Source organism: Salminus brasiliensis, chromosome 22, assembly GCF_030463535.1.
Source record: "Salminus brasiliensis chromosome 22, fSalBra1.hap2, whole genome shotgun sequence".
Taxonomy (NCBI): domain Eukaryota; kingdom Metazoa; phylum Chordata; class Actinopteri; order Characiformes; family Bryconidae; genus Salminus; species Salminus brasiliensis.
Genome location: NC_132899.1, coordinates 33312096 through 33600453, shown reverse-complemented (window position 1 = coordinate 33600453; position 288358 = coordinate 33312096). Strand labels below are relative to the sequence as shown.

The window sequence follows — 288358 nt, the reverse complement described above, 5'->3', positions numbered from 1 at the left end:
GATCTCCTACATGTCCTGCAACCAGATCTCCTACATATCCTGCACCCTGATCTCCTGCATCTCCTGCAACCAGATCTCCCACATCTCCTACACCTGATCTCTTGCAGTCAAATATCCTGCATCTCCTGCACCCTGATCTCCTGCATCTCTTGCACCCAAATATCCTGCATCCCCTGCACCCACATGTCCTGCACCCACATCTCCTGCACCCAGATGTCCTGCATCTCCTACATCCAGATATCCTGCATCACCTGCAACCTGATCTCCTGCATCTCCTGCACCTGATATCTTGCACCCAGATCTCCTGCATCTCCTGCACCCAGATCTCCTGCACCCAGATCTCCTGCATCTCCTGCACCCTGATCTCCTGCACCCAGATCTCCTGCACCCCGGGGTCAGTTCTGTGCAGCTGAAAAGCATTTCTGTTTTGAGTGTGTGTGTGTGTGTGTGTGTGTGTGTGTGTGTGTGTGTGTGTGTGTGTGTTGCGGCCCTGCACGCGCCTGTATGTGTGTGAGGTTATATAATCAGCCTGGAGGCAGTCTGTCTGTAATTACGGGTTAAACACCTTCACAGAGGCCGAAGGCGCGGAGAGGCAGAGCACATATGGTGTCGATACGTTTTAATTACTCTCTCTAATTCCCTCTTTCCTGTGCTGGACGTGCTAAGACACACTTCCCCTCCGAGATTTGTCATGGCCCGGCAGCCGTCAGCCCCCGGCCTCTCCGGTGGAGCTGCAGTGCCCTCTGTTGGCCGTACAGAGCCAGATGAACGCTGTGACATGAACCAGGCAGGGCTGTGGTTTACGGGCCGGGTGCTGTTTTGCAATCGCATGAAATCCTTATTGCTCAAATGCTGGATTATCTAAACAGCTGTAACCCTGCTGTACACTCACGGAGAACCTTTTCTACCTCACGTTATACACACTGCATGCCCCAAACTATCTGGCTACGGAGCAGCCGTGATCACGTGAGCCTAAGGTCACCATGCTGCCTAATGCCAGGCGTGGGCTAGAGGGGTATAAAGCCCCCCAGCATTGAGGAGCTGTGGAGCAGTGGAAGAACTGTGTTCTCTGGAATGATGGTGGTGGAGCTCCATCCAGTACTTTTGGGATGAGAAGCGGCATCTGTGAGCCAGAACAGTCTCGGTTCCTCTCAGTGGTTCTTCCTCATGCGCTTAGGGAGGTTCTCCTTATGTGTCTCAGCTCCTCTTAGTGGTTCTTCTTCATGCGTTTATGGAGGTTCTCCTTTAGAGCATCAGTTCTTCTTAGTGGTTGTTCCTGATGCTCTCAAAAAGGTTGTTCTTCGGAGTCATGGTTCTTCCTCATGCTCTTTAGGAGGTTCTCCTTTAGAGCATCAGTTCTTCTTAGTGGTTCTTCCTCATGCTCTCAAGAAAGTTATTTTTCTGAGTCTCAGTTCTTCTTAGTGGTTCTTCCTGATGCTCTCAAAAAGGTTCTCCTTCGGAGTCCTGGGTCTTCCTCATGCTCTTTAGGAGGTTTCCTTTAGAGCTTCAGTTCTCAAAAAGGTTCTTCTTCTGAGTCTTGGTTCCTTTCAGTGGTCCTTCCTCATGCTCTCAAGAAGGTTATCCTTATGTGTCACAGTTCTTCTCAGTGGTTCTTCCTCATGCTCTCAAGAAGGTTCTCCTTGTGTGTCTCAGTTCTTCTCAGTGGTTCTTCCTCATGCTCTTTAGGAGGTTCTCCTTATGTATCTCAGTTCTTCTCACTGGTCCTTCCTCATGCTCTCAAGAAGGTTCTCCTTCTGAGTCCTGGTTCATCTCAGTGGATCCTCCTCATGCTCTCAAGAAGGTTCTCCTTATGTGTCTCAGTTCTTCTCAGTGGTTCTTCCTTATGCTCTTAGGAAAGTTCTCCTTTTGAGTCTTTAACGATTTCTCCTTTGACCTCCAGAGCAGCCGGTGACCTATCAGTGTGACCCTTCAGTCCATTACGAGCTCAGTGTCTCTGTTCGCTCCTAGTGTGTGACAAGGCCTTGTGGCGGAAGACGTTGTGCTCATGTCCGGGGAAAGTCTGATCTGGGTTTGTGTTATCTGCTCTCGCTTACCCTCCACTTATAAAAGCCGAACAGGAGCAGAGGGAGTCGCGTCTGCCTGCATTTTAAGTCACCCGGTGGGTCGGCTCACCCCTGCGGAAGATTTGAGGGAAGTTCTGAAATGGGGAACCACACTTTAACGTATCTACTAATCCGTTCCCGCGGCGACCTGGCGGCTGCGGGTTCCACGGCATGAGGTATACAGCTCCAAGAGGGCTTATAATCGTGCCTCGCTTCGGCAGCCGGAGTTGACTCCAGGAAAAACGAGGAGGCCAAATGAAGAGGCAGAGGTTTATAAATGAGCTTTGCTGAATGCACCCTTGAGCTGGTTCCTACTCAAGACCACTCTTCCCAACCAGCGAGCTCCTTTGGCACAGGTTTAGGAGTGAGCGATGATGGCAACAGAACGTGTACGAACATTTATGAAGTGTTGCACTCAGAATGGACAACAGCCGCGCGGCGGTGCGTCGTGCAAAGGGAACGGGGAAGGCTAAGCCGGGCTGCAAAATTTGGCCGAAAATAAAACAAACCTTAATATATTAAGTTACACGCAGAACAAACAGTGAATATCACTGGCTTACCGCAAGCCTGGCATGCAATAACGTTCTGCCTCATTAGTACTGAGTACCTACAGGTTGCAGTCTTGTGCACTTCAGTGGACGACTGTGCCAAAGTAACGAGCCCTGCGGTGGCTGGATTCTCCGGTAATTGACATGAAAAACGATTGTTGCAAAAAGGAAAACCATGGGCCTAAATGCCCCTCGTTGCTGTTGTTCTCCATGGTGAGACCTATCCAGCGTCCCAGAGCCTCCAGGAGTGAGCAATGTGGCTCTGCATGTCTGTGGGTAGGTAGAAGATCATTCATATATCAAGACGATTGCTTGTGGTTTTGAAGGACCCGGTTCACATAGACCGCCATGAGAGTCTACCACACCGAAAATCAGACCCACCAGTTACTTGATGGTCTTTTCACATCCATTGGTACGAACTTACACCCTGCGCAGGGCACGCCGCGATGCTCATCGCTATCTTCCACCCTGCCAACACCTGTCTATTTTCATGCATTCTGCAAGTCCTCCTCACATCCAAGCACGCTAGGCTACCTAGGGGTGGCCAAATTGGTGGCAGCTGGAAAAGAGATGATGGCTGTATTGGAGGCATTGCTAGAGATAGGGAGAGTTCACGTAAACAGGGATTGGGTAATTTGGCCTCCCCAACTGGGTAGAAAAAAAAAGTAAAATGAATGGTTATTGTTTATGGCTGTATGTAGTATCATTGCCTTTACTGAAGAAACCTTAAAGAACCCTATTTTAATGGTTATAAAGGAAAAAATAAAACTTCAATATAGTACTAAAAAGGGTTCTCATAACAATAGTGCAATAGCAATAGTGCATATATTAAAAGATTTTTTGTAAAACCATTTGTAATTAGTTTATCAGACATAGAACCATTTAGCACACAAAGTTATATAAAAGCATTGCCTTTAATAAATAAACCTTTAAGAACTCATTTGAGCACAAAGTGGTTCTTTATTGAACACAGTTGTTCTAGACTCTAAGTAAGAGTTTCTATATGGTAGTGAAAAGGGTTGTTTGACTCATACTCAACAATAGTGGAACCCTTTTTAAACAATATATATCGAAAAGGGATGGACCCTTAACCAGATGTAGAACCATTTTGTAAAATGGTTCTGTACTGAAGTCAAATGTTGTACTGAAGTCAACTGGTTCTTTCATAACAGTGGAACACTTTTTGATGCAACACAGAACCCTTTTAACAGAATATATATATATATATATATATATATATATATATATATATAGTGAATCAGACCCTTGAACCAGACGTAGAACCATTTAGCACCAAAATATTTGCTTTTTCATGAAGTTATACAGAACCATAGCCTTTATCAAATAAACCTTAAAGAACTCATTTTAGTAAAAAATGTTTTTTTTTATTAAACACAGTTGTTCTGGACTCTAAATAAAAGAGTTTCTATATAGTAGGGGATATATATAGAACCTTTTTTAACAGAATATATACACACTGAATCATTTACAAATTGCTTCCACGAATCAGACAGACCCTTGAACCAAATCAAAGTCAAATGTTCTGAAGTACTGAAATGGGTTCTTTGGCTCAATAGTGGAACACTTTTTGATGCAACACAGAACCCTTTTAACATTAGAACCCATTTTAGTACCATATAGAACCATGTTTGCCTAAAACAGCAGTGCAGATTTGAGCATGTTGAGCTGTTGTGGGAAAACTGCCAATCGATCGTTTAATCAAATCACATCAGATGTTTGATCGACAATAGGAGTCGGTTCTTCAAGCTGCTTTTACGAGAAGCACGTAAAACGTTTGAGATGTTTGACCAAGGTTAGCTCCTCTTTAGCATGGGTTTTGGGTTGGCAGCCACACAGGAGGTGTTGACATGTTACCCCAAAACTACAAAAGAAGACTGGCTGCCATGTACGGAGTTCTGCGCTACAGGCCGATCGCGTTGGTTTCCCGGGGAGAGAGCTTCAGGCCAGCGTATGCTGCTCAGACAGGAACCAGCAGGCTGTTATGAGGGCAGACGGTGTCTGTAATATCTTTATTTTCTCTCTGAAGAGCTGAACAAAGAAATAACAATGATGGAATGTCCAGCCAGAGCTGAGTGCCAAGTAAAACTGCTGCAGATGTCTGAGGAGGAATCTCACTTAGTCTTCCAGGCTCTTGGGAATTTCACCAAGCGAAGGAGCCACTGGAGCAGAGAGGGACGGGCTCAGTGGAGAGCCGGAGCATGTGGTGGAAGCTTTTGTCTGAAACTGACCGGCTCCTCTCGGGCGATGCCGTTGGACTGAGAGCATCTTGAAAAGCTGTTGTTCCCTGGGAGTTCTAGGTAGCCTAAGCGAAAGTGCAGGAGCGTAGTTGGACGGTATTGAGAGCGATGGACACTTCCAGCAAACACTGTCCAGATCTGAGGCCAGCGGTCTCATTCTCACATTGCCCACACCACCACACAGGGTTCTGTCAGCACTGCCACGGAACCACTTTTTTATAGCTTTGATAAAACAATCATGTAAACGTTCTATGGATATATATTTGGAACACAGTTGGAACTAAGGGTTTATAGAACCTGCACATAGTGTGAAGGTTCTGTTTTTAAATATAGGATTCTTTCAGAACCTATACAATAAGTGAAGGTCCCTTGAAGAATGTATTATAGGTCTACAGAACCTTCACATAATATAAAGGTCCTTTCACAACCTATACATAAACCAGAGATTCATTGAAGATTGTATTAAAGGTTTAAAGAACCTGCACATAGTGTAAAGATTTTGTTTTTAAATATAGGGTTCTTCCAGAACCTATACATTGGATAGAACTTTTGGAAGAACTTATTAAGGGTTTAAGGAACCTGCACATCAAATTTGTGGTTCTTCCTGAACTTTTATATTAAGAGGAGGCTCTTGGAAGAATTCCAGAACATATACAAAAAGTAGGTTTTTTTTTTTTTAAAGAGCTTCAAATTAAATGTTTAAAGAACCTAAAGAACCTGTAGGGTTCCTACAGAACCTAGGAATTGGATAAAGCTCTTGGAAGCATGGACAGGTTTAAAGTATAAATAGTATAAAAGTTTCAAATGTAGGGTTCCTACAGAACCTATATGTTGGATAAAGCTCTTTGAAGAACTTATTATTGGTTGAAAGAACCTGCACATCAAATGTAGGGTTCTTCCATGAACTTTATGTTAAGAGGAGGCTCTTGGAAGAATAGCAAAACCTTTAGATAAAGTAGAGGGTATTTTGAAGAACTTCTTAAATGTTTAAAGAACCTTCAATAGTGTAAACTTTCTGGTTTCAAATGTAAGGTTCCTACAGAACCTAAAAATTAGACAAGGCTCTTGGAAGAAATTATTATAGGTTTTAAGAACCTGAACATAGTATAAATGTTCAGTTTCAAATGTAGGGTTCTTCCAAAACTTTTATATTAAAATAAGGCTCTGGGAAGAATGTGTTAAACATTTAAAGAACCTTTGCATAATATAAATGTTCTATTCCAATTTCAATATTCTTTAAGAACATGTGCAGTTATGTGGGGACTCTTAGACTAGATTTTAATGGATTAAAGAACCTTAACAAGTTCTTTAAAGGTTCTTCCAAAGGCTGTTTACATTATGTGGAGGTTCTTTATACTCACACATCATTGACAAAAAATGGTTCTAGAAGCATCCATTGAAAGATTCATCAGGAACCAAAAGTAGCTTTTCTAAGAAAGGGGTTCTGCCAGGGTTCTTTACTCAATTCAAAGAATTTATTTTGAATAACCTTTTGTATGTGGTCTAAGAGAATTCTGTACAGTGCCAAAAATGATTCCACTTTTGTTACAGGTCATAGAACCTGCAAAGAACCTTTTTGACACCTTTTAACACCTGGATTAGGACCAGTCTCGAACTAAACTGGTAAGTTAGTCTAGTCTTAGCTTTAATCTGGGTCTGGGAATCAGCTCTGTGTGTATTTACCACTACAGACAGAACTACTAAACCCTTTTCGCTCTTCACACCCACACTAACTCTGGGAATAGTAGGAGGGGCTAAACCGAGCGTGCCTTAGCTCATGCCGTCCCATACTGCTACTCCAAACATTGGGTCATCCCCAGTGAGGCGAAATGAAAGGTCAGGAGATGAAGCTACAGCTTCTAAATAGTGCTTCTTGGCATCGCTGCACCAATGTTATCCTTCCATTACTTAAAGCCGGGTTTTGACCCGCCTGGCTCCAGCCTCTCCGAGGAGCTTTCACTGACCCTTGGGAAAGTGGCGCTTGCTCTAGCTCAATCTCCTGCCGATGTCTGGGAACGGGCAATTGCCTTTTGCACCGTGAAGGAAAATATTTTAGATATCAAATGGGTTTAATGTGACTGTTCTCGTTCCCTTCAAGGACTCAAACCACACCCACTCCCGCCACAGTTACCTTCAGCATGCTTCAGCATCCCTGCGGAGAATACCGTTCTTCCACTGCTCCACAGCCCGGCGCCTACGCATGGCATTGGAAGTGCCTTATGAAAATCACTAATAAGAAGGGGTGTCCACAAACTTTTGCACATCTAGTATATTCATTGTTGATTATTTGCTGTGGTATTCTAGGTGGTTTCTATGCTAGGAAATGTTATGTTTTAATGCTGTTCCTAAGCAGATGCTGTGGTGTCCCAGGTGGTTGCTATGGGGTTTTTAGGCTATGCTGTTCAGAGTGGTTTCTCTGTTATTGCTAACTGGTTCCTATGGAATTGCTTGTTTGGATGCTAGACAGCTGATATGGTGTCTTCAGTGGTTGCTATGCTGTTGCTAACTGGTTGCTATGGTATCTCAGGTGGTTTGTATGGGGTTGTGAGGTGATGGCTATGCTGTTGCTAAGAGGTTATCTCACATGGTTTCTATGGCAGTTGCTATGCCATTCAGAGTGGTTGTTATGCTGTTGCTAGCTGGTTGCTATAGAATCTTAGTTAGTTTGTATGGATGCTAGGCGGCTGATGTGGTGTCCCAATTGGTTGCTATGCTGTTGCTAACTGCTTGCTGCTATGGCAGGTGCTATGCTGTTCCTCAGTGGTTGCTATGCTGTTCATAGTAGTTACTATGTTGCTTTGGAAATCAGATGCTACTGGTTTTACCTTCTTGATGGCTTCATAAGGAGTCTCAACCAGCGGTGTCAAATAAACAGTAAAATCCTGCTCTGAGCTCAGTGGAGGAAAGGAGGCAAATCCCCAGCACACACTGAGGTGGTCACCATCACGCCCTACTAACTTTAACAGTTTGCTTTATTGGGGTGCCGAGTGGGGCATGTACGGAAAGGCATCTGAACAGGTATCCCAGGCGTCCCTCAATCTCACAGCTGAGCTGCTAGCTGGCAAAGACGAGAAAAAGTATGAAGGCGCCACTGGACAGGCGTGAAATCTTCCTTGTGGGAGACCGAAAGGGGTGTAGGTCCGGCTACAGTAGAACAGCTCCCCTTAGGCCACGTCCCTAAAACTCATATCCGTATCCTCTTGTGACTCGTTACCACCTGCAGCTGAAAGGAGCGCTCACTAGCCCCCATCCCAACAGTCCCTGGCATCCTCTGAGCTTTACTGCTCAGAGAAGGTCCGAGAAGCACAGCTAGGGTAAATAACATCCATCAAGTGCGAAATTTACTGTCCTTTTGCAGATGGTTGCAAATATGATCCCCTTTGCTGCTCCTTGCGGTAGTGTTATGGTCTATGTATGTCCTCAGGACCATTGCTTTAACAGTAAGCACCCCCAACCTCCCCTCACCCCCACATACACACACAGGAGTCATTTGTCATGGGACGATCTATCACTCTGAGTAATGCTCTGGATGAAGGGAATGGCTACAGTGAACTGAGGAAGTTGTGGGTGTGGGGAGACATCTAAACTGCCCGGCCTCGGCAGCAACTGCTTTTTTAAGTCTAACACCATCAAGGAGGCCAAACTCGGGGTTCTGGCTTGGCTAAGTGCTGTAGTGGGATGTTTTTGGAGCATAGCAATGAAATTACGAAAACAGCCTGGCTTGATATCAGGTGGTAGATTATGTCAGATATATTTTTCTCAAGATTTACACAGAACATCCACCTCCTCTACATATCTCTGTTGCTTTTTATTAAGCGTATGGCGCATTTCCACCAGGCAATGCAGGAAGGGACTGGTTGAGTATCTGTGTCTCTTTTTTCACCACAAACCAACAGCTCAGGACTTAGGAATGGTTCTTTAGCTCTGCGAGTGTCTGTGCAGGGCAGTCAATCTTTACCAGAATCATTCAGAAGAACTTAGAAGAACTGATTAGAATCGCCCCTTGATCTAAACATGAGCAACAGTCTGGGACTTGTGGGAGAACTTGTTTCTGAGAACGAACACAACTTCGAGAGGCCAAAGTTGGTGCCCTTCCTCCAGTCATGAAATCTGATCCCAAGTGGTCACTGGAGATTTGATCGAGGCACATGGAGATACCAGGTGTGAGCGACTTTACATCTTGTTACCCACTTGTGATCAGATCCCTCAGGATAGATGTTCATACCAGCTGTGGACCCCAGGGCTTTAGAGGTGTATCAGAGCACATAGTGTGTGTGTGTGGTTGGTAGATGTATGTATAACAGACCTCAGCAGTCGTAGGGAGCGCCTTCCGATTTCTGAACAAGAATTCAAGCCAAGGTATCAAGGTGCATCCTAATTGGGTGCATTCATTCAGTCAGGGTTGCTTGCCAGGATCTAGTTTTGCTTGAAACTAGATGTTGGAACATTACTGATGTTGGACAATTTGACTGCGCTCCCACGAGTGAGAGCATCCGCAAGGTCAGGTTCTGACATTGGGCGACAAGTTGTTCGTTGGCTTATCCAAAATAACGTTAAGTAGTAATAAAATCTAGAGATTAAGGGCTCTTTGCTATCTATCGCATGTCTCTTGCTGTTCCCTTTTAAGAGTGCGGTCTGACTTTGGTGTAAAGTGGGGGTGTGTACAAGCATTGGGCTGTACGCAACTGTGTTGACAATTCACTGCCAAGATAGCAACAAACGTCTGACTGTTGACGTCTGCCTAGGCTGTTTTCAGTCAGTGGGGCTCCTGCTTGTAGAAACTTACCTGAACACACCCTAGTTTCCAAATCACCACGTCCATCGACGGAGATACACACATGGACAAAATTGTTGATATCCCTCGGTTAATGAAAAAAAACCCACAATGGTCACAGAAATAACTTTTTTAACAAGCCCCAAAGCTTCTAGGAGAATGTCCTAGAGACAAAAATGGAACTTTTTGCCAAGGCACATCAGCTCTATGTTCACAGACAGAAAAATTTAATATCAAGAAAAGAACACTGTCCCTACTGTGAAACATGGAGGAGGCTCTGTGATGTTCTGGGGCTGCTTTGCTTCATCTTGGTCTTGATTCTGTGCAGGGTACAATGAAATCTCAAGGCTATCAAGGGATTCTAAAGATAAATGTGCTGCCCAGCGTCAGAAAGCTTGGTCTCAGTTGCAGGTCATGGGTCTTGCAACAGGATAATGACCTATAGCACACAGCTAAAAACACCCAAGAATGGTTAAGAGGAAAACATTGGACTATTCTGAAGTGATCGTCTATGAGCCCTGACCTAAATGCTATTGAGCATCTTTGGAAGGAGCTGAAACATGCCATCTGGAAAAGGCACCCTTCAAACCTGAGATAACTGGAGCAGTTTGCTCATGAGGAGTGGGCCAAAATACCTGCTGAGAGGTGCAGAAGTCTCATTGACAGTTACAGAAATCGTAAGATTGCAGTGATTGTCTCAAAAGGTTGTGCAACACAAATATTAAGTTAAGGGCCATCATTTCTGTCCAGGCCTGTTTCATGAGTTTATTTTTTAAAATAATTCTGTTGAAGCATGGTTGAAAAGCAATGTCTGAATTTCATTGGTTAATTTTCATAGCATTTTTATTTATTATTACTTTTGTCAGATTCAAGTTATTTCTGTGACCATTCTGGGTTTTTCTTTCATTAATCAAGGGGTACCAAAAATCTTGTCCATGTGTGTATTTTCGAAAGCACCATTGCTGTTTAAACGACGCAGGCGGACGGTGTGAAAAAAGATTTTTGGCAGGGTGGCCTTGTGCAGAGTGTAAGATAGGGCCCTAAGTCTGGCAATAGTCTTCCAGTGTGGAGACTCCTTTTCAGACCTTATCACGAGACAGTTTCAAAGGGTCAGACACTCTGAGGTGTTTACAGTGCCATAACGTGGCCCATCTGCAAATTATATCACTGTAAAGGGAGAGAAAATAAAACTAAAATACTTCTGTGAACAATGATGTCCAGAATCACCTTCCGGAGTCGAAGACACGCATGTGGAAGTTGACCCCTCTCCACAGGCCAGTCATGCCATTTAATCTGTTTTCCTCTATTAAAATGTAGGTGTAGGTTACACTCTATTAGTGTAGGTGATCTAACAAGAAAAAAAAAATTGCGCATCCAACAAGAACCAAGTCCTAATCCATGTTTGATACAGAAGAAAGCTCTGCTGATAAATAAAAGTTCTTTAGAGGCACATTTATACCAGTAACACACTTTCAACCAGTACCGTTCCATTATAACACCACTAGGGGGCCACAGTGCAGGAAAAAGCTATAAAATGAAACGTGTAATGTTACACGAGAGCTTCTAGTTCTTCTAGAAGAACACTTAGCTGAGCTGCTTGGTTTTAGAGGAGCCTTTTGAAGGCTGATGGATTACTTACTGTCAGCAAGCACTTCATAAGGCCTCCTCTGATTACATAATTGGCTTACAGCATCATAAGCAAAAAGGGTCTGTTTGATATTTCTTGCCTTCGGTGGGTCTTTCTGGCTTCCAGCGATCAAAGGAAAGCGCCACCGTCCATCCCGCGGGTTTCGCATTGGATTTATCTTGGCCGCCGGATGCATTTCACTCTGATGACATTGCGCAGACATTTCCAGCTTTTTGTTTTACCATCATCCATCTTTGGCCTGTCCTGCTCTTGCTCTCCCTTCGGAGAAGAACAGGGGAGAGAGTTATGTCTCCCTCTGCGTCCTCTCTCGGGTTTATCTCGGGTGCATAATGGGCCAGTAGACTGTGCGTAAGGGGTGCCTCATGCCTCCTCGTCCCCATTTTGGCAGCCCTCCTGCATCTCTATATGCCCCTAGGTCCTATCTGCTGATGAGTGATTGGTAATAAAAGGCTCTGTCTTGCCCCGGAGCGTGTTAAACATTTCGCTGGCAGGCTGAGAGGCGATTCCTCACTGTCTGGTTATCCATGCTCGGCCTTGTACCCAGCACTCCACAGGCAAATGAGGCCAGACGAGCTTTGGTAAAGCCATCAGTGTGTAATATCATTTAGAAGCTAGGAGCTTAGGAGCTACGCAAAGAGCACCGAGGGGAAACAAGATACAGACCTTTCAGACGTCGTTCCTTAAATTTAATCATGGTATAAACATTGCGATTTCAAAATGAGGTAGGGAGGAAGAACAGACAGTTTAACTGTCAAGAATCCCTTATTTATTGTCGTTGAAAGGTTTAGTCGTACTGTGGTAGCCACAATTCTCTACATCGACACAGAGATCTTCACTTGGCGCTAGAGTAAACAGCAAGGAGGGGGCTTGTGTTTATTGGTAGAAGCCGCTTTGCAAGAGTGGTGACAGGTACGCATGGGCACGGACATGGGTTGTATCCCAAATCCTTCAGCACCCTCATCTGAAGCATCCTCTCCACCTCTGCTTTACCCTCCTGTCCACCATCGCAGGGTCTGTTTGTTAGGGCAGATGATGAACTGATGGAGATGCAACCTAGTCAAGATGGCATACATGGCAACCCAACATGCAGGTCCTTTTTTGAGGACTTCGACCCAAAGAATAATGGCTTTAGGATGCTTTGTAGATCCGAGAATCTTAGCAAGGTACACGTTTGAGATGAAGCCAACTGGTCCCAATCAAATCCAACCTATTCCCAAGTCACCAGATGTTCTGGCATCCGTCACCGAGAGTTCCTGTGGCCTGACTGCTGGTTCTATCCCTAATAAACAGACTCTGCATTTCCCAATCGTTCCAGCCAGTGGAGGCTCGGACAACCTGCAGGATTAACCAGCGCATCTTCTCTGCTCTGTGCTGATGTCATATCCTCCTTCTACCTCTGCTATTAAGGACTGCTGATATCCTGCGTCAGCAACAGGATGCGTAAGCCAGCATTATGCTGGTTTTGGCTGACGGGGAGCCTGGTATTTACATGCTATTTTAAAGCTTTCAGCTCCCCTCCCTTGGATGACGGATTACAACTACTGCTTGTTATGGAGCCAAGCAATCACAGGTAACAGGGGCCCTACACAAACCCACCCGAGGGCGAGGTTACGCACTTCATGGAGGATTGACTTTATATTGAGTCTCATAAAACACTGCTGGTTACTATGGCAGCAAATAAACTGATGTGTTTCCTTTCCTTCCTTTCTGCAGTCGGCAGCAAGATGGTCACGAGGCGGTCAGCGTTCCTCTTGGCAGCGGCATGGAGGTGCGCTCAGGAAAAGCGCTCCTCCAAGGCTTTTTGGATCATTAATAAAACGTAATTGCAGCTAGCCGAGCTGTTATCGGCTTCTCCCTCAACAGGCCACGCGGTACGAAACCCGAGAGCCGCCGGTCGTTTAGGCCATGTTGCTCGGCGCAGCGTTTGTATAAACACTTTATAAATCCTTCATGGGACGCGCGGCTGCCCGGAGCTCTCTCCGTGCTTATTTTAAAAACCAGGCCGTCTCAGATGTTTCATGAGGTTTATTAAGGAGCCGCAATCCGAGGACCAGGAAAAGAGCCGCTTAGATTCCTTTTCATTCGCTCTTCTGAGTTATTGCCTTTGTCTGCTCTAAAGAAAATATACATGTTTCATTTCGGGGGGGGGTTTAGAGAGGAAGTGAGCGAGAGAACGCGAGAGAGATAGAGTGAAGGAGACGCTGCCAGCCACACAGAAACCCAGGGCAGTTTAGCAGGAAATTGCTAATCCGTCCTTCAGACGAGAGCGTCCTAAATGTACATCACCCCGGCCTTGCAGTCTGGAACCACCAGCCAGCTGAATGGCTGCAGTAAGCGCTGGCCAATGACCCTCTCTATGCAGCACTCATTCACTCTTGTGCTAGCTCTTGCGCTCGCCCTCGTGCTTTCTTTTTCTATGGTGTCCTAGGTGGTTGCTACGTGATTGCTAAGTGGTTTCTATGCTTTTGCTAAGCACTTGCTGTGATATCGTAGGTTGCTCTGTATGGTAGATTTCTATGGTGTCTTATGTAGTTGTTAAGGTGGTTGCTATGCTTTTACCAAGCTGTTGCTATAGCGTCCCATGTAGATGCTATGCAGTTGCCATGTTGTTCTGATTGGTTGCTGTGCTTTTGCTAAGCATTTGCTGTTATATTCCAGGTGATTGCTTTGATGACATTATGTGGTTGCTGTGCTGTTTCTATGGTTGCTTAATTGTTCCAAGTGGTTGCTGTGCTGGTGCCAGTGATTGTGATGCAGTTGCTAAGCATTTTCTATACTGTCCTAGGTATTTGCTCATGGTTGCTAGGTGGTTTCTACGCTTTTGCTAAGGAGTTGTTGTAGCATCCTATGTAGATGCTATGCAGTTGCTAGGCTGTTGCCATGTTTTTTCAAGTGGTTGCTGTGCTGTTGCTAAGTAGTTGCTGTGGTATCCCAGGTAGTTGCTATTTGGTTGTTGTGCTTTTGCTAAGCAGCTGCTATGATATTCCAGGTGATTGCTATGATGATATGCGGTTGCTGTGCTGTTTAAATTGGCTGCTATGCTGTTGCTAACCATGGTTGCTTAATTGTTCCAAGTGGTTGCTGTGCTGGTGCCAGTGGTTGTGATGCTATTGCTAAACAATTGCTACGGTGATCCATGGTATGTATGCTGCCAAAAATCAGTTGCAGCACCATATCTGATGGTTGCCAGAGTGTTGCTAGGTGGTCTCTATGCTATTCAAGGTGGTTTCCATAGTATCTCTGCACTCCATCAGTCCCCGCGCCCCCTGTTATTTGATGCACTGGCGGGCTGCAGGAGTTGCTTAATCTCCTTTAAAAAAACACCCGCCGATGTACTCAGATGTGCCATCACTCACTGGCGGTCCCCAGTGCGAGAGGTGGGAGTCTGACGAGGGTCCAGGCGAGAGCAGCACATGGCGTATAAACTGCAGGCAGGCCGACGGGGCCCCATTAGGAAATCAGCACTACATCAGGGCCGTTACCGCCAAGAGGAGATGAAAAATGAAGTTTTATAGTCTATGTCTTCCATATGGAGGCCAAGCGCCCTCCGCCCTCGGGCATGCTGTGGGCCGCAGTGGGAGACCAGAGTTGCTCTGTCATTGGCCAACAGCTGCTGATGTCATTAGAGTTGGAGGGATGGAGGTGGTGTGGGGAGGGGGTTAGCTGCAGACGCTGATTGGTTATCAGAGCCACTCCGGTCCTTCCTCCACCACGGACAGGATATTTTACAGATATTTTTTTCATCATATTCTCGCTTAGACCTGAAACTACATTCATGTGCAAAAGTTTAGACACCCCTTTTCTGTTTTTTTATTTCATAATTAATTAATTATAAAATAAAGTATTCACCTCAGGATGAATGGCACAGGGGCCTGGCACCACTTCTTTAACACCTCTCACCACCTGAGCACATGGCACCACCTTTTTGCTGTTTGGGGCCATGGCACCAGCTCTTTAGCACCTCTCACTGCACAAAGGCATGACACTGGCTGGTACCAGGTCTTCAGTGTCACTCGCTGCTCAGGCCATCCCTCTAGCTTTTTGACATTGCTTGGAGGTGTGGCACCAGCTTTTTGCCAACCTTTGCCACTTGGGGGCATGGCACCAACTTTCTGCAGCTCCACACAGCTTAATGCATATCAGTACACATTAAGATTTTCATATTTTGCAGGGAAGTGTCACAGTATTCCATATGAGAGTCTAAATTAGAAGGCTGAGAGCTCCAGAAGCTTGATCTGAAAGTGGAGAGGCATGTGGACTGCATTACACAGCAGTTCTGGAGAGAGGTTCTCCTCCTGCAGCTCCACCACCAAAGCTCCATAGTGCAGTAGTAGCAGCATTCCGGCCCGGAGTGGGAATGACAGAGACGCCCTTCTCGCTATACCAGTCAGTGGAGCATCAGCAGGATCCTGAAGCTGCTGACTGAAGGTAACAGTGCTACAGAATGTCACTGTAAACTCTGGTGTGTTGGTGTGACTTCTGACAACTCTGGCTCAGTTTGGACCATCTGTCCAGCTCTGTTGACTTCCAGGAGGCGTGACGCTTTGCACAGACAGAGTCAGACAGAGTGACCGTGTCATCCATCAGTGCAGGGCAGGGTTTACTCAGCGTGTTTGAGAGGAGAGGCTGGTGGACACAGTGTTTGGATAGCCCTCTTTAATCTGTGTCAGCGTGTCTGCTGGACTGTGGGTGTTGGCACAGGTAGTGATGGGCAGTGCCCACCACACCTCGGTCCACTCATGTGACAGGCTCTGCCTGCCTTAGCCCCGGTCTGGACGACTTTTGTCCACATTAGCATGGGCGTTTCTGACTGACCTGGCACTGCCAGTGTTCCACCCTAACAAGCAGAGGCATCCGCCATAACTCACCACAGGCACACGCTAACAAACAGGATCATAAAATAGTGCAGAGTGCAGATTTTTAAAAAGCTGGAGAGAGGGGAAATGTATTCCGGCCATCAGAAATATCATCCGAGTCGAGAGTGATATGCCAGATGATGTAGCGTCTAGTCTCCAAAATGGCGAAAAGGTGGACTTTCAGGGCCAAGGAATGGGAAAAGAAGCTGAGTCTCTCTCTCTCTCTCTCTCTCTCTCTCTCTCTCTTTTTAAAGTTATTTACAGAAAGTCCAGGATGAACTAGATCTGGAACAACAACACTACTCTGACTGAAGGCTTTAGTTTTATTACATGTTAACGTATATGGGCTGCAAAGAGACCAAATATTAAGAGTGTAGTGCGTTATATGCACTCATATCTGTCGTTGAACCTGTTGGAATGGGCGTGGCCTAAGCCTAAAGTTCCCAGCCTTTTGTTCTGCCCATATGATAATACATGTGCACTCAATGCACACTACAATATGTATTAAATACATGGATTTATTGGCACCCCCGGGAGAGATCTGCTGCTCTGTGGTCAGCTGGTGATCTGCATGGGCTACTTGTAGCTGGTGCATCTGCTGGGCAGCGACAGGGGGAGGTTTTAAACAGTAAGTGTAGAACTGAAATGGTCTTAGTCAGCAAGTATGTGATTAACGCAGATGTGTGTGAACTCTTGGGGTCAGTTTGGGGTCAGTTTAGGGTCAGTTTGTATAGAAATATAGTTTATTATAGAGTTCAGTCAGGCAGTGCAATCATACTATGGAGCTTGTAAAAATGGAACTGCTACTGAAACCACCAACAGAATGATCTCAAATAATCAATGATGATGGTGGTGAAGATAATAATAATAAGGCTGAAACATCTCAAATATAAACCATAAGAGATTCAGATTTGAAGCTAAATAGATTTGTCCAGGATTACTGAGAGAATCCGTTGTTCTAAAACCTGCTGTAGATGGGAGGGGATGTTGGCGTGGAGCTCTGGGTGGAATCCTGCAGAAGCCCGGTGGCCAAAACCTCTTCAACCATAAATAAACAGAAAACAGGGAGTGGGGGAAGCAGTGCGTGAGTGTCTCGAAAACAGGTAGTGACAAATGTGGATATGTCCAGTGTGCTTCGGTGGAGGAGAGGATTGCAGGTGTGGTCTTCCTTCCACATGTCATTACATACCTCCATTAAACAGCTGCTTAATTTTCACTGCTTTTATTCACTGTTATATTCACTCAAAAAAGTTCTTATCCTCCCTTACCTAACCATTATCCTAACCTACCTAACCATCACCTGAATTTACCTAACCATCATCCTATCCTACCTAACCATCTTCCGAATTTACCCAACCATAATCCTAACCTACCTAACCATCACCCAAATTTACCTAACCACCATCCTAACCTACCTAACCACCATCCTAACCTACCTAACCATCATCCTAATCTACCTAACCATCATCCTAACCTACCTAACCATTATCCTAACCTACGTAACCATCAACCAAATTACCTAGCCAACATCCTAACCTACCTAACCAACATCCTAATCTACCTAACCATCATCCTAACCTACCTAACTATTACCCAAATTTACTGAATCATCATCCTAATATACCTAACCATCACCTGAATTTACCTAACCATAGTCCTAACCCACCCAACCATAATCCTAACCTACGTAACCATCACCCAAATTTACCTAACCACCATCCTATCCTACCTAACCATCATCCTAACCTACCTAATTATTACCCAAATTTACCTAACCATCATCCTAACCTACCTAACCATCACCCGAATTTATCTAATCATTATCTACACAAATGTTATCAAATATAAAACTTTTGCAGTCTTCACCATTGTTTTTCCCTTAAATTTAGAAATAGCCACCATTGTTCTTGTAAAAAATGTAATGAAATGAGATTATAAAAGTTAGAAATGTTCGCTATTGTTTTTCTCCAAAATTAGAAATGTTCACCATTGCTTTTCCTGCAAAAAATGTTAATCACTATTTTTCTCCAAAATTAGAAATATTAGAAATATTCACCATTGTTTATCTCTTAAAATTTTAATTAAATTAAATTAGAAAAATAGAAATATCCACCAAGAAGAAAAATATCCACCTTTGTTTTTCCTCAAAAATAAAAAAATGTTCACCATATTTTTTCTTCCAAATAACTTTGGGGAAAAATTGAATGAAATTACAAAAAATTGTAATGTTCCCATTGTTTTTCTCCAAACTTAGAAACATTCACCATAGTTTTTCTCCCAAAAATGAAATGAAATGAGAAAAAATTAGAAATATTCACCATTGTTTTTTTCTCTAATATTAATTAATAACTTTCTGAAAGAGAATAATTCTGTACTATTTTGTCTTAAAATGAGAAATATTCACTGCTATTTTGTATTTTGCTGAGAGTCGCATCACAGCATTTAGTTTGTAGAGGTTTGTAGAGTTCTTCCCACAAGATTGTAAAATATAAATTTTATGGAAAAGTAGAATTAATGAAATGAAGGCCTGAATCAGCACCTCATGATTCTGAAGTGTGATGATGGGCATGTTCCACAGTAGCTACAGTGACTGCGAACCCGGTGGGTTTTTAAGCCCACCCAGCACTGTTTGTTTACTGCGTGCCAATCAGTCAGCGATACATGTGTGGTGTGATACGTGAGTGTATATGTGTGTTTCAGGGCGGCTGGAGGAAGGAGGAGGTGTCGGTGGTGAGGTTAGTTTATAGAGAGTTCTGTGTTGTCAGGGGGACAGCAGCTCAGGAGGACCCTCGGGAAGAAGCTGAGAGAAAGGTGCTGAAAAGTGGGAGCATGGAGGTGGGGGAGCATCCAGGTGGGCCAACACAGCGCAGTCCATGAAGAAAATATGACCCCACTGTATATCATTTCATATTTATCTTACAGTTATAGACATAATACTACTGTAAATTTATTATCTCATTTTTTATTATTTATTTTAGTTTTTTGGACATTATTTTTTACCAGTTGTAAATCTTTCTAACAAGTGAAAATACTACATCTTATTCTGTCTGGCTAAACTGCTGTAGCCTGAATGGGTGGTGCTAGACTGCTGTAGCCTGAATGGGTGGTGCTAGACTGCTGTAGGCTGAATGGGTGGGGCTAGACTACTGTAGGCTGAATGGGTGGGGCTAAACTGTTGTAAGATAAATGGGTGGGGCTAAACTGCTGTAGACTAAAAATGACTATTTAAAAATTGCATTTATGCATATTGAATAATATTGAAAATGAATCAATCTTAAGGATTATATTATCATTTATAATACTGTTATGAAGCGTCATTATAATGCAACACAGCTTAAAAAGCAAATTACGCCCTTAACCTAAAACAATCATATTTGTAAAATTTCCAGAAGTCTGTCCATAATGTAAGTGATACATTGGAGAGCTTCATAAGTGTAATTACATGATAATAAGACTTCATAGTCCCTATGTAGCCTTAAAATACGATCAATGCTAAGAGTTCTATACAGGCATGATTCTACATTTACATTTACATTTATAGCATTTAGCTGACACTCTTATCCAGAGCGACTTACAAGGTTACTCATATTACACAGGTGGGCCAGTGTAGTGTTAGGAGTCTTGCCCAAGGACTCGAACCCCCGCCTCCCACATGGTGTGGTAACTCAGCGGCAGGTAGTGGTGTTATCTGTTGCGCCACTCCAACCATTCCCTGTCCCTTCCTCTGCGTAAAATGGAAGTTAACATATTAGCTTGTGGCTAGTACTTGTTTTAGAGATTTAAAACTTAGCTTGTAACGTATGTTTGATTGATGCTAACCTATTAGCTTGTAACTAGTGCATTATATTGAAGCTAATGCATTAAATTGTGACAACTTTGACTGATTAAGCTAACTTTGACGTTAGCTTACGAGTGAAGCTAACACTTGAATAGTGCTTATGCACATGCTATGAAGTTCCTATGTAGCCTTAAAATACGATCTCTGCTAAAGGCCTGATTCCCTGCCCCATCCCTCTCTTACTGAATGCACACAGCTGCTTCCATCTCAAATCAGATACTCTACACTAGCAGCCAGGAGCAGGGCCTGCCAGCGGAGGAAAGAGATACGGACCACTCGTCTGCTGACGAGCACAGAAACATGTGTTGAGAGGTTCTGGGAGGCGTAACGCTCTCGCTAAACTCGCCGCACAACGAAGTAAAACACAATCTGTAATCTGGCCGGAGTGTGAGGAGAGCAGCCTGATGCCAGGCGTATTCGTGAAGAACACTGTGGACTTTCTGAAGGCCTTGAAGGGAAAAGATCGTCTTACTGCAACATGCCGATTCCACATCCTGCTTTAACGGGTCAAAGGAGTTTGCTCTAATGTCTCAGCTTGTGGCACCGAGCCGTAGATTTGATTTGGGTCAAATGTGAACGACCAGCTTGTAGAGAGGTGGGAGGAGTAGCCTGAACCCACACTCCGGTACCGGGTTTAAACAAAGCACAGGAGCCGTAGCGTGTCCTGACCCGGATACCGTGCTAGGGTCCCATTTTGAGGACACTGTGATTCCCAGTCGTAGATTAAGATGAACATTAAGAAAACAGCTCAGCGGAAGTTAATGAGCCCTTGAGAAAATGATGAGTTTAACAAGCATATGAACATATTAGCTAGTATGTTAGGTTTAGGTGAAAATATTAGCTTGTAGCTAGCGCTTAGATTAGAGCTAGCATTAGTGACCAGTGTGTTAGACTGAGATCTTGACAACTGTGTTTGATGGAGGCTAACACATTAGCTTGTGGTTGATGGATTAGCTTGTGACTCAATATATTGGTTTGTAACTAGTGCAATATAATGAAGCTAACATTTTAGGTTGTGATAACTGTCTGATGAAGGCTAACATTAGCTTGGGGCTTGTGTTACTACAGCATTAGATTAAAGCTAACATATTTGAATAGTGCTCTACATAAGAGTCAACATCAGCTTATCTTATTAGCTTGTGGCTAGTGCATTAGCTTTTGATTAATGTATTAGTTGATATGATGATTTTGAAGCCAACGTAAGGCTAACATTAGCTTGTGTTAGATTGAAGCTAACATATTTGCTTGTGCTTTACAGTAGAGCCAACATCATCTTGTGGCTAGTGCATTGCATTAGACCCAACATTAGCTCATGGCGAGTTTGTTAGATTAGGTCTAACATTGGTTTGTGTCCCATGCATTAGGTAGAAACACATTAAACACATTAGCTTCTGCCTAGCACCGTAGATTGAAGCTAACATATTAGCTTGTGACAACAGCAAAAGAGCATAACTGACATAAGCATGTGACACCTACATATGCGTGAAGTTAACGCATTAGCTTGTGGGTAGTGCTTAGATTAGAGCTAGCGTTAGTGGCTAGTATGTTAGAGAGAGATTAAACACATTAGCTTGTAACAACTGTTTGATTAGCTTGTGGCTAGTGCATTAGCTTGTGGCTAGTGCAATATATTGAAGCTAACATATTAACTATGGCTGATTGAGGCTAACATTAGCTTGTGGCTCATGTTACTAGTGCATTAGATTATAGCTAACATATTAGCTTGTGACAACATCATAGGATTAAAGCTACTATTAGCTTGTAGCTAAGTCTTCTGTGCTGCAATTCCCCAGTGTGGTCTTAAAAGGAAGAAACAAAGGTAGCAGTGGTCAAACAGCTGCTCACGGTACGACCGAGGCTTCCTCCTCGTCTTTAAGCCCAACACCCTGCTAAGCATGACGCCCCCAGGGTCAACGAAAATCCAATCACTCTGAGTCTGAAAACATAAAACCCCAGAACTCGCTCCGTCCTCCGCTGGTGTGTTTCCACTTTAGCAGTAATTGTATTTTCTCTCCATGTGTCTAATGGGACAACGGCAGCGCTCACCCCCGTTATTCCTTCCATGTGTTTAGTGTGACGTTCCATATAAAGACGTTTTTGATTAGACTGGAGAACTGTTTGTCCAATCCACGGACCACTGAGGAACCTTTATATGTAAGAGTGCAGCCTGGCCAAGCATATTCACCTGAGACCACCAACAACCAGCCCAGGCCAGTCCTTTATCAGCTGGTGTCACAGGACATCATGACCACTAAAAAGACCAACAAGAACCTAAGAGTGGACTTCTGAGTCCCTTAACCTTAACAGTTAAAAGGCCATGGTCTCCTGTGTCCCACTGACAAGAGGACAAGTCGTTACTTAATGAATGCCGCCATCTAGTGGAGAGCACTGAAACAGAGTTAGACAGGAAAACATTGCCCTGGTGATACAACACCCTGGCACTGTATATATTGTGTGAGTTTATCGAGTGTCTACCTGTAATTAACTCTATATAACATCAGAATAAACCCTAATAAACAAAAGTCAGTGGTCAGTGAGAATGTCTATCTGTAATTAAGTCTATATAACATTAGAATAAACCCAAATAAACATAGTCAGTGGTCAGTGAGAGTGTCTACCTGTAATTAACTCTATATAACATTAGAATAAACCCAAATAAACATAGTCAGTGGTCAGTGAGAGTGTCTACCTGTAATTAACTCTATATAACATTAGAATAAACCCAAAAAAACATAGTCAGTGGTCAGTGAGTGTGTCTACCTGTAATTAACTCTATATAACAATAGAATAACCCAAATAAACATAGTCAGTGGTCAGTCAGAGTGTCTACCTGTAGTTAACTCTATATAACATTAGAATAAACCCAGATAAACATAAAGTCAGTGGTCAGTCAGAGTGTCTACCTGTAGTTAACTCTATATAACATTAAAATAAACCCAAATAAACATAGTCAGTGGTCAGTCAGAGTGTCTACCTGTAGTTAACTCTATATAACATTAGAATAAACCCAGATAAACATAAAGTCAGTGTTCCGTAAGGGTGTCTACCTGTGATTAACTCTATATAACATTAGAATAAACCCAAATAAACATAAAGTCAGTGGTCAGTCAGAGTGTCTACCTGTAGTTAACTCTATATAACATTAGAATAAACCCAAATAAACATAAAGTCAGTGGTCAGTGAGAGTGTCTACCTGTAATTAACTCTATGTTTATTTGGGTTTATTCTAATGTTATATAAAGTCAGTGGTCAGTGAGAGTGTCTATCTGTAATTAAGTCTATATAACATTAGAATAAACCCAGATAAACATAAAGTCAGTGGTCCGTAAGGGTGTCTACCTGTGATTAACTCTATATAACATTAGAATAAACCCAAATAAACATAAAGTCAGTGGTCAGTCAGAGTGTCTACCTGTAGTTAACTCTATATAACATTAGAATAAACCCAAATAAACATAGTCAGTGGTCAGTGAGGGTGTGTACCTGTAAAACTCTACACAGCAGTAGTAGTCTACAGTAGTAGGTGAGTAGTTCAGTAGTTGTTTATAGGCAGGTGTGTGAAGGTCTGTTTGATGTTTAACTGAAATGCAGACAGTGATTCCTTACAGCTGGGTTTTTTTGGAGAATCAGTCTGGAGCTGAATCCCAACCTGAAGCGTGGGCTGCTAGGAAAATCCCCCAGGCAGGGTTGGAGGAGCGCTGAGTAAATGTGTGTGTGGTTTTGCGTCAGAGTCGAGTCACTGAGTTTACCCAGGTCTGAGGGGAAAACCTGACTGCACACAGATAACAGACAGCAAACTGCTAACTGCAGCGCTAACAAGGCCCAATGATCGGCGCGAGTGTGTATGTTCATTACCTATTGACGTCATTTTGGAGTGCTCGCAAACCCCCTCACTGTTGACCAACAACAGAATCGGGTCCCTGATCAAACGCTGATAAAGTGGCTCTTACAAAAGCAGAAACACCAATACACCAATTATACACCAACACACCAATTATCCACCAATTATACACCAATACAGTAATGCACCAATGCACCAATGCACCAGTACACCAATACACCAATACACCAATACACCAATACACCAACGCACCAATGCACCAACGCACCAATGCACCAATACACCAATGCACCAACACACCAATGCACCAATACACTAATGTACTAATACACCAATGCACCAATACACCAATGCACCAACACACCAATGCACCAATACACTAATGTACTAATGCATCAATCTACCAATACACCAATGCACCAATACACCAATGCACCAGTACACCAATACACCAATGCTCAAGTACACTAATACACCAATACACCAATGCACCAACACACCTACACACCAATGAACCAGTACACCAATGCACCAACACACCAATACACCAATGCACTAATGCACCAACACACCATTGCACCAGTACACCAATGCACCAACACACCAATACACCAATGCACTAATGCACCAACACACCAATACACTAATGCACCAGTACACCACTACACCACAGCTCAATGTTGGGGGGGGGGGGGGCTTTATACCCCTTTAGGTTGATGTTGCTTTATTCTACAGGGACTAGACAGGCTCTGTGTGTGCATTTGCACATCTGTGTCAGCAATGGCTACAAAGGTTCTAGGAAGATTGGAATAGAACCTTCACATCATGTGATGTTTTATTTTGTCTTTTTGAAACATGGTTCTTCAGGGAACCAAAAGGGGTTCCATGGTATCACACCTTATTTATTAACACATGCTTTGTAGGAGAGAATGGTGTGATGTTAGAGATCGTCAGTCGGTGAGTAACGGAGGCGAGTGGAGGTCAGGGTCTCTGAGGTAACACACACACAGGCTAATTTACAGGCATCTTAAATGCTTCCCCACACCATCACACACACATCACTGAAAGCCCCGAGCTCATGATCACCTCCCACACACTCAGCATCTCCACGGCCAGCTATGACACTGAGGAGCGTTCCTCTCCTGGGCATTCTTGTCTTCAGGGTTCTCCACGTCTCGTTCCGAGCTGCTTCAGGAGAGCCATACACACGTGTGATTACAGACACAGGTGGGTGACAGGTGACACCTCTTAGCCATCTTTTAGGTCCTCTTGAGATGCTCTAAGAGGTTCCACTGCATTATCCCACTGAAGACAGAAGACTTAAGTCTGGTATCTGGTTTCAGAAGCTTCTCAGAAGCCCAGCTGGGAGGATCTGCTGCGGCTGAAGGAACTGCAGAGCAGAGAGCTTCACAGCAAAGTGCCTCAATTCATGATGGATCTGTACGCAGCCACGAAGGACTCAGGTAGAATCGTACAGGAGCTCAACAGGCTGGACGGGAACGTGGTGAGGAGTTACGCAGGTGGGCATTCTAAAGCTATTGCTCACTGACCACTGACTTTATGTGTATTAGGATTTATTCTAATGTTATATAGCGTTGATTACAGGTACACACTTACTGACCACTGACTTTGTTTATTTGGGTTTATTCTAATGTTATATAGAGTTAATTACAGGTAGCCACACTTACTGTATATACAGGTATATATAATTATTATATGTAATTATAGGTACACACTAACCACTGATTTTGTTTATTAGGGTTTATTCTAATGTTACATGTACAGGTATATATCATTACTGTTTATAATTACAGGTAGACACTCTCACTGACCTCTGACTTTGTTTATTTGGGTTTATTCTAATGTTATATAGAGTTGATTACAGGTAGACACACTCACTGACCACTGACTTTGTGTATTAGGGTTTATTCTAATGTCATATAGACTTAATTACAGGTAGACATGCTCACTGGCCACTGACTTCATGTTTGTTTGGGTTATATAATGTTAAATAGACTTAATTAGTTTATTTGATTTGAGTGTCCCTAAACAGACACTGCTGCTCTTTGTGCAGGGCAGTCTAACGGCGCCTTTCACTATTTTAACCTCACGTCGTTCAGCCCGGATGAAAAGGTCATCAAAGCAGAGCTCAGATGGTTTCGGCACACACAGACATTTTTAAAGGGGCATCATTTTTATAAGGTACGTTTCCAGCACTGTTGTTCTTTTGGTTTTGATAAGATAATGCTCTGGTCGATTTCTGATTTTAACCTCCCCAAACCAATAACGTCATCTATATAGTGCAACGTCTAACAGCCTCCGAACCGTAGGTCGATCTGTACGAGGTACTGGACGGCAGAGTGAAACCGTGGCGGGGAAACCTGATAACCTCGAGGTTGTTGCCTATGAACACCACCGGGTGGGAGGTGTTCAACATCACAAACGCTGTGAGTTGGTGTTCAATTCCTGACACATTTTAAACACAGATTTTTATTTCCCACCTGTTTTCTGACCTACAGCTATTCTTCTCACGTGGAGCAGAACAAGACTAGCTTTAGCATAAAAGGTTTTCAGTGAGACAACCTTCATTAGCCAAAGCTAGCTATAATTTATGATATTGCACAGTTTTGTGACCAGCCAGCTAGTGCATATGTTGGCTGTTGTTCTTGTTATGAACTTTTGGAGGTTACTGGTTATTGGTTGAACTTGAAACATTAAAACTCTATGAAACATTACAGAGAGGAGCTAGCAAACATTCGCACCGCTAAAGCTAGCAATCTAACAAATGCTACTTACGACGTGAAGGTCTCTACATTCATTTTCTTGAATTAATAATGTTCAAAAATATCATTTGAAACATCAAATTGAGCAGATATTTATATATATTTCAGATAATACTTGATCCGAGTATTCGATAAAGACAGAACCAAAATCTGGAGTGATTTTTTTAATTTTATTTTGATTTTTTTACTTTCCGGACATGGAAAGGTCTCGAACCCACTGTATCTTTGCTGTGTCTAAGTGATCTAGTGTCCAACCGTTCGCAGTTAAGGCAGTTAAATGGATGGACTGTCGTGTATATGTTCTGACTCAGCAATTGGCCCAGGAGTATTAGGGGTGTGCTGAAGGAGGTGATGTTTGTGGGGATGAAACTGATGAAAGTATGCATCACTGTCCCAAATTCCTAACAGGCGACCAAATGGATTCTCAACGGCGGCGCGAATAATGGCATCCTGCTGGTTTCAACTTTACCATCGGGACAGTGGTTTGAGACGACTGTGCAACTGGGTGAAGCAAAAAAGCCAGAAGAAAATGATGCCTATTTGGTCGTCTACTCAACTGATGGTTGGAGAGGCTCAGGTAAGGGTCTCGTACCCCCCGCCACCTGCCCCCTGGTGAAGACCTTTAACTTCAGTTATCAGTTTACGACTAAGCAATTAATTCCATCAATTCCTCCTAATTGCATTGGCTATCAATCCCCAGGTCAGGGCAGCGGATCACCCCTGGATCTGGTCCTAGAGTCCAAGATTCCCCACGGGACCACAGGGCGCAAACGCAGGAGCACACACCGGCCTCCACCTGACCACAGGCAGTTTGCAACATGCCAGAGAGCTCCTCTCTACGTGGACTTCACTAAGATCGGTTGGTCTGGGTGGATAATATCACCTAGAGGCTACAACGCCTACCAGTGTGTGGGGTCCTGCCCATTCCCACTCGGTGGCAGTTTGCGGGCGACCAACCACGCCATCGTCCAGTCCATAGTGGACGCTCTGAAACTCTCCAGCAAGGTTGAGCAGCCCTGCTGTGTCCCAGATGTGCTGCACCCAATAAGCCTGCTGTACTTTGACGATGAGGAGAACGTTGTTCTCAGGCAGTACGACGACATGGTGGCAGACAGCTGCGGCTGCCACTGAACCTGTGAACGACGCCGCATCTTTGTTTTTTGCTCACAGTATCAATACAAGCTGACCCTCCCCTGTTAAATAGATTAGTCCACATAGGAGTTGGTGGAGGCTAATAAAGGACTCGGAGGCACAGTACCAACAAGTCAGCATCAATGATAAAGGGCATCTGGAAGGGTCTCTGAGCTAGCTGACAGTGTTCCGCCCATAATAAACAAAAGACAAAAGTATTGGGACACCTGCTTATTGCTATTTTTTGTTTGTTTTGAAATCAAGGGCATTAAAACAAGTGTATCCTGCTGGAGCTTTTGTTGGAGTAACTGTCTCTACTGTCCAGGAAAGAAGGAGGCTTTCTACTAGATTTTGGAGGAGGAGCATTGCTGTGAGGATTTCATTGCATTCAGCAACAAGAGCTTTTGTAAGATCAGGATGTGGAATGTTGGATCACCACTCCACTTCATAATCCCCAACTCCCCAACTCATCCCATCCAAAAGTATTGGATGGAGCTCCACCATAGAGCACAGTTCCTCTACTGCTCCACAGCTCAATGCTGGGGAGCTTTAAACCCCTCTAGCCCACACCTGGCATTAGGAAGCATCGTGCCAATAGGGTCATTCCAGAGAGTCCTATTCTATTGACAGTACTTCTCTACAGGAACTAGACAAGCTGTGTGTGTGCATTTGCACATCTTTGTTAGCAACAAATATTTGGACGTGATGTAATGTAGATGGGTTGGCATAGTGCTTGGTGACGGTTTAGAGGTGGTGAAAGTCACTGGGCTTACATGGAAGATTACTGGAGTACGGTTTCACTGTCATGTGCAGCCCAAATATTATAATTCAGTGAATAGGGTGAACAGGGCGGTCACATGATTGAGGTACTAACAAGGTAAAAAGGTCAACTCTGATTGGTCAACTTTGTAATCAACCTGCAAGTGCTGCTGTGATATAGGTGTTGGTTGCTAAGGTGTTGCTAGATTGAAGTAGGACTTTGACCAGAACTATTTTGCTAAAATGTAGGGTGCCAAAACTTTAGCCCAAAGGCTGGTCTCCCTTTGCGCACCATCAGGCCCCTGCAACTTATCCAAAAGGCTCTCCACTGGCTTCCTGTAGCTGCTGCCCGCATCAGAATCAACCCCCTGACTCTGGCCTACAAAGCCAAGACTGTACCAGACAGCTCCTCCGTACTTGATGGCGATGGTCAAAAGCTGATCTGCACCAAGAGCCCTTCCAGCTTCAAGTCCGGCTCGGCTCGACCCGCCATCCTTTAAGATCCACGGGAGACGAGTGTCCAGACTTTTTTCTGTCCTGCACCGAAGTGGTGGAACGAACTTCCCCTGGGTGTCTGAACAGCTCACAAACCCAGACTGAAGGCCCTCCTCTTCTGAGAGTACTTGGTGTGCAGAGTGTAGAGTGTGTAGAGTATTGTGTCTCCAGACTGACTTCTGTATTTAGTAGAGTCTAAGATTAGATGAATCTTTTGGATCCTAGTTTTTACAAACTAGCTAAGGGTCTTTTCTGTCTCAATCACACTGATTAAGAAAGCAAAAATACATTAAGAAATGTAGATCTAAAGAAGATCAATAGGTCTAATTTGTAATAGAAAAAAAAATCCATATTCCTTGAGATGCTTTTATTGGAATGGTTTTACACTGTATGAAGCCAGCAACTCCTGAACTCTATCAACTCTATCATTCATTCCAAAATACACTCAGAATAATGACACTAATGGCCATTTAAATATGCCACTTAAGACATACAGCTACTGTTTCTGCCCTGTGTTTTTGTTTGTCTGAAATAAGTGCATCCTCCTGTCTGCAAAATTATTCAGTTGCTTAAAATACAACATGTATCAAAATAACCTGGCAAAGCGCTATGGCCATTGACATTCTTGTGCTAGCACAATAAGCCAGTCTAACGTCACTTTATCATTACAAAAGGTTAACTCCTCAGGCAGCGAGAAAACTACCATCAACTTACTTCGATAAGAATGAAAACATTTACAGGTCAGTTGCCATCATCACAGATCCAAACACACGGGGAACAAACATTCATTCCATGTCATACCAGCATGCCGTTTCTTGTGAAAGCACGTTTAAGGACTATATTCATCAGATAAAAAGCCCATTCACTGTTCAGACACACTCAAATCCAAGACCGTCCATTGGTCTGTAATGTCTTTGTTGTCATCATAGTTTCATCTAACACTGTCAATTTCCACTCCTGCTAAGTGCTCCTGTGATACATGCATAGGCTCAGGGTAGGGATTGGGCTTTTGGTAAATGGCGTCATGCCTTTCCATCTCACCGGATTCGAACAGCTCCAAGTCATCTGGGGTAACAACAGAGCCTAATCTGATGGTGGACTTCTGTGCAGGTAAGGTCGAGACAGGCATCGGAACAAAGCCATGATACAGCACAAGTGGGGGTGCCTTCACAACTTCCATTGACTGTGCTTGTGGAACGGAGGCTTCCGGAGACTGTACTGGGAGTTGGACGTAACTTCCCGTCTCTGGATCGAAGAAAGTCTTTGTCTTGACCTGCACTGGCATGTCCACAACAAAATACTGTCCAGAATCGGGATCCTGCAGAAGCTTCCTTTGGGTCATTGGGAAAGACTGTGTAACAATGTTGGAAGCATAAGTTCGTTCAACGCTGTTCTGGCGCAAAGGCGGCCTCTTTACGAGTTCAGGTTTTTCGGTCAAAAATCTGTCCAAACTCTGAGCCCTACGGTCAAGCTTCTCAGGTAGGTATCTTCCACTGGTACGACCAGTTCTTTCGGAATGGGTTTCTCCATTCCTGGCTTCCAGCTGATCTTCTTTTTCAATGTGCCTTTGATTTCTGGAGAAGTTCTTTGGCTCAGCTTGGGTACTGTTTTGATTTGCATGGCTGTCTAGCCGTGGTGTCTCTTCGTAGTGGCTCTCTTGATTACTGTACTCCCTGGCATGTCTTTCCCTCCTGTGAGTCTTCAGCAAAAGTGTGTCCTTGTCGTTTTCTCGAGGGCTTTGCTTGGTACAACCTAGGTCTATGCTGTGTGCCCGGTGTTCTGATCTGCCACTGTGCACTTTGTCGCTACTGTGGTGCCTCCTCTCAGGTTTGTGACTGGTATTTTTCTCACTGCTCCGGCCTTTGCGCTCCGACTTGCTTTTAGAGTCTGCCTTTTGGATTCTCCTCGTGGTCAGCTTCATGGCACGCCGCAGGGCTTTCTCTGTTTTCGGAGGGACAGCAGGAGGCTTGCTCTGGGACTGACTCTCGAGGCCACTGCAGGCAGATCCAGATCTCTCGCTAGGTGCTCTAGACTCCTCTGCATCTTCTGTAGGCAGGGGAATGAATGTAGTCTCTTCCACAGTATCTCCTGCACTCGTTCCACAACTCTCTATTCCTTCAGAAACCGAGCTCACAGCAGATCGCATCTCCTCCTCTTCCGGCACTGTCAGGCAATCCAGCTGCCCTTTCCTGTCCCTGCTTGTGGTGAACTGAAAACCCAACGGAGATAGGAGATGCATTGATGACTGGTCAGACTGGGGGCTTCTGGCAGGTGTCAAAGGTGGAGTAGGAGAAAGTATAGTTGGACTCTGCACTTCTACACAGTACTTGAAATGGTCCTCCTCGCCCCGTTCAGATCCACTCCAGCTTTCCCTAGGAGACCACAATTGGGTGATTTCTGGTACAGTTTTATGTAGGACAGGTCTTACGGTTTTGGTAATAGGAGATGCCCTGAATGTATTGTCTTTTACTTTGAATAAAGCAGGTTTTCCCATGGTGGGAGTAGATGCACTGGACCGACTGGTCGGTGTTAGATTTCTAGCTGTTTCCATCAAACAGCGCACCCACCCTCCCTTGTCCACATCACTTGGAGGAGAACCTAACCTCTCAGAAAGACCTGGCCCACTTGTTTTCTCCAAGGTCTCATCGCATGTTCTTGTTGGACTTGTCAGATCACCTTCACCTTCGTCTAGTTTGTGGGAAAGGGAAGATTCGTTTGATGGATTGGAAAGTAGGTTGCCTTGCTCGACTTGTTTAAGGGTTACCGGTGATGAAAACTCGGGTTGGTTAAGAATGTCGTAAACTGTGACGCTTTCGACTGGACCGTTGTCTGCTGTTAAGGATTCTGAGGTTTCTGGTGTCTTTGCAGTGGTTTCCTTCAAAGATGCACAGCTGGGGTTGGCCTGCTCTGCATGGGACTTTTCAAAAATGTCACGCCAAATCTCTTTGACAGGATTTGTACCACAATCTTTGGACCTATTTTGATTGTCCAGAACCTCCAAAGCTTCCGAAGCACAAGTACTCTCCCTTATGACTCTTTTCTCATCGTTCCTTCGATTTACACTTACACTTTTAATCAATTGAGTGTCCTGAGCATCATTGTCCTTTCTAGCTGACTCTTCCACTTGCCTCTTTGGTAGTTTTGAATATCTGTCAGGTTCCTTGCCTGAATTCATGGCAGTTCCTTCTGGATTATGGTTTCTTGATGCAGTTTCAATTGCAGGGGTGCTCTCCGAGACCTTCTGTAGAGTATCTTTTGGTTTTATTTTGTCTTTTTTAGGACTGTCCTTGATACCTTCTCCTTGAGCCAAAAACTCATGGACACTTTTGTTTTTCAGTCCTTGTTCTTTGTTAAATTTCTCCTTCAGGGCTGACACATGTCCCCTTACCGGTCCTCTATCCTGTGACCTCCCTTTCATGACTTCGCTGCTTACCGATTGCTCATGTTTACCTGATTTATTCGATCCATCTTCCTTTCTTTCGATTTCATACACTGATCTCTGGTCACTTTGAGAACTTGCTCTCCCTCTTCTTGGAGGAACCTCTGGTTTAAAAGCGCTGCCCTTCTTCTCAAGAGCAGAGTCTTCTTCACCTTGCCTAGTGAGCCTACTCTCAATATTAGAAACCCTTGAACTCTCTTTCGTGAGACTTATATTTGTAGGTGCAGGCTCTCTTTCTTTACGCCCAGTTACTTTATCCAGGGCTTTGACATTATCAGTCTCAAGCTGTTGTCCATGTTTGCCAGATCTGTCCCTCTCTCTATATTTCATCTGCCCAGCAGCACGCTGGCCATGCTCAGCAGCACCTTCCTGCTTACAAGGCCTGGCTAAATTTACCTCGGCCACATGACTTTCTCCATGTTTGGTGTCCCTTTCTGACATACTTTGAACGATTCGGCTGCTGGATTTAAGATCAGAAAAGCCCTTCCGGCCTCCTCTCCTGTCTTTTGTAGCAGCTTCTAACGTGTCCTTCTGACTCGATTGACTCTGGTTCGCCTGCTTGTAGTCGTCTTGTTGTTGCGTTACTAAATCTTGGTCATCTGCAAGGTTCTGACTTTGCTTTTTTCTCTGATTTCGCTCGGCAATCACTTCCTCCAAAGCTGCTTTCGCTAGCTCGTATTTATCCATGGCTTGGTTCTCCTTCTTCAGAGCTACAGCTGCCTTGGTGTGCACTTGTTCCTTTGCAGCAAACAGTGCTATTTTGGCAGATGTGTTCCCCTTCATTGAAAAACCATCACCTTTGCTAACACCCAACACATTCTTGGAGGGGACAAAATTGTCCTTTATGTTGGAGGCAGCGTTTTCAACACTTTCACGAATAGGCGCATCTTCCATTTTTCCATCAACTACCTCTTTAACTTTTTGCAGACCTACATTCGGTTTACCTTTCCTCTCTTCCCTGACATTTGCACTTTCTGAAATCCTTGAAAGCTCATCGCCACTGTTACCCTTTTCCACCTCAGTTCTGCCTTGTGCAGAAGCTACCTCTTCTCCACCATGTCCACACTCCTCATCATCTACACTCACGTATCTTTGACTTTTGATATAGTTGTTCTGTCTCGCGGAAAATAGATGCTTAGGCTTTGCTTCCATCCGTCCTTTGTCCTTCACAGGTCTTTGCTCTGCCGTCCCCGTTTCTCCCAGGTTGTCTAGATTCCTGCTACCTGAAAGGGTCGGTGCATCTGATTTTGTACTGTGCTTCTTTAGAAATGCAAGAGGATACTTTTCCTTTAGAGTAACAGCATCAGCACTCTCAGTCTGTACATTTCCTGCTGTTCTTTTAGTCGTATCAACGTTCATAAGAGTGCCATCACTGTTCGGGTGGTCAGTAGGCTTGTTCAGATTTAGTGCTGGCGTAGGTTTTCTTTGCAGGTCTTTACCTTGCATCTCAGGATGACCTGTGTTCTGTCCGTGTTTAGTGCCTGGATGAGAACCAGGGACACTCAGTGTTGGTTGCATGGTTTTAGTGTCTGACTCACCCGGACTAGCTTTCCGGTACAGGTTTAAAGATGGGTATGTGGCTTTGTTAACAACAGGGCTCTTGTTTGATTTCAAAGGCTGCAGGAGACTCAGTGCCAAGAAGTCATCTGGCAACCCCCCATTTATATGTCCACTGGGGGTATACTTTTGTTGGCCTGCGGCCTCTGGAGGAAGACTTGCCGGAGCTTTCTGATGAACAGCTGATGTGATTTCAGCATCAGGAATCTCTGCAACCTCCTGACCATCCTTGGTAAGAACCTGTTCAATCAGAGGAGACAGTTTATTTTGGTCTGCCGGCTCTAAACCTTTGAACTTTGGTGGGCTGTACATTGTCTTGACCCGTTTTCTGTTGTCCTTGAGGTTGAAAAGCAGACTTGATGCGATGGACTTGTAGCCTTCCCGTTTGATCTCAGGTGATGGGCGCTTCTCTCTTTCAGGAAGCAGTGGTAAATCAAGGGTTGACGGCGAGAGAACAGCTTGTAGCACCTCTGAGCTTCCTGTTCCCTGCCTGGAGGGGATGACCGGAGTTAGCAGCTGCAAAATGTTAAATGGAGTTGAACTTGTGGAGCCTTGTTCTTCCATTGTCCTAACCTCCTTTTTGATTGGTAGTGCATCCTCATCTACAGCCTTTGTCTTTTCGCAGGAGAGCGAACTCATAAGGGACTGGCCGACAGGAGGGACCACACTTTTTGCTCTGCTTCTGTTTTTCCTCCAGGGGGCAGAGTGGTCCCCTTCGGACTGACACCTCTGCTCAGACCCAGAGGATGCCAGCACAATCTGAGACTTAGTGTGAGTTTCAGACTCAGAGTGTTTTTCTGGTTTTAAAGGTATGCTTGTTACAGCATTCGCTGTGTGCTGGGTTATCTCTGCTTCTGGTTTATCCTCAAGAGCTGGAACTGAGGTGTTTTGGCGTTCCACCTCCTTGTTTGACCCCGGAACATGTAAGCTGTGTGACATGGTTAGTTTTTTGTATAGCGGGGAATCATACCATTCAGGTGGGCCATTGCTTTGGAAAATTTCTATGTTCTCCAATCCGAAAGGAAACTTATTCAAGTCCCTCCAGGACTGGAATGGGCTGAGTTCACTGTGCAGGAAGAAGTTTCTGGAATTTAATTTTCTCAGCTTGCTGGATTTACTGTGTTTACTTTTGCTTGACTTCCCTGACTGACTAGACGTGTCCTTGCTTGACTTATTGCTTTTCTCTGACGATTTAAGATGATTCTTGACCTGGAAACCGTGTTTATCTGCAATACTGTTCTGATAATCTGAGGAGAATTCCGATAGTTCTCGTTGGATGCTAAGCAGTGCTGATTTATCCCATGAGTCCCCATTGAGCATCTTGGTGGTATCTCCATTTTTTTTGGCTGCAAATGCTGTGAAGAGTGATGAGTTTTTGTTAATGTGCCATGGCATGTCATTCACACCATTGAGGGGATGGGTTTCATGCTTCTTGACAGTGAAGGAACAGCTCTCTTGAGTCTTTTTAGGGACTTCTTCTGCTAGTGGCTTGTAGCAGCTTACTAGCGGTGGTGAGAATTCTGAGTCGTTGTAGATCGCCTCGTCGCCGATGCACAGGCTCTTGAAGGCACGGTCGGTGAGGCTCATGACTTCTCGATCCGTCTCGTCCATAAAGCTGTCCAGGTAGCAGAGGTGCTGCATGCTTGCCTTGTGGCCCGCATGGCGTTTCTCTATACAGTTCATGGTGAAAGTGTAGTCCTCGTTCCTTGTTCTTCAGGCGGAAGTGGGGGACATCTCAGGTTGCCATGAGAAGAACTTTACAGCTACTATGATTTTCCTATAAAAACAAGAACAGACATGAACATACATTACATAAATTCCCTCAGGCAAGCATGCTGATGTTCTGACCTTCTTTTGAGGTATGTGGCTAGCCAGCCATCCTGTGGATAAGTACAGTGAAGTGAAATATGCCATGCCAAACACAGGCTATTTTTAGAGGAGGGCGGATGCCTTTCTGCCTTCCCAACACACAAGCCATGTGCACCACAAGGATGACTACGAGGATGAAGATAGGCAACTTTACCAAAATAGCTCAACGTTTACATGGTGAAGAGAACCTCCCCAAAAGTCTTTTGAATGCTTTGCTAAATTTTTGTGCTGCTATTTTTGACACTAGGTGTCAGTGTTGGAGAATATTTTGTGCATTTTAGGAATTTGCCAATGAATCTTCTCTAAATATCTATGCTCACACAAACATGCAAACCTATACTTAACTTTATTAATCCACACTTATCTTAAAGCCTCTCATACAATAAGAAATGATACAGCTACCAGCTATTCACAGTGCAGGTTGATCTGGATTTAAGGTAGTATTTTGTACCTTATGTAACTTGACAAAGCTCCAGTGCTGACCAAGGGCAAAACCCCAGAGAAATTTATGAACCATGAACCACAAAGCAAGTGGCCAAGATGATTTGGACGCCACCTCTTTTTTCCAGTGCTCATAATTTCATATCAACTTGCCGTCTGGATGATTTCCCTACATCTGTTATTTACATGTAACCAAGAACTACAGTAGGGTGACAAGCCCTTAATAACCTCACGGCTAAGTTTTGAAAATCAGAGTAATTTCACTATTAAATGAAAAATAAAAATGTTGACTAGCATTCAATATCTGCTTAAATACGTCAAATATTCTGAAGAAAAAAGGAATTACTCTTCAGGAAATCCAAAAATATTAGACATTTTCAAGAGGTAACTGCTATCAACCAGTGCTAGTTCACACATTCTTCATCTAGTGGCCTAGTGGATCTGTTTCTTGGACTTTGACTTAACCTGTGAGATTTTCAGTTATAAGGAGCTGCCCTAGTGTCATTAAATTCATTGAAGGCCCCAGAAAAAATAATTCATGCAAAACCACTGAATAAATATCCGCTGTCAATCATAAGAAAGCTAACAATGCCTGACTTACCTTTTCCATCTCGATCGACCTTCCATATTCCATCCATTAACAAATCCATTGAGGCTTTCCAGAGGTGACCACACAGAAATCCTTGCAGTAGAAGTCCCCCTCCCGCCCCCCGAAGAAGATACTGTCTTCAGTTAGCACTGATTAGCAAATACTACAGGACGTCTCCTCATATGGACGTGGCAGAGCGAAGGGCAGGTGTAGAAATCCATGTGCAAGGGCAAGAAAGTACAAGAGAGTGGACAAAACGCAGCAGTCGGTGAGCCCAAACACCAGTAGTATCTTGGGTAGGGGCTAGTGAGCGCACATATCGGCACAGCCAGCTGGTGTCCGGTGGCAGGCAGATGAAATGGAAACGGTCATTCGCTATTTTGGTTTTGGGCGCATAAGCGCTATAACTGTCCACTTATTGCCTCCCGGCCTTCCCCTAAAGAGACGACGACACCGGCTAGTCACACTCAGAATCAGAGCTGATTGCCTGCTCTCCCTGCCGGGCGCTCAGGCTGTTTTGGTGTAGGTGGCTGGGCAAGTGACTCATTTGTCTCTTGCAAACAGGCGAGTCAAATATAGCCCCTTGCATCACCCCAACAAGTGGCACACAACTTGAAGTGAGGAATGAGAAGCAGATGGAACCCAACTACCATGAGAGGCTAGGCCTGGTTCTGGCTTGCACTAGCCATGCTCACTGACTCTACATGCTTGTAATTGGTGCTTTTCGAGTTTCTAAGGGGCGAATAAGCTCCTCCTCCGTTCATCTTACTCAATTTTACTTTGTTAGAATTTCTATCCGATTCACGGTTCCTTTCAACAGGACGACTGATTCCAGGCCTCCAAGGCCGTCGACTGTGCCCCGCTTCCACCTTTACTGTACCGTGCCATGTTATTTCTGCTGCTCTATTTCAAGCATCATGGATTTCTTACAGTAGTGGCCTGCTTATCTTTCTCTCATATGTCAGCGAATCTATCGCATGGCACAGCCTAGATACTTGACATGTGTTTAGAAAGGTCGTTTGCTGATCCAGCAAGTGCAAGTGGGGTCAATGTGGGTCCACAAGAACCTTAAGGGTCCTTTAAACAAGCAGTACTACAGATGAGATGGTTCAGCGAGACACAAAGCAAGAGCAAAACAGCTGGAGCTGAAACCCTTGACAGGCTGTCAGTGAAGGGCAGCGAGGAGATTGAAATAACGGAGCTGGTCATATAAAAGCTATTCCTGCACTTATCTCCCCATATCCTCCACTGGGGAAAGTCCCTTCTATAACATGTGTGGAAATGACGCTCCCTTAGGGGCCTAGTCGGCAGTGAGAATATGGGACAGTGCTGGAGCGCTTTAACCGTCTGCTAGCGCGCCCACCTCCCCGTCAGGAAAGTCAGAGGGGGGGAGTGGGCAAATGGCTTTCTACCCTTAGCAACCGAGGCTGACTGCTTCCAAAAGGCTCTTGTGTCAAGTCCCCACAGCGTCTTCTTGCATGCAGACAGGCAGGCAGGCAAGGCTATAATAGGACAACTGGAGCACCGCAGCATTCCTCCACCACCACCACCCCCAACCCAGGAGATCCGGGTGGTAGCGGAGATGTGCATGGTGCATTTGAGATGATGGACGTCCACACATGGTCCGGCAGCGGAGGAGAAGAGGCATGCCATCGTCCACAGCTGCTGGACACTGGACTGTAACTGATTGCCTGCGGTGGCGGGCAAGCGCATACTGGCATGGGTGGCCCATTGGCCAGAGCAGGGACCAAGAGCTCCTGGGTTCCTGGTGGCCAGGCCAAAACGTGGATGAACTCAGTAGCTACTGAGTAGAATAAGGACCCTGAGAGGGACATTTTTGTCCCCTTAGTAGTCACCTAAAATATCTGTTTGTCCATTGTGGTGTGAGGCTTTTCCACAGCTTTGTGCAGCTGTTGTTTGTTTTGGCTGGTAGGGGTTCCTCCCTTCGCCCCCCTCTTGAGGACGCTAAATGTTGCTAAATTGGGTTAAGCTTGGGAGCTGGACTTGGCAAGTCTAAAATTTTCCGCTGGTCCCCCTGATGAGGTCCTCTATTTTGTGGTCAGTGTGTTTTGGGTCATTGTTTTGCTCCAGAATGGATAGACATTTCCCCAAACTGTACTTATTCTCTCCCTCCCCCATGACATGCAATGCCCCCAACACTTGTGAAGCCCCCTCTGACATGTGCAGACCCAGCCACACCTCTTTTTCGAACTGCCGCCAACCAGGCAACCAACAGATGCGCCTGGAGGAAAGTGCCATATACCTGGCTCTGATGCACCGGCTAGCAGACACCAGTGACAGCCAGTGCTGCACTAGAGTGATGTGGGGGGATAGCACCATCTACCCACCCTAAAGAGAGCAAGGCCAATTGCGCTAGCAGCATGATTGGGATTCGAAACGATCCTCTGATTGCAGTGACAGAGCCTTAGGCCGCTGGACCACTGCAAAGTCTTGAGTTCATTCTACTGCTGCTTCAATGAGGAGTTCATATCATCAGTAGAAATTGGTGTGCACTACCTCCACCATGCTTAACAGATGAGCTTGTGTGATCTGAGCTTCTTGGATCATTAGGAGATGCTCTCTCTCTCTCTCTCTCTCTCTTCATCACCACATATTTCTGCTCTCAGGACAGTGGACCATCTACACATGGCTAACTGTGCCCTCTTGGACGCTGGCAGCTGATAGCAAAGCGGCATGGCCTGGGGGGTTGCAAGTTCAAATCCCCGCCATAAGTGGCGGCACATTAGACTGCTGAGCCACTCAGAGCCTTGTGCGTACCCTTAAAAGATTACCAACAACAGGGGCAGATTCTACAAGCATGAAAGCAGCAATATATGGCCAAAGGTTTGTGGACAGCTTATCAAAACAAGGGTATTAGCAGGTAGTCCCCTCTTCACTGCAGCAGTTGAAGCTTCTACTCTTCTGGGAATGTTTTGTTTTTGTACTAGATGTTGGAACATTGCTACAAGAAGGATTTGATTGCAATTAGCCCTGAGAATGAGAGCATTAGTGAGGTCAGGCCGGTCACTGATGTTGGATGATAAGTTTTGCCATCCAACTCATTAGGAAAGTATCGGATGGAGCTCAATGCTCATGCTGCTACTAGGTCACTATGGTCTCAAATAAATCCTCTAGCCTAGAAAAAGTCACAGACACAGAATGAAAATATCCAGTTATGTTGTAAATGGCACGAGGTCTTCCTCTTGCCTCGACAGGCAGACAGATTAATCATAGCCATCTGCAGCATAAACTGCAACAAGAGCTCCAAATATGAGCCCCTGTCTTCAGTAGACGTAAACAAACCACCTTGTGACTCAGTTATTCTATCGATGCTCCGGCAGCCAGTCCCGATTGACCAATATCTGCTTTTAGGACGGCCGTGCTTGTTGCTCGTGCCTGAGCGGTCCCTTGGGTGTCTTGAGAATAAGATGGCAGCTGGCCAGAACCACAGGCCTCGCGCTACGTTCAACTCTCTACGGTCTTGCTAATTAGCTGCTGAGTTGAATCGGGTGCGTTCAATGAGGTAGAATGCTGAAGTCTGCAGTGCCGTGGCCCGGAAGGGACCCGATTTGACACCCCTGCCCTAGACGCCGGGACATGTGGCCCAGGACTGGCAACACCCCAAAGTAATTCTAGGAACTCGAGTGCAACTGGCAAGGCCACGGGCAATATGTTTATGTAATACTGACACGGGATACTGAATGACACGAGATCGCTGCTGGACAAACAACACTTTTAGGTACTCTGATACATTCATTAAACATGTGACTGACAGGATTTACAATGTAACCTGTTCCCTGCATTTAAGTTCAGAAAATGACACAGACATGCAGTTGTAGACTCAATCGGGCTACAGATAATGTCTGGTTTTGACATTATTTATCAACACCACGTGTCCTGACCGCTTCAGTCAATGGTAACAGCCCACAAATATCCTAGACATGTGTTAATGCCACTTTGCCTGTCTTTATCAGTCCTCCCTTCAGTAGCCTAGGCTATTTTGGATCCTGCAAGGGTGTAGCCACTGGCATCAGTGGCGCTATAGGCTTTGTGGAGCTGCCAAGGCATGACAGGCAGCTGGGATGCTAACGCTGTAGCATTGTCTGAACCTTGTCCTTTACAATTAACGAGGGCTGTAGACTCTTAGCAGCTAAGTAATTCAAATTAGTTGCTAATGTTAATCATTTTAATATCAATTCCAGAACATTAATCTGAGAAAAGCTTTTAAATACAAGCTACAGTTGGGATATGTGTGTAAGGGAATGGCATTGGGGCACTGCTATGAACACAAGCTGCTGGAGAATTCTGTGGGAATTCTCCAATTGTTTAATGAGAGATTTGGGATATTTGCTGGGTCATGAATTCTTCAGAGATTCGGTTTCTATTAGAACATGTGCAGTCGAGCAGTCCACTGTCCATCTGCAGTTGGATTCTTACAAAGCTCCTGCTAATAGCAGTGCTGCTAATACTTTAATAGCTACTGCTGCTGCAAAGTCGGGTCCAGACATGCTCTGGAGCAAACTTCCCATTGCAACATCCCATCTGGAAATTACCACCCAACCCAACCAATGAGTGCACCACTCACCTTTTGTCAGAAAACATAAAATCAGATTCAATCAAGTCCTCACAACAATGCTCCTCTTCCAAGATCTTGTAGAAAACCTTCTTCACTGGACAGTAGAGACAGTTACACCAGGATCAACTCTTTTTATTGCCCTTGATTTCAGAAGAAACAATGAATGATCAGATGTCCCAATACTTTTGTCCATATAGTGCATGCAGTATGCACTAACTAAACAGACTGAGGGCGAACTCCAGTATTTCCAATATTTCCGCCAATGTGAATGACACAGCAGCCCTTAACATGACGACCACCCAAGAAGCTAGCACAGGGAATGCAGTGCTTGAGCCCTAGAGGCCTAGGGAGGGGGTCAGCAAGGGAGGGCAAAGGTCATGCAAGTGGCTTCTTCTTATAGTAGTAGAGGTCAAGGTCTGGCTGCCATTTCCCGACACCAAAATAACCAAAACCTCGCAGGCCTGCCATGTAACTGATCAAAAAACCCAACAGGAAGGAGATAAAGTTCCTTCCATCTCAGCTGAGTTGTCAGTTAAATGCGGCTAAATAGGTGCGACGTAGCTTTGACCTCATTTTCATGGGCTTCGTGAAAAGGGCGTGGCTTACACTTCCTACACTGGTTAGAATGGGGGGTCTTGCTCTGTCTGGCTGGTTGATCAAGTCATTGTCCGTGGTGTTCAACTATAAACCAGAACAACCAGGCAGGCCTAGTTTTGCCGGGCTGCCACTGGCTGCATAGAATGGTCAATGGCGTTCCAACCGTGGGGAGTTTGGGACCAAACTATCTGCTCTAACCTGTATTCTGTTTCCTGTAGCAAGGACTCAAACCTCACCCTCAGCGCCTTAAGATGTAGACCCCATATTTACTAGTGTTTAAATGTGAAGCGTCCAGGACCTCGCAAACATGGCTTGTGACTAGCGTTGCGGTAGCAATGCTGGTGAGGTCAGTGGCTGGTGCAGTAGCAATGCTAACACCACAATAGTGATGTCACCACCGCAGGCGGCCAATGCAGATGCTGGGAGAGGCCGGCGGTCAGTGCAGGAGGGCGATGCAATGCAAACAATGCAATAGTGCGGTAGTGATGTTGGGCGAGGCCGGCACTCGCCACACTACCACTTTCCCTTACAGTGATATTTAAAGTGTGGACTTTCTGGTGTCAGCGTCTTCACTACCTGGGCTCTGCCTTGTCCAGCTCTTCCTGCCCATGGTCCGCTGACCCATAGCTGATGACACCTTGGGAAGAGCCATATTGTGCAAGCAGAGAATCCACACATCCCACATCGCTGAAAGGCATGTGAAGGCAGAAGCCCGTGTCGAGTGTCCCGCCTGAACAGTCTTGTGTTTCAAAACAAATGGGGCAACACAGGCTGGCCCCACAGTGCTGCCCTACCCCTGAACCGATGCCATCAGATGCTGAAACTGATCTCCTCAACAGCCTTCCAGTGTTTACTCACAAGCAATGGTTCTATAAACACTAAATGGGCAAAAGTATTGGGGCACCTGCTCCTTCTGAAATCAAGGGTTTTAAAAAGAGCTGCTTTTGTTGGAGTAACTGTCTCTACTGTCCAGAGAAGAAGGGTTTTGACTAGATTTGGGAGGAGCACTAAGTGAGGTCCTGATGTTGGACACTGGATGGAACTCCTCCACCATCATTCCAGAGAGCACAGTTCTTCCATTACTTCACAGCGCAATGCTAATAACCATACTCTTGAATGTCTGTGGGGGGGCTTGAATAAAGGTAATGGTTCTATATAGAACCAAAGCAACCCCAAATGCAGCAAAAAAAACCAAACATATGTGGTTCTTTTAAAGAACCTTTTTTTCCCATGTAGTACCGACAAATTGGTTTTGGGCTTTATTTAGTTCTGAAAATGGTGCTATACAGGACCATAGGAGCCTTTAGATTCCATAAGACCTCTGACCACCTTGCCTGTCCTGTAAGTTGTGAGGTGGGACCTCCATGAGCATCCTCCCTGGGCACCCATGACCCTGTTGGTGTTGGGTCACTGGTTGTCCTTCCTTGGAGCACTTTTAGTAGATACCAGGAACTGATATGTTTTCGGAGATGTTCTGACCCACTCGTCTAGAACATCACAGTTTGGTTCTTCTCAAAGTGTCTCTGTGATTCTTACGCTCACCCAACACCTCTATCCCCTTCAAGAAGGTGCCCGATACATCCACCCCATGGACAGAAGCCACTGGAACCAGACCATCAGTGCTGCTGATCAGCTCCAGCTCTATTGGAGGGAACGCTACGGCAGTGTTTGCGTGGGTTGTGAGGAACGCTACATACAAACACACACACACACACACACACACACACACACAGTACTGATATCTCTCCATCTTATCTGGAAACCATTACAACAGGAAATGGCTTCATTTCTTGAAGACAGCCTGTTTCAGACAGGTGTCTGCTCAAAAGAACAAGAGACACAGCTGAACATGCCTCTCGCGCCTGACCAGAAACGGCGTCCCTGTGCCTTCCTATTCCTCTTCACTGTTGGTAAGTCATTCTTAGCTTTTCCTGGGTCTTCTCCGTCTCAGCAGAAACCATGCCTGACGTGCAGGAGCCGAGCTACTCAGTCTTAGTCTTTAGCTTTGGTCAACAGCTGTGCAATCAACCAGTCAGTAATTATTGATTATTAAATATATATATATATATATATATATATATTCATATTTGCTCAGATTAGACCAAAATATGTTGCAGCTTCATGAACCTCAATCTCAACAACACTCATTATGCAGCAGTGTTTGCATGTTCACCATTGAGCCATATCCATACAGGTGAAGCAAATAGCACAGGTGACCCGGTTCCAGTGGCTCCCATCAAGCGGCAAGGTAGCAGTCAGTGACTCAGACAAGTAAAAAATAGGCTAAGATACTTTGATGAGAACTGAACTGTGATCTGGGTCAGAACATTTTGGGAACGTCAGGCAGGTCTTGTTATGTGTGTGTTCCCGGTATGCAGTGGGAAGGACAACCCATGAAACGGTCCACAGGGTCTCATTGATGCTTATGGACCCCCCACCTCCAAGCTCTTGGGCCGAGCACCATCCATCACTCCAGAGAACACTCCAGAGTTCCTCCACTGCTCCACAGCTCAATGCTGCTATGGGGCTTTATACCCCTCTAGCCCACATCTGGCATTCGGCAGCATTAGTTTATCTGCTCCAGGTACTTCTTCTCTACAGGGACTGGATAGGATGTGTGAGTGTGTCTAAAGAAGGTGTTCTTTAGAAGGGATGTCCACAAACTTTTGGACATGTAGGGTTTAAATGGTTCTTTGTCAGGTTAGTCAAAGAACCCTACTGTTCTCATTGCTTTGTTTTTTGAGATTGCTTTTGCTAAGAACCTTGCAGAGCGATGTGTGGCGGAATGTTAAGTAGAATGACATATCAGCAATCTCATCTCACTTCCTCCCTTCGTGAAAGTTACACCACTTCCTGTTTCTGCACGCCGAGGTGTATTAAAGGCAACAGCAGTCTGGGTACTCAGACGCCGGAGAACCACTGAAGCATCCAAACAGTTCCTTGAGGTGTTAAGTTTCTACCTAGAACCATTATCATCACTAAAGAACCCTAAAAGAACCCTTATTCAAGGGCACACCTTCACTGACCCACGTGTTCCCACATTGCTGTATAAGCTCTGACCAACAGAACAGGACGCTCTGGAGCACCCATGATCCCATGACCCCAAAGGGTACCATGCTGCCTAATGCCAGGCATGGGCTAGAGCAGGGGTATAATAAAGCCCCCCAGCATTGAGGAGTTGTGGAGCAGTGGAGGAACTGGGTTCCCTGGAATGATGGTGGTGGAGCTCCATCTAGTCCTTTTAGATGGGATGAGTTGGCAAGTCTAACTAATCATCCAACATCAGAATCCGACCACACTCTCACTCTCAGGGGGTTGTATGCAATCAAATCTTTCTCACAGCAATATTCAACAGCCAGTGTAAAGCCTTCCCAATAGAGGAGAAGCTTTTACGGCAGTAAAGGGAGACAAACTCCAGGGTAATGGTGGTGATGTTGTTACAGACGTGCTGATGAGGCATGTGAGAGGGGACGGGGACTCCTCGAAGAATGAACCAGGTAAGAGACACATCTAACAATCCTTCCAGCTAAATCTAGAACCTAGGATAGGTTCTAGATTTCTGATTAGAACTCTATTGATGATCTACAGTCAGCAAGTCTCAGCAGTGGTAGGGTTAAGATTAGGACAAGGACCAGGATTAAGTGTATGGCCAGGGTAAGGGTAAGGGTTAGGTTTAAGTTTAAGATTTGGTTCATGACCAGGGTCAGGTTTGGGTTTCGAATTAAATTTGCAGTTAGGTTTAGCATTAGGACCAGGGTTAAGATTAGGATCAGGGTCAGGTTTGGGTTTTAGATTAAGTTTGCAGCTAGGTTTAGAATTAGGACCAGGGATAAGATTAAGACCAGGGTCAGGTTTGGGTTTCAGACTAAGTTTGCAATTAGGTTTAGAATTAGGACCAGGGTTAAGATTAGGATCAGGGTCAGGTTTTGGTTTTAAATTCAATTTGCAGTTAGGTTTAGCATTAGGACCAGGGTTAAGATTAGGATCAGGGTCAGGTTTGGATTTTAGATTCAATTTGCAGTTAGGTTTAGCATTAGGACCAGGGTTAAGATTAGGATCAGGGTCAGGTTTGGATTTTAGATTCAATTTGCAGTTAGGTTTAGCATTAGGACCAGGGTTAAGATTAGGATCAGGGTCAGGTTTGGGTTTCGGATTAAGTTTGCAGTTAGGTTTAGGTGTTAAGAAAGTGGTAGGTTTCGTACCAGGGTGAGCAATAGGTTTAGGTTTTGGATTAAGGTGAGGATTAGGGTTGTGCTGCAGTTTAAGTTTAAAGAAATGTAAAGGGAATTTAATGAATTTAGTCGGGCCAGATGTGTAAAATTCGACAGTCACAGCTCTGCGGCAGGAAAGATTTTACCATCAGGTTCATCCACATGGTATTTTTTTGTGTGACGGTGTAGTGTCATGAATCACTAACTGTGCCCTGGCAAATGAGGGGAAAGAGTGGTGGTGGCAGCTTTCACAGAAACTGTAAAACCTTCTGTAATCCTCTTTATGAATCAGAGAATGATCATTAATCTGACCACTGTCCAAACAAAACAAAAAGGACAAGGCAAACGTAAAAAAGATTGGATTCCCAGTCATGTGGAGCGTTTCTATTGATCCGTTCATCATGAAATTCTGCTGCAATACAAAGAACAGCTGCTGTATTGAAATTATGTCTTTCCCAAAGTTGCTCATGTCTTTCTCACTCTGTCCAACCTTTTTATCTGAGCCTCAGAAGTGAAATACGCATTGATAGGAGCTGGGATCGGCCTTTTCTTAGCAGTCTGCTTCCTCGCGATGAAGGTCTGCATGATTAAACGGCACATTCTGGACAACGAGCCATCAGGTAATGCTTATTAGCCGCCATTAGCACAACGCTTGATTTCTGAACCACTGCTCCAACCTAACCCAGGAATTCCTTACCTTTCAGAGGACTCAGCAAGAAGGCCATCTCTACGGTAAAAGTTCATTAAATTCATTTATTATTGTTTCACAGCTATCGTGAAACAATAATACCGTGATCATCAAAGCAACGTCATTACGTAACAGCTCTTCTGTTTACCTGCTTTTTAGAGTCACTGACACGGAAAGCAGGATCTCCTGATAGGTGGAGGCCAAACCACTGCAGACCCCATGTGGTAGAAGCGAAGAACCCGTATATAAGCAGTAGGGGGTTTCATCATTTAGGGTTTTTTTTCTGTCCTGATGAATATGATGGCGGGTCATTTTGACCCTTAAGACAGCAGAACAGTTATAAGGGGACTTATTTTCTTAATTTTCGTGATACTACATAATAATGTCAAAATAAAGGGCAGTAGTAGTCACTTAGACTGAGGGATTTTTGCCATAGACCCTCTAAAGTCAAGGACTTTTCTGCACTCGGTTTATTACCCATATTAGTATATTACTCCTCTGGGTCAACACAGATGTTCTGATGCACTTATACCTGTGTTCATTCCCCCATCTACCATTAACATCTCTGGATCTGTTGAAGCTGAAATATAATTTGTGCTGTTAAAGAACAACACCAGCTACAGTAAAGCCTCTTTACTCCACACTGGGCAGAGAACACTGGTTTGTTTGGGGGTATTCTGGCGAGGCGATTGTCATGATGTAGGATCAGCGCACAGAAGCATTAGCGTAGCATGTAGCCACAGTCATATTTCAGTTCTTAATGAGCTCATAGGTCAGAAGGTCCAGAGAAAAACCCTATAAAAAGCTTAAAGTTTTGCATGTGACGATGTCTCTAATTTTATTTTATTACATAAATTCTTGCCTTATTCTTTATTTTGCTTTGCCATCTCCTGATCCTGACGATTTCTTGAATGATAATGTTTGCTTGAAAGATTACAGCTGGCCATTTAGCAGTTAATGCTAGTCCATTCCTACTGGTTTTAGCCACTAATGCTGTGTTCAAGAGGTGTCGGAAACTAGGAAGTGCTATTCAAACCGCTTGTAAGTTGAAGTCGAAGAGATAAAGAAGTGTTTTTTAGATGTGGGAAACACCTGACAATTCATCCGATCAGATTGCGTTACTTTACACTGTAATTGCATTTTGCACAGGTAATCAGTAATCTTTAACGGATTCCATTTTTTTATGTTTTTAAAAACTCTCCCAATCCTGACTACTAACCATCGGGTTTATACAACCTTCCGATGAGCCTCTGAGAGCAGCGAAAAACTGACAATCCCATGATTTCTGACGGGGGGCTCTAGAGATAAGCCCAGGTTTCCGTTAAAAGTAGTTTGTTTGTTTTTTTATTTGCTTTATGGTTCACTTTGAATGTTTCATTTTGGTCGTCAATCATGAGCGCTTCTATAGCGCTATATGCAGCTAAGTTAAGCTGGATTTCTGACGTTATGTTTTTCATTGTTGTGACTGAAATGTGTTCAAATTTGAGAATATGAATGTATCTGTATCCTTTTTTTGACGCCCTGCTGCCCTGTAAGTTGGGCGGTAGTTGTTTGTAAGTGTTATGTGAATAAACCAGCTGAAAACGTTCTGCAGAGTGTGCTTTAATGAGGTCTTGGCTCTCCTTGGACGCACGTGAGAACATCTGGATACACACAAACACACTCACACATGAATACAATGTTTTACATGTAATACAATCTTCATATGCATTATTGGAGCTAAACGTTCTCTAATTACAAGGGCTGTCTGGATACTTTTGGGTTTAAAGTGTCTCTATGCGTTTTACTGGTACTGTCCAAACAAATCTGCAACTGGTTTAAAGCTAGAAAAGGTTTCCAGTGGTTTCGAAGGTCACCGTGGTGCAGTGCTTCGGATACTGGTATTTTTACTGAGGATCTAGTTGGTGGATTGTCCACTTTACTTATTATGTCTTGTTTAAAGGGGCTGTGCTGCACTCTGGGCCAGAAAATTGGTCTATATGGTATTGAATAAGCGTTATATGACATTGGAAGACCCCTTATGGGCTTGACATTTTGTATCTTTTCAAAAGAAAACATCTCTAATCCAGTCTAATATCTCTAATTTATTTCTGCTTTTGCACATTTTGTGATGATGATCTAAGACTGTTTGACTTAGATCTTATATCTTGTATGTTTCAAGCCATTTTATCACCTGAAAAATGTCTATGTGCAGAACAGGTTTGCATGAGAAAAGCAATATGTTTTTCAATTTGACACTTAAAACGAGTGAAAAATCTAAAAATATTATTGTTAGGAAATGAGAAAATCCATTTATATAGATTACATTAAAGACCAAGGTATAATTTTTGCTGATGCTATCATTGCCATCTTTAAACAACCCCTTTTTATTGACTGCTTATCCTGTATGCAATCACACCGTTGTCCAGTAGAGGGCAGTAGAGCCCGCTCACTGCAGTGAGGCCAAAGAGGCTCAAGCTCTACAAAGGCCTTGTAAACAAGTCTGTTTACACCAGCTGGGACAATGTACCAAGTCTAAGCCTCGAGATTTACAGTCAAGAAGAGATGTTATTACTAAACAACTTCCAAGCCACGATGTGACTAACAGCCCCTCCAGTTTAAAGAGCAGAGGATTAACAACAGTGCTGACTGACATTCAGAGCAGAACCTCCTGGCAGAGTAGAACCACCAGTACCAAGGAACCAGCTGTAGACCTGGTTATGCATTTGTGGATCTAACTAGAGGTGAGTATGACCAGTATCCCTGACTCAATTCCAAGTATTAGTACTTTTTTCAGGAGTTTCAAAGGCTTGAAATACTTTTACTTGTAGTCAAATACTTTCATCTGTTTGGTGCTAAATTATTAAATGTAAAAAAAAAAGATTTAAAAAAGCAATGGTTCTGGATAGAAACACAACAACTCTAGGAACCATTGTTGTATTTTTATCATCTGTTTAAATGGATCTTCTCTACAAACATAACAACCTCCTGCAAACATGTCCATATAGGGCCTGTATGGATATCCCAGCTGGTGACCAGAACATTTTGCCCCCAGGTTCCACATTGGCCTCACATATGGATGCCCTCCAGGGTCAGTGATGAGACCAGAAGGGGTAAAACCTGGGCCCCATCTGGGTTGTACACTCTATATGGGGCCTAGATGGGACCAATGTGAGATGAAGGTGGTCTGTAATGATGGGGCCCATTTGGGAAGCCCAACTGGGTCCTGGTAACAACCCACCTAGCCAACGTTCCACCCATGTGAGCCCAACATGAGCATGTTGTTTGAGTTGATTTTCTAAAGCACCATAAAGTCCAACCCCTTTTTTAGAACGTAGATGAAGAACCATGAAGCTGCATTCAAACAGTTCTTTGGGTTGAACCCTTACCTTTAAGAACCAAGAAGGATCCTCAGTACTCTAAACTCTAAAAGAGTTTGGTCGGAAGATTCACACATGACTTCTCAAAGGAGGACTGTCAAAGGACAATGATGATGTCCCTCCATGTCCTCTGACCTATTTAGGCATGGACTCCACAAGACCTCTGCAGGTGTCCTGTGGTATCTGGCACCAAGACTAACATTAGCAGCAGAACTCCATGAGCATCATTGATAGCCATTGATATCATTGTCCTTCCTTAGAGCATTATTGGTAGGTATGTACTGACCACTGCATACCGGGAACACCCCACAAGACCTGATGCCTGATGTTCTGGAGATGTTCTGACCCAGTCATTGTCTAGAACTTCACAGTTTGGTTCTTGTCAAAGTGTCTCAGATGCTTACACTTGTCCATTTTCCCTGCTTTAGCACCTTCATCACCTTCAAGCACTGACCGTTCACTTGCTGCCTAGTAAATGACTGCAGGGTACTGTGAGTGGTGGACACTCCAGCCTCATGGAGAGAGGTTTTCTGAGCAGTATAGGAGGGCATGTGTGAGTGTGGGAGGGAGGAGCGAGGGAGTCTGCTGAAGAGAAACAGGGCATGCCCCATCTCGGGTTTCGTGGTGGAGCCGAGAAGTGTGTGGGGGGGGTTATGCGAGAGAGGGGGCGCCTTTCTGTAGAGACAGTTAACTGAGGGTTTATGGAGCCTGAAGGTCTGGGGAATGAAGTTCTCAGCAGTGGTAGTAGTTTTCCTGACTAGCGTTCTCCTCGGAGGTAAGCCCGTTCTGTTCCGATGTCAAATGTATGTTTGTGAAAAATGCTGAAGAGATCTTTGTAGTACATTTGTACATGTAAATGATCTCTAGTTGATGAGCTTTAAAGGTGTGTTTATGGTGACAAACATCAACTAGCCAGTGTCAGAACTGTAGGATGGAGGACGGAGGTCAAATGCAAATGTGTGAATTGTAATAAGGAGGAATAGGCACTTATGGACCACATTATAATGCAGATTACACTGATGTTACCATCCAGGAGCATGTTATGTTTAACGTTGACAGCTCAACCAGCTCAAAATATACCAAAAAGACACAAATCCACACAATTCTCTCTTTGTTTGACTTCTTTTTCCCAGTAAAAGAGCAGAGAGCCAAAGAGTATGTTGTGGTTTTTGGCTCCTCCCTCATTGGAATACTGTATATACCACAACACAACTCCCATTCTGGAGCCGGAGTCTAGACTATATATATATATATATATATATATATAAAATACTGTATATATATAAATGCAGCCACAATAGCTGTTTCTATATACAGCACAACGCTCCTGCAACGGTCCTGCATCAGAGAGGACAGCTGGCTGCTGGACAGCATGTTTATTTGCTCTTCATAAATGTGCTTACTGTCTGTGGAAAGTTCCAAGGCCAGAAAACCAGATGTTGAAGCTTGACATGCTTTTATTAGACAGCAGAGATGCTCAGTTTTAACGAAGGCAGTTCAACCACTCTCGCTTTATTTATTTGTGAGTCTGACCCGAGTTCGAATCCCCCTCAAATAACGGCCTCCAGATGGGCCACCAAAAAGAGCTCATTAAGTAGATCAGCAGACAGCCGTCTCTGGAAAATGTTCCTTTTTGATGCATTGACGTTTTCGGGCCACACAGATATATCAAGTCCACCAATTTTCCAAACTCTCAAAGCTCAGTGTTTGAGAATACTTTTTTTAGAGGGGGGATTTGATGTGAAACTGAGCTTCACAATAGAGAACACAGATATAGCCCATATTTTTTAAACTTTCCAAACCCACCAGTGAAGCTACATGTGTCTTCTGAGTTTTATATGGAATGATGATGATGGTAAAATAGTGGAGAATCTCAACTAATACAGTCTCTTTAGGGACTACTTTTTTGCCCTGCAGCATGTATCCCTCCACCATTTTAATGATATGGTTCTAAAAGCAGGTTCTAGAGCCGAACTCTTCTCAGAACTCTGGTAGAACAGAGTCTCAGGCATCAGGCAGTGTCTTCATCACCATTAGGTGGAAGAACTTTCTGTGAGGAGCTTGTAGAGCTTCAGACCTTGACTAACGACTAACACCCCTCTCCTTATCTCCAGATGTATGCAAAGCCATCAACGTCACGGTCACTCCATCTCCGTTCACGGTGGCCGCCGAGGGCGAGAACGTGACACTGTCCTGCCAGGTGACCCAGCGCCGCAAGTCGGACAGCCTCCCAGTGGTGCGATGGATGTTTCAGCCGACGTGGGGGGGTGACGAGTTCCTTGTGGCCAAGGTGAACATGAGGAAGGCCAAGTTCTATGGAAACTACACAAAGAGCTTCCCCACGCCTAAGATGAAGCTGACTGTGGTCAAACAAGGGAAGATCTACAACCTCCTCATCGTCAACATCACCAATACCGACAGAGGCCTGTACAGCTGCCGAGTCCAGGAGTTCAAGAAGCATCGGGACCGCTGGAAGGCCTCCACCAACTCCACCGCGGCTACAGAACTGAAAGGTACGCCTACAAATGTGTTCGTTCATACATCAAAATCAAAAAGTGAAATCCTCTTAAATGTAACTGAAATTTGTAATTTTGAGATGTCACATGATTTAGTAATTACTTATTTCTTTACTTAGAAAAAGATCATTCATTTTATCTATTGAAAGTCATTAATTCTGTTGGTATTATAAAGCATTATATATGCTGTAAAATCCAAAAGGATCTGCATTATTTATTGAAACTTCAGACGTAACTGCATTGTTTACTAAAAAATTAACATCATTATTTATTGAAAACATCTAAATCATATGCATTACTTATTGGAACTTCAGAATGAACTGCATTATTTATTGAAAAATGCAAATTATCTGCATTATTTTTGGAAAAATACAACTAAATGCCATTATTTCTTGAAAAATGAAAAATCATGTTAATTATTCATCAAGCAATCTACAATTTACACCATTATTTTTAGAAAAATACAAAATTATCTGCATTATTTCTTTAAAAATGCAAAAATACCAGCATTATTTCTAGAATATCTGATTCTTACGTTACCTCCTGAAGAAAATTAGCAGTATTTCTGTTTATTTTTTAACAAATACCAAATTATCCAGAAATAAGTAAAATATTCTTACAATAATCTGTAAATAAGAAATATTAGATATATTGTCCAGATTTTAGATGCTTTCTTTTTATTTTAACAGTGCCGTGCAGGGAGCTTTTTCACATCAGGTTATCAGATTTATTTCAATTGCAAACTTGCTTTTTCTATGAGTAATACTGTCTCACAAAACCCGCAGCAGAAATCTTTTTCCACATTAGTTTTCCCAACAGTAATAATGTGGAAACGTGCTCTGCGAGTCTGAGAGGGCCTATAGCCGCTGTCTCCTGGCAGTGCGAGTGCAGTGAGGCTGTTTACAGGGCGGAGAACAGAGGGAGCGCTGGCCTCCTTACAGCTAAACACTATTGATACTGGCTGCAGAGCGGAGTTTCCCTCCGCTCAGTTACAGGCAGACATGCAGACACCCAGAGGCCGGAACGACAGTGGCACCGGGGCTCTCGCACAGCCTGGTAGATTAGCCATCTGGCAGCCAGTGTAGAGTCTAGTGTGATGACATCTGAGGTAAAACTGTCTGGATTCTCAGATGCCATATTCCAGACGACGGGGTCACAGATCTGGAATCGTGTTTGTATTCCAGAGTAAACACCTCCCTATCAGTTGGGTTTCAATCCCGGCGAGGGAGGACGGTTTAGGCCTGGTTTTGAAGCTATTAAATTCTTATAACGGCCATTTTCATTTTTATTGGCAATACTTAGATTTCCAATATTTACATACTTTAAAAGGATTGAAAAATAAGCTATTTTTAATAAATACTCTCAAATACTTTCATACCCATAACAATACATCCCCATTTCAATTCATACCAAAACCCATACCCATCCATATCCATGCCAATACACACCAATACTAATTTAATATGCATTTATACCCATCTGTACCTGTACATACAATCCATACCATACCACTCCATACCCTGAAACATCCTTATCTGAGCACCACAACAAAACCATGAACACCACGAACCCCTGTACTGTGATCGGACGTTCTCCTGGCATTGGACCGGTTCGCTCTGAGCATGTTGAGAGCTGTGAGGGTTTTTGTAGGAGATTGCACCGTGATGCAGAGGATGCGGTCATGATTTAAGTGCATGGTAGCACAGCGCAAGGAGGGAATACCGACAACACTTGTGGGAAGGATAACAGCATGCTGCAGGGAGGTGTTGTGTGGAAAACATGTCAGGAAGTTGCCATTGAAATGTAAATGGTCTTCATGAGAGTTCTTCATTGAGTTAAATATGAGGAAAGAAACTGTCCTGGTGAGTGAAATGATCTTATTCCTGGTCAAAATATCACATATTTCTCTAATGTGGGAGTGTCATTCTGCTAGCATTTTCAAGTAGTTTTTTAAATAACCAAAATTTCCCAAATAACCGAAAAATATGCCTACTACTTGAATTTTTTTTTTTTTCATGCAGGCCATTAATTAGGAGAACCACACTGGGTTCAATACCATACCCTTCCATTTCCACACCCAACATACCCATACCCATCCATACCTATATAAGTCAATACCATAACAATCTATACCATACCAATCCATACACATACCCTCTCGTACCAATCTATACCCACACCAATCCATTCACATACCTCCCGTCCCAATCTATACCCACACCAATCGATACACATAACTCCCGTCCCAATCTATACCCATAGCAATCCATACACATACCTCCCGTCCCAATCTATACCCATAACAATCCATACACATACCCTCCCATACCAATCTATACCCATAGCAATCCATACACATACCCTCCCATACCAATCTATACCCACACCAATCCATACACATACCCTCTCATACCAATCTATACCCACACCAATCCATACACATACCTCCCGACCCAATCTATACCCATAGCAATCCATACACATACCTCCCGTCCCAATCTATACCCATAGCAATCCATACACATTCCCTCCCGTACCAATCTATAACCACATCAACCCATACAAATACCTTCCCATACCAATCTATACACACACCAATCCATACACATTTCTTCCTGTACCAATCTATACCCACACCAGTCCGTACACATACCCTCCCGTACCTATCTATACCCACACCAATCCATACAAATACCCTCCCGTACCAATCTATACCCACACCAATCCATACACATACCTTCCCGTACCAATCTATACACATACCCTCCCATACCAATCTATACCACTGCCAATCTATACAAATACCCTCCCATACCAATCTATACACATACCCTCCCATACCAATGTATACCAATGCCAATCTATACACATACCCTCCTGTACCAATCTGTACCCTTACCCATCCATACACATACCTTCCCGTACCAATCTATACACATACCCTCCCGTAGCTATCTATACCCACACCAATCCATACAAATACCCTCCCGTACCAATCTATACCCACACCAATCCATACACAGACCTTCCCGTACCAATCTATACACATACCCTCCCATACCAATCTATACACATACCCTCCCATACCAATCTATACCAATGCCAATCTATACACATACCCTCCCGTACCAATCTATACCCTTACCCATCCATACACATACCTTCCCGTACCAATCTATACACATACCCTCCCGTAGCTATCTATACCCACACCAATCCATACAAATACCCTCCCGTACCAATCTATACCCACACCAATCCATACACAGACCTTCCCGTACCAATCTATACACATACCCTCCCATACCAATCTATACCACTGCCAATCTATACACATACCCTCGCGAACCAATCTATACACATACCCTCCCGTACCAATCTATAACAATGCCAATCTATGCACATACCCTCCCGTACCAATCTATAACCACCAATGGTTGGTGGAGCAAAACTGCTCACAGCGAGTCATTAGAACATGTTCTCCGCAGCTGCATTTGTTCCATTGGAGAAGCACTCTGGTGAAAAGCGGCGCAGTCAAAGACGCCTCAGTGCACGCAGCTGCAGTATTGATGGCGTGGTTTAAGGGCCTTGCCTTGTCTGTGTCTTCAGAAACAACTTGGGCATCTCTGGCTGCCGCACAGCCGTCTACCCCTTTTACAGCCTTCACAAAGCGCAGCAGCTGCGGTCCAGAATTTTTATCTGGGCCTCTTTGTCCAAATATGATTTGTGTGACTCAACAGAGAGACCCTCTGTTCGTCGTCCAGCTCCACCACACTTGAATTAGACCCCGAAAAGAAGTGGAATATTGAGCAGCTCATGAATGGGAACATACAGAGCCGAACGTGGCTCACTGTTCCCAGAAACGTGCTGAAGTCTGGATTAGAGCTGGGCCCAGATTAGAGCTGACCCAGATTAGCAGACGTCCGTCAAAGGTGAGTCATGTTCTAATTGGTCAGCTGTGAAGAATCTTACTATGTAACTTGGGTTTAAAGAGGCTTCATATAGTGCAGAGGCTTCAACACTAGGCTTCTGCCTAGAACCTTTACATCCAGTGGAGGTTCTTTACTCGTTCTTTAATCCTTTTAAGATGAGGTTTAAGATGAGAGGGTGGGTTTAGGATGGGTTTAAGATGAGAGGGTGGGTTTAGGATGTAGTTAGGATAAGACAGTGGGGTTGGGGTTAGGACTAGGAGGTTGGGTTAGAGTGAGAGGGTTGGGTTAGGGTGAGGGGAGGGGTTCGATTAGGGTGGGTTTAAGATGGGGTGGGTTTAGGATGTAGTTAGGATAAGACAGTGGGGGTGGGGTTAGGATGAGATGATGTAGTTAGGATAAGACAGTGGGGGTGGAGTTGGATGAGAGGGTGAGTTTAGGATGGGTTTAGGATGTAGTTAGGATAAGACAGTGGGGTTGGGGTTAGGACTAGGAGGTTGGGTTAGAGTGAGAGGGTGGGGTTAGGATGGGTTTAAGATGAGAGAGTGGGTTTAGGATGTAGTTAGGATAAGACAGTGGGGGTGGGGTTAGGACTAGGGGGTTGGGTTAGGGTGAGGGGAGGGGTTCGATTAGGGTGGGTTTGAGATGGGGTGGTTTTAGGATGTAGTTAGGATAAGACAGTGGGGGTGGGGTTAGGACTAGGGGGTTGGGTTAGGGTGAGGGGAGGGGTTCGATTAGGGTGGGTTTAAGATGGGGTGGGTTTAGGATGTAGTTAGGATAAGACAGTGGGGTGGGATTAGGACTAGGGGGTTGGGTTAGGGTAAGGGGAGGGGTTAGATTGGGGTGGGTTTAAGGTGGGTTATGATGTAGTTAGGATAAGACAGTGGGGGTGGGGTTAGGACAAAGGGGTTGGGTTAGGGTGATCTTAGGATGTAGTTAGGATAAGACAATGGGGGTTCGGTTAAGATGAGAGGCGGGGTTACAGTGAGGGGCAGGGTTAGGATCATTGTTCAAACGCGCACTCTAGGAGAGTTGAAACTCTTGGGTCCGGCTGGTGGACTTTCAGCAGGGCAGTCACCGTCAGCAGTCTAGCTGGCGAGGTCTTGGCGTCTACGAGCCAGGCCAGCCTTACTGTCGTCAGCTGCTGCCGGTGGTTGTGGGTATTTCGGGGCATCACGGTGGGTGTTAGCCACCACGAGCTGCTGGCCGAGAACGGAGAACGTCCAGAGAAAGGGGTAGCCTCTGTGCTGTCATCCCACATGTAACCTCCCCTATAATTAGCTTTTTTTAAACCCTGCGAGCCGTGCAATTACCCAGGCAGGAGAGCCACAGTGATGAGTGTGCACTTCTTCTTCAGCTCCCTTCTCTCCTTCTGCTTCTTCCGCAGTGCACGTCCACCCAGACGCCAGCGCCAAGGAGGGCCTGTGGAGTCTGTTTGAAGGTAAGCCGCAAAGCTGCGTTGACCCATGTTGTCAGAAACTGCCCCAGAGTAGGTGCTACGACAGCTGCTCCAGCTGTGGAGGCGAAAAGAAAGGAAGGAAGGAAGGAAGGGCAGATTTAGTTCCAGATTTAGGTAAAAATAAAAAAAGGAAGCTCAGGAAAATAAACTACTTCCCACTCGTTCTCCCCACAGCGTACACTGCGGACGAGTTAGTCTAAACCATACAACACTGAGACTGCAGGGCAAAACTGCTGTGGTCGGTGTGTGAAGGTGGTGCCGATGGTTTTGTAGAGCAGAGCAGAGCAGGTCACGGTTCCGGCCCAAACGCACCTTAGCCGCCCACTGGAAGCTAAAGGTTCTTCTGTGGCATCCCACTATGAGTTTATGTCAAAAAAATATAGGATGGTGGGTGGGGTTTGGGTAAGAGGGTGGAATTTAGGATGAAGCGGTGGAATTACGATAAGATGGTATTGGGTGGAGTTTTGATGAGAGGGTGGAGTTAGGATGGGTTGGTGTTAGATGGGGTTTAGAGGAGAGGGTCAGGATGAGGTGGTGTTGGGTGGGGTTTAGAGGAGAGGGTTAGGATGAGGTGGTGTTGGGTGGCATTTGGATGAGAGGGGGTGTGGTGGGTTGGATGTGGTGGGTTGTTTGGATAAGAGGGTGGAGTTAGAATGAAGTTGTTTGGGGTAGGGTTTGGGTAAGAGAGTGGTGTTTAAGATGAAGGTGGAGCTGGGATAAGCTGGGTGAGCTTTGGATGAGAGAGTGGATTTAGGATGAAGTGGTGTTAAATGGGGTTTTGATGAGGTGGTGTTGCATGGGGAGTTGTGAGGGTCCGGCTTAGATGAGAAAGTGAGGTTTAGGTTGAGGCGGTGGTGGGTGGGGTTTGGTTGAGGTGATGTTGGGTCAGGGTTTGGATGAGAGAGTGAGGTTTAGGATTAGGGGGTGGTGGGTTCGGGTTTGGATAAGAAACTACCTCCACCATGTTTGGAGGCTGTACTTTAGCCTGGCTAGCTCTCACTGTGAGCTGTTGATGATGAAACTACCTCCACCATGTTTGGAGGCTGTTGATGAAAATACCCATGTGTTAGTTGGTGTTCTGCTCTCCTGAACGAAGGGCGTGACCTGAAGGTGTTGTGTTGCAGATGTGTACCTGTGTGCAGTGCTGATCTGCAGTGTGGGGCTACTCTGCATGTGTATGTTCACTGTGGCCGTGAGCTGCCAGTACCTGCAGAGGAAGAGGCATTTAAAAGGTACGAGCTTCAAGTTTGTGGCCTTCATGTGGTCTACCGTCTGAGTGAAGGGTTCTAAAGGGTTCTTCTCAGTTCTCTCATCTGACTGACCTTTCTCTCTCTGTTTGTCTTCGGCAGAAAATTATCATTTGGTCAAGAGTCCTCAGAATAGGTGAGTCCACTTCATAAAAGAAGCGCATCTGCTCTAGTTGATCCTCACTATATGGACAAAAGTATTGGGACACCTCCACACTATTCCACGTAGAGGAGCTTTTATGGCATCCCATTCTAAACCCATAGACATTAATATGGAGCCGGCCCCCCTTTTGCTCTAAGCTCCAACAGCAGCAGGTCTAGAGCTCTGCAGTTATTGAGTCAGCAGAGCATTGGAGGCTTTTCTGGAGTTCAGTGAGTTCTTTAGAACCTCTCCTTCTGTCACTAATGTGTGTAAGAAAGGCAGACTGCAGGGCTAGGGGCTTGGTTTTATACACCTGTGGCTGAAAGGGACTGAATCAGATACATGAATTCAGTGATTAAGAGGTGCGTCCCAATACTTTTGTCCAAATATATGTATACAATCTGTAGCGGATTCCTCTCAGTGATTGTTCCTCATGCTCTCAGAGAGCAAAGAGCATCTTCTCTCTTGGTTCCTTCCAATGATTCTTCTTTCAGGTTCCTCGTGGTGGTTCTTTTCCTTTATCTAGGTTATTCTTGGTTCCTCTTGGTTCCTCTCATTAGATTTCTAGACCCACAGTTCTGAAAAACATGTCTGTCTGTCTCCAGTTCTGGCGAGACGGTCACTAGCGTGGTCAGCCTTTCTCCGGCTCTACCCAAGAAGCAGAGGAAGTACAAGAAGAAGAAGAGGACTGTAGAACAGGTGGAGGTGCCTCCAGAGATCCCTGCTAAAGGTAAAGCTGCTCTGCGGTCTCGGGACGTGTCCCCCTTTTCTGAATTCATTACTAAAGCAGCTCTGAAACACTCTCTGATGTCTGCACTGTTGTGTTGCCTCCCAGCTCCCATTGCGGACAAACTGCGGAAGCCGAAGCTATTGAAACCTCAGCCCAGAAAGATTGTTTTGGTGAGTTTCTTGGAAACGCTACACCCATTTGCTGATCTCAAGGCAGGGATTCTAACCATCCTAGATGTCCTCTTCTGAGAAATAGTAAAATTGAAGTTACTTTAAAGCAGCATTATGTGAAAAGTTGGGAAGCTAAAGGACGTGCCTTACACGTGCATTTCTGGACAAGCTGAGAGCTCCAGAAGCTTGATCTGAAGGAAGAGAAGCATGTGGACTGAGTAATGCGGTAGGGTAATACCACATGCGCTGCCACTATGGCCCGGGGGGGTCGCAAGTTGGAATCCTGAGCAATGCCGCTTTGCCATCAGCAGCTGGAATCAGAGAGAGCACAACCGGCCGTTCTTTCTCTCCAGGTGGGTAGATAGCGATCCCCGCCCTCATCACTTCTGAAGCGATGTTGGCCGCCACAGGCGTCTGTTAGCTGGTGGGGTGGAGCTAGGGACCGGGCACTTTCCTCCAAGCATGCCGGCTGCCTGGCAATGCCTTGACACGTAGCATTAAGATGAGTGTCCTGACCCTCCTAGTTTCAGTACCATTGCTTGTGCTAGGAGCAGCTACAAGCAGGTGGGTTAACTGGCAGAACCAAGCTGGAGGAAAAAGGGAAATAGGGAAAAATAAGGAATGGGCCCCGGGTGGTCCAGCGGACCACTAAAGCACTGTCACTATGATCAGAGGGTGGCTGGTTCGAATCCTGGTCATGTTGCTAGCTATTAGCAGCCGAGTCCCCACGAAAGAGCACAGTTGGGCTTGCTCTCTCTCTCCGTCGCTATTTCCCTTTTTTTCCTGCAGGCGCGTTGGTTGGTTGCCCGGCGATGTTGCATCAGTGGCAGTTCGGAAATGAGAGACTTGACTGCACACCTGTCGGAGGGGGCGTGTGTTGGCCCACTCTTTCTAGTGTTGGGGACATTGTGTGGGATGGGGGGGGCAGTAGAGTATGAAGTGGTTGATTGAATGACTAATAATTTTAGGGAACACTTTATGAATGGATCTTAGTACCTGTTTCATCTGAATAACTGGCGTCCTTTCTGACCTTACAGCCCAAGATCGCAGAGGAGAGTCTGACATATGCAGAGCTTGAACTGGTGAAGCCACTGCCGGACGCCAAAACATCAAAGACGGGGACAGTGTATGCCCAGATACTCTTTGAGGACAGAATGATGTAGGGCTGAGCCATTCCACTGACGAGCTGCGTTATTTATGAGACGCCATATTCACTTCTGCATCTGCTATGGTTCTCTAACCCAGTGTAAAAGTACGGAGGGGTTCGTTGTTGTGGGGTTTTTTTGTTTGTTTTTTTTGTACACGGCTTTAGTTTGTTCCCTTTATTGCGAGACTCGGACACGTTTCAGATACAGATACGCTGCAGAAACGGTATCTGTATGGGTGCAATGACTGGTGGCACCCCGAAGCAAGTTCAGTACTCATCACGATCTCATAGCGCCTGTTTAACATCACTTCACTTTCCAGGACATTGGACGTCGTTCCAAGCAGCAAGACAGGTAAAAATAAATAAATTCATAAATAAAAAATCAGGACCAGACGCTGTTCCTGCTCTGTTATGTCTGACAGACAGCTAACTGTAGCCTGTGGCACCGCATGTAAACAGCCATCTTTAGCCGTCCACTCCCAGAAGACTAGTCCTGTTATCAGAGCTGCCCTCTCATCTGCGAGCCAGGATCGACTCCTTTCTCCAGCTGTGCCCAAATTAGTGAGCCAAGGTAGGCTTTAATTAGCAGTTCTGGATGGAGAGTTAGACGTGGGCAGGCGCTGAAATCGCCCGTTTTAATCTGCGAGTTCCACCTTAAAGCTCGTCTGATCTCTTCACTGCATGGTAAACTAGTATAAGACCTGAAGATAATGACCCTGAAATCTGGAATCTGGAAACAGACCTGAACTGAGGGAAGACGGCATTTGCCGTCCCGCAGATTTGAAGTTGTACATCTTTGGATGTAAGCCTGGAAAAGCCAAGCACAGAAAACACCAAGAGCTTCCCGCTCCTCTCAAATAGCAGCCGGAGACTGAGCTGAGTTTTCCTATTTTCCTTTATCAGCAATGGCGGAAAAGCCCTGTTGACCCATGGTGCACAGATGCTGCCTTGGTTCAGCCCCTTCGGATGCAGAAGGTTGTCGTGAAACCTCCAGCGCAGGGAAAGTTCTCTAACTGTGAAAATGAAAAACCACGCTGAGCGTGACGGGGAGGTCTCTGCCCACACCACTAATAAGAACCAGCTGTGAATTCAGCACGAAGAGACCACCCCACCACCACCATCAACCCCCTCTCCCCTCCCCTCCGGGAACAAATAGCGACTGACTGCACACTGCTCGGGTTTCGGGTTCTGCTGTGGTCCCAGTTCGGAGAGGATCGCTGCAGATCGCTGTGAACTGTGTGGGAGAAATAGAGTGGCTATGAATTTGTGCAAATCCTATACATACACAATATGGTATGGTAAAAGTATTTGGACACCTGGTAGTTTCTCTTGCCCACTGTCCAGGGAAGAAGGCTTTCTACTAGCTTAACCATACATCATTCCAGAGAACACAATTCCTCCACTGCTCCACAGCTCAATGCTGGGGGGCTTTATACCCCTCTAGCCCACGCCTGACATTAGGCAGCATAGTGCCAATAGGTTCATGATGTTGATCTGCTCCAGAGAGTCCTACCTCTCTACAGGGAATAGCTGTATGTGTGTGGGGGTGCAACTTAAAGTAGCCTTTGTTAGAAGGGGTGTCCACAAACATTTGGACACATAGTGTATAATGACATGGTGTCCAGGTTTTGGTGACTGATGTATTCCTTGTATGTGCCTTGTATGTGTATATATCTTTTTTTGTACTGATTTGTCTTGTCTGGGACCAGTGGGCTGGAAGTAAAAAAGACAAAGACCAAAACTCTGACAGCTGACTGCTTGGTTTATTTAGGCTTTTCTCCTACCCTTCCTGCAGAAGGTTCTAGATCCATGAGATTCTGTGAGGTTCTTGGGTCGTCTTCTTTTTCACAGATGCTGAGGTGTTTGACGCTCACCTCCAGAATTTTCTGTTTTTTCAGTGAAATGCCCCCCCGTGCCACTGGCTGCAGCACAAGCCCATGGCATGACCCATCCAGTCCTGTGTTTAACAGATGGACAGGGGTTCTTCTCATGAAATTGTGCCCCAGCTTTTACCAGACATATCTTTCCTCATTGTGTCCTAAATGTTCTATTTAAACTTAACCAACATGAATCAGGCTCAGACATTGGACACTAACATTTGTCCTGATGACTCTTCCATCAAGATGATGGTGTCGCTGCACAGTAGAACAGTGCTCCACCACTCCAGGGTCTGGTCAGTCTTCCTGAAGGTCTTTTTCAGTCATTGGATAACTGCTTGTAGGATTACTAGAAAGGTCAGACATCAGCTTGACCTCCACCATACAAATATGTGCACCTTTATCTTTTTAGCTCCCCCTAGCTCTAGCAATGCCCCCGACACAATGAGCGTAAGTCCTAGTGTGAAGCCTCTTTTCAACCATCATCAGGCAGCCATCATGCTCTGAGGAAAGTGCCCAGTCCCCACCGCCCCGGCTAACAGATGCCAACCTGTGCCGGCCAACATTGCTTCAGAGTGACTAGGGGGGAGAGAGAGCACCATCTACCCACCCGAAGAGAGCATGGCCAGTTGTTCTCTCTCAAACTCAGGCTGCTGATGGCAAAGAACTCATGACCCTCAGGCCATAGTGGCAGCACCTTAAACAGCCACTCGGACCTCCAGCTGCTGTTTCTTAATTTGGAACTGAGAAACCAGCTCCTGAAAATACGCCGCAAAATAAATATTTTCTTCTAGCCTAATGTTCAAAGTGCTTGGCAGCTGCTTAGTCGAGCCCATGACTGCTAATTGTTGGGACGATGACCGTGAACAAGCCACAGTCCTAACAAGCCAATGAAGCTCTGAGATCTTGGTAGAAGATACCTGACTATGTGAAACGGTGTGATGTATGTACATCAGGGTTCGATATTAACACTTTTGTCACTGTATAGATCCCTTCACCCTTTGGAGTAAAATAGACTCAAATGAATCATTAATGAATCACTAAACTTCCCAACGAATTAGAGCTCTGAGAATCTACCACCCATACTGCAAATAAGTCTGGAGAAAACACTGCACACGTCAGCCGTGAAAGCCGCCATAAATACAGGACCACGGCGCCTAATAGAACATCTAATGCAGGAACCACCAGGCTGTTAAAAGTTTCATAACGTGGTAACCGCAACCTTGAAAATACACTCGGAACACAGTCCAATCCAGAGCCACCCTGTAAAGCGCCGGCTCATTGTCCTCAGAGCATGTTTTCATCATTACCTCTCTAGTCTAGAACCCAAGATTTACGCAGGCCCCCTATTTCACCACACAGGCCAGAACTAATGGGGAATGTCTGCACCCTTCTGGAAAGGCTTCGGCAAAGGCGGTCTCCTTAATGTGTCAACAGACACTTACCGAACTGCTCGCCACTGCCATCCGTCAGTCTACGCAGAGCTACGTCTTTCTGAAATCAAGGAATAAGCCCCGAAAGCTGAGGGATGGGCGGTGATTAGCTTACAAAAACAAGCTTTTTGGGCTCAGGCTAATGGATGCTGCTTAGACAGAAGCCTCTGAACACGCTCCAAGCTAACGTTGACGAAGTAGGTCAGTCGAGGTTGCGTCCTGTGCCCTGGTATAAGACAGCCCTCAGTGTGTTTATTTCGGCACTAGAAGGATGTGGTTTTCACAACAGTCTATGTGCCCTCTGCTGCCAGTTTTCCAGCACGTCTCGGCGCTGAATAGAGCTCTGCTATTAGCCAAACGGACACAGCGCCCTGTATACAAAACCATTAAACACAAAAATATTATAACTAGGCAGTGTTAAATTGAATTATTAGTAAATAGGAGACTACCATATCCCAACTGAGCAATGGTTCTTAAGTACAAATTATGGACAAAAGTATTGGGACACCTGCTCATTTACCGTTTCTTCTGAAATCAAGGGTATTAAAAAGACTTTTTACTAGATTTTAGAGGAGCATTGCTGTGAGGATTTGGTTGTTTGCATTCATCAACAAGAGCACCACCATAATTCCAGAGAACATAGTTCTATGCTAGGGGGACATTAAAACCCTCTAGCCTGAGCCTGGCATTAGGCAGCATGGTCCCAAAGCTCCATGATGTTGATCTGATCCAGAGTGTCCTATTCTATTGGCAGTACTTCTCTACAGGGATTAGACAAGCTGTGGTATGTGTGTGTATGCATCTGCACATATGTCAGCAATGGGTGCTGCTTAGATGATGGCTGAATGTGCTTGTTAGAAGGGGTGTCCACAAACATTTGGATGTATTTAAATGATGAGTTATGTGTGTGATCGTTGGACCTGTTGAAGCTTCTGTGATGGGAGTTACTGGTAGCCTTGTAAGTCATGGGTTTGAGTCCTAAAGATTGGCACATATTTGATGTCATAAATCTGTTTGGCCTGCAACAGTTTATATATATACATCTATATTTATATTATATATATATAGTAGACCAGCTCCAATCAGGAGCACAGCAGCTTCTGCATTCAGCCTCTTCAGAAAGCGAGAGGAACGTCCAGCTGATCGAGATCAAAGAGGAGCAGAAGACTGTTTCTGAACACAAGGTGGCGCCACAGCAAGTCCAGCCAGAGAGGAGCAGAAGGAGCAGCAGTGAAATCAGGTGAGTTCCTAACAGAACCCTGTTGTTGTGAGGTGCTGCTGGTGTGTTTCAGTAGAACTGAGCTCTGCTTAGAGAAGAGCACTAAACGCTGGAGGTGAAGCTCTAGCTGAGCTGCTTCAGCTCTAAATGGGAGAGTGTTGCTCCTCCTGCTGAAGAATCTTCCACACGCTGCTTTCCTTCATTTAGAGAGGACTATCTTCAGCTGGGAGACTGGAGCTCCACCCTCAACTGGAAGCTGGTGTTTGAAGCTCAGGGTGGAGCTGCTGGGTGGGGCTCTTGATTAATGAACTGCTGGATTTGAGCTACAGTAACGGTCTGATCAGCATCACGACCTCCTCACGTTCTCCTCAGAGTCACTAAAAAGCCTCAAACTTTCACAAATGTTCTTCTACCAGATGCTCAGCTGTTGGACACCTGGTGGTGGACGCTGGTGGTGCAGGTAGATGTTGGTAGTGCAGATGTTCATCTGGTGGTAGATGCTGGTAGTGCAATTGGAGAAGTGCTGTCAGGTAGAACACAAGGTTCTCACGGTTCTTTTTCAAATGTAAAGGATGTACTGCTCTTTTCCTGAGGCTGAATTGGTGAGGTCACAGTGCTGTCAGGAACATACTGCACCTATAGGCTTTAGGGGCTGCATTTGAGGGCATCCACCACCACCAGGGGGCGTCACAGGGTTAAGTGTTAATGCAGTTTCCACACTGTTGCCACTAGTAAGAGAAGTGAGTCTCCTCCACCTCCTCAATCCCAGTTTAACCACCATCTACATCTAACTCCCAGATCCGCATACAATCATACTCACAAAGCTAGCTACAGAGAAAAGAGTCCCCTTCAGCCTGTGTTCATCTCACTGTACCTTAGAACTTTGGAAAACTAAGATTTTTATTAATTACAGGTTTTTATTTTTGATGCTCGTCAGTCTTTACTAAACTGTCCCAGCATTTCTCTTTGGTGATGAGGGTGTAGGTGGGGTGATGAGGGTGTTGGTGGGGTGATGAGGGTGATGGTGGTGATGGTGATCCCAGTGTGAGTTCTTCAGGACCGGTTCTGGTGTGTCTGTGTTTGGGTCATAACTGTCCCTCTGACCAAGAGTGTCCAGCAGTGTTCAGTGTTTTAGCGTTTTGTGTGGGAGAACATGAGTGATAGGGGTGTCTGAGCCACTGCAGTCTGATCTGCTGTCTGATCTTCGGTCTGACCTTTAGTCTAATCTTCAGTCTGATCTTCAGTCTGATCGTCAGTATGATCTTGGGTCTGATCTGCAGTCTGATCTGCAGTCTGATACTCAGCAGGGGAGCAGTTGTGGATGTTCTGGGTGTGTGTCTGTCATCCCTCTCTGAAGTGTGTGTGATCAAACTGCTGCACCAGCAGCTCAGACTGGGAGAATACTCCTTCCACCTTTCTGGTCCTCCTAAAGTGTGGAGAGCAGCTGGAAGTGGACCTTCTGCTCTCAGCCTGTGAGTCCTCAGGAACTGGAGCATCTCCACTGCAGCTCCACCTCATCTAACACTGCTCTCATAGAGAGAGAGTGAGGGCGAGAGACCTTATGTTTGCATGGAGAGAGAGAACACTTGAACATTGGGGTCCAAAGATGAAATAAAGAAAGACCCAAATTGCTCATTTGAATATTAAATGAGCAACGATCAATCAGGAGCCTCCAAATTCTATGACTCTTTAAATACCCTGCGATGTGACTAGTGTTCTCGATGACGGTGACGACCAAAAATACCAAAATTTAGGGTTTTTTTTCACCGTGGACGAGAAAACTAGTCCACCAGAATAAGTAAAATTCAGCGAGGTGAAATTTCACTTTTATAAACTGCTGGAAAAATTCTGACTAGAACCTGACCTCTAGCTTTCAGTACTGTTCTGCCTTTTCTTCTACATCTGTGGTCTTGCTGGGCTTCTAGAACCCTGCCATAATGCCTGCCCTGAGGCCTGCAGGTTCTCATGCAGGTTTGAAGCATCTCAGGTCCCACTCAGAACCCTGAGAGGTCTCAGATCCTGCACCCACACTGGGGGAGAACAGCAGAGGGTAAATTTGGGACAAACCCAAATTTATAAAAGCTCCTGTTTCTGAAGCTGTGAGTCTGTTAGAACTAGTTTGATCATCAGTGGTAGATTCATTAATGACCTCATTATGCAGACTCCGCCCCATCCACCCTCAACATGAAGCCTTGTCCAGCAGCTCAAGCAGAGTCAGTAGAAGCTGGACCTCTGTTTGACACTCTGTGGTTAAGCTTGCTTCTGGACCTCCTCTAGTTATCAGACTGTCTGATCATATAGAAGTAGATGTAGATGTAGCTGTAGCTTTCATGCTGGACTCTCTCACAACCTGAACCCACACCTACATTGGGTGGAGCGCGAGTGGAGACGCATCCAGGCAAAGTCATTTCACTGTGGAGCTTTTCAGCAGTAGGAGCTCTAGCTCAGGTTTTCTGGTTCATGGTGGGTTCAGGAGACCTTGAGCTTCACCTGGAGCTCATTTACAGCACCTCCACCTACACTTTCATACACACCACCATCTCCACCATCACAATAACGATCAGGAGGGGAAGAGCTGAAGATATAAGTTAGAGCTATTTTCTTTATAAACGACAAAGAAGTCATAAAGTCTGTGTTACTGCAGCTCCAGCAGCTCAGAACCGCTGTACTCAGACCAGTAGAGCAACGCCCACCTCTCTATCACTAGCCTTCACATCCACGGTAACGGCTCTGACCGGTGTGTGACCTACTGGGTCGACCCAGCCCAGTTCAGCAGATGTAGCTCAATATCTCGAGCACGTCTTTGGAGTCCAGTGCAGCTACCTAGTAAGCTACCTCACATTATCATTGGCCAAATAAACACACTGAGTGGACAGAAGTATTGGGACACTCATTTCTTTACTTTTTCATCTTAAACTGAGTGTATTAAAAATAACCTGCCATTACTTTTTAGAGAAAAAAAACTTTTGATAGAAGTTGCTGCAGAGTTGTTGTGAGAAACTGTTTGTATTCGTTGACAACAGTATTAATGACAACAGAATGATGGATGATCACCACCTTCCTCACACAAAACAGAATCACATCAGCAATCCTTAAGCAAGACAGCTTATTCAGACAGCTTGTGAATCACAGGGTTCATGTAAACCTACACTGTTCAGTCTGAAGGTCTCAGAAGTCTGCTAAGCTACAGGTAGATGGTGACAAACTTGTGAACTCATGCAGATTTGTGGGTGGAGCCACATCTGATTTTCGTTAACCAACCAATAAGATCCAGGGTTCCGCTCAACCAGAATGTGAACTACTGCTCAGGAGCACAGCAGCTTCTGCATTCAGCCTCTTCAGAAAGCGAGAGGAACGTCCAGCTGATCGAGATCACAGAGGAGCAGAAGACTGTTTCTGAACACAAGGTGGCGCCACAGTAAGTCCAGCCAGAGAGGAGCAGAAGGAGCAGCAGTGAAATCAGGTGAGTTCCTAACAGAACCCTGTTGTTGTGAGGTGCTGCTGCTGTGTTTCAGTAGAATTGAGCTCTGCTTAGAGAAGAGCACTAAATGCTGGAGGTGAAGCTCTAGCTGAGCTGCTTCAGCTCTAAATGGGAGAGTGTTGCTCCTCCTGCTGAAGAATCTTCCACACGCTGCTTTCCTTCATTTAGAGAGGACTATCTTCAGCTGGGAGACTGGAGCTCCACCCTCAACTGGAAGCTGGTGTTTGAAGCTCAGGGTGGAGCTGCCGGGTGGGGCTCTTGATTAATGAACTGCTGGATTTGAGCTACAGTAACGGTCTGATCAGCATCACGACCTCCTCACGTTCTCCTCAGAGTCACTAAAAAGTCTCAAACTTTCACAAATGTTCTTCTACCAGATGCTCAGCTGTTGGACACCTGGTGGTGGACGCTGGTAATAGATATGATTCTGTGGTGGTGGACACTGGTAGTGCAGATGGAGATGGAGGTTTGTATTCAGACACTGTAAATAATCTAAGGTGGATTTCTTCTTAGACTGAAGCTGCAGGTGCTGTTGGTGCTGCTCCACCTGCTTCCTCAGACATGTTTTCCCCTTTTAGAAGTGCTGTCAAAATGCCAGAACCTTTGATTAGGTTGAACACAAGGTTCTCAAGGTTCTGTTTGGAACATAAGTGATGTACTGCTCTTTTCCTGAGGCTGAATTTGTGAGGCCACAGTGCTGCCAGGAACATACTGCACCTATAGGCTTTAGGGGCTGCATTTGTGGGCATCCACCACCTCCAGGGGGCGTCACAGGGTTAAGTGTTAATGCAGTTTCCACACTGTTGCCACTAGTAAGAGAAATCCCAGTTTAACCACCAGCTGCATCTAACTCCCAGACCCGCATACAATCTTACTCACACAGCAAGCTACACTGAGTCCCCTTCAGTCTGTGTTCATCTCACTGCACCTCAGAACTAAGATTTTTATTAATTACAGGTTTTTATTTTTGACGCTCGTCAGTCTTTACTAAACTGTCCCAGCGTTTCTCTTTGGTGATGAGGGTGTAGGTGGGGTGATGAGGGTGTAGGTGGGGTGGTGAGGGTGATGGTGGTGGTAAGGGTGATCCCAGTGTGAGTTCTTCAGGACCGGTTCTGGTGTGTCTTTGTTTGGGTCATAACTGTCGCTCTGACCAAGAGCGTCCAGCAGTGTTCAGTGTTTCAGCGTTTTGTGGGGAACCATTTGGAGAACATGAGTGATAGGGGTGTCTGAGCCACTGCAGTCTGATCTGCTGTCTGATCTTCAGTCTGATCTGGGGTCTGATCTGCGGTCTGACCTTTAGTCTGATCTGGGGTCTGACCTTCAGTCTGATCTGGGGTCTGACCTTCAGTCTGATCTGGGGTCTGATCTGCGGTCTGATCTGCAGTCTGATCTGGGGTCTGATCTGCAGTCTGATCGTTAGTCCGATCTGCGGTCTGATCTGGGGTCTGATCTGCAGTCTGATCGTTAGTCTGATCTGGGGTCTGATCTGGGGTCTGATCTGCAGTCTGATCTTCAGCAGTGGAGCAGTTGTGGATGTTCTGGTTGTGTGTCTGTAAAGAAGGTGTTCAGTTAGACTCAGTTCTCTCTGCTCCGTTCATCGTCTGTCTGATCTTCAAAGATGGATTTGTTTTGTCTTCCAGATGTTTTCAGGTCGCGACTCCGAGCCGATGCCTGGAGAACCCCAGTACGGTTCCTTGTTTCCTCCAGCAGAACTTTTCTGGACTTCATCCCTCTCTGAAGTGTGTGTGATCAAACTTCTGCACCAGCAGCTCAGACTGGGAGAATACTCCTTCCACCTTTCTGGTCCTCCTAAAGTGTGGAGAGCAGCTGGAAGTGGACCTTCTGCTCTCAGCCTGTGAGTCCTCAGGAACTGACGTCTCCACTGCAGCTCCACCTCATCTAACACTGCTCTCATAGAGAGAGAGTGAGGGCGAGAGACCTTATGTTTGCATGGAGAGAGAGAGAGAGAGAACACTTGAACATTGGGGTGCAAAGATGAAATAAAGAAAGACCCAAATTGTTCATTTGAATATTAAATGAGCAACTGACCAATCAGAATCCTCCAAAGTCTATGACTCTTTAAATACCCTGCGATGTGACTAGTGTTCTCGATGACGGTGACGACCAAAATTTAGGGTTTTCTTCACCGCGGACGAGAAAACTAGTCCACCAGAATAAGTAAAATTCAGCGAGGTGAAATTTCACTTTTATAATCCGCTGAAATAATTCTGACTAGAACCTGACCTCTAGCTTTCAGTATTGTTCTGTCTTTTCTTCTACATCTGTGGTCTTGCTGGGCTTCTAGAGCCCTGCCATAATGCCTGCTCTGAGGCCTGCAGATTCTCATGCAGGTCTGAAGTATCTCAGGTTCTACACAGAACCCTGAGAAGTCTCAAATCCTGCACCCACACTGGGGGAGAACAGCAGAAAGTAAATTTGGGACAAACCCAAATTTATAAAAGCCCCTGCTTCTGAAGCTGTGAGTCTGTTAGAACTAGTTTGATCATCAGTGGTAGATTCATTAATGACCTCATTATGCAGACTCCGCCCTGTCCACCCTCAACATGAAGCCTTGTCCAACAGCTCTAGCAAAGCCAGTAGAAGCTGGACCTCTGTTTGACACTCTGTGGTTAAGCTTGCTTCTGATCCTCCTCTAGTTATCAGAGTGTCTGATCATAAACAAATGAATGTAGCTGTCACTTTCATGCTGGATTCTCTTATACTCTGAACCCACACCTACATTGGGTGGAGCACAAGTTGAGATGTATCCAGAGAAGGTCAGACATTCGTCTCGTTGCGGAGCTTTTAAGCAGTAGGAGCTCTAGCTCAGGTTTTCTGGTTCATGGTGGGTTCAGGAGACCTTGAGCTTCACCTGGAGCTCATTTACAGAACCTCCCCCTACGCTTTCATACACACCACCACCTCCAACGTCACAAGAACAATCAGGAGAAGAAGAGCTGAAGATATAAGTTAGAGCTATTTTCTTTATAAACGACAAAGAAGTCATAAAGTCTGTGTTACTGCAGCTCCAGCAGCTCAGAACCACTGTACTCAGACCAGTAGAGCAACGCCCACCTTTCTATCACTAGCCTTCACATCCACGGTAACGGCTCTGACCGGTGTGTGACCTCCTGGGTCGACCCAGCCCAGTTCAGCAGATGTAGCTCAATATCTCGAGCACGTCTTTGGAATCCAGTGCAGCTAGCTAGTAAGCTACCTCACATTATCATTAACCAAATAAACACACTGAGTGGACAGAAGTATTGGGACACTCATTCCTTTGCCTTTTCATCTTAAACTGAGTGTATTAAAAATAACCTGCTATTACTTTTTAGAGAAAAAAAACTTTTGCTAGAAGTTACTGCAGAATTGTTGTGAGAAACTGTTTGTATTCATTGACAAACGCATTAGTTACAGCGGGGTGACGGATGATCACCACCTTCCTCACGCAAAACAGAACCACATCAGCAATCCTTAAGCAAGACAGTTTACTCAGACAGCTTGTGAATCACTGGGTTCATGTGAACCTACACTGTTCAGTCTGAAGGTCTCAGAAGTCTGCTAAGCTACAGCTAGATGGTGACAAACTTGTGAACTCATGCAGATTTGTGGGCAGAGCCACATCTGATTTTCTTTAACCAACCAATAAGATCCAGGGTTCCGCTCAACCAGAATGTGAACTACTGCTCAGGAGCACAGCAGCTTCTGCATTCAGCCTCTTCAGAAAGCGAGAGGAACGTCCAGCTGATCGAGATCAAAGAGGAGCAGAAGACTGTTTCTGAACACAAGGTGGTGCCACAGCAAGTCCAGCCAGAGAGGAGCAGAAGGAGCGGCAGTGAAATCAGGTGAGTTCCTAACAGAACCCTGTTGTTGTGAGGTGCTGCTGGTGTGTTTCAGTAGAACTGAGCTCTGCTTAGAGAAGAGCACTAAACGCTGGAGGTGAAGCTCTAGCTGAGCTGCTTCAGCTCTAAATGGGAGAGTGTTGCTCCTCCTGCTGAAGAATCTTCCACAGGCTGCTTTCCTTCATTTAGAGAGGACTATCTTCAGCTGGGAGACTGGAGCTCCACCCTCAACTGGAAGCTGGTGTTTGAAGCTCAGGGTGGAGCTGCCGGGTGGGGCTCTTGATTAATGAACTGCTGGATTTGAGCTACAGTAACGGTCTGATCAGCATCACGACCTCCTCACGTTCTCCTCAGAGTCACTAAAAAGTCTCAAACCTTCTCAAATGTTCTTCTACCAGATGCTCAGCTGTTGAACACCTGGTGGTGGATGCTGGTAATAGAGATGATTCTGTGGTGGTGTACGCTGGTAGTGCAGATGGAGATGGAGGTTTGTATTCAGACACTGTAAATAATCTAAGGTAGATTTCTTCTTAGACTGAAGCTGCAGGTGCTGTTGGTGCTGCTCCACCTGCTTCCTCAGACACGTTTTCCCCTTTTAGAAGTGCTGTCAAAATGCCAGAACCTTTGATTAGGTTGAACACAAGGTTCTCAAGGTTCTGTTTGGAACATAAGTGATGTACTGCTCTTTTCCTGAGGCTGAATTGGTGAGGCCACAGTGCTGCCTGGAACATACTGCACCTATAGGCTTTAGGGGCTGCATTTGAGGGCATCCACCACCACCAGGGGGCGTCACAGGGTTAAGTGTTAATGCAGTTTCCACACTGTTGCCACTAGTAAGAGAAATCCCAGTTTAACCACCAGCTGCATCTAACTCCCAGACCCGCATACAATCTTACTCACACAGCAAGCTACACTGAGTCCCCTTCAGTCTGTGTTCATCTCACTGCACCTCAGAACTAAGATTTTTATTAATTACATGTTTTTATTTTTGATGCTCGTCAGTCTTTACTAAACTGTTCCAGCATTCCTCTTTGGTGATGAGGGTGTAGGTGGGGTGATGAGGGTGTAGGTGGGGTGGTGAGGGTGATGGTGGTGGTAAGGGTGATCCCAGTGTGAGTTCTTCAGGACAGGTTCTGGTGTGTCTTTGTTTGGGTCATAACTGTCGCTCTGACCAAGAGCGTCCAGCAGTGTTCAGTGTTTCAGCGTTTTGTGGGGAATCATTTGGAGAACATGAGTGATAGGGGTGTCTGAGCCACTGCAGTCTGATCTGCTGTCTAATCTTCAGTCTGATCTGGGGTCTGATCTGCGGTCTGATCTTCAGTCTGATCTGGGGTCTGATCTGCAGTCTGATCGTTAGTCTGATCTACGGTCTGATCTGCAGTCTGATCGTTAGTCTGATCTGGGGTCTGATCTGGGGTCTGATCTGCAGTCTGATCTTCAGCAGTGGAGCAGTTGTGGATGTTCTGGTTGTGTGTCTGTAAAGAAGGTGTTCAGTTAGACTCAGTTCTCTCTGCTCCGTTCATCGTCTGTCTGATCTTCAAAGATGGATTTGTTTTGTCTTCCAGATGTTTTCAGGTCGCGGAAACTTTTCTGGACTTCATCCCTCTCTGAAGTGTGTGTGATCAAACTGCTGCACCAGCAGCTCAGACTGGGAGAATACTCCTTCCACCTTTCTGGTCCTCCTAAAGTGTGGAGAGCAGCTGGAAGTGGACCTTCTGCTCTCAGCCTGTGAGTCCTCAGGAACTGACGTCTCCACTGCAGCTCCACCTCATCTAACACTGCTCTCATAGAGAGAGAGTGAGGGCGAGAGACCTTATGTTTGCATGGAGAGAGAGAGAGAGAACACTTGAACATTGGGGTCCAAAGATGAAATAAAGAAAGACCCAAATTGCTCATTTGAATATTAAATGAGCAACTGACCAATCAGGAGCCTCCAAAGTCTATGACTCTTTAAATACCCTGCGATGTGACTAGTGTTCTCGATGACGGTGACGACCAAAATTTAGGGTTTTCTTCACCGCGGACGAGAAAACTAGTCCACCAGAATAAGTAAAATTCAGCGAGGTGAAATTTCACTTTTATAATCCACTGAAAAAATTCTGACTAGAACCTGACCTCTAGCTTTCAGTACTGTTCTGCCTTTTCTTCTACATCTGTGGTCTTGCTGGGCTTCTAGAGCCCTGCCATAATGCCTGCTCTGAGGCCTGCAGATTCTCATGCAGGTCTGAAGTATCTCAGGTTCTACACAGAACCCTGAGAAGTCTCAGAACCTGCAACCACACTGGGGGAGAACAGCAGAAGGTAAATTTGGGACAAACCCAAATTTATAAGAGCTCCTGCTTCTGAAGCTGTGAGTCTGTTAGAACTCGTTTGATCATCAGTGGTAGATTCATTAATGACCTCATTATGCAGACTCCGCCCCGTCCACCCTCAACATGAAGCCTTGTCCAGCAGCTCAAGCAGAGCCAGTAGAAGCTGGACCTCTGTTTGACACTCTGTGGTTAAGTTTGCTTCTGATCCTCCTCTAGTTATCAGACTGTCTGATCATAAACAAATGAATGTAGCTGTCACCTTCATGCTGGATTCTCTTATACTCTGAACTCACACCTACATTGGGTGGAGCACAAGTTGAGATGTATCCAGAGAAGGTCAGACACTCGTCTCACTGTGGAGCTTTTCAGCAGTAGGAGCTCTAGGTCAGGTTTTCTGGTTCATGGTGGGTTCAGGAGACCTTGAGCTTCACCTGGAGCTCATTTACAGAACCTCCCCCTACGCTTTCATTTACACCACCACCTCCAACGTCACAAGAACAATCAGGAGAAGAAGAGCTGAAGATATAAGTTAGAGCTAGTTTCTTTATAAACGACAAAGAAGTCATAAAGTCTGTGTTACTGCAGCTCCAAACCGCTGTACTCAGACCAGTAGAGCAACGCCCACCTCTCTATCACTAGCCTTCACATCCACGGTAACGGCTCTGACCGGTGAGTGACCTACTGGGTCGACCCAGCCCAGTTCAGCAGATATAGCTCAATATCTCGAGCACGTCTTTGGAATCCAGTGCAGCTAGCTAGTAAGCTACCTCACATTATCATTAGCCAAATAAACATACTGAGTGGACAAAAGTATTGGGACACCTTCACCAGTTTTTTTCTGAAACCAAGGGTATAGAGGAGGATAGCCTGCCTTTACTGTCCAAAAAAGACAGATTTCTACTAGCTTTTGGTGTAGCATTGCTGTGAGGATTTGATTGCACTCAGCAATAAGAGTGTTAGTCAGTGTTAATCACCACCCCTCCTCCTCTACAAGGAGAACCAACCATCCATCCATCCATTTATCCAGGGAACACAGTTCTTCCACTGCTCCACAGCTCATTGCTGGGGGCTTTATACCCCTCTATAGCCCATGCTCCAGGTGTGTGTGTGTGTGTATTTGCACATCTGTGTCAGCAGTGGGTGCGACATAAAGTAGCTAACTGCACTAATTAGAAGACGTGTCCACAAACTTTTTGACATACAATGCTCTCAGGTCAGGTCAAGAGTAAAGCTGGTCCTCTAGCTAAACCAGCTGGAGGAGCTTGAGCTGGTCAGGCTGCTTTTTCTCAGTGGAGAGCTTAGTTCTGCTGAAGGTCCCCAAAACAATCCTCAGATATAGCTAATTAGCATTCCACCACCTCAGAAACACTAAGGACATTTTAATATTTAATTTAATATATTATAATAATATCTAATGTATATGTATATATATATATATATATATGGTGCACTCATTAGAAGGGGTGTCCACAAATATTTGGACACATAGTGGGCAAGTTCACAGTGGTCGGTTCTAGGCATGTGCCGTGGTAGAAAGATTCTTTCCTTACAGAAAAAAAGAGCTCCTTTTGTCCCATTAAAGCTCAAAAAAGGGGGTGTGGCCTACTGGCCAGGTAGTACACAGCCCCGATGGTCATACTTGTTGTTACCATCAATGAAAAGTTGGTCATGAATTTTGTGTGTTGTTTAATGGGGTTCTAGGAAAACTTATTAGAAATAGTCTACTTTGCTGAGAAGACCTGGTTCTGGACTAGATCTGGGTTCACATAGCTAGAATATGGGTTCTAAGTGTGTTTAAGCATATGTTGATATGGGGGCCCACCTTGGCCCCAAATTTCATGTTAGGAAGAAGGTGGACTTTCCAGGTCGTGTCCTGATTGGTTGATCAGAGCAGTTACCGTCAATGTGAAACCTAGTCATGGCTGCAGGTTCTCTCAAAGCTGGAGCGTTGCTTTTAGAAGATGCTCTAAAGCTGTGCTTTTAAAAAGGGTGTCATGGTGTGCTTAGGTATGTGTGGGGGCACTGCCAGGGGCACTGCTAGGGACGCAAAACCCATGCAAGACCCGCAGAGAACATTCAGAAATGCTGTACACAGTCTCAAACACAAAGAGTCAAATAGAGGTCCAGATTCTACTGGCTTAGATTAAGCTGCTGGACAAGGCTTCGTGTTGAGGGTGGATGGGGCGGAGTCTGCATAATGAGGTCATTAATGAATCTACCACTGATGATCAAACTAGTTCTAACAGACTCACAGCTTCAGAAGCAGGAGCTTTTATAAATTTGGGTTTGTCCCAAATTTACCCTCTGCTGTTCTCCCCCAGTGTGGGTGCGGGTTCTGAGACTTCTCAGGGTTCTGTGTGGGACCTGAGATACTTCAGACCTGCCTGAGAACCTGAAGGCCTTGTAGCAGGGCTCTAGAAGCCCAGCAAGACTACAGGTAGAGAAGAAGAGAGGAAGAAGTACTGAAAGCTAGAGGTCAGATTCTGGTCAGAATTTTTTCAGCAGCTTATAAAAGTGAAATTTCATCTCGCTGAATTTTACTTATTCTGGTGGACTAGTTTTCTCGTCCGCGGTGAAGAAAACCCTAAATTTTGGTCGTCACCGTCATCGAGAACACTAGTCACATCGCAGGGTATTTAAAGAGTCATAGACTTTGGAGGCTCCTGATTGGTCAGTTGCTCATTTAATATTCAAATGAACAATTTGGGTCTTTCTTTTTTTCATCTTTGGACCCCAATGTTCAAGTGTTCTCTCTCTCTCTCCATGCAAACATAAGGTCTCTCGCCCTCACTCTCTGTCTGTGAGAGCAGTGTTAGATGAGGTGGAGCTGCAGTGGAGACGTTTCAGTTTCTGAGGACTCACAGGCTGAGAGCAGAAGGTCCACTTCCAGCTGCTCTCCACACTTTAGGAGGACCAGAAAGGTGGAAGGAGTATTCTCCCAGTCTGAGCTGCTGGTGCAGCAGCTTGATCACACACACTTCAGCGAGGGATAAAGTCCAGAAAAGTTCTGCTGGAGGAAACAAGGAACCGTACTGGGGTTCTCCAGGCATCGGCTCGGAGTCACGACCTGAAAACATCTGGAAGACAAAACAAATCCATCTTTGAAGATCAGACAGACGATGAACGAAGCAGAGAGAACTGAGTCTAACTGAACACCTTCTTTACAGACACACAACCAGAACATCCACAACTGCTCCACTGCTGAACATCAGACTGTATATCAGACCGCAGATCAGACTGCAGATTAGACCCCAGATCAGACTGCAGATCAGACTGAAGATCAGACAGCAGATCAGCAGTGGCTCAGACACCCCTATCACTCATGTTCTCCAAATGATTCCCCACAAAACGCTGAAACACTGAACACTGCTGGACACGCTTGGTCAGAGCGACAGTTATGACCCAAACAAAGACACACCAGAACCGATCCTGAAGAACTCACACTGGGATCACCCTCACCACCACCATCACCCTCACCACCCCACCTACACCCTCATCACCCCACCTACACCCTCATCACCAAAGAGAAATGCTGGGACAGTTTAGTAAAGACTGACGAGCGTCAAAAATAAAAACCTGTAATTAATAAAAATCTTAGTTCTGAGGTGCATTGAGATGAACACAGACTGAAGGGGACTCAGTGTAGCTTGCTGTGTGAGTAAGATTGTATGCAGGTCTGGGAGTTAGATGCAGCTGGTGGTTAAACTGGGATTTCTCTTACTAGTGGCAACAGTGTGGAAATTGCATTAACACTTAACCCTGTGACGCCCCCTGGTGGTGTTGGATGCCCTCAAATGCAGCCCCTAAAGCCTATAGGTGCAGTATGTTCCTGGCAGCACTGTGGCCTCACAAATTCAGCCTCAGGAAAGGAGCAGTACATCACTTACCTTGTGTTCTAACTAAACAAAGGTTCTGGCATTTTGACAGCACTTCTAAAAGGGGAAAACGTGTCTGATGAAGCAGGTGGAGTAACACCAACAGCACCTGCAGCTTCAGTCTAAGAAGAAATCCACCTTACATTATTTACAGTGTCTGAATACAAACCTCCATTTCCATCTGCACTACATGCGTACACTACCAGTGTCCACCACCACAGAATCATCTCTATTACCAGCATCCACCACCAGGTGTTCAACAGCTGAGCATCTGGTAGAAGAACATTTAAGAAGGTTTGAGACTTTTTAGTGTCTCTGAGGAGAACGTGAGGAGGTCGTGATGCTGATCAGACCGTTACTGTAGCTCAAATCCAGCAGTTCATTAATCAAGAGCCCCACCCAGCAGCTCCACCCTGAGCTTCAAACACCAGCTTCCAGTTGAAGGTGGAGCTCCAGTCTCCCAGCTGAAGATAGTCCTCTCTAAATGAAGGAAAGCAGCGTGCGGAAGATTCTTCAGCAGGAGGAGCAACACTCTCCCATTTAGAGCTGAAGCAGCTCAACTAGAGCTTCACCTCCAGCGTTTAGTGCTCTTCTCTAAGCAGAGCTCAGTTCTACTGAAACACACCAGCAGCACCTCACAACAACAGGGTTCTGTTAGGAACTCACCTGATTTCACTTCTGCTCCTTCTGCTCCTCTCTGGCTGGACTTGCTGTGGCGCCACCTCGTGTTCAGAAACAGTCTTCTGCTCCTCTGTGATCTCGATCAGCTGGACGTTCCTCTCGCTTTCTGAAGAGGCTGAATGCAGAAGCTGCTGTGCTCCTGAGCAGTAGTTCACATTCTGGTTGTGAGTGAAACCCTGGATCTTATTGGACAGTTAAAGAAAATCTGATGTGGCTCCGCCCACAAATCTGCATGAGTTTCTGAGTTTGTCACCGTCTGGCTGTAGCTTAGCAGATTTCTGAGCCCTTCAGACTGAACAGTGTAGGTTCAGATGAACTGAGTGATTAGCATGTTTCTTGAACAAGCTAGTTAGCGGAAGTGTTGCTGAGATGGTTCGTTTTAACGTGAGGTGGGATGATGGTCGTTAGACGTCTTGGTCTTGGCTGTGCTCTTCTCACTGATTATGATTCAGTTCTTGTAGCAATTCTGTTTTAAAATCTAGTACAAAGTGTTCTTCTCTGGACAGTAAAAGCAGAATACATGCTTTATAAGACCCTTAGTTTTATAGAAAATGGAGAAGGAGTAGGTGTCTGAATACTTTTGTCCACTCAGTGTGTTTATTTGTTTAATGGTAATTTGAAGTAGCTTACTAGCTAGCTGCCCTGGACTCCAAAGACGTGCTCGAGATATTGAGCTACATCTGCTGAACTGGGCTGGGTCGACCCAATAGGTCACACACCGGTCAGAGCCGTTACCGTGGATGTGAAGGCTAGTGATGGAGAGGTGGGCGTTGCTCTACTGGTCTGAGTACAGCGGTTCTGAGCTGCTGGAGCTGCAGTAACACAGACTTTATTACTTCTTTGTCGTTTATAAAGAAAATAGCTCTAACTTATATCTTCAGCTCTTCTTCTCCTGATCGTTATCGTGATGGTGGAGGTGGTGGTGTGTATGAAAGGTAAGTGGAGGTTCTGTAAATGAGCTCCAGGTGAAGCTCAAGGTCTCCTGAACCCACCATGAACCAGAAAACCTGAGCAAGAGCTCCTACTGCTGAAAAGCTCCACAGTGAAATGACTTTGCCTGGATGCGTCTCCACTCGCGCTCCACCCAATGTAGGTGTGGGTTCAGGTTGTGAGAGAGTCCAGCATGAAAGCTACAGCTACATCTACACCTACTTCTATATGATCAGACAGTCTGATAACTAGAGGAGGTCCAGAAGCAAGCTTAACCACAGAGTGTCAAACAGAGGTCCAGCTTCTACTGACTCTGCTTGAGCTGCTGGACAAGGCTCCATGTTGAGGGTGGGTGGGGCGGAGTCTGCATAATGAGGTCATTAATGAATCTACCACTGATGATCAAACTAGTTCTAACAGACTCACAGCTTCAGAAGCAGGAGCTTTTATAAATTTGGGTTTGTCCCAAATTTACTCTCTGCTGTTCTCCCCCAGTGTGGGTGCAGGTTCTGAGACCTCTCAGGGTTCTGTGTAGAACCTGAGATACTTCAGACCTGCCTGAGAACCTAAAGGCCTCGTATCAGGGCTCTGGAAGCCCAGCAGGACTACAGGTGTAGAAGAAGAGATGGAGCAGGAGTGAAAGCTGGAGGTCAGATTCTGGTCAGATTTGTATTTTTTTCAGCAGCTTATAAAAGTGAAATTTCATCTCGCTGAATTTGACTTATTCTGGTGGACTAGTTTTCTCGTCCGCGGTGAAGAAAAACCTAAATTTTGGTCTTTTTGGTCGTCACCGTCATCGAGAACACTAGTCACATCGCAGGGTATTTAAAGAGTCATAGACTTTGGAGGCTCCTGATTGGTCAGTTGCTCATTTAATATGCAAATGAGCATTTTAGAACTTTATTGTGGGAACTTTCTTCCCAGACTCCCTCATGTTAGGAGGACTGGGAAGGTGGGAGGAGTGTTCTCCCAGTCTGAGCTGTAGGTGCAGCAGTGTAATCACACACACACTTCAGAGAGGGATGAAGTCCAGAAGCCAGACGTTCCTGGTGAAGACGGCCCGTTGTTTTTAACACCAGTTCCACTGCAGAGGTTCAGTCCACTGAAGGAACCGAGGAACCGTAATGTGGTTCTCTGGGCATCAGATCAGGGTCGGGACCTGAAAATGTTTGGGAGACAAAAACCAGAACTCCGTCCTTACACACACACACACACACACACACATCCCAGAGAAGATACACAACTGCTCCTGAAGGTCAGGCTGAAGATCAGACTGTAGTGGATCTGAAACCCCACCATCTACAGCAACGTTCTCCAACTGGTTCCACACACTGAGCTGAAACACTGAACTCTGCTGGACGTTCTCGGTTGGAGGGACAGTTACGGCCCAAACACAGACACGTCAGAACCTGTCATGAAGATCTCAGTAAAATTCTGGCTTCAGAGGGAGGTCATGAGGGGCTTCCTGGTGAGCAGCTCGCTTTACCCATGAAACCAACAGCACATGAACGCAGCTTAGCCTGCCACACCCACACTGTAAAGATTAGCATAGCGCTGCTGTCCAATGAAACACCTCTGTTCTCCATGGCCTGAACCCTGCAGCTGCTCTGTACCCTGTGTCAATCATCCTGGAGGAATGGACCAATAGAAATGCTCTAAATCTGGACTAAACTCTTCTTCTACATTGACTTCCATTCAAAGACGCCATGCTGGAGATACATGTTTTTATTCGGACAGTGACGACACCTGATAGAATTAGGGTGTAGCGCACAATTGGGACGCACTCTAGTACTGTATTTAGGACCAACCCTGTGGCACCACCTTGTGGTCAGGGCCCTCAGCTGCAGCCACTGAAAGGGTAAATACATACCTTTAGGCTCTGTGGCTTTAAAGAAACATCAAAGACACAATGGTCTTTGAAGCAGAACATTACTTCCATCTCAGACAGAACCTTTAGAACCTTCTACCTGAACAAAGTAAGGTTCTGGCATTTTGTCAGCACTTCTATAGAGAGAAACGTGTCTGATGAAGCAGGTGGAGCAGCACCAACAGTTCCTGCAGCTTCAGTCTAAGAAGAACCACCTGAGATAATTTACAGTGTCTGAATACAGACCTCCATCTCCATCTGCACTACCACTATCCACCAGCATCCACCAGCAGGTGTCCAACAGCTGAGCATCTGGTAGAAGAACATTTGTGAAGGTTTGAGGCTTTTTAGTGTCTCTGAGGAGAACGTGAGGAGGTCGTGATGCTGATCAGACCGTTACTGTAGCTCAAATCCAGCAGTTCATTAATCAAGAGCCCCACCCAGCAGCTCCACCCTGAGCTTCAAACACCAGCTTCCAATTGAAGGTGGAGCTCCAGTCTCCCAGCTGAAGATAGTCCTCTCTAAATGAAGGAAAGCAGCGTGTGGAAGATTCTTCAGCAGGAGGAGCAACACGCTCCCATTTAGAGCTTCACCTCCAGCGTTTAGTGCTCTTCTCTAAGCAGAGCTCAGTTCTACTGAAACACACCAGCAGCACCTCACAACAACAGGGTTCTGTTAGGAACTCACCTGATTTCACTTCTGCTCCTTCTGCTCCTCTCTGGCTGGACTTGCTGTGGCGCCACCTTGTGTTCAGAAACAGTCTTCTGCTCCTCTTTGATCTCGATCAGCTGGACGTTCCTCTCGCTTTCTGAAGAGGCTGAATGCAGAAGCTGCTGTGCTCCTGAGCAGTAGTTCACATTCTGGTTGTGAGCGGAACCCTGGATCTTATTGGACGGTTAAAGAAAATCAGATGTGGCTCCGCCCACAAATCTGCATGAGTTTACGAGTTTATGTCACCATCTGGCTGCATCCCAGTAGACCCCTCAGACCTTCAGACTAATGGGCCAGAAGTTTGTAGACACTCCTTCTAATGGATGTACTTGGTCACCAGGCGTGGGCTAGAGGAGGGGTTTAAAGCACCCCAGCATTGAGGAGCTGTGGAGCAGTGGATGTACTGTGCTCTCTGGAATGATGGTGGAGCTCCATCCAGTGCTTTTGGATGGGATGAGTTGGAGAGTTTGGGCTGATGAGGTTTAGTAATCTAGTAGAAACCCTTCTTTCCCAGACAGTAGTCTGGATATTCTCTTTGTAACACCCTTGATTTCAGAAGAAACAGTGAACAAGCAAGTGTCCCAATACTTTTGTCCAAATATTGTTATGTTTCATTTGATTTTGATGGTTAACCCATCAGCATGGCCAAGCTTGTCAATCAGCATAATCACTGGTGTGACCAATCTGTTGACCTGGGCCTAGTTTCATCTTATCTGGTCAAGAGAAGTACGTTCAGTGTGAAGCTCGCTCAACCCTCTGAGAACCATCAATGTGTTGAAAGGGGTTTTTGAGAGTCCCAGACCAGCTGGTTCACACTGGACAAGTTAATAAACAAGCCTACTGGAGTCGGTCATGACTCAACCACCCTGACAAACAGTCTACCAGGCTACATTTCATCACCATGGTGACTGGCTCTTCAGCCACTTCGACCATCGAAGACCAGCTTAGACCATCAGAATCAATCATTCACTTCCAGTGCCCAACAGTTTCCCCTTCACCCTAGAGGGGTGGTGGATCTCCATCCAGTACACACAAGCTTAAAATGATAACTGTCTAATCTCACCATACCAACACCAACCCAATTATGCAATGTATACAGATAGTATGTCCAAAAGTATTTGGACATCTGCTCATTCACTGTTTTTTCTTCTTCATTAAAAGACTTGCTGTTGTTGGAGTAACTGTCTCTACTGTCCAGGGAAGAAGGGCTTTCTACTACATTTGGGAGGAGGAGCATTGTTGTGAGGATTTGATTGCATTCAACGACAAGAGCTAGAGTTAGTGAGGTCAGGATGTTGGCTGATGATCACCACCACACCTCATCATTCCCAATTCCCACCAACACATCCCATCCAAAAGTACTGGATGGAGCACCACCACCATCCATCATTCCAGAGAACACAATTCTTCCACTGCTCCACAGCTCAATGCTGCTGGGGGGCTTTATACCCCTCTAGCCCACGCCTGGCATTAGACCATTAGCATGGTGCCAATAGGTTCATGCTGATCTGCTCCAGAAGGTCCTATTCTATTGGCAGTACTTCTCTAAAGAGACTAGACCAGCTGTACATGTGTGCGAGTGTGCATTGTGATCTGTGTCAGCAGTGTAGCTGAATGCATTTATTAGAAGTAGGGTGTCCACAAACTTTTGGACTTTTTTGGCTGACTGATTGAATCTGGGTTCCGCTGCAGCTGTAGCCTTCCAGTCCCCTGAGATCATCTGATGATGATGATGATGCTGTGGAAGGATGACATCATAGAGCATGTTCGAATTCCGTACGCACCAAATTCCCTTTCCCGTCGGACTGAGAAGGAGCCCTTTACAGCGATCCAGTGTCAGTGTAAGTTACTCAGTTTCACTGTATCTCCACAGCATAGCGCCCCCTGTGGGTGGGCGCAGGGAATTCCAGTTTAAAGGCTATATTAATATTAATAAGGTCAGAAACTGGGATTCAGGAACGATGTGATGGTGAAGACCTGTTGGTGTGCAGTTACTCGAGCAGTCACACCTCCCAGCACTGGTAGCTAGCATGGTGTGATAGTGGGAGGGGGCAAACCTGGGGAAAGGGTTCTAGCTATACAGAACCACAAAAGGGTAATAACTTATCTTTGAGCTGCTCTAACTGCCTGCTCATTAAGCAGCAGGAGGTCACAGGTTCAAATCCCACAGCTAGGCCTCAGGCTCGACCGCCAGCAGCCGCCCAGTTCTGAACAATCAGAGTTAGAAGAAGAACTTCAGGCTTTACTGGAGTTGAGTTCAATTAAACTCGCCCTGTAATCAGTTCATTCATCAGTTTTTCATTACACAGTTTTATATTCGATGCCTGAGTGTGAGGAAGATTCAGCAGCTCATGAGAAGAGCAGTGAGGAATTTATCAGCTGAGATCAGTACAATCTTTTAAAAAGCAGCTGAAGATACTTTTAAAGGTAAAGGTGCACGTGTTTGGCACTGTACAGCGAAATGTGTCCTACGCATTTAACCCATCTGGTAGTGAACACACACTCACACACACACCTGTGTGTTAAGGGCAGTGAGTACACACACACACCCAGAGCGGTGGGCAGCCAACTCCAGCGCCCGGGGAGCAGAGAGGGTAAAGGGCCTTGCTCAAGGGCCCAACAGTGGCAGGTTGCCGAGCCCGGGAATCGAACCTACAACCCTGTTATTGATATCCCGGCGCTCTAACCGCTGAGCACCACTGCCCTTTATTATTATTATAAGTTATTATAAGGTTTTTAATCATTTCTGTGATTTTACTATTTACTTTGATTATTGATTAAATTATAGTAATTTACAGTGTTTGTATTTTTACTTTGTTTATTTTTATTTGACCTTATTTTGTGTGACAGTTTACAGTTCTATATTATTTACAGATTAGATTTCAATAGTTTTATTTTTGAGTATATTATTCCATTATTTAATAACCATAAATTGGCTATTTTTCAATGTAGGTTGTTTTACCCTCGCTTCAAATTATTATTATTATTATTATTATTATTATAATTAAAGGTGCTATACTACTAAATATCATTATTATTATTATTTGTATTATTATTGTTATTATTATGATGATGATTAAAGGTATTACACTAATAAATATTATTATTATTATTATTATTATTATTATTATTAAAGGTGCTATACTAATAAAGATCATTATTATTATTTGTATATTATTATTGTTATTATTATTCTACTGATTAAAGGTACTACACTAATAAATATTAATATTATTATTATTCATATTTGTATTATTATGATGATGAAAGTGCTACACTAATAAAGATAATCATTATTATAGTTATTGTTATATAATAATAGTAATGATAATGTTAATAATTATAAAGGCGGCATACTAATAAAGATCATTATTATTATTAATAAAGCTGGTAAACTATTTAAGATGATCATTATTGTTATTGTTTAAAATAAAAGGTGCTCTTTATAGAAGTGGTATTCAGCGCTAACTGCTGCTGCTGCTGCTGCTGCTGCTGTTGTCACTGGAATCAGGATCAGGCGAACGTGGGCGAGTTATCCGTGCGATTAATGAGCCGCTGTTGCTCCATTTCTCCCTTTTATGATAATGCAGAACACCTCAGCCAGAAAAATAAGCCGCCGAGAGCTCCGAGGCAACAAGGCGAGGGAGTGCTGTTGCCTGGAGACTGAAGAAAACAGCTCCGGCTCTGGCTATCAAGCAGTGCGGCCCACTGGCAGGAAGTGAAGGCGGTCACAGCTCGGCCCTGCTGGGTTTTATTTACAGGGTTGCGAGAGGGGCTCATGCATAATTCACACGCAAGGATCCTCAGCGAGAGACGAAGACGCCTGAACACACAGCAGCTCCTTAGAGCTGGAGACGGACGTGGAGATATCCAGCACTGACCCTGTCTGCAGACACACACACACACACACACACACACACACAGGTAAGAATGCACGTTTGTGTTAATAATGTGTTTTTTGACTTTGCTTGACATTGAAGAGCGTTACTGGTCACGGCTCCTGGGCTGGGTTTCCGAGCTGCCGTTGATGGACAGCTACCTGTTCCAGTGCTGTTCCTGCAGGAGGACCTAAAGGAGACCAGTTTTACTGTGTGTTCTCAGTCTAAAACCAGTCAGGCAGTAATTCAGTGTGGACGTGTTAGTCAGTCAGTCACTACTCTGAGAAAAACATTGTGTGGTGTATGTTAATGACCACTGCTCTCATTGGCTGTATAAGTAGAGGGGGCAGGGCCAGCAGTGTGGCTGGGTACATTTGCAAGAGGAAGTCAGAAGGCTGAGGGGTGAGGGATGGCGCTTGTTTGAGCGGGAGGTGAAGGTGGAAATAAGTGGGCAGGGCTTGTGCAAGTGGGGACGCAGGCCTGAGTGGGTGGAGCTTCTCTGAGTGGGATGATGACGGTGGTGTTAAAACATTGGAAACTCTCAACTAATACAGTTTTATTTAGGGACTACTTTTTTGCCCTGCAGCATGTATCCCTCCACCATTTTAATGATCTGATTTTAAAAGCAGGTTCTAGAGCCGAACTCTTCTCAGAACTCTGGTAGAACCGTGTCTCAGGCATCAGGCAGCGTCTTCACCACCATTAGGTGAAGAACTTTCTGTGAGGAGCTTTTATTATTAGAGTTTCAGACATCTGCTTCCGCTCATCTTAATTGTGCTACTCTCCCACAGGCCTGATGGCGAAGGGTAAGAAGAAGTCGAGCGAGCCAAAAGGCAGGAAGATCACCCTGAAGATGGCCAAGAACGCAGTGAAGCTCACCATTGATGGGAAGCGGCATCTGGACCTCAGCAACATGGAGATCGCCACCTTCCCCAAGTGCATCCTGAAGCTCTGCGACGTGGATGAGCTGGACCTGAGCCGGAATCTGCTGAAGAAGATTCCGGACAGCATCGACCGCTTCGTCAACCTGCGCTGGCTGGACCTGCACAGCAACCACCTGGAACAGCTGCCCGAGGCCCTGGGGCGCCTGCAGGGGCTCCACAGCCTCAATCTGTGCAACAACCTGCTGACCACGTACGGCATCCCGCACGAGCTGGGCCTGCTCAGGGGCCTGAGGAGCCTGAACCTCGGCATGAACCGCATCGAGACCCTGCCGTCCTCCATCGCGGCCCTCAAGGAGCTGCGCCAGCTGGGCCTCTTTAACAACCTGCTGACCTGCGTGCCGACATGGCTCCACAGCCTGCCCAACCTGCAGAGCCTCAACATCAAGTGCAACCCCATACCGCCAGACAACCCCCCTCCACTGGATCCCATCCAGCGGGTGGAGTGCCTGTACCTGGTGAGGGAGGGCTGCCTGTGCGGGGAGTGTCTCCAGAAGTGTAAGGAGGAGAGGGGAAGGGTGGACAGCAGGCTTAGTGGGGGTCCGATCACTGGGAGAACCATCCTTGCTCGGCTGATTACGCCCAATTCTGTGGCACAGCAGGATCAAGCAGTGCACCGATGAGAATCAACGATACTTCAGTTCTACATGGACCAAAGTTCTACACTTTTAAAATGAAGGTGCCACAAGGGTTTTTTTTTTTGCATGATGCCACAGTAGAAACATTTGTGGTTCCCTATATGCCTGGTTCCATCAAACTCATAGCCCATAAAGCAGATGACGAACCACTGCCCTCTTTTTTGGCGTCATGCAAAGAACCTTCCTAGCACCTTTTGTTTAAGAGTGGACTACAATAAAATGTCCTTGAATGTCAAGAACACTCTGGACGATTTGTGTGTGTTCATGCTGAAAATATATCAAATAAATATAAGCAGTTAAATAATAACCTTTAGTGAGTTATTACTATCCTGTTGCTCCTCTATTTCTCTATTTCAGCGTAGGTACACAACTTCAGTGGTACTTAATTAGGAATAAACACCACTCAGAGCTTTCATATTTGAGACAGGGGAGAAAATCAGATCTGAAGACGACCATCCATTCGTCCACTGTGAGAAGACGACTCAACACTGTAGGTCTGAAAGGAAGTGGAGTTGATCAAGAAGCTCTCACTGACGGATACATCAAACAAACAAGCTGCTGCTACCCTCAGAACAACAGAGTCCAGACCTCTACATCACTGAAAGTTGGATCATCAGAACATGAACCTTGACATAAACCGCACGGAGACCCTGCCGTCCTCCATCGTTGCCCTCAAGGATGCCCTCTTCAACAACCTGCTGACCTCCACCGCCTGCCCAACCTGCAGAGCCTCAACATCAAGTGCAAGCCCATACCTCCAGACAATCTTCCTCTGCTGGACCTCTTCCAGCGGGTCGAGTGCCTGCCTCAGAACAATAGACTGACAACAGAATAGGACTCTCTGCAGCAGATCAATATCCTGAGCCTATCAGCACCATGCTGCCTAAAAACACCAGGTGTGGGCTAGTAGAGGGGCATAAAGCCCCCCAGCATTGAGCTGTGGAACAGTGGAAGAACTATGTTATCTGGAATGATGGACGGTGGAACTTCATCCAGTATATTTGGGATGAGTTGTGGAGTTGGGGATGACGAGGTACGGTGATCATCATCCAACTCATAAATGCTCTGATCACTGAATGCAATCAAATCTTTACAGCAATGCTCCTCCAAAATCTAGCAGAAAGTCTTCTTCTCTGGACAGCAGAGACAGTTACTCCAACAAAAGCAGGATCAGCTCTTTTTAATAGCCTTGATTTCAGAAGAGACAGTGAATGAGCTTTATGAAATTGCAGTAATGTGTAAAACAGCTGTAATGAGAAGACTGATGCAGAGCGCCATCATGTGGTGTATGTGTCTCCCGAGGGGCATTCACTCGCTGGCTCTTTAAGAGCAGGATAAAAAGGCTTAATGCATGATACCGCTGATAGACTGCCAATGTGTCCTCATGATTAATGGCTCTCACTCTCTAAATGCCAGCTAATAAATCTGCATTTGTACTGCTAAGCTAATTAGCATAGCAACTAGGGTGGCCTGCCTGCCTGCCTGAATACAGTGGAGGTTTTAGTACTTGCAGCTGCCTAGGGCCCTCAAGTCCAAGACGACTGGGTCAGAACATCTCCAGAACATCAGACAGGACTTATCTGTGGGGTGTTCCTGGTATGCAGTGGTCAGTACCCACCAAAAGTGCTCCAAAGAAGGACAACTGGTGAACCAGTGACAGGGTCATGGGAGTTACTAAAGGATTTAAAGGATCTACTGCTAACATCCAGGCCCTTTAAAGGGAACCTACACAATATTAAGCATGTGTTTTTAATTTTATGGCTAATTGATCTGTATTTAGATTTATTCTGGAAAACATCAATCAATTCTGATAAAAGGAATTAAAAGATTCTTGATGTTTGGAACATGGTTGGACATGGTTCTGTACCAAAACAAGGTCAGGAAGCACCAACAGCTATCATGCACAAACCACACCCTCAAGCCACCAAACCTTCCACACCAATTGCAGAGTCTCGGATTTTTAAACAGATAAAAAAAGGAACTAAACATACAAACTCATCAAGTAAATTGCATGTGTGGGTATGGTAGGAAAGCTCCCAGACTGGACCGTTCAAAAAAAACTGCCCACATAAACAGTAATGAGTCTGTCTCTGAACCAGGTGACCAGACAGAGTTTAGGTGGAAATGCAGAGAATTCATTCCCCCATTCCCCCATTACTCAGAGCTCAGTGTTTGAGAAGAGTCGGGGGTTTGTGTGAAACTGTGCTTCACTGTAGAGAAACTTTCCCAGTCTGATTTCTTTACCATGGTGGTAAATGGAACCAGGCACCAACACAGATATAGCCAATACTTTATATACTATCCAAACCCACCAGTGAAGCTACACGTGACTTCTCAACTAATACAGTTTTCTTTAGAGACTACTTTCTCTAGCCACACTACACCCTGCAGAATGTATCCCTCCACCATTTAATGATATGCGATTTTAGAAACCGGTTTTAAAGCCAAACTTATCTCTGAACTCTGGTAGAACAGATACCAATCCTCAATATAGTTGGGTCAATACCGATACCAATCCTCAATATAGTTGGGTCAATACCGATACCTATCCTCAATATCCTGTGGTCAATACCCATATCAATCCTCAATATCCTGTGGTCAATACCCATATCAATCCTCAATATCCTGTGGTCAATACAGATACCAAATATTAATGTATTATATTTCAATACCAATACCAATCCTCAATATTTTATGGTCAATATCGATACCAAATAATAATATATTGTATTTCAATACAGATACCAATCCTCAATATCCTGTAGTCAATACCGATACCAAATATTAAGATATTGTATTTCAGTACCAATCCCAATTCTTAATATCCTGTGGTCAATACCGATATCAATCCTCAATATCCTGTGGTCAATACCGATACCAAATATGAATATATTGTATTTCAATACCAATACCAAATACTAATATCTTGTGGTCAATACAGATACCAATCATTAATATTCTTGTTGGGGTCGGTGCCGATACCAATAATATTGATACCAGACATCAGAGAACGCTGAAGATCAACACTGAGTATGAGATCTTTGGGATGTGGAATGGGAAAGCCGTGGGTGTCCTCGTCCTTGGCATTGCCCAGCGACACCCAGCTTCAGGCTGTGGTGAAGGCAGCATTTTACTGCTGCCTGGTTGAGGTCAGGTTGCCGCTGGCGGTGCTACTGCAGGCCCTCCCTCCCTCCCCCACCCTGCCTTCAAGGAGGAGCAGCTGTAATCTAGGGCTGATTCAATTGAGGCGGCGGAGCAGGAGCTATTATCCAGCCTTCTGAGGGCACGCTTACGGAGAGAGGGAAGAAGGAGGCGACGGGGACTGCCAAAGGAAGAAGAGGGCAAAAGAAAGAGGCAATGCGAGAGAGTGAGTGAGAGAGCGTCCCCCCAGAGAGCCAGAGGCTGAGCCCTGCACGCCTGCAGCCAATTAAAAGGAGCTCCTCTGGCTTTCAGGCCGGCTGAGCAGCGGAGTGTCGTAATCAAGCCAGGGATGACGAGCGGAGAGCGGCGGGGAGCGGGGGGATGAATAATGCAGCTCTGGGTGGGTGTGGACCAGTGTGTGTGAACACGTCGACGTGTGAGGAATCCCTCCCCCGCCTGCTCTGTGAGGTCAGAGCAAGAGGAGAGCTGAGCAGGGAGGGAAGAGCGGTGCAGGGTGGAGGACGAATATGCCGAGCTGAGAGAACGCAGCGCAACCATGACAGCCATGCTGAGCCCGAAGATCAGACAGACCCGGAGAGGTACGGTGCAGCTCCGCTAACGCTCACTACCATTCATCACCCACTGCCTCACCCACTGCTTCACCCACTGCTTCATCCAGCCATCAGCTTTCATCTCTCAGCATCAGCTGCTCCCAGCATCCTACACATACTACTACTGCCACTGACACACCTACTACTACTGACACAGCTACTATTACTACACCTACTAATACTACTACACCTACTGCTGCTGCTACAGCTGTCAGAACAGCTGCAGATCTGAAGTGCAGGGCCGATACATCAGATTATTAACCATCTCACACTGGATTCATCTTCTGATCATTTTTTAAATTGCATAATCTGCACTGATCTGGAATTTATGGGTGAGAGATTTACCAGTAATGTAAATAATAAGATCAATCATTCATGTCTTTTTGTGGTTGATGCGGATACCAATAATGTATATAAATGTAAATATCAATAATGCCAATACTGATATCAATCATTCATATCTCCTTGTTGTTGCTGATACTCTTACCAATAACGCAGATACCGTCACCCATCATTCATATCTTGTTGTGGTCAGTACCGATACCAATAATGCAGATACCGTCACCCATCATTCATATCTTGTTGTGGTCAGTACCGATACCAATAATGCAGATACCGTCACCTATCATTCATATCTTGTTGTGGTCAGTACCGATACCAATAATGTCAATACTGATACCAATCATTAATATCTTGATCTAGTTAGTATCGATACCCATAATGCTGATATCGATACCAATCATTAATATCTTGTGGTCAGTACTGATACCAATAATGTCAATACTGATACCAGTCATTAATATCTTGTGGTCAGTACTGATACCAATAATGTCAATACTGATACCAGTCATTAATATCTTGATCTAGTTAGTATCGATACCAATAATGTCAATACTGATACAAATTATTAATATTTTGTAATCAGTATCGATACCAATAATGTCAATACGGATACCAATCATTAATATTTTGTAATCAGTATCGATACCAATAATGTCAATACAGATACCAATCATTAATATTTTGTAATCAGTATCGATACCAATAATGTCAATACGGATACCAATCATTAATATCTTGATCTAGCAGGGTGTAATTACAGGGTGCTAGACAGATCATACTGTTAAAAGTGTCAGTGTGTAAACGGCTTTATGGGTGGAGTGGAGTAGGGCGTAGTAAATAACACTGCAGGGACACACACAGAAGGTCCGGTTCCCCGTCCCGCCACAATAAGAGTCCCTAAGTGACACTAAAAACATTATTCATTATTCAGACATTGGTATTATTATTATTTATTTGTATTGATTAATGGTTCAACACTATTGGTATCAGTATCAATCTTTATTAATGATTGTTATCAGTATTAATATTATTGGTATTGGTATCGACCACAAGATTGTCAATACTGATACCAATGATTGTTAGCAGTATCAGCTTAATTGGTATTGGTACTGACCACAACGAGATCGATAGTATCGATACCAATAATGTCAATACTGATACAAATTATTAATATTTTGTAATCAGTATCGATACCAATAATGTCAATACGGATACCAATCATTAATATCTTGATCTAGTTAGTATCGATACCAATAATGTCAATACTGATACCAATCATTAATATATTGATCTAGTTAGTATCGATACCAATAATGTCAATACCGATACAAATTATTATTACTTTTTTAAATAAGTATCGATACCAATAATGTCAATACTGATAGAAATTATTAATATTTTGTAATCAGTATCGATACCAATAATGCTGATATCGATACCAATCATTAATATCTTGTGGTCAGTACCGATACCAATAATGTCAATACTGATACCAAAAATGAATATCTTGATCTGGTCAGTACCGATTCCAATAATATCAATACAAATCATTAACATCTTGTTGTTGTCGATACCTTTACCAATAACGTACATACTAACACCACTAATGTCAAAACCCTTTATCAATCATGTAATCAATGATTCCAACCATTACTATCTTGTTACCTTTGTTATACCTTTACCAATAATGTTAATAATGATACCAATCTTGTTGTGGTCAGGACTGATACCAATCCTGCCAATACTAATACTAATCATTAATATCTCGTTGTGGTCAGTACCAATACCAATTAAGCTGATACTGCTAACAATCATTGGTATCAGTATTGACAATCTTGTGGTCGATACCAATACCAATAATATTAATACTGATAACAATCATTAATAAAGATTGATACTGATACCAATAGTGTTGAACCATTAATCAATACAAATAAATAATAATAATACCAATGTCTGAATAATGAATAATGTTTTTAGTGTCACTTAGGGACTCTTATTGTGGCGGGACGGGGAACCGGACCTTCTGTGTGTGTCCCTGCAGTGTTATTTACTACGCCCTACTCCACTCCACCCATAAAGCCGTTTACACACTGACACTTTTAACAGTATGATCTGTCTAGCACCCTGTAATTACACCCTGCAGAACAGTAGAACACACAGAACCGGTCCTAAATTAGAATCCACAGCCCGGGCCTCGTTATGCTGCAGCTAACCATGGACTACAAGTGACTCCACTGCACGGCTCAGCACACACACACACACACACACACACACACACACACACACACACACCCATTCTCTCACAACAGGCCCATCATCACCACCCAGCAGCGGCACAGGATCAGGAGAACGTGTCACAGTAACAGGACCTATATTAAAAGTACAGTAATTAATGAATACTGGTATTTTTATATATTATTTTTGGATTAGTCTTATTAAGGATATAATAGTGGGGGATTTTACACAAAATAGTTTTAAAAATTGGAATATTTAATAATCTATTCCCAGATACTGCAATATTGTTAGTACAATCAAATGAACTAATTCCGTATATTAAATATTTAAATGTTTTGCCATCAGCAGCCGGAGTCTGGGAGAGCACAACTGGCCGTGCTGCCTCTCTGGGTGGGTAGGTGGCGCTCTCTCTCCCCTCATCACTCTTAGAGCGATGTTGTAACAGGTGTCTGTTAGCTCGCGGGGTGGAGCTGGAGACTTCGGCTACCCGGCAGTTTGAAAAGAGGCGGTGTCTGGTAGGTGTCTTCACATGTGTTGAAGGAGATGTTACCTTACCCTCCTTGTGTCGGGAGCACTGCTAGAGCTAGGGGGAGCTATAGAGAAAAAAGAGGAAAAAGTCCACAAATTAAAAATTAACACTAAATCAAATTTAAATATATATATATATATAAATGAAGAAAATGAAGAAAAGGGGAAAATAATCCATAAATTAAAATTTAAAACTGAATTTAAATGTTAGAATTTACAAAATCTGAAATTAAACAGTTTACATATATAACAGTTTATATATATATATATATATAAATCCTGATAAATATGAAATACTGTATATTTAAATTAAAATAATTAATTTTGTAAAAATATTTATGAATTATATTCTAATAAATTAATTAAATCATATTTTTAAATTTATATGATAAATACATTAATTAATTAAACATATAATGGATACGTCCCATGTATATACAGTGACAGCAGTGGTTACTGAAACAACAGCAGATATTTTAGGGACCACGTCCTAGAAACGCCCGAGACCGAGACAGGGAGGCTCTGAATCATCAGGTCAGAGAGGCTCCAGAAGTGTGTGCAGTACTGCTGCCGCTGCCGCTGCCACCTGAAGAACAGAGAAATGGTGGAAAATCAAGCCTCGGCTTTGTCAGCGACAACGTCAGCGTCAGCTGTTTACGGCTACATCTGATTCAACAGCAGCGGAAAACACATCGCGGCTCAGCGCCTGAAGAAAGGTCACCCAGCAGGTGGTTCTCATCCACCAGGGCAGTAAAAGCCACCAGGCCCTGACCAGCACTAGTGCAGTTTTCCACTGCAGAAGAGCTTCCAGCGCCGCTTCTGATCACCTACCAACGCTCCCACTAACGGCAACAGCGCGGAAGTCGTCCAGGAGGATCCAGAAATTCCAGACGAGCAGCCAGGGAAAGTCAATCAGGCAGGACCTGGAAAACTGCCTGTCCAGCCTGCCACACAGGGCCTGCCTGACTGACCCTCCTCAAGCTGCTGGTCTCTGTGGTTGTTGGTCTACTGGTGTGAAACATCTGGTTTATAGTGGGTGGATTTGCTGTGTGTGATTGGGGATTCTATAGCACATGTGTGTGTGTGTTAGCATTAGCGTTATCCTCCACTCGGTTCTGAATGGGCCCTTCAGTGCTGGTCTGAAAACAGAGAAAGGCGAGTGCCGGTTCCCCCACCGCTAAAATACCAGCAGCCCACTCACTTCCTGTGCTGCCTGTAAAGCTGAGCAGGGCGCTGCTAACCCTGCACTCTTCATGTCCTCACAGTGGATCTGTATTTAGCCTAGATTAGCTTGAAATTCTCAGCTAGGATCAGAATAAGGGTTTTCCGGCCCTCGTCACGTCTCTTTACTACAGATGATCATTTTCAGGCCTTAACACCTCCCCCATCATCTCTGGGGAGCTGCTTTAAACATTTAATAATTCTGGGATCAATATCTCTGCATAATCCACTGAATCTAATATCCGCCACATAAGAAATCTTTGGTGGTTGCTAGGTGATTGGTTGAATGTTTCAAATGGTTGCTATGTGGTTGCCTCAGTATCCCAGGTCTCTAGGATGTTGTTGGGCTTTTTCTGTTTTCCCAGGTGGTTGCTATGGCTATGGCTTAGCCCAGCTGCTGCCCGCAGCGACGCAGTGTCGGGTGGTTTCTAGGGTGTCGCCCTGTGGTTGCTGCGTTTCCGTGATTGTTTTATAAAGGTTCAGATATTATGGTCAAATATGTGGTAATGGATATTTCAGCCGGGCGAAATGTCCATTAATGGAGCCTTGAGGCCCCCAGATGGCGCCCTGAACACCGTGGTTACAACAAAGACTTGGAACTGGTCTGGGATTAAAGTAGCCGATACCCGATCCATTAATATACGCCTGAATCGGCCCCGATTCCGATCCACAGGATCAGATCAGATCAGGACATCCTGAAATATTCTATTATTTCTATCATTTTGACTGATCTGATCTCTAACTAGGCTGCTATTGGCTGAAGCAAACACCAGCAAACACCAGCAGCCCACTCACTTCCTGCCCTTACTCGGCCCTCTTCACTGTGGACAAATATTTTTTTAAGGCCTCAACACTTCCACCCCCGTCGTCTCCGGGGTACTGCTTTAATATTTTTTTAATAATTGGGTATATTCTTGTAGTCGACTTGAGCTCAATTCTAATCTAAAATCTAATCTAAAAACAAATCATTTTCCATAGGAGGGTTTTGGTGGTTGCCAGGTGGTTGGTATGATATTTCAGGTGGTTGCCACATGGTTTCTGAGTAGCCCAAGGTGGTTGCTGCAGCAGTGCTTGGTGTTTTTAGCAGCTGCGCAATGCCAGGTGGTTTCCAGGGTGTTGCTATGTGGTTTCCCAGGTTGCTAGGGTGCTGTTCAGCTTTTTCTGTCAACCCCAGGTGGTTGCTATGGCATTCCCAGGTAATTTTTTTTTACATTACCCCAGCAGCTATGCAATGTCAGGTGGTTTCCAGGGTGTTGCTACATGGTTTCCCAGGTTGCTAGGGTGCTGTTCAGCTTTTTCTGTCAACCCCAGGTAGTTGCTATGGCGTTCCCAGTTTTTTTTTTTTTTTCACGTTTCCCCAGCAGCTATGCAATGTCAGGTGGTTTCCATGGTGGTGCTAGTGGTTTTCAGCTTTTTCTGTTATTGCCAGGTTGTTGCTATGGCGTTCCCAGGTTTCCAGGGTGTTGCTACGTGCTCTCTGCATGGTGGTTGTGTGCTTTCCAGATCATTGCTTCTTACATCTGGTGGTTCAGATGCTCCCACTCTGAATGCCTTTATCTCATTCTGGGGGAATTTTGAGAAATTTGTGGAGTTCTCCATGTGGACTGAGCTAAGCGTGAGGCTGCTGGCGAAGGGAGGGAGGGTGGAGTGGAGTGGTGGAGTCAGAGCTGGCGCTTCCTCAGAGGTCCCTGACCCCCCTGAATAAGAGTGTAAAATAAAACAGAGCTGAGAAAAAACATTGATTTTCCTTCAGAAAGGCACACATGCATTGATTGAGTGTCTACAGCCCGGAGGCCTAAGGCATGCTCTGTGTGTGTGTGGTTGTGTGTGTGTGTGTGTGTGTGTGTGTGGGATTGATTCCTATAAATTATACATGATGAGAGCCCCTGCGGTTCGTGTGAGCACAGCCTCCGTGGCAGCGCTGAGATTCCCCTTATATTACATTGTATATTTTTACACACTCTGACATTTCTGCACCTTATAAAGGCATAATATCCATAATCATCTCACATAATCCTGCATATTAACATAGATAAATGGGTCTAACAGAACACAAAAGTCATGGTTTCGGTCTGCACCATGGTTCGGATCTCACGGTGCTGTAAAAACCTGGAAGACACAAACCCAGGTTCCTTTATCGTTTACTATCAATGGACAGTCGAGCAGCTCCAGTTCCAGGTGGAGAGAGACCCGAGCGAGAGGAGGAGGGGCGGGGGTGCGGGTGGGGGGTGTAGAGTGGGGGAGGGGACAAACAAGACTACAGTTACCATAGCGATACTCCTAAACCACTACAGTTCCCACAATACTGTGCAAATCCAGGTTTGCTGGAGAACCATGTAAGCACTGGTGGTTCTTCTTACCAAAATGGGAAGGGGTGGAACCCTTTTTGGAACTATTGAGAACCGTCTTTAGCAGAAGAACCATTTGAGCATTGCCCTTAATGTTCAAGGATGTTCTACAAAGCCAGGTAGACAATTGTTATTATAAATGTCTTATATGTATACACTCTCAGAAATGGTTCTTCAAGGGTTCTTTAGTAAAGGATATGGAACCCTAAAAACCCAAAGAATCGTTCAGATGCTTAAATGCTTGTTCGTCTGGTTAACATTCCCATGATCCGTCTGCTGTCCTTATCTACAGCCCGGTCAAAGAGTATGGTGATGGGCGAGGTGTCCCGCGGCTCGACTCCGTCCACGTCGCCAGGCCTCCAGGAGGGCGTGCTAAAGGCCGGCTGGCTGAAGAAGCAGAGGAGCATCATGAAGAACTGGCAGCTGCGCTGGTTCGTGCTGCGCTCAGACTTCCTGTATTTCTACAAGGACGAGGAGGAAACCAAGCCTCAGGTAAGGCCATGAATCCAACTTCTCCGAAAGCTGCTCTGTGGAGTGTCTGAGGACGGCAGCGATTAGGGATCAGACAAGATCGTTCGGCAGTTTGGCCGACAATGGTTTTAACAGGACGCTGGCGGTGGTTCCGCTGAACGATCGATGTCATACAGTTATATTAGGTGTGATGGACAGCTCCGCTCGTCAGGCCTGTCAATACTTCCCCCGCTCCCGATTGATTGGTTACCACACCTCGCTCACCAGGGCGTCCGTGAAAATGTCAGTCCTGCCTGCTTATCCTGCCTCTAATCAATGGAGATCCAAAGCGGAGAGCTGTGCAGGAGAATCTCACGCTGGGGATGAAAGGATCCGGAAAATGCCGGATCAGAAGGAAGCGCAGACGCTTTATCCGTCCAATAATGATTCGGAGGGGTTAGGAGCTAAGGCAGCAATGAATTCAAACCCAACAATTGATCATCGGTGCAAAATCGAATCTGTCTGATAGTATCAGTGCCGAACTGAGACTGGTAGAGTCTCACCAGCCACAAAAGCAAGCTGGCCTCTGTTTCTCTTAACCACAACCTATCTAGAACCTCCAGAAGCACTAGAGTGACCTACACACCTACTCCTACTCACTGGAAATTAAAACATGATAAAAAGTCAAGTTTGACGGTTTATCTGGTCTACAAGCATGACCGACCTCGCAGACTTAATCAACTAGTGCAGCCAAGCTTATCAACCAGCTTGACTACCATGACCATGCTAGCCTACCAGCATGACCAGCCTGACCTCAATAGTAGTGCACCAGTATGAACCACTTTACCAAACTAGTCAATCAGTATGACCAGCTGGACAATCAGCCAACCAGCTTGTCCATCAAACTCAAATGAAACCACGTCTGGATGACCAGCTTCTCAACCACTTTGACCACCAAGGACCAACTTGGACCATCTGAAACCGACTACCAGCAGAAGCTGGTATATTGACCTGGATATTTCAGCTGGATTAGTTATGTTGGTGTTTGTCTCGACATTTCAAGACCTGCAGTCTAGCTCCTGTCAGTCCAACCAATGGAAGACTTTGCTTGCCTAGATGCCTTAAAGATGAGACCATTTCCTGTTGGTGCTAAAGCATTTATCAGGTTGGTCCACTGGTGTAAAGATGGCACTGGGCTGTGCTTAGCGGGCTGTTGTTAATCTAGACGACAGCTACGTCTTCCGTGGTAATAAATGACCTGGCCGGCCGAGGAGCTGCCGCTAAATCTTCCACCAGTTTGTTGTCATGGTGAATAATCTGGCCATTTCTTTCACATCCGCGGTTCATCGTCCAGGAGAAGACGCTCCAGCTCAAAGCGAATCCAACAGACTGACAGATGACCAGTTCCTGTGGGAAATGATCACCAAAAAAAGAATCCAATTACAACAAGCTAACCTGAAAGATCAGACATTTGCTTCTTTTAAGCTGGCTTTGCTTTTCCACTCTGCAGGGCTGCATCCCACTTAGGGGAAGCCAAGTGAACGAGCTGCCGGCCAATCCCGAGGAACCTGGCAGACACCTGTTTGAGATCGTCCCAGGTAAGCAAGAAGGATCACCCCACCTTCCGTCCACCACATTCCCTCCACCACCTCCCCCAGACTGAATATGGAAAGGTATTAGAATGTGGAAATATCACATCAGAGATGAAATACAGTGAGAGTAGACTGCTGGGATAGCAGCGCTAGCTGGGGTAAGTTAGCTTTGGCCTTAGCCTTGTTTACCAAAAGGCTGGCTGCCTTTCTCTGTGTGAAGCGCTGTCAAAAAGATGTGTTGAAGGAATTAAAAAAGTGTACATGTACGTCTTTTCAACTGTAAAACCTCTCTGACTTAACGTTAGCGAATTGAACCTGCCCCTGTCTAACCACTCAGTCTTTATTTTGCTTCCTAAATCTGTTGTTTCAAATTAAAAGCCTTCGGCACAGTTTTGTCATTTTGATTTCATGACATTTTGTAAAATTCTGAAGCAGCGGGGAAAGTAATTTTTGCTTTACCTTCATTTGAGCGTTGCTGTTAGTGTCTTATAACACCACACCGTCCTGCAAAAAAACACCATATAGATGAACCTAATGATAAAAATGTTCTAGCAAGAAGCTGAAATGGATTTAATTATCTTATCTAGAATGTTTAAAGAAAAATGATCTCACAGTGAGTGAGTTTTGATGGTGGTCACATGGCCACGCTGGTTAATCTCTGGATTTGGATGGAGCATCATGGTGAACATTAATACACAATTCAGCATCCAGTGTTTTACACCTGCAGCTTCCAGCAGCTCGGCCAATCAGATTAAAATGTGTTTTAGAAATCTGGCCACTAGACTAATCATAATGTGACCGATATGTTGGTTAGCAGCTGCATCCAGCTTCTATAATCTCCGTAGAAAATCACTGACCCACAGAACGGCATGTTCTAGAGCAGCTGCGATCACACGTCCTTCAGGTCACCAGGTGTGGGCTAGAGGGGTCTAAACCTCCAGTCCCTTTGGGATTGGTTGGAGTTGCAGAACTAATCATCCAACATCAGAACCTGACCTCACTGATGCTCTCACTCTCGTGGGGCTGAATGCAATCAAATCCTCCCCACAGCAATGTTGTTCAACATCTAGTATGAAGCCTTCCCAGAATAGTAGAGGCTGCTACTGCAGCAAAGGTGGACAAACCCCTGGTTAATCCCCTTGATTTCAGGAGGAATGCTGGAGGAGCAGCATCTTAATAATTAATACACCGCTGTAGGCCTGAGAGTAAAGCTGTGTTGAACAGAGTGGGTTCTCTTGGTTCTCCATTGTCACACCGCTGTGTTTTATTTACGGCAAGCAAATATGGCACAGCGGTGTGACGGCCATTATTATTACCTGAGGTACCTGACTCTGGCTTTGGAGACTCCTGGCTTTGACGGCGGGCTTCTGTAACACGGACGCCAGAGCAAAAGATCAGATTGCAGCCGTGCTCTGTAACTACACACCTCTTACTCAGCTAATCTACACCTACTTCAGCCTGCACACACCCGCAAATCCTCCCAGTGTTTCCAGGGTATTGAATTTACACTGTACTCCTGAGAAGATGCCTTTCATGGCTTCATTTCATCAGCTTTACTGTGGAACAGAGCAGGTAAGGCCAACAAGTGTGCCTTAAAGTACATGTCAAGCAGAATAGCATAATATATATATCATCATCATCTCAATATTATCTTGACCCTTTGACCCAGATACGGACAGATCGCATAAATGTTGGATTACATCGATATGTCAGAAATAGTCAATTGACAGGAGAATTCCTAATGGGAAACCCATGTACGCTTCCAGAAAATCAATTATGTGCTAATGTGCCTGGGAGGGAATGTGTTAGCGTAGTAGTCCCTGCGCTATTATCTGTTTTTCCTTCTCTAAGAAGCGAGTAAATTTAATTCAATTCCATTTAAATGTATTAGCATGAAGCTATAAACAAGCTGGCTGTCCAGAAATGGAAAAGTCTAGCTCCCTCGTAAACAAGCCGTCGTCCTCTGGGCTGCACCGAATCATGCAGTCCAGGTATAAACAGGGTTTAGAAGTTCAAGAAGATTGAACCGAGGCACTCAGGTAAAATCCTGGATGGTAAAGGTCTGTCAGAAGACAGACTGGGTAAGAGGTTCAACATGAGAGCAGGACAAGAGCTTGTGAGCTCAGAGATGTTCATGCATAAGTTTAAAATAAAGGTCCCACAATCGGTTCTTGGAACAATGGCCAAGAATAACTGGCACAGAGAAAGAGGAATGTGACTGTAGACTATCCATGACAATCCCTACCATGCTCCAGAATGGTCAAGCAGGTCCACCAAGTTCCAAGGTTATTGGACATACCTACCTTGTGCAGTTTGCAGATTTACAGTTCCAGCATGAAGCCCAAATATACCAAATCCTTCTCTTGGAGATCTACCACCCTGCAAAATGCACCCCCAAAACACCTGGCTCTAATATTCAGATGCAGACCTTCATTACTTGGAGCCAAACTCTGAAGGACGGTAGATCACCAGGCACAGGATTGGGCATCCCTGCTGTAGAACACCTGTCCCTCTCTACCCTGTCCACTGGCCAGATACTGTTTGGGTTGTGGACCATTCTCAGATCACCACTCTGGTAGTGTGAGGCACAGCAGTTCTACACACCTCAATATATCACCACTAGGTTCAAATACCCCACGGACAGTGAGCCTGTAGTCAGAAACTCAGCATTGGTCTGCAGGTATCCTGCAGTCAAGGTATGCCAGGAAGTGTCCCCAATAAAGTGACTGCTTGTAAACTCAAGCAGTGCACCCTTCTGCAACTCACTGCAGATCAGTCGTTGCTTCCTTAGGTCCTTTAGGGTCTTCTACTTCACCTAGACGGACAAGTCCCTCCCTGTACACGCAACAGGTCCTGTTACCAGCAGGCGACTAAAACAACCCGTTCCATAGGTGCTGACTCCATCCTAGCTCTAAGTCCCCCTTGTCCTGCATTGAATAATGAAGACATACAAGCCATAAAAGCTCATAAGACGTTCCGTGTGAAGGAACCGAAACTCCTCTTTCAGTTCCAAAGACGTCTTTGAAATGCCATCTCCAGCAGCATTAACGCATTACGTCTCGGAAGATTGAGTTTCGCATGGACGTGCAGCACAAGACAGTCCCAGGTTGCAAGGCCTGTTTACTTGATGTTCGTGCAATATCCTGCAAAAACTACAACAATGGCTCAGTTCATTACCCAGGCGCAAGTGACAAGCGGTGCCTCAGCAACGGGGAGGGCGGCGAGTTCTTTCAATTTCAAAACCACTGTGAAAAGCCTGCTGGCTGCCTGGAATTCCATGCATCTGTGTTTGCCGGGCCTCGACAACAGAGGCTTCGAACTTACAGAGCGTGAATGTGACCCTGAAGCTGTGCATCTGCTTAACCCATACTGTACGCCAGCCTGCTCTCGGGAAGAGGAAATGCAAAGGAAAGGAAAGGGAAGAGTGGTAGAACTTACTCGGGAGGAATAAAGAGTGCTCCTGGATTGACTGGTCAGTTGATTTGTTTGATTACTTGTTTGTCCAAGGCAGGGGTGGGGGTTTGTTTGGCAAGGAAACCACAGATGAGAGTGTCTCCTCGGGCAGTCCACAGCGAGAGCAGACTGAACGAAGAGGAGATGGAGCCTTGGTTTTGGAGTTTTGGACACAACTGAGATGTCTCCAATGAGCTTGTTTTGGAGGATAAACTGCTCTAGTGGAAGACTGAGAAGTAAAGGAGGACTTGCAAATGAAGACGTTCCTCAGGATACGGGTAGCAATGGTGCTGTTGAGATCCTTGGCTGGGATGTCTGGCAGCAGTGTCCCCGTTGAGTGTCTTGACCGGTCTTACCATTACCTGTGCTGTGTTTGTGGGTTTTGAGGGCTAGACTGAGTGGCATGGCCCTGCTGTAGAAGCTTGCCAGCGTAACATGGGGCAGGGCTGCTGCAAGCGAAGGAGATGCAAAGCAACAAAAGGTACAGTCGGTGCTATTAATTACGTGGAAATTCTTTATGAGTGTGTCCAAATAATGACATTTTCTTAAATGTTTGACTCTTGAATTCCAATCATATTTATTAATAAATGACACCAAGTTCCTCCATCGAGAGTCTGTCAGTCATCACTCTCAGAAATGATACGTCTCCAAAGGTCAACAGAAGCTAATCTCCTCCAATCCTCAGCGTAATGACATGGCACATTATCGACCCTCAACAGACATACACACACACACACACACACACTGTCTATGTGTGAGCTTGTTTGCAGAGGAGATGCTGATAATGGAGCCTGGGAGACTCTTATGCTTGGCTGGAGGTCTTGGAAGTGTTCAGTGTGTTCAGTGGAGTAGATGTAGCACAGTTGTGAACCTAAGTGCATTTTTCACATTCCTCCCGACAGCCCTCAGCGGGGACTGAGACACTCACAGCGGCGGCATTAAAATGCCTCACCATGGTGGGAAATGAGCCACCAGCCTCTGAATCTGCTTGGTGGGAATGTGTTACCTTCAGATGTGCAATTGTCTGACTGCCACAGTCCTCATACAGAAGGGGAGGAGATCAATCAAAGCCTTATGATGCAAATTTTGATTATTGATGGTGAGGTGGATATTAAGGGGTGAATAAACTAGGCCGTGAGTGAACAAGGTAATGAAGAACCAGACTGATGTTCTAGACGACTGGGTCAGAACATCTCAACCAAAACATCAAGCGGGTCTTATGGGGTGTTCCCGGTATGCATTGGTCAATACCTACCAAAAGTGCTCCAAGAAAGTGCTCCAAGACAACTGGTGCAACAGGCACCTCACAGAGGCCTCGCTTTACAACTTCCAGGAGGAAAGAATCTGCTGCTAACGTTTGTTTTGGTGCTGGACACCACGGTTCTGGGGGATCTGATCTGTTTTGGGGGACATACTTAACATTAGGCAGGTGGTATTAATGTTGTGGCTGATCGGTGTATATTGCGATACAGGTCACGGCACATATTTGTATCATACATATATAATATTTCCACACATTTAGCTCCACCTATCACTGAATTGCATATCCACTTTCTTCTGAATGTCTTAATCAGGGTTGAGGATTGGGAACTTGTGCATTTTAAAGACAGCAGCGCCATCTGCTGGCAATAACAGACACACTCCTGTTCATCTACAGGCATAAACTAATTAGACTTCAACTGATTCTGAAATTAGCTGTAGGAAGCAGAAGGATTTGATTGTCAAGCTGCTCATCTAGGAGAAAACGTACCCTATATTGGTGAAGCAGCTGGTTAGGCTTGTAGACCAGTATAGCTCCTGACCAGCATAGAATATATGAGTTTGATGGACTATGGGCCTGGTTTTAATGGTGGGCTAGTTGGGTAAATTGGTTGATGAATGACCAAGCTTGTTGACCAGCACGAACAACATGGCCAAGCTGGTATTCCTGCATGACCTCCACTGGTGGACCTTCTTGGTCATTTTGGTCATGCTGATCAGCTTTCTCGGTTTGGTCATCCTAGTGGACCTACCTGGGCATGTTGGTCTATGAGATTGGACATGCTGGATGAATAGCTTTGTCAGCTCATTCATGCTGGTGGTCGATCTTGGTGAGGTTGTTCATGCTGGTAGACCACCTTAACAATCAAATGAGAACCCAATACCCTGTGCTGGTGCAGAGCAAAGCTGGTCAGTTGTCTTAACCACCTTGACCTGCTTAAGCTGGTCAGTTTTTTTCCAGCTTAACTGAAGAAATATATGGAAATAATTTCCTCTTCTATTTCTTAGGGGCAGTAGGGGAGAAGGACCGGGCAGCCGTCAGCCATGAGGCCTTTCTACTCATGGCCAACTCCCAGAACGACATGGACGACTGGGTTAAGGCTATCAGACGGGTCATCTGGGCTCCTTTCGGAGGAGGTAAAGCTGTGCTGCTAATCTAAACAGAAGCAGAGAGGCTAGGTCAGGTTTACTCAGTCAAAACATTCGACAGCAGTGTAGTGAGGCTACATCTTCTGGGAGATAGACTGCAATAGCACCACTGCACCACCAGATGTCAAAAGTGAGCAAGCTCTACGACCTACTGACCAAACTGATCCCCCCCACCAGTTTCACCCACTCGGCAACTTGCATTCGGTAGCAGAGTGCAACATCAGCCATAAAATTCTGGTTCCGGTGAATCTGAGACAGTGATATTCTAGACAATTTCAGGCAGGTCATGTGAGGTCAATGAAGAGGTCAATACCTACCAAAAGTGCTCCAAGTAAGGACAACCAAGGGTCATGGAGGTCCCACCTCACAACTTATGGGACTCAAAGGATCAGCTGCTAAGGTCAGAGGTCTTGCGGAGTCCATGCCTTGACGGGTCAGAGCTGGAAGCCTCATTACCAAGTAATGGTAGAGGCCTAGTTAAGAACACCCTATAAGATTCAGCTACCTGCATAGGGCCCTCATAACACCTGCATATGCATTGTACAGCGCATTCATAAGGAACACTGATGCTGTTGTGGAGTAAATTATGTATTAGTCTAAACCCAATAAAGATAATCATATAAGCAGACTTGAACTATCGTGATAGCCATTTGCTTTAAGCTCCACCTTGGCTACTGAATCACAACTCCACCACATCAAAACCCGAGGACCTGGTTGAACGGACTTGGTTGCAGCTGTTCCACGTTTCTTCGCTCAGTTCAGGGCAGGAGACGAATGAAAACTCTGGGCTTTACAATGTGCTTTAAAGCTGTCAATTCCAACACCACGCGTCTTGTTCCCACCCAAAAATACCTCCACACTCTCGGCGCAGGGCGTGAGGGCGGCCACCCCTGCTGAGATTTGGTTTCAAAGACTGCATTATTAATAGCAGGATCATGAAATGAGCAGCTAGCCCTGTTTAACACGAGGACGCTGTGAACTGCAGAGGAGCTCTGCTCTCTCTGGAGAGGGAACATGCTCAGGCTTCTGCACAATGACGGCGACTGGGAGGCCTGTGGGAGGACAAGCACTGAAAATCCCCAATCAGGGAAGAACGGTATTTCCATGCCTCCATGTAAAAGCAGGAGAAGAGCTGTGATGGCATGTTTACCGGGACATGTTGGGGCCTAGTTTTGTCGCTTTACTGTTTTTAAAGTCCCTCTGAAGTATCTTAGCTTTACAAACTCGAAGCGCTTATTTGAGTTGAATCCAGCACAAGCTGATAGGCAGCCGTGCCCGAGCCTCATGGAATGTCACAGGATGGGACTACGACGACCGGCTGTTGAGAAAAATGGGAAATTCGACACTTTTATACCCGAGAAGCGGTTGTTCTTTTGTAGCTCTTGCTCCTCGCTCAATTACTACGACTCCTGCGTGGTGTACGGACGCTGCAACTGCGGCCCGGACTCTGGATGGCAAAACGCAGGTGTGTTTATAAGAAATCGGAGTGGTTGAGGGTAGAAGTTCTGAGAGTGTTCTTGAGGTTTGCTTTGGTGTAAAATATTGCTTTGCATCGAGAACATTGCTATGATTGGCAGCAACTAACATGTGGTTGGTGTAGCTAGTGAGCTTCCAGCCATGTTGGAGACTAGGGTTCGATTCTCTGTCTGGTTGACTATGCTGCGCTACACCAGTAAAAGTCCTTGGGCAAGACTCCTAACACTACTTTGGCCCACCTCTGTAATACGTTTTACTTTGTAAGTCTCTCTGGCTAAGATAATAAATAGTAACACTAATTGCAGGCTGCCTTCGTAGCAAATCTATAAAGCAGGATCTCAGTGTTTACAAACAGATCTATCAGGTCTATGTTGATATAAGAGGCCTTAAACTAAAGCCAGACATTTTTCTCGTTAATGAAGCATCGTTTGCTTATAACAGATAATAGAGGCCTACTGAGAGCATCATGTGTTCGTTTAAGACTTCTTATGTCAACACAGTGTTATTTAAATCTGTTCATAAATACTATGAGGTTATAACTATGTCACTTAATAGGCATGTGCATTGCTTTTTTAAATAAGTATATTATACTGAACATCCACACCACATGTTTAATTACAGCAGGAGCTTAATTATTGCTGCTAATCTGTCAGAAAAAGCAAAATACATGTTATTGCTGTCCCCCAAAAACCTCCTATCTCCAAAACAGCAGCATTCACCATTATGAAGAAAGTAATTTTTGCTTACTAATGCGCACCATCAGCCCCCTGCAATCGATCTAGAACACATTGGAACGGGTCATCTTCAATGTTCCTCAGTTCAGTCTCTTCACTGGCTTCCTGTAGCTGCTGCCCACATCAGACTCAAACCCCTGACGCTGGTCTACGAAGCCCAGACTGGACCAGCCAGCCCCTCCGGACTTGATGGCGATGGTCAAAAGCTGATCTGCACAAAGAGCCCTTCCAGCTTCAAGTACGGCTTGGCTCGACCCGCCATCCTTTAAGATCCATGGAAGACGAGCGTCCAGACTTTTTTCTGTCCTGCACCGAAGTGGTGGAGCGAACTTCCCCTGGGTGTCCGAACAGCAAAGTCCAACGCTCGCTGTCTTCAAACCCAGACTGAAGAACGGCCTCCTCTGTCTAGAGTACTTAGTGTACTGTGTGTGGAGGATTGGGTCTTCAGACTGACTTTTGTATTTAGTAGAGTCTATAATTAGAGGATCTTCTGGATTCTGGTCTTTACAAGCTAGCTAACGGTCTTTGAGTGAACAGTCAAGCTCTTTTGCAAGTCTGCAAGGTTCTGATGCTGTTCTCTTACCTTTACGCTGGTCTAAAACATGTCCTCCATCTCCTTTAACTTCAATTCTGCAGGAATATTTGGCCAGCGCCTGGAGGACACCGTTCAGTACGAGAAGAAGTTCGGTCCTCGCCTCGCTCCTCTCCTGGTCGAGCAGTGTGTGGACTTCATCCGGGACCAGGGGCTTGACGAGGAGGGTCTCTTCCGGATGCCGGGTCAAGCCAACCTTGTGAAGGAGCTTCAAGATGCTTTCGACTGTGGAGACAAGCCACAGTTCGACAGGTACAACCAACCAGAGCTCCCTGTTACTTAGCTAGTTTGCAAATGAAATATCAACCACAGCAACCTGAGAGTATCAGAAGAGTATCAGAGTTCAATCAAGTCCTGAGTAACTTCTAGAACTCCACTAGACCTTTAGTCTATCCAGCATCTTCCAGCACAAGAGCTTCTCAGCACGTACAAAAGCCCTGAATAAAGTACTTGTGGGTGATACCTGACTATGTATGAGCAGCTTAAGTGACATAAGAGGTTTGATGAAAGGGACTTCCTGAAGTTACCCAAGTCACCAGATTTGTGTGGCCCTTCTCTACTGTCCGTCTGTAGTAACACCGATGTCCACACGGTGGCGTCCCTGCTGAAGCTGTACCTCAGGGAGCTGCCAGAGCCAGTGGTCCCCTTCTGCAAGTATGAGGACTTCCTCACTTGTGCTCAGCTCCTGGCCAAAGATGAGGAGGAGGTAGGTACACCTGAGCAACACTCGCTCTGCTCCATATCCGGTTGACTGCTAGCATTAGTGTCGATACTGAGCCTGTAATAGTCCTACCAAAGCAACATTCTCTCGGGTTGTGTGTTGGGTGTTTTACAGGGTCTACAAGAATTAGGGCAGCAAGTGAAGACCCTCCCCCCAGCTAACTACAACCTCCTCAAATATATATGCAAGTATGTCCCTCAACGACGGGCTTCAGAACTTCAACCAGCTTCATCTCAACTGGGTAAAAATGACCGATAATCTGCCGTTTCAGATTCCTGGATGAAGTTCAGTCACACTCTCTGGAAAACAAGATGAGTGTGCAGAACCTGGCCACTGTGTTTGGACCAAACATTCTCCGCCCGAAAATGGAGGACCCGGTAACCATCATGGAAGGTACATCTCCAGGGGTGTAACTCTCACTCAGATTTGTAGTCTGACGACTAATCTTGCTTTGGTCCATGAATTTCTTCTCAATTTATCTTAAAGATTCCACAGATCCTTCAAAAGTGTGGGATTTGAAGCCAGGGGTCCCCAGTTCCGGTCTGGCCCCAATTCCCTTGTACGTCAGGTCCCTTCTTGCAAAGCAACTAATTATTTTCTAATTCCTTTTCCAGGTACCTCCCTCGTGCAGCATCTCATGACGTTGCTCATTAGTCAGCATGACCGCCTATACCCCGATGGGGACCCAGAGACACCTGAAGCCTACTTGGAAGTGAAATCTCAGGACCAGCAGTCCAACCTGGTGGGCTGGATCTCTGAAGAGGACCTCCAAAGCCCCACGCCTCCAGGGAAAAGCTCCAACGCTAGCGACAACCCCACCAGCAGCAGTGCCTCGTCCCTGGATGGCAGCCCAGCAGGCCCTTCCTCTAAACCAGGCGCTCAGGGAAAGAGCGAGACGGCAGTCAGCCCCAGCAAGCAAGCCAAGACTCTGCCTTCGTGGAAGTACACCTTCAAAAGCTCCTCGCCCCGACCACAGCCTGCTAAAGTCGGCGGCTCGTCAGCGGATGCCAACAACGCTTCCAGCGGGAACTGGCTCATGAACGGGCTGTCGTCCCTGAGAGGGCACCGCCGTACCTCGACAGGGGAACGAGTCAGGGATTCAGGGTCATCGCAGCGACTGTCCACCTATGACAACGTCATGTCGCCATCGAGCCTGGGGAGTGTGCCCAGCATAGACAGTGCACCATGGTCCACATCATCCTGCGACATCTCCATCCCAGACTCAGGGAGTGACCTCTTAGAGGCAGACTCACGAAGGGAGTGCTGGACAGAGCCGGAGGACATCCCGAGAGATGCTGACCAGACCGCGGACGACGTGAATGAGCAGGAAGATGCCAGCATCGCAGTGGAGGACAGTGTCAGCAGCTCCTGCTGCAGTGATAACAGCAACACAGTGCCGGTCATCACTGTTATGGACGAGGATGCAGAAGAAAGCCCCTTGGCACTGGCCGGTGTGGTCTCAGCACTGCGAGAGGAGCTGAGCAAGCAGAAGCTGGCGTACGAATCCAGAATCAAAAGGTGAGTAAAATAATCGACAAAACCAGGGCCTGAACGGTGATAATCAGTCATGCCTGAGAATTGATTGATTAATTAATTATTAATTCATCTTTTTATATTAAGGAATGAAGCGTACCAGAATGCAAACATCTGACCTCATAACCAGTTACAACCTGATTACCTTAAGATTACCTTCCTAATGAATGCATTCAGCTACTTTAAGCTGCATCAATTGCTGACACAGATGTGCAAATGCACATACACACACACACACACAGTTTGTCTAGTCCCTGTAGAGAAGAAGTACTGCCAATAGAATAGGACCATCTCTTTGGAGCAGATCAACATCATGCTGCCTAATCCCAGACGAGGACTAGTAGAGGGGTATAAAGCCCCCCAGCATTAAGCTGTGGAGCAGTGGAGAAACTGTGTTCTCTGGAATGATGGTGGTGGAGCTCCATCCAGTACTTTTGGGATAGGTGGAGTAGTTGGGGATGAGCTGGGGTGGTGATCATTATCCAGCTGCCCTCAGTAACGTCCACTAGTACCCTTGATTTCAGAAGAATCGGGGAATGAGCAGGTGTCCCAATACTTTTGTCATTTTAGTGTAATTCCTGGTTGTGTGTACTCATTCCCCTTCTTGTTTATCTAATGTGGTGCCTTTGCGTCCCCCCAGGCTGGAGGATTCGAGTGCAGCGCTCTGTGCCCAGATGGAGAGATTAGAGCATGAGATGGAACAGGAGAGGAAGAAGAAGAGAATGCTGGAGATCAAACTGCGGAACTCCGAAAGGGCCCGCGAGGACGCCGAAAACCGGAATCGGCTGCTGGAAAAAGAGATGGAGGACTTCTTTTCCACCCTTGGGGACCTGGCCCTCGGAGCTCGGACGAGCAACATTTAACGAGTTTGTTTGCTGGACAATCGCCGCGAATGTCCCTGCGATGAACTGGGGACAGCAGTGTCTCTGCATTACCTCAGGTCCCTTCAGATACGTGGGGCGATAATTCCGCGATATGTTTACTCGATGTTACTCGACTGTCCGGACCGGGACCTAAAGGACAGCTGTAGGCCAGGCCTCATTTACCCAGACCTTCCGCTGAAATACCACTGTGCAGATACCAAGAACCTATCAGAGGCTTCCGAGCATCAGAGCAGGCCATTCATTTACAGCCTACTCTGTCTAGCAGACACTCTAATCCAGTGGTGGTAAATACATATATTTACATATACTATTATGACAAAAGTATTGGGACACATTGAATTTAGGTGTATAAAATCAAGCCCCTAGTCCTGCAGTCTGCCTTTCTTCCACGCATTAGTGAAACAAGTCAGCTGGTGAAATTTCCCTCCTAGATCTTCCTCAATCAGCTGTGAGTGGTATTTTTAATGAACAGTGGAAGCGTTTAGGAGGAACAGCTCACAGAGAGCAGCTCAGCCAGCTCAGTGTCACTGTTAGAGCTTAGACAAAAGGGGGGGACAGCTCCATATTAATACCTATGGCTTTAGAATGGGAGGTCAGAAAAGCTCTCGTCGGTGGAATAGTTTGTAGGTGTCCCAATACTTTTATCCATTAAACTGATGGAAAAATAAGAAAAGTAAAAAGGTATCATTAGTCGCAGGTAGCTCCGCCCACATTGCCCACAATATTTAAAGCTGGGTTGGGACCGCTCAGTGCTGGCAATCAAGTCAGTCCTTTGTCCAAACCTTTGTCAATGCGGCCCAAATATCGCACAACCTTACGATACCACACAGCCTTTAAAGACCGTTCAGAACCAAAGCCTGGAGGACCATGATCGGCTTTTTTGGGTTTGAGGACGTCAAAGTAGGAATTGTAATGACAGTGCCTTCGTGGAGGTCTTGTGTCGATTGGTGTAAACGTGGCTTGCTTGAACGCTAGAATAGCTCTCAGTGTCGGAACTTGTTGATGTTGATTATTCTATGAAGCTGAAGAAACTCGATGTTATGAAAAGACGTGGAATGTTCGCAGAGTCTATCGGATACTTTAGGGAGGTGTTTTTACGAGGTTAATGTAATGCTACAGGAATGTGTGTGTCAGTAAACGTCACTGTGTTGTGGGACAGACCTTTGTCTTTTGTTTTATACTGTGCGGAAATGTGTTCTAGAGACGCCCTCAAAATATTTCATGTGTTTGTGGTGGATTCCCAAACGCTGGGTAATCGTCATTTGTTTTGTTTTTTTAAAGAATCAGTCTGTGTTAACTGGAGATGATGGTAATGTTGAAAAGTGGGAAGGCTGTATTTGCATCTGTGCATACCTGGGTGCTAATATGATGCTGCTAGTGTTTAACCTTCTGTTCTACAAGTCGACCAAAATACGAGGCCTTCCGCTGGAGCCCGTCTCCTCCTTTCAGAACTTATCTACAGGTTTTCCGAATCTTATTTCTGAGAGTACCTTCGGACGCCCTTCAACCTTCAGGAACATTAAAGGGTACAAGGGTACAGGACGTCAACTCGGCCTGCTCTGTTGAAGGACTCCTCGACCAGTCGGTGTGGTGCTATGTAGCCAACAAAAGAACGCATCAATAAACATAAACCTGGATGAATGATGTAGTCCTGATGTTGCCGTTTTCATTGTGTTCCGTCGTCTGCGTTTTCTTATCACCTCAGGCTCATGTTCCCACCGGATCTGGGAGGTTCGTGGGTCGTCTTGCTGCTCTGCTCTGTTGAGGTCTGTCATCATCACAGATGTTCAATAATGTGTAGGACAGGGGACGGTGAGGGCCATGGCAGAACCTTCAGATCACAACTCGTGAGGTAGTCCACTGTGGATGTTGAGGTGTGTTCAGGAGCACGGTCCTGCTGTAGAAGCTCCTCCTCTTTTAATCTTCAGCATTGATGTTTGAGATGGCTTCCAGAATTTGCTGGTTTTTAACTGAATCCATTGTTTCCTCCATCAGTAAAATGTTCCACATGCCACTGGCTGCAGCACAAACCCACAGCATGATCCACCCACCCCCATGCTTAACAGTTGGTAACAGTTATCAAACATGTCTTTACCTACTGTTCTGTTGTATCTCCAGCAGTCCACAGAGCGTTATCATAATGCTTCAGGCTTGTTCTGAAGCTTGTGGTGAGGACACAGGAAAGGTCGTCTTCAGGTGACTCGTCCATGAAGGTCATATTAGCACAGTAGAACACTGTGTCACCTCCCCAGAGCCTGCTCAATCGTCCTGAAGGTGTTTTGCAGCCAAACAAGTGGACTAAATTAACCCTTCTATCAATCCTCAGCTTGACCACTCCACTCCTCCTGAGAGGAGTCGGCCCCTGAAAACACTCGGCTAACGTCTTCTAGGCAGATTTCAGAGTGCTCGGCCGCTGCTTAGAGGAGCCCACGGCTGCTGATTGTTGGGAAGAGGCACAGATTTCATATAAATGTATAAATCTGCATCATCCGGCCTTTCTTAACGATGACCGTGAACATGACCTGCTCAAATCTTAAGGGGTGCCCAAACTTTTGAATGGCACTTAATTCATTTTATTCCACTTTGAAACCGAACAGAAATCAAACAATAATTTTGATTAAAGGATTCTTCTTTCTAGCTTTTGAAGATTGGACATTTTGACAATGGGGTGCCAATCAGAACAGATCTCATTTACATATATCCGTCTTAAAAGGCCCAAACTGTACAATCTGGATCTTTGGTCTGAACGTATCTGCTGTGACCAACGGTGCCGAATCTGACCCGAGACCGGGGTGTTACGAGTGCGGTCGGTCTTCAGGGAGAGCCGAGATTCTGGAGCGACACGGGGAGACAGAAGCAGACGAAGAACGAAGCACGATTCAATCAGAAGAATTTATTTGCAGTACGTTGTTTTAAACATTGGCATGGTGCGACTCCGGGTGTGTTTAACTGCAGTAGTGGTAGTAGTGCACGCCTGGTCGCCTGTATGCGCGCACACATACACACACACACACACACACACAACCAGGAACTCGCAACTGTTCGCACGGCCGGCGTCGCAAGCAAGACTTTTTTTTTTTTTTTTTTTTTTTTTTAGGCATCGTCCAAACGTCGTCGTCTTGCTCTTACTCTCGGTTTGGCTGATCTAACTCCAAGCGCTCGGTTCTCGGATCTTTTTGGCGAGGCATCAGAACTCCAAAATTAAAAAAATAAAATAAACATAAAAATTAAAAAAAGGGAGAGAAAATACTGAATTGAATAGAATTATAATGGAAGTGAACCGACAGTACCAAACAGTTCTCTACATATGGGTGGGGGAACATACAGCAAACATACTGCTACAGAACAAACACCTACAACCAAGCACAGCTAGCAGAGGGTATTGCACATGAATCATAAAAAAAAAAAAACAAACAAAATAAACCAAACAAATACGAGAAAAAAAAAGTAAAACCCTTAAAATTTACATTACAGTCCTTTTTATTTCTAAGTGAAATTTACATACTGTACAAAACTAGACGCTTCCTACTATTGACAATAGTTTCCTTTCAAATAAATAAATAATGGAATCTGTATTAACATGTCCTTAGCGGCTAACAGGCTAACACGGGCGAAAGCTCGTAGAAATTTAGAGTGAGGTAGTTCATCAAAGTCGACTTTTTATTAGGATTACAACTTGATTACACTCAGAGGAACAAACGCGCCGCGAGCTCAGAAGTCAGGCAGCGGCGGCCCTGTGGAGGGCGGAGGAAACATAAGAGCACTTAGAACCGAAAATGAAACGAAGAGCTAACCGCGAGAACCTGATCCGGAACTTCTAAGGGTGTAACGATTTTAACATGCTCCAAAAACAGCAAAGTGTTGCTCGTTTGCCATCGAAACCATGGTCAGTGTTTGTTCAATATTGGGCATCAGGGGGCAGCCTATTGCAGGGAAGGTGAAGCAAGGGGTGTGGCTTATGGAATGACGACACCCCACACTCAAAGCCTGGGCTTGGTTTTCTGAAAAGGGTTCTTTAAGGGATACTTACTAACCATGTAGAACAATCACAAGGCTTGGTAAAAGGGTTCTTCGCTCTGCCGGAAACTTTTGTAGGTTCTTTATAGGGGTTTCTTAGAGAATCCCATCCTTAACTGAGCAGAGGTGGCCTGTGGGGAGCATGATTAGACCTCTGCAGAACCATTTTAACCTACAAGATATCAACAATCACGATTCTTAGCATGGCGTCGGTCCTGAAAATACATGCATGGTCGTCACTGGACACATTAGAACAGTGTGAATATGATAGGAACTCAAGGCACAGTCAGGTTCTACTGATGCGAAATTGGAGTTCTGCATATCGTTACACCCCTAGGAACTTCGTTATTGACGAACACATTTCAGTTCCTTTTTAACTTCCCAACTTTCTTTACCAGCGACTACGTACACCAACTCTCACTTTACATCCTGCGACATCGCCCCGCTAACCAGATCCCACTTCAGCTTATTAGCGTCGGCTTTTCAAGATGGATTCCTCCGAACTGTCAAACTTCTCTGCATAAATAAACAGCTACGACATGAACAGACTCATTCAGAGTGGGGGTTTGGTGGTGTGGTGAAACACTAGGTTCTAGATAACCTCCCCCAGTCAGAGCTGTGGTTCTACAGTGGAGGTGAAGGGAAGCGGACGTCTGAAGCTCTAATAATAAAAGCTCCTCACATTAAGTTCTTCACCTAATGGTGATGAAGACGCTGCCTGATGCCTGAGACACTGTTCTACCAGAGTTCTGAGAAGAGTTCGGCTCTAGAACCTGCTTTTAAAATCAGATCATTAAAATGGTGGAGGGATACATGCTGCATCCTAAAGAAAACTGTATTAGTTGAGATTCTCCACAATTTTACCATCATCGAATATTAATCTCAGAAGACTTGTGTATCTTCACTGGTGGGTTTGGATAGTAAATAAATTATGGGATGCATCTGTGTTGTAGTCATGGCAACCGACAGACACCTTGTTCCGTTCACCTCCACTGTAAAGAGATCAGAGTGGGTCAGTTTCTCTCCAGCTCAAACCCACACTCTGAATAAACTCTTCTCAAACACTGAGTTATGCAGAGGTCTTCTCCAAGTAAACCTTTCGAAGTAAACATTCTCGTACATCTGAAACACTTTGATGAACAACCTTTCCAAAACCGCCCTGTTTAAAATCAAAAGAACCGTAGACGTCGTATCAAAACCAAGATATCGAAGTCCACCAGCGTTCCAACAGCTTCCCCAAGGATGATGTTTATGATGGAAACCCACAGAACATGAAGTGCTGATCTTGTGAAAACAAGTTTCGTTGTTCGACCCAGGCACTTTTTCCCCCTGAACACGCAAAACAATAACGCCTCTAAAAACAAAGACCACGCCCACTATTGCATTCGGTTTTAGCGCTGACTTGCTCCATTTGGTTGTGATAGTGTTGCATTCGAAGTATCAAGCATTGGGGTGGACAGTCAGAGAGCATGCATACGGACAGACTGCACTGGACTGGTGTTACTCTACAGTAGATTACAGTTACTGAAATGACAACAGAGAGCTGGAAGTACATGGTGAGTTGTGCTAAAACTGTGGAAATGGGTCAGCAAGCGCCGCCATTTCCACCAATATAAATATAAAGGACAAGGACAGTCCTTTAAAGAACAGTGAGCAGAACACTATACAAATCCATCCAAGTAGAGGTGGGCGATATGACCATATTTCAGAGTATGCTGTGCCTCGTACCCAGCTCCAGTTTCATTCGTAGATTATGTAGCGAGTGGATAGTCAACCAGTTTCCTAAATATCTGAAGTCTAAGTATGGACAAGAATATCGAACTGCAAACCCAAGATTATAAACCGGGTCTAACTGTGGGCCGAGCGTATAGTCAACGATCATTTACATCATATTAGTTTTTCTTGGTAAATCGTAAACTGGTTATAGATATAAAAGTACATTTAAACCAGAGCATTAAATAGTATACTAAACATACAGATTTAATAATAAATCAAATTATAAATAATAGCACAGTGTTTGAAATCTGATAACAGCCATCATATTCATTTTTCTTGATTGAATTATTTTGTCAGACTTTTGAAATTTGCATTTATTTTATTATTTTATTTTATTAGTTAATATTTCTCCCACATCGCCCACCCCTACATGTCATTAACTACACAGGCACTGATTAACAGAGCCGTTGCGATAATTAAATTTTACTGACCAATTAAAATTCACCTGCCGTGATTAGTGAGTAATTTGCATAACGATTTTTTTTTTATCGTTAAATTCTTCTACTAGTTTCTATTAAAGTAAGAAACAGAGCCTGATTGGCACCCATTTATTTACATTTACGCAAAAGATTATTTTAGTGAAGTCCTTGGGTCATAAATACGTCGGAAAGCATCTCCATGGCTTGGTTTTGTTCTAAAAAAAACAAAAAACAAAAAAAAAAACAAAAAAAAAAAAACTGACGACTGAATTAATAGGCAAAAATCTGCAGATTACCCAATTACTGATTTAATCAGTACCGTCAAAATATACCCTGGAGTTCGGGCCCTTTTAACCCTGTGCTTACCACGCAACCTGGTTCTATTCCAGTGCCGGGTTCTCCGTACTACTAAACATAAACGGAACCTTTAGCGTAGGGTTGGGTGGTACTCTTTAAAACCATCTTCGAAGATTACTACAGTAAACAGCGGGGATTAGCAATTCCCGGTCATCAAACTTTAAACTCTTTTAAACTGAAGCGTTCCGAAATTGCCTCAGTTTAATCGAACTGCTAAACGCTAAAGAGCCTTTAAAGGGGTCTGGAGCGGCAGAAAAGCTGAAACCCAGCCTTTTCTGAGGCATCTGGAGTAGCAGCAGGCTAACTAGGCCATGGTTAGCCTAGCTTAGTTAGCATTAAGTTAGCTAGCAGTTCCAGATAACTAAAATTACACACGTTTAGAGGAGCAGAATCTAATGATTTTTAATCTGGCAACAACTGCTGAACGTTAAACAGTGCTGCTAACTCGTGAGCATGAGCAGTGAGCTTGCTAGCATGATAGGTTGAGCTTTCCTGGCTCAAGTTCAGTTGATAAGGACTCAAATCTGAGGGACTGAAGTCGAGTGACTGGTTTTGGTGTTGGATCCGAAGTTTTGCTGGTTAAGCTAGCATTAGCTCAGCTAGCCAGCTACAGATCGAGTCACCACCGCACAGGCTCGATTACGGCTAACTACGGTGCTATTGACACTCTAAACTCTAAATAATAATAGTCGTGTCTGAGAGAAAAATAACCCCAAAAAAGTGTTGCTGTAGCCACAGAAACACTGTGGTGTTTGGCGCTGTTAGCAGGCTAGATACGCTTAGTTTAGCTTAGTGAGTGAGCTGAAATAGCCACACACCACAGTACAGGCTCCTGTTATAGCTACCTAAATCTTAAATTATATATGTTTAGAGGATAAAGACTCAAAACATGACCGTAAATACAGCAGAAATAGACTGTGAGCTATCGCTAATCCACTGCAGCTCTTGGTTATTCTCAGACAGAATGTGAAGTGATTAGGGGTTGCTTAATTTTTACATGGGAATGCATGCTGGACATAGTCCAAGTCAAATCCAGATGATACGTTCGTCCAGACTCCATCCGTCCTTTTTTAAATATTTTTTTTTATTCGAAACTATCTTTGCGGCTAACAATTAAAACACATTTATTATTTTAAATACTAAAATATATTAACAGATTTAAGTATACTTTATTACCGTGATACCACCCAACCCTACTTTTAGTCAGCTTTTACTCAGCTTTAGATTTTTAGCTTTAAAACTTGTACAGACTTCATCACATACAGCAACACCTCGAACATCGGAGTATAATTACGCAGGACTGCATCTTTTATAAGAACCAAAGTGAGGAGAAAAATCAGTAGCTTAGGGAACCTACAAGCATCTCAATTTAGATGGTCAAAGAAATGAGGAAATGCTGTATGACCTGATCTCTCGCAAACGTGTTAAGTGCGCGAGAGAGAGAGAGAAAGAGAGAGAGAGAGAGGCAAAAGTAATCTGCTTTTCAGACACAAAGAATTAGGCTGGAACTTCACTCTAAACACCATCACCTGCAGAACGGACCAGCTCCCAGCATCCCAGCATCGCGGGGTCCTTCTGCTGACCTTCCAAAGCAAAACCGTGACGAACGATGACTCACCGCAAACTCCAAAATAAAAACATCTTTAAAAATATATTTACCGTACAATCTTTACAAACGACCTCAAACCGCTGCCACGCTCCGCGTCCGCGCGGCGAAGACGGCGAGGCGGCAGCTTCAGTCTTGGCGCTAAAAGTTAAATTACCCGAAAATGAACGCTGGTTTGGTGTAAAAGCTCCGAAGGTGCCCTCAAACACTCTTATCTATTCTGTCTTCTTTTTTTGTGTTTTTTTTGTCCGCCGACCTTTAAAGAAACTTGTCAGTTCGAAACGGAAGTGGGGGGCGACGACGAAGACGGCGGCGACGACGACGTTCCTCGTGCCGGCTCTAAACTCTATGCCGGCGGAGACGGGTGGCAGAGGGACGTGGGAGGGTGGGAAGATAGGCTGATGGTCATCTGCAGCAGCCCAGCGGCCCGGCGGCAGAGGTTCCCTGACTGTTGTCCGAGCCCGAAGCCAGGGTGGGGTCGGTGGACATGGACGACGCGTCGTTGGCGGATGAGGAGGACGTCGAGGGGTGCTGGGGGTCGCCCGTCACTGCTGCACCTGTGCTATGAGAAACAAGAGCAGATCAGAATATCAGAGCTGCTGTGGATACAATCGCAGGTCTGAATATCGCTAAAAATCGCCATCACCACCATGCTCAGCTCTGTATCGAGAGTCCTGGCGGTCAGAAGATGCTTCAGTGAAGCAGTGGTGGCTTCTGCCGTGATTACGCCTAACCCCAGTGAAGGCTGGGTGAGATCAGCTGTTCGAAGAGGAAACTAAGTAGGAGGAACTAACCAAGCGAGGCCGGCTGTCCGCGGATCACGCCATTCTTCGAGCGCTCCTCCCAGTCCAGCACCTCCTTGTAGATGAGCTCTGAAGGGTGGAGAGGAGAGTTAGATGCATGATGGCGCTGCATGATAAGACTCACAACTCCTAAAATTAAACTGGTTCTAGTGCAGGAACGGGGGTTCCACCCAGCAGTTCTCCATCAGTGCTGAGGCTGATTGATCATCAATACTACACCTTTCCACTCCTCCACGGTGTGTTCTCGCTCGTCCAGCTGCTTGTCTGTGATCAGCGGCGGTGGCTGGAAGAGAGAACGGCAATCATCATCCTGACCTACGTTCACCTGGTGTGAAAAGCACTTTACGCTACTTTTACTAAAATTATACTGTATTATTATACTGATTATTAATATTAACTTGTGCTATTATTATTATTATTATTATTATCATCACCATCAGTATTATTGATGATTAAAAAAAATGATACTTCAAAGTCTATAATAGTAGTAGGAGTGATTGTGCAATACCTAAAAATCCTATCATTATTACTATATTTTCACATATACATATAAAAAATTTTATATTTTTACTATTTTATATATATATATATATATATATATATATATATATATATATATATATATAGAATATGAAATTTCATATATTTTAGTTTAAAAATTTATATATATATCTTTATAAATACAAAACATTAAATATTTCATACATTTTTGTCTAAAATTGAATAATTAATATATATTTTTTGGTACTATTTTCTATATATTTGACTAGATTTTATAATGGTTTTAAACCCAGAGCAGTGATCTGAAGGCGTGATGTGCCCAATCAGCCTTGTTCGCCATAGAACCCGTCAAGTGGCCCGAACGGTGGCCCGAACGGTCACCGTAACTAGCAATGGCCTGAACACTCACCGCTTCCACCTCGGTGGGGTCGTACCACACGTTGATGTAGGGATGTTGGAGAGCCTCGTCCACGGAGATCCGCTTGGACGCATCTATTACCAGCATTTTGGACAAGAGGTCTCGAGCCTGGCTGGCTGCAGGGAGAAACACAGGCGGAAATTAAACCAGGGTTCCCAGCAGCGGGACAGATATTCTTCCAGAGCCCCTCTGAAGACCGTTCCCCCTGTTTCTGTACCATTACAGTGTGTGGGTCATAGGTGAGTGTGTTTGATGATTGAGGTGTGTGTGGAAGTCCCAGAATTCACTCCTTCCATGGTGGAGGTAGTCTCATCATCAACAGCTCACTGTGAGAGCTAGCCAGGCTAAAATACAGCCTCCAAACATGGTGGAGGTAGTTTCATCAACAGCTCACACTTACTGTAACTAAGACCCCCTCAGCTGATGTTTTGAACCCAGGGGGATCAGCATCTGTTGTTCTACATTGTGGTGTAAAATAAATGGACTGTTTGATACAGCAGCCTCCTTTCACTGGTCATAAGTATTTGGATGCAGATATTTTAATGTGTTTAGGTAGGAAAGCTGTTCTGCTTCAGACAGTATAGAATTTTAGTGACTGTACGGTCAACATCGCCTATGGGGGAAGTTGGAATGGTACTCACCCTTCAGCTTGTTGTGGTCGGAGTCTGCGGGGAAGAGCACGTCGGGGAAAAGCTTCTCAAAGCTGTAGCCGGCGTAGCGGGGCCTGTTCTCCACGTAGGTCCTCACCGACTGGTTGAGTTTCATCATGAACTCCTGCGACGGCGTGCCCAGCTGCTCAATCACCTTATTCCACTGGTCAATATCTGCAGGTCGCACAGCTCAGGAAAACGAACAACACTGGCAAAGACTCGAGACGCAGGGCAAGTACAGCAGTGAGCGAATCCTCGCCAGGTTCGGGCAAAGCGGGGGTCGATGCTTAATCATGCTGCGTCATTTTAAACCACATCCAGAGTCTGAAACCATCAGGCAGAACCCTAGAGAACAGAGACACTGAAACAGCTCACAGTGAGAGCTAACCAGGCTACAGTACAGCCTCCAAACATGGTGGAGGTAGTTTCATCATCAACAGCTCACAGTGAGAGCTAGCCAGGCTAAAGTACAGCCTCCAAACATAGTGGAGGTAGTTTCATCATCAACAGCTCACAGTGAGAGCTAGCCAGGCTAAAGTACAGCCTCCAAACATAGTGGAGGTAGTTTCATCATCAACAGCTCACAGTGAGAGCTAGCCAGGCTAAAGTGCAGCCTCCAAACATAGTGGAGGTAGTTTCATCATCAACAGCTCACAGTGAGAGCGAGCCAGGCTAAAGTACAGCCTCCAAACATGGTGGAGGTAGTTTCATCATCAACAGCTCACAGTGAGAGCTAGCCAGGCTAAAGAACAGCCTTCAAACATGGTGGAGGTAGTTTCATCATCAACAGCTCACAGTGAGAGCTAGCCAGGCTAAAGTACAGCCTCCAAACATGATGGAGGTAGTTTCACTTCTTTTTACTATAAATAAGTTACTGAGATGGGTTCTCAATGGAATCAAAACCAGAACCATTGGTTCTTCCATGTCATCGCTCAAGGAATCATTTTAAGCACATTCAGTGTGGTAAGGATTTCTGGGATACCTGCAAATATTATAATATTTAAAATATATATAAATATTATATTATAATATCTGCTGACCTGCATCTCAGAAGCAGCTAATATCAGCCTGGAGGACATTTTAATCAGACTAAGCCTGAACTGTAAGATTAGACTCTCCCTCTGGGCAGGATGAGGAAGGCATGATTAGCATTTCGCTAAGGAGAGTAGCACCACTGCAAGGTCCCTGCACAAAGCTCACGCTGCACCCAGTAAATCTGAAGGAGGTGCCAGCTGTCCAATTAGCTTCTTAATACTAGATGGTAGCCTTAGAGTAGCCTACACAGTGCGGTCAAGTGGGGGTCACACTGCATAGCCAATCTGCGTTGCTTCAATCTGCAGTCTCACTTTTGAAGATACAGACAGGGCAGGAACACACACACACCCACACACACACACACACACACACACACACACACAGAGAAACACTAACACACACAATGGAAGGAGGATGGACGTCCAGGTAAGGATACGATCTGTGCCTGGAAACAGCACACTGCCTCTGACCATTTCGGCCATGATGCAGCCAATAGACCAGACATCAACTGAAAAAATGAAATGACAACCAAATTAAAAAAACTAAATTAAACACACACACACACACACACACACAGCGACTCATGAACAGGGCGCAGGTGAACAGGTGAAGTGAGGTGAACAGGTGAAGTGAAAAGACAAGGCCGCATGCAGGTTCTGTGCTCTGGTGAATCAAACCAAACACAAGAAGAGCGTTGAGCGTTCCAGCATCACCAAGAGACGTTCTCTCAGTACAGAAGCTAGAACACTAGAACACTAGGATCAGGGTCTCGACTACCTACATTTCCACTGAAGGCATCAAGCTTCACTGTTCACTGAGAGAAGACCCTTATCCAGTTTATAAAAGAGCAGAATCCAGAAGATCCTCTAATTTCAGACTCCACTAAACACACAATACTCTCAGTACACCGAGTCCTCTCAGAAGAGGAGGGTCTTCAGTCTGGGTTTGAGGACAGCGAGCGTTGGACTCTGCGGTTCGGACCCCCAGGGGAAGTTCGCTCCACCACTTCGGTGCAGGACAGTAAAAAGTCTGGACGCTCGTCTTCCTGGATCTTAAAGGATGGCGGGTCGAGCCGAGCCGGACTTGAAGCTGGAAGGGCTCTCGGTGCAGATCGGGCTTTTGACCATCGCCATCAAGTACGGAGTGGCTGGCTGGTCAGCGCTTAGAAACTTCCGGGCGTATTTTGGTTGTACTGGGAGGCGTTTCTGGCGTATACATGTATAATATAATCCCGATACTCAAGCTGGATGAAGTGACCAGGTGTGGACGGGGTCCTAGTAAATAACAGAATGCTGTTTTACACAATATTTCAACTTTTAACAAACTGCAATGAGCTGCTGCGGTGCCCCCTGCTGGATATACCTCGACTTTCCACCACTAGTCTCCCATATTACAGATCAACAAGGCGTATTTCGTTACATGTATAGTAGTGGAGCTCTGGATTTTCGCCTTACTATGAAGTGCTAAATAGCAAAGGGGGATAAAATATGACAAATTAAATGAAAAAAATAAAATAATAATAATAAAAGTCCCTAACTGCTCCCCGATATCCAATAATCTCACTGTATCGTCCAGGCCTGTGTCCATTATTTGGACGATTCGCAGTCTAATAAGCTAAGTCCGATATCAGACAAGCTCACGGACCACTACCCAGATTTCTGTCTTTCTTACTTACTACTTTCTTATTTTACCTCTAGCTTAGCCGCAGTTTAACATACAGCTTTGCATCACTGAACAGATCCCAGGAGGATGTGGAAAAAAAAACAAAAAAAACACAACAGAATGGGATGGGGATGGGAATTATGGGAACGTGAGGAGCTGCCGAAAAGCTGTTAATTGACACCATGATCAGCACCATATCTAAAAAAAAAATACCGACACACAAGTCGGGAAGCCAACGCAAAACAGCTCGAAGCATGGCAAGGATACAATCCCTTCCCGGGAAAAGGATTTTGTGGCGAACCATTTCTGCCATTATGCAGCCCACAGCCCATATATCCACTACACGCGTGAAGCAGAGGAGGAAGAAGAGAACAGTCTTTAGAAAGCAAAGCATCAGATCAGCTGCTGCTGAAAGGAACACTCCAGCGCTTCAGATCTGCTGGATCCGTCTCGCAGCCTCGGGAACCTGCGGCCGTAATTTGGGTTTCAAGATGCTGAATTCCACGAACCTGAAACTGCGTCCCATTCGAGTCGCGGGTACCATTAAACTGCAAAGTTTAAGGGATCCAAGGAGATTAGGCAAGCTGCACACTGTGACTGACCTCCCTTTACCTTTAGACACATGGATTTGTTTCTCTACCTTTAGATGCTGCTTCTGAAGCTTCTCAGCTTGTCCAGAAATGCATGTGTAAACGCGGGCCACAAATTTCGCTTCCTGACTGTAGGGCGACGCTGCTTGGATTACCAGAGGTGTAACAGTAGGTGTTTTCCTACCCTACCGAACCGTCGGTGCAGTTGGATTTGCATGGTATTGCGGAAACCGTTGTGGTCCGAGAAGGTTACTATGGTACTGTAGTCTTGTTTGCCCCCTCTCCTGTTTCTCGGTGTTTGTGCCAGTGTGATGTCACACATTAAACATGCTACTGTTTACACTTTACTGCTTAAGTAACACACTACAGGCTGTATTAATGGCCTCAGGGGGGCGCTACATGGCAAGAGATGGGACAAACTGGAACTTGCACGACTGTCTGCTCAGATTAAATGAAAAGAAAACGAGTCTTCGGTTTCTTGTTATTTTTACTGGCCTTTATTGGACTCTGACTGAACCGCGAGGTCCGCAAGGGCCGAATCGTTACACCCCTAGTCTCGAACAGACAGATGAGAGTCTGTCCATGGAATTCAGCATCTGCCCAATGGCCTCTGCTAGTCTTGCATTACCCAGTTAAAAGCTAACTCAGTAACCTCCTGACTGTGGCCCACGTTGGAGATTTGCAAGCCTAATGTATTCACGTTTAAATGATGGGATTTTCTGTGTTTTTAACTGAGCGTCCACATTAAGAACCACCCCAGCGTCCCTTCCCCCTCTAAACGGTGCGCTAAATCTGCTTCCCTCTCAGGTCAAATTTGTGTTTGAGGCTAACTGCGTCCCTCTGCGGGTGCTTCCGAGTCGTTCTGGCTGTAGAACAGTAAGCGCTGGAGGCAGGCGGACCCACTGAGCGGGCCATGCATTAATGATTCAACCAACTCTGACGCACAGCTCAGCTCAAACAACCAACCCTCCCCAGGGGCCGCTAAAAAGCACCAGCGCGTCCCAGAATGCATCAGCCAGGGGTAGTACCTGCCCATCTCTCACTTTGCTGGGGGGGAGGGGGTGCGCAGGGGTGTGCTAGTGGTAGTGAGGAGGTTGGGGGGAGGGGGTGTTGCTGTTTTTGGGCATGCTGCAAGGCAGTGACGTGGCTGTGACGCTGGCTCACTCACCGTTGGCCTGGTAACCCATGCCCAGGATGACCTCTGGGGCACGGTAGTAGCGGGTTACCACGTAGGGGGTCATGAGGAGGCCCGTGGCAGCCGTCCGGGCCAAGCCGAAGTCCAGGATCTTCAGTGTGCAGTCCGACTTCACCACAATGTTGCTGGGCTTCAGGTCCTGTCGGGAGTTTACGAAGACCTTTAAAAATTTGGGGACACCCTCGCTTTTCAAAATGGCTTTTGTGAGCTAGTGAATTTCCTCACTGTTTTTTGTACATCTTACAACATTTGAATTGTTCATTTAGTTTGTTTTCATTTATTTCATTTGATTCATCTTTTTTGTTATTATTATTATGTTCAACAAACCCCAGTGCTTGGGCCCCACTGATTGGCACTTGCAGCTACATTCAATGGCCCTAATTCATCAATATCCTCTTAAATCAGTCCCCAACCCTGTTGACTTTCCTTAGCACATAAATATTCGAACTATATAGCGCATCAAGGGCGATTCCGGAGTTGTATTGTCAGAGAATATCATTTGTCCACAAACTTTTGTCAAATTAAATTCACGCTACACCGATGACCACTCTTCGGAAACTCACCCTGTGTATGATCCCAGCAGCATGTAAGTGTTTGATGCCACACAGCATTTGGTAGAGCAGATAGGACAGCCTCTCATGGTCCAGCTCCATCTGAATCACCTGGCACAGGTTGGCATCCATCAGCTCCATCACCAGGTAGCTGCAGACGACAGGGCATGCGCAGATACAAACTTAAGAGAACACCTTACATCTTAAAACATTTGCATTGTTCATTTAGTTTTGTTTTCATTCATTTAATTAAATTATTACATTTTATTATTGTTATTATTAAGGTTTGCACAGGTGCTTGGACCCCACCAATTGCCACTTGCAGCTACATTCAATGGCCATTCATCAATATCCTCAACCCTGTTGACTTTCCTTGGCACATAACTATTCATACTCATTTTACTTATAAAAAACATTAAAATTATTGATTAATGTTTTACATATTTTTCATTTTATTGTGTTCTATTATTTAATTTTTAATTATGAATTTACTGTGTGATTTTACCTGCCTAATTTTAATTTTGTTCACAGCTTTAGAATTCTTAAATAATTTCAATTGTTTATTTAGTTTGTTTTCATTTGTTTAACTTGATTAATTCATTATTATTATTATTTTTTTAAATAAAATTAAATAAAGTTTTACCACTGTGCTTTATACTTACATGCTTTTCTACATTGGACACTAAAGTGGTTTTAGTTTTTGATAAAATTCTGAATTAAATAAAAAGAGAGATAAAATGTGTCTAATATGTGCAGAAATATATAACCTATTATTTGTGTAAAAGTACAAAGGTGTAAATCTTCAGAATTTAAATGCTACAAGATCTTCTCTCCCCCGCCACCTCCCCACCTCCCCCCGAGGCCAAACACTGCCTCTTTCTGCAGAGTGGCATTAATCCTTCAACAGCAGCAGCTCAGCACCAGCACTGCAGAGCTCCTCCCCTCCACCCATCGGTTACTCTGCTCCACCTCCACCCAAAGCCGACTCCGCATCCGCATCTGCATTCCTGACTGATCGGCCCCAAAACGGCCGTACCACCCTGAGAGAACTACTGCCAACTCACACGTCCTGGAACTCCTCCAGCGTCTTCTGCGGCGTGAACACGTTTAATAAGCCGATGATCTGCGAGATACCAAACAGAGAACGAGAGAGGGTTTAGTTACGGGGTCAATAACGGGGCCGTCACGACCCAATCGAAGTGGTCCTCTGACCACTTCACACTACACGGTTCGGGTCCCGATTCTCAAGCCGAGCCGCACTTGCAGCTGGAAGGGCCTCGAGCTTTAGCTTAAGGCTGCCATTAGAAAGTTTAAACTGCTTATTAATTAGGAGCCAAAAGTTTGCGGACACCCCTTCTAATGAATGCATTCAGCGAGTTGAAGCTGCACTCCTCACTGACACAGACACACAGCTTGTCTAGCCCCTGTAGAGAAGTACTGCCAATAGATTAGGACTTTCTGGAGCAGCTCTGGAACATCTTGAACCTGTTGCCAGGTGTAGGCTATAGAGGGGTATAACCCCCCCCCCCCCCCCACCTCAGCATTGAGGAGCTGTGGAGCAGTGGAAGAGCTGTGTTCTCTGGAATGATGGTGGAGTTGTGGATGATGAGGTGGGGGGGTGATCATCATCCAACATCCTAACCTCACCTAACGTCGCTGAATGCAATCAACGAATCAGCAGGTGTCCCAATACTTTTGTCCGTACGTAAGGTGCATTGGCAGGTGACATGGGTGAGCTGCTTACGTTCTTGTGGTTGACGCACTTCATGAGCACCAGCTCTCTGTAGGCCCGCTTGGCGTGCGTCTGGTTCTGGAAGGGCCGGCTGAGCTTCTTGATGGCGACGTTTCTCTCCAGGATGTGGTCGTACGCCGAGCTGAAACACAGAGCAGTGCCGTGAGACACCCGTCCGCCCCGCCCTCAGCGACGGTTTCAGTTTTCTCTGTGCAAAAGTTTGGGTACCTTATCAGTACCTCATCCTGCATCACCTGCGCGGTGCTGTCTCCTACATCCTATACAGCTACCAGCGGCCCTGCACCTCCCCTAATGTGTGAAGAGCGACCGCGTGGGGGAGAACTTACCAGACGATGCCTTGAGCTCCAGAGCCGATGGGTCTTAAATTCTGATAGCGCTTCAAAACGGTGAACGTGGAGTCTCCTACGTCTATACTGTAATACTCCTTCTCACGCTTGTTCCTGTTCATGGTGATATCCGGGCTTGTCTCGTCTTCAGCATTCAAATGGAAGTAGATCTGGAAGGGGAAGAGAGAAAGAGAGAGGCTTGAGGGTCATGATCACGGCACATGTTCCAACAAAAACGTCATTGCACTCAACCCAAATTTAAACATCTGTGTTTATGGGAGCGTGTGTGTGTGTGTGTGTGTGTGTGTGTGTGTGTGTGGGGGTGGTCAGGCGAACGCTGAAAACCGCCCGGGGTCTTAGGGGAGCATGCAGAGTTTGTGCTGTTTTTGATGCGGCCAAATTACACAGTGCTGTTATCAGGATGCCGAAGACGTTTTCAATACAATTCCTCACTTAAATGTTCATCACCCACGGCCGGGTCGACGCCTTCGGCAACGGGCGGCAGCTGTTGAGGGGACTTGGCTTTCAGGCTGTCAAATACAGAACCCTTCTCAGCTTTTAGATCGGCCTTGTGTTGGACCTAGTATGAAGGGTTGACCATGGCCGCTGTCGGCTTGCCGTTGCCCTGGCTGTGCTGGATTGTGTGCCACTGATTGATTTGACGTGAACTGGTACTCAGCAGTAACGCCTCCAGTACCCAACCACCGTTACAAACATATCACTAAACTGCTGTATAGTGTATAATTGAGCATTACACACACTGTGCAGACACATTATTTATTTATTTATTTATATATATATATATATATATATGTGTGTGTGTTCTGCTCTGCTGTGTTCTGATACTCACTGTACTGGGCTGAGTGATGATCACCAGCACACAGTGCAAAATTAATCACATAAAGATAGTATCGCCATCTATGTGTTGACTGAGGAATGATCATGACACTTATGCTACGGCTGATAAAATAAAAAAAACTAATATATCGTATATCGTTATTACAGTTTTTCACAGAAGTAACAGTAACAACATTGGTAAGCAAGGTTGAACGTCATACAGTAAATTAACATCCCCCCCGGCTCTGGTAGCGTCGTGCGCTAGGCACTGGAAACCACGGTTTTATAAGTCTGTTGCCTCTGATTTTTATTTCTTCTGGTCTATTTGAACATCTATTACATGGACAAAAGTATTGGGACACATGCTTGTTCACCGTTTCTTCCAAAAATCAAAAACAATTAGCCCTGGCATTAGGCAGCACGGTGTCCATAGGATATCTGCTCCAGAGAGTCCTATTCTATTGGCAGTACTTCTTCTCTACAGGGACTAGACGAGCTGTGTGTGTGCATTTGCACATCTGTGTCAGCAATGGGTGCAGCTTAAAGTAGCTGAATGCATTCATTAGAAGGGGTGTCCACAAACATTTGGACATATATAGACACTAATATTTATAGGGGAGCGTGCACATGCATATATATGACAATTCTGTGCAGGTTACCATCACAACATAGCTGAGATCCGATCACCCGTCTGATAACAACATCAAACACAATCAATAATTCAGAGCCAGCGAACCCCGAACATCCTCCGATACCGTCCGGGTCCGGGAGTAACGCCGTACCGCTTCCCAAATACACAGCACTGGTCTGGATGTACAGACTGGTGGCAGACAGTGGTTCACTGAGTGCTGTGTGTAAACCCCGACCACTAGATGGCACTCTCAGAGGGTCGCTGGTTCGAATCCCCGTCAGATGAGGTCCCAATAAAGAGCACTGTTGGCTTTGCTCTCTCTCCAGGGTGGGTAGATGGCGCTGTCTCCACCCCTCCACATCGCTTACCTGCGGTGCCGGCTGTCGCTGGCGTCTGTGCGGCAGCTGGTCGGTCGCCTGGTGATGTTGCATCGGTGGCAGCTTGAAAAACGAGGCGCCTGGTGTGTCGTTTTGCTTACAGTATCGCAATATATCTCACAATATATCGAATCGCCAAGCTCTCGCTGTTCTGAGGACACGCCTCCCTGAGTATAACCTCCACTAACCGCACCTAGAGGGCGCTCTGCTGGAGCACAGCGGTAAAATCAAAGGATTTAAACCGCATGGGGCCGATTACCGATACTATCCAAATACGCATGGGTCGGACTGGGCCCTTCGGACCTTACGTATATAATCTTTAATATTATTAACAGGGTAAAATGAGCACTGGCAACAACCACTTAATAAATATTAAAATTTACATATTCATTACTTATTTAAATATTTAATAGTAAAATAAATAAAATAGTAGCTAGTTATCTAAAACTCAGCAATATCAATGAATCTGAGTGTGAATATCGATCGATTTATCAGCCCAACCGATCCATCGGTCAAGCCCCAGCTTCAGTGAAGGCGCCCTAGCCGTTAGCTCCACTCGCGCGCTGCCGTTCAGCTCACGTTAGCGACGCGTTCACGATTATTTGACGTCACACCTCCCGGCCGGACCCCCCCCCTCACGTCTGCAGACCGTGTGGAGCTCAGCCCCACCGCTCCAGGCTTGGCTGTCCGCGGTGTTGTGCACAGACCGCTGGCTCCGTGTTCGCCTCCTCCCTGAACTCTCCGGTCCACCTTAAAAGCCGCCGCAGTTCCAGCAGTTCCAGCAGGACCGCCTCGCGCGCCGGAACGCAACCGCTGCAGCTCTTAAGGTGGACCGGAGAGTTGAGGCAGCAGCGAACACCCTCCCCCACGGACAACAAAAACAAAGCCCAAAACAGCGACCCCCCCCTCGCTTACTCACCTCCTGAAAGAGCCCCGCGAAGCTCCCACACCCACCGAGAAGCCGCGTACCCCCCTCTGCGAAGGAAAGCGACGGAAAAGCGTAGCAGCGCCGTTAATGTCCGCTCTCCGAGCCTCAGCCCGCCGCCTCTCCTTCCCCTGCCAGGCCAGGATCACGCACGCGTGCACTACGTCACGACGTCTCTGCGCTCGCGCTGCTACGTAGGCAGTTTGTGCGGTTCTGCAGCAGCAGAGGAAAATAATAAGAGTTTAATAAAGTTTATTAATTTAAAGGAGTTTATTCCCTCTGTTCAGGGCTGGTGACGCGAGACTGGAAGACTGCAAATAATTATTAATATATAATAATAATAATAATGTAATATATATTTCTCATATAAAATATGCAATATAATAATATAAGATGTATAATAATGATATATAATATATATATATGTTATTATTATTATTATTATTATTATTATTGCTGTTGCTGCTTTTATTTATCACTACAATAAATCAACATACAATTTTATGCATAATTCTCCTATAATGTACATCCGTGAAGTAAAACTCAACAGCATTGATAATTTCATCAAAATAAAAAAATTGCAATACCCAGAATTATTATTGTTATTATGTGTCAGAATGTTTACTTTATATTTCTATGGTGTTTGGGGTGTGTTTCCACATTTGTGGGGTTTTTTTATGCATTTATTTAAATTCTTGTCTGATGTTTCAGAACACAGAGATTTTGATATTAAAATATAAACACAAATAAAGTAATTAAACTAAATGCAGAAAAAAATAATAATTTGTATTTATTTATTTATTTATTTATAAAAGGCGACAAGTATTTAAAAAAAACAATTATAATTCTTATACAAAATGAAAAATAGAGTATATTAGTAAATAATAACATTTTATATTATTTGATGTGTTAAACACACTCACAGCATATAAAAGTATAAGAATTCAGAGAATAAGAATAAGTACTATTATTCTTCTTATTGTTGTTGTTGAGTTTGTTGTTGTTGCTGCTGTGTTTTTAAAATGGCATACAATTATATGCATAATTCCACCGTATTGTACATTTGTGACCAGTAAAACACAACATATGGATCCATGAGGGCAAATTAAAATGGCAATATAATAATTAATATTGTTATTAATTATTGACTGCTTGAAGATTTACTTTTGTATTGTGTTTGATGTTTGCAAATGTTTGCATGTAAGATTTTTATATTAAAATACCCAAATCCATTAAACATAAACATATTTATGTATTTATTTATAAAAGGCAACAATTACTAAATACTCAGTTATTATGATTATAGCACATAAAGGAACTGTGGTGACAGAAAAATAAAACATAAACATAAAATATATAAATAAATAATATTATATTTACACTTATATATAAAATACATTTTGATACAGTCAATACAGTACCATACTTTCACTACAGTACAGTTTCAGCTCTTTAATTGAGTTAGATTGGGATACAGTACCATACTTTCACTATAGTACAGTTTCAGCTCTTTAATTGAGTTAGATTGAGATACAGTACCATACTTTCACTATAGTACAGTTTCAGCTCTTTAATTGAGTTAGATTGAGATACAGTACCATACTTTCACTACAGTACAGTTTCAGCTCTTTAATTGAGTTAGATTGGGATACAGTACCATACTTTCACTATAGTACAGTTTCAGCTCTTTTAATTGAGTTAGATTGGGATACAGTACCATACTTTCACTACAGTACAGTTTCAGCTCTTTAATTGAGTTAGATTGGGATACAGTACCATACTTTCACTATAGTACAGTTTCAGCTCTTTAATTGAGTTAGATTGGGATACAGTACCATACTTTCACTATAGTACAGTTTCAGCTCTTTAATTGAGTTAGATTGGGATACAGTACCATACTTTCACTATAGTACAGTTTCAGCTCTTTAATTGAGTTAGATTGGGATACAGTACCATACTTTCACTATAGTACAGTTTCAGCTCTTTAATTGAGTTAGATTGGGGATACGGTACCATACTTTCACTATAGTACAGTTTCAGCTCTTTAATTGAGTTAGATTATGGATACGGTACCATACTTTCACTATAGTACAGTGTCAGCTCTTTAATTGAGTTAGATTGAGATACAGTATCATACTTTCACTATAGTACAGTTTCAGCTCTTTAATTAAGTTAGATTGAGATACAGTATCATACTTTCACTATAGTACAGTTTCAGCTCTTTAATTGAGTTAGATTGGGATACGGTACCATACTTTCACTATAGTACAGTTTCAGCTCTTTAATTGAGTTAGATTGGGGTACAGTACCATACTTTCACTATAGTACAGTTTCAGCTCTTTAACTGAGTTAGATTGGGATACAGTACCATACTTTAACTATAGTACAGTTTCATCTCTTTAATTGAGTTAGATTGGGGTACAGTACCATACTTTCACTATAGTACAGTTTCAGCTCTTTAATTGAGTTAGATTGAGATACAGTACCATACTTTCACTACAGTACAGTTTCAGCTCTTTAATTGAGTTAGATTGAGATACAGTACCCATACTTTCACTATAGTACAGTTTCAGCTCTTTTAATTGAGTTAGATTAAGATACAGTACCATACTTTCACTATAGTACAGTTTCAGCTCTTTAATTGAGTTAGATTAAGATACAGTACCATACTTTCACTATAGTACAGTTTCAGCTCTTTAATTGAGTTAGATTGGGATACAGTACCATACTTTCACTATAGTACAGTTTCAGCTCTTTAATTGAGTTAGATTGGGATACAGTACCATACTTTCACTATAGTACAGTTTCAGCTCTTTAATTGAGTTAGATTGGGATACAGTGCCATACTTTCACTACAGTACAGTTTCAGCTCTTTAATTGAGTTAGATTGAGATACAGTACCCATACTTTCACTATAGTACAGTTTCAGCTCTTTAATTGAGTTAGATTGGGATACAGTACCATACTTTCACTATAGTACAGTTTCAGCTCTTTTAATTGAGTTAGATTGAGATACAGTACCATACTTTCACTATAGTACAGTTTCAGCTCTTTAATTGAGTTAGATTGGGATACAGTACCATACTTTCACTATAGTACAGTTTCAGCTCTTTAATTGAGTTAGATTGGGATACAGTACCATACTTTCACTATAGTACAGTTTCAGCTCTTTTAATTGAGTTAGATTGAGATACAGTACCATACTTTCACTATAGTACAGTTTCAGCTCTTTAATTGAGTTAGATTGAGATACAGTACCATACTTTCACTATAGTACAGTTTCAGATCTTTAATTGAGTTAGATTGGGATACAGTACCATACTTTCACTATAGTACAGTTTCAGCTCTTTAATTGAGTTAGATTGAGATACAGTACCATACTTTCACTATAGTACAGTTTCAGCTCTTTAATTGAGTTAGATTGAGATACAGTACCATACTTTCACTATAGTACAGTTTCAGCTCTTTAATTGAGTTAGATTGAGATACAGTACCATACTTTCACTATAGTACAGTTTCAGATCTTTAATTGAGTTAGATTGAGATACAGTACCATACTTTCACTATAGTACAGTTTCAGCTCTTTAATTGAGTTAGATTGGGATATGATACCAATAGTTTCACTTAAGTCTAATTGCTCTGCTCTCTCTTCACCTCTGAGGTCAAGGTGCAGTGGTGGGATCTGTGGGAGGTGTCACTCCCCTTTCCCAGTTGACCAGATTAGCAGGTAGAGAACTCTCCCTGATTGGCTGCACACAGAGTTGGCACATCATTCTCATAATCCAATTGAGGTCTTATGGCCGACGACTAAGAATAGGGCCTCTGAAGTGGAAATGCAGAATGGATGAGATGTGTCTTTTGCAATACGACAGAATAGTCAGGCAATGAGGGAACCGTACCGAGGCATGCAGAGTGAACTGGAGGCGAAAATCAGCGAAACTGGCTTCGTTTTTAAGCGACACAGCTCGTAGACTGTAGGTGAGAATAGCTGAGTAGGATGCTTGAGAGGATTAGTGTTGAATCTCAGCCTTCCAGGAGAACCCGCAGAGGAGAACCGCTCACTCGGATGTAACAAGGTAAGAAGTTTTCTTCCTCCGAGTCGAGGCAGAGCTACAGGATCAGGGACTGTACAGAGAATCTCTGATGCAGGAATGAGGAACAGATTTGCATCTCATTCACTGCAATATTCCGGCAGACTGAATCATACCTAATACATATGCGCATAATTAAGCCTGTTCCAGCCTCTTCTTACATCGAAATCTGTCTGTCTGCCTCTGTTACTTATGGAGGAACATTTTAGGGCTGTTAATGTTCAATCTTGAGCGCAGAGTCGATGTCAGTTGTGGTTTGACCTTTATTTACATTTACATTTATAGCATTTAACAGACACTGCTTATCCAAACAACTTATAGCCATGTTAAATTAATTAAAAAAAAAAAAATAAAACAAAATATATACAAATATATACACATAAATACAGAAAATAGACATTTTAAATAAATGAACAGCTGGTGGGCAATTCAGATATGAGCATGGTTAAGTGTAAAATAATGCTGGAGCTAAATATAATAATTATAATTGTTAACGCTAACGGTATAGGTAATAATTTAATGTGTACCATTGACTTCTTTCTGCGCATCATGTTGGCAAGATACATTAACAATACACATGAACACTCATACATCTAATGTTCTAGCTAAAGACCAGGCAAAATGAAAACAATATCCAATGACACACAGCTTTAGTTTATGTTCTCACTAATATTGAAGCTAAATGAAACTGAATATGACATTAATCCAGCTGTTCAAATGATAAGCATTTAGCTAAATGATAAAATATCTCAGATTTATGATCAAGATACACAAATTTAGCTAAAGTTCTAGCTAAAGACTAGTCCAAATAATACAACAATGAGGCACACATTAAGCTAAAGTTCTAGCTAAAGACTAGTCCAAATAATACAACAATGAGGCACACATTAAGCTAAAGTTCTAGCTAAAGACTAGTCCAAATAATAAAACAATGAGGCACACATTAAGCTAAAGTTCTAGCTAAAGTCTTGGCCAAATGATAAAAACAATGTTGTATAAATTCAGCTAAAGTTCTAGCTAAAGACTAAACCAAATAATAAAACAATGAAGCACACATATAGCTAAAGTTCTAGCTAAAGACTAGTCCAAATAATAACACAATTAGTCACACATTTAGGTAAAGTTCTAGCTAAAGACTAGACCAAATTATAAAAACAATTATGCACAAATTAAGTTAAAGTTCTACATAAAGCCTAGTCCAAATAATAAAACAAAGAGGCACACATTTAGTTAATGTTCTAGCTAACAACTAGTCCAAATAATAAATCAATGAGGCACACATATAGTTCTAGCTAAAAACTAGACCAAATAATAAAACAATGACACACACATATAGCTAAAGTTCTAGCTAAAGACTAGTCAAATTAACACAATTAGACACAAATGTAGGTAAAGTTCTAGCGAAAGACCAGTCCAGTTAATATAAACTGTTCTAGTCAGGAAGGTTCCACTGGTTGAATGAGGCTGCATGTGTGTGTTTATGAGCTAACGAGTTAAAATTCCCTCAGAAATAGTGATAATGCTCGTGTAGACGAACACTCCAAACATCGAGATGTGGTCACACTTGTTATTTTTTGTCATCCAAATATGGTGACACATGCACTCATGTAAAGTTAAGAGTATAAATCACTCTCTGTTAGCTGCTTAGCATGAATGAATCTAAATCTAGCAATGTAGAACTAGCACATACATAGTGACAGCATATACATATATATATATATATATATATATATATATACTTATATACTTAATATCAGCTCCTTTTCCAGTCTCAATACACACTACATAAATGTCAGTAAGCGCAACAGTTAGCAGATATTATTTTGATAGTCTTAAGTAGGTCTTGCTGATGCTGTTAAAGTTGCCTCTTCTTTTCTGCGCACTCTGAGAGCAAGACGGGGGAGAGAAAGCCCCAGCAGAACCACATTAGAACAAATCTGCCCTTTTAGCCTCGCCGGCTGAGCATTAAGACTCAAAGCCAATTATGGCGGCAGAGGCAAGCCCCAGCGCGAATGTGTAAGACTCGCTGACTTGGTGTGGAAAAAGAAAGGGAAGCTATTTACCACTAAGGCACTCTTGTTTTGTGGGAATAGAGAGTTTCCATCTGCTTCAAAGTAGATTTGCCTCTTTCTGTTGCTGTAATTGAGTATCGCCAGAGGAACTGATACAGGATTTCTATGCAGATTCTCACAGATGATCAAAGGGAACATCCTGTTTCAGCTCAGTGTTTGAGAAGAGTTTATTCAGAGTCGGCTTTGGTTTGAAACTGTGCTTCACTGTGGAGAAACTTACCCACTCCGATTTTTTTACAGCCAGCGCTGGTGAATGGAACCAGGCGTCGGTCACCATGACGACAACACAGATATAGCCCATATTTTATGAACTATCTAATTCCACCAGTTTGAATACACGTGTCTCCTGAGCTTTATATGGCATGATGATGATGATGGTTTTCTTTAGGGTGATGATACAGTTTTCTTTAGGGACTACTTTTTCCCGCATTACACCCTAAAGGCAGCATGTATCCCTCCATCATTTTCTGACTGGGTAAGGTTATCTTGTGTGTGAGCTAAACCCACCTAGATCAGCATCACAGAGAGACGAAAACGCAAATATCTGCTGACGGAGATATGATTTCGGCATTATCACACACCCCTAAATACCACTGTGCGTTGCTGTGCTACTCGGTTACCATCGAATACACAAGATGCAGCATGTTTGAAAGAGGTCACATGGCCTTATAGGTTACAGTGACATTTCGCAGAGTGAATTATTTACTCCTAGCGGATTAGCATATGTTAGCACTGAGGTGGTCTGTGGTTGTTCCTGACAGGCAGCATGAGCACGTTCGTGACCCTGGCGGAGGTGCTGGAGTCACGGCGAGCCCCTCTGGAGGAGGACGAGGTGTGGGCTCTCCTGCTGGGAGCAGCAGAAGCACTGATGGGCATCTTCAGCAAAGGTACACAGATCATTACTGCATCAATACTAAACAAATGTAACTAATAATTAATAAGAGCTCATACCTCACCAATTAACCACACTCACCTTAAAGCACATGGAGCTTCAGAATTCTCTGTATAGCTCAGTCTGTGAGAAGAGTTTATTCAGGGGGGTAAACACATCTGTTCAGCTCTGCCCACTCACTTTGAAGTTAAAAGGAATGTGTCAGTCCAGATTCCTTATTAAATGTGGTCCAATTTAGAGCAGCTAATCAGAAGAGATCTCATTTACATATATCAGTGTTAAAGGCACAGTAACAAATACACTGTTTAAGCTGTGAGAGAAAAGGAGGGTGAGTTGTAAATGAGAAAAAAATAAATGAGAGCTGGTTTTAGTGCTGCTATGCTTTATACACTATCTAATTTGAATTATTCCATATCCACTATGAATTATTCAGCATCCATGACAAAATTCTTCAGAATCCAGTATGAATTATTTTGTATCAACTATGAATGATTTAGTGCCCACTATGAATTATTCAATATCTACTATCCATGAATTATTCTGCATCCACAGTGAATTATTCAGCATCCACTATGAATTATTCAGCATCCACTATGAATTATTCAGTATCTACTATGAATTATTCAGTATCTACAATGAATTGTTCCATGTTTACAGAGAATGATTCAGCATCCACTATGATCTATTTGTATCCACTATGAATTATTCAGCATCCACCATGAATTATTCAGCATCCATTATGAATTATTCAGTATCTATGATGAATTGTTCCATGTTCACAGAGAATTATTCAGCATCCACTATGATTATCAACTACAAATTATTAGTAACCATTATGGATTATTCTGTATCCACTATCAATGACCAGAATCCATTATAAATGATTGGGCATCCACTATGAATAATTCAGTATCCACTATGAATAATTCAGTATCCACTATGTTTTTTTCAGAATTGACTATGAATGATTCAGGATCCACTACGAATTTTTCAGTGTCCAATACAAATGATTCAGTAACTACCATGGATTACTTCATATCCACTATCAATGACTCAGTGTCTACTATGAATTCTTCCATTTCCGCTATGAATTATGCTACTAGGAAATGAATATTAGAATATTATTTATGTAATTTGAGAGCAATGTACTGACATATGGACACACATACAGTCTGTGTAGGGTATAATGGGTAACTTTGGGTCAGCCTATGAGATGGTTACCTTTGATACTCACTGATTGATTTAGAATATTCCCGCCCCTTCTCCTCCCCCCTAGGTCCGGTTAACCCGTGCAGTATAATCAGCCCCGGCTCCATGCTGCTCTCGCCCAGCGGCAGCGTCGCCTTCAAGACCTGCAGCCGCTCTGAGGACGTGGCTTCCTTCACTTCTCCGGAGATGATGCTGGCTCGCCCATCCTCCAGCAGGCAGGACGTGGAAAAGGTGAGCTGCCCTCTGGACATGAGCTGCTGGCCATGAGATGTGATCAGAGAGGAGAGGGAGATTACTGACCGTGACTAACCGGGCTAAACTGCTGTAGGCTGAGTGGGTGGGGCTGAACTGCTGTAGGCTGAGTGGGTGGGGCTGAACTGCTGTAGGCTGAGTGGGTGGGGCTGAACTGCTGTAGGCTGAATGGGTGGGGCTGAACTGTTGTAGGCTGAATGGGTGGGGCTGAACTGCTGTAGGCTGAATGGGTGGGGCTAAACTGCTGTAGGCTGAATGGGCAGGGCTAACGTGCTATATGCTGAATGGGCGGGGCTAACGTGCTATATGCTGAATGGGCGGGGCTAACTGTTGTAGGTTGAATGGGTGGGGCTGAACTGCTATAGGCTAAATGGGCGGGGCTAATGTGCTATAGGCTGAATGAGTGGGGCTGAACTGCTGTAGGCTGAATGGTTGGAGCTAAACTGCTGTAGGCTGAATGGGTGGAGCTAAACTGCTGTAGGCTGAATGGGTGGAGCTAAACTGCTGTAGGCTAAATGGGTGGGGCTAACCCTTTGAAGGCTGAATGAGCCCAAAGAACCGACGGTTTTGTTCTTTGCTGGTTCTAGATGGTGGTTTTCTCTCTGGGAATGGCGCTCTACTGGACTGTAGATTATCAGCTTGCTCAGAACCAGGTGAGGAAACTACAGCTAGTCTAGGTGACGTGTTCTCTGTGTGAAAAAGTGAGGAAGACTCCCACAGCTGCTTGTAATGCTCCCTCGTCCTGCAGCCCGTCCAGCTCAGCAACCACCTGAACGGCCTTCTGCTGAAGATGTGTGAAGAGGCAGCCCACAGACGCCCGGAGCTGCTGGCCGTGCTGGAGGAGAGTGAGCAGCACCACAAGAACGCTCTCCTCCCTCCCCCAGACACAGTCATCATGCAGCTGGCCCAGGACGTCCTGCAAGACCCAGTACATCACCCAGTTAACCCCCCCTCTCTCCCCCACACGTAGTCAATCAACCAAGACATGTTCCATTTTTAGGATTAGCACTGGAGCTATAGGGCTAATGTAGCTAACAAGCAATGGAAGTGGTTGCCCCACCAATTAGCACACAAGATATGAGGCTAATGTAGCTAACACATAATGGAAACTGACACCCGACCAGTTAGCGCTGGAGCAACAGAGCTATTGTAGCCACAAAGAAATGGAAACTTATAATCCACCAATTAGCACTAAAGCTACAAGGCTAACATTGCTAACAAGAAATGAAAGCTTATAATCCACCAATTAGCACTAAAGCTACAAGGCGAAACATTGCTAACAAGAAATGAAAGCTTATAATCCACCAATTAGCACTAAAGCTACAAGGCTAACATTGCTAACTAGAAATGAAAGCTTCTATTCCACCAATTAGCACTAAAGCTACAAGGCTAACATTGCTAACAAGAAATGGAAGCTTATCCCCCACTAATTAGCACTGGGGCTACAAAGCTAATTTAGCTAACAAGAAATGGAAGATTGTACCCCACCAGTTAGCACTCAAGCTATGAGGCTTATGACGCTAAATATAATTACAGCTTATGTAATTATAAGCTAATGTAGCTGAAAGACAATGATGGTGTACATCCCACCAATTAGCTCTTGAGCTACAGAGCTAATATAGCCAGCAAGTAATGGAAGCTTACACCCAATCAGTTAGCACTGAAGCTATGATGCTAATGTAGCTGAAAAGTAATGATAGTGTATATCCCACCAATTAGCACCGGAGCAATGAGGTTCTATTCTCCACCACTGGGAGCGATTCTGATTGGGTAAGGTTATCTAGAACCATGTGTTTTGATTGTTCTCAGCTGGTGGTTTCTAAGGTTCTAGTCTGACAGTGAAGACGAGGTGTGTTTGTGTGGAACTGATGGAGCGGATGTTCTGCAGGTCGAGAACGCTCTGGGTAACGCTGCTCTGCTAACAGATCGAAGTCAGCTGGTTAGAGACAGGCTGCGAGGTAGGACATCGGTTCTCTCGTGATGGTTTGGGTTTTTGGGATGAAGTGTAAGACGGGACAGAACCTTACGTCTCCTGTTTGCTTCAGGAAGCTCCAGTCAGAATTCCACCTGGGCTCCAAAAGGGAACGGCTCACCATCACTCAGTTTCCCAGCTGAGACGAACAGGTAAGTGGAGGTGGTCGCTATGGTGTTGCTACGTTCTTGCGATGAATTACGGTACTTGCTATGGGATTGCTACGTGGTTGCCATGCCGTTATAAATGGTCGCAATGGTGTTGTTAGATGATTGCTCTGATGACGAACCCCCAATGGTTGCTATGGGGTTGCTAGGTGTTTGCTATGCTGTTACAAGTGGTTGCTATGGTGTTGCTACGTTCTTGCTATGATGTCCCAGATATGCGTAAGCATATTTATAGGTGGTTACGCTGCTGTTGCAAGTGGTTGCTGTGATGTTGCTATGTGGTTACTATGGAATTCTCAGTGATTGCTATGGTGTTTCTAGGTGGTTGCCATGCTGTTCCAGCTATTTGCTGTAGTTGCTGTAGTCTTGTTGTGGAATCCCCAGTGGCTGGTATGGTGTTGCTAGGTGGCTGCTATGCTGTCACAAGTGGTCACTTTAGAGTTGCTAGGCAATTGCTCTGATGCCCCAAGTATTTGAAAGGATGTTGCTAGATGTTTGTTATTCTGTTCCAACTGGGTGCTAAGTGCTGTTGCTAAGTGGTTGCCATAGAATTCCCAGTGGCGGCTATGGGGTTGCTCTGCTATTAGAAATGAACGCAGTGGTGTTAGGTGGTGGCTGTGATGCCCCAGAGTGTTTTAGAGACTGTTGCTAGGTGGGTACCATTCTCTTTCAACTGGATGCTAAGTGGTTGCTATCGAATTCCCAGTGGCTGCTATGGGGTTGCTGGGTGTTTGCTATGCTGTTACAAGGGATTGCTATGGTGTCGATATGTTTTTGTCAGGGTGTCCTAGACGTCTTGTCATGTTGTGTCTGGGTTGCTAGCTGTTCTAGCTATGATGTCCCAGATATGTGTAAGCATATGTGTAGCTAGATGATTGCTATGGTGTTGCTAATTGGTTGCTATAGAATTCCCAGTGGCTTCTATGGGGTTGCTAGGTGGTTGCTCTGCTGTTAGACATGGACGCAGTGGGGTTAGGTGGTGTCTGTGATGCCCCAGAGTGTTTTATAGGCCGTTGCTAGGTTGTTATGGTGCTGCTAGGTTCTTGCTACGGAGTCCCCAGTGGCTGCTATGGGGGTGCTATGTGTTTGTTATGCTGTCAGGCGGTTGCTGTGATGTTCCAGGTGTTTGAGAAGATGTAGATGGTTGCTATGGTGTTGCTAGGTGGCTGCTGGGTGGTTGCTATGTGGTGGCGGTGATGTCCCAAGTGTTTTCTAGGATGCGGCTAGATGGCGGTTAGATACTTGCTATGGCATCTCTAGTTGTTTCCAGGGTGTTGCTTGCTGGTTGCTCTGGTGCTCCAGGTAATACCTTCATCATTGGCACATGTGGCCTGAGGCTGCAGACGGTCCGAGGGTTAGGGAATGATGACCTCAGCAGTCCGACTCGCTCTCTTCATTTCCTAGAAGCTGCCAGGGCTCCAATCCCAGCGGTGCCAGCAGCAGCAGCGACGGCACGTGGCTGAGCCGCAGTCCGAACCTCGGCAGACGGCAGCAGCTTAACTCCAGACCTGAACAGTCGTTTGGCTCCTCGCTCAGCCTCAGCGAGAGGAAGCTGAAGGTAAGCCCACCTCCAGTCCATTTACAACCGTCTGATTCGCACCGCACTCTTAACAGGGTTTCTACAGTATTCAGAACCATATAGTAATGTTGTAGTCATGGTAACCCCAGGGTCCCATCACCGTCCCTGGGAGGTGTGACCTTGGCAGTCTCTCTTGGCAGGACTTGGGCCCAGAGTTCGTCAGAATGCTGGATGAGCCTCTGGTTATCCTGGAGCTGCCCAATTCCATTGTGGTGAGTCTAATATCATTAAGGGTCAGCTGGTGTGGCACGGTGGAGCCAGGACCGAGATGCTGCGTGCCAACACCGTCCAGCCTGATGCCATCTGGATCTCTGCAATCCTGTTTCGTAATTATTTCGTTCTCCACGTCTATCGCTCCACCTCCCTCTCCCGCTCTCCCTCTCTCTCCAGTCGAAGAAAGGGAAGTCATGTTCCGCCCAAAGGGATCTGAAGGTGGTTATGCCAAATGGACAGGTCATCCTGGTCAAGTGTGATGTGAAGTCCAGAGGAGGAGATGTGTTCGACATGATCGTCGCCCACTCCAACTTGGTGGAGCACTTTTACTTCGGCCTGGCCTACAGTGACGGTAACGGGTGTCGCTGGTTTCCAGCTTTGGTGCCTTTTTAACAGCCGTTCTACAGCACGCTCTACTGGTCCAGCACCATCAGACCAGTAAAACCAGCAGAGGCGGCTGTGTTCTGTGTTACCGAGGTCCGACTGAATCTCCTGTTTCTCCAGATAACGAGTTCTTCTTTCTCGACAACGAAACCAAAATCTCCAAAGTGGCTCCGGAAAGCTGGAAGACAGCCCCCGCCTCCACATTCCTCCTCCACTTCCGCATCAAGTTTTTCGTCAGTGACATCACTCTCCTTCTGTAAGGCTCCTCCCATCTCAAAAGGCTGTAGGCTACATGGGTGGGGCTAAACTGCTGTAGGCTGAACGGGTGGAGTTAAAGAGCTGTAAACTGAATGAGTAGTGCTGAAATGCTATAGATGCAGTGGGTGGGGGTAAATTGCTGTAGGCTGAATGGGTGGGGCTAAACTGCTGAAGGCTGAATGGGTGGGGCTAAACTGCTGTAGGCTGAATAGGCAGGGCTAAACTGCTGTAGGCTGAATGGGTGGGGCTAAACTGCAATAGGTTGAATGGGTGGGGCTAAACTGCTGTTGGTGGAATGGACAGGGCTAAACTGCTGAAGGCTGAATGGGTGGGGCTAAATTTCTGTAGGCTGAATGGGTGGGGCTAAACTGCAATAGGTTGAATGGGTGGGGCTAAACTGCTGTTGGTGGAATGGACAGGGCTAAACTGCTGAAGGCTGAATGGGTGGGGCTAAATTTCTGTAGGCTGAATGGGTGGGGCTAAACTGCAATAGGTTGAATGGGTGGGGCTAAACTGCTGTTGGTGGAATGGGCAGGGCTAAACTGCTGTAGGCTGAATGGGCGGGGCTAAACTGCTTTAGGCTGAATGGGCGGAGTTAAACTGCTGTAGGCGGAATGGGCGGGGCTAAACTGCTTTAGGCTGAATGGGCGGGGTTACACTGCTGTAGGCTGAATGGGCGGGGCTAAACTGTTTTTATTCCTCCGGCAGACATAAGCTCACTCGACACCAGTACTACCTTCAGCTGAGGAGGGACATCCTGGAGGACCGGCCGCTCTGTAACGTGGGGACCGGCCTGGTGCTCGCCGCCCTGGCCCTTCAAGCGGAGTTTGGGGACTGCATGCCAGAGGTAGCGCCATGCTAATTAGGGGTGGTGCTTCTCAGTTCCCTGCTCTCAGGCTATTCTACTGAACAGAAATCCACTACAATTAGAGAGGTGTAGTTTCAGGCCTTCTCTGAGAACAGCATGTACAGTGATGTGTCTTCGGTTAAGGTTTATGGGAAGAACTACTATCGCCCTGAGCACTACGTCTCTAGGAGCATGCTGGAGAAGATGGCCTTGCCTTGCCTGAAAGACGAGCTGCTGCGGCTGCACGCCAACAACGCCAGCATGGTCGCAGAGGAGTCTGAGCTGGAGTTCCTTAAGGTGATCTTTTAAATTCTCTGACTGAATAAAAACAACAATAAGCTCTTGCTGATCCAAACAAAAAACACAAAAAAACACAGCGCATCCAACAAGAACCAAAGCCTCGTCCATCCTTTATACAGCAGTAGAAGCATGGTAGCTCCAGGAAAGCTTCCATTTCTTGTTATATGAGGCTATATCATAGCAAATAAACTATATCGACAAAAGTATTGGGACACCTGCACTGTTTCTGCTAAAATCAAGGGTATTAAAAAGCTTGATCCTGCATTCATTATAAGGGGTGTCCACAAACATTTGGACATACACTGTAGATCCAGTGTTAATCAGTGTACCTTCTCTGCAGGCCATCCAGCAGCTTCCGGAGTACGGGGTGCTGTTCCACCGCGTGGCCTGCGAGAAGAAGCCCCTCACAGCAGAGCTGGTCCTGGGGGTCTGCGCCAAAGGCGTCATCGTGTACGAAGTTAAAAACAACTCCCGTTCCGCCAGCCTGAGGTTCCACTGGAGAGAGACTGCCAACATCTCCGCAGCCGTAAGTCTTCAACAATACAAACAGTTCAAATGATGATGACCGCACTGTGCTTCATGGAGACAAGATATACCCCACCAATTAGCACTGGAGCTATGAGGCTAATGTAGCTAAGAAGTAATGGAAACGTAAACCCTATCAATGACCACTTCAGCTACAGCACGAATGTAGCTAACAATTAGCACTGGAGCTACAAAGCTATTGTAGCTAGCAAGTAATGGAGACTCAAATCCCACCAATTAGCACTTTAGCTAAAATACTTATGTAGCTAACGATTATTAGAAACTTATACCCCACCAATTATGAGTAATGGAAGTAATGGAAGCTTATACCACACCAGTTAGCACTGGAACTTTGAGGCTAATGTAGCTAACAAGTAATAGAAGCTTATACCCCACTAATTAGCACTGACCCTACAATGCTAATGTAGCTAACAGGTAATGAAAGCTTATACCCCACCAATTAGCACTGGAGCTATGAGGATAATGTAGCTAACAAGTGATAGAATCTTATACCCCACCAATTAGCACTGGAGCTACTAAGTTAACAAGTATTGAAAGCTTATGCCCCACCAATTAGCACTGGAGCTACTAAGTTAACAAGTATTGAAAGCTTATGCCCCACCAATTAGCACTGGAGCTACTAAGTTAACAAGTAATAGAAGCTTATACCCCACTAATTAGCACTGGCACTACAAGGCTAATGTAGCTAACAGGTAATGAAAGCTTATACCCCACCAATTAGCACTGGAGCTATGAGTATAATGTAGCTAACAAGTAATAGAATCTTATACCCCACCAATTAGCACTGGAGCTACTAAGTTAACAAGTAGTGAAAACTAATGCCCCACCAATTAGCACTGGAGCTACGAGTATAATGTAGCTAACAAGTAATAGAATCTTATACCCCACCAATTAGCACTGGAGCTACTAAGTTAACAAGTAATAGAAGCTTATACCCCACTAATTAGCACTGGCACTACAAGGCTAATGTAGCTAACAGGTAATAAAAGCTTATACCCCACCAATTAGCACTGGAGCTACACGATTAATGTAGCTAACAAGTATTGAACGCTTATGCCCCACCAATTAGCACTGGATAGGTTTTGTCCCGACAGCCAAATATGCAACGATATACGGCCGCAAACTGAGCCCCTACTGACTGACCGCCTGGTTGTTGGTCCTCAGAGGCGTAAGTTTGTGATCGAGAGCAGCGTCAGTAAGAAGAAGCACACCTTCCTCATGGAGAAGTCTAGAGTCGCCCGCTACCTCTGTAGCCTCTGCACAGCTCAGCACAAGTTCCACAAGGAGATGAGCTCCCGCCAGCTCAGCCACAGCCTGGCCTCAGGCAAGTCCATCCAGGTTCTTCTCTCGTAGACAAAACTCTACTCGTCAACACGACTTCAACCCCATAGCATCCACCTAGGATATCACAGCAACCGCCTAGCAACCTTATAGTAGCTATCCAGCATATCAAAGCAACAGCTTAACAGTAAAGCAACTTCTTGGAACAGCACAGCAACCACCTATCAACCCCACAGGGACCACCTGGGATAACATAGCTACTGCTTAGCAACAGCATAGATACAACCTGAAATACCTGACTGGTGTAATGCCTATTAATGGAACAACATAGCAATTGCCTATCAACCTTACAGGGACCACGTAGGATACCAAGCATACCGCTTAGCAACAGTATAGACAGCCTAGCAACTCCATAGCAAGTACCTGGAACATCTGACAGGTGTAATGCCGGGTGATTGAACAGCATAGAAACTACCCATCCTACAGGAACCAACAGGGATGCCATAACAACTGCTTAGCAACAGTATAGCAACTGCCTAGAAACTTCATCGCAAGCACCTGGAATACCGGACAGGTGTATTGCAGACTGATGGAACAGTGTAGCAACAACCTACCAACCCTACAGCAGCCAACTTGGATACCATAGCAACCACCTGGAATACCTGGCAGGTGTAATGCTGACTGGTGGAGAAGGTAAAGGACAGTAAGATCAGTAACAGCAGATGTTCTTCTGTCCTTCCAGAGGAGAGTATTGTGCAGTATTCGTCCGTGTGCCGGGCCCAGAACAACATCTCCTGCTTGGAGGGTGTGTTGAACAATAGCAGGCTCAATGCTGCCCACCAGGACCCCATGAGCAAGCTGTGTGATGACATCGCCAACCGCATAGAGACCCGGATCAAACAGCAGAGAGACTTACTGGAGCAGTCCAGGTGAGGGCGCCAAGCAGGGCCTAAAGGGGAATTCCAGAAACTCCCGAAGTTCCCGCAGAACTCAGTGTTTGAGAAACGTTTATTCAGAGACTGTGATTTGAGCCAGGTGTCTGTCGCCATGACTACAACACAGATATAGCCACTATTTTATTTACTATCCAAACCCCCCAGTGAAGCTACATGAGTGTTCTGAGTTTTATATGGAATGATGATGATGATGATGGTGATAAAGGTAAAATAGTGGAGAATCTCAGAACTAATACAGTTTTCTTTAGGGACTACTTTGTTTTAGATACAAAACGATTGTTATTTTAGCAAAACAGCCCTAAAATCAAAAATAAAAACTATGGCTAAATAAAGAAGAATAATAACTTATCATTTTACGAACATAATTGTCCCAGTGCCACGAGTCCAGTTTTCCAGAGGTTTGCCGCTGGATCTCAGAAGCGAGGCTCGGATGTTCCTTCTTTGTCATCGGGTGTAAGAGGTAAGCCCAGATAAGTTTTATTAGAATTGTATTTTGTATAAGATAAGCTACGTTAGCCTCATAGCTCCCAAACTTACCACCTAGCAGTAATCTAGGAACCACCTGGTACACCATAGCAACCACTTGATTGCGTATGGCGGACTTTTGACTTTTGAACACCATCTGGGATACCACAACAACCACCTATCAACACATAGGAACCATATAGGATTATCATAGCAACTGCTTATCAGCACCCTGACAGCTGACTGTGATACCACAGAAGCACTTGAAAATATCAAAGGCACCCCATAGCAAACCCCAAATGTACAACAGCAGCTACCCAGCAACACCCCAGGAACTACCAGAGATACCACAGTAACCATTTAGCAACACTCTAGCAACCATCTGGAACATCATAGGGACTGCTTAGCAACACCCCAACTAGAGATACTACAGTACCCAGTCTGGAATACCATAGTAACCATCTCTGGCAGCAACTGCCTAGCAACACTCCAGAGAGACCCAGAGAGATCCATAGCAGCTACCCAGCAACAGATAAGAACCATCTGGATTACTTATAGCAACAGCTTAGCAACACTTTGACTAACACTTTGGGATACCATAGCAACCATTTGGGAACACCAAGGCAGACACTTGGAACAGCATCTGGCAACCCCATAGCAAACCCTATATTAACAACAACAACTACCCAGCAACACCCCAGGAACTACCAGAGATACCACAGTTACCATTTAGCAACACACCAGCAACCACTTGGAACATCATAGGGACTGGCAACACCCTAGAAACTCCCCAGCAACACTCTAATAAGCACCAGTGATGTGGATGTGGACCATGTGGATTATTGTAGCAACAGCTTATCAAGCTTGCTTGGCAACCAACTGAGATACCACAGTACCACTCAGCAACACCCTAATCTATCACCCTATCACAACAACTGCCTGGGACAACACCCTAGTAACCACCAGAGGTACCATAGCAACCACCTAAAAACACCCTAGCAACCAACAGGAATTCCATAGCAACCACCAAAAAATTGCTTAAGCTGTGCTAGAAAATCTAGAAAGTCCAGACGAACTGTCTGGTTCTGCTCTAGCAGTTCGGTAATCTTGGTACGGGAATGTGAACCACTTCATATATCAAAGGTTTCTTTTACGTCCACTTAAAGATACTCCAACCAGTCCCAGAGCTCCTGAGAGGGAAATCATCTGCGTGAGTTTGAAGAAGGATCCTAAACTAGGCCTCGGTAAGGAAGCTGAAACTCTTCTTTAAGCAGTCTAAGCTGAACCTCAGGAGAGGGATCAGCTCCTCGGGTGACTCTGTGTGTTTGTGTTTTGATGTGAGGTATCGTAATCATCGGAGAAGACAGCACCGGCCGTCTGGACCTGGGGATCTTCATTGCCTCTGTCGTGCCAGGAGGACCAGCGGACAGAGACGGACGCATCAGACCAGGTCCACCCTGGACTTTACGCCAAACACTCGCTGACTTCACCTCCACCTTCCTAAACTCTGCATCTGCACCACTCTCCAGTCTTTAAAGCTACATCACATGACATTTAATATAACAAGACTGATATATGAAATATGTAAATCAGCTCTGCAGTCCTGAGTTTTGCCTCATTCAAAGATCAGTTTGGGCTAAAACACTTTTAACTTTATAATGAATGGGTGGGGCTAAAGTGTTGTAGACTGAAAAGGTGGGGCTAAACTGCTGTACACTAAATGGGTGGGACTAAACTGTTGGAGACTGAATGGGAGGAGCTAATCAGCTGTAGACTAAATGGGTGGGGCTAAACTGCTGTACACTAAATTGGTGGGGCTAACTTGCTGTAGGCTGAATGGGAGGGGCTAAACTGCTGTAGACTGAATGGGAGGGGCTAATCAGCTGTAGACTGAATGGGTGGGCCTAAACTGCCCTAGACTGATAGGGTGGGGCAAAACTGCTCTAGACTGAATAGGTGGGGTTAAACTGTTGTAGGCTGAAAGGGTGGGGCTAAACTGCTGTAGGCTGAATGGGTGGGGTTAAACTGCTGTAGGCTGAATAAGTGGAGCTGACCTGCTGTAGACTGAATGGGTGGGGCTAAACAGCTGTAGACTGAATGGGTGGAGCTAAACTGCTGTACACTAAATGGGTGGGGCTAAACTGTTGTAGACTAAATAGGTGGGGCTAAACTGCTGTACACTAAATGGGTGGGACTAAACTGTTGGAGACTGAATGGGAGGAGCTAATCAGCTGTAGACTAAATGGGTGGGGCTAAACTGCTGTACACTAAATTGGTGGGGCTAACTTGCTGTAGGCTGAATGGGAGGGGCTAAACTGCTGTAGACTGAATGGGAGGGGCTAATCAGCTGTAGACTGAATGGGTGGGCCTAAACTGCCCTAGACTGATAGGGTGGGGCAAAACTGCTCTAGACTGAATAGGTGGGGTTAAACTGTTGTAGGCTGAAAGGGTGGGGCTAAACTGCTGTAGGCTGAATGGGTGGGGTTAAACTGCTGTAGGCTGAATAAGTGGAGCTGACCTGCTGTAGACTGAATGGGTGGGGCTAAACAGCTGTAGACTGAATGGGTGGAGCTAAACTGCTGTACACTAAATGGGTGGGGCTAAACTGTTGTAGACTAAATAGGTGGGGCTAAACTGTTGTAGACTGAATGGGTGGGCCTAAACTGCCCTAGACTGAATGGGTGGAGCTAAACTGCTCTAGACTGAATAGGTGGGGTTAAACTGCTGTAGGCTAAATAAGTGGAGCTAAACTGCTGTAGGCTGAATGGGTGGAGCTAAACTTCCCTAGACTGAAAGGGTGGGGTTAAACTGTTGTAGGCTGAATAGGTGGAGCTGAACTGATGTAGACTGAATGGTTGGAGCTAAACTACTGTAGGTTGCAGCTGCCTGGCAATTTAAATATGTGTGTAGAAACAGCGCCCTCCTGTGGTCTTGCAGGTGGCCGCTTGATCTCTCTGAATCAGACCAGTCTGGAGGGAGTGACCTTCAGTGAAGCAGCAGAAATCATGCAGAACAGCCCCGACCAGGTGGAGCTCATCATCTCCCAGTCCAAAGGTACCGACAGTAACTGCAGTAGCTGCTACAGTGAGAGTTTATCAAACATTTACTTTTTAATATTAATTAATTGTTATTTATATTAATTGTTGCATATTTTGAGCTCCTGCTGATCTGATTTCTGTCCCAGCGGCGAGGAAGCCCATCAGCGGCCTGGCGGAGAGGAGCTACGAGTCTCAGACCACACTGCGGGCAGACAGCCGGACGGACAGTCGGGCAGAGGACGGGCTGGATGAGCTGGTGACGATCATGATGACGCCGAAGGCTGGGAGCAGACTGCACGTACCTGACGTGCGCATCCTCAATGCTCAAGTACACACACACACTCACACACACACACACACACACACACACACCACTGGGAATGTGTTACAGAGCCAGTGGTATCACCTAGCATAGCAACATCCTAACAACCGTCAGGATACTATAGCAACCACCTTCAATAGCACAGCAACCACTAATCAAAACGTATAATATAAGCAATATCCTGACAACTATGTGCTAAAGCTAAGCAACTGCTTAGCAACAGCATGGCAACCACCTAGCAAGTACATAGCAACCACCTGGGAGACCATAGTAACTGCTTAGCAGACACCTATCAACTAAATAGTAACCATCTGGGATGCCACAGCAACTGCTTAGCAACAACATAGCAACCACTTGTTGCAGCATAGTATTCCTCTAGCAACACTATAGCAACCACTTGCAGAATGGCAACCACTTAGCAACGGAGCTAGAACATTAACCTTAACTCTGAGATACATTAATGATAATGATGACTTCAAAGAGCTGTGTGTGTGTTTATCTGTGTGTGTGTGTGTGTGTGTGTGTGTTAGGACGATTACTCCAGGTCAGTGTCTCTAATCAGTCTGAGACCAGAGGAGTTCAGTGTGCAGCTGAGGAAGGATTCTGGCAATCTGGGAATCAGCATAGCTGTAAGTGTGTGACGTTTCCAATAAAGTGGCCAGTGTAAAAGTACAAGGTAAATGTTTCCAATAAAATGGCCAGTGTAGATGTACAAGGTAGGCATTTCTAATAAAGTGGCCAGTGTAAAAGTACATGGTAGGGGTTTCCAATAAAGTGGCCAGTGTAAAAGTACAAGGTAGGGGTTTCTAATAAAGTGGCCAGTGTAAAAGGACAAGGTAGGGGTTTCTAATAAAGTGGCCAGTGTAAAAGGACAAGGTAGGGGTTTCCAATAAAGTGGCCAGTGTAAAAGTACAAGGTAAATGTTTCCAATAAAGTGGCCCATAATGCAGATTTTGGCACATTACCCTGTCCTTAGAAAGAACAGACTTGCTGAGTTCACTTGGCCGTAGGAAACTTCCCACAGCAGCGCCGGAGAGGATCCCACTGAGCCAACAGGTCAGCGTAATCTCTGACCTCAGGGTAATCAGCTCAGCAGGTCAGAGGACTCAGGAGTCAGAACCTACTGGTGAGACATCTGCTGAAATATAGTGGCCAGTGAGTGAAAGCACAAGGTAGGGGTTTCTAATAAAGTGGCCAGTGAGTGAAAGCACAAGGTAGGGGTTTCTAATAAAGTGGCCAGTGAGTGAAAGCACAAGGTAGGGGTTTCTAATAAAGTGGCCAGTGAGTGAAAGCACAAGGTAGGGGTTTCTAATAAAGTGGCCAGTGAGTGAAAGCACAAGGTAGGGGTTTCTAATAAAGTGGCCAGTGAGTGAAAGCACAAGGTAGGGGTTTCTAATAAAGTGGCCAGTATGTGGAAGCACAAGGTAGGGGTTTCTGATAAAGTGGCCAGTGAGTGGAAGCACAAGGTAGGGGTTTCTGATAAAGTGGCCAGTGAGTGGAAGCACAAGGTAGGGGTTTCTGATAAAGTGGCCGGTGCTGAGTGCTGAACACAGCAGCTGATGTGTGAATGTGTGTGTTGAAGGGTGGGCTGAACGCAGGGCTGCAGTCTGGGGGGATTTTTGTGAAGAGCCTGATTCCTGGGGGGGCAGCAGACCAAGACGGACGCATACAGTCAGGTATGAACTCAGAGTTATTAGAGAGTGCTGTGAAGCCGAGCCCGCTCAGAGGTTCAGCAAGTGAAGGATACAACACTGAGACAGCGGCATAGCTGTGTGTGTGTGTGTGTGTGTGTGTGTGTGTGTGTGTGTGTGTGTGTGAGACAGGGGACAGGATTTTGGAAGTGCACGGGACCAGATTACAGGGATGCTCAAATCAGCAGGCTGCTGAGTGCCTCAACAAGACAGGGGAGGTGAGCTTACCACACACACACATGGGTGGGGTTAAAGCGGATGTAACGGATGTGTTTCAGAGGGTGTAGCGTGTGTGTAGTGCGTGAGTATCAGTGGATGTAGTGGGGGTGTAGTGAGTGTAGCGCATGTGTAGCGCAGGTGTAGCGGATGTGTCACTCATTACACACATACTACACGTATGTGTGTAATGAGTGAGTATCAGTGGGTGTAGCACAGGTGTAACGGATGTGTATCAGAGGGTGTAGCATGGGTGTAGTGGGTTTGTATCAGAGGGTGTAGTGTGTGTAGTGCATGAATATCAGTGGGTGTAGCGCGGGTGTAGTGAATGTGTATCACAGGGTGTAGCGCGGGTGTAGTGAATGTGTATCACAGGGTGGAGCGCAGGTGTATCAGTGGGTGTAGCGCAGGTGTAGCAGATGTGTATCAGAGGGTGTAGCATGGGTTTAGTGTGTGAGTACCAGTGGGTGTAGCGCGGGTGTAGCGGATGTGTATCAGAGGGTGTAGCGGATGTGTATCAGAGGGTGTAGCATGGGTTTAGTGTGTGAGTACCAGTGGGTGTAGTGCGGGTGTAGCGGATGTGTATCAGAGGGTGTAGCGGATGTGTATCAGAGGGTGTAGCATGGGTTTAGTGTGTGAGTACCAGTGGGTGTAGTGCATGTGTAGCGGATGTGTCTCAGAGGGTGTAGCGTGGGTGTAGAGCATGAGTATCAGAGGGTGTAGCGGATGTGTATCAGAGTGTGTAGCGTGGGTGTAGAGCGTGAGTATCAGAGGGTGTAGCGCGGGTGTATTGTACATTTGGCTGCTCGGCTGTTGCAGGTGGTGAGTTTGGTGCTGGAGCGGGACGGCAGTCCTGTGACGATCCGAAGCTCTCCGAGTCCCGAACCCCGGGACAAACTCATGCTGACCCCCGTCACCATGACAACACAGTTCAGGAACAACAGCTGTCCGGCCATTACCATGACAACGCCCTTCGCCATTAGGCCCAACGATTACAGCTTTGTGTCTGAAGGTAAAGAGGAGGCGTTGTGTTAGCATTAATGACGCTAATGAGTTAGCAATATTGGGTACCAGTGCAGCACTCTACCAGTACACCAGTACACCAGTATACCAGTACACAGTACACCACTACACCAGTATACCAGTACACCAGTACACCAGTACACCAGTATACCAGTACACAGTACACCACTACACCAGTATACCAGTACACCAGTACACCAGTATACCAGTACACAGTACACCACTACACCAGTATACCAGTACACCAGTACACCAGTACACCAGTATACCAGTACACAGTACACCATTACACCAGTACACCACTACACCAGTATACCACTACACCAGTACACCAGTACACAGTACACCAGTACTCCACTACACCAGTACACCAGTACACCACTACACCACTACACCAGTATACCAGTACACAGTACACCAGCACACCAGTATACCAGTACACCAGTATACCAGTACACCACTACACCAGTATACCAGTAAACCAGTACACCACTACACCAGTACACCACTACACCAGTATACCAGTATACCAGTACACCACTACACCAGTATACCACTACACCAGTATACCAGTACACCAGTATACCAGTACACAGTACACCACTACACCAGTACACCAGTACACCACTGCACCAGTACACCAGTATACCAGTACACCACTACACCAGTATACCAGTACACCAGTAAACCAGTACACCACTACACCAGTACACCACTACACCAGTATACCACTACACCAGTACACCAGTACACCACTACACCAGTATACCAGTACACCACTACACCAGTACACCACTACACCAGTATACCAGTACACCAGTACACCAGTAAACCAGTACACCACTACACCAGTACACCACTACACCAGTATACCACTACACCAGTACACCAGTAAACCAGTATACCAGTACACCAGTAAACCACTACACCAGTACACCACTACACCAGTACACCACTACACCAGTATACCAGTACACCACTACACCAGTACACCACTACACCACTACACCAGTATACCAGTACACAGTACACCAGTACACCAGTACACCACTACACCAGTATACCACTACACCAGTACACCAGTAAACCAGTACACCAGTACACCACTACACCAGTATACCAGTACACCAGTACACCAGTAAACCAGTACACCAGTACACCACTACACCAGTACACCACTACACCAGTATACCAGTACACCACTACACCAGTACACCACTACACCAGTATACCAGTACACCAGTAAACCAGTACACCAGTACACCACTACACCAGTATACCAGTACACCACTACACCAGTACACCACTACACCAGTATACCAGTACACCAGTAAACCAGTACACCAGTACACCACTACATCAGTATACCAGTACACCACTACACCAGTAAACCACTACACCACTACACCAGTACACCACTACACCAGTACACCACTACACCAGTATACCACTACACCACTACACCAGTACACCAGTACACACTACATCTCCGCTCCACCAGACAACACCCTGGAGGTGACGCTGCGGAAGCGACTGAGCGGCCTGGGCTTCAGCTTCCTGATCGCTGAACTGGACACGTCTCTGGACTGCGGCACTGTGGTCCGGGTGAAGACCCTGTTTCCGGGCCAGGCAGCCGAGGAGAGCGGACTGATCCGGGAGGGAGACGTGATCCTGGCTGTTAATGGTGAATCACTGAAGGGGCTGTCCTATCAGGTACCGGATATTTGTTACCATAGCAACCATGTTTTGAACACTGAGCCACTCAGAGCACAGGTCATTTGCATATAGCGGTCGTCAAGGTGCAGCACCTTAAACGGCCTGTGAAGGAGGGTCTATAACCCCTTTAACCTGCCCTCCACAGCGCGTGCTGCATCTGCTGAAGGGTTCAACCCCAGAGGTCAAGCTGGTGATTTGTCGGCCTGCTGCAGGTAAGCCTGGTTCCTCCATCAGCGTCAGTGTTTTAGCCGGTCATCTGATGGAGATCATCTGATGGAGATCATCTGATGGAGATCATCTGACGTTCTGCTTTGTTTGTCCCCTCTGAAGGAACTCTGCCCCCCATATCTGAGAAAATAGGCCAACTGACCTGCAGCTGAGGACCGAAGCATCTGGTCACATGGCCAATCAGATGAGGGCTCCAGACCATCACCAATGGGAGTGACGGTTCCAGAGGAGCCTAGAACGGTGGGACTTAGGGGGTCCTCCACAGGGAATGGTACACTCTTGCTTTTTCTTGACCATTCAGCCTACAGCAGTTTAGCCCCGCCCATTCAGCCTACAGCAGTTTAGCCCCGCCCATTCAGCCTACAACAGTTTAGCCCCACCCATTTAGCCTACAGCAGTTTAACCCCACCCATTCAGCCTACAGCAGTTTAGCCCCACCCTTTCAGCCTACAGCAGTTTAGCCCCACCCATTCAGCCTACAGCAGTTTAGCCCCACCCTTTCAGCCTACAGCAGTTTAGCCCCACCCATTCAGATAGCATCTGGCCACAGCAGTTTAGCTCCGCCCATCTATGCTGAAGTTATAAAAAGTGTTTGTGTCTGGACTGCTTTCTGGATGAGGCACAATACATGGCAACCAATCAGAACAGAGCTCATTTACATATCAGGTCTGATTAAGGAGATATGTGCCCTTTAACTGACCGTAGCTCAGTAATGAAGGTGCTGACCACATGTTTTATCATTGACAGCATGAAGCTCTGAGAGAGGTGCCCAGCTCATATCTGTGGAAAGCGGCACTCTGAGGAGATTACTGCACGTTGAGAGGGCCCCCCAGTGGACGGAGGCACTCATTACAGGGCAGGTGATATTCTCTAAATTAAATCACTTAGATATGAAATAGTTTCAGTTTTAGGCGGGACCTAAGCAGTTTGACCAATAGTATCAGTAAAAAGGCGGGACCTAAGCAGTTTGACCAGTGACTGATGTAGATGTAGAGGCTGCGTAATCATTTAAGACGACACGTTTGCAGGAGATGGAGGTGTGTGTGTGTGTGTGTGTGAGTGACGTAAGGTCTCAGCACATGTACACACAGGCTCGGTAATCTCCGTCTGCTTTCCAGGAGTAATCTTGGTAAACTCCCTGACCTTCATGACCTTCGTGAACTTCGTGACCTCCTCGTCTGGTCTAATCCGTGGCCAGTTTTAGGAGCTCACGCCAACTCTGCCAAATCAACCTGCTCACCTGCTGCCCACGCCAGCAAATCACACAGCAGGTAGACAAGCGTCAGTGACCTTTTCACACTCGAACCACACACACACACACACACACACACATACACACACACACACACACACATACACTACCGGTCTACAGAGGAGCAGTGAGATGACCTTCGAAAGGTGAGCATATATAGTAGGTGTTTCTAATAAAATGGCCCCTAATGAATGTAAACAGTTTATCCTTTTAGCTTCCAGCGAAATACAGAACTGACCACTAGGTGGAGCAAGAGCCTCAAGCAGGACTGTACTGATCCAATATTACAGGATTTGCATTGTGCTCCTGTTGTCACGTGTGTTTGCTGGATCTTAAGGGTGTGTTAACTCTGCGTTTGCTTCACAGCTCGATCTTCTGGAAGTTCGGTGACGACACACAGCCCTTCGCCGGGTTCTAGAGCTGCCATCACACCTGTCCGTCTACCTGGGATCTGCTGTGACCTGTGCTGTGCCGTACAAGACAAGAGGAGTTGGGCGAGGGGTGTTTTTTCAGAAAGGCCTTGATTTTGCTTATTAAAAAGGTTGTCGTCTTTTCATCCGCTGTGCGTTCTCGAAGTTTCTCTCATAATCCAAACGTACAAACCCTCCTTATTTACCCCAAACAGTGCCAAACAGCCCCTCATCCGAACTGTATGCATCATACATCATCTTTACCACAAGCAGCACCGACGAACTGCCCCGGGGCCGTGATCTGACCCCTGAAAGCAGTGCGGCGTTCCCCAGGGCCGTATTCCGGGCCCATTGTTGTTTGGGGTTTCCGAGGAACCCTTCACCTCTGCTCATAAATAAAGCGTCCTGTAGGCTGCCGAACCTCGAAGCCTGCCGTCTGGAACCCATTTGCGAGCATGTTGCCCCGTGAATGATGTAAACGACCCTGAATGGTTCTAGTTAAGTAGGACCAATAGCGGCACGCTGTCCTGCTGTTAAACGTCTAGGAGCTGGGGGTCACGTGACTGGGGCTGGTTGTGGGTACGGACTGACCAGCTGCCGGCTGAACGTCTCCTGCGCCTGTCTGTGCTAATCTGGACGAATTCACGGGTCTACAGCTGGCCTAGTTTAATTACAGTATAATTACAGTGTAATTACAGTTGAATTACTATTTAATTACTGTTTAATTACAGTGTAATTATGCAACTCGTGCCTACGGTCAACACATTAAGAAGTGACTCAACCAATCAGATTTTAGAACCAGAAATCGCTACGACAACCAGCAGCTAACCCAATAGACAAAAACAGGGTTTAATTCGCGGGGGACTGAGGGGTCCCAGACCCCCCATAAGAGAGCTTGGGGTGAGTCCATTCCCAGCCAATCAGCTCTTAGTACACAGAATGCTAACTCACACTCGCGCTCACTCAGGAAAAAACACAGTGCATCCAACAAGAACCAAAACCACACACACACACACACACACACACACACACACACACACACACACACACTCAACCAGTACAGTTACACCAGTAAACACACACTCAGCCAGTACAGTTACACCACTATACACACACACTCAACCAGTACAGTTACACCACTATACACACACACTCAACCAGTACAGTTACACCAGTAAACACACACTCAGCCAGTACAGTTACACCACTATACACACACACTCAAACAGTACAGTTACACCAGTAAACACACACTCAACCAGTACAGTTACACCACTATACACACACACTCAAACAGTACAGTTACACCAGTAAACACACACTCAACCAGCACAGTTACACTAGTACACACACTCAACCAGTACAGTTACACCAATACACACACACTCAACCAGCACAGTTACACCAGTACACTCACACACACTCACTTAACCTGTACAGTTACACCAGTACACACACACACACACACTTAACCAGTACAGTTACACCAGTACACACACACACACTCAACAAGTACAGTTACATCAGTACACACACACACACTCAACCAGTACAGTTACATCAGTACACACACACACACACACTCACTTAACCTGTACAGTTACACCAGTACACACACACACACACACTTAACCAGTACAGTTACACCAGTACACACACACACACTCAACCAGTACAGTTACATCAGTACACACACTCAACCAGTACAGTTACACCAGTACACTCACACACACACACACTCAACCAGTACAGTTACATCAGTACACACACTCACACACACTCAACCAGTACAGTTACACCAGTACACACACACACACACACACTCACTTAACCTGTACAGTTACACCAGTACACACACACACACACTTAACCAGTACAGTTACACCAGTACACACACACACACACTCAACCAGTACAGTTACACCAGTACACACACACACACTCAACCAGTACAGTTACACCAGTACACACACTCAACCAGTACAGTTACATCAGTACACTCACACTCAACCAGTACAGTTACACCAGTACACTCACACTCAACCAGTACAGTTACACCAGTACACTCACACACACACACACTCAACCAGTACAGTTACACCAATACACACAAACTCAACCAGTACAGTTACACCAGTACACTCACACACACACACACTCAACCAGTACAGTTACATCAGTACACACACACACACTCAACCAGTACAGTTACATCAGTACACACACACACACACACACACACTCAACTAGTACAGTTACATCAGTACACACACACACACTCAACCAGTACAGTTACATCTGTACACACACACACACACACACTCAACCAGTACAGTTACACCAGTACATACACACTCAACCAGTACAGTTACACCAGTACACACACACTCAACCAGTACAGTTACACCAGTACAGGAGCTTTCTGGAAGGCTAGGCGTCCCAGCAGTGCACAGGCCTTTCCTTCGTGGGTGTCCAACAAGTCTGAACTGCAGTTCCAGAAACAACACGGGTTCTAGAAGGTTCTTCCGTCTGCGCTGCGCTTCTGAGCAGCGAAGAGCCTCGCTGAGATTTACGGCGGCAGCTGGCCGAACCGCCGGGACCTTAAACTACTGGGGTTAATGGAGCAGACCCGGAGATTACGCTCACCACAGCCCATTGCTCCCACATGGTGCGGAGCTCTCACATGGCCCCGCAGATCAGAACCTAAAGCAGAGGTTCTCAAAGCCGGTCCTGCAGGCCCCATGCTCAGTGTTGTCCACTCTAACACACCTGACCCAGCGCTGGAGAACCCTCCAATCAGGTGGGCCGGACTGGGATTTATTATTTATTACTGATGAACCACTAAACACTTGTAACAGCAGTGGAACCCTATTATGTAGAACCCTCTAAAAACCACTTTCCGCCAATCTGAAGAACGCTTGAATCCAAATAGCCACTGCTTTTACCGAGAAACCCTTCAAGAACTTCTTCTAAGGTTCTAGGTACTGCAATACTGGAAAAGGGTTCTTTGAGTTGCTATATTCTATGTAGAACCAAAGAACACTTACAGAACCCTTTTTGTGTGTAGAGTTGTAGCAGCAGAACCCTAATGCGAGGCCAGCTGATTTGAAAGAACTATTCTAAATTTAGCAAAAAGGGTTCTATATCGTACTGAAAAAGGGACTATCTAGAACATAAAAAAACGTTCTACACAGAACCGCCTACAAAATGTTCATCTGAAGGCTTTAACCAGGCAAAGAACCATTCACGCATCCTAATGCTTCTTCAGGTTGTTACGGTTCTATGTAAAACTGTTCTATGGTTTCTCTGGTTCTAAACCGAGTATCAGGACTGATCTCTGAGCTCAGATTGAGTCGATCAACTGAGACAGGTTCGGTATCGGACGTGAGCTTCCTTAGTTTTCAACAGGAGATGCTAGGCTAACGTCGCTAACAAACACTGGGCTTAGACTGTCACCAATTTACTCATCTCTGTAGACACGCCCCCAAAACCGCCGGTCTGTCAGAGCTCCTCCAGATCTTCACTAGCTGGTAGATGGATGTGGTTTAGGAGAGGGTGGGACTTCCTTTAGTCTATAAACCCAAACAGAACCAGAACCACAGAGCCGAGGAACGCTGGAGGAACGGTGGAGGAACCAGAACCACTCTCACCTCAGCAAAGCATTTGGTATCACTCCGCCCCCTGTGCTCCAGCCTGAGCGGGACGTTATGAGGAGGATAATGTAGATCCGGTTCTAGACTCCATATGTAAATAAGGTCCATCAGTACTGGCTCACAGAATCCCGTAGCTTTTCAGCCGACTTTGGGGGCATGTCCACAGAGATGAGTAAATTGGTGACAGTCTCCAATGTCAAGTCCAATGTTTGTTAGCAGTGTTAGCTTAGCATCTCCTGTTTTTTAGGGAACGCAGCCCAGATCAGATGGGTTTGGTTGTGTTAGAGCAGGGCAGGGTCCCATCAGACCCCATCAGACCCCATCAGGCCCCATCAGGCCCATCAAGTTCCCCTCTGACAGCAACCTTCTCACACTACATGCTCAGCAAGTCAAACAGAGGACGTCCGGTTTAAAGACTGCGGCCCCGAAGGAGAGTTTATGGGGGCGCTCCATGCGGTAGGTAACGACACGGAGCCGGCCTGTTTCACACAGTGGTCTCTAACACCTCCCGCGGGGCAGGGGTCCGGGGCAGGAGAACGGGCGGGAGACCGGGCCACAGTCGTAAATCGTACGCCTGTCAGCCACTGTTCATAAAAACACCAGTAACCGTTCACACGCTCCCACAGGGGCTGCAGTAGGTAGCTGGTGGGGTCTTGTAGTAGAAGGCCATTTTATTGTGTGTGTGTGTGTGTGTGTGTGAACACTAGCCCCTTACTAGCCCCTAGCCCCTTACTAGCCCCTTGGAGCTGGGTTTTTTTGGTGGTATTTTAGGATGAGATGAATCGTCAGAACCAAATTAATCCAACATGGCTGGATGCAATCAAATCCTCCTCACAGCAATGTTCAACAGCTAGTGTAAAGCCTTGCCAGTAGAGTAGAGGCTGCTACAGCAGTGAAGGGAGACAAACCCCTGGCTAGGTACGCTGGAGAGGCAGGCGTCTGGATACTTTTGGCCATGTATTCGGTATATGACAGTCACAGGGTGAGACGCTCTCTCAGTGGTGGAGTGGAGCTACACCACCACAGCCATCCAGCAGGTGTCACCGGTGTGTTTTTCTAATGAATCCACGGCACAAACACCGTCAATCAGCTCTGTTTACTTGTTTACCTGTTTATTTGTTTGTGTTTGGTTGTTTGTTTATCTGCCTTCGTTTAGCTGTTTGTCTGTTTATTTGTTTGTCCATTTATTTTATTTTATTTTATTTGTTTGTTTATTTATTTGTTCATCTGTTTATTTGTTTATCTGTCTGTCCATTTGTTTGTTTGTCTGGTCTTTGACTGCAGTGCCGATTCTTTACGACTGATCATGTTTGTCTAAATTATGATGGATTTTTGTGTTATTATGATTTTCACTGATTATATTAAAAATATGATGAATTTTCTGTTTATTTTTGTTTATTTATTCTATTATTCTGTTTATTTTGACTGATTTACAAAATGAATATTAATATTGTTTTTTTAAACCAAACAATGACCTAACTTGACATTTTTTAGGATATTATGAGTAATTTGAATTAAATTGATTAATTAAAATTATTAATTCCTTATTATTTTCTGAATATGAATTTCCTATTCTGACTCATTTTCTAAAAATATAATAAATTGAAATTTATTTTGACCACTTTTGATCACTTGGCAAATAAATGGACATTTTCTGAATGTTTTGAGTAAAAATTCTTGTCAAAATATTTTGTGGATTTTTTGAAAATTGTTGAAAAAATCTGTCGACTTTTCTTATTAAATAAAAAAATATATTTTATAATATTTGTCATAAAAATAATAATATTTATATATATTGTTTGTGAGAGTTCTTCTCGTGGATATTCGGAGGCCCCATCTCTGAAACTCTTTTTCCAGCTCAAACACACTTCCACACACACACACACACACACACACACACTCGCGGTCACGCTCACACACTCGAGTGCTTCGGCGTGACCGGAGGATGTTAGTGTGATGAGAGGGCATTTCCTTCTGGCTCGTTTATGCAGAGATGTTTGAGATTCCTCCGAGGTCTGGCCTCTCGTAAGCACTGCAGTTTGAGGGCCTCTGCGATGGGGCTAAAATTAGCAGCTCGCTAAGCGATGTTTTCCCGAAGGTTGCTGCCGGACTCGGCGTTGGCGTGGTCGGGGACGCGCCTCTGAAAGCTCTCACATCTGTGAAGAAGTAGAGAATCTGATCTTCTGCCACAGCAGGACGTGTTTATCTCACCAGTCAATCGCCAGCAGATGGTGCAAATTAGCCGCTGAGTCGTTCCAGAGGCGAGCGGTTGGAGCACAGCTTGGCCTTCCCGAAAGTTCAGAAGGTCAGCGCTATCTGAAAGTGCATGGCTTTGATTCGTCCGCTGGTCAACCTGATACAGGCCGAGCGGTGAGGTAGGTAAGCTAGCCTTCCAGCCTTCAAACTAGTTTGCTTGACCAACACCGAATAGCATTCGATAGTATTCAAACGTCCTCTTTCTCCAGGACACGTCCTCTTTCTCCAGGACACGTCCTCTTTCTCTAGGGCACGTCCTCTTTCTCTAGGACACGTCCTCTTTCTCCAGGACACGTCCTCTTTCTCCAGGACACGTCCTCTTTCTCTAGGACACGTCCTCTTTCTCCAGGACACGTCCTCTTTCTCTAGGGCACGTCCTCTTTCTCTAGGATACGTCCTCATTCTCCAGGACATGCCATCTTTTCCCAGGACACATCCTCTTTCTCTGAGACACGTCCTCTTTCACAGGACACATCCTCTTTCTCAAGGACAAACCCTCATTCCCCAGGACACTTCCTTATTCTCCAGGATACGCCCTCTTTCTCCAGGACACGGTCTCATTCTCCAGGACACAGTCTCATTCTCCAGGACACAGTCTCATTCTCCAGGACACGTCCTCTTTCTTCAGGACACGTCCTCTTTCTCCAGGACACGGTCTCTTTCTTCAAGACACGTCCTCTTTTTCCGTGACACGTCCTCATTCTTCAGGACAAGGTCTCTATTTTGGAGGAGGAGCATTGCTGTGAGGATTTGATTGCAGTCGGTGACACGAGTGTTCTTGAGGTGAGGATGCTGGATGGACGATCATCATCTCACCTCATCATCCCCAACTCATCCCAAAAGTATTATATTGAGCACCACCACCATCACTCCAAGCAGCGAGAGCAGTGGTTGTGGAGATGCAGCTACATGTGGAGCAGTGATGGTGGAGAGAAGGTGGGGTTATGAGGCGACTGTAGATGCGAACACTGGCATAAAATCAAAGCGAATTGCAGGGTCATTTGACACTAATTGGAATTCTTAACCAACATTAAGAATCCAACTCCAACATATTGTGAGGACAGCTGAGAGGATCATCGAAGTCTCTCTCCCCTCAGTCATAGACATTTACACCACCCACTGCATCCGCAAAGCAACCAGCATTGTGGATGACTCCACCCACCCTTCACACAGACTGTTCTTCCTCCTGCCATCAGGAAGAAGGTACCGCAGCATCCGGTCCAACACGACCAGACTCTGCAACAGCTTCTTCCCCCAAGCCATCAGACTTCTCAACTCCAGAGACTGAACTGATGTTTTTTTCTGTTCCATGCACACACACACACACACACACACACACACACACACACACACACACTTGTTTTGTTTCACTGTGTACTCTGTATATAGTTGAAATGACAATAAAAACCCACTTGACATGTCTGAGGTCACCCCAACGTACCCCTAACATACTCTAATGACCCGTTTGGGTCATCAGAGCTGGTCCTCATGCTCAGTGCTGCTGAACTCGAGGCTGCGCTTCGTATGCTTCATATATTCGGACTGAAAGCGTGTCACGTTTCGCCACAGGCCTCTCAAGTCTATGAGGAACAGCCTCCATAATGGCTGAGAGGCGAGAGAGCTGCTCTGTGGAGGGTATCATTTGCACTCACGGTTACTTTCGCTGTAGCAATGTTAACAAATACGCTAAGTGAGAGTTTTACTGCTTAGCTTTTGGACGTCCTGCCCTGTAGTTTATCTTAGGCTTTTTCCACAAGACTTTTCTGCTCCAAAACAAACACCAGTAAAGGCCTAAATGGATGGAAGCTGGTGAAAAGAACGATGCTTAGAAGTCATCCATCAAACTTTTCGTCTGCAAGCTTCTCTTACATCAGCTGATGCTTCAGCTTTTTTTTCAAAGCAAACTCTTAAAATGCTACATTTGGCTCGGAGGTTGGTTCAGCCCTCAGGTGACGTAAAAAACATCGTCTGGGGTTTCCGTCATTTGCTTAGTGACTGCGGACAATAAGCTGGCGGATATCAGCAATGCTTCGGTAGCCCACCTTAGAGGAGTGGGCTGGCCGGCAGCTGCTTAGAGGAGCCCACGGCTGCTGATTGTTGGGACCTATAAATCACTTGGATCCGAATCACTTTCCTAACCATGCCTGTCAACAAGCCACAGTGTTTACAAGCTAATGAAGCTCTGAGATGTTGTTAGAAGATATCCAAGAGCTCAGATTCCTAAATTTGCTGAAGCTCTATGACCAAATCCTGTGTTTCCCATGCCACCCATGCACCCGGCCTCAGCCAAAACACAAAGATAGGACAAAGGAGGAGACTGGGCCGTGAGGGCCACCGAGAGTGGGCGGAGTCGGGCTATGTGGTGGGCCTGCGGGTTATCGGGGGAGTACTGTAGCTGTGCGGCGTGGGTGGCCGAAAGGACAGCGAAGGGCCTCCGCCCTGGCAAGTCTCCCAACCCACATACACACCCCTGCTGCTCCCTAAAAACAAACTGCTCCAAAATGCTCTTTGTCCTTCAATTACACGCCCCCCCCCCCCATTCCACGGAGCCGGCCCAGGGCGGCCTGGTAACACAGCGTCACGTAGCGACGGGTTCTGACACTGGTAAAGCGTGTCGGCTCTATAGTGGCAGATTCACACACATTACAGGGTCCTTTCAGGTCCGGTCTTGAGGGACCATGTGGCATCAGGCAGTGTCTTCATCAACATTAGCTGGATGAACTTTCTGTGAGGGAGCTTTTAGGGGTTCGGACGTCTGCTTCAAGGAGATGGCTACATCTACAGCCTGTGAGGCCTTCTTCACGCAAAAGGTCACCATTAGCCCAGGTGTAATAGGCCTCTCAGGCCTACGTGCCTATGTAGATAACGCAGAAAGCTCCTTGGCCAGTCTTTTGGAAGGGCAACAGTCAGAGCCGTCTGGAGACCGTCAGGGTGAAGTGGATCTGACCAGCTTTGCTCTGCTAATTTGCTCTCACCGACAGCCTGGCAATGGACCACATGTGTGCACCATAACCCAGATAAGCATTGAAATCTGCTCTACCTTTCAACGGCTGAAAGAATGGGGGAGGCATTATATCCTCTGTGGCTCTGCAGTGTTCATATCCAGTCGAGCAAAACGGGCTGAAGAAGGAGCTCTGGATGTGGTTTAATGGACGAGGAGGTGGAGGTGGAAGAGGAGGAGGAGGGGGAGGAGACTTAGGCCCTGTTTCAGTACCGTCTTAACGATACCCTCGTCCACTTCAACCCATCATATACCCGCTCCCCAAGCTGGTCGTCAAACTGGACTTGAGTTTGGTCATGGTGGACAAACTGGTGGACTGGCATGGTCGTGATTGGTCATGCAGGGCATGCTGGTACACCACCTTAGTCAAGCTCCCAAGTCACCTAGTATAGTTATGATGGGTCATGCTGGTCAGCCAATTTGCTCGCCAATTCGGATGGTCCGCACCATGGTCAAGCTTGTTGATACTGGTCGTTTAGCTTGATGAGCAGTTTTCCCACCACCTTGACCATCAAAGACCAGCTGAAACTGGATTCCTTGGCTAAATGAAGGTTGGCTTCCATTGGGATACTGTTTTAGAGGCAGTCGCTGGTCACCAGTTAAACCATTAGGATACACGCAAAACACCATCACAGACCATTAGACATCACTTTATGATTATTAAAGCAAGCCCTCTCCCATTTGCTAGAAAAGTGCCCAGTGCTGTAACTATAAACCAGTGCTGTTGCCATGGAGACACTGCAGCTTCTCTCAGAGCATTTCATTCTGTGTTTTGAATGCATTTTCTGGCGTCCGTCCAAAACTACGCGGCCTTAAGAGGCCGGAATTATGAAAATGACGGCCGTTGACGGGCGCGGGGACGGTGGTCCACATGCGGCGGGCTGGTGGAGGCTCGACTGAGCGGAGCTGCCAGAGCGGCTTTCTTTCAGATCATGGGAGAAAACAGTGACAGCAAGACGGAGTGATCGGGACACATTCCTGCTCTTACCCGGACAACTTCCCAGCAGGGCTGCTGCGGCTTTGTGTGGCGAACAGAGGTTCCACTGTCCAGAAACATCCCGGAAGCAAACACTGGCCAGACTGTGGACCACAACACCCTAGTGTACCCAGAGGAGATGTGGATAAACATCTTCACCCATTAGAGGTCTGTACACGTACACTATATGTCCACATGTTTGTGGACACCCCTCAGCATCCAGTGCTGACACAGATGTTCTAGTCCATGTAGAGAAGTTTTGCCAATTCAATAGGACTATCTCTCTGGAGCAGATCAACATCATAAACCTATTGGATCCATGCTGCCTAATAATGCCAGACGTGGGCTAGAAGAGGGGTAAAAACAAGCCCCCCAGCACTGAGAATGATAGTGTGATGAGGTGGAATGGTGATCATCATCCAACATCCTGACCTCACTAATGCTCTTGCATTAATATTAATAATATTAAATATTTATACAAGAGTTAAAAGAACATTTCACAAAGTACTTTAGTACAATTCATACTGGATATAAATGTTATTAGAGCTTCATACTGGATATAAATGTTATTAGAGTTTCATACTGGATATAAATGTTATTAGAGCTTCATACTGGATATTAATGTAATTAGAACATCATACTGGATATTAATGTTATTAGAGATTCATACTGGATATTAATGTTAATAGAGCTTCATACTGGATATTAATGTAATTAGAACTTCATACAGGATATTAATGTTATTAGAATTTCATACTGATATCAATGATATTAGAACTTCATACTGGATATTAATGTTATTAGAGATTCATACTGGATATTAATGTTATTAGAGCTTCATACTGGATATTAATGTAATTAGAACTTCATACAGGATATTAATGTTATTAGAGATTCATACTGGATATTAATGTTATTAGAACTTCATACTGGATATTAATGTCATTAGAACTTCATACTGGATATTAATGATATTAGAGCTTCATACTGGATATTAATTATATTAGAGCTTCATACTGGATATTAATGCTATTAGAGCTTCATACTGATATTAATGTTATTAGAGCTTCATACTGAATATGAAATGTTATTAGAGCTTCATACTGGATATTAATATTATAAGAGATTCATACTGGATATTAATGTTATTAGAGCTTCATACTGGATATTATTGTTATTAGAAATTCATACGGGATATTAATGCCACTATAAAATGGCCAGTGTGTGAGTTAGCATAACTTTAAAATGTCAATGTTAGTTATAAATAAACATAACAAGCTATGTTCTAATTATCTGGAGAGTCATTCAAACCCATTCAGTCTGGCTTCTCCATATCTACACCCACCACCCCATTCACATGCTAGCCGCCACCACATTCCTCGCACACAGTACAGTGATAGAGTTTTAGCTGTAGCCGCAAGCTCATTAACCACACATTTATACTAGCCTGTAAGGCAGTGGTGTGCCTCGTAGCAGGGGGAGGCTGTTGTTCTGACCCGGCAAACCTATTTGCCCGGCTAATAAAACATTCATAGGAGGACAGGAATTCCACGTTTTACGGCTTCCCTCTGTCTGTGGTGGTTGGCTTCCTGTGGCGACCCCATACGGGCTCCATTCTCCCAGCAAACAATGAGCCACTGTTCTGCAGTGTGCTCAGGCAAACAGGAGGGTGGGCTAGCCAGAAGCTAATCAGTGCTTAGCCAGAGTCGATCTGATTAGCAAGTTGGCAAACATCACAGCCATTTTTGAGATATGTGTTCAGTCAACTGGTAAGCCGTCGGGCTTGAGGGAACCTGATTTGAGCACCAGAAATATCAGTAAATCGGTAAAATGCTTGAAATTTGAGTATTTGGTGGTGTGTTTTCAGTATGCGCCATCCTATTTTCCAAGTTAGCACCAGCGCTCCAGTTGCCCTGGCAGCCATCCTGGGTACCATGCCATAACAGTGCCTCCACCATGTTTGACAGATGATTAGGTACTCTTCAGATTTCGGTTTTGTTCCTGTGGACGGCTACTAAACGCAAATTCAACACTTGGTCTCAACTCCAGACTTCAGAAACTGCTTAAAATTGCGTCAATTGTGTTGGATGTGCAGAAACATGGATGTGGAGGGCAGCTTGAAGACCTGAGTCACCTTGACAAGAACAATTAAATCTAGACGACTAGACGGTCAGAGCATCTCCCAAACATCTCCAAGGCTTCCAGAGGGACTGCTGGACTGCAGTGTTGAGTACCTAGCGAAGGTGGTCAGAGGAGGGCCACCAAGACCACCAAGCTGCATAAGGGTCACGGAAGCAATCCCATCTGGGTGGAACCCTCCGAAGTTCTACTGCGACACAAGACCCAAGATGATGATTGTTTCATGATGGTTAAGGGAGGAGGAACGTGTCACAACATATATATAGCTATATATGGGGCTGCACAGCCACAGACTGGTCAGATTTCTCCTACGATGGACATGCGAACCTCTGTGATGGAACACAGTGGAAGCTCAAATCACCTATGGGAGGGGCTGGAACACCCCAACCCTAACCAGAGTCCAATCCGTGGAGGCTCCACCTCTCAGCTTTTAGAACTTAAAGCCAGGATCTGCTGGAACACCTTAATGCCAGGTACCACCGACGCCCCCACCAGAGGTCTTGCAGAGGGAGCTGTAGAAGAATAAGAGCATACCTAAATGTTCAAACCTCCTTTCTGGACTTCTTTGACCTTCACCTTTTCAGACGCCTCCAATCTTCCTGGCCCGAGCGCTGGAGGAAATTACACTTCTGATTGCCAAACTTCATTTAATTATTTCAGCTTTTTACAGTGCCAGAGTGTGGCCCACATTTCCTGCAAACAATGAGACGTTTGTTCTGGTCCTCGTTACTCATCTGGGAGGAAGGAGTGTGTGGAGGTCTAAGGTGAAAGGTGAGGCCCTAGTGAGGCCCGACCCGTTTGGTGGGGTGAACGCCTGCGGATGATGATAGCCCGCGCTCCTTGATTTGGTGGGATATCGTGTTTTTGCTCGGCCGTCGAGGTCGCTGTGTCTGGGATGGGAGCCTGAGCCACATCATTAACCAACACTCCATTATTTACCTCCAGTCATTGTTTTAAATACTAAACCCACGCCAAGCCAAGCAGCGCGCAGGACCGCCAGCTCTGAGCACGGAGGCCAGGATCACACCTTTCCCTTAATGAGGGCTTTCTGACTTCAGTGGAAAACACCCCATTTTACACTGTGTAAATGGGGTTCTTAAAGGGTTCTTCAGTACAGGCAATGGTTTCAGATAGAATGCATGACATGCTTAAACGGGTTCCACCTTCGAGTCAAAGAACCACTTGTCGGTACTGTATACACTCCTGAATAAACAAGGTGATACAATGGGTTCTGTGAGCGATGCCACAGTAGAACCACTTTTGGTTCCATAAATAACTTGTTAAAACTTTTACCAGGTTCTTCATACCCCACCCCCCCCCCCCACCCCGCCAAAAGTGGTTCTTCAAAGGCGTCACTCAAATAACCTTTTGTAGCACCTTTATTTGTAAGAGTGGAGAACCCTGTTTTTCCAGTTAGGTGTTTCTAATAAAGTGGCCAGTGAGTGGAAGCACAAGGTAGGTGTTTCTAGAAAGTGGCCAGTGAGTGGAAGCACAAGGTAGGTGTTTCTAATAAAGTGGCCAGTGAGTGGAAGCACAAGGTAGGCGTTTCTAGAAAGTGGCCAGTGAGTGGAAGCACAAGGTAGGTGTTTCTAATAAAGTGGCCAGTGAGTGAAAGCACAAGGTAGGCGTTTCTAGAAAGTGGCCAGTGAGTGGAAGCACAAGGTAGGTGTTTCTAATAAAGTGGCCAGTGAGTGGAAGCACATGGAACGGGTTTCTAATAAAGTGGCCAGTGAGTGGAAGCACAAGGTAGGTGTTTCTAATAAAGTGGCCAGTGAGTGGAAGCACAAGGTAGGCGTTTCTAGAAAGTGGCCAGTGAGTGGAAGCACAAGGTAGGTACATTTACATTTACATTTACGGCATTTAGCAGACGCTCTTATCCAGAGCGACTTACAAAGTGCTTTGCTATTTACCCAAGAAAACCTCAGCTAGTTAGAATAGACTAATACAAAAGATACCTCCAAGCTTAGACATTACTAAACACAATACAAAAAGGCGACCATAGAACTATTCGTCCAAGTACTCTCTGAAGAGGTGGGTCTTCAGTCTGCGTTTGAAGACAGCGAGCGACTCGGCCGTTCGGACATCCAGGGGCAGCTCGTTCCACCACTTTGGTGCCAGGACAGAAAAAAGCCTGGACGCTTGTCTTCCGCGGATTTTGAGGGATGGTGGGTCGAGCCGAGCCGTACTTGAAGCTCGAAGGGCTCTTGGTGCGGATCGGCTTTTGACCATTGCCATTAGATACGCAGGGGCTGGTCCGTTCTTGGCTTTGTAGGCCAGCGTCAGGGTTTTAAATCTGATGCGGGCAGCTACAGGAAGCCAGTGGAGAGATTTTTCTGAGGTGTTTCTAATAAAGTGGCCAGTGAGTGGAAGCACATGGAACGGGTTTCTAATAAAGTGGCCAGTGAGTGGAAGCACAAGGTAGGTGTTTCCCTCAACAGAAGACTTTTGACCAGGCTTAAGAACCAGGTTCTGGTTCTGGTTCTGTACAGAGTCACTAAGTAACCTGAGAACACCACACCGTCACGCAGAAAAATACCACATTGGTACCTTGACGGTCCCTTTAAGCTAAGTCGAGTTATTTCTCAATGATGTTTCTGGTCACAGAGGTCAGTCTTCAGCCACGAACACAAATAGCTGATTAACCCATACAGTCTTATGCAAAAGTTTGGACACCTTGGTAAATTATATGCATTAAGTGTAAATACCTGCACCTAGAAATACACACATACAAGTTCTTGTTATTCTTTCATTAATGCATTTTATTTTAAATAAAATGAGCCGTGTGCAAAAGTAATGGTACACTAAAAATGTGATAAGATAATATAGTCCTTTATTAGTCCCGCAGTGGGGAAATTCACAGATACTAGTTTCAGATCTGTTAAATACCTTAATTAATCAAGAATTGCTCTCCAAACATCAACAACATGCAGCGTTTGAACAGGGGTGCCCAAACTTTTGCACAAGACTATGTCAATAAGAGGCTAATTTTGATCTGTTTGGACTGAGCATCAGCTGAGATCAACTCGGCGCGTGTTAATGCAGAACCCGAGTATTTTCTAAGGATTTTAATTGTAATTAATTATACTTCTACACAGCAAACATAATTATTGACACTAATATTGATCTAATCAATATGCATGAGCTCATTAACATGTACGTTTGTATAGGCTTGTTGGCTAGGTCATTTAATAGCCTTAATAGCAAATGTAATTATTAATACTAATAATGATCTCATTAATATGCATAAGCTCATTAAAATGTATGTTTGTAAAGGCTTGTTGGCTAGGTCATTTAATAGCCTTAGTAGCAAATGTAATTATCGATACTAATAATGATCTCATTAATATGCATAAGCTCATTAAAATGTATGTTTGTAAAGGCTTGTTGGCTAGGTTATTTATATAGCCTTTTAACTGGCTAGGTAAACACATGGAGACAGTAGAGACAGAGCCGTGTGTTGAGTCCACATTCTGCACGTTCGCCACTGGCCCCTACGACCTACGAACCAGCCATAGTTTGTGCACAATTACAGCACAACTTCACGATCTCCAGTGGAACATCAAAATAATAGCAGAAAGGGCAGATTTCTGAATATTACTGGCATTCCGAACTCCGAGGCCAAAGAGCTTGGAGAGCTAATGGGAGCTGGGTTTGTGCTTCCTCACGACAGGCCAACAATCCGACAGGCAGCAGCTGAAGAAGAAGAAAAATAATAATAGCGGCTTCCTTAACGAGAGAGAATTGAGTCCAGATCCAGAGCGCAGGCATGATCTCGCATGAAGGAGGAAAACACACTGCTTGGTTTCAATTATACACACCCTCCTGCTCTCATAATGTGATTGTGCCGTGTTCCCCGCCGAGGCCTTCTGCTGCTGGACCTGTCATCCCTCGTTTCTCCCTGGCGCAGAGGAACGCTATCGGCTATTTATAAACAGGCAGTAAAGTGCCGCCGCCGGCTGTAATTCTAAGGCTATTTAATGAGCCTTTTCTGCAGCCTTTCACACCGAGTTGCTCTGATTAGAATTTAACTGGAGGAGACGCGAGACTTCCAAATAAACTCTCCGCCTCCTACGACAATTAAACACCGCCGATCTCCGCTTTCTAAATAAACACGTCAGCCCCTTGTCCCCCTAATCAGAAGTAGCTTGTCTCCCGATGATGTCATGCCGATAAAGGACAAAGCAGTGATGTGGGATTTCCCCGAACGCCGGTCCAAAGCGAGTCTGCCACTTTTCTGAGCTCATCTTAGTGACCTGTATGACCTTGTAGATAAAATGAAACGCTAATAAAGGCCCATTGATCTGAGCAGGCCAGAGCACTCTGCACCGCCCCATATATTAATAAACCCATAACACTCTCCTTTGTAAACATTGCTGAAGTGGAGTTTCGATGATATTTGAGAATTTTCCACATAATTAAACAGTTAAGATGTGAACTCATTCAGAGTGGGGGTTTGGTGGTGTGAAACTCTCGATTCTAGATGTCCTTACCCAGTCAGAACTGGAGTTCTGAGAAGAGTTCGGCTCTAGAACCTGCTTTTAAAATCACACATTATTAAAATGGTGGAGCGATACATGCTGCAGGGCAAAAAAGTAGTCCCTTAAGAAAACTATATTAGTTCAAATTCTAGTTTTACCATCATCATCATCATTATCATCATTCCATATAAAACTCAGAAGACTCGTGTAGCTTCACTGGGGGGTTTGGATAGTAAATAAAATATGGGCTACATCTGTGCTGTAAAACAGGCCTGGTATTTAAAAGACCTGGTATATTATTAAGTTAAATACTGTGAAAACAAAAGGCATGAATGAAGATTTCTTCATTATTTAATTTTTATGATTGATTTTGATTGGTTTGTATATATTTGTTGTTGGTTTGTATTGGCATTTGGGAATTCCATAAATCATATCTTTTTAACATTTATTTTTTAAATTATTTGAATTTTGAACATTATTTTTTTATCTTTTCTCCCTAATTATTTTTGCATATTTTTCAATATTATGTTGGCGGACGCTGAATCCTACCTGTAACTTGGTGATGATGATGATAAGGGGTAGTTTTCATACATACCTCGATATAGCAGAGGAGGCTGGCGTATTGGCAGCGTGCTGAGGAACGCCTAGCGCTGAAATATTCATGTTTTTGTTGTAGTCATGGTGACCAAGGCCTTGATTCCATTCACCACCACTGTAAAGAAATCAGAGTGGGTAAGTTTCTCTACAGTGAAGCTCAGTTTCACACCAAACCCGACTTAATAAACTCTTCTCACAGCCTGAGCCATTGAGGGAATTTTTGACATTTTTGAGTCCCCCTTACAATTTCACACAAAACCCAAGCTACAAGTGAGTCCAGCTGGAGTGAAGGTGAGGGCAGAGGCTGGTGATCAGGTCGCCGGCATCAAGTACTGTAAACTGTATATATGAAATACATATCACATCACAACCACGATCACATTTACATACGGCCACCTCTGCAAACCTACAGCAGTTTAGCCCTGCCCAATTCACACTGATGTGATCTCTCATTTACATTTACATTTACATTTAAGGCATTTAGCAGATGCTCTTATCCAGAGCGACTTACAAAAGTGCTTTGCTATTTACCCAAGGAAAAACTCGTTTCAATAGACCGATAATTCAAAGATACCTCTAAGATATCTCTCAGATTCCGGAGGGGGCAGGTGACCAAAAACCCTTGAGTGACTGCAAAAGACCTGCAGTAAGATTTGGTGGCAGCCGGCACTGAGGTTTCCGTTTGCACATACGGAACAAACTAAATGCCTCTACTGACCCGAAAGCACTAGAACAGTCAGCTCAGTCCAGTCCACTCTGCTCAGAACCAGATAAATAAGCCAGAGGACTTCCGGGGGTTCTGTTCTGTGGAGCGATGAACAGAACTGGACCTTTTGGGGCCTGTGGATTAGCGGTATATACATATGGAGGAGGAAGAATGAAGCACATGCCTACGGCAAAGCATGGCGGTGGCTCTGTGATGCTCTGGGGCTGCTTTGCTTCCTCTGCCACAGGAACCAATGCTGCTAGAAGCTGGAGTCTGGCTGTGCATCATGTTTGCAGGGGGTCAGAGCAGCAGAACAGTTCTATTAAGTCCTGAAGACGCTTGTGATGAAGAAGTTGAGTAATTCTGAGACGGCAGGCATCATTAAAAGTGTTGTTTTGGGTTGAATGTGGAGAAAGACCTAGTTCTATTAGCTGTGTTGAGATATTTAAAATGCTCTAGTTTGATTGAATGATAGAAAACAGCTGGTGGTTTCTACATTTTGCTAATAAACCCAATTTGCAGTGGGGGGGAGGGTGAATAATTGTAATTGCACCTTTATAACAGTCTTTTTATAAGGCTAAAGGTAAAGGGTAATGAAAGGTAGGAAGAATGTTTCAGTGACATAAAAACATCAAATCTATGAAAAATCATATATTTAGATATGAGCGCTATTATAATACTCTATGCATGCTATGTCCCCCTCTGTGAGTCTTTCCAGCTTACCCTGCTATCTATGAGGTCATACAGACTAAACGTATAGGCCGTGTGCTGAGAGAGGACACTAGATAGCTATGCAAAAGAAATATTCCTTAACCACAAGCTTCCTCTGAGCGAACCTCGGCCAAGTCACAACTTAACATCGGTTCAGTAACAACAGAAGCCTTTTGTTAAAATTCCCCACCTTCCAAAAAAAGGGAAGGAGAAACGGAGCACTTGGGTTTCCATCTTGTTATTTTTCCAGACATAAAAATTTCACAATGAAGTAAAGCAGCTCATGGTTGGTTCAGGGGATTCAGGCTGACTTGCTAGTCCTGGCTCGTTTGTTCAGTGAACGTCTGTCTGTGCTCACATTATCAATACACAGATCATCAGGGGTGGAAAGAGGACTGAATATTCCTACTGAAGTTACTGAAGGACTCAGAATTGAGTAAAGGCAATGACTACTTGCCTTTAGGTGCTAAAGATGGCTACATAATCCCACACCAAGTTATCTTACCTTGCTAACTAGCATATCATCCCCACACTTTATACTTTACATTGCCCATGCCAACCCTATTAATTTACCTTGAATGTTGGCATACATTATCAAGCAGTGACTACCTAGCATAACTTTGCATAATATGGACAAAAGGATTGGGACACCTGCTCATTCACTGTTTCTTCTGAAACCAAGGGATTGAACTGTCTCTACTGTCCAGGGAAGGAGGCTTTCTACTAGCTTTCTACTTTGGAGGAGCATTGCTGTGATGATCTGATTGCATTCAGCAACAATAACATTAGTGAAGTCAGGATGTTGGTGTGTGTGCATTTGCACATCTGTATCAGCAATAACTTAAAGTAGCTAAATGCATTCTTTAAAAGGGGTGTCCACAAACATTTGGACATAAAGTGTAGTAGGCTAACATGCACTGGTGCTGAGGCATCTACCATAACCATTAACTGAGATTAGCTGTAAGTTAAAGGAAGCTAGATTAACTAAGCATGATCCTAATCTTTAGTCTGAATCTTAAGCTTTACTTAGCATGTGAGCTCTTTCACCAATACCTTAGAGAGATAACTAGCTGGTGAACCCCATTAGCTTAGCATGAATATTAGCTTAAATGATCTAAATGAACTAGCCAATAAAGCCTAATTACAGCTAGCATAGATATAGCCCTAATTTCTCAGACTTTTCCTATGGTGACTATATACACACATGGACAAAATTGTTGGTACCCCTCGGTTAATGAAAGAAAAACCCACAATGGTCACAGAAATAACTTGAATCTGACAAAAGTAATAATAAATAAAAATGCTATGAAAATTAAACAATGAAAGTCAGACATTGCTTTTCAACCATGCTTCAACAGAATTATTTAAAAAATTAAACTCATGAAACAGGCCTGGACAAAAATGATGGTACCCTTAACTTAATATTTTGCTGCACAACCTTTTGAGGCAATCACCAAGGATGCTCAATAGGATTTAGGTCAGGGCTCATAGAAGGCCACTTCAGAATAGTCTAATGTTTTCTTCTTAGCCATTCTTGGGTGTTTTAGCTGTGTGTTTTGGGTCATTATCCTGTTGCAAGACCCATGACCTGTGACTGAGACCAAGCTTTCTGACACTGGGCAGCACATTTCTCTCTAGAATCACTTGATAGTCTTGAGATTTCATTGTACCCTGCACAGATTCATGACACCCTGTGCCAGATGCAGCAAAGCAGCCCCAGAACATAACAGAGCTTCCTCCATGTTTCACAGTAGGGACAATGTTCTTTTCTTGATATGCTTAATTTTTTCGTCTGTGAACATGGAGCTGATGTGCCTTGGCAAAACGTTCCATTTTTGTCTCATAGGACATTCTCCCAGAAGCTTTGGGGCTTGTCAACATGTAGTTTGGCAAATTCTAGTCTAGCATTTTTATGATTTGTTTTCAACAATGGTGTCCTCCTTGGTCGTCTCCCATGAAGTCCAAATGAAGGCTTCTCCTGCCCTCATCTACTCCTACCATGACTGTTAGCTTACATTAGCTAAATGACCTAGCCGACAGAAACTCACATCCGAACTTCAGCTAAAATGAAATGAACTCACTTTTTTAATGTAATTCTAAAATGACAACAATAAAAGAACAACAACAACTGCTCAGCTATGACTGGTTAGCATGCCAGTTAATGGTTTCCTCAGGTTGTAAGTTCCCCCATCTCTGCTGATCACACACCCGCACTGCTTACACCAGTTTATTTAGGCTGTGTGTTTTACTGTATATCTCACTCTCCAGTGGAAGCGTAGGCACAGACTCGGCCGGAAACCTCAGCATATCAGATGGATATCTTCCTCAAACCGAGAGCGAGAGGCAAAAAAAAAGGGGGAAAAAAACATCCATATGGAAATAAAGTGCGGGCATGTTCTCCATCCCAAAGCGCCTCAAAAACCGGCTCTGACTTTGGGAACCGAACCCCGGCGTCTGGAGAAATCCCCAAGGTGCCGATAATCAGATATATCAACTGCGACACAGCTATCCGACTGGCTGCAGATCGGATTTTACTGACCCGGTGCCTGGGAATACAGAAGGGCTACATCCCGCTGCCTGAGGAGTCTGACTGGCTTTAAAGTGCCCATATCAGGGCAAGAAACAGATTTTCCCACACTTTTGGAAATCTGAGATCTGTGGGGAAGTGTGTGAACATCGTTACGGTGTTAAAATGTGCTGTTCCCAGTTCATACAGTCCAACATGCAGGGTAGCTTAGCATAGCTGCTAAAACAGCTCTCAGTTTTCACAAGTTTGTCTTATTAATGTGCTAGATAGCTGGCAAAAGCTGTGACCATGCTAACCCTATTAGCTTACCCTGACTATTGGCTTACATTAGCTATATTAGATAGTTAATAGGGCCTACAAAAGCCAACACATTTGCATATATCTGCTCATTAAGCCTACAGCAGTGTAGCCCCACCCATTCAGTCTACAGCAGTTTAGCCTTGAGAACTGACCAGCTCATGAGCCAACAGCTATGGTTGTAGGTGAAGCACGGAGTTTAGCAAGAAGTGCATAGCGCCCCTGGCTAACTCGAGTTTAAATTTTTAAAGTTTTCAAATTTTCTGGTTTCTTATGGGTTAAACTTCACTGTTTATAACCACAATGCAAATAGGAGAAGAATTAGAACCTTCTGAGCAGTCCAGATTTACACCAACACCTCCACCACCACCGCTGTTTCTGCCTTTAGGGTCAGTGCTTTCAAATCCACTGGGCCTCCCTGCTGTGTAACAGAGCTGGTGTTGTAGCACAGCCCCTCCCTTCCTCCCAACACACTCACAGCGATCACCTCCCCGACGCTCATGAAGCTGGCTGATCTTTAAACCTCTACACGGAGGCCTCCAGCGTTCAATGTACCCGTCTAGACGCCCAAGCAATCAAACAACCTACAGCTTCATTCGGAGAAGTGCATCCTTACAACTTCCACAGCTTCACAGCTCCGCCCCTTTCAGCCTACAGTGGTTTAGCCTCACCTGTTCAGCCTACAGCATTTTGGCCACACCCATTCAGCCTACAGCAGTTTAGCAAAATCTATTCAGATTTTTTAACAGTTTAGCTCTGCCTATTTAACATACAGCAGTTTAGCTCCGCCTATTTAACCTACAGCACTTTAGCCCCACCCATTTAACCTACAGCAGTTTAGCTCCACCCATTTAACCCATTTTTAATCGCCTATTCAGTCTACAGCTGTTCAGCTTCGCCCTTTCAACCTATAGCAGTTTAGCCCCACCCATTCAGCCTACAGCAGTTTAGCCTCATCCATTCAGCCTACAGCAGTTTAGCCTCACCTATTCAGCCTACAGCAGTTTAGCCTCATCCATTCAGCCTACAGCAGTTTAGCCTCACCTATTCAGCCTACAGCAGTTTAACCCCACTAATTCATGTGGCAGTGAATTAGCCTCAGCCTACAGCAGTTTAGCTGCACCTATTCCGCCTGTAGTGCGTTAACCCCACCCATTCAGCCTAAAGCATCTCATCTCCACCACTGAGTCTATTTGAGCTCTGTTTTAGTGCTTCAAATTTATTTAGATTTAAAACAACAACAACAACACAGGGCAGCCAATTAGAGCCAAACATATTTAAATAAAGCAGTCTTAAAGGCACAGTCACTTTGATTTTGGTCTAATTAGCCGCTCAAATACACGCCATCGGTTACGAAACTGAGATATGATAAAGGAGCGGTGTTGATAAATGCGGAGTGGGCGGGGCTTACACCAGTCAGAGGGGAGCTAATGCTGAGTGACAGCAGTCCAGAGATCAAAGCTGACCTGCCGCTGCAGACTGACTGCTCTCAGCTGTCTAGGCGTCCAGAGAGAGAGAGAGCGAGCGAGGGAGGCTGTTGGTGTGGGCGTAGCTTTACAAAGCTGCAGGATAATTACAGCCTGTGAGGCCCTGCTGCTCATTGTGGGTTAAAGGTGACTCCGTGAAACAGCACATTTATGGGAGGAGCCAAACAATCTTGTATCTATGAGGGCAAGTCCACCGATTTTACAAAATTCAACAGTTAAGATGAGCCAGATGAGTCAGTTAGAGTGGGGGCTTGGTGGTGTGAAACCAAAGCTCGGTTCTAGATAGAGCTGGAGTTCTACAGTGGAGGTGAAGGGAAGCAGACGTCTGAAGCTCTAATAAAAGCTCCTCACAGAAAGTTCTTCACCTAATGGTGATGAAGACGCTGCCTGATGCCTGAGACACTGTTCTACCAGAGTTCTGAGAAGATTTTGGGTCTAGAACCTGCTTTAAATCGGCATATCATTAAAATGGTGGAGGGATACGTGCTGCCTTTAGGGCGTTGTGTGGCAAAAAGTAGTCCCTAAAGAAAAGTGTATTAGTTGAGGTTCTCCACTGTTTTACCTTTATCATCATCATCACCATCATTCCATATAAAACTCAGAAGACTCTGCTGCTCTGCACTGGTGGGTTTGGATAGGACATAAATGATGGGCTGTATCTGTGGTGTAGTCATGGCAACCGATGCCTGGTACCATAGAAAGTGTGACATATGATACCTTCAAATTTTACCCAGAACCATTTGTTTGAGCCAACAACCACTTCAGAACCTTTCTGTTTTAGAATGTAGAAATAGGCTGTGGGCTGATTGGGCAGGGTTAAACTGTTGATGGCTAAATGGGTGGGGCTTTGACAAAGCATCGCCATGACTACACCACAGATATAGCAGATATAGCATATTTTATTTCCTATCCAAACCCACCAGTGAAGCTATATAAGTCTTCTGAGCTTTATATGGAATGATGATGATGATGATAAAGGTAAAACAGTAGAGAATCTCAACTAATACACTTTTCTTTAGGGACTACTTTTTGCCGCACAACGCCCTAAAGGCAGCACGTATCCCTCCACCATTTTAATGATATGCTGATTTTAAAGCAGGTTCTAGACCCAAAATCTTCTCAGGACTTTGAGGGAGCTTTTAGAGGCTCAGGCGTCTGGTCCCTTTCCCCACCACTGTGTATCCCTTCACCATAAACAGATTTTCATCTCTGCAGTATGGTACAACAGCGTCTGATGGATCAGGCAGAGGTAGAGGGGCTGGAAGGAGGGGATCACTTCTCGCTTCATCCCAGTCAGCAAGTGAGGGCTGATTTATGTTCAGAGAAATGAGGGGCTGTAGGGAGGGTGGGGGGTGAGTGGAGCCAGTTGTCAGGCCATTTGGTGCATTAATGTGGAGCGTAATGCTCCAGCTGAAGGAACGATGACGGGAAAATGGCTCTCCTGCTCGCGAGCCCTTGAAGTGATTGATAACTGTGAGGATGGAGTACAGCGGCCTATGACCGATCACGCTCCCCTCCGGTCGGCTCGCGGATAAACAAACCAGGAGCCAGTTACTGGTCGGCCTCCGCTTTGCCTCACTGCCCCGCAAGAAGCAGGACCAGATGGCCCTCTGGATGCAGCTGTTTCATAACCAAACACGCCACGTCAGGAGACCACACCGCTCTAATGGCAGGAAAGCCTCTATATGGACTCCAGCGATGTTCCAAACGGATGATTCCTCCATTACCAGGAATGATTCCTCAACACCCAAAACTCGATGAGGCTGACGGGAACACACTGATTCTTTAGTGTTTGTCAGGGAAGCGTTTGAGAGAAGCCAGGCCAAATACTTCCCTGATGCAGACCTTACCTGGGGCAGGTGTCCGGCAGGTGTAAACAGTCATAATTCATTTTACACAACTATTATTAACCTCTCTTTATTAAACAGACTGTGCCTTTAATGAGGATATATGTAAATGAACTCTTCGTTCTGATTGGCTGCCCCGTATTGTGCCTCACTGACACTTTCAAAGCAGTGCTGAAGCTAAACTGCTGTAGGATGAATATGTGGAGCTAAACTGCTGTAGGCTGAATAGGGGGAGCTAAACTGCTGTAGGCTGAATGGGCAGGGTTGAATAGCTGTAGGCTGAATGGGCAGGGTTGAATAGCTGTAGGCTGAATGGGCGTGGCTGAAATGCTGTAGGTTGAAAAGGTGTGGCTAATGTGCTGTAAGCTGAATGAGTGGGTCTAAACTGCTGTAGGCAGAATGGGCGTGGCTAAAGTGCTGTAGGCAGAATGGGCATGGCTAAACTTCTGTAGACTGAATGGGTGTGGCAAGACTGCTGTAGGCTGAAAGGGTAGAGCTAAAGTGATGTAGGCTGAATAGGTGGAGCTAAACTGGTGTCGGCTGAATGGGTATGGCTAAAGTGATGTAGGCTGAATAGGTGGAGCTAAACTGGTGTCAGCTGAATGGGTATGGCTAAAGTGATGTAGGCTGAATAGGGGGAGCTAAACTGGTGTCAGCTGAATGGGTATGGCTAAAGTGATGTAGGCTAATTGGGCATGGCTAAAAGGCTGTATGTTGAAAAGGTGTGGCTAACGTGCCGTAGGCTGAATGGGTGGAGCTAAACTGCAGTAGGCAGAAAGGGCGGGGCTAAACAGTGTAAAACCACAGTGAGTATCATTACTAAAGAAAGCTTTACTGCAGTTACTTAAATTTTTTTTAATTTAATCACCAGTTAGTTTTTAGTTTAATCACCAGCCTGCCTCAGCCAGAGCTTCACCTCTCAGGTACCACATCTGCAAGATCAGGCTTTAGTTCAGATCCTCTTTGAAGGTCCTAATGAGAGACCCAAAACCGCACTGATTTAAAAAAACCACGACAAGCCAAACTGAGACGAATGACCATCTGCAACACATACATCACACTCACGTCGTCAGGACGCCTTCCTGACGCGATCCAAGCCTCACCTCCAGAAACGTGCACTTCGTCTTCATCGCCAGCATGCAGAACTGTAATTCTGACACAGTAATTGCGATAAATTACAACTGTTGTTGCAGCGGGTGAAAGGAAAGAGCTCGGAAATGCCTTTTTTTTGGGGAAAGTGGATAATTTGAAGATGGCTGGTAATTGTGGTGGTTTATGGAGATGCAGCTCGGAATGGTGCGCCACGAGGCTCCGGCCGCGCCGAGAGAACCTCATTACCTTTGTTGTGGAGCCCAAACGTCGGGATCCTAATGATGGATGATCCACTTTTCATCCCTGGAGCTGATAGCATGCAGAGCTGGGTCAAAGCCCTATTCACTACGGGCAGGCCAGCAGCCTTTAGCGAGAAGCCCAGGCCCCTGGAAAGCAATTGGGGAAAAAAGAGATTCTTGCATTTAAAGGTCTAACCTGAATGAGGTTCCACATTTAAAATGGAGAACTGCTTAAAAAGGAATTCCATCAGTTCTTCAAAAGTCCTGCATGAACACATTCAGAGTGGGGGTTTGGTGTGAAATTGTGCTTCACTGCAGAGAAACTGGTTTCTTTACAGTGGTGGTGAATGGAACCAGGCGTTGGTCGGTCACCATGACTACAACACAGATACAGCCCATATTTTATTTGTTTACCATTCAGAGCTCACCAGTGAAGCTACACGAGTCTTCTGAGTTTTATATGGAATGATGATGGTGAAATAGTGGAGAATCTCAACTAAGGGACTACTTTTTTGCCCTGCTGCATGTATCCCTTCCCCATTCTAATGATATGTGGTTTTAAAAGCAGGTTCTAGAGCCGAACTCTTCTCAGAACTCTGGTAGAACAGTGTCTCAGGCATCAGGCAGTGTCTTCATCACCATTAGGTGAAGAACTTTCTGTGAGGAGCTTTTATTAGAGCTTCAGACATCTGCTTCCGTTCACCTCTTCACAGTTCTTCTTTAGAACCAAGCTCTTCAGAACAGTTCTTCTCAAGAACCGAGCGTTTCACAGCAAACCCTCGCTGAATGACTTTGTTTCATTTTGCTGAAACAGTGGATTCCTCCCTGAGCTTGAGTTGAGGGAGCTGGTGAAGGAGCAGAAGGAAAGAAGTGTGGTGTCCCTCAGGGCTCTATTCTATGACCGCTTGCTTTTTCCTTATGTTGGTGTAATCCTGCATAAACACAGCGTGAGTTCTCATTCCAGTGCTAATGCTGTAGGCTAAAATAGCAGGCAGGAGTGGTAGAATGACAAGCCCAGGTCTGGACCAGGTTTCCGTATGTCTTCATAATAAAAGTCTTGCCAAAATGAGGTAAACCAATCAGTCTTCTCCGTTTTTGTCTGAAAATGACAAATACGTCTGGCGCCCTCAGAACCTATTCATCTTACCTCTCGGCTCTGTCGTCCTGAGCGATATTATTATATCACTCACTCTTAGCGTGTGGACGGACGGCTCAGACTGAAAGCTCTCGCTCATTCTGCAGATATTTTATTTTTTTGCCTGGGGTGTTCATCTGAACCAGAAGACAGTGTCTGCCATGTTGACGTTGGCCCCTCACCAGCCTCCCTCCCCGGCTGGTTTTCTTATTGCTGGCTCGGGCTAAATGAGCATTTTGATTGATTCGGTCATGGAGATCCGAGGGCCTTGAAAACCTCTGTTAACTGCCGTCGCCCCGGCCAAGGCGTCCGTACGCAGCTAGTACAGCGCCCGTCAGTGTTTGGCCTCGACCTCAGGCTCTCCGAGCGCTGCACGTCAGCATCTGGACAGTAGACGCCTCTAGCTTCTGACATCTAGCATCTCCGCAGAAATATCCGGGGGTCGGCTGCATTTGCATACGGGTGTCAGTCATGCCAATGGAGCAGCAGACAGACCAGAAAAGAGACTTCCCTCTGAAAACACCAAAAAGCCAGAGACACATTCGTCATCGGGACAGCCGAGCAATTCAGCGGAACCCGGATTGGGGTGCCGTCTTAACTCTCGCAGGACTCTAGTTATTGCTGTTGATTTGCGGCACTCTGAGTATGTAAATACACGATTACGTGATTAATTACAGGTTCCTCCACTGACTTAGCGAAACTTCTGAACCTCTGAAAGTTCCCTCACGGAACCTAATGGTGATGAAGACACTGCCTGATGCCTGAGACATGGTTCTACCAGAGTTCTGAGAAGAGTTCTGCTCTAGAACCTGGTGGTGGAGGGATACAAAATGCTGCAAAATGTCATGCAGCAAAACATAGTTCCTAAATAATGTGTAGACACATTGTCTACACTCTAAAAGAAGGTTCTTTAGGAAAGGCAATGGTTCTACATAGGAACATGACATCAAAGAATGAACCTTTCTTTCAAAGAACCATTTGGATGCATAAATGGTCCTTCATTTGGATGCTTTGCATTGATAGAAAACCGATAATCAATGGTTCTCTCTATTTTTTTAAAGGTTAAAAAATCAATATCAATCAATAACTAAAATCAATAGTTATATATAGAACCATGCCAGCTCAAAGTACCATATATCTTTTCTGCCTGTTTACAGGGGTTCTGCATTGATGGAGAACATATTTATAGATGGTTCTTTAACTTCTAACAAGGAAGGTCCTCTAAGGTTTCCTCACAAAATGCAAAATTCTCCATGGAACCCTGACAACATCTGGATGCTTAATAGTTCTTGCCTTAGTTAGACTCTGTATCAGAGAAAAACCGTTAACTGATGGTTCTATGTTTTCAGAGGGTTCTCCACTAAAGGCACTAGTTCTACATAGACCCATCCCAACTCAAAGAACCATTTTTGGATGCTTACAGTTTTACAGGGTTTTCTTTCTATTGATTGAAACCCATTTATAGGTTCTGCATCTTCCAAGTTTAAGGAGGTTCCTTAAGGATTTCTCACCAGATGAAATCGTTCCACATGGAACCAATACAACATTTGGTTGCTTAAACGATTCTTCACTTGAATAAAGGGTACTCTGCACTGATGGAAACCCACTGAAGATGGTTCTGCAAAGAATCACATCGACATAAACAGTAACACGGTTCTTCAGATAGAAGAAAGTAGATGGTTGTAGATGGTTATTCTATAGAGTTCCAGAAAAAGTTTCACTACAGTTATAAGTCAAATAACTCTTCTTAGTTCCACATAGAACCCTTCTGTCTATGATTTGAGCCATGATACTAGCATTTCTCCTGAAATCAAGGGTGGATAGATCTATGTTTTCTAACTTCATAAGAGTTCTTCAAGAGTTCTTCACTATAGACAGCGGTTCTATATAGAAGCATGTCAACTTGAAGAACCACTACACTAGATGTTGGAGCATTGCTGTGAGAAGGATTTGATTGCATTCAGCCTCACACGAGTAAGAGCATCAGTGAGGTCAGGTTCTGATGTTGGATGATTGGTTCTGACACTCCACCCCATCCCAAAAGTACTGGATGGAGCTCCATCATCACTCCAGAGAACCCAGCTCCACTGCTCCACAGCTGAGTGCTGGGTGGGAGGTTGTACCCCCCTCCTCCTGAGCGTCCCATTGGTCAGGGCTTCTGTATGGAGCGAGTGTGAGCACAGGCTTCACACTGAAGCAGCTGAAGCTGGAGCAGAAGGACTGTCCGGATACTTTTGGACACGCTGGGAGACGCCGTCTGTCATTGCTGGAGATTTGTTTACTTAATTGCTAATTTATTGATTGATTGGACTTCGTTTCTGAACGCGCGCGCGCGTGTGAGAGAAACGGGTGTGTGCGCGCGCACTGCAGCATCTTCAGCATCTCCTCAGCTTCGCTCTCTTTGGTGTCTGGAGCTCCGCGCGCTCGGCTGGACATGGTGCGTGCTCCGGTCTGGCTCGTGCCGGTTCTGCTGGTGCTGGACGTGGTGGAGGTCCAGCTGGTGCTCTCGCTGAAGCAGCACGCCGCGGACCGCGGGGACGCGCTCTCGGCCAGCATGTTCAAACTGTACGAGAAGTTCAGCAAGGAGCCGCGCGGGCACGCGCACGAGAACACCGTCAGGAGCTTCAGAGCAGCCGAAGGTAAAAAAAAAAAAAAAAAAACAGTCCATAGGTTTGATGCGCTGAGTCTCTAAATCTGATCTGAAAACGTTTAAAAAGGCTAACGTCTAAAGAAACTGTCGGGAGAGGCCCTGAGAACATATTTCTAACATTTAAAGAAACAGACATCTAAAGAAAAGATCAGATAAGAGCTTTAGAACCTCTAAAGGTCTTTAGAATGTTTAAAAAGACAATCATCTAAAGAAATGATCAGAGAACTTTAGAACGTCTTCAAAAGACAGATCTAAAGAAACCAATCCGAAAAGACCTTTACATCTTCAAAATGTTTAAAATGAGACGATCAGAGAAGATCTTTGGAAGGTCTTCAAAATGTTTAAAAGACAGATATAAAGAAACAATCTGAGAAGACCTTTACATTTCCAAAATGTTTAAAAAGAGACATCTAAAAAAATTATCAGATAAGACCTTTAGATCATCTTCAAAATGTTAAAAAAGACAGATCTGAAGAAAGATCAAAGACCTTCAGAATGTTTAAAAAGAGACACCTAGAGAAAAGATCGGATAAGACTTTTAGAACATCTTCAAAATATTTTAAAAAGACACATCTGAAATGATCAAAGAAGATTAAAGAACATCTTCAAAATATAAGACAAATATTAATGATCCGAGAAGACCTTTACATTTCCAAAATGTTTGAAAAGAGACATCTAATAAAAAAGATCAAATAAGGCCTTTAGAACATCTTCAAAATGTTCAAAAAGACAGATCTGAAGAAACAATCTGAGAAGAAATTTAGAACATCATCAAAACAGAATGTCATAAGTTCTTCGTTCTCTTTATTACTGCTGCACAAACAGTGGTTCTTCTTGGGCTCTTCACAGAACCATGGCAACTCAAAGAACCGTGTGAATGCATTACTGGTTAAATGGTTTGCAAGAACCTCTTGTAGTTTGTTCTTGTAGTTTGTTCTTTGATCAAACCAACCTTTTTATGTACGTCATAGAACCCTTTAACATCAAGATCTAGAATGAAGTTTTAAAACCATCCAGAATGAAGTTGAAGTGTAACAAACGAAAACGCTAATCTATACCAGGTGATTCCAGACTGTTGAACATTAGTTATTATCACAACTCAGGTGCAGCTCAGAGGACGGGTTCCCTTTTTCGGTCTCAGTTCCTCTTAGTGGTTCTTCCTCGTGCTCTTAGAGAGACTGTAGCACCAATGCTGGTCCTAAAGTTCCTGGTATCCAAACACAAACACACCCACTAAACCTGGTAATCAACTAGTGTGTTAAGGGGGGTCTGTTTGAGAAGGTAAATCTCCCAGCTGTGTTGGTCCCTGACCCTTCAGGACCAGAAGTTGTTATTCATGTCACTGACTGGAGGCTGTAGGGGTCAGGGATCCTCAGTCCACAACAAACTTAGCTAAGTAGCTCCAGACAAATCTGCTTTGTATCATTTTACTAGGTCTGATCTTCTTTTTCAGTGACCTCCAGCAGCGACGTCCTTTTCCACCTCAACCTGACCTCCATCCCAGACTCGGAGGTGATCCTGTCCGCAAGCCTGCACTTCCTGGAGCAGCATGGCCGCCAGCGGTCCTGGAGCTGCCGGCGTTCCCGGGGACCCTCATGCCGTCTCCAGCACCTGCAACCTTCGCCCCATGTCCAGCTAGTTCTTCGAGGACATTTACAAAATAAAGCCTCCCCCTCTCATTTGGGTAACATCACAATGGAATCCCCTCTCAGGAAAGGACCGTGGCAGGTGGCAGATGTGTCTTCGGCCGTCCGGGAGGCACATGCTCAGAATGACCTCTTTATTTCAGTGGAGTTTTACTCTGGTGAAAGGTGGCAGGATCGCTTCTCGCACCACAGCTTGCCTTACCTTCTTGTGTACTCCAATGACCTGGCCATAACCGAGCCCAACAGCATCGCCATGAGCTTGCAGAGGTACAGCCACTTTCCAGTGGGGGAGGACAGAGGGACTGGACCACCCTTGGCAACTCCAAGCTCCAGAATCAGGAGAAGTGCAAACGATTTGCAGGACAACTTCCTTCCTGACATCCGAGACAACGACCTGAAACACAAGGACCTGTGGTATAGCACTTACTTCGCTCTGAAGCCCAAACCCTCGCCCAGGAGCCAAGGTGAGAGACACGGCCACGAGGTTAAACACGGCGGGGGTTTGTCTCAGGAGCTGAGCTTTGATGAGAGGACCATGAAGAAGGCTCGTCGCAAACAATGGAGCGAGCCCAGAGTGTGCGCCCGGCGCTACCTGAGGGTGGACTTTGCGGATATAGGCTGGAGCGAGTGGATCCTGGCCCCGAAGGCATTTGATGCGTACTACTGCGCAGGAACCTGTGGATTTCCCATGCCCAAGGTTAGAACGTGACCAGCAGTTTCTGGCTAATTAGAGTATATGAATTCCAATTTTGTTCCAAATGTAAGTGGAACCTAAGCTTTATCCAGACCCGAAAATAGGCCTGCTAATGGCTAATGATCAATAAACATATAAATATCTGCAATTAACCACTGAAATACCTTTTGTGTTTGTGCAACAATTAAAGGACAATCCTAAAGCAGCCTGAGATTGAAAATCTTCCTTCCAAGTGTAGTCCAAGAACATCCAAAAAGGGTTCCATATAGACTTGAAACAATAGTGCAGCCTGTCTTTGAATCATTCTTTTTTTGTATATAGATCCCCAGACAAGACATTAGTCACCTTGTGTGTTTAAGTGGTAGTAACTTCAGGCTCCTGCAGATGCTGCTGAACGAGGCTTATGGGACTATAAATACCTGCAGGGTATGTGACGGGACTCATACTTTGAGAATAGGTGATGCAGTGCAGTGAGAGTGTTGTTGGATGTGTGGAAAATGGGTTGCAAAGCAGATTACTGTTAATGATTAACTAAAAGGAGTGAATGCATTTGGGCATGGCCAGAGACCATAGTGTAAAAAGAAGTAGCTCAATCTGCACCTGTCTGTCAAGTTTCGTCTCTTGATCACAATTCTGAGGAGAATTTCCGGTAGGCTGGGATTTTTGCCACTGCTGGTACACCTGCAGACTCCTGTGTTTCCTTCACACTATGGTCTTTGGCCACGCCCAAATGCAATCACTGCTTTGCGACCCATTTTCCACACATCTAAGTTAGATGCTCACTGCACTGTACTGCACTATTCTTATACAAAAGTTTTCCACCAATCCAGAGAAACAAAGAAAGGTTATACTGTGTAAAGAAACATTTCCTTTAGACAATGTCAGATCAGCTACAGAGGCTAATCATCTCAGCCGCTACTTTATGGTGCACTTCTCCAAACCAACTGCTCCCACAGGGTCATCTGAACCGGTCAGACTGACTGTACACATATGGTTTAACTGGGTAAAAACAATGGTTAAAATAACTTGAGAAAAGGTAATATATGAAATATGAAAATGCTTCTGATGCTTCAGATTAATTAGCATGATTGCTAATTCAATTCAGTCATTATAATTAATTATGAAATCATGCCAGCATGGATATCCCAAAGATTGACAGCCTAATGACAAACAGCCTAGAGGTTTGTTGCCCTTCCTCACTTAGGGTGCTGGAAATGATTCGAGGACATGTTATCCTGACCTTGATCAGCTTCTGGAACAGACATCAGTCGGTCACCATGGCTACAACACAGCTACAGCCCATAATTTATTTCCTATCCAAACCCACCAGTGCAGCTACACGAGTCTTCTGAGTTTTATATGGAATGATGATGATGATGATGGTAAAATAGTGGAGGATCTCAACTAATCCAGTTCTCTTTAGGGACTACTTTCTGTAGCCGCTCTACACCCTGCAGCATGTATCCCTCCACCATTTTAATTATATGATTTTAAAAGCAGGTTCTAGAGCCGAACTCATCTCAGAACTCTGGTAGAACAGTGTCTCAGGCATCAGGCAGTGTCTTCATCACCATTAGGTGAAGAACTTTACATTAAACTAAACTGTTTAACGATGCAGAGAATTCTGTGGAATTCTGGAAAATCAGCCTCACCTCTCGTCTTTGCATTTCTAGGTCGTTCACCCCTCCAATCATGCCACCATCCAAAGCATCGTGAGGGCCGTGGGGATCGTTCCTGGGGTTCCAGAGCCTTGCTGCATCCCCGAGAAGATGAGTCCGCTAGCGGTGCTGTTCCTGGACACCAGCAGGAACATGGTGCTGAAGGTCTACCCCAGCATGTCTGTGGACACCTGCGCCTGCCGATAAGAAGACCAAGGGCCTAAACAAATTGTGTTAAAGAGACCGTGGACAAGCTTAAGGCACATTACGCCATCCGCTGCTCAGACAGAACGACCTCAGACACAACATTCAGTGGCTGATCATGGATTTCCACACGCAAGACCTCCAAACCTCAAAAACTGCTCCATCACAATCTTATAAATTCAGACTCTGGGTTTCCACTGTGTTTTATACTGTCACTAATTGTAACGTGTAGCTGAGTAGTCGTTTAAAGCCTTGACGAGAAACTGCCAGGGCCTCAATTACATATACACCAATCAGCCATAACATTAAAACCACCTGCCTAACATTGAGTAGGCCCCAGGATATCACTAACAGCTCTGATCTGTTGAGCCATGGACTCCACAAGACCTCTGAAGACTTAGCAGCAGATTCTGTGAGTTGTAAGGTGGGACCTCCTGAGAATCAGTGAGCCTTATGTGCCCAGGACCCTGTTGTCCTTCCACTTTTGGTAGGTACTGACCACTGCATACCAGGAGGGAACACCCCACAAGACCTGCCTGATGTTCTGGAGATGTTCTGACCCAGTAATTGTCTAGAACATCTATGTTTGGGTCTTGTCAAAGTGTCTCAGACTCTCACTGTTCACTCGCTGCCTGATATGTAGACCCACCCTTGACAGCCAGGAGCCACTGGACCCAGATCATCAGTGTTCTTCACTTCACCTGGTGGCGGTTTTAATGTTATGGCTGATCAATATACATTGGGGTGAGGGTGGTGGGTGGTTGTTGCAGTTTGGGAATCTGTTCTTTATTGTGACCTGAAAGTCTCAGCAGATCCAGATTAGGGCTTTAATTAACTGTTAAATACTGTAAATGAAAAGACGTGTAGTATTTTAACCCCTTCAGTACTTTCATATGAAAATGTAGAAAGCAGTATTCTGATAAATATAAATATATCTGTAAATAATCGGAATATTGGAGTGTTTATTTGGCTGGTTAATAAAAAATATATAATGAACTGAGTCCAGTGTCTCAACAGTAAAATTCATAAATTCTTGGCTGAAAAACAAGAGAGTGTGTGTGTTCAATGTGATGCTCGCTTGGCCAATTTAAGAGTTGTCTTTGTGCTGAGACGCTTTTGGAAACCCCAACCCTGATGGGAAGAGATGTCCAGCGCATAAGACTTATTAAACACTGCTGCCACCTACTGCCTTTTCTAGGAATTGGTCTTTTTACACTGTAAAAATGGCCATTTTACCGTTTACTGAAAAGCAACAAAAATATTATAGATCAATTCAAACCTCAAAAGCACTTCAAATCAATGTAAGCCCTGTTTCACTTTTAATACATATATGTAATTAATTTATTTCTCATTTTACCTCATTTTCCTACCTAATTTGGAAGGCCATTAACCCAATCCTTGTTCATGTGAACTTCCCCTATCACTAGCAACACCCCCAACAAACACTAGAAGGATTAAGACTAGCACATCTACTCCGAAGCCACTGGTGCAGCATCGCTAGGTAGTCTTGCATGGCTCCCCAGCTCCGATGCGCCAGCTGACAGAAGCCTGTGCTGACCATCATTACACTGGGAGTAATGTGAGGAGGAAGGGTCATTGACCATCAACCCACCCCTGAGAGAGCAAGGCTAACTGTGCTCTCTCTGACTCCGGCTGCTGATGGCCTGTTTCACTTTTTACAGGAGTGGATGATTCTCTGCATAAACTTCAGTGAGGAGCGTAAGTATTGGGACAGTGAATTTAGGACATATTTAAATTAATATTCATATGCTACGTAGAACCATGACAACGCAGGGGATCCCATGGATGCGTAAATGGTTTCTTTGGATTGATGGATAACTACATAGCATCAACAAAGGTTCCTGTATTATCTTTTTACCCAGTTTTCTCCTGCTCTCGCCCCTCATCACTCCCGGAGGAGTTAATTGACAGAACCAGAACTGGGAGAAAAAAGGAGACAAATTCAGTTTACAACTTCGTCACTGGGGATTCAGGGGATTTCTAGGGGGGATTTCTGTCCTCCCTGATGAGCATTGTGTCTTTAGGCTTCTTCCAGGCTGAGAGGTAAAACTCTTGGAGTTCTAGGTACCACACTGAGTATGAAAGAACAACACTGAGCTCTAAAAAAAAAAAAAACAGCCGTACTAACATCAAATACACCAGGAGATGACAGGGTGGCCGTGTAGTGAGGGCTAGTGAAAGCAGATCTGCTGAAACTGAAACTTTGACCAAAGTCACGGTATTTCCACAACTGCTGTTCGTGTCTTCTAGCAAATTCTGGGACATTCTGTAAACTCACCAGAGCGTTCTTTCAACAGATTCCCTCGAGGCAAAATCTAATGAGTTGCTTGAGAGACAAACCACAAAGTGACAGAGTACAGGCCATTGCCCTAAAACCCAATTACCCAACATCCATCTCCAACACTGACATCAATCAAACCATGGATCTCGGTACACGGATCCCCTTTGACACTCAGAACCTTTCGCATGTTCTGCCTGAGAGCTGATTTTGAAGTTTATCCATCTACATTCGTTATAAACCCACCCAACAGTGGGATGGAGCTGGACTGAGTCGAACATCTCAAGGCTCAAGCCCTACAGTTTATAAGCTAACAGCCCAACAATCTGACCCCGGAGAGGGACGAACATTCTTGTGTGCCCTTGCCTGTCCAGAGTCTCACTCATTAGCCCCCCTAACGTCGGTCAGATGTTTACAGAAACTTCATTAGCTTCAAGCCCTCGATTGATAAGAAAGCTTGAAAAATAACATCAATGGCCCAGATAAGAATAGTCGAGCTGCTATTTTGGACGTCAAGAGTGAGCACTGTTTACTGTACAGAGTACGGGAGTGAACTCCCAGCTGAAGGCTTCCGTATTGGAAATCCCAAAGTCAACGATTCTTCTTCAAAAGGCCACCAAATCTAAAACGTAGCCCAGTCACGCAATACCGCGGGAGAACTTTGGGCAATGGAGGGGTTTCGTTGCTTACTGCTGTACCTGTGCCTCAGTTTGGCCGGATCTTGTAAGGGGAAATCCATAGAAGACGACTCGGGTGTTCTCCAAACGCTGGATGATGACCTAGAGCAAGAGGACAACTTGAATTCCAGGCTGGAGAAGTTGGGGACCATGAAAGAAGACTTTCTGAGAATGCTGAACCTGTCAGGGGTTCCGCAGGAGCAGAGGAAGGTTCAGCCTCCTCCATTCATGATGGAGCTGTACAACAAATATGCTTCAGATAAGTCCTCTGTCCCACGTTCCGATGTCATCCGTAGCTTCATCTTACAAGGTACGACTACTTCAGGTTACTTCTTAACCATTTACTAGACACTCCTACATTGCACCTGTGGACAGCTGTCTTTGCAGGTTTTCATTCCAAAGGACTCAAGAGTGTACCTGACAAGGACATCTTTGGGGAAGGTGGTGGGTGTACATAATAAACCGGCAAATTAGTGAGCATTGTCTTTGATCTGAAAAGTATTGGGACACCTGCTTATTGGTCATGGTTTCTTCTGAAATCAAGGGTATTAAAAAGAGTTGAAACTGCTTTTACTGGAGTAACTGTCTGGTGTCTACCGTCCAGAGAAGAAGGAGGCTTTCTAATAGATTTTGTGGCAGCATTGCTGTGTGACCTCACCTCATTCCCAACTCCCCAACTCATCCCATCCAAAAGTATCGGATGGATGGGAACACAGTTCCACTGTGTTCCACTTATACCACTCTAGCCCACACCTGGTAGTAGGTTCATGTTGATCTGCTCCTGCAGAGAGTCCTATTCTATTGGCAGAACTTCTTTACTGGAACTAGTCTAATTCAAACTTCAAAGTTCTTTGAGAAATTACTGTCTAATTAATAAAGAACCCTCAAGGAACTCTTGTGAACTGAAGCAACATCTTCTTCTTCTATTTCTGCGCAGATGTGACCCAATCTGTTATCCGCAACAACAAGACCTCACACAGACTGCTATTCAATGTCTCAGTCCCTAATTTCGAAGAGGTTACCCTGGTGCAACTGCGACTCTTCACGCTGTGGGACGGGGCTCAAACGGCCTGCGACGACTTCCTCGCTTCCGTTACCGTCTACGAGGTGGAGCACATTCAGAACCGAGAGATACTACACCTTCTGGACAGGAAAGACATCCCTGACACAGAGCCCACTTGGGAAGCCTTTGACGTAACGAACGCCATCCACAGCTGGCTTCAGTCAAGTTGTGGAGCAGGTGAACTGGAGGTCAAGGTAGAAAGTCAGGGCTGTGGGTCATTCAAAGGAGGTGGTTTCAACATCAGCCTGGATTTGGAGGACAACACCTCTCCGGTTCTGATCGTCTTCTCAGACGACATCGAGAACAGGAAGGGGAAGGCCAGAGGCGAGGTAAAGGAGATGATGACTCATGAAGACGAGAGCTTTTTGTTGAAGGTAGATGCTCTTGAGGACTCTAATGGTGAAGTCCACCTGGACCGGCATCCCAGGAGAAAGAGGCAGGCACGGAAGAACTACTGTCGGAGGACCTCGCTGAGGGTGAATTTCAAGGATATCGGATGGGACCAGTGGATAGTGGCGCCACCAGAGTATGAAGCCTACGAATGCAAAGGGGTGTGCTCTTTCCCCCTGACTAATGACGTAACCCCTTCCAAGCATGCCATCATCCAAACTCTGATGCATCTGAGCAACCCCAAAAAAGCCAACAAGGCCTGCTGCGTTCCGACCAAGCTGGATCCCTTGACTGTTATGTACCAAGAGAACGGCGTCATCACCGTGCGGCACCTGTATGAGGAGATGAAGGTGGCTAAATGTGGCTGTAGATAATGAGATGAGGAGTCTCAGACCACATGACCATTCAGACTTTTAACAATGCCCCTAATTTAATAATTCTAAATATATATATTGGCTGTATTTTAACTGCATGACACTGAAATAGTACACTAACCCCAATGCCTGTACAAATCTAATGAACACTGTGGGATTATTTTATTATTACTTACTCTTTGCTCATTGATTTATCTTAATTTTTACGTTATTTTTATTTCACGAAACTTTTTTTTGCCTTGCATTTTTACTTTTACAAAGGAATGTAAATAGGAGACATAAATTACCCTCTACTTTTATTACATGATCCAATGAAATCCAGTGGTTACATGCATTACAGGTCCAAAGTATGAAATACCACAATATTTTTATAAATAAATTTTACAATAAAGTCAGCAAACAAACTCTAATATGCTTATTGACCACTGGTTTAATTAAGGATGTTTTAAAAAGAAGATTTATGTCAACAAATATGAATTACAATGATTCTTTTTTTACAAACTTTGGTGCTGCTTCCAAATCTTATTCAGCAAATAACTTCACCTCTCATTCTAGATTAACGTTCTTCTAGATTAACTTTAGTAAGTAAAACCCTGTAGTCTTAATATCTGATATTTCTCATTTTAAATATTTTAAGATCAATTCATTATTATCAATTAATAAACCTATTTTTACTTGTTTTAGGAGATTTTATCCAATAAAAAGTTTCTCATTTTATTGGCAGATAATTCAGATATTTTCTTTTTAACAAAAACACTTTGGTCAGGAAATATAACTCCAGTAGATACACTTTTTTTAAACAAGTAAAAATAAGTTACTAATAATTTTACATATGTACAACAAGGTAACATTTAGACTTGTACACTAGAAATGTACACTAAATTTAAGAGCATTTTACTTTTTTGCAGTTTAATCTTGCACATTTGCAAAGTTTGAAAGCATGAGCCAACAAAAATTTTGGGCCTCCCTTCTGAAAGCTCATTTTAAATCATTATTAATATTAAAATTTTAATAGTAATTATAATATTACTAATTTCACATGACTAATAATATATTTATTCTCTTATTTCTAACTTTTTAGTTTACAGTGATTTTATCCACTAAAAGGATCTTATTCTATTGGCAGATCAATTTGCGTTCAATTAATAACCATAAAACAATTTAGTTTACTTTTGTCAAAAAATACAGCTTGAAACAAGCAGAAATGATCAGACAGTGGAATAAAACAATTTTAGTAGATAGCTTACTCAAAACAAGTAAAAATAAACTAATAAACTGATGATATGTTAAATAATCTCGTACAACAATGTGAAAATGAGAAATATTAGATATTTAGACTAAATTAAGAGCTTTTTGCTTCGTCAGATCTTTCCTCAGATTTTTGTAGTGTTACACTGCACATTTGCAAACTTTGGACTACATACACGACTACATTACCTACAATCAGGACAATAGAAATGAAAAAACTGAGGTCCAGAGAGTAAAAGCTCCACCCCAGCACTTAGTAATTGTTGAGCACCCCTGGTTTGGGTTCTAGATATAAAAGTATTTTCATGTGGATCTGCACACAAAGCCGCGGTCACACTTTCGTCTGGCTGTTTTCTACACAATTACAGCTGATCCTAAGGGACGTAAGTCTAGAAAGTTAAAATCCACCCCAGAATTTTGGTCCAACTGCCTGGGCTTTGAGAACCTGAACCAGGCAGTTGGACCAAAATTCTGGGGTGGATTTTAACTTTCTAGACTTACGTCCCTTAGGATCAGCTGTAATTGTGTAGAAAACAGCCAGACGAAAGTGTGACCGCGGCTTTGTGTGCAGATCCACATGAAAATACTTTTATATCTAGAACCCAAACCAGGGGTGCTCAACAATGCCTACTTTACCACTTCAGCTTCTTAAAGCTTTGTGGAGGCCCTAGTCACAGCCCTCCTAATGATCCGAATGACCCTCTTAACCTAGGGCTTCTTAAGGGCCGGCAAGCAGATCCAGAAGGCGTACAGCCAACAGGAAGTAAGTGAAGGAAGCAATGCATGGTCCTCATCCTAGTGTAAACAACTGCAAGACTGTGTGTTTGTTATTGTTTATGTTTTTTAAATATATGCATATCTCATCAATGCCGCCTGTTTTTAAGTGACTGCATGTACTGTGTGTACATCCTGTAAATAAAGGAAAAATAACGGAAACGTCTGGAGGGTGAGGTTCAGTCAGAGTGAGGTTTGAGTTCAGAGCCATTCAAAGCTAGCAGCACCATTCTCTTCATGCAGGGGTTAAAGACATGGGCCCCATCTGAGTTGTACACTGCATAAGGGGCCTAGAAGGGACCCGTGTGAGATTAGGGTGAGCCGTAATGATGGGGCTCATTTGGAAAGCCTAACTGGGTCCCAGAAACAACACACAATGTACAAACCCACTCAGAACCCATGCCCATGTGGGCTAGGTGGGTTCTGAGTCTGATGGAGTTCATGTTTTTAACCCCTGCTGGTCCCATTCCTGCACCATTTCTGGTGCAACCATGGAACTCATGGACAGAACGTTCTGGTCCCTAGTTGGGCTACCCGTACAGGTCCCACATGGGTATGCTTTCAGGGACTCTGCTGAGAGATAATGAATGTCTCAGAGAGTGAGGATGAAGAGAGAGAAACCATGTGGTTCCCAGTATAATGTGTAGACAGCGCCCTCTGCTGGTAAAGTTGGATTCAAACAGATGATTAAAAACTGAGGAAGGCTGAAGTGTACTGAACTTAATGTGCTGCAGTGAGGAGCAGTAGACATGTTGTGTGATGATGTATAGTAATAGCAAAATAATAAAATAACATTTAAAAAATATTATTGAAATAATGAAATAAATAGCCAAAGTCCTGCAAAAAAACTTAAATTTTGTCAACTTTGACTTTCTGAGCTGAGGTTAAGAATCTGGCAGTTGTTCTTTGCCTTTTTGGCAATAAGATGTTTTTATGGGACAGTGACAAAATATTCAAACCATCCATCCATCCATAATTTTATCCACTTCATTCTGGTCAGGGTTGCAGGGCAGACCACCAGTCCATTGCAGGGTACAATTGAGCATGGCCAATTTACCTATCCAGAGGAAACTTATGCGGACACAGGGAGATCAACACCCTCACAGACATCGCCCGGAGCGGGGATTGGACCCACAAACCCCAGATCCTTGGAGCTGTAAGACACATGCACTACCTGCAGTACTACCGTGCCACCCGGGGCTTTCCTCAGAACGTGTTGGCTGCCTGCCGATGGCTGCCTGGCAGTTGGAAAAGAGTGCAGTGGCTTCACATGTATCCTTACTGTCCTAGTGTTGGGAGCACAGCTAGTGCTAGTTCTTTACTGCTAAACGTTTACTACTATTAGTTTAACTCAAAATATTAGTTCTTACATAAAGAAGGGAAATATACTTACAAATGTACTTTTATATACTAGAAAGTGGGCCAATTTAGTCCATGGAAGTATTAGAATATAGTATATGTGTAAGTATACGTAATAAAATCAACATTAAGTACATAAATGTTTTAGTAAGGGGGCGGCAACTACTGAAAGTTTTATATAACTTTTTGTTAAAATACTTAAAACAACCCCTGTAATGTTATAAATACATGAAATGAACCTTATCAGTAAAGCAAATGTTGGATGTGATATAAGCACCAACCTATTTCTGAGAGTTTTCATGACTGCTGTTACCTAGCTGTCCTCTTTCTATTCTTGGAGCCAAACATTCCCTCCCATCTGGCACTCTGGACAATGCCCCAGAAGTCTTAAAATGAAAATCACAGTTCCCATTGGCCACAGGGAATCAGCAGACAACATTGCATAAGAGGCGGGGTATTAAAAGATCAGGCTGGATTAAGAGTATATTGCACCAATTAGCATTCAGCGAGGGTGGGCTTACGTAATTCTGTTTTGTAAAAATGGGTAGGGTCTCTCGGGTTCCTGGCCAAAGTCTGTCCACGTTATTATAAAACACCACACAGGAATGTACAAATGTACTAAAAGCAGCTTAGAAAACAACGGGAGGTTGGCACTGGTAAAGTGAACAACAGTGTTAGTGTTTATTTCTCTGAGGTTTTGCCTTCTTAAACTGAACCGTACTGTAGACATATGCCACTGATCACTCGTGCTCTCAATGAGCTTTCAACATTTCAACAACCGATTGTCCCAGAGTTTCTTCAAACTAACCATAATGAATCACTATTTACTGTTTGGAGTAAAGAAGAACATGGAGTCCATTAGTTATAGGTCACGTTACAGCTACAGGACACATTTTGTAAGCCATCACTCCACCCTGAAACATCAGATTTTGCCGTTATTGTCTTGCTGATGCACCAAAGATAATGCGATTAAAGGTTTATTCGGAGGGAAAGCCTCTTATGTCAATGTTGTTGTCCAAAACCTGGTGGTGAAAGCAGAGCCTCATCCAACAAGGAACTGCCTTCTCGAATGAATGGATAGACACTAGAACTGGAGAACCAGAGAAGTCGATCAGAAATGGCTAGTACTGGAGCTTCTCTTGCTGTGATAGTGATCCTCTGTGGGGTCTTCGTTACAGATGCATCATTCCAGCCTGCACTGGTGTTGGAAATGGCTAAAATCCTGCTTGACAACTACTGCTTCCCAGAGAACCTAATCGGCATGCAGGAGGCAATCCAGCAAGCGGTAAGCAGCGGAGAAATCCTGCACATATCGGATCGTAAGACGCTCGCAGCTGTACTGACCGCCGGGGTGCAAGGTGCACTCAATGACCCCAGGCTGACCGTGTCGTATGAGCCTGACTACGTTCCTGTCACGCCACCTGCTCTTCAGACGCTCCCAACAGAACAGCTGATACGGCTAATCAGGAATTCTGTTAAACTGGAGCTGATGGAAAGCAACGTCGGCTACCTGAGGATTGACCGCATTATAGGTCAGGAGGCGGCCGCGAAACTGGGACATCTTCTCCACGAGAACATCTGGAACAAGCTCGTCCACACGTCAGCAATTATCTTCGACCTGCGGTTCAGCACAGCAGGGGACTTGTCCGGCGTTCCTAACATCATTTCATATTTCTCTGATCCTGACCCACTTCTCCACATAGACACAGTCTATGACCGACCCACTAACACAACTAAGGAAATGTGGACAACTGCAGATCTTCTTGGTGATAGGTACGGTAAAAGTAAAGACGTGATCGTTTTAATCAGCAAGCGCACCGTGGGTGCGGCGGAAGCTGTGGCCTACACTTTAAAGCACCTGAAAAGAGCGATAGTTGTTGGGGAACGGTCTGCGGGAGGGTCGGTTCGAGTTGAAAAGGTGAAGATCAGTGACACTGGCTTTTACGTTACAGTCCCTGTTGCTCGGTCCATTAACCCAATTACAGGCCAGAGTTGGGAAGTCAGCGGGGTTTCACCATCTGTCACAACCAACCCAAAAGAAGCAGTGTCAAAGGCCAAGGCCCTCCTGGCTGCCAGAAAAGTCATCCCAAAAGCAGTCAAAAGAGTATCGGAAACTATCAGGCGCTTCTACTCATTCCGAGACAAGGTCTCAGCTTTACTGAGCCAACTAGCTACCGCAGACTTTTCCACAGTCATTTCCGAGGAGAGCTTAGCAGCCAAACTAAACTATGAGCTGCAGTCTGTATCTGAAGACCCACGTTTAACCGTCAAGATCATGCAAGACTTCCCGGTCCTCCCTGAAGATGGCCCAGACATTGATGCCACCATACTCGCTGAAAACCTTATTGACACATTATTTAAAGTGGAAATATTGTCCGGAAATGCAGGATATATCCGCTGCGATAAGTTCCCTAAAACATCGGTCCTTGGTGGACTGGAGGATGAAATTGCAGAAGAGGTTTGGGAGGTAGTTAAGGAAACAGGAAATCTGATAATTGACCTGCGCTATAACTCTGGTGGCTCATCAGAAACACTGGCTTATTTTCTTTCTTACCTGTACGACAGTTCGCCAACCGTGCATCTCTATACAATCTATGACAGGATCCAGAACAGAACCACTGATTTCCATACCCTTGGTAACATCACCGGGACCTCCTATGGCTCCAAAAGGGGAGTGTATGTGTTAACTAGCTATCACACCTCTGCAGCTGGGGAAGAATTTGCATATCTGATGCAGTCCCTGCATCGGGGAACTGTGATTGGTGAGATAACATCTGGGACACTCCTTCACTCAAGGTCATTTCGAGTTGAAGACACAAGCATCATCATTACTGTCCCTGTTCTGAACTTCATCGACAACAATGGGGAATGCTGGCTAGGTGGTGGCGTAGTCCCAGATGCCATAGTGCTTGCTGAGGAAGCAATCAGTCAAACTCAGGATATCATAAAGTTTCACAAGAATATCCACGCTTTGGTAGAAGCAGCAGGACACCTCTTAGAGACACATTATGCCATTCCAGAGGTTGCTTCCAAAGTCAGTCAAGTCTTGCAGTCAAAGCTGGCAGAGGGAATGTACCGCTCAGTCGTTGATTATGAGTCTCTTGCATCTCAGCTGTCTGTGGATCTTCAAGAAACCTCTGGCGACCACAGGCTCCACATTTTCTACTGCGAAGTTGAACCAGAGCCCCAACACAGGCTGCCCAAACTCCCATCTCCTGAGGAGGTGGGCTATATTATCGACGCCCTCTTTAAGGTAGACGTCTTTCCTGAGAATGTTGGCTATCTGAGGTTTGACATGACGGCTAATATGGAATTCATGCGAGCAATCGGACCTCAGCTGATCGAAATGGTGTGGAGCAAGCTGGTGAACACTGACGTACTGATCATTGACATGAGGTTCAATACAGGGGGCTACTCCACAGCCGTTCCATTGTTCTGCAGCTACTTCTTCGAGGCAGAACCCTTGCAGCACCTGTATACCATTTTCGATCGCTCTGCCAAAACCATGACTAACGTTATGACCCTTCTCGAGGTTCTGGGACAGAGGTACGGCTCAAAGAAAGACCTTTACATTCTGACGAGTCACATGACTGGGTCAGCTGCAGAGGTGTTTACCAGGACGATGAAGGACCTGAAGCGGGCCACGGTAATTGGGGAACCAACAATTGGAGGCTCCCTCTCCAGTGGGACGTATCAGATCGAGGACAGCATCCTTTATGCCTCCATTCCTAATCAGGTGGTGTTGAGTGCAGTGACTGGAAAGGTATGGAGCGTGTCTGGAGTCGAGCCAGATGTGTCTGCTCAGGCAAGCGATTCACTGAATGTTGCCAAGAGAATGATTGCCACCAGACGCCAGAAGTCAGAGTTAGGGAAGTAGTGTGGGTGGTGACAAAGCCTAATTCGATTACGAATTTAGGTCCCATGTTTTTTTGATAGTCCTCTTTAGTTTATCTACAAATGCCCAGTGTGTAGACTTTCTGGTGAAGTTCTGCATCTACAGAGAACCTTCAAGAAGTATTTGTATGTTTTATTTTCTACAATGTTCTTCGAACCTTCATTTCCTTTTCGTTGATTGTGGACATGTTTAATTAAATTCATCCAATCAGCCATAACATTAACACCACTCACATGTAAATCCAAAAAACATTGATCTTCATCTACAGTGGCACCTGTCCAGGTGTAGATATATTGAACAGTCAGTTCTTGAAGTTGATGAAGGTGTTGAGCAGGAAAACACTTAGACAAGAACCAAACTGTGATGTTCCAGACAATGACTGGGTCAGAACATCTCCAGAACATCAGGCTTCAAGTCTTGTGGGGTGTTCCTGGTATGCAGTGGTCTGTACCAACCAAAAGTGCTCCAAAAAATGACAACTGGGGAAGCTGTAACAGGGTTGCTGATGCTCATGGGGGTCCCACCTCACAACTTACAGTCTTACAGAGACTTAAATGATCTGCTACTAAAGCATTGGTGGACCACAGGACACCTTCAGAGGTCTTGAGGAGCCCATGCCTCAAATGCTAAACTCTGTTGTGGCAGCATGACAGGGACCTACTCAATATTTGGAAGGCGGTATTAATATTATGGCTGATCTGTGTATACTGCCTAAGTTGAACTACATAAAAAGCAATGCAAACTGTTTAAGAGGTTAAGTAGTTGTTAAACTAAGTTATATTAAATACTATTTTAGAAAACTTTTGTTAATATGATCAAATGTAGAACATGTACTTGTTTTTCATTCTGAATGATGTATATTATTTTGTGTAAAGTGGACAATTTGAGACTACATAAATACATACATTCAAAGATTTGCATTTTTTTGCATTTCAGTATTACATAAAATCAGCAACAGAGGTTTACATTCTGCCCTTAGAACCCAAAATAGCCTTAAAATGACATAACACTAAAAAAAAACACTTACCACCGTGAATTAAACAAAAAGATCCAACTTGGCCTGATGTGTTGCATAGGTACATTTTATTATGCACATTTGATATGTTTCATTTGTATATTTTAGGCCATAAGCCCATGAGGTGCATGCATTATTAGCCTGTTTTTGTCTTACCAAAGCAACTGGGCTAATAAGATTAAAGGTTTATTGCAAAAGCCTCTTAGATGTGTGTTAACACAAACCTGATTGTAGAAATAGTCTCATCTGATAAACCTCTGCGGAGGACCAAACGCTGCAGTAGCACCCGAGCTACACGACCAGCCAGGATGGCTCGAGCTGTAGCACTCTTACTATCACTGCTGGCCTTCAGCAATGCCGTTCACTGTGCTTTTTCCCCTACGCTTATTATGGACATGGCTAAAGTTCTCATGGACAACTACTGCTCACCAGAGAAGCTTGCAGGTATGGAGGAGGCAATAGACACCGCCAGCAGCAACACAGAGATCCTCGGGATCCAGGATCCCAGCACTCTTGCGAGTGTGCTGACCGATGGAGTTCAGAACACAATCTATGATGCCAGAGTTAAAGTCACCTACGAGCCAGATTATGTTCCTGTGGTGCCGCCGGCAATTCCTCAGATCCCCCCGGAGCAACTGGCTGCCGTGGTTAAGGGCACCGTGAATGTGGACGTCTTGGAGGACAACATCGCCTACCTGAAGATTCAGCACGTTATTGGGGAAGAAATGGCACAGAAGATCGGACCACTTCTGCTGGAGCATGTCTGGAGTAGAGTCCTCCCCACCTCTGCAATGGTCCTGGACCTTCGCTATGCTGTCTCTGGGGAGCTGTCGGGCATCCCGTACATTGTGTCCTATTACACTGACGCTGAGCCTCTCATCCACATTGACTCTGTGTACGATCGCCCCTCAGACAGTACCACTGAGCTCTGGTCCATGCCCACCTTGCTGGGGAAGAGGTATGGAACCTCCAAGCCCTTGATCATCCTGACAAGCAAGAATACCATTGGTGTCGCGGAAGACGTCGCTTACTGCCTTAAAAACCTGAAAAGAGCCACCATCGTAGGAGAGAACACAGCCGGAGGATCTGTGAAAATCGAAAAGCTCAAGGTCGCTGAAACTGACTTCTACGTCTCGGTACCTGTGGCTAAATCCATCAACCCAATCACCGGCAAGAGCTGGGAAGTGAAAGGAGTGGCTCCAGACGTCGAAGTGAAAGCAGAAGATGCCCTTGATGTTGCACTTAAAATCATTAAGCTTCGTGCTGAAATCCCTGCCACTGTCAAAGCTGCTGCGTCTTTGGTTGCAGACAACTACGCTTTTGAAAGCATTGGGGTTGATGTGGCTGAAAAGCTGGAGGGACTTGTAGATAGTGGTGAATACAACATGATCTCCTCTAAGGAAGCACTGGAAGAAAAACTCTCAGCAGATCTCGCAAAATTGTCCGCGGACAAGTGCCTGAAAGTCACCGACAACTCCCCTACAATGCTGCCAACGGTGAGAATGTGGTCTTTCTTCTTGTTGTATTGTAGGAATAAGACAGGAGGTTATGTAGTACTGGACTGTTCACAAATTACCTGCTTCTGTGTTTCCAGGATACTTCTCCAGAGATGCTGATTGAACTCATCAAAGTTTCCTTTCAAACCGACGTGTTTGAGCACAACATTGGTTATCTCCGTTTCGACATGTTTGGGGAGTTCAACCAAATCCCGGTCGTTGCCCAGATCATTGTGGATCAGGTCTGGAATAAGGTGGTAGATACAGACGCAATGATCCTTGACCTCAGGTAAGGTCTCACACCTAAGACGTCTCCTAGCAATTTGAAATGAAGACCATCCAAGTTCATGTTCATCTGATGACCCGTAATTCTTGACTGGTTCTTTGACTGCTGTGTCCATTAACTTGTATAGATATTTGGAAATGAGCATTGTATTCTCAGTGATGTTAATCCAGACTCGAATTTGCTTTGAAGGAACAACATTGGAGGGTCAATTAACCCAATTGCCGGGTTCAGCTCGTACTTCTTTGATGTGGACAAAGAGATTGTATTGGACAAACTATACGACAGACCTTCCGGCACCACAAAAGACCTGGTCACCATTCCACAGCTGACAGGTAACGTGAAGATCTTATACCTTAGTACTTCCCATGTTGTATGAGATGAAGTGTTTTCTAATGGTTTCCAAATCTAACGGTTGCCCCCCCACCCCCCAGGGAGGAGGTACGGCTCCAAGAAGAGCCTGCTGATTCTGACAAGCAGTGTGACGGCTGGCGCAGCTGAGGAATTCGTGTACATCATGAAGAACCTCGGCCGTGCCATGATTGTGGGTGAGGCGACCAGTGGCTCCTGCCAACCCCCGAAGCCTTTCCAAGTTGGTGACAGTAATATCTTCTTGGCCATTCCCACCACCCACTCAGACACTGCTCAGGGTATCGCCTGGGAGGGTGCTGGAATTGCCCCTCACATTCCGGTGCCTGCTGAAGCAGCCCTGGACACAGCCAAGGGCATTCTCAACAAGCACTTTTCAGGGCAGAAGTAAGTTTCGTGGGGACTGTGGATAGGCAAGCAACCTGTATTGTGTATTTTAGCAAGCCCTCTACCACATGCTTAGGCCTTCCGTACACTTTAGTAAGCGTTCTTTTTGCAACTGGGGAGTTTAAATAATGTTCAGGTGCATGGTTTCAGACCAGGACCTTATTTATGTTGTCTGTACTGTCTCTCTCTATGCTCATGGAAATGTATTTTTTGTTTTACACTGAAACACCATCATGCTAATCTACTAATTGAGGCACTTACAAACTGCGAAATTGTGCAAAATTCGAATGGTATAAAAGAATATTGTATTTTTTTCCGTATTGCAGCTTATTTGGTGTGTAATTGTGTAAAAATCAAATGATAAACATAATAAAGACAATGGAGAACTTCCCATGAATTCTGAGGAAACGATACATGAAGTTTTTGGATTTCTAAAGTTCTCCGGACGTATTTGAGAAGTCTGAGAGTCTGAGGAAAAGCAGATATTGTAAGAAGTTTGTATTGAGTGTGTTAAAATGATTAAATAATAACACCATTATGCAAGATTTAATATCCTATTGTTACCGAAAGGATCACTGGAATGGGGTCTAGAACCTTTGTCCCAGCTTTAATGAAAGCTAACTTGTACTTGCATCAATTCCAGACACTCATGTAAAAAAACAAGCCTCTTAAGAGTTTATCCTGTGATCTTTAGTAACTGATTCACAGGTAATTTAACAAAGATTTCAGCAGGTCAGCAGGCCAGCAGGCCACACGGTTGCCAAATAACGGACGTGTTAATGCTGCTAGGCGCCTGCTGTGCTGACTTGCCTTCACAATAATGTTCTATAAATGCACTCATAATGCTGACCAGCTCAGTATCTCTGAGGTAAAATACTACACCATCCAGAAGATGGCAGTAAAACACTTCAGGGGATGGATTTGGGCTGTATGATGTTTTTGACAAAGGAGTTACATTTCCACAATCAGGGCAAAGCATCCAATTCCAATCACATTGCAGACATACACACAGTATATATAACTCATGCCAGAGAAAAGGAAGGCAAGGACAGGCCTATTGTTCCTAACCAGTCGACTAAATTATAGAGGAAATCGCTTCCCAACCTTCCTGAGCTGGTGCTGATTAATGTCTTACACAACTTCAAGCTTCTTTAGGTAAGCGCTAGGAGGAATTTTACTGACCGGACCTGAATCTAAGAGTGTCCAGTCTTATCAGGGGGTACAGGGCTGTGAGGGTGAGTGTAGGGTTCTTCATTCCAATCATCAACTGTTTGAAGACACAAGTGAAGTCAAGATGCCTTGATGCCTTAATGATCCAATCATCTATACAAGGTTTTCCAGCAATCCAAATAACTCCATAACCAGGCAAAGATCAATGTAAGCACCCAAAAGGTTCTTAGAGTTGCCATGGCTCTGTTCCCCTTTGAACCTGTCAAGAAATCACTTGCCTTGAATTTCACAAAGCCACATTTCTCAGTTCAGCCAGAAATTCTGAAGTAAGGTCAACCCTGTATCATTAGGAGAAATGCTGAGGAACATCCCTATTAGCCCAGTCCTAACATCAAGCAGACGTTATCTGGTTGGGGATCCCCCAGTGTTGTGTGTTCTATAGCCCCAGGCTCACCCTATCTGATCTGAAACAGGAGATAAGATGGACATCCCTGCTCTTACTATAATCTGTAGAGGACCAGAGGAGTAAACAGAAGTAAACAAAATACCAGACTAAGAGTAAACAAACTACAAAAAGGACATAGAACTAATAAATGAATCAACAGGACAATTACAAAGACCAAATGGAATGCTAACCGAATCCCAGAGGGGCATACCACAAAGAAGAGCCTCACAGGTATACAGATAACTGAACAACAAAAGGTAAGGACCGTCCAATAGAAATGTGCCTCAGCTCTTTGCCTATTGGTCAGGAAATCCAACTCTGCCAAGCATGGTGGTCAAGGTGCAACACGCTAGCGGACATTTAACCAAATATTAGACTTTTTAGTCTGTCACTATCTGTCCAAATACTTGTGGCCACCCCTTCTAAATAACACATTCAGCAACTTTAGGTTGCACCATTGCTGACACAGATGTGCAAATGCACACACACAGTTTGTCTAGTCCATAAAGTAAAGCAGTACTGTCAATAGAATAGGACTCTGTGGAGCAGATCAACAGATTCTGCAATCTGAGTCATCCTGACCTCACTGATGCTCTCGTCACTGAATGCAATCAAATCCTCACAGCGATGCTTCAAAATCCTTCCAAAATGTAGTAGAAAGCCTTCTTCCCTGAACAGGAGAGTCAGACAGGTACTCCAACAAAAGCAGGGTCAACTCTTTTTAATACTCATGATTTCAGAAGAAACAATGAACACGCAGGTGTCCCAATACTTTTGTCCAAATAGTGCACTTAAGGACATGTCCAACATGAAACAAAGGGACGACTCGAACTCAGAGACACAACTACTACAGGCACACCTGGGGAAAACAACGGCAGACGGCACAAGACAGAAGAGACACAGATAGGAACACTGAAGACTGGGCGGGGCGAGGGCGAAGCGAGGGCGGGGACAAGGACGGTAGCAAGCAGAGCAAAGCAAGAACACTATAGCTATAACAGTGTCCGAAACTATAGTGCCCTGTCCACTATATGCACTCCCAGATAGCATGGCCACGTGGGGCCTGTACAGGTAACCCAACTGGGAACCAGTACGGTCTGACCACAGGGTCAACATTTGCCCCAAATATGGATGACCACCAGGGTCAGTGATGGGACACAGGGTGAGGCTGAACTTAGGGTGAACTGGCTGCGACGGTCTGATCTGGTCATGTTGGTCAGCTGTTCCACTTGTAGATGATTTAGTGAATATTAATGAGCGAATATTAATGAGCGAATATTAATTAGTGAATATTAATGAGCGAATATTAATGAGCGAATATTAAGTGTTTTAATAGTAAGCTGTGGGGGTGGGGGCGGGGTCTGACAGTGTTACAGCAGTGAGGATGAAAACACGAACTTATCCTTTAAACCCCCCAACACACACACACACACACACACACACACACTTTTCCTGAGAGGGGCAGAAACCTGACACCGGGCCTGCTCACACACACACACACTCTCACACACTATCCTCCACAAGCTGCTGCAGACCTCCGGCTCGCGCTACACTCCCAGTCCAGCCAGCGCGCGCGCGCACACTGTTTTTAGGAGTTTTACTGGTTTTAGGAGTAAAGCTGAACTGGGTCCAGTGCGCCTGCTGGTGCTCCACTGACCGGTCCGGTTCTAGGCTGGAGGATCGCGCGCGACCACGGATCCAAAAGAGAAAGAAAAGAAACTCTTAGAAGAAGAAGAAGTCCGCTCGCGCTGCTCTTTGTGTTGATCCGCCCCGGAGCCGAGCTCGCGCTGGGGATAATGTGAACAGGCTCTGGTGGTTCTGAGGAGCGGTTCGTTTAGGTTCTGCTGGGTTCTGTTCGGTTCTGCTGGGTTCTGTGTGTGAGGAGTGAGGATGGCGAGTTTCGGGATCAGGGCTTTTCTCCTCCTCGCGCTCTCGGGATGTTTGGTTCTCACCGCGCGCTCGGCTGCAGCGGCGGAGGCGCACGAGGAGGAGGACCAGAGATCGTGCCAGGGTGCTTTCGACCTGTACTTCGTTCTAGATAAGTGAGTAACCCGTCTAGAGCTCTGTTCTCTCTCTCTCTCTCTCTCTCTCCCCATCTCTCTCAACCACTCTCTCTTAATGTGTTGGCATGCATCTGCACGAGCCTTACCCAACTCAAGGCCTCTAGTACAGGGTTCTCCTTTAGAACTGCAGTGGAACCTTTATGTGCATATACCAGCACAGGAACCCGGATCTGTTGGGCTTTAAAGGGCCCATACCCTTGACAGCACTGAAAACAAGGGTGGGGGGGTTCTCTATAACAGGTACTCCATAGAACCAGAAGGGTTCCAATACTGTGACAAGCAAAAAAAACAACAACTTTGTTTGCTTAAAGCCTTAACAACAACATTGTTTAAGGGTTCCTATGTGGAACCATGACAAGCCAATCAACATAAAAGGTTCTTTGCCGGCAGTCTAAGAAGTACAGGTTCTTCGGTTCTTTGGCTTTTGGTGGTACGTAGAGCCGTTCTGCAACAATTCCTGTAAAGAAAGTGGATGTTTAAGAGATCTCAAGGTTCTCCTTTCTATAAAGAACAATTTAACCAGTCAAAGAATCATTCATGCATCTCAATGGTTCCCTTAGGTTCTTTTCTAAGGAACCCTCTTTTTGAAGCTGCTGTAGATTTCCACTACACCAACGTGTCCTTTAAAGTTTACGTGGTTCTTCTGCTGGGGGGGTTCTATGATCTGGAAGGACCTCAAATGGTTCTTAAAAGCACCAAAAAGGATTGTTACATCATTTGTTCGAACCCATTGTCAAAACTGTACAGAACCCTTGTGGCTAAGAGTGTTGGTTTTTAAAAGGTTCTTAAAAGAACAATGCACAAGAGGCCGTCCATCAAATACACGGAACTATGCAGAACCGTCACCTTTACTAAAGAACCCTTGGTGAACCCCTTTTAAGGGTGTAAGGGTTCATCGTGTGCAAGCCCAGTTTCTTCAGATCTGAATGTGAGGGTTTGTGATGTCACAGCGACCTCTGTGATGTAAGCCTGTGATGTTGACGCGTGATGTTCGCTTTTGATGTAGGCTTGTGATGCAAGAGTGTGATGTAGGCGTATGATATAGACGTGTGATGTAGGCGTGTGATGTAAGCGTATGATGTAGGCGTTTGATGTGTGTGATGTAGGTGTGTGATGTAAGCCTGTTATGTAGGCGTGTGATATATGCGTGTGATGTAGACGTGTGATGTTAGTGTTTGATGTAAGTGTGTGATGTAGCTGTGTGATGTAAGTGTGTGATGCAGCTGTGTGATGTAAGAGTGTGATGTAGGCGTGTGATGTAGACATGTGATGTAAGAGTGTGATGTAGGCGTGTGATGTAAGAGTGTGATGTAAGTATGTGATGTAGGTGTGTGATGTAAGAGTGTGATGTAGGTGTGTGATGTAGGTGTGTGATGTAGGCGTGTGATGTAGCTGTGTGATGTAGGCGGGTGATGTAGGCGTTTGATGTAGGCCTGTGATGTAAGAGTGTGATGTAAGAGTGTGATGTATGCGTGTGATGTAAGTATGTGATGTAGGTGTGTGATGTATGAGTGTGATGTAGGTGTGAGATGTAGGCGTGTGATGTAGGTATGTGATGTAGGCATTTGATGTAGGCATTTGATGTAAGAGTGTGATGTATGCGTGTGATGTAACCGAGCTGCGAAAACAGCCTGTTTTCAATTCACAGATTTTGTGATGTCACAAGAACCAACACATTTACATATCGTCTGTCCATTTATAGCAGTCTAGCTCCGCCCACTCACACTATCTCAACCTGGAGCGTTTTGAAGACCTGAGACAGCCAATCAGAACATGACAAATTTACATGAAAAAAGTTGGATATCGACCCTTTAACCCAACCCCCCCCCCCCAACCCCCATCATTTAAAAGCTTGTTTTTCCTGCATTTTGAGGCACAAATACGCTAAACCCACCCCGAAACGAGCTCGGCACATGGAACTGAGGAACCGGCGTGAGGTTCTGCTGGGCTCTGGATCCGGACAAGCTCACCACCGCCTTGTCCCAGAGTGTGTTCCTCATTAACCCAGATTTACAGTATATTTACACAACGGTCTGCGTGGGATGGGATTAATTAGCGCTCATCCCTGTGGGCAGGCAGCGCTGTCATGCTGTGTTGCTGTCTTTAAAGGGCCCATAGCATGGAAAACTCTCATCATGAGACTCTGTACCTCCCCCATATAACGAGCTACGCTGCTAAATCAGGCCGGCTTTTAGGCTGCCTGTTTGTTGTGATGTCACAAAAGCAACGCATTTGCATACATATACTATTTTATTATTATTATTTATTATATATAGAGTAATAGTTCGCCACCCTTGTAGGTCTTACGTCTGAATTAAAAGCTATATAAATACAAATCTCGTCCAAATATATAACATTTCTCATGTTATGGATGGTTATTACAATGTTATAAGACATTACTAGCATTAAAGGGTCCGTACCCTACTTTTAAGGCTTGCATGCGCCAAATGCGGCCGCAATTAATAGACTAATACATTATGCAAATGAGCTCTGGTCTGATTTGCTTCTGGGCTGAAACGCTCCCTATCTAAGCCTGAACCGGAAATGTGGTGTTGGTTGTGTGACATCACAAATGAAGCCCGCTGTTTTTGTTTGGGCTACTACTTGAACAAGGCAGCAAATCAGAGTGGAGCTCATTTGCATATATCAGTTGGAAACAGCCGGTGTTAGACTAAGGGGTAAGCAGAGGTTAGGAGTGTATACTGAACAGTCAAACACACGGAAAACTTGGATACGGATCCTTTAAATAGAGCCTGTCCAAAACAGTCTGATCTTGATATTCTCTCCGGTCCATCTGTGTGTGTTTGTGTGTGTGTGTGTGTGTGTGTGTGTGTGTGTGTAATGACGCAGAGCGGGCTGGTATGTGTTGAATAAAGTTTGCTGAATAAGCAGTTATGGCCGATCTCTGCCTCGTTCCTCTGCGGTGGTTTTTTCCACCCGGCGGCCTCAGAGAAGGGCCCAGAGAAGAACCCTGAGAAGGACACGTCCAGCCTGCAGGTCCAGCCAAGCAGCTTCCTTTCTCACGCCGCGTCCGACCAGCAGGAACTCTTTTTACGGGATGTTTGAGCTCATTTTCCTTCTTTTCGCTTTCGCTGCTCACTGGGGTTTCTAAAAGCTGGAGTCCTGCAGGCCGGGTCGCTCCAGAACCATCCATGGCCTAGTTTCTGGCGGAGGCCTGAAAGCCACATGGGAAATGTCTGTGGTGCCCAAACCCGACATCCATCCTCAGAGGGAAAAAAAAAAAGACTACATTTTTTTCCTGCTTTAAGAACTTTAGAGCTGGGTTTGCAGTTCGTTCCTCCTCAGAGCATCAGAACCCAGCTGAGATCCGCTCTGAACATCCTGCTGTATTGATCACAGGATTTCACTGACGAATCAGTACTGGAGAGGAAGCGGCGTCCTAAAGGGCCCACACCCTGCCCTGTACCTCCAACACATCCTCCTTATTGTCTTCGGCGGTTTGACAGTGCGCACACATTGCTAAGTCCACACAGCCCCGTCAATACAGCCCATAATATACGGAAACTAAACCCCTTTGGAACTCAGTACTTTTGTGATGTCACAAAGAAACACATTAACATACAGGATATCCATCCGGCTCCACCCGTTTACACCAAAGTCGTAGCAAGTGATTTTACCCCAGACTGAATTACGAATGAGGCAAAACACAGAGCAGCCAATCAGAACAGAGCTCATTTACATAAATCATGCCACATATATCATGTCAAAAAATTATTAAGCTCCACCCATTTATGGTGAAGTTATAAGGAGTGTTTCAGCTGGGACGGTTTTCCACAAAACAGAGCAGCCAATCAGAACAGAGCTCGTTTACATATATCAGTCTTAAAGGCACAGTCTGTTTTATTGGCTAATTAGCATTTTTTGGTGATGTCATGTACAGTCCATATATTAAAGTTGCACAAACAGCTGTTTTTGAATGTTGTTTTTGTCTTACAGAATGGCCTGACTTCTGTAAGTGGTTCAGTGCAGGGCAGCCAATCAGAACAGAGCTCATTTACATATATCACGCTTAAATGCTACACTTGTTCTATACAGCATATATACGCCTACTCACCTATAGCTCCGCCCATTCATGGTGAAGTTATAAGGAGTGTTTCAGCTTGGACTTCTTTCTGAATAAGGCACAATACAGAGCAGCCAATCAGAACAGAGCTCATTTACATATATCAGTCTTAAAGGCACAGTCTGTTAAATTAAAAACTCATAGCCTGTGGTTTAAAGGTTAACAGAGTACCAGAATCCTGTGAGACTGATCATATTTATGTATCATTTGCATACTGTGAATGTAAAGCGGTTCTACAATCTACACCGTCAGTTCTAGAGAAGATCTAACAGTTTACAGGACTGTATCCGGACTCTGGAGGGCAGCTCGAGGGCAGCAGGAATATCCAAACACTTCCCAATGTTTTTCTAAGACTTTGGAAAAAGTGACGTTCAGTAAGTGCAGCAGATCTACATGTGCACTTCTCCAGCCTACAAATGGGCAGAATTCTCCCAATAGCTCAGTGTTTGAGAAGACTTTATTCAAACTCACCCACTCTGATTTCTTTACAGTGATGGTAAATGGAACCAGGCGTCAGTCTCCATGACTACAACACAAATAAAGCCCAGAATTTATTAGCTATCCAAACCCACCAGTGAAGCTACACAAGTCTTCTGAGGTTTATATGGAATGAAGAAGATGATGATGATGGTAAACTAGCGTAGAATCAACTAATCAACTAATGCAGTATCTTTAGGGACTACTTCTTTGCCCTGCAGCATGTATCCCTCCACCATTTTAATGATCTGGTTCTAAAAGCAGGTTCTAGAGCCGAACTCTTCTCAGAACTCTGGTAGAACAGTGTCTCAGGCATCAGGCAGCGTCTTCATCACCATTAGGTGAAGAACTTTCTGTGAGGAGCTTTTATTATTAGAGCTGCAGACGTCTGCTTCCCTTCACTTTCACTCTAGTTCTGACAGGGGAAGGTTATCTAGAATCGAGCACTTCACACGAAACCCCCCAGTCTGAATGACCATTCACATCTTAACTATTTTTGGCGTGGTGATTTTGTGGGGAATTATGAGAAATGGGTGGACTTCCTCTTTATCTCCATACATTGTTTTAATGTTCTCCTCCTACAGAAGAGGACAATGAGTAACGTGTGTCTAATATGAGTTATTATTATTATTATTGCTATTAATGTCAAAATTCCAGTGAAATTAGGAACTGATTTTCCAAAAACAAAAAATAAAAATCCCCTCACCCCCACACGAATTTAGACAAAGAAACTAAAATAGATGGATGGCTGGTTATGGCAGAAATCAGTCCAGAATGTAGAAATACTGTAGTTTCACTTCTTCTCATATGACACAGATTATCGTTCTGGTTATTTAGAACCAGTCATCTAACCATGCTCCCCCCCAAAACCCCCCACCCCCATTGGAAAAAACAACAGTAGTGACCTCATTATTCTTGTTCACTGCATTAAAGAGCTCGCCTCACAAAACCCAAGTTCTCCTAACGATGGAAAGCCTTTAGCAGACATCCTACACAGCACCAATGAAGGGTTCCACTATTTTTATTATCAGTCCTACATAGAACCTTTTTTGCTTAGATTGTAGAACCCCTGATAAACAGCACCTGTGCAGTCCTAAAAAAAGGTTATTTTCCTCAAAGGTTCTTTAATAAATCAATGGTTCCTAATAAAGGAATAGAACCAGGACACCTCAGAGCCAATTTACTGTTTTATAGAACCTTTTAAAAGTAAAAGGGTTCTGTATAGCACCAAAAGTTTTCCACTACTGTTACAAGCCAAATAACCCTTTTTTAGTACTATGTAGAACCCTTTCTGTTTGCAGTACAGCACCAGAAAGGGTTCTACTGTTGTTATCAACAGTCAAAGAACCCTTTTACAATATTATGTAGAACCCTTGTTGTTCAAAGTCTAGCAAGAAAGGCTTCTTCTTATGTTACAATTTAAAACTTTTTCATTACTAAAAAAATTGCTTTTTGGAAAATAAAAGGGTTCCACTGTCAAAAGAACCCCTTTCTGAGGCTACATTCTAAACAAAAAGGGTTCTGCAGAGAACAAAAATGGGTTCTTTGGCTTTCAAATGTAACACCAGTTTAGTTTAAAACAATGGTTCTGCATAGATGTACAGAACCATGACAACTCAAAGAGCCATTTCAGTGCTTAACAGTTCTGGTTGTCTAAATCTTTCTAGAACCTTTTCAAAATGTTTTAATTCCACACCAAAACAAAAAAAAAGGGTTCCACCATTGTTACAAATCAAAATTTTCAGGACTATGATAGAATGTTTTTTGTTTAGTGTAGTAGTGGGGTTCCACTGTTTTACACGTTAAAGAACCTATACAGTGTGCCATACAGAACTTCAAAGGGTTCTTCAAAGGTTATTTAGTAAAAACAATGGTTCTATATAGATGTACAGAACCATGACATGACAACAACAAGGAGCCATTTTAGTGCTTAATGGTTCTGTTTGTCCAAGTCTTTATAGAACCTTGTTAAAATGGTTCTGTATCCCACCAGAAAAGGGTTCCACAGTGCTAATGAGAGTAGAGCTGGAGGGCAGGAGGAGTGTCGTGCATGGCTGTGCTGGAGGGGGGGTTCATTTTACTAGCTGAAAAACAAGCTTAAAGAGGCCTAATTAGCTGCTTATATAATTGGCATCACACAAAGCTGTGTGTAACATGGCTATCTTGACCTGTGTCAGCCAAGATTGCTGAAGAGTGATGAGGGGAGAGAGAGCGCCATCTACCAACCCGGAGAGGGAGTACGACCAGTTGTGCTCTCTCAGACTGCGGCTGCTGATGGCAAAGCAGCATTACATTTACATTTACATTTATGGCATTTGACAGACGCTCTTATCCAGAGCGACTTACAAGGTTACTCGTATTACAGAGGTGGGCCAATGTAGTGTTAGTCTTGCCCAAGGACTCTTATTGGTGTAGCGCAGCATAGTCACCCAGACCGGGAATCAAACCCTAGTCTCCCACATGGTGTGGTAGCTCACTGGCAGGTAGTGGTGTTATCTGTTGCGCCACACCAAGCGCATGGCTCGGGATTTGAACTTGCAACCCCCCGGGCCGTACTGGCAGCACATTTGACCACTGAGCCACTCAGAGCCCTGATACTGAGTGTTCTGATTGGTTCTGTAACTGAAGTGCGGAAAAAGTCTGGTTCTGTAAAGAACCATCTACTAGAAGTTTGCTTTGCTGGCCATGGAAAGAACCATTTTACCAGGCAGAAACCACTCAAGTCCGTTCAGAAAGGGTTCTGTATAGTACTGAAAAAGGTTCTTCCAGCGTGGTTGTTCACTAAAAAAAGAACTCTTCCAGAACTCTTAAGAAAAAGGCAAGAACCCATTGAAGAACCCCTTTAGGTCAATTATTAGAACATGTTGTGCATGATCCTCAGTTGTGTTATGAAAGTCATAGAACCCTTTTACTGCTATGTAGAACCCCTTTTTTCTGCCAGTGTAACACCAAAAGAGGTTCCGCTAATGCCTTGAGTGGAAGAACCCTTTTCAGTACCATGCAGAACCCTTTCTGTTCTGTTTATAGAACCGTTAGGTGCTTCTTTTGCAAACTTTCTTCTTCAGGGAACCAAAAAAGGTTCCTTGATTGTTAGGAGTGAAAGAACCCCTGGACGTAAACAGAGAGAGGGGAAGTTTGCACCGAGGGTTAAATGGGGCTCGGTGTGCGAAGGGTCCATATGTTTGGACTGGGGCTGTGTTGGGGGGTGGGGGGTGTCGGGGGGGTTAAAAGGAAGTTGTGGAAGGGGGAGGGGGCTGGGGTGCAGGCGGAGGCCTCGGGCTGAAAGTAGGTTAGCGGTTTCTCAGCACAGATCCCACTGCCTAGTCAGTTAAACTGGAGTGTTGTCATTGGTCCCAGGCCGGGGTGGTTCTCACCGAGGCGGCGAGCTCGGCCCCTGTCCCATGCCTCTGAGAGCGGGGGTGCAAACGGGTGGGCAACTTTTCCCGGGCTGAGTTTTCACACATTTCCAAAGTAAACAGTGAGCTATCGCTTCACCACCTTTACTGAGAAACCTCCTCATAGACCAAATGGACAAAAGTATTTGGACATCTGCTCGTTGCTTGTTGTTTCTTCGAAAATCAAAGGTGTTAAAAAGAGCTGGTCCTGCTTTCGTGACTGTCTCTACTGTCCAGGGAGGAAAGGCTTTCTACTAGATTTTGGAGGAGGAGGAGCATTGCTGTGAGGGTTTGACTGATTTCATTCAGCGACGAGTGTTAGTGAGGTCAGGATGTTGGATGATGGTCACCTCCCCACCTCACCATCCCAAAAGTACTGGATGGAGCATCACCATCATTCCAGAGATCACAGTTTCAATTATCTCTGGGCACAACAGCTCAATGTGGATCCATTTATTAGAAGAGGTGTCCACAAATATTTGGACACATAGCATAGTGCACATTTTGGGTCTTGGAGAAGGTGCTTAGCAGTTTAGCTCTGCAAATTTCTGTCCCCTCAGCGACAGTGCTGGACGTTTCCACCGTCAGTTTTCTTAAAGCAACCTAAACAGCCTCATTAAAGTTTAGCAGTGATGACATGTTTACAGCGTCCAAATACTTTCTGGGCGGCTGTTTGTTGACTAGGTTTAGGATAATTGCACGCGTTGTTGTGTTCTGCTGGTTCAGGTGCTGATGTTCAGCAGAACGCTGTCGCGAACACATGGTGGAGAGCAGTTAGTGGACAGTGAGTCAGAGCAGGGCCTCAGCTGAGATCCTGTAGAGGCTCGTCATCGCGACTCACGCTGTGATCCAGCCGTTACAGAGCCGGGGAAGGGAAGGGCTGGATTAGCCACTGCTGACTCTGCACAAAGCCCACAGCCAGACTTTCTCGGTTCCTCCGAGTGCTCTCCCACATCTTCTCCGGGAGCAGAACCAACAGAAGATATTTTCCAGCTCCGAGCGAACTGCCATGGGCTTTCAAACCATCTTACCATGTGTCGCTCTTTGCAGAGGAGGAACACGCAGGGCGTGACCGTGAAAATGCCTAAACTGTGCTGTGTTGTGGTCAGAAACCATGTTATTAGTGAGTGATTTACTACCACCTACACAATATGGACAAAAGTATTCGGTCACCTGCTAAGTTCCTTGTTTCTTCTGAAATCAGGTGTATTAAAAAAAGATTCCTGTTGATCTGCTTTAGAGGGTCCTATTCTATTGGCAATACTTTTATTCAATACATGGGCTAGACAAGCTGTGTATGTGCATTTGCACATCAGTGTGTCAGCAATGGGTGCAGCGGTTTGTTCATAGATTGGTTTCGCATATTTTGTGGGGTCTCACAGGGCTCTATTTTAGGGCCTACGAAGCTTTGCTTATAACAGTGTCAATCTAGAGTTTAAGGGACCATGCTCATTAAAAAGGGTGTCCACAGACATTTGGCCATGTAGTGTATCTGTTTAGCTATTGCAGTTGATGCAACTATTTGTGATGGCAACAGAATCTGGGGTTCCAATGCTCGGTCCATTTCCATTTAAGAAGCTCAGTGTGCTTATTTAGTTTACACCGGCAGTCGTTAGGCTAACACTGCTAACAAACACTGGATTCCGACGGGCACCAACCACATAGCAACCACCTTGCAACACCCTAGCAACCATCATCTATGGTGCAGTCACTTGCTATCTGCATCCTTTCGGCCATCTACCACAGGGGACGCAATAGCATCTGCTTGCAATAGCATAAACAACCACTTTGAACAACATAGCAATTGCCTTGCAATTCCAGAGCAACCACCTAGCAGCATCTTAGCAATTGCTTAGCAACCACCTCATATGACATAGCAACTGCATAGTAACACCAGAGTAGTTGCAAAGAAACAGAATACCAAACTTCCTCGCCGCAACTTAGCAGCCTCTTAAGAATTGCTTAGCAACAGCATAGCAACCCCATAGCAACCACCTTGCACATCATGGCAACTGCTTAGCAACCCCATAGAAACTACTTACCAGCAGCCTAGCAATCCCTAAGCCACAGCACAAAACCTCTAGTAACAGCATTGCAACCTCAGAGCAACCACCTAGAACACCATGGCAACTGCTTTGCAATCTCATAGCAACCACTTGGTAACCCTGTAGCGATGTAGGTATTTTCAGGTTTTGATGTGCACCAGGTCTAATTCTGAGAGCTTCTGTTCCTGGGGGTCTTGTTCTGCTCGTCCAGTTATCCGTGACCCGGTCAGTCAGAGCACTCGGACGCACTCTGCAGGTTTCTCCATCAGCACAGCTGATGACATCACTCGTTCCTTTTTCCCTAAATGAGGAACACGCCAATGCCGGCCTCGTTCAGCCTGCTGAAATCGGCGCCTCTGGGAGGCGGGTGCAGGTCATTACAGCAGATCAAAGCAAGAGCGCCGCAGAACGCTTCATCAAGGGTCTCGCATGAAAATGGCCACTTCCTCCTGGAGCTCTGTTTGTACAGGTGAGGAAAGTGCTAGCGAGGCACCGAGCCCCACGCTCGCTGGTACCTCAGAAGAACCCACCGGGCCAAGGTAAACACCCTGCATTGTGAAGTTCGGCCGCGTCGAGTCCGGAGCTGCGGCGAGGCCTCGGCCTGACCCTGGACAGCCGTGGCAGCGGTTGCCCCTGTGTGGCATCTGCTCTGGTTCGGGAGTTGCGTCGAGCCCTTGCCTCGTCTTCTGTTGACTCTGCTGAAAAGAAGAAAAAAAAACACCGTCCACCCCAGCCTTCCTCCCCTGAGTCACCGTCGGCTTTCAAGATGAAACAGATTCATTAGTAAGCTTTTTTCGAGAACACAAACATGCTTTCACATGACCTCTGTAACGTAAACAACGTCTGACTAGAGTGTTGACGTCTCCTTAAAGGAGGAGCTCATCAAAACTCCCCCGGTTCCCCCCCAAACCAAGCTGAGCAGATAGTCCCGTGTTGCCTGGGGCTCCTCTGGAGCTTCAAACAGTAAAAAAAATATCCTATATTAAAGTCATTATATCCAATGTACTAAATGGACAAAAGTATTGGGACACACTTCTTAATCCGAAATCATCACACACTCTCCTCATAGCGAGAGGAAGTGTGCAGGAATCTCTGATTATGTGGTTTCCGACATCGTATGAGTCACCGGTATCTGGAAACATGTAAAGAAATATGCTAGCATGGCTAAAAACCTAGCGGCAGCAGCAGTTTTGAAGGCTGTGGTGAACTTCTGTCTGCTTATTTTACTGTACTTGTTTAATAACAAAGACTGCTAACCAGCTCCACACGGTCTGAGGCAAGAGCGTGAGGATGTAGGGCTGCTGTTAGCTCCATGCTAACTTCCATTAGTTCTTAGCTACATTAGCCTCTTAGCTCCAGTACTAAACCAGAGAACACACCAAGCATGTATACGCTTAGCGTTATACCCTAGATGGACAAAAGTAGCGATGAAGGCTTTCTACTAGATTTCAGAGGAGGAGCATTGCTGTGAGGATTTGACTGCATTCAGCGACAAGAGTGTTAGTGAGGTCAGGATGTTGATCACCACCCCACCTCATCCCATCCAAAAGTACTGGCTATAGCACCTTCCATCATTCCAGAGAACACTGCTCCACAGCAACAACCTAGAAACAACATAGCAACCACTTAACTACACTACAGCATCAGCCTAGGGTACCACTGTAACCATTTTGCAACATCATAGCATTCACCTAGGATACCATAGTAACGACTTAGGATGCAATAGCGACCACCTAACACTATAGCAACCACCTGGCAACAAAATAGCAACCACCTATCAACTTCCCAACAGGTGGATAGAGCTCCACCATCATTCCAGAGAAGACAGTAGTTCCACTGCTCCATAGCTCAATGCTGGGGGGCTTTATGCCCCTCTAGCCCACGCCTGGAATTAGGCAGCATGGTGACCTTAGGCTCAAGTTTATTGATCTGCTCCAGAGAGTCCTATTCCATTACAGGTCCTCCCACAGGGACTAGACAAGCTGTGTGTGTGCATTTGCACATCTAAAGAAGCTGAATGCATTCATTAGCAGGGGTGTCCACAAACTTTTAGATACTGTAATGTAGGGTGGGGGGGGGGGGATTTGGTGAACTAGCCCTTTGGTTCCGTTAGGGATGTGTTGTAACTGTGTCAGAGAGGACGGCTGAGGACCGTGGTTGATGTTATGTCTGGCGTTCTGACTAAACCCTGTTACATCAGCAGAGCGGAGAGTCGCTACTGGAGCCGGGCTAAACTTAGCCAGACTATGCCTTCGCAGATGTGAAGAGCAGGTTAAATCACTTCCTGTTTGTCATCTAGCATTAATGAATCACCGCTGGGACAGGAAACCATCGGACTTCATGCGGCTTTTACTGCCCTGCCTCGGGGTCACAGCGCAGAGAGGGGCAAAAGCAGAGGGACCCTGACCAGGAGAAGACTAACCCTTCCCTAAAGCAGCAGCCTGTATCAATTATACTGTAAACCAGCAGCTTCAGGATCATGCTGATGCTCCACTGACTGGAACAGGGAGAAGGGCGCCTCCGTCATTCCCACTCCGGGCTGGAGCGCTGCTGCTGCTACTGCACTATGGAGCTTTGGTGGTGGAGCTGCAGGAGGAGAACCTCTCTCCAGAACTGCTGAGTCATATTAGTGCAAAATCCTGTAGTGTTACTCTACCACCTCAGCCCACATGCTGCTCTACCTTCAGATCAAGCTTCTGGAGCTCTCAGCTTGTCCAGAAAGCAGGTGTAAATCCCTCTATGAGAGGCATTAGAGATCCACTATAGCAACCAGCTGAAATACCATAGCAACAATTTTAAAACACCTTTTCAATTATCTGGGATACCACAGCGACCACCTTACAACCATTAAGCAACTCCATAGCAACCACCTAGCAACAACATAGAAACCACCCAACAACACTACAGCAACCACCTCGGACACCATAGCAAGAATTTTGCAACACAATAGCAATCACTTAGGACATCATAGCAACCACATAGTGCCCTTCTAGCAATCAGTTAGTAACACCATAGCAACCATTTGGGATGCTATAGTGATCACCTAGCAACAAAATAGCAAGCACTAAACACCATAGTAGCAATTTTGCAAAACACCCTTATTGACCATGTACAAACAGCGTATAGCAACTGCCTGGAAGTGGGAATGCTGAACGATGATTGGCTGAGTTTCCTTCAGGGTACATGAGGGTTCCTTCAGGAGACACTGTTCCACCCAGTCCTAATTCTGAAAACACCACTGAACCAAAGTGTCTGATCTACAGACCCATCACTAATTTGAGGGTCTGACTACTGATTCTGAAAGCTAACTGACTTTAACGATGATTCGCTCGTTTTCTCCTCAGGTCAGGAAGCGTGAAGCACCACTGGCACGAGATCTACTCTTTTGTTGAAAGCCTGGCCGAGAAATTTATCAGGTACAGTTTGTCCAGTCTGTTACTGAACGTGGGCCATAAGGCTGTACATGTGACTGATTAATTATTAATATGAGGGGGGGGGCAGTGTATGGTAGGAGTTGAGAACTGTTCCATTAACATTAGCTTTGTTGTGTTCCGCAGCCCCCTGTTACGCATGTCCTTCATCGTGTTCTCGTCCAGAGGAACCACCATCATGAAGCTGACTGAAGATAGGTATGGTGGGTACATGGGGTGTGATTTACAGAGGAGCTATGATGAGGAAACTATGATGGGAAAATCTGTCATAGGGTCTCCTCAAGGACAGCTATAGGCAGCTATATCAAATTCTTCTCAAAGCTCAGTCTGTGAGAAGAGTTTATTCAGAGTTGGGTTCGGTGTGAAACTGTGGAGACTTCACTGTAGAGAAACTTACCCATTCTGATTTCTTTACAGTGCTGGTGAACTAGGCATCAGTTGCCATGACTACAACACAGATATAGCCCATATTTTATTTACTATCCAAACTCACCAGTGAAGCTACACTAGTCTTCTGAGTTTTAAATGGAAGGACGATGATGGTAAAATAGTGGAGAATCTCAATCTTTAGGTACTACTTTTCCCGCACTACACCCTAAAGGCAGCATGTATCCCTCCACCTTTTTAATGATCTGGTTCTAAAAGCAGGTTCTAGAGTCGAACTCTTCTCAGAACTCTGGTAGAACAGTGTCTCAGGCATCAGGCAGCGTCTTCATCACCATTAGGTGAAGAACTTTCTGTGAGGAGCTTTTATTAGAGCTTCAGACGTCTGCTTCCCTTCACCTCCACTGTAGAACTCCAGCTCTGACTGGGGGAGGTTATCTAGAACCAAGTTTCACACCACCAAACCCACCAAAACTCCCACACTGACTGACTTACATCTTAAATGTTTTTTAAAGAGTTTTTTTATTTATTTGAGTTAACAAAAAAATAATTGATTTGATTGAATGATGAATTGAATTCAATGATTGAATTGATGTTAAATAGTGCATTTTCATCTAGAACCAGCCGAAGGTTCCATAAAGAACACTAAGATGACAACTTTGATGACTTTTAATCTTTCTTTGTTTCCAAGGGAACACATCACAAAAGGCCTGAATGTCCTAAGGAGGGAGATCCCAGGAGGAGACACGTTTATGCACCTCGGCCTGGAAAAGGTTCAGTTTCTAATCCTGTTAGAGAACATATTGATCAGGTTCTCAGTGCGGTTCTCCATATCAATCATGTTGTCGTTGTTCACAGGCTAACGAACAGATCCATCAGGAGAATTTTGGTGAGTCCTATTGACGAGCTTGTTTATGGTCACTGGGGGCAGATTTACTAAAGACCTGCGTTAATGACAGGCGGTTTGTGCTGGTGGGTGTGGCCAAGTTAGTGCATCATCCACTCTAACTAAGACACGAGCAGCGCAGCGTCACCTGACTACACTGTGTGCATTATCAGAATTCTCAGGCTTGTTTCAGTCAGGTGGGAGAAAAATGTTATTCATAATTCATTCTTAATCTCAGTTTGACAATATGTTGAAATGTTTTTATATTAAACAAAAAATATATAAAAAAAACATAAAATAGTTTCTAAAAAGTTGAGATAAGTCATGATTTTTCAGAAATTACTCCAAATTATTTGGTTCGGTTGGAGAAAACACATATTGTCACATTCATTACAGATTTCCAAAAAATAGGTAAATATTTTGTAAATATTTTATTTCTTTTTTTAATGATTATGTAATAATTTAAATTTTACTGTTTTAGAAATTGTCGTAATTCCATCATATTTAAACAGAATTTTTCATGTTTAGGCTTTGTTTTTTAAATATTTTAAGGTTTAAGGTTTTATGAACAGTTATTATTGTAATTTATATAGCATATACTTTTTTTCAGAAAATTTCATAATGTTGTTCAGAAGTTTTAGAAAACATTATTTTATCATAACATAATAAAGGTCTTACTAATGTTAATTTAAAAGTTTTTAGAATTATTAGTCATTAGTTATTTTTTTGGAAACAATTATTTTGTTATTAACCCAATTCTGAGAAAATAAGAATCATAAAATAAATTTTAAAAATAGAATAAATAAATCAATGTTATCATATTAATTAAAAGTTGTGAAAACACAATATTTTCTAATATCAAACTTTCAAGAGGTCAAACAGAAGAGTGACAGCCTGCTGCTGCTGCTGCTGCTGGAAACACAGTCAAACCCACAGCAGGATCTGAGCACAACGCTAGTAGATCTGCCCTTAAATGGATAAGCAGGTGTCTGGGCTCTCCTACAGTCCAGTAGATCTTTGAGCTGCTGCAGACGTCATTTCCACTGATAGTGATATCACTGAACTTGTGCTTTTCAGGCAAAGCCAGCGTGATCATCGCACTGACAGACGGGGAACTGAACGAGCAGCAGCTGGTCGCAGCACAACAAGAGGTTGCATCACTGACTGGCCTGCTTTTCCACTCATTTTTCCATGTGCTGTTTATATTGATTGTGAAATCCTTTGGAATTTCGTGACACTCTTGTTTTCCCTCCAGGCTGCCAGAGCTAGAACGCTAGGTGCTATTGTGTACTGTGTTGGAGTCAAGGACTTCAACGAGACGCAGGTGATGAAGCTGATTATCTCCCTGTTATTATTGTGATCTTGATGCCAATGACATTTGGTCTCAAACTTAAGTCAGACTTTTAATTTGGGGGTTCGTTCAGTTTTCCATGATGTGGGCTCTTAAATAACCCTGTTATTAACCCACCAATATCTCGGACCTACAGCAGTTTAGCCCCACCCATTCAGCCTATATCAGTTTAACCTTGCTCAGCCTACAACAATTTAGCCCCACCCATTCTGCCTACAGCAGTTAAGCCCCACCATTCAGCCTATATCAGTTTAACCTTGCTCAGCCTACAGCAGTTTAGCCCCACCCATTCAGTCTACAGCAGTTTAACCCCATCCATTCAGCCTATATCAGTTTAGCCTTGCTCAGCCTACAGCAGTTTAGCCCCACCCATTCAGTCTACAGGAGTTTAACCCCACCCATTCAGTCTACAGGAGTTTAACCCCATCCATTTAGCCTACAGCAGTTTAACCCCATCCATTCAGCCTATAGCAGTTTAGCCCCACCCATTCAGTCTACAGGAGTTTAACCCCATCCATTCAGCCTACAGCTGTTTAGCCCCACCCATTCAGCCTACAGCAGTTTAACCCCACCCATTCAGCCTACAGCAGTTATATAAACTGTTGCAGCTCAAAGTGCTTTCTCAATGTGGAATAATACAGGCCAGCCAATAAGAGCACAACTCATTTACATACACTAGTCTTAAAGGCACGGTAACAGAACTAGTCTGTTGAATAGAGTGTACTGGAAGGGTAGGGGACGTGTGTAAAGGGCTCAGTGAAAGCAGTAGGAAGCCGAAACCTTGTGTAAATAAACCTGTGTGTGTTTCTGACTGTAGCTGGCCACCATAGCGGACACCATCGAGCACGTGTTTCCTGTGACGGGCGGATTCCAGGCCCTGAGAGGAGTGATTGACTCGGTAAACAAAGATCACTACTTAATAAAATGCAGATGAAGGGAAGCTAGAAGCACGACTGGAAGCACAGGCGTTGACAGTGGGGCGTTCTCCGCGGCTGGGCCGGAGCTTACATCCAACTAACACCTCTGCAGCACCTTTTCCTGCTGTTAAAAAGGAAAATTTCATGAAATGGTCGAAATTCTCTGCATAATTAAACAGTGTAGATTATTAGATTTAGCGATTTAGAGTGGTGGTTTGAGGGGTCTGGTGGTGTGAAAGCAAAGCTCGGTTCTAGATAAACCCCCCCCCCAGTCAGAGCTGGAGTTCTACAGTGGAGGTGAAGGGAAGCAGACGTCTGAAGCTCTAATAAAAGCTCCTCACAGAAAGTTCTTCACCTAATGGTGATGAAGACGCTGCCTGATGCCTGAGACACTGTTCTACCAGAGTTCTGAGACGAGTTCTGCTCTAGAACCTGCTCAGATCATTAAAATTGTGGAGGGATACGTGCTGCAGGGCAAAAAAGGAGATTCTCCGCTGTTTTATCATCATCATCATCATCATCATCATTCCATATAGAACTCAGAAGACTCGTGTAGCTTGACCTATCAAACCCCTTCTTCCTGCAGATCATCAAGAAGTCCTGTATTGAGATCTTGGCAGCTGAGCCGTCCAGCGTCTGTGCAGGAGGTGAGGTGATGGGCAGCGGGGCAAACGCCCTGATCAATAAAGCTCCTTTTTTTCATTTGCTAAGAGCTGCACTCATTTCATTAGAGAGGAACAGAGTGGTCTCCCGTGGGAGCTGGAGCTGTTAGGTAATGCGATTGGCCGTCCATGCATGTCCATGTTCTGCAGTGGGAGGCATTTAAGGTAACGACTGAGCGGACCCTCGTGGGAATGAGCAGCAGTTAGGCGTGATTAAGTGTGTGCCTGGTTACACACACACACACACAGATCGGGCAGTTACGAGCCTCCGCAGTGGAGGATTCTGTGGGAAATTTGGAGAAGAAAGTCTGGAAGATGCATTTTCATCACTGCTGTTTCTCTGGTTATTTTAGCTCCAACCCCAAAAACCTAGTTCCAAACCGGCTTCACAAAAAGCAAAAGTACCATCACTTCTGAGGCCTCTGCCGTAACACTGATCCCCATTTCAGAGTCCTTCCAAGTAGTGGTCCGAGGAAACGGCTTCCTGCACGCCAGGAAGATTGACCAGGTGATGTGCAGCTTCAAGGTCAACGATACGGTCACCTTAAGTGAGTATCCCTTCCTCTCAAAACCAAAAATTAATAAGAAAAACAAATATCGCTCTATCGACTGTTGGTCTGAATTATGCTAGAACTAAAGAGGGGAATTAAAAAATGGCTTAATTAATAATAATAATAAAAAATATATATTATACATTATATATATATATATATATATATATATATATATATATAATGTATCATTTTTGTCATTTAAATACAAAAGTCAGCCAGAACATACATTTATATTTACATTTATATTTATTAAACTTCTATGCTATTTATATGGTACATTATTATGTAATTAATCAATATATAATATATATTAATATAACTATATTACATTTAACAATATAATGTTAATGTAATAATAATCTAAATATTAATTTTAAAAATTAAAAATTGTTATTGGAGCATAAACTTGACTGAGCAGAAACAAAATAGTATTAATTAATAATACATCTTTAATGTAATTACATTTTGGCTATTTAAAAATGATTAAAAGTGTTATACTATATAAATGTTGATAAATAAATGTTAATAATTGAATAAGTCTCAATTAATCCGTTTTTAAAGAACCATAAACACGACTTGACTTTATTAATTAATGTTGGCAGTGTCAATAAAATATTAAGGAACAATATACAATTAACGTAATGTAATTTAGGAATTTAACTTTAATAAATGAGTAAATAATAAAATTCAGTAACAAAAAACATAGCACTGTTAATTTCATACTGGCCCATAAGCTTGATTTGAAATTATTTATGTGGTGTGAATAGGATAATTAATTAACAGTATAATATTATTAATTTGTGATTAGTCTTGGTGAAGTTAATACATTAATACCCATCTGTTATAAATATTCCACACTGTTGCTTTAATACGTGGTCTTGACTTGACATGAAATAGTTGCGAATGTGATGTGAATGTGATGTAATGAATATTATTGATTACTAATCATAATAATAATGATCAATAAAGTTAAACTGAGTTAAAGTCAGTCACGGTTCTGGTTCTACCTCCTCAGATGTGAAGCCTGACGGGATAGAAGACACCTATCTGCTGTGTCCGGCTCCGGTCATCGATGAAGTTGGGAAGTAAGTGGCTCCTCCCCCGGCTGGCTTGTACTGTATTGATGAAACATGTTAACGCAGTCAAAGCTCTAGAACCAAAGCTCTATAAGTTCCACGGTAAAACTGCTCCACACTCCTCACTGCTGCCAACTGGGAATAATATCTATTAATGGAACCTAGAGGGCGCCAGCGGGTGCTCTGCTAGAACACAGCAGATCAGATCTAGGTTAAAACAGTCAGCCATTAAAATATGCCTGGATCGGCACCCAATCCCGAACTGCAGTGGATTCCTAATGTTTAAAAATAAGGTAATTTGGGGTCCCGAGTGGCCCAGCGGAGTAAGGCACTATGATCAGAGGGTCGCTGGTTCGAATCCCGGTCATGCTGCTGGCCATCGTCAGCCGAGGCCCAGAGAGAGAGTACAGTTGGCCTTGCTCTCTCCAGGGTGGGTGGATGGGAGGGCTTGGGTAATTGGTGGTCCTACTTGGGGAGAAAAATCGTATAAAATTTAAAGAAAAAAAAGGTCATTATTTTAAAAAGAGAAATATTAGATATTTTAATTGGACTTCAATTTTTCCTCTTATTTGTTTGCAATATTTAATCTCTCATTTATAAAAATGAATTTCTCCATGGACTAAATAACTCCGGCTCAGTGTTGCAGCCTATTTCATCATCTCATCCCCCTCTCTCTCTCGCTCACTCTCACTCTCTCTCTCTCACTCTCTCTCTCCCCCACTCTCTCTGATCAAAGCCTGCTGTCGCCCGGCCCCCTTCCCTTTGATCTCACTGACTTTACAGACGTCAAGTCACCAACACTTCCCCTTGGCCAGTACTCTCCCTCAGCATCGACCGGACTGCTTTTCATGCCCAAATACACAAACACTGCACGTCCAAAAGTATCCAGACGCCCTTTCTAATGAGTGACTCCAGCTGCTTCAGCTAAGGTCACCGTGCCTGGCGTGGGCCAGAGGGGTATAAAGGCCCCCAGCAATGAGCTGTGGAGCAGTGTCAGAACTGAACCTCACTGATGCTCTCACATTTGGGGCTGAATGCAATCAAATCCTAATTCACAGCAATGTTCCAACATCTAGCGTAAGGCCTTCCCAGAAGAGTAGAGGCTGTTGCTGCAGTGAAGGAGGACATACTCTCAGCTAATCCCCTTGATTATAGGAGGAGGAGTGTCCGGATACTTTTGGACACATAGTGTGGGTAAATTACTGAATAGAGAAATGCTCTTTTCTGTCTCTCTGTCTTCAGGGTGGTTTACCTACAGGTCAGCATGAACGAGGGTCTGTCGTTCATCACCAGCTCGGTACACATCACCACCACCGAATGTGTGAGTAAACACACACACACACACACACACACACACAATCAGATCGCCGCCTCTCTCTCCTCATTAACTCTTTGTTTTTCCACGTCTCCACGTCTTCGTCTTTGCTTTCAGACCGTCCGTCTGTCTCTGGGCTCTGACAGAGGGCTCTCTTTCCCTCACAGTGAGTTTCTTTTCTCTTCTTCTGCTTCTTCACTCTATCCTCAGCCAGACCACAGGGGCTTTCAGGCTTATCCAGCCCAAAGCCCCTGGAGACCCTGGCTCTGATCTTGAGAGGCAGTGGGCCCCTCAGCCCCAGACCGACTCCCTCACACAGTTAACAGCCTTTTCCATTAACCCATAGAAGACCCTGGGTTAGCTCTGGAGTTGCAAACACATTTGCATAACTGCACAAATTCAGCCTAGACAACAAACGAGTCATGGCTCGGGTCTGGACCACGTTTACTACTTTCACCCAGCCCACAGGCCGCCATGAGGATCACCAGCACAGCTGGCTGCAGTTCAACTGTATGTGGCCCAAAGTTCTAATGCACATCCCTAAATATGGACGTTACATCCACATGCTGCGCCAGGTTTGGACTCTAGTACCCTTGCCATTGCATTAGCACTGTGCATTTCTCGTGGCGTCCCGCAGGGTTCTATTGTAGGACCTATAAAACTCTTGTTCATTATCACAGTAGCTATTAAAGTGCAGACGTGAGAGGTACAGGGTCTAAGGGGTTAAGTATCTTAACCCTGGGCTGCATACGAATTAGAACCATCTGCTCTCACTGACCACTGACTTTTATTTGGATTTATTCTAATGTTGTATAGAGTTAATTACAGGTAGACACTCTCACTGACCACTGACTTTGTTTATTTGGGTTTATTCTAATGTTATATAAAGTTAATTACAGGTAGACGCTCTCACTGACCACTGACTTTGTTTATTTGGGTTTATTCTAATGTTATATAAAGTTAATTACAGGTAGACGCTCTCACTGACCACTGACTTTGTTTATTTGGATTTATTCTAATGTTGTATAGAGGTAATTACAGGTAGACACTCTCACTGACCACTGACTATGTTTATTTGGGTTTATTCTAATGTTATATAGAGTTAATTACAGGTAGACACTCTCACTGACCACTGACTTTGTTTATTAGGGTTTATTCTAATGTTATATAAAGTTAATTACAGGTAGACACTCTCACTGACCACTGACTATGTTTATGTGGGTTTATTCTAATGTTATATAGAGTTAATTACAGGTAGACACTCTCACTGACCACTGACTTTATATTTATTTGAGTTTATTCTAATGTTATATAAAGTTAATTACAGGTAGCCACTCTCACTGACCACTGACTTTGTTTATTTGGATTTATTCTAATGTTGTATAGAGGTAATTACAGGTAGACACTCTCACTGACCACTGACTATGTTTATTTGGGTTTATTCTAATGTTATATAGAGTTAATTACAGGTAGACACTCTCACTGACCACTGACTTTGTTTATTAGGGTTTATTCTAATGTTATATAAAGTTAATTACAGGTAGACGCTCTCACTGACCACTGACTTTGTTTATTTGGATTTATTCTAATGTTGTATAGAGGTAATTACAGGTAGACACTCTCACTGACCACTGACTATGTTTATTTGGGTTTATTCTAATGTTATATAGAGTTAATTACAGGTAGACACTCTCACTGACCACTGACTTTGTTTATTAGGGTTTATTCTAATGTTATATAAAGTTAATTACAGGTAGACACTCTCACTGACCACTAACTATGTTTATGTGGGTTTATTCTAATGTTATATAGAGTTAATTACAGGTAGACACTCTCACTGACCACTGACTTTATATTTATTTGAGTTTATTCTAATGTTATATAAAGTTAATTACAGGTAGCCACTCTCACTGACCACTGACTATGTTTATGTGGGTTTATTCTAATGTTATATAGAGTTAATTACAGGTAGACGCTCTCACTGACCACTGACTTTGTTTATTTGGGTTTATTCTAATGTTATATAAAGTTAATTGCAGGTAGACACTCTCACTGACCACTGACTTTGTTTATTAGGGTTTATTCTAATGTTATATAAAGTTCATTGCAGGTAGACACTCTCTCTGACCACTGACTTTGTTTATTAGGGTTTATTTTAATGTTATATAGAGCTAGTTACAGGTAGAAACTCTCTCTGACCACTGACTTTATGTTTATTTGGATTTATTCTAATGTTATATAGAGCTAATTACAGGTAGACACTCTCTCTGACCACTGATTGTATATTTATTTGGGTTGATTCTAATGTTATATAGAGCTAATTACAGGTAGACACTCTCACTGACCACTGACTGTATATTTGGGTTTGTTCTGATGTTGTAGATACACTGTGTCAGTCTGTTTTGAAGGCTGTGTATATGTGAAGGCTGTTGGTTTAAGCTGGGTGTTGTTTTTCTCTGGCAGTTTGACGGGACTATTCTGCTGATCACCCTGCTGGTCCTCTTCTTGTTGTTGGCCCTGTTGTTCATGTGGTGGTTCTGGCCGCTCTGCTGCACAGTAGTGAGTCTCAAGCCTCATTTACGTCCCTGAACTGAAGACGCGCTCCCATCATTATTCTGTCAGTGATCTTCTAGTGATCTGTAAGCTCGTGCCAAGCGAGCCCAGGCTGGCCAGTGGAAGGTGGAAAATTTGGCCACTCGCATGCAAATGAAAAGCCTGGACAGCTCAGCGGTTCTATGAGTTCTGTGGTTATGAGTGAAGCCCAGTAATGTAACGTCCAGTGATTCTAGGAATCTAATTTTGTGATTTGAATGAAATTATAATTAGTAAACTGGGTTTAGTGGGGCTGGTGGGATGCAGTGGGGCTGGTGGGATGTTTACTGTATGTGTGACCATCTGAATATCATCATTTCTCTTTGTAGGTCATAAAGGAACCTCCTCCTCCTCCACCGCCACAACCAGTGAGTCTGATTTTCATGCCTTTGCTTCTTTACTGATTGATTAGATCATAAATACATATATATATACAAACACACACAAATACACAGCATGCAGAGCACACCTTTTTACAATGGACATATATCTACACCAATCAGCCATATCATTAAAACCACTGAGAGGTAAAGCGCAGAACACTGATGATCTGGTTCCAGTGGCTCCTGTTAAGGGGTGGATCTATTAGGCTGTTAGGTAAAGTGAACCGTCAGGTCTTGAATGTGATGGAGGTGTTGAAGCATAGGACAAGAATAAAAATCTAAGACACCTTGACAAGAACGAAACTGTGATGTTCTAGACGACTGGGTCAGAACATCTCCAGACAATCAGGCAGGTCTTGTGGGGTGTTCCCCACTCTATGCAGTGGTCAGTATCTACTAAAAGTCAAAAAAGCTACAAAGAAGGACAACCAGTGGATCTGCTGATAAAGTTAGTCTTGGTTCCAGATACCATGGCAGAACACCTTCAGAGGTCTTGTGGAGCCCATGCCTCGATGGGTTAGAGCTGTTTTGGCAGCATGAGAGGGGCCTACACAATAATAGCCTGGTGGTTTTAATGTTATGGCTGAGTTAAGAAGTCAGGTCTGGTTGGGTTCTTGGGTAAGACTCCGAACTTTACATTCCCCTACCTCAAATACTCATATACTTAAGCAGGGAGTATAAAACATTGGCCACAACTAAGATTTCACCTCATTATCAGAAGGTGGTGGGTTCAAATTCCTGGAGATGCCCAGTCAAGGGCAATATTGTCAATAACAGCACTACTACACTGCAGCCTTCACCCGGCTGATCACGGTCCAATGAGGGAGCCGTGAGGCCGAAAACTAAATGAGTGGAAAACTGGTGCTTATCTTGCCTTGTGAAGCACATTCTTCCAGTGCGACTTCAGTCTTGGCTCTCAAACAGCATCTTTTGAGGTGCGCGAGGAGCCGGAGAACACATCTGAGAACAGAAAAACATCATCATTTTCACCTCAGGCTGTCAGGCTACCCGCTCAGCGCTGAGACGGACGATACAGCTGCCTCTGCAGGCCACGTGGTGTTTTCCTCATGTCAAGATGTTTGAACCTCACCCTGTAGAGCTCAGAACAGGTGTTTTGCGTCCATCATCTTAACCGCTCTACGTTCTCCATGTGCTGTTTCTTTCCGTCAGGAGTCAGATGACGAAGACGGCATGCCAAAGAAGAAATGGCCAACGGTGGACGCCTCTTACTACGGAGGACGAGGAGTAGGAGGAATTAAACGAATGGAGGTGAATGATGAGTGACCCCAGTTTGGGCAGCCCTGCTGAAGCAACACGTGTAGTTGCTGTTTTGAGTGTAAATAAGCAAATTCTGGAGAGGATTACTGTTCATTTACTGGATCTAACATAGTGGGAAAGTGGCAGGAATATGTGGTTATGGCATATTTTTAGACTATTTGTTTACAATCTGTTGAATTCAGCAATTAAATGAAAATTGTGGTCAAACTTTTGTTCACCTATTTACACTCAGAGCATCAACAACACGTCATTTGAACAGGGGTGCCAAAACCTTTGCACATGACTGTATATGAGTGAACACATGGTCTAAATTTATTAATAGCCATCAAGGTAAAATACTGTAATTTCAAGAGTGTTTCTTTGGAGAAGAACCACTTTTGATTCCCTAAAGATTCTTGCATAGAAAAGAGCTACACATGGATATTCTACTGTATTAACAAGCTGTCAGTGGATATATTTCTCTAAAGTATGATGTTTATAAAAGTGAAAAACTCACAGAAGTTTAAAAGAACCTCCAAAGGCTCTATATCAATTCATCAGATTACTAAGAAACGTCCAAGAACCATATAGGAACCTTTATTTGTAAAAGGGAGCTCAGTCTGTGAGAAGAGTTTAGTCAGAGTCAGGTTTGGTGTGAAACTGTGCTACACTGTAGAGAAACTGTCCCACTCTGAATGACTCTGTTAATATCTTAACTGTTAATTATGCTGAGAATTCTGAAATATCAGTGGACTTCCTGTTTTAATAATCTGTGTCACTAGTCCTGTGAAACATGCGAACGGCCCTCGGCAACAGAATTTGATCAATTCCAGACCACATCTGGGATCCAGAAACAAATCGCTCGTACACGATTCGAACGAGGACAGGGTTTGATAAGTTTTCCAGTATCCATCAATCATCTGAAATCTGAACATCATTCATGTGTGATAACTGAGGCTGGAGAACGCTGTGGAAACCCTTGAGCAGCAGAGTGGGCAGTGCTGAGGCAAGGCTGTCTGCAGATTGTGAGATGTGTACGGATGGTTAGAGAGCTTTCCTCCACATCTGCATTTGTTTTTAACCTCTGTGCTTTAGGTGCGCTGGGGTGGGAAGGGTTCCACTGAAGAAGGAGCCAAGCTGGAGAAACCCAAGAACGCAGTGGTGAAAATGCCTGAGCAGGAGTTTGAGCCGTTTGAGCCCAAGCCCAAAAAACATGGGAGCAAGAAGGCTGCCCAGGACAGGAAGTGGTATTCTCCAATTAGGGTAAGGATCAAAGTCTCAAAAAGTTTTCAATACTAAACTAGTATCAGACTAAATGCAACAACTTTGCCTTTTGAGGTCACCTTGTACCAGTAGGCTGGGTCAAACTATATATATATATACACACACCATGTGTTATTTTTAAGAACCATTTAAATGTATTATTTTGCAAGAATTAATGAAAAGTTGAAGGTGAAAGTGAAACAGATTTCCACAAAGAGTCGATTAAATATAAAAACACAGAAAGTCAAAGAAGTGATTGCATTAATATTCACCCCCCCCCCTGTAAAGTGACTGACCTCATTCAGCAGAGCTCCAGCAGGCAGTCGGTGCTGGTAGTCTTACAGTCAGTGGAAGTTGTCCAAGTCTTCGAACATCTCCTGGAGTTCAGTTAAATCCATCCTTAAGGAATGGAGGAATATGGAACATGTGAAAATCCGCCTGAAGCAGGAGACCCCACACACTGAGTGACCATGCAGGAAGGAGACCCCTATAACTATTCACCAAGACATGCTTTCTTCCACAGAATGTAATTTTTAATGCAATCTACTGCCTTAAATATCTAATACTGTCTATATTTCTATGACCAGGGCAAACTGGACGCAATCTGGGCCCTGTTTCGCCGTGGTTATGACCAGGTTTCACTGATGAGACCACAGCCAGGAGATCATGTGAGTATGCAGGCCTGTAGTCCACCCAGTACCATTGCTACAACCCATACATGCCCTTCCCAGTGACCAGCTGCTTCTCACAGGTCCATGCTCTGTACAGATGCAAGGCCAGGCTGGGCTCTGCAAAAACACTGAGAACAGTCAGGTGGAAATGTGTGAGCCAATGAGTCGGTGTAGGTAGGTGTAGTAGGTGTGGCTAGTAGTGGGCAGGGCCAGAATGCGGTAATTATCGACAGCGTTTTCGATGATTTTGATAAAACCATAGGCTGTTGGGTATCCTGAATGGGGCAGTGCTGTGGTCTGGAGGTCCCAGAGATGCTAGTCAGTGTTGTATCGATTAGCGCTCTCACCAAGCGTGTGGAGCTCCAAGTGGTGGTGTGTTTGTTAGCGGCAGTTTGAAAGATGTGTTGGAGCTTCAGGTGTCTCAGAAGAAGACTGTGCTAGCCTTCACCCTCAAAGCACTGGTAGAATCACGTGATGGATGGGGTTTAGATAGTGGGGAACTGAATCACTCTTAGGTTCTTCAAAGAACTGGGTCTGCAGTGCCATCTCTCCAAATATCCTCCTGACCCAACCAATCCCCCCGCCCCCCAAACCCATCCGATGCCAAGACACACTCTAGGCAACTTCTGCCACCTGCTTCGAATCAACGGCCATAAAAATGAAGTGAAACAGGGAGGTGGAGCAGCTCCAGACTCTCAGACTGCGTTCTTCTTTTCTTTAGAAAGTGCTGGCTCTCGCGCTTTCTGGCTCTCGCGCCTTCTCCTCGGCCACATGGTTCGACTTTGGATCCCTGACCTTTCATGTCGAGGACCAGATCAGGCTCTGATCGAGGACGTGTACCCGCTACACTTTCTTTGAAGTTTGCGCTGAGCTTGCGCTTTCTGTGAATGCTAGCACACCTTCCGCTCCGGCGCGTCTCCGCGGCGACCTGGATCTTCTCCAGGCTGTAGTTAAAGTCCTGCATTATGTGCAGAAAAGAGCCGACAGCCTGGTTTAACAGGAATTCCAAGGCTGTAATGGCTCTCATTGCAGAGTTAATAACAACAAAAGGTTCGGGCCAGAAGATCTGACTAATCAGCTCTCGGGAGAAAACAGTGGATGTAAAGTTGCAGCTAAACCGTTAAAGCTAAAGTTAAAGAATCCACCTTTACCTCAAATGCAGTTAATCAGCCAAGACAGATTTGCGGTCTGAAGTTTTGTTTTGTCAGTTTTGCACTGCAGCTTCGAGGCTACTGTAGCGAACAAGAAATGAAAACCTATGTACACCAACTAGCATTGTGCTAACTGCAGGTCTAGGTCATGACACACTCTCCTTAAACTGTGTGGAGGTGTTCGGTAATCTCTAAAAGACCTGATTATGTGGTTTCTGACACTGTATGACTCACATTTAGAGCATCTGATATATTGAAAATTTGGAAACCTCCACATGGTAAAGGTATTAAAAACATTCCAAATATTTATACATATTTTTTAAACATGCCAAGTTTGTAATATATATATATAATGCATTCCATTTATAATATATTACATGCATGCTTCAAACCATGCCAAATTTATAATGTATTTGGTTTTTTTTACATTATACATTTTTTTACTTGTCACATTTATTTTCCTAATGCAGAAATTTGTAATATTTACATATATTCTTAATGCATGTATGTAAATATTACAAAATGTCCGTATTACACTTTTATTTTACATGCTGTGTATTTTTTTTTATTAAATATTAAAGTAATCACACTTAATTGGTGTATATAAGCTTCCATTGCTTGTTAGCTACATTAGTCTTGAAGCTGCAGTGTAAAACTAAAGAACCGGACTGGCCGGACTGTCGCTTTAATTGTCCACACATGTGAAGAGTTACACGATGCAGAGTTTATTCCGAGAGAATCATTTCCGCCCTCGCGTGTAACGGCATGGCTCACACCGCTCTTCTGCGGTCAGTGACGAGAGGGCAGAAGAATGCCCAGCCCTACTTTTTCTCTCCCTCGCTCGCTCTCGCTCGCTCTCTCTCTACGGAAAACAAATGAAACTGGCATCCTTTCCTGTCTCGAGTTACCTTCAGAGGGAGCAAGATCTCAGTCCACTGAGCTTCACACTCGAGCAATGTAGTGAACCCCTAATCTCTCAAGGTTCTCTGCAAAACTCAGTCTGTGAGAATAGTTCACCAGGAACCAGGTGTCAGTCGGTCGCCATGACTTCAACACAGCTACAGCCCATTTTTTTATTTACTCTCCAAACCCACCAGAAGCTACACAAGTCTTCTGAGATTTATGATGATGATGATTATGATAATAATAATAATAAAACAGAAGAGAATCTCAACTAATACGCTTTACTTTAGGGACTACTTTTTGATGCACTACACCCTGAAAGCTGCATGTATCCCTCCACCATTTTAATGATCTGGTTCTAAAAGCAGGTTCTAGAGCCGAGCTCTTCTCAGAACTCTGGTAGAACAGTGTCTCAGGCATCAGGCAGCGTCTTCATCACCATTAGGTGAAGAACTTTCTGTGAGGAGCTTTTATTATTAGAGCTTCAGACGTCTGCTTCCCTTCACCACTACCGTGAACCGTGTTCTGTAGCTAAAGGTTATGTAGAACCGAGTGCTTCACATGGGTCGAAATGGGTCAGAATGTGGAACTGGAGCTAGCTCTGTGAGCTAGCTTGTTTCTATCAGGGTATAAAGGAAGCTCTGTGCTGTCTTTATTGTTGGATGCACTGCTGTAGTTTCTGAACTATGACAGTACTCAGCAGCTGGAGCTCAGACTGATAAAAGCCCCCCCCCCTTTTAAGTCTTTTACTGCCATATTTGAGTGTGTATGTTGTCACCATCCAGGTCACCATAGCAACAACCTTAAATGGCACCATTCACATTGGCCTGGCCTTAGGCTGCGTAATGTTCTCGTAAAGACTTCGGAATGCCATCCGCCGATGCAGCACAACCCTTGGATGCAGTCTATGACCATATTACTGGACTGTTCACACGGAGTTGCAGCTGCATCATTAATTAAATACGTGAGGGGAAAAAAAACACCTCCATGCTCCAAGTATACTGTTCTACCACATACCACTGGGGTTCTACTGGATTTAGACCATCATCAACAAGGTGTCTCCGCCTGCAGAACCACAGAACCGCTCACTGGATGGGTTTTCTTTATTCCACCATTCTGAGAAACTCTAGAGACTGTTGTTCATTAGTTGATCAGCAGTTCTACCACGATTAATAACACTAAGGGCCCGCTTATACACCCCGACAACAGGCCATCCGCACAGGGTCCGCCTGGGTCATTTAAACATATCTACACCGATTGGCGTGGCGGTCTCGAAATGAGGTGTATTCAGGTCCATTGACTCAGCTCCACTGACTGAAAACAGGCAGACAGTTCGTCAACAGTCAGACGCTCGTCGCTATCTTGGCAGTGAATTGTCAACACACGCTTTACACTACTGAAATAGCAGCCCGCCAAGGTCAGACTGACCGCACATGGCTCCTAAAGGGGGCGACAAGTGACACGCTGATTGGTTTATTACTGCACGATACGCCCAAAAAAACACACCCATGATTAATTAAGAGACTCAGTACATGACTTTTGCGCATTTCAAGCCGAGCAAGGTGAACTTTTCCCCTCGTTACGATAGCAAAGACACATCGACACGGCCTAAATCAAGCTGCACGGTTCACCAAAAGATCGCCAAAACAGGGCCCCATGTATATTATGTTATATATTATAGTCATAGTATAGTCCTCTAATTTTACTGCCTACATTTCTGTAATCATGTTAGCAAAAGACCTGAATAACGAGCAATGTGAGGACGATACATTGTAATATTGTACTGTTTTAGAAATGTAATTAATTGCATGAATATGTAATTAATTGTGTAATTATGTGATTGTATTTATAAAGTAGAGCAGGACAAAAGTACTATGCAGACTTCTAAGGGTTAAACATTCATGCTTGGGTACATAACTCAAGCTGTGTGTGTGTGTGTGTGTGTGTGTGTGTGTGTGTGTGTGTGTGTGTGTTAGCCATACAGTGGGTCATTATCTGGGCCCAGTCTGTTTTTCTCATCTCATGCAGCTACACAGGGTCTCAGTTATGCACCGCCATCAACTTCCCATGCCTTCAGCAGGCCTGACGTGAAGCCCAGTGGGCCGGCCTTTAGGGTCTTAATTACAGGCTTCGAGTTACTACACCCCCCCCCCCCACACACACACACACACACACAGTTCAGTAGACCGGTTGGAGGGTAAGGAGATGAGGTCATGTTTAGAGCCGTCTTCACAAAAGGTCCACATCAAACACGCAGAGCGTCGTCACCGGGCTAAGAACAGAGCGCCGTGTGGGTCTGTGTATAATTGCAGGCATGTCAGGAGGTCGGACATATTTGTCTCTGAGCCACGAATGAAAACAAACCCCCGGCTCACCTCCACTATGGCCCTGTTCCCTGCAGGAGAGGAGAGGAACGCATCGCCGGACTGGCTGCTTCTTCTCTAAACAGTTCAGCCACAAATGCAGCTCCCATAATTTCACCCCTTATTATACGCCACAAACATTACATAACCTACTACAGTGTGTAAGAACACATATGGAGAAAAAAATAAGATATTTAAAATGTATTTAGCAATGTATGAAAATGGCAAAAAAAAATACAAAAAAATGTTTAAAACATATATCTGGCATATATGAATTTTTCCAATGAATATATTTATTATTAAATCTATTTTAAATTAGATTTGGTTTACGTTCTTTGTTTAAAAAACTAAATATATTAAATGCTCATTCTTTTCAATGTAAAATAACACTAAACCAAACTGTTTGGAATCCTGTCCTTAATGACACAAAAAATTCTTTACATTCTTAAAATTATTTTTAGACTTAAAATCCCAAAAATTGTATTTTACTTGAAATGCAGGATTTGATTAAATGACTAATGGTATATAGTTAAATTCAGACGTAAATAATTTACCTTAAAAATAAAAAACAAAAATTACAAGTAGCCAATGTTTTAAATTAGCATCCAGCAGATGTTCTACACTGAAGGATTATATACTACGTGGAACCTCTGCTGGTTCTGTTGAGGGAGAACACTGCTGATGACGATGTAAAGACCCAGCTAACGCTTGCTTCAGCCACTCGTTAGCTACATTAGCCTGATAGCTTCAGTGCTAAAACCGAAACGCCTCGGCTGGTCGACTCAGTTGGAGGTATCTGAGGAGCTGAATTGTGTAAGTTGTGTAAATGTTCGGCTGGATAAGGTCCGGCTTTCTGAAACGCCCCCGTGGGCTGAACCTCGGCAACACTAGCGCAGAGCATTCGGTAATGGGAGACTTTTTACTCTTGCTTTTTTCTGTTACCCATAATTTACAAGTTAGGCTGAATTCCTCAGCGGTTTTCACAGGGACCCAGCCAATCTGAAGCAGACAGAGGGATTGGAGAGAAAAAGAGAGAAGGAGTATGAGAGCCATGCGTCTTTGCCACAGCAAGGCTTTGGAAAAAATAGGCCAGGGGTAATGAGCGCCTGTTGGAATTTGGCCAGTAGAACCACAGAGCAATCCCGCACTGACGTGATGCAAAGGAAATATTAATATTCCATAAAGTATGCGCACATTTTCTGACCAAATTCAATTATTTGGTTAATTAATATTTATATTCCTGTATACTTTCTCACTCAAACAACTTAAGGGTTTATTAAAATCACTGATGAATTATTAATTATTACTTTTATGTTCAGATTCTGTATTTTATACGCATAATATCAGAATTTCAATTAAAAAATAACTTTTGGCCGCAATGAGAGAAAAGTGGGGGGAAAACAAACATACATAATTTTTTTGCCATTTTCCTTTGGAGACAAAAGAAGGATATAAAAAAGTCATCTTGTTTAACTATATTTAAAAATATATATTACTTTATTTAATATATCAAAAAAATGTCATCTTTTACCAGGTGATTTAGATCAAGGGTGCTCAAACTTTTGCAGTCCTGACCCACTGTGGCTCAGAACATCCTCTCACTCTCTCGGACTTTATCCCTAATGAATATAATGTACAGGCTCAAAGTAACGGAGCTAATGAAGCTAATGTCAGTATTCGCTCTGGAAGGCATGTTATGATCCTATTTTATTTATAGTGCAGAATCTCAGGGATCAGGAGTGATCAGGGGTGTCCAAACTTTTGCATGTCACTGTATATATCCCACAATGGTGTGAATGGTCGCATTTGTGTATTTGGTGTATCTGAGCCCACACTATAGGATTTACTGAAATTACTTTTTAATAAGGGGTTATTATTTATTTATTTATTATTCCATTTTGTTCAGATTCAAACTTTAGTTTTAGATTTTTTAGATTAAAAACCATAATCAAGCCGGTTACTTTAGCAACGCAGAGGGGGCAGCCTTCCTTTTAACACCCTGGGTTTTGGGTTGAGATGTTCAGCAAGCGCATTTGGATGAATGTCCACATAGTTTTGGCCATGTAACGGAGCTCTAATCATGTAGTCGTGTATGTCCAACTCTGTCTTTACTTGACTGACGTCTAAATAACCCTGTTCTCTCGTCCCGCTCTCCGCAGGGTCGATGCATCAACTTCACACGGGTGAAAGAAGAGGCAGCGAAAGCCCCGCCCCGCGCCCAGAGCCCGCCGCCGCCCCCACCGGACTACCGCCCAGCCCCCAACCCAGTCAGCCCACCACCGCACTGCCCGCCGCCCAAAGGGCCACCCCAGGCCCAGCCGGCCCCGGGACCACCCCCGGCCCGAGTGCCGCCCGGTCCCCCCTGCCCGCCTCCCGCCCGACCCCCTCCCAGACCCTGAGGCCCAACAGCAAGAGCACCTGCACAGTTCAATGCAGTTCATTTATCCAGCCAAAATATGCTCCTCTCACCATAGAATAAAAACTCAAGCCGTGAGATTCATCAGTGTCAGGGTTTGGGGGAAGACTCCGGTATGTGGTTTGTTGCTGGACAGCAAAATAAAAACAAATATTGTAACAATATCAAAGAAAAAAATAACAAAAAACAACTGCAGTAAAGGAAAGACGCTAATATCAACTACTGAATATTCCACACTCAGAAAAGTCAGTTAAAGCCAAAGTTCCGATCATTTAGTTCCACAGTAGCTTCAGATGTCGTCCAACACCCGAAGCATACTCAGCTTCTTTAGTTTTAGCACGGGAGCTACAAGGCTAATGTCGGTAACAAGTAATAAGAGCATAAACTCTACAGATTAGCATGGTGCTAACTGCACGCCGGAACCATCACACCATCACACAGCCTAAAACAAGTCTTCTGTAATCTGCGTTTGTTTATGGCACAGCTGTACCTGTAAAGAGGCCCCAGCACAGCTGTACCTGTAAAGAGGCCCCAGCACAGCTGTACCGCTACACAAGGTTCGAGACAAGCAGGTCATGATTCAGGAATGCAGTTAGCTTGATACTCATTCATGTAGTGTTTAGCTTCCATTACGTATTAGCTATATTAGCCTCATAGCTCCAGTGCTAAAACTTCAGAAGCCGACAGTGTCCGGGCAGACTGACTTCATCCGAAGTAAGAGGGGGATATTGTGTAAATTTGATTTTGCTTTTATAGACGACGTCTTTCTCGTTTCCTAGAGCTAAAAACTAGCCTAACAGAAACGGTACCATTAGAGCCGTTTACGCCGTCACTGACTGCTCAACTGCTTGGCTTTTTGTTCCCAGAGGCTGAGGTGAGGGAGTGGGTTGGATTGAACGGTTCAGTTCAGTTCAATTCAAATTCAGTTGTAATTTATTTCGTCGTCACAAAGCCGCTTTACAGACGTCCGGGGCCTTCGCGCCGCGCTTTGCTAGCTTTGGAAGAACCAAAAAGGAAGAATTGTGGACCATCGTTCGCTGTGTTGTCCCATTAGAAATGAAACGGTGGTTTGTCTCAGGTTAACCTGCCGTTCTGTTACGAAGAAGATGCAGGAATAACGTAAGTCGCTGGTGTCCAGAGGTTAGTGCGTTCGCAAAGTTTTGATATTTCATTTGTGTCCAAATGTGTTAGTCTGATGCTTTCGGTACGTTGTAGAGTTCTTCAGCTGGGTGAAAAAAGTTTTCTAAAATGTACAAAATTGCGTAAAATAAGTAAAATGTAAACATTTGACTACATTTTTTTAAAATAACAAAATTGTAACTTGAATTGTATTTTATTGTCATTTTCCACATTTTACAAATTTTACAGTATTGTTTTTTTTTAAATGTTGCAAATTTGTAAAAGAAAAAAAGTAAATTTAACAGATTTTTACAAAACATTTACAAAACAAAACAGTAAGTATTTGTAAATCATACGTATTACAGAATTTAGAGTAAAAATGTGTAATAAATAAATTAACGAATTAAAAATAAATACAATTTTAGCAAAAACTATAAATTTTACAAATTTGTAACATTTGTTTGTTGAGTGAAGGTTATGAAGCTGAAGCAGGTATGGAAACGGAGTCTCCGTGGGGGTTTCAGTTACAGCTTCTTTGCTTTTTTCCACGTTTGATAGCGAGTCCTCCTGACGGACGCGGTCAGGTCAATACTTTTTCATGATAAATGTTCTATATTCCCACGACTGTACTGTATTTTGATACTCGTCCTTCGCTTCCTTTTGTAACGTCACCAAGTACACATCACGACTGCAGGGCAGTTCACAGTATCTAATTTATTATCCCCCAGCTAGAGTACGTACAGTGACTTGAATACGACAAGGTGTCCTCTGTAAGCAGCAGGACACTTGCATGAACCAATCGACAGACATCTCTCGTCTACCCAAATCTCTTCCCATTGTGGTTTCTTTTCACACCTTTTCTTCATTGTATGTCCCCGCCCCCCAAGATGTGATTTACACTGTCCACTAGTCCGTCGGTCGGTGGTTAAGTTCAGACTCCTGCCCAAGTTGTTGTTGCCTATAATGAGCTGTGTATAAATACGCAGTGGTTAATAGGTTTATGAGGTGACGGAGAACCTGTCTCCCGTTTACTGCTAAACCACGTTACCAGTTAACCTGTTGCACCTCTTATTAGTGTTTCAGTCAGTCTGAAAGTGTGTGAGCTGTATTATGGGATACAGTAACGCTGAGTCATAGTCGTTTTGTCTTTCAAAGTAGTATCGCCTATTAACGACAGTATTGAAGCAAATTGTGAAAGGCGCATAAACTGTTCTCCTTTTTATACGTTATTAATAAAGATCATTTTCTGAGCTTTTATCTCCGTCTCATGGTCGTCATTTAGTGCCGGCAGGAACGCTGTTGATTATCTGGCAACATTTTTTCTTGCTCACACACACAGCATCTTTGGCAGCATCAGAAGGCAGCTAGTGTGATGCCGAAGCAAGGAAAGGCCACGTCGAACCACATCCACGCCAATCAGTCAAGCCTGGAAAAGGATCAGTGCAATTCTGGGATGTGGGCCACGTCAGGATCATACAATCCATGGACATGACCCATGCATGGCCTCTCACTGACTGCACCAATCATCGGATAGCGCAACGTCTCTCAGAAGTGGCCAAGACCAGCTTCTCAACAACCTTGACCATAAAACACCAGTTTAGACCATCTGAAACCTGAAAAAAGACCTGAAAGCTGGGTGCTCTCTCTCTCTTTCTCTCTCTCTCTCTCTCTGCAACAAGGTGGACCACCAAATCCAACCAGTAAATTTTAGTGTGCCTGGATTTTTTACTGATTCAGAGCAGAGTGAACCAGCCAGAGGTGTGAAAACGCCCCCTTAGATACATAGGTTCTAGGTTCCTCTAAACGAAGTAGACGTCTACCAGAAACTTGAGCCTTACAGGACTGGACAAAATGCTAGATTTTGGGCCAAGAACATAGAGTTGTTAATATCATCAGTCCTTTTAGCATAGTTTGGTGGTTCCATACTATCTAGTCCACCTCTGGAATGGACTTCTGATAACACGACTCCCGTCCGAACTCCAAACCAAGCCAGGCTAACGCACTGTAGCACTTGTCCCTTCCAGAAGACAGCCTACGCATACAGTACACAATCTGTTCCTCAAGCTTTTCCTGGGAGTTACACCCTTCACACATACTCTCCTTTAACAATGTGCTTACTATGAAAGGGGACCAACCAGCAGCAGTGGGAGAACGTACACTGCGACTGACCCCGCTGAATGTACAGCAGCTGTGGAGCCAAGCCTGTCAAAACTTTAGGTTTCTACCAGAGTAGAAACCTAAAGTCAGCTACACCATCACTTCAGCTACAGGAGATGATGGAGTCTTTATCTTATGTCTCGTAGCATTAACACCTCCTGGGTTATTGGTCTCTGTCCTTCTCTGGATGACTGGAAGCACTCTGCAGGGCTGGTTGGTGTATCAGACATGATGAGGGTCTGCAGGGTCCCACTTTCCCCAAAAAAAGACAAATTGGAAATCCAGGGGGGAAATCCACTCTGCTTCTGCACTGGAAGCTCAATGAAGACGGTCTGAGACACCAAGCTTGGTCTGGTAGAAGGGTGCGGGGAATCAAAAACCAGAAAGTGGAACCCGAAAAGTTCTGTCAATAGGTTCCATTTTGGCCCCACATATGGATGCCCAACAGTGTCAGTGATGGGACCAGGAGGGGTTAGAAATGGGCTCCATCTAGGCTATTCAATGACACAGGGCCTCAATGGAACCCATGTGGGATTAAGGTGGGAACCCATGTGGGATTAACGATGGGGCCCATTTGGGAATCCCAACACAAACCCACTCAGAGCCCAAGGCTACCTGGAGCCTACCTAGTTCCACAATGCAAGCCGTACACGAGCATGTCGTCTGGGTTGTGAGAACATCACATGGTGATTTGTACTAAATGTCTTCAACACGGATCCTAGATCCCGCAGTTCCCTCTGGAAAACGTCTGACTGGGAAGAAGAAACTCATTCTACAAAAAAAAAACCCAGACACGCTCCGGAGGAGATCACGACGTACTGTTCAAACAACAAAGAGGCTTCTGGTGTTCTCAGAACAATGGACAGACCACCCCAGAGTCCAGACCTCAACATCGTTTGAGGTTGTTATATGCGACTGGCTTCTCGTGCAAAACGAAGTGGTCGCCTGTCCTCTCTGGACGCCTACAGACGACCATACGTTGCCCACCACGCCTTGCAGAGTCCAGAGAGTTTTCGTGCACCACTATAATGCTCCAAAAATAGAAGCATGAGCTGTTCCAGCTGTAAAACTGCCACGACGTGCGACTGCAGAAAAGAAGGGATGTGGGAGAACGGGTTCAACTGCAGAGTTGGGATGGGGGGGTGGTAATGGATGTGAGGTTTTGGCGTTGCTTCTCATCACCAGATACCACCAACTCCTCCACATACTTCATAAGCATAACACACACAAACACACACACACACACACACACACACTCTTCAAAGCACCAACTCCCAGAGCTCCATGCTTTAGATTGAAATGCCTGCCCAGCTGTCTACAATGACAAATGGCCCAACATCACCCAGCATTGTTAAACATCCATAAGCAGAAACCACTGCAGGACAAATCTGCAGGGCTGCTGAAAGCACTGACCAATAAGACAGGAGCAGCTGTGATCACATGACCTTATGAGTACAGCATTGAGTTGTGGAGGAGTGTAGCTGCTTCATCCAATACCCTTGATTTTAAGAGGAACGCTGGAGGAGCAGTAGTGTCTACATACTTTTAGACACTACATCCCCGTCATCACCAGTTGGAGCCATGAAAAGGTCTCGGACCCCTTTAATTAAGACTTACCCCGCCTCCAAATATAGGCAGTGTGAGCAATGGCTAGCAGTTTAGTTAGCATGGCTAGCTAACAGTTTATTGAGCTAAGTAAATATAAAACAAAGCTGGTCCAGGTCTTTTCTTTTTAAAAGCTGATGACCAAATTCTCTGGAGCGTGAGTGACAGACACTGTTGCTGACATATTAGCTTGTTAGCAGGCTAAGATAGCGATAGCTTTAGCTAGCTTAGGGTTCAATCATTCGACCCTTTCTGATGAATTGATTGATTAATCAATGCGCTCTTACTGAACCAAACAGCGCTCACTCCCACGCCCACACTTGTGCTCACTCAGGGAAAAACACAGTACATCCAACAAGAACCAAAAGCCCCGCCCATCTTTTATACAACAACATCTACATATACAAAACATGGTTGCTCACAAAAAGCTATGCTGATACTCAACCAGTCCAGTTACACCAGTAAGCACACACACTCAACCACTACAGTTTTAATACATCACCACTAGGGGGCCTGTGGGAAGAGGAGTTATAAAACGGAAAAGGAGGAGCTAGCAGAGTGCAGTGGAGGGCAGTGGTGACGGTAGATGGAGAAAGACGTGCAGTGACATATGTTGGCATAGCAACGCTTCATCACTTCCTGTTAGCACTAAACAGGTTAGTATGGTAATACTGTGTGCGCTAACCTGCCAAATCCACACTGTTGAGAGTTAGTATATAGTCTTTACCTTATAGTAATAGTGTGTAGCACGCTATTGGGACACAGCCACAGTCTTATGCAACAGGTTAAAAGTAAATAAATAAAACCATGGGCTTAAATTGCTACCAGCTGCGCTAAATCACACGCTGTATAGTTTGTATTCTAGGTCTAAACTTCAGAAACAGCCCCTCAGGTCTCAGATTACACATCTCGGCCCCGTCAGCCTTTCGGCCTCTGCGGCGACCCCATGGCTAGCGCTGTAAATTCCCCTCTTCTCTTTGTTTATGTGCCGCCCGCCACCATGTCCATGAGCAGCCAGTGCTGTTTCTTTCGTCTCTGAAACCCCAAGCCGTGAGGAATGTGCTGATAGCTTTGGTTGGGCTTTTTTTTCCTCGCATTGCGGCCCCGTCTGAACTTCCCTGACCGAGTCATCTCTCAGCCATTCCCGCTCTCGCGCTCCCTCTCTCTCTCAGCCTCGCTGTTTGGATGCCCTTGTCTCCAAGGCGACGCAGAAAAACACAGATGTTTCTCAGACTCGGCCAAAACATTGCAAGGACGCGTCTCCCCGAGACAAGACGTTAGCGACTCGGGCTCTGCGTGTGAAGGACTCAGGCCCGCTAATGAAGCCAGCGCTGGTTACCGTAGTTAGTCTTTCTCCTCCCCCCTCTCCTCATGTTTGGGTGGTCCTCCGGCTGAATAGGGGACAAAATATTTAGACAAAGGCCTCTGCTTCGATTCAGTAGAACATTACAAAACTCTGACTCTGGTTTACCGTCCAGCTTTGTCAGCTTTGTTGTTTGTTTTGTTCGGATATGTGTAGAACACCTACAACCTCCCTGACCTGGTAAAAGTCCCAGAGATCTTCAGGAAAAACACAAACGTGGCCAACCGTCAGGACTTCCCTGAAGTGTTTCCATGAAGTAAACAAGGCTTATGAGTTCAAGAGCACCCCGTTTTAGTGTGTGAGCATGGCTTTTCTCAAAACAACCTCCAACCTACAAAGATCCAGCCAACGAAGCAGTAAAGGAACCATTTGGCTCAATTTTCCTCCTTTATCCCAAATATGGTCTTAAGCAACTCCTGGACTTCCTTCCGTCTCCTTCTGTTTTATAGGAATAAAGCCAGAACTGTCCGACGTGTTGACGAATTTGCACCCAGAGTCTGCGCAATAGAGACCAGAGGCGGAGCCAGACTCGCCTACTCATTTGGTAACCCCACCCCCTTCTCCCAGACCAAGCCTCAGGTGTCTCAGACAATCTTCACTGAGCTTTAGTCTGTCCGGTAAGTGGACGCTCTAACAGTAAAAGCACAGCTCAAGGAAGTTCCTCCATGTACTGAACAGGAAGGACTTCCACATTGCAGGGCCTGCAGACAACCAGCCAAGCTGGTCAAGTCTATCAATCACTTTATTCCTAAATGAAGGCCTGCCTTCTTACATTAGAGCAGAATAAGGGTTCAATTAAAAATGGGCCAATATCAGCACAGGAAAACTAACTGCTGGAATCTGGAGACACTGGAGATGGAAAGACATCTTATAGATGGAAAATAGACGGGGCTGTGGTCATTGATGGGCGGGGCTACACAAATTCAAAAATTCACTTTTGAGAGACATTGTGCTGTCCATGCTTTCTACAGTGTAGCTAATGTGGCTAAGTGATGGAAGCTCACCCTCCACAAAGTAGCATGGTGCTAACTGCATGTAAAAATAATCAATCCTGCTCCTTCTGTTGGAGTAACCATCTCTACTGTCCAGAGAAGAAGACTTTCTACTAGATTTTGGAGGAGCATTGCTGTGAGGATTTGATTACATTCAGTGACAAAAGCAGAGGTCAGGATGTTGAGTGATTGATCACCACCCCCAACTCATCCCAAAAGTACTGGATGAAGCTCCACCATCATTCCAGAGAACAGTTCTTCCACTGCTCCACAGCTCAATGTATATGTTAGCATGGCTACTGAAACCCCACAGCCTGACCATATCTGTTTACCCAACAGCGCAGTGTGGTTTGCGCTGCGTGAGGTGTGCAGTTAGCGCCATGCTAATTTGTGGGATATAACTGTTCATTACTTACGTTAACATTACCCTCATAGCTCCAGTGCTAATCTAAAGAACATGTCTTTAATAAGTGTCTGGATAGGGAAACTCTTATTGGACAGTTCCTTAAGGTTAGCAAGATGCTAAAAGATACTGTAGCCTGTAGCACAGCACAGTCAGTTAAATAGCTAACAGGTTCTACAGCTTGTAAACACTGTGGGTCTGGGATGCTAACGTGGCAACCTCCTCTGGCCCCCTCCTTCTGTCCCGCTACGACCCTCCTCCCTCACCTTCGCCCCCCCCCCCCTCCCTCTCTCGCGCTCTCTCGCTCCACTGCTGGGGCCTTGTGGGTGATATATGTGGCAAAGACCACCGCCCCCTCCCCTCGCTCTCAGCCTCGCTAAGCTGGGAGAGATTATGCTGACTCTTCTGGAGGCGAGCTCTCAGACATGTTCGGCCTCTGGTTGGGGCTTTAGCTTCGAGGCTTTTTGACCGCAGCGGGCTGGAACCAGAGTGAAAATTATACAGTTTGTACAGGAGACGGGGGAGGGTCAGCTATTTTCACCCCTGTTGATTGCACAAGGATCCTGCATGCACAATAAATGGACAAAAGTATTGGGATAGCTGCTCAGTCATGGTTTCTTCTGAAATCAAGGGTATTAAAAGAGCCTATCCTGCTTTTGTTGGAGTAACTGTCTCTACTGTGCAGAGAAGACTTTCTACTAGATTCTGGAGGAGTATTGCTGTGAGGACTTGATTGCATTCAGCAACAAAAGTGTTAGTGAGGTCAGAATGTTGGATGACCTCATCCCCAACTCATCCCATGCAGAAATATTGTATGGAGCATCATCATTTCAGAGAAGACAGTTTGCAGTACTTCTCTACAGGAACTTGACCAGAGCTAAGACACTAAACTTACCAGCTAGTGTTAGCGGCTAGCAGATAGTCAGTGTTGTTGTCTGTTCAAGAAACAACAGAAGTAACCAGAACTGCAGCAGTTAGCCATCCTGGGAAATTAAATTCGAATGAAGGTAGATAGACTGTAACCTCGTTTGGACACTAGAGAGAGTCAGTGCTCATTGATTAGAGCGGTCAACAGAACGGTTTTGGAATTGGAGCTTCGCCGAACTGCCTCTGTTTCTGTCTGTAAGAGAAAACAACCGCACTGCTGCAGGAATGTGAGCTCAGTATGGCCACGGAGAGAACACACACATTTGGTTTTATAGCATGTCATACACATGTCCCTCCTGTATTATTTATCGCATGTAATGCTCCCGACACTGGGAGGGTGACGACCGACATGTGCCTTCTCCTGTGCCTGACTCCTTACAAACTGCAGCCGGTACAACGTCACTGGGCAACCTATAAGTACGAAGGAAACGTAAATAAGCCTGATAAATAAGCCACAGAAGTTCTGGGGTTCTGTTCTGTGGAACAATTAAACATATATGTCTTGTGGAGGAAGAATGAAGCATATGCTGAAAAGAACCCCCTGCCTACTGTGAAGCATGGTGGTGGCTCAGTGATGCTCTGGGGCTATGTTGCTTCCTCTGGCTCTGGAAACCTGCAGCATGTGGAGGAAAAGCCAAGATGCAGTCAATTAAGGATCAGGAAATCCTAGAAGAGGACCTCATGCCTTCTGTGAGGAAGCTGAAACTTTGGGTTATTGGGCCTTGCAACAGGACAACGATCCCAAGCAAACCTGAAAGTCCCAGTAGTCACAGTTGCCCGACTCAGGAAGGCGATTACAGCAACAGCAAACCCAAGAATATCAGTAAACTGGAGGCCACTGCTCATGAAGAACAGGCTGAGAATCCTCAGGAACGCTGCTGCCAGAAGCTGGTATTGGGCTGTGCATCACGTTTGCAGCGGTTCAGCAGCAGAAAGTTCTCTGCTAAGCCTGAAAAACATTTCTGAAGAAGGTTCTAGTTCTGAGATATACATGGATAGTCTTCCTGCACATCTAGTTAAGGTTTTGATGTTTAGGTCAGGGGCCTCTGACGGTCATTCCAGAGATTTTTGTTTGTGTCTCTTCAGGTCATCCTTGGTGGTTTGGAAGTATGTTTTGGATCAACATCCTGTTGTGGAAGCCATCGTTTTTTCAGTGTCAGCCTCTTCATCAGATGGTTTGACATTTGTATTCAGGGTCTACCGGTTGGCCCCATGCTTCACAGTTGGCAAGATGTTCTTTTCATGAAATGCCATTCCTCTTTTTCTCCAAACGAACCTTTGCTGATTGTAGCCACACAGTTCTAATCTGACTTTTTCAGTCCACAGAACTTGCTTCCAAAACTCATCTGACTCATTCAGACGTTCCACAGCACAAATGGAAATATTGTGACGAGGTCACATCTAAGGTTTTCGTCTACTGTGGAACAGTGCTCCAGCCTCTTGACCCAGCTAGGTCACCCTTGTGCCGCCAAAACAGATCTCACCAATCGAGGCATGGCCTCTTTAAAGGTTTGGACACTTGTCTTCCGTGGATCTTAAAGAATGGCTTTTGACCATCAAGTACGGAGGGGCTGGCTGGTCCAGTCTTGGCTTTGTAGGCCTGCATCAGGGGGTTGAATCTGATGACCTGGGCAGCAGCAGCAGGAAGCCAGTGAAGAGAGAACGCAGCAGTAGAGGAGGAGCTGAACATGGATGAACTTAAACATTGAAGATGCTTCACTTCACAGATATAGATATGATTATCTAAATGTAATATATATTAATTAAACTTAATTTTAAAAATGAACTTCCTGCAAAAAGCACTCAAAGCTGGAGCACAGGATACCACAGATGCACCACAGGGGGTCTGGAGGGAAATATCTTTTTTTGGGGGGGCAAGACCAGGCAACAGCTGACATGTGCATCCTCCGAGATTTCCTTTCTTTCAATTCAGACTGTTTAAAAAAAATAAATCACAGCTTCCTCCTCCAGCACAGTGGGCCTGATCACGACTCCCCACTGGAACACCCACCGTGGAGTAGACTCACCGAGTGTGAGAACCTGACTAACAGTGACCTGGTGAACTTAGCAGCCACCAGTCTGCATGAGATCATCTACCCAATGCCAATTTTGAGCTACATCAGCTCTTTTCCGACTGACCAGTGCCTCCTCAAACTTCAACTCTGAAAGAAAATGTAGAGTCGGAACGTTAAATAAACGTCTTGCAAGAGCCGCCGGTTCCTGTGTGTTTCAATGCCTCAGCAAACTGGGCTAAGGCTGGGAGGGGAGGAGGAGAACATGTAGAGGAAGAACATGGAAGTGCTTCTTAATGCAGAACAGATGATGGTCATTGCATTAAAGCCCACAAAGGAAGTGTCAATCAAATTTCGCCACATACCACACTATGAGAAGAATATAAAAACACGGGAGGTGTGGCCGAAAGAATGCTGCGTTTAATGCAAAACACAGCGGCTAAACGCGCTAAAAGGGGCCTGCATTGCTTTGTTTTGACAAATTCCTGAAGCTCGCAAGAATAGACAGCAATTTAGCAGATATTTGTACATTTTTGTGGACGGTGAGAACTCTAAACAACACGTGTGGTCAATCAGCCAAGGCATGGTGTCTGAAGTTGCTTCTTCAGCTTTACGCCGGAGCTACAAGGCTAATGAAGCTAAAACGCAACCAAAAAGAAGCTCATACAGTTAGCATGGTGCTAACTGCTCACCTCAATTAATCACTGCACGCTCTCAGCAATCTCAAACAGACGTGATTATGTGCTTTGTGAGACTGTATAGACAGAAGTGTGTTAGCGTAGCTGGACACAGAACCTGGAGTCGTCTGGAAACCTGAGTTTAGAAATCTTCAGAAATCTTGTGGATTGTGTTGGACATCTGCAGGACGTTAAATATGAGCTACATGGAGAGGGAGAGGTTCAGTATGAGTGTAGGGCAGGTTAGAAGTTCATGCTGCGGTTAGCAGTGATGAAGCCCATGACAAATCATGACAGAAGTTCTGCAGGGAATGTTTGTGCTGGACGAATTTTCCAGAATCATTTTCCTGCCTGATAACACCGTGTGAGGAGGGTTCCGGTGTCCGGCAGCCAGAAGAGCACTTTCAGAATCACTGAAAATCAGCAAAGTTCTCCCTTTGGGAACGGAGAACGTCATATTCCATTAAAGCAGATTATTTTTCTATTAAACCAGTTTTACATAAAACCAGTTTCATATTTTGTTAAACTAGTTTCAAATTCCATTTAACTAGTCTTCCAGTACAGCCTCACATCCCACCGAACAAGCCTTCATATACAAATTTTAATTTTCAATTTTCATAAAACTGCTCTTCAAAAGTCTTTGTATGATTAAACCAGTTACATGAGCATAACATGTTTGTGTAAAGACATATATATATATAAGTGTATATTATTATTATTATTATTATTATTATTATTATCTGTTTTAAATAAGTCTCCAACTAAGCCTGATGTTTCCCAGCAGGTGAGAGAGGGCTGCAGTAATCGGACACCTCGCTGTTTCTGGAAGCCCTCACCTAGCGGGAACATCCATTACAGGATTAGCTCCTGAGTCATGCATAATAATCAGCCGTCAGCCCAGACAGCAGCTCTCAGAAGCTCTGCTAGTAAACAACCATCAGAGACCCAGCAATCAGAGAGAGAGAGAGAGAGAGAGAGAGAGAGAGAGAGACAGAGAGAGAGAGACAGAGAGAGACACAGAGAGAGAGAGAGAGAGACAGAGAGACACAGAGAGAGAGAGACAGAGAGACACAGAGAGAGAGAGAGAGACAGAGAGAGAGAGACAGAAGAGAGAGAGAGAGAGAGAGAGAGAGACAGAGAGAGAGACACAGAGAGGACACAGAGAGAGACACAGAGAGACCACAGAGAGAGAAGAAGAAAGAGAGAGAAGAGAGAGAGAGAGACAGAGAGAGAGAGACAGAGAGAGAGAGAGACAGAGAAGAGAGAGCACCTCCCTTGTCTGCCCTGCTGCTCCTCCAGCCCTCTAAGCGGGTCAGCAGGAGCACGAGGAGGAGCATGACCTCACCTCAGTTAGCGCGCTGATCCGTCCCAATCGGGTTCCCTGCATTCCTGATCAGATGTAGGTGTCCAGCTTCAAAAGTCTTTCTTCTCATTCCCAAAGCGTCCTTCTACAGTTACAACAGAAGATACAAATTATACAAGATACAAGATACAAAGATACAAATATCCCGTAAATAATAAATCAGTAAATAATAAATCAATAAATAATAAATCAATAAATAATAAATCAATAAAAACATTAAAGCAAGAAAGATGGTTTTAGTTTCCACTAAAGGATCAATTACACACTTATTTACATTAAACCCGTCTCACATTCCACTGAAACCCGTCTCACACTCCACTGAACCCGTCTCACACTTCACTGAAACCCGTTTCACACTCACTGAACCCGTCTCACACACCACTGAACCCGTCTCACACTCCACTGAAACCCGTCTCACACTCCACTGAACCCGTCTCACACTCCACTGAAACCCGTCTCACACTCCACTGAAACCCGTCTCACACTCCACTGAAACCCGTCTCCACACCCACTGAACCCGTCTCACACTCCACTGAACCCGTCTCACACTTCACTGAAACCCGTCTCACACACACTGAACCCGGTCTCACACTCCACTGAAACCGTCTCACACTTCACTGAGACCCGTCTCACACACCACTGAACCCGTCTCACACACCACTGAAACCCGTCTCACACACCACTGAACCCGTCTCACACTCCACTGAAACCGTCTCACACTCCACTGAAACCCGTCTCACACACCACTGAAACCCGTCTCACACACCACTGAACCCCGTCTCACACTCCACTGAAACCCGTCTCACACTCCACTGAACCCGTCTCACACTCCACTGAACCCGTCTCACACTCACTGAAACCCGTCTCACACTCCACTGAACCCGTCTCACACTCCACTGAAACCCGTCTCACACTCCACTGAACCTGAGGGATGAAGATTTTAACTGTGCAAAAACCTAAAAGCAGAGGAAGAGGAATGAGGAAGGAGGAAGGAGGAATAAGGAAGGAGGAATTGAGGAAGGAGGATGAGGAAGGAGGAAGGAGGATCAGGAATGAGGAAGGAGGAATGAGGAAGGAGGAATGAGGAAGAGGGATGAGGAAGGAGGAAGAGGGATGAGGAATGAGGAATGAGGAAGGAGGGATGAGGGATGAGGAAGGAGGGATGAGAATGAGGGATGAGGATGAGGAAGGAGGAAGGAGGAATGAGGAATGAGGGATGAGGGATGAGGAAGGAGGAATGAGGAATGAAGGAAGGAGGAATGAGGGATGAGGAATGGAGGAATGAGGAAGAGGAAGGAGGAGATGAGGATGAGGAAGGAGGAAGAGGAATGAGGTGGGATGAGGAAGGAGGAATGAGGAAGGAGGAAGGAGGGATGAGGATGAGGGATGAGGAAGGAGGGAAGGAGGATGAGGGATGAGGAAGGAGGAATGAGGATGAGGAATGAGGATGAGGAATGAGGATGAGGAAGGAGGATTAGGAAGGAGGAAGGAGGATGAGGAAGGAGGATGAGGAAGGAGGAAGGAGGATGAGGAAGGAGGATGAGGAAGGAGGAAGGAGGAAGAGGAAGGAGGATGAGGAAGGAGGGATGAGGAAGGAGGAAGGAGGGATGAGGAAGGAGGATGAGGAGGAAGGATGAGGAAGGAGGGATGAGGAAGGAGGAAGGAGGGATGAGGAAGGAGGATGAGGAGGAAGGATGAGGAAGGAGGAAGGAGGATGAGGAAGGAGGAAGGAGGATGAGGAAGGAGGAAGGAGGATGAGGAAGGAGGAAGGAGGAGCGCTGACTGGGGGACACGAACAGAACGGCAGGAAAATGAAACTGGACCCTTAACCTGATGAACACATGAAACCAGTGAAGCAGCCGGCTGTCCTGACCCACCGTCCACTTCCTGAGAGGATCGTGCCTTTAACTGGTCAGCCTGGTTGGGGCTTTTTGGCTAGTGTCTTGTTTCACCTGCTAGACTCAACCATAGTGTCTCTCTCTCTCTCTGTCTCTCTCTCTCTCCTCTCTCTCTCTCTCTCTCTCTCTCTCTCTCTGTGTCTCTCTCTCTGTCTCTCTCTCTCTCTCTCTCTCTCTGTCTCTCTCTCTCTCTCTCTCTCTCTGTCTCTCTCTCTCTCTCTCTCTCTCTCTCTGTCTCTCTCTCTCTCTCTCTGTCTCTCTGTCTCTCTGTCTCTCTCTCTCTTTCTCTCTCTCTCTCTCTGTCTTGCTGTCTCTCTCTCTCTCTCTCTCTCTCTCTGTCTTGCTGTCTCTCTCTCTCCTCTCTCTCTCTCTCTCTGTCTCTGTCTGTCTCTCTCTCTCTCTCTGTCTCGCTGTCTCTCTCTCTCTCTCTCTCTCTCTCTCTGTCTTGCTGTCTCTCTCTCTCTCTCTCTGTCTTGCTGTCTCTCTCTCTCTCTGTCTTGCTGTCTCTCTCTCTCTCTCTGCTCTCTCTCTCTCTCTCTCTATCTGTCTTGCTCTCTCTCTCTCTCTCTCTCTCTTGCTCTCTCTCTCTCTCTCTCTGTCTTGCTGTCTCTCTCTCTCTCTGTCTTGCTGTCTCTCTCTCTCTCTCTCTCTCTGTTCTTGCTGTCTCTCTCTCTCTCTCTCTGTCTCTCTCTCTCTGTCTTGCTGCTCTCTCTCTCTCTCTCTCTTCTCTCTCTCTCTCTCTCTCTCTCTCTCTCTTCTCTGTCTCTGTCTCTCTCTTCTTCTCTCTCTTCTCTCTCTCTCTCTCTCTCTCTCTCTTCTCTCTGCTGTCTCTGTCTCTCTCTCTCTTTCTCTCTTTCTCTCCTCTCTTTCTCCTCTCTCTCTCTCTCTCTCTCTCTCTCTCTTCTCTCTCTCTCTCTCTGTCTCTCTCTGTCTCTCTCTCTCTCTCTCCTCTCTCTCTCTCTCTTCTCTCTTCTCTCTCTCTCTCTCTCTTCTGTCTCTCTCTCTCTCTCTCTCTCTCTCTCTCTCTCTCTCTCTCTCTCTCTCTCTCTCTCTCTCTCTCTCTCTCTCTCTCTCTCTCTCTCTCTCTCTCTCTCTCTCTCAGCACTTACTCATCAACAGCTGTGACCTCAAAACCCTGTTTTTTGTGCTCATGCTTGGAAAGGCCGGCCTTTTCCTGTAAATCTGCCCAGACACGACAGAGACGGCCACACGGAGGGACGGCAGCTCTGTACCTGCAGGAAGTTGACCAGTTAACAGAAGTTGACCGGTCAGGTGACCCTACTCCCTACCCTGAGCTAGCCTTCACTGCCCTGTGCTGCACTGCTGGGCCCACACACACACACTTACATGTGCCCACACAGGCGAAGCAGACACTCGGGCCAGCGTCTGAACACACACACACACACACACACACACACACACACAGGAGCTTCTGAGGAGCGTGGGCGGGAAGAGGACGGTCAAACTTTCCACAGAGGAAACAGCAGTTTAGCTGAAGGGGCTGGAGCTTTTTATTAGCTGCCCTGGCCTGACCACACCATCCTCACTTACACATGCACTGAGCACAGGCACTACCACACATCTCCACCCATCACCATCCATCACCATACACTACCACACATCACCACCCATCACCATACACTACCACACATCACCATCACCATACACTACCACACATCACCACCCATCACCATACACTACCACACATCACCACCCATCACCATACACTACCACACATCACCACCCATCACCATACACTACCACACATCACCATCACCATACACTACCACACATCACCACCCATCACCATACACTACCACACATCACCATCACCATACACTACCACACATCACCATACACTACCACACATCACCACCCATCACCATACACTACCACACATCACCATCACCATACAATACCACACATCTCCACCATCTCCATCCATCACCATACAATACCACACATCTCCACCCATCTTCATCCATCACCATACACTACCACACATCTCCACACATCACCACCCATCACCATACACTACCACACATCACCACCCATCACCATCAATACACTACCACACATCTCCACCCATCACCATCCATCACCATACAATACCACACATCTCCACCCATCACCATCCATCACCATACAATACCACACATCACCACCCATCACCATCACCATACAATACCACACATCTCCACCCATCACCATACACTACCACACATCACCATACACTGCCACACATCTCCACCCATCTCCATCCATCACCATCCACTACCACACATCACCACCCATCACCATCCACTACCACACATCACCACCCATCACCATACAATACCACACATCTCCACCCATCACCATACACTACCACACATCACCATACACTACCACACATCTCCACCCATCACCATCCATCACCATGCACTACTACACATCTCCACCCATCACCATACACTACCACACATAAATACACTACCCCACATCTCCATAAACTACTATACACCACCATTACTACCATACCCTACCATTAACCACCATACCCTACCGTTAACCACCATACCCTACCATTACTACCATACCCTACCATTAACCACCATACCCTACCATTACTACCATACCCTACCATTAACCACCATACCCTACCGTTAACCACCATACCCTACCGTTAACCACCATACCCTACCATTACTACCATACCCTACCATTAACCACCATACCCTACCATTACTACCATACCCTACCATTACTACCATACCCTACCATTAACTATCATACCCTACCATTACTACCATACCCTACCAATAACCACCATACCCTACCGTTAACCACCATACCCTACCGTTAACCACCATACCCTACCATTACCACCATACCCTACCGTTAACCACCATACCCTACCATTAACCACCATACCCTACCGTTAACCACCATACCCTACCATTAACTATCATACCCTACCATTACTACCATACCCTACCATTAACCACCATACCCTACCGTTAACCACCATACCCTACCGTTAACCACCATACCCTACCATTACCACCATACCCTACCGTTAACCACCATACCCTACCATTAACTATCATACCCTACCGTTAACTATCATACCCTACCGTTAACTACCATACCCTACCGTTAACTACCATACCCTACCGTTAACCACCATACCCTACCGTTAACCACCATACCCTACCATTACTACCATACCCTACCATTAACCACCATACCCTACCGTTAACTACCATACCCTACCGTTAACTATCATACCCTACCATTAACTACCATACCCTACCATTAACCACCATACACTACAGTTAACTACCATACCCTACCGTTAACCACCATACACTACAGTTAACTACCATACCCTACCATTAACCACCATACCCTACCATTAACCACCATACCCTACCATTACTACCATACCCTACAGTTAACTACCATACCCTACCGTTAACTATCATACCCTACCATTACTACCATACCCTACCGTTAACCACCATACCCTACCGTTAACTACCATACCCTACCGTTAACCACTATACCCTACCGTTAACCACCATACCCTACCGTTAACTATCATACCCTACCGTTAACCACCATACCCTACCATTAACCACCATACCCTACCATTAACCACCATACCCTACCATTAACTACCATACCCTACAGTTAACTACCATACCCTACCGTTAACTATCATACCCTACCATTAACCACCATACCCTACCATTACTACCATACCCTACCGTTAACTACCATACCCTACTATTAACCACCGTTAACCACCTACAGTTAACTACCATACCCTACCGTTAACTATCATACCCTACCATTACTACCATACCCTACCATTACTACCATACCCTACAGTTAACTACCATACCCTACCGTTAACTATCATACCCTACCATTACTACCATACCCTACCGTTAACCACCATACCCTACCGTTAACTACCATACCCTACCATTAACCACTATACCCTACCGTTAACCACCATACCCTACCGTTAACCACTATACCCTACCGTTAACCACCATACCCTACCGTTAACCACTATACCCTACCGTTAACCACCATACCCTACCATTAACCACCATTGACTCTACTACACCTGGTCATCTTCTCCCACAGTTACACACACTGCGCCTTTAGGGCTGATGTATGAATGGAGTGAAGACTGTTAGCTCAGGCCTGATTGAGCGAAGCGGTCCGGGCAGTAGGACTGAAATCCTGGGCAGGACTTTTACTCTGTGGAGCTGAAGGTGCCCCTCTTCCCGAGAGCGAGTGTGTTCAGTCAGCAGTGTGTGCTGAGCTACAGAGCCTCTGCAAGAGCGCGAACACTCGCCTCCTTGTGAGGCTGCATCAATGGCTGCTTTCTCCCCCTGGTTTCCAGCTCCTGGCCTGTTTGCTCAGAGCGTGGGTGCAGCGTGGATTCGGCCCAGAGGACAATGAATGTCTCATTCAGAGACCCGCAGCCCGGCCTTCCCTCGTCCACGTCTTCCCTCAGCCGGGACCTTTCCGCCCTCCTCTGGCTGGACTGCCTAGCAGGCAGTTTATCCCGACCTCAGGGCCTCCACCTCCTCCTCACCCTGACCTGAACCGCAGCACCCTGAACCACGGCTGGTTACGTAACGCTGAGTTTGGACTCGACCGCAACGTAGAGATCACGGCCTCACGATACCGAATCCCCACGATATTCGAGCTACAACAAGTTGCCATGACTACAACACGGATACATCCCATATTTTACATACACTTATACACTATATATATATATATATTTTGCCCTGCAGCATGTATCCCTCCACTATTTTAATGATACGCGATTATAAAAGCAGGTTCTAGAGCCGAACTCTTCTCAGACCTCTGGTAGAACCGTGTCTGTCACTAGAAGGGGTGTCCACAAACATTTGGACATATAGCAGTGTTATTTGCACCAGGGTCGAACCCCGGCCCTCAACCGAACACGCCCCAGTGGAGAGTCCCGGTCTGCTGACCGCTCCATTCTGGAGGACGGTTCCTCATTAGAGAACCTGACCTGGGTTCAGACGCTCCACACTTTCCCGCACTGGGCCTTTAAGACTGAGATATGTAAATGATCTGTCTTCTGATTGGCTGCCCCAGGCTGGAAACACCTCATAAACTCAGCATGAATGGGCGGAGCTAAACTACTGCAGTGTGTGTGTGTGTGTGTGTGTGTGTGTGTGACGGTTTTTTGTGATCTAACAAAAGCAATGAATTCCTATTCACTATTTAAGGTGGAATTGAGGAGGCTGTGGAATAAACAGCTGCACTATTTAAGGTGGAATTGAAGAAGTTGGAGAATAAACAGCTGCATCATTTAAGGTGGAATGGAAGAAGTTGGGGAATAAACAGCTGCATCATTTAAGGTGGAATGGAAGAAGTTGGGGAATAAACAGCTGCACCATTTAAGGTGGAATGGAAGAAGTTGGGGAATAAACAGCTGCACCATTTAAGGTGGAATGGAAGAAGTTGGAGAATAAACAGCTGGATTATTTAAGGTGGAATGGAGGAGGCTGTGGAATAAACAGCTGCACCATTTAAGGTGGAATGGAAGAAGTTGGAGAATAAACAGCTGCACCATTTAAGGTGGAATTGAGAAGTTGGAGAAAGAAAACACTGCACTATTTAAGGTGGAATTGAGAAGTTGGAGAATAAAACACTGCACTATTTAAGGTGGAATTGAGGAGGCTGTGGAACAAACAGCTGTAATATTTAAGGTGGAATGAAGGAAGTTGGGGAATAAACAGCTGCACCATTTAAGGTGGAATGAAGGAAGTTGGGGAATAAACAGCTGCACCATTTAAGGTGGAATGGAGGAAGTTGGAGAATAAACAGCTGCACCATTTAAGGTGGAATGGAGGAAGTTGGAGAATAAACAGCTGCACCATTTAAGGTGGAATGGAAGAAGGTGGAGAATAAACAGCTGCACCATTTAAGGTGGAATGAAGGAAGTTGGGGAATAAACAGCTGCACTATTTAAGGTGGAATGGAAGAAGGTGGAGAATAAACAGCTGCATCATTTAAGGTGGAATTGAGGAGGCTGTGGAATAAACAGCTGTACCATTTAAGGTGGAATTGAGGAGGCTGTGGAATAAACAGCTGCACCATTTAAGGTGGAATGGTAGAAGTTGGAGAATAAACAGCTGCACTATTTAAGGTGGAATGGAAGAAGGTGGAGAATAAACAGCTGCATCATTTAAGGTGGAATTGAGGAGGCTGTGGAATAAACAGCTGCACTATTTAAGGTGGAGTTGAGAAGTTGGAGAATAAACAGCTATACTGTTTAAGGTGGAACTGAGGAGGCTGTGGAATAAACAGCTGTACTATTTAAGGTGGAATAAAAGGAATATGGAGAATAAACAGCTGCACTATTTAAGGTGGAATGGAAAACTTACAGCTGAAGAATAAGAACAGCTGCATTATTTAAGGTGGAAAACACATTACAGATGAGAAGCTGGGGGAAAAGAACAGCTTCATCATTTAAGGTGGAATGGGAAAACTTAAATACGAAGCCAATTTAGCCTTGTGTACCCCGTGTTGATAGAGTTCCACTGCTGTTCTAGATATTATTTAGAACCTGAGCTTATAGAAACTGCTTTTAGGTCTTTTAGCTTTTCATTAAAGTAGTGATATTTTACTCAGATGTGGGTTTAGGACACCCTACACACCCGATACACACAATACGCCTCCAAGTCAAAAGGCTTTAGCTTCAGTGTTTACAGTTTTCAGCAACAGGAAATGAGACAAAGGCTTTAGGTACCCAGTGTGTTTTGTTGGAGCACGCTGCCACCTGGTGGTCATTTTCAGCTACCTGAATTGTGTGCATGGGAAGCCAGACATGCTACCAGGCCCAAGCGTGGACAGGGGTGTCAGGAGGGTCACCGCAGGTGATCGTTCCTGTGTGACCCAGCCAGCCTCGTCAGCCCAGCGAGAGCAGCCGTGAGAGCAGCACCCTGCTCGGTCCACCGTTCTCGGTTCTTAGGCCGGCATGACTTTAGAGAGCTCTTATTGTGGAAACTTTACAAAATAAGAGTCCGGTGTTGTGTGTTAGCATAGCATAGCTAATAGTTTTGAATTTACAAAAAATCCACATAGGCTACTTACAGACCTACATCTGCCTCATCCACTATATGAGGCAGTCTAGCCCCCGCCCACTCACACTGAAGCTATACAGACTCCTTTCAGAATGAGGTGCAATACAGCACAGCCAATCACAACAGAGATCGTTTACATATACGTCTTAATGAAGTCTTAAAGGGCTTTAAAAGATCACGCAATATTAATTTTATTTTATTTTTTTTTAACAAAAGAGCTGGATATAGACTGCACAGCCAATCAGAACAGAGCTCATTTGCATGGCTCAGTCTTAAAGGTACACTGTGTTTGATAATAAGGGATAAAGGGGGGGTGCAGAAATGAACCAGTGCCCTGACTCACAGGGGGGCGGTGGTTGCTCAGCGGTTACAGCGCCGGGCTGTTGAGGACAGTGTTGACTGTGCTGTATGTTTGTTAGGGTCCCGGTCAGTCCTAACCACAACCCCTGTACAGTACTAGAGCATTCACGCTCACTCACCACCTGCCTGCCTACCTACCTACCTACAGGTCACCTTATAAACACAGCACAGCTCATCAGACCCAGCTTCCCACCAGAGGGCTGCTGGTGTCCACATATTTTTGGCACGGGGCCTAGTCTCAGCTCTGTACTGATGCTGACGGTAGAGTGAGTTGCTGGTAAGGGTCACTGCTAGGTTAAGTAGGTCCACACGCAGAAATATCTGGACCAGCGTCCAGCTCTGAAGACCTCTGGTCTAGAGGAAGTCTTACTCTTTGGTGGTGTGCCCCTTCGTGGCTGTGCTCTCGGGCTGCTCAGACTCCACAGCTGTGTAAACAGCCTCTGATGAGCAGATCAGACCCACCTGAGGGCCGTTGAGTCGGATCTCTTTTTGGTTCCTAAACCAGTTCTAAAAGGTTTTGGATCTCCAGGCCTGGTTGCAGGTCTCCGTCAGCACCACTAGATGGCAGAATGACCAAGATGAGCTCAGGCGAGGCATGTCTGGTCATGACCCACTTCTCTCTCTCTGTGTGTGTGTGTGTGTGTGTGTGTGTGTGTCTTAGACGCTCAGCCAAATGTGAACACTCAGGTTCACCCATACACCAGGATCTCTACAATTAATTGACAAAAGTATTGGGACGCCTGCTCCTTCACTACTTCGCATCTTCTGAAATCAAGAGTGCTTTTGTTGGAGTGACTGTCTCTACTGTCCAGCTAGATTTTGCAGGAGGAGCATTGCTGTGAGGATTTGATTGCGTTCTGAGACAAGAGCAGCGTCAGGATGTTGGATGGATGATCGCCACCACAACTCATCCCAAAAGTATAGGCCGGAGAATCACCGCTTCGCTGCTCAACGCTGCTGGGGGGCTTTATACCCCTCTGTAGGCCAGGTCTGGCATTAGGCAGATTATTGATGGAAAGCATTTGTTAGAAGGGACGTCCACAGACATCTAGAAGAGCTGAGGGGTAGGAAGGACGAACTCGCTGGTTTTCCACTCAGTCCTTTTTAATCGACAAAAACAAAAAAAACAGCTTACAAATATTTCTCACATGAAGAAGAAAAATAATAAAAATCAGCTGAAATCTAAGAATATGAATTCTAAACCACTTACAGGTTTCCAAAATCTCAATATACACATATATATTCACCGGAGAGTCTCTCCAAGAATCTCTAAAGTCTGCTGATAGATTGCATGTTTCCCCCCTCGGACCGGCAGCAGGCCCGAGCGGAGCGATGGCTTAGGAGTAACTTCCACAAAAAAAAAGGTTTCCAAAGGACGAGACGCAGCCGAAATCATCTGGGACAGCATTCAGACTTCAACCAGCCGGAGACAGCAGGAGAACTACACTTCCCACAATGCAAGAGTCCACCACTCGTCCACAGCCTGGCCCCGGACAGGCTGAAAAACAAAGGTGCTACAAAGGGGATCTGAAAGGGATACAAGTCATAGAGCTGAGGTCTCCAGTCCTGGACTTTGGGTAACTTTTGTTGGTAGGCGGGACATTTCTCGGCCAATCAATCACCTTAACGTCCAGCGAGGACAAAAATCCAGGACTGGAAGCGAGGATTCGAGGTCCAGATGTGAAGACTGAAGAGATGCAGGTATGAAGAACCTTTTACAGGTTTCCAGAAGTGAGGGGATCCCTCACAGAACCCTTTGTGGACACAGACATCAGACAGTACTCCAGGGTTAACGAGAAAATCAGCCTTTCGCTATAAAACAGATGTAGGAAATGAGGAGGAGGCGGAGCCAGACGGATCGCCATTAGCAAGCGCTAGATGTTCACACAGCTCATTTCCACCCATCTTCACTGAAGCTACTGAGCTGGTGTGCTAGACTGACTGCATGCTAGCCATCATACACACACACATACGAGGCTAGGCTAGCCCTCCCGATTCCACGGAGGCGTTCAGCAGAGGCTGCTAAAAATAAAAAAGCCGTGTTGCCAAAACAGAAGGGTTACGGGTTCTGCTGAAGGGAAGGAAGGCGTCGGACAGGTTGGGCGGCTAGCCGGCTAGCCGGAGGTCACAGCCGAGCAGCTGTGGAGGCAGCTGGCTGCTCCCGCCTGTTGGAGCCTGGGCTGAAGGCGGTCTGGGCCGTGATGACGAGTCTACGCCGGTCGTTTCACCCTCCTGTTGTGGGGTGGGCTGCTTTAAATCACACTTGTGGACTAATTTATGCGTTATGTTAATATATGGTAATACACGAATCAAAAACAGACATTCAGACCCTCTAAATCGACAACTCGAGCAGCTTAAATAATCAATCATCGATGATCATCGCTGTAAAACGGTCAATGAATCGCGATGCTGATTCGAGGACGCATCACCCAGCAAGTAAACTAAAAAAACAAAACAAATGAAGCCAAATATGTTTATTTATTATGATCTTTTGCTTTTATTTTATAACTAAATATTGATCATATTCGTATTAACTGAGAAAGAAATGCCACTTCTAGATTACTAAACCTGGTCAAACAGCGGTCAATCTGACCTGGGAACGTCACAGCAGGAGGGTCAACGACGTGTGACCCACAGGACGGAGTCAAGTCCATACAGGGAGCTTCTCATCTGGACGACGGGTCCGATTTAGGCTCTGTATAATATACCAGTATACGATTAGAGAGCCACTCCATCTAGCCTCAGAATCCCTGAACCGTTGCCTCCCCTTCTGGGGATGTCTGACGAAAGTGGGAGGAGCTATAATTGCTTAGGGGCGGGCTCCGTTACTGCTAAGGCGCCAACTATCAGGTTTGTACAGGCAGGGATTAGGCCTAGTCCTGGACTAGGCAGCATTTCCAATGGAGATTTGCCACTGAAAGCAAAAATACAGGGCAGAGTTTTAGGATTAGGCTTAATCCCTGCTGGGGTAACTGGCCCCAAGCGCTGGTTTTAGCCCAGAACGACCCTTTAGGCGGTGCCAGCGTGTCTGGAAATGAGGCCCTAAGTAAGTCACGAAATTTGATTGTCTGCTGCGCTGAGCGCTCTGACCCTCAGGAGCTCCTCATGGGGGTCTGGGGGCGGATGTCATTTTCGGGCAGGTCGCAGCCAAGTACATCGTGGAGGATGTTTAGATGTAGAGTCTGATGAATAATGGACCAATAGAAACGCTCTAAAAGCTTCCACTGAGAGTCCAGAAGGTTTTTCCTGTAAAGCTGCAGGTTTGGAGATACAAGTATTTTGTGTGACCGCAACGATAAATTTAAGGCATACTGCGATCACACACTGTAGCTATTTGATCAGCGCTGGGGCACACACTGCCATCCCAGGTGAGCCAAGCGACACCTGTGGAGGAGGAGGAGGAGGGGGGGGGTGTGTTTGGGGGTCTAGCTCTAATGCTTCGGTCTTCGGGTCGCTACATTATTTGAATCCTCTTGGGGGGGGGGTGCATTTTCACCAAACGTAAATTGCATAGTCAAATTGTGCAGTTACACAGAGATCCACTGGGAAAGCAGTTGACCGAGACAAAGACAAAGGACATCTCTGTGGGTCCAGCCACGACAAAGAAAAATAGATTATGTTGAAATCGGCCGTCCGCCGGACACACTGACAGACAGACAGACAGACAGACAGACAGCATATAAGAAATCTGGTTTTTCCTTTCGAGGCGCTGAGCGCGTATAGATGCTTGTATATACAGTCAAGTGTGCAAATGAAGCTCGAGTGAAATTATTATTGTTTTAAAAATCTGAAAATAAAAGCATTCCAAGGAAAACGAAACCCCTTGAGATCTCTTCGGGAGCAGGACCGCTGAGGTACGGGTGTGACCTGATCCTCCAAACATTAGGCATCTGCAGATAATGCATAGTCCAGAGATGATGTGCTTTTTCTACCAGGTGTTCCGTCATTGGCACTTAGCTTGAAGAAGCAGGAAAAGCTACAGCTTCAGGTTGGTTTTCTTGTTTTTTTGTTTTTTATTTTTCTTTCCAGGCTGATTGACTTTGAAGGGGCTCACAGGTGGAGGTTAGCCTAAAGCAAAAATCAGCAGAGTCTAGCAACAGCAACGTCTGATAGGTCATACCGCTACTTGATGGCCATCTAGGGGTCTGTTGCTTTCATATCCATGTTTTTTCCCCCAATTTTAATAAAGAAAAGCCCAAAAATGTGGGAAAAAAAAAGAAGTCACACTTCCTGTGCGGGAGGAGAAGCGTCCTCCACAGCTACGCTGATTTGGTCCATGCCGAAGCGCCGAGCCTGGCTGGTTTAGTGGTTGGGCGGTGGTGCAGGCTGGTTCACGATGACCTGGATGACGAAGTCCTTCTGGATCTTGGTGTCCTGCAGGCGCGTCTTGTCCGTGAGCAGCTTGCCTGAGAAGAACCAGCGCTGGTGGACCACGTCGATGCTCTCCTGGGCCTGGAGCTGCTTCTTCAGCAGGCCGATGGAGTCGGCCATGCTGGCGTTCAGGCGCAGGTCTTTGCCCGTGGAGAGACGGACCTTCAGCTGGAACTCCTTTTTGGAGGTAGTCTGGGGTTCGGCGCTCTCCGCCGGGTCCTCCTCGCTCCGTTCTGTGATCAGGTTGACGGGCGGTGCCAGGCAGTAGACGGGCAGCTGGTAGCGGGTGCCGAGCTCATCGTAGCACTCCGTCAGGGATCCTGTGGAGGAACATGAGAAGATCTGATCACACCACACACACTATTCAAATTGGATTACATAATAACCCATAAAGTAATGGATTATGGTTATATTTGCATTCCGCATCAACAGGTTCAGGTCTGCACGTCTCGTTCCTTCTCCTGACCAAACAAAACGTTTGAAAAATGGCACGGGACGTCGGTACTGTTCCGTAAACAAGCCTCTATTCAAATCCTAATGCAATATCTCCTCTCCCAGTGTAATGCAGTTCACTCATAGGTTTCCTAGACCCAGATTAAGCCTAAACCTTATTCTTTTTAACAGTGAAACACTGCACTGCACTACAAGGTCCCCGAAACAGAAAGGTGTTAGGCCAGACCAGCAGCTCACCATGTGGCAGTGTGATACTGGCTCCATCCACTATAGCCTGAGCCAGCTCGTGGTCGTTGCACTCCAGCGCCACGGCGGCGGCTTTCAGGGCGTCCCAGATCTCCTTCCGGCCCTCGAACGCTGGAGCGGTGTCCCAGAACTCGTCCCTCTTACTGCGGAGCTGACCCTCAGTCATGGGGTAGTCGCTCTTCCACCTGGGTCGGTCCTTCTTCAGGGGCTCGTTACGGGCTAGAGGGAACAGAACAGAACATCTCTCAGTTTCATGAGTGTAAACTGCTGAACCCTAGGTTCATTAGCCTATAATCAACCATAATGCAGAAACTATGAGTCCCTCAGGGCTCAATTATAGGATCTGCAAACGTTTACATTATGAGGGTGAAAAACTCAAGTGTGGGCACCGGCACAGGGTTTAAGGGGTTAAATTTCAGTCATACCGTCCGAGCTCTCCTCCTGGATTCCCTTCCTCACTGATGACGACCATTTAACACGAAACCCATCAATATTGACTAAAGCTAATAAAGGAGGGGCCATGTTTAATTTGGGCTCATCGTTTTTAAATCCCAAGGCAAACACAGGTGAGCTCAGTTTACTGACAGGACAGGGCTGGGATGCCCGTCCCTGCAGGTCTCTTTTCAACACAGCTCGAGTGAACAGCTGGGCAGCCCTTCAGGAAATAAAGTGCACAGTATAGCAAATAACACTTAATAGAACTACATCATCTTCAGCTCAACAGTCGGCCTAATCTCCTAGAAGGCGAGATGAAGGCCTCAGAGAGCTCTTTGGATCTGGCCATGGTGGTGATCTTCACCACTCACTTCCACCATCCAGAGCAGAGCAGACTAAACATCTGAGGTTTAAAATCAGACGGACTCCTCCAGAATAATCCTCTCCAAATGTTCTGATCATCTGCAGCTGATCCAATTCTACACATTTGAAGGAATAATAATAAACGTGGGGGTTGGAACTTTTTCCATCACAGGAAAATGACATTGCCATGTTGCAGTGTGCACCAGCTGCTGAACAGAACTCCGTATGGCTGCCTTCGACTGTGATTGGTCATTACCTCTCTACATATCGCTCACACTGATCACAGGAAGTGTCCAGATGTTTAAATGCAATGTGAACATGCAGATTCATCCAAACAAACAGGAAAAGAATCGGACTCTGTGATTGGTTAGAGGTGTGTTTGCAGATTAGACGCTTTGTTGGTGCATTAACGCCATTCTTCAATCTAGAGCTGGGCACTGTGACGATGTTTTGACTGTTGGTGCTTAATAAACACTGATCAGCTGCAGGCTTCATTACTAACAGCGTAATTAGACTGGGTTGATTAGATGAAGAGCAGCAGATATTGAGTATAAATCACTGTATTCAGTACAGGAGAGGATCTGAATAGCAGTTTCCTGCTTGTCTCGTGATAAATATCGTCTTTAAATATCGTGATCTAGTATTTTCACCGTATCGCCCAGCCCTACTTCAACCCCAATCTTCATCTCCAGCACTTTGCTGAAGACGGCGTAAAACCGGCCGTAAGGAGAACTGCACCTTACGCAACACGGGATGAGAACAATTTAAATTCCAGACCCATGCGGTCATCCCGGCCCTGCATCAGGAGTCTCAGGGGTTTGCTGTTTATTTGAACACGTTACAACGCTCCCATTTAACAGCACATGCAGGATAAACAATATCTCAGCAAGCAGCGTTACATAAACAACAGGGCTTCCAAGCAACAGGCCTGACAGCACTGCTGCGGTGGAGACGAGACGGCCCCTGTTTGGAGTCAACAAAGTATGTAAAGCCCACCGCAACGGGGAGGAAGACTGAGCGTCGTCACTGAGTATCTGTGGTATTCTTCAGTATGTCTGTTCAGCACAAATGCAGCCCTCGGGACGAAAACAGTCTCGTGGACGTCTGAGAACGCCGGGCACGGGATTCCGGTCTGGGAGAGGGTGGATGAATATGGCTGCATATGGCTGCATATTTCTACACAGCAGACATGGATGGGCTGAGGCATGTTTGGAGTTTTCCCTGCGCTGAGGAGGCGAACAGGTAGTGGAAGTTCACCCCACCAATCATATTCATGCAAGCTGCACTGGATGGTGCAGTGTGCACCAGCTGCTAAACAGAACTCCCTCCAGCTGCCCTGCATTCTGAGACTTGGTGAGCTCATGCAGACAGCGGACGGTGGGATATCACGAGGACCTTGTGCAGCGGACGGTGGGGTATCGCGGGGACCTCGTGCAGACTGCAGACTCATCGTGCTCCATTAGGTTTCTGGATTATTAAATATTTAATAACGACTGACCTGTATTTCGTAAATCCAACCATTACAGCTAGCCTACACTTGAACTTGCGTGAAGTAACACCACACTTTTCTCCAATCTGCTGGGTTCTGAACAGCAGACGCCGCCAGCCGGCTACTTCCGCTCAATTTTATGGTCCTAATTTGTGGTTATATGGGGGAACCTTGAACAACACCACACTGATCTGCTTAAGCAACTGTCCTGTTCTACAAGCTGTTCTTCAAGTAGCACGTGGCTTCCAAAGAGCACGGCGCCCAAGCGTTCTCAGAATAAGAACTGGCGAACCGAGCGAACCAGACCTGGACCTTGTACTTTTAAGAATTACTCCAGGAATATCGAGCATTATTTTGCGCAACGAGACGAGCAGCACCTAGCGAGGACTTCACCCGCCCTCATCTTCACCCTGTAGTTAAAGAACAACCAGGATTCCCACCCATTTGCATGTGAACTGATAAGCTCCAGCTCCTGATCAAATTGCAAAGCTCAGTTGGGTAAACAGGAGGGGAGGGGGCAACCAAGCAACATAGCTTTACCAGGCCAACAGGAAGAAGGGCTTTCTGGAGAGATGCCGCCCGACTCGGTGGCTTTCCCAACTCAGAGGGATGACAGGCTGTTTAAAGCTAGGGTTTAAAAAGGTCACCTTTCATCCAAACAAATTATTTATAGTGTGGGCGGCTTAGATGCAGCGCGTAATCAGGACACGGTGGAGGATTTGCCGGGCTGTCTCGTTTGGCTGCGTGTGCTGCTGTGTTGTGGCAGGTGAAAGGTGGTGGTGTGGTGCCAAAACCACCAAGGCGTCCAAACAAAAGCGAGGCCTCGTTTGACGTTAAACAGAGAAAGCGAGCATGTTTACATGCAGGAGTGTAAACGGAACGGACCAGTAGAGCGGTCAGACTAGGCTATGGTCTAGAACTGGTCTACAGCTATTACTGACAGTGTTCTGCCGGTGTGGTCACGTGGCCTAACATGGTCATGTGGTCCATCTCAAGCGAGGTGAGAGCACTTCCGGTCGGGTGGGGTCTTCAACAGCTCGGGAACGTCACAGGCAGCGAGGCTACAATGACGAGCGTGGTCAGATCACAGGGGACTGTCTTGCGAGGCCTCTCTAAAGGCACAACGAGGGAGGTACATGTCTGTGGTTACCCATAAGTCTCATCTCGGGGGCCGAACAACTGAGCTCAATTTGCGTAACTGCTCGGGGACACCCTCTCGTCGCTCACTACACCGCCTCCGCCATCCACCACCGTGGGGTTCCGTAGATCGGTCGGCATTCCTCCAGGTTTTACCACTGTGCAAAAATGTGCTCAGAATATTTACGTTTTAAAACTTTTGCACAGTAAATGTATCTATTTACACGATTTGGACAAAAGTATTGGGACACCTGCTCATTCAGGGGCAAATCAAGGGCAGAAAACAACGTCAGAACCACCTCGTCATCCCCAATTCCTCAGCTCATCCCATTCCAGAGAACACAGCTCTTCCACTGCTCCACAGCTCAATGCTGGGGGGCCTTACACCCCTCTAGCCCACGCCTGGCGCTACACTGTTTTCCTTCTGTAAGACTGTTTACCATTTACAGTACTGTCTAAGATTCTCCAGTTTAGGAGGTCACCGATCTGATGCCACGTATCCGTGTCCACTAAACCCGACCCGGTTTCTGTAACAAATCTGTCCTGAAACAGCGCACACACTCGCCTGTGCTTCGTCCTGTGGGGTTGGTGTAGATACTTAGTTTACGTGAAGAGCTTTAACTATAAACAGCTCATTTTTACAGGATACTTCTGGTCGAAAATCCAATTCTGATACCTGACCGATGTCTAAGCCCAGATTCAGCCGATCAGCGTCTCACACGTCAGATACCAGACATGTCTCGTCCGATTAAAATCTGAGGGTTGGATGGCGATGGTCAAAAGCCGATCTGCACCGAGAGCCCTTCCAGCTTCAAGTCCGGCTCGGCTCGACCCGCCATCCTTTAAGATCCACGGAAGACGAGCGTCCAGACTTTTCTCTGTCCTGCACCAAAGTGGTGGAACGAACTTCCCCTGGCTGTCCGAACAGCAGAGTCCAACGCTCACTGTCCTCAAACCCAGACTGAAGACCCTCCTCTTCTGAGAGTACTCAGGCGAAGAGAAGAGTACTATGGTCTCCATACTGACTTGTGTTTAGTAGAGTCTAGCAGAGTCTGATTAGAGGATCTTCTGGATTCTGGTCTTTTATGAACAAGCTAGGGATCATTTGACCCGGAGTGACCGTGAAGCTCTTCTGCGAGAGCGTCTGCTAAACACCTGCGATGGAAATGTGCACGCCGTTCTTTTAGCTTCAAATAGCAGCACTCAGGAAGCTCGCCAACTCCATTAATGCTAACTTAAATGGAATCTGGAAAACACAGCGATATTGATTATCCCAGCACAGCCCTCCTCAGCTTCCTCTCGAACTTCGGCCTCGAATAAGCCACAAACACCACAGCTCCTTCAGAGCTCACAGGAAGTGAGCATGGCAAAACAGACCTACCGTCAGCACAATTGACGGCCTTATCTTCAGTGCAACACACTACACACACTGCACACACACCATGTTGTGCCTAAAGATAACCCGTGAGTGGTGTCGCACGGCCCTCAGTGTCCCGGGGCGTTGGCTGCCAGCAGCTCTGGTATCACAACGTCCATTAGCACGGTCAGGCATGCCTGAGGGCCTGACATTCCTTAAGGGCAACACTAGCACTGCTAAGTTACGGGTGACGTATCGGGTGTGCGCTGCTAATCTGGGACGCTGTTTTGAGGGTTTAGCACCATTTTCAGCAAAACGCCTGATAAAGGATAAAGAGGAGGGAAACTGATGAAGATGCACGTCATCGTAGATCACAACCAAAGCAGCCTATAAACTGTGGTTTCTTTTTTAAGACGTATACGACTGTACGGTCGCTAACGCAGCCGGCGCTCACATTTCAGAACACACTGAAGCGACTCCTCGTTCTGAATCCTGAACCTTTGCTGTATGCAAATAAAGAGAGGCATGCAAATAGCCCAAGTATTACCCGACTGAGAGACACATGACTGAACACGTCTGAGAACACTGATCTAGGCACAGTCACACAGTATCGGACTGTATGTTAGGGATGTCCCGAGTGATCCGAGCCGGGCATTTTTAATGCTTTTTAAGGTTCCAACCCAGTTCCGATTCACTTCCTTAATAGACATGATCCTTGGCATCCTTAAGAGTTCATCTGGGCCTTATTTCCTAAAACTAGACAGAGCTGTATTCGAGCTGATAAGTGCAGTCAAAGCAAAAGCTGGAGTTAGCTTCTTAGGCTAACTCCGCATTCCACCTTAAATAGCGCCGCAGTTCCATCGAGGCTGTTTCAACAGCAGAGCGTGAGAGCTGCGTTATTTAAGGTGGAGCGGAGAGTCTCAGATCAGATCTAACGCTCCTAACGATCCCGTCTTCACTCCGACTCTAATTACACCTGGTTAGAAACCAGACTATGGAGGAAGATCTCTAAAGTTCTACCAGGCTCCTTTTTCCGGTTCTGAACCAGCTCTGACCAGCATTCAGAACCGAGGAGGAGGCTAATGCTTGTAGAAGAGCTGGACGGTCAGGTGGGTCAGTCAGACTGGACTGTAAGATATTAAACACTAGAACACTCGATTAAAAAGTTGCTCCAAACAAAGGAAATCATTAGAATTTAGTCTAAAATAGTTGATAATTTTACTGATGTTTACTAGCGTGGATTAGCACAGTTTCCCTGAATTGTGGGGCTGCATTACTGACAAACACAAAGATCGGATCGGAATCGGACGGCAGTCGGCATTAAAAAGGCTCGGATCAGTTTGTGGGGTAAAAAACCTTGATATATATATATAGTTGTTGTCCAATGAGAAGCCAAAATGATCTCCAAAATAATAACTTTCCAGGAGAAGGCAAACAGGCTCTTAACTCTGAATGGATCAACGTAAAATAAGAGTTCATACCAAGTAATTTAGAGCATTTCTATTGGTTCATTCACCATGAAATTCTGATACAATATTTCGAACAACTGGCAGATTCCCATTATGGAGAAAAGTGGAGAGCAGCATTGCTAGTGTCTCCCAAACGTTCATCAGAAGCCAGAGTGTGTAAGTGTTTCATTTACAGTCATTTTGGAGCATTTCTATTGGTCCAGCTGTCAGGAAGACCGCACACTACCTAGTTTCAGTGAAACAGGAAACCAGGTCAGACAATGAAGACCTTCATAATAAAACAGAGCTAGAAGCTCCTCAGTGTATATCACAATACCTACATTTAGAGCTTTATTAATATTCACCCTAATGAGAGACTGTAGCTCCGCCTCCTCAGTGTATATCACAATACCTACATTTAGAGCTTTATTAATATATAGTCACCCTAATAAGAGACTGTAGATCCTCCTCCTCAGTGTATATCACAATACCTACAGTTAGAGCGTTATTAATATATATTCACCCTAATGAGAGACTGTAGCTCCTCCTCCTCAGTGTATATCACAATACCTACAGTTAGAGCTTTATTAATATATATTCACCCTAATGAGAGACTGTAGCTCCTCCTCCTCAGTGTATATCACAATACCTACAGTTAGAGCTTTATTAATATTCACCCTAATGAGAGACTGTAGCTCCTCCTCCTCAGTGTATATCACAATACCTACAGTTAGAGCTTTATTAATATTCACCCTAATGAGAGACTGTAGCTCCTCTTCCTCAGTGTATATCACAATACCTACATTTAGAGCTTTACTAATATATATTCACTCTAATGAGACTGTAGCTCCGCCTCCTCAGTGTATATCACAATACCTACATTTAGAGCGTTATTAATATATATTCACCCTACTGAGAGACTGTAGCTCCTCCTCCTCAGTGTATATCACAATACCTACAGTTAGAGCTTTATTAATATTCACCCTAATGAGAGACTGTAGCTCCTCCTCCTCAGTGTATATCACAATACCTACAGTTAGAGCTTTATTAATATTCACCCTAATGAGAGACTGTAGCTCCTCCTCCTCAGTGTATATCACAATACCTACAGTTAGAGCTTTATTAATATTCACCCTAATGAGAGACTGTAGCTCCTCCTCCTCAGTGTATATCACAATACCTACATTTAGAGCGTTATTAATATATATTCACCCTAATGAGAGACTGTAGCTCCTCCTCCTCAGTGTATATCACAATTCCTACATTTAGAGCTTTACTAATATATATTCACCCTAATGAGAGACTGTAGCTCCTCCTCCTCAGTGTATATCACAATACCTACATTTAGAGCTTTACTAATATATATTCACCCTAATGAGAGACTGTAGCTCCGCCTCCTCAGTGTATATCACAATACCTACAGTTAGAGCTTTATTAATATATATTCACTCTAATGAGACTGTAGCTCCGCCTCCTCAGTGTATATCACAATACCTACATTTAGAGCTTTATTAATATATATTCACTCTAATGAGAGACTGTAGCTCCTCCTCCTCAGTGTATATCACAATACCTACCGTTAGAGCTTTATTAATATATATTCACCCTAATGAGAGACTGTAGCTCCGCCTCCTCCTCAGTGTATATCACAATACCTACAGTTAGAGCTTTACTAATATATATTCACCCTAATGAGAGACTGTAGCTCCTCCTCCTCAGTGTATATCACAATACCTACAGTTAGAGCGTTATTAATATATATTCACTCTAATGAGAGACTGTAGCTCCTCCTCCTCAGTGTATATCACAATACCTACATTTAGAGCGTTATTAATATTCACCCTAATGAGAGACTGTAGCTCCGCCTCCTCAGTGTATATCACAATACCTACATTTAGAGCGTTATTAATATTCACCCTAATGAGAGACTGTAGCTCCTCCTCCTCAGTGTATATCACAATACCTACATTTAGAGCTTTACTAATATATATTCACCCTAATGAGAGACTGTAGCTCCTCCTCCTCAGTGTATATCACAATACCTACATTTAGAGCTTTACTAACATATATTCACCCTAATGAGAGACTGTAGCTCCTCCTCCTCAGTGTATATCACAATACCTACATTTAGAGCTTTATTAATATTCACCCTAATGAGAGACTGTAGCTCCTCCTCCTCAGTGTATATCACAATACCTACAGTTAGAGCTTTATTAATATATATTCACCCTAATGAGAGACTGTAGCTCCGCCTCCTCAGTGTATATCACAATACCTACATTTAGAGCTTTATTAATATATATTCACTCTAATGAGAGACTGTAGCTCCGCCTCCTCAGTGTATATCACAATACCTACATTTAGAGCTTTATTAATATATATTCACCCTAATGAGAGACTGTAGCTCCTCCTCCTCAGTGTATATCACAATACCTACATTTAGAGCTTTACTAATATATATTCACCCTAATGAGAGACTGTAGCTCCTCCTCCTCAGTGTATATCACAATACCTACATTTAGAGCTTTACTAATATATATTCACCCTAATGAGAGACTGTAGCTCCTCCTCCTCAGTGTATATCACAATACCTACATTTAGAGCTTTATTAATATATATTCACTCTAATGAGAGACTGTAGCTCCTCCTCCTCAGTGTATATCACAATACCTACATTTAGAGCGTTATTAATATTCACCCTAATGAGAGACTGTAGCTCCTCCTCCTCAGTGTATATCACAATACCTACATTTAGAGCTTTACTAATATATATTCACCCTAATGAGAGACTGTAGCTCCTCCTCCTCAGTGTATATCACAATACCTACATTTAGAGCTTTATTAATATATATTCACTCTAATGAGAGACTGTAGCTCCTCCTCCTCAGTGTATATCACAATACCTACATTTAGAGCTTTACTAATATATATTCACCCTAATGAGAGACTGTAGCTCCTCCTCCTCAGTGTATATCACAATACCTACATTTAGAGCTTTACTAATATATATTCACCCCAATGAGAGACTGTTGCTCCTCCTCCTCAGTGTATATCACAATACCTACATTTAGAGCGTTATTAATATATATTCACCCTAATGAGAGACTGTAGCTCCGCCTCCTCAGTGTATATCACAATACCTACATTTAGAGCTTTACTAATATATATTCACCCTAATGAGAGACTGTAGCTCCTCCTCCTCAGTGTATATCACAATACCTACATTTAGAGCGTTATTAATATATATTCACCCTAATGAGAGACTGTTGCTCCTCCTCCTCAGTGTATATCACAATACCTACATTTAGAGCGTTATTAATATATATTCACCCTAATGAGAGACTGTAGCTCCGCCTCCTCAGTGTATATCACAATACCTACATTTAGAGCGTTATTAATATTCACCCTAATGAGAGACTGTAGCTCCTCCTCCTCAGTGTATATCACAATACCTACAGTTAGAGCTTTATTAATATTCACCCTAATGAGAGACTGTAGCTCCTCCTCCTCAGTGTATATCACAATACCTACAGTTAGAGCTTTATTAATATATATTCACCCTAATGAGAGACTGTAGCTCCGCCTCCTCAGTGTATATCACAATACCTACATTTAGAGCATTATTAATATATATTCACTCTAATGAGAGACTGTAGCTCCTCCTCCTCAGTGTATATCACAATACCTACAGTTAGAGCTTTATTAATATATATTCACTCTAATGAGACTGTAGCTCCGCCTCCTCAGTGTATATCACAGTACCTACATTTAGAGCTTTACTAATATATATTCACCCTAATGAGAGACTGTAGCTCCGCCTCCTCAGTGTATATCACAATACCTACATTTAGAGCGTTATTAATATTCACCCTAATGAGAGACTGTAGCTCCGCCTCCTCAGTGTATATCACAATACCTACATTTAGAGCGTTATTAATATTCACCCTAATGAGAGACTGTAGCTCCTCCTCCTCAGTGTATATCACAATACCTACAGTTAGAGCATTATTAATTATTATTCACCCTAATGAGAGACTGTAGCTCCGCCTCCTCAGTGTATATCACAATACCTACAGTTAGAGCATTATTAATTATTATTCACCCTAATGAGAGACTGTAGCTCCGCCTCCTCAGTGTATATCACAATACCTACAGTTAGAGCTTTATTAATATATATTCACTCTAATGAGACTGTAGCTCCGCCTCCTCAGTGTAATGAGAGACTGTAGCTCCGCCTCCTCAGTGTAATGAGAGACTGTAGCTCCGCCTCCTCAGTGTAATGAGAGACTGTAGCTCCGCCTCCTCAGTGTAATGAGAGACTGCCGTGGACTAAACACCAATCAGCCATAACATTAGGACCACTGTAAGCTGTGAGGTGGGTGGGTGGGTGAGATTCTTTTGCTTGTCCAACACCTCCACCACTAATATGTAGGGTGGAGGAGCCACTCAGGCGCCTGTCCAACCCAGCAACAGTTGCCAGGCCAACCTCTCACTCACCTCCACGCTTCCTTTGAGTCCGTCCACCTCGAGACGACCCCGGTCCGCGGGACTCCTGCCGCTCTCTGCCCACACATCCTCCCATGGCTTGTCAGACAAACACCAGCCACATTGTTCGCTGGCTGCTACTGATCACGACCTGAAAGCAGAAGGTGGAGGAGGAGGAGGAGGGTGGAGGGGGTGGAGAGAGCTGGAGGTCCGCACACAGCTGTGTTGTGGTCATCAAACAGGAAAGCCTTGTCTAAATACAGGTGGGCTGCTTCCACAGGGCTCCTCCTCCACCTACAGCTCAGCTGGAGCCCCGCCCCCGCCTCCACCCACCTCCACCTCCACCGCGTTAGCTAGCTGCTAGCAAGTCTGCAAGTGAGCAAGTGTGGACTCGTGAGCGCGCGGGGAGTCGAAAACAGCCCCCGTCCCAGAAGCCTCCGCTCCGGCTAACGGCTCCTCCGGGGCTCGCGGGGCCGGCGGCTCCCTGGACCGGTGTTAGTTAGTAAACCGGGCCGCCGCGGCTATTTTTACCCCTCTGGGTTTCAGTTCCTAAACTTGAGGCGGCCAGGATAGCTCACTCACCCCCCCCGCCACCGCCGCCGCCGCCGCCACCGCTGCTGCCACCGCCGCTGCCACCCTCAGCCTCAGCGGACCCGAGTAACGCAGCTAGCTACGCGGCTAGCCAGGCTCAGCGAACTCGGACCCGGCGCGTTTGGACGAACCCAGCCATGTTTAAAAGCACCCCCGCGGTCCAGAAACGAGCCCGAACTGTTCCGCCTCGCCGCCGGACCAACTTCTCCCTCTGTCCGCCTCGGAGGAGCTAAAGCTCGGCTAGCCCGTCCCGCTCCGCTCGGTCGGAGAGCCCGCACCGCAGCGGGGAGCTGAGAGTACCGTCAGCGCGGAGGAGGAAGCCTGTTTCCAGCAGCGCGGAGCTCCGTCCTCCCCGGGTCCGCTCTCGCCTCCGGAGCGTGAATCACACCAGCAGCCCGACTCGCTTCGGCTGGGGAGGTTCGCGCATGCGCGGGACGGGAGTCGCCTTCGTCACACGGAGACTCTTCAGCGATTGGACGAGACCCGCGTTTTAATTTAGATAAAATTCATAAATTATCCAGAAAATCTGCGTTTATTTATTACAGTGTGTATAAGCTGGACCATGGAGTAACTGCCCAGTGCCAATTCCTAAAATAAATAAAATAAAATAAAACTTTATTGCACGGGTGACTTTTATTTTGTATCATATTTGATAGACAATGAGTATATATTTTTTGTTTATTTTTTGAAAACAAATTAAAACATACAAACACAAAATTGTTTAAATTATAATTAATTAATATATAATTAATTAATTAATTAATCAACTGTATAATTGAATTTATTTCAAATCTGTATGTATTTTTCTGGAGCATGCAGTTCATATCTAATCCAACAGGGGATTAAAAACACGCCTGATTCATTTTCTTATTTATTTATTTATTTATTTAATGAATTCTTGTTTATTTTAATTATTATTTAGTGTTGGTTTATTTATATATAATTGATACATAATATTCATATTGTTTTATTTATATATTATCTAATACTTCTTTAAGATAATTAATTATTTGACGGCTCATCCTTTGCATTGAATTTATTTATTTGTTTTATATTATTTCTTTTTATGTATATATTTTAATATTTTGTACTTATTTTATTTTTATTAATCTTTTTCTAGCTAATATTTTATATGGTTATATATATCATTTGGTAATTCAGTATGTATGTGTTTCACACTGATGTTGCAGAGGTCTCAAAAATATGATATCCTTAAATAAATAAATAAATAAATAAATAAAGAAAGAAATAAATAAATAAAGAAAGAAAGAAAGAAAGAAAGAAAGAAAGAAATAAAGAAATAAATAAATAAATAAATAAAGCAGCTCCAGTTTATTTTTATTTCAGTTAAAAACAGAGACTCTCAGCTAATGCAGTTTATTTAGGGACTACTTTCTGTAACCTGCAGCATGTATCCCTCCACCATTTTAATGATCTGGTTCTAAAAGCAGGTTCTAGAGCCGAGCTCTTCTCAGAACTCTGGTAGAACTCTGGTTCTCAGGCCTCGGGCAGCGTCTTCATCTCCATCAGGTGGAGGAACCTTTAGCTCTTAGAGCCTCAGGCGGCCGCTTCCGGTCCCTCCGCGGTGGCGGTACAGTGCACTGATGATGGAAATGGAGCTCACGCGTTCACGCGCTTCTGACCGTTAACAGTGACGTCCACGAGCGACCGTGTGCG

The 288358-nt window shown here is 44.9% G+C and overlaps 12 protein-coding genes across 16 annotated transcripts; 9 read left to right on the top strand and 3 right to left on the bottom strand.

Moving 5' to 3' along the window:
* The first annotated feature begins 25050 nt into the window (after window positions 1-25050).
* Window positions 25051-27998, top strand: LOC140544309 (bone morphogenetic protein 2-like). Its single transcript, XM_072667788.1, has 5 exons — window positions 25051-25346; window positions 25901-26028; window positions 26157-26273; window positions 27018-27186; window positions 27310-27998. The coding sequence occupies exons 1-5, from the start codon at window positions 25256-25258 to the stop codon at window positions 27738-27740; spliced, it is 936 nt and encodes a 311-aa protein (XP_072523889.1). The 5' UTR covers window positions 25051-25255; the 3' UTR covers window positions 27741-27998.
* A 1655-nt stretch (window positions 27999-29653) lies between these two features.
* On the bottom strand, window positions 29654-35631 carry LOC140543627 (uncharacterized). Its single transcript, XM_072666729.1, has 2 exons — window positions 32830-35631; window positions 29654-31203 (listed from the first exon to the last, which is right to left on the bottom strand). The coding sequence occupies exons 1-2, from the start codon at window positions 35629-35631 to the stop codon at window positions 29926-29928; spliced, it is 4080 nt and encodes a 1359-aa protein (XP_072522830.1). The 3' UTR covers window positions 29654-29925.
* Window positions 35632-49522: 13891 nt separating this feature from the next.
* On the top strand, window positions 49523-63385 carry vstm4b (V-set and transmembrane domain containing 4b). 2 transcript variants are annotated; one of them, XM_072667284.1, is made up of 8 exons: window positions 49523-49684; window positions 52435-52833; window positions 58153-58206; window positions 59349-59456; window positions 59574-59607; window positions 60219-60343; window positions 60449-60513; window positions 61551-63385. In XM_072667284.1, exons 2-8 carry the CDS (start codon window positions 52566-52568, stop codon window positions 61674-61676), a joined length of 780 nt encoding a protein of 259 aa, XP_072523385.1. In that variant the 5' UTR covers window positions 49523-49684; window positions 52435-52565; the 3' UTR covers window positions 61677-63385. The 2 variants fall into 2 exon arrangements, with proteins under 2 accessions (XP_072523385.1, XP_072523384.1); XM_072667283.1 differs by lacking the exon at window positions 49523-49684 and adding an exon at window positions 51022-51095.
* Window positions 63386-87423: 24038 nt separating this feature from the next.
* On the top strand, window positions 87424-89652 carry lrrc18b (leucine rich repeat containing 18b). Of its 2 annotated transcripts, none has more exons than XM_072667433.1 (2): window positions 87424-87812; window positions 88558-89652. In XM_072667433.1, the coding sequence occupies exon 2, from the start codon at window positions 88563-88565 to the stop codon at window positions 89328-89330; it is 768 nt and encodes a 255-aa protein (XP_072523534.1). In that variant the 5' UTR covers window positions 87424-87812; window positions 88558-88562; the 3' UTR covers window positions 89331-89652. The 2 variants fall into 2 exon arrangements, with proteins under 2 accessions (XP_072523534.1, XP_072523535.1); XM_072667434.1 differs by lacking the exon at window positions 87424-87812 and adding an exon at window positions 88333-88472.
* Window positions 89653-92608: 2956 nt separating this feature from the next.
* arhgap22b (Rho GTPase activating protein 22b) lies at window positions 92609-115245 on the top strand. Its single transcript, XM_072666944.1, has 10 exons — window positions 92609-93085; window positions 100067-100266; window positions 101735-101822; window positions 107538-107666; window positions 110525-110732; window positions 111054-111186; window positions 111316-111389; window positions 111473-111594; window positions 111816-112719; window positions 113375-115245. The coding sequence occupies exons 1-10, from the start codon at window positions 93043-93045 to the stop codon at window positions 113595-113597; spliced, it is 2124 nt and encodes a 707-aa protein (XP_072523045.1). The 5' UTR covers window positions 92609-93042; the 3' UTR covers window positions 113598-115245.
* Window positions 115246-116491: 1246 nt separating this feature from the next.
* Window positions 116492-134178, bottom strand: mapk8b (mitogen-activated protein kinase 8b). Of its 3 annotated transcripts, none has more exons than XM_072667853.1 (12): window positions 134042-134178; window positions 131278-131447; window positions 130943-131072; window positions 130263-130321; window positions 129211-129349; window positions 128621-128786; window positions 127130-127201; window positions 124157-124339; window positions 123507-123631; window positions 122816-122879; window positions 122588-122665; window positions 116492-122350 (listed from the first exon to the last, which is right to left on the bottom strand). In XM_072667853.1, exons 2-12 carry the CDS (start codon window positions 131397-131399, stop codon window positions 122199-122201), a joined length of 1290 nt encoding a protein of 429 aa, XP_072523954.1. In that variant the 5' UTR covers window positions 131400-131447; window positions 134042-134178; the 3' UTR covers window positions 116492-122198. The 3 variants fall into 3 exon arrangements, with proteins under 3 accessions (XP_072523954.1, XP_072523953.1, XP_072523955.1); XM_072667852.1 differs by lacking the exon at window positions 127130-127201 and adding an exon at window positions 125637-125708; XM_072667854.1 differs by lacking the exon at window positions 127130-127201 and adding an exon at window positions 125637-125708 and having other exon boundaries at window positions 122262-122355.
* A 3904-nt stretch (window positions 134179-138082) lies between these two features.
* frmpd2 (FERM and PDZ domain containing 2) lies at window positions 138083-159942 on the top strand. Its single transcript, XM_072667603.1, has 28 exons — window positions 138083-138123; window positions 140972-141097; window positions 142379-142542; window positions 143151-143216; window positions 143312-143491; window positions 144452-144521; window positions 144609-144687; window positions 146107-146260; window positions 146422-146493; window positions 146672-146846; window positions 146999-147134; window positions 147845-147983; window positions 148128-148280; window positions 148624-148809; window positions 149994-150153; window positions 150853-151039; window positions 151441-151526; window positions 152698-152775; window positions 152874-152981; window positions 154469-154585; window positions 154716-154897; window positions 155422-155520; window positions 156474-156567; window positions 156715-156800; window positions 157618-157810; window positions 159323-159534; window positions 159683-159749; window positions 159868-159942. The coding sequence occupies exons 2-28, from the start codon at window positions 140977-140979 to the stop codon at window positions 159915-159917; spliced, it is 3414 nt and encodes a 1137-aa protein (XP_072523704.1). The 5' UTR covers window positions 138083-138123; window positions 140972-140976; the 3' UTR covers window positions 159918-159942.
* A 31060-nt stretch (window positions 159943-191002) lies between these two features.
* gdf10b (growth differentiation factor 10b) lies at window positions 191003-195513 on the top strand. Its single transcript, XM_072666728.1, has 3 exons — window positions 191003-191207; window positions 192672-193561; window positions 195232-195513. Exons 1-3 carry the CDS (start codon window positions 191003-191005, stop codon window positions 195421-195423), a joined length of 1287 nt encoding a protein of 428 aa, XP_072522829.1. The 3' UTR covers window positions 195424-195513.
* Window positions 195514-198387: 2874 nt separating this feature from the next.
* Window positions 198388-200223, top strand: gdf2 (growth differentiation factor 2). Its single transcript, XM_072667292.1, has 2 exons — window positions 198388-198706; window positions 199334-200223. The coding sequence occupies exons 1-2, from the start codon at window positions 198388-198390 to the stop codon at window positions 200221-200223; spliced, it is 1209 nt and encodes a 402-aa protein (XP_072523393.1).
* Window positions 200224-204793: 4570 nt separating this feature from the next.
* LOC140543963 (retinol-binding protein 3-like) lies at window positions 204794-211421 on the top strand. Its single transcript, XM_072667291.1, has 5 exons — window positions 204794-207367; window positions 209690-210010; window positions 210109-210299; window positions 210486-210628; window positions 210728-211421. The coding sequence occupies exons 1-5, from the start codon at window positions 204815-204817 to the stop codon at window positions 211051-211053; spliced, it is 3534 nt and encodes a 1177-aa protein (XP_072523392.1). The 5' UTR covers window positions 204794-204814; the 3' UTR covers window positions 211054-211421.
* Window positions 211422-214146: 2725 nt separating this feature from the next.
* On the top strand, window positions 214147-250679 carry antxr1c (ANTXR cell adhesion molecule 1c). The gene is made up of 18 exons (XM_072666937.1): window positions 214147-214706; window positions 228073-228144; window positions 228286-228357; window positions 229235-229316; window positions 229402-229432; window positions 230507-230580; window positions 230685-230753; window positions 231598-231678; window positions 232284-232344; window positions 232809-232907; window positions 233929-233998; window positions 235232-235310; window positions 237768-237863; window positions 238226-238264; window positions 239450-239548; window positions 240632-240799; window positions 241387-241467; window positions 248047-250679. The coding sequence occupies exons 1-18, from the start codon at window positions 214555-214557 to the stop codon at window positions 248284-248286; spliced, it is 1665 nt and encodes a 554-aa protein (XP_072523038.1). The 5' UTR covers window positions 214147-214554; the 3' UTR covers window positions 248287-250679.
* A 20713-nt stretch (window positions 250680-271392) lies between these two features.
* ubtd1b (ubiquitin domain containing 1b) lies at window positions 271393-287090 on the bottom strand. Its single transcript, XM_072667638.1, has 3 exons — window positions 286103-287090; window positions 275368-275595; window positions 271393-274997 (listed from the first exon to the last, which is right to left on the bottom strand). Exons 1-3 carry the CDS (start codon window positions 286185-286187, stop codon window positions 274609-274611), a joined length of 702 nt encoding a protein of 233 aa, XP_072523739.1. The 5' UTR covers window positions 286188-287090; the 3' UTR covers window positions 271393-274608.
* Between the last annotated feature and the right edge of the window lie 1268 nt (window positions 287091-288358).

Excerpts from the sequence above, each read along its gene's own strand:
- LOC140543627 (XM_072666729.1), bottom strand. The coding sequence starts at position 35,631 with ATGCAGCACCTCTGCTACCTGGACAGCTTTATGGACGAGACGGATCGA. Across the intron at positions 31,204-32,829 it reads GAGAAAGTCATGTGGCCGAG|TTCACCACAAGCAGGGACAG; the intron begins GTAAATTTAGCC and ends TTGGGTTTTCAG.
- mapk8b (XM_072667853.1), bottom strand. The coding sequence starts at position 131,399 with ATGAACAGGAACAAGCGTGAGAAGGAGTATTACAGTATAGACGTAGGA. Across the intron at positions 130,322-130,942 it reads AGTGCGTCAACCACAAGAAC|ATCATCGGCTTATTAAACGT; the intron begins GTAAGCAGCTCA and ends GGTATCTCGCAG. Across the intron at positions 128,787-129,210 it reads CTGCTGGGATCATACACAGG|GACCTGAAGCCCAGCAACAT; the intron begins GTGAGTTTCCGA and ends AACTCCCGACAG.
- LOC140544309 (XM_072667788.1), top strand. The coding sequence starts at position 25,256 with ATGATGGATCTGTACGCAGCCACGAAGGACTCAGGTAGAATCGTACAG. Across the intron at positions 25,347-25,900 it reads CGTGGTGAGGAGTTACGCAG|GGCAGTCTAACGGCGCCTTT; the intron begins GTGGGCATTCTA and ends CTCTTTGTGCAG. Across the intron at positions 26,274-27,017 it reads TGTTCAACATCACAAACGCT|GCGACCAAATGGATTCTCAA; the intron begins GTGAGTTGGTGT and ends AATTCCTAACAG.
- frmpd2 (XM_072667603.1), top strand. The coding sequence starts at position 140,977 with ATGAGCACGTTCGTGACCCTGGCGGAGGTGCTGGAGTCACGGCGAGCC. Across the intron at positions 143,492-144,451 it reads AGGACGTCCTGCAAGACCCA|GTCGAGAACGCTCTGGGTAA; the intron begins GTACATCACCCA and ends GATGTTCTGCAG. Across the intron at positions 154,898-155,421 it reads TGCGCATCCTCAATGCTCAA|GACGATTACTCCAGGTCAGT; the intron begins GTACACACACAC and ends TGTGTGTGTTAG.
- vstm4b (XM_072667283.1), top strand. The coding sequence starts at position 51,044 with ATGAAGTTCTCAGCAGTGGTAGTAGTTTTCCTGACTAGCGTTCTCCTC. Across the intron at positions 51,096-52,434 it reads GACTAGCGTTCTCCTCGGAG|ATGTATGCAAAGCCATCAAC; the intron begins GTAAGCCCGTTC and ends CCTTATCTCCAG. Across the intron at positions 60,514-61,550 it reads AGCCCAGAAAGATTGTTTTG|CCCAAGATCGCAGAGGAGAG; the intron begins GTGAGTTTCTTG and ends CTGACCTTACAG.
- arhgap22b (XM_072666944.1), top strand. The coding sequence starts at position 93,043 with ATGACAGCCATGCTGAGCCCGAAGATCAGACAGACCCGGAGAG. Across the intron at positions 100,267-101,734 it reads AGGAGGAAACCAAGCCTCAG|GGCTGCATCCCACTTAGGGG; the intron begins GTAAGGCCATGA and ends TCCACTCTGCAG. Across the intron at positions 112,720-113,374 it reads TACGAATCCAGAATCAAAAG|GCTGGAGGATTCGAGTGCAG; the intron begins GTGAGTAAAATA and ends GCGTCCCCCCAG.
- antxr1c (XM_072666937.1), top strand. The coding sequence starts at position 214,555 with ATGGCGAGTTTCGGGATCAGGGCTTTTCTCCTCCTCGCGCTCTCGGGA. Across the intron at positions 232,345-232,808 it reads GTCCAGCGTCTGTGCAGGAG|AGTCCTTCCAAGTAGTGGTC; the intron begins GTGAGGTGATGG and ends TCCCCATTTCAG. Across the intron at positions 240,800-241,386 it reads AGTGGTATTCTCCAATTAGG|GGCAAACTGGACGCAATCTG; the intron begins GTAAGGATCAAA and ends TTCTATGACCAG.
- gdf10b (XM_072666728.1), top strand. The coding sequence starts at position 191,003 with ATGGTGCGTGCTCCGGTCTGGCTCGTGCCGGTTCTGCTGGTGCTGGAC. Across the intron at positions 191,208-192,671 it reads GAGCTTCAGAGCAGCCGAAG|TGACCTCCAGCAGCGACGTC; the intron begins GTAAAAAAAAAA and ends CTTCTTTTTCAG. Across the intron at positions 193,562-195,231 it reads GTGGATTTCCCATGCCCAAG|GTCGTTCACCCCTCCAATCA; the intron begins GTTAGAACGTGA and ends TTGCATTTCTAG.
- ubtd1b (XM_072667638.1), bottom strand. The coding sequence starts at position 286,187 with ATGGGAGGATGTGTGGGCAGAGAGCGGCAGGAGTCCCGCGGACCGGGG. Across the intron at positions 275,596-286,102 it reads GACTCAAAGGAAGCGTGGAG|CCCGTAACGAGCCCCTGAAG; the intron begins GTGAGTGAGAGG and ends TGTTCCCTCTAG. Across the intron at positions 274,998-275,367 it reads CAGTATCACACTGCCACATG|GATCCCTGACGGAGTGCTAC; the intron begins GTGAGCTGCTGG and ends GTTCCTCCACAG.
- LOC140543963 (XM_072667291.1), top strand. The coding sequence starts at position 204,815 with ATGGCTAAAATCCTGCTTGACAACTACTGCTTCCCAGAGAACCTAATC. Across the intron at positions 207,368-209,689 it reads TGAGTGCAGTGACTGGAAAG|AGCTGGGAAGTGAAAGGAGT; the intron begins GTATGGAGCGTG and ends ATCACCGGCAAG. Across the intron at positions 210,300-210,485 it reads GCAATGATCCTTGACCTCAG|GAACAACATTGGAGGGTCAA; the intron begins GTAAGGTCTCAC and ends TTTGCTTTGAAG.
- lrrc18b (XM_072667433.1), top strand. The coding sequence starts at position 88,563 with ATGGCGAAGGGTAAGAAGAAGTCGAGCGAGCCAAAAGGCAGGAAGATC.
- gdf2 (XM_072667292.1), top strand. The coding sequence starts at position 198,388 with ATGGAGGGGTTTCGTTGCTTACTGCTGTACCTGTGCCTCAGTTTGGCC. Across the intron at positions 198,707-199,333 it reads CCGTAGCTTCATCTTACAAG|ATGTGACCCAATCTGTTATC; the intron begins GTACGACTACTT and ends ATTTCTGCGCAG.